This window comes from Oryctolagus cuniculus, chromosome 2 (assembly GCF_051225735.1).
Source record: "Oryctolagus cuniculus isolate XC-2025 breed Fujian yellow rabbit chromosome 2, ASM5122573v1, whole genome shotgun sequence".
In the NCBI taxonomy this organism is placed as follows: domain Eukaryota; kingdom Metazoa; phylum Chordata; class Mammalia; order Lagomorpha; family Leporidae; genus Oryctolagus; species Oryctolagus cuniculus.
This window is the reverse complement of record NC_142868.1, coordinates 97,637,019-97,925,376: the sequence shown is the minus strand read 5'-3', so window position 1 is coordinate 97,925,376 and position 288,358 is coordinate 97,637,019. Positions and strand designations below refer to the sequence as shown.

Here is a 288,358-nt window from a genome sequence, read left to right as displayed (position 1 = left end):
CTCTCTGCAGTTGAGGTTGGCTTCCTCAAACTGTCCCCATGACTAACTTGGTGCTGGAGGAATGAGGCAGGGCAGCTGATGTACTGCTGCTACTATAACCTGGCCGACACTTGTACAAGGTTGAAGTGGGGGGTTGTCCTTGCCCCAAAGGCTGCTATCTCCATTAGTAGCCAGGCTAAGGTGTGTTCACAGTCCCATGTAACTGCTCAGGTCTGGCATAGGAGGAGGCTGGGGTTTGGCATCTGCAGACTGGCTCTCTGTTGTTTCCAAGCTTCCCTTAGACTTAGTTCTCCTGAGCTCCCCCTGGATGCCATTATCCATGATCTTCACAGTAGTCTGACACTTCTGGCAGAAGGAAGGGAGGTCTGATTACAATTGTATTCTCTTATTTGGTCTTTCCAGATATCTGGGTGCTGGGGAATTGCAAAGTGCATTGTTACAGCAGCCATTGGTGAAGGGGCTCATGCCTCCCCGGAATTTACCCATAACCTGTTCATTGGCTGTGCATCCCCAGGCCACCAGCACCACATGAAACCCTGTGAGGCCAGCTACGGAGATGAAGAATAAGCCAGCAACACACTTCACTGCCATTGTGACAGTGTGCAGAGCCCTGAGAGCTCCTCTATGTGGTAGAGGACATAAAGGAGGCCAAAGCCAAATACACCAATAGAGTGGGCTGTCAAGGGAAGGAGGAAGAGGAAGAAATAACGGTAGTTCTGGCGACCAATACAGTTGTTCACCCAGGGGCAGGGATGATCAAATTCCTCCACAGAATTATCACAGACACTGTGGTGGGAACATTGAGGAGGACAGTAGAAGCAGCAGGTAGCACACCCTTTCATGCCCAGCTGGATGCCCTTGATCTCCACTGTTTTGTAAAGGGAGCTTGAAAATCTTCCTTGTCCTCATCTTCCTCAGCTCGAGGGAAAATGCCTGGGTCCATGAAGGTGGCCCTACTGAAATTGGCCAGAACAAAGAGAAACATAACTGCATTGTAGATGGGCACTGCAGGTGACACATTCAGGCTTAGTCCTGGACACGTACATGCAAAGAGTGTGGTAGCAGCTCCCATTAAGAAGATAGCGGCTGCTGAGGCCAGGACGTGTTTCTGGGTCTGAATCTCTATCCAGACTCTGCAGCATGTTGGAGCTCTGAGGGGAGATCTGCCCTGCTGCATAGCCCAGGCCCACACAGAGGCAGAACAGATAAGACAATGGGATAAAGGAACCAACAGAGAAGAGTCCAGAAAAAAAAAAGGGAAACCCCAAATTTAGAATTATCATCCTTCCCCCTCCCAAACAAAACTGAAGGTCAAAATATCTCAAAAGAAGGAAAGCATGAGATGGGGGATGGTGATTCCAAATGATAAATAACCACTTCCACAGAACAAAGCCAAAGAGGAGATTAAGAAACACAACTTGGGGGCTGGTGCTGTGGCATAACGGGTAAAACCACTGCCTGAAGTGTCAACATCCCTTGTGGGCACCAGTTCGAGTCCAGGCTGCTTCACTTCCAATCCAGCTCTCTGCTATGCCCTGGGAAAGCAATAGAAGATGGCCCAAGTCCTTTGGCCCCTGCACCCACATAGGAGACCTGAAAGGAAGCTCCTGGTTCCTGGCTCCTGGCTTCGCATTGGCACAGCTGCAGCCATTGCAGCCAAATAGGGAGTGAACCAACGGATGGAATACTTCTCTTTCTCTCTCCTCCCTCTATGTAATTTTGACTTTCAAATAAATCTTTTTTTAAAAAACACAGCATGAACAGCTTAAAAATTGGAGACAAACAGTAGGTTGTACACATACAAATGGCTGCAGGTAGAGAACATGGACAGTCAGACAGATCAAGGTAAAGCTCATGGACAGAGGCAGGTCTTCAAAAAAAAGAAAGGGAAATATCAAGGCAGGGCAGGAAATTCTGAGCAAGGAAAAATTCCTGAGGAGATACCCTAATACCTCCATGACTACCACACTCGCACAAAATGTGAGCAGCACCTAGAAGAGGTGTGTACTGTGCATTTTTATCCATGAAGGAACCTGTGGCCCCTTCCAGCTTGGAAGAAGAGCTGTTTCTACTGCAGCCCTTGTCAGTTTTAGGCAGCCTTGTCAATGCCACCACTCCCACATCTTGACTTTGCCAGGGTTTATAGTCTGCAATGACTGTTTAATGTTACTTATTTCTCTCTTGGTGGCTAAGCTGGACTACAGCTGTTACAAGTTGAGTTGTAAATACTTTTCTTTGATGAAAGAAAACAGAGAGAGAGAGCAAGCTTGTCTGTCTTCAATCTCTTCTTGCTATTCCCAAGCCCTTCAAGGGCCCCATTTCCTATAGAGTTCATGCAAAACTGAAGGAAAACTTAAAATCCTTGAAGCCTTTTCTTCCCAATAAGCAGAATAAGACGAAGACATCGATACCACGTGATACTTTAAAAAAATAACTCGGAATGAAGGCACAGTTCCAAAGATGTCCCAGTTTCCAGGTTAGTCACTGTGTCTGGTCTTTCTTCTTCGATCTTGGGCTTTCCAGACACAGAGTTCAACTGAGTTATGGTGCCTCCCTTGGAGCAGTGCCCATCACTGCCACCATCGTTGTCACCGCAGCCTCCCGGCAGTGCTGTCCGACCTCTGACAGGCAGTGCAGAGCCCCCGCACACTGCATGCCCGCCCTGGGCACGTGAGATGTTTCATTCATGAGGGTCACGCAGTTGCACCTGCCCCTGCTCACTCTGCCATCCACCCATAGCCCCCACCCATTCTCCGCTTTCAAAGTTAAGTACTCTTAACATCTTAACATTCTTTAAAAGTAATTCAAGATTGTTTAAAAGTAAGTATGAAATTTTTATCTTGTTTCATTTTGAAAATTATGCTAATTTAGAGGTTTTTAAAGAATTATTTTGAGATGGTGATGGAGCTTATGCCGTGGCATAGTAGCTTGATCCTTCGCCTGCGGTGCTGGCATCCCACATGGGTGTGGGTTCTAGTCCCAGCTGCTCCTCTTCCAGTCCAGCTCTCTGCTATGGCCTGGGAAAGCAGTAGAAGATGGCCCAAGTCCTTGGGTCCCTGCACCCATGTGGGAGATCAGGAAGAAGCTCTTGGCTCCAGGCTTCAGGTTGGCACACCTCCAGCCATTGTGGCTATTTGGGGGGTGAAGCAAGGCAGAAGACCTTTATTTCTTTCGTTCCCTCCCGTTCACTGTCTGTAACTGTACCTTTCAAATAAATAAAATCTTTAAAAATAAAAAAAATTATTTTGGGGTCAAAATAATGGCATAGCAGCTAAAGCAGCCTCCTGTAATTCCATTATTTCATATGGACACAGTTCAAGTCCCGGCTCCACACTTCTTACGCAACTCCCTACTAGTGGCTGCTGAAAAGCAGCAGGTGGCCCAAGTGCTTGGGTCCCTGCACCCATTTGGAAGACTCAGATGAAGCACTCTGACCCATTGCTGGCTGCTGTGGGCACATGGAGAGTGATCCAGCAGACAGAAATGCTCTCTCTCTCTTTGTAACTCTAACTTTCAAACAAATACATAAATCTTTAAAAAATGAATAATTTCAAAATGTAAATTTTTGTCATAAGATAGAAAGGCTGCAATACTCTAGAATGTATGGGAAAAAATAGGGCAAAAACTCAAGGTTTAAATAAGTTGCAGAAAGCATGAGCACCTAACAGAAGGTTTGAAGTGGCCAGCACTATGGCGCAGTGGGTTAATGCCTTGGCCTGAAGCACTGGCATCCCATATGGGTGCCGGTTCTAGCCCTGGCTGCTCCTCTTCTGATCCAGCTCTCTGCTATTGCCTGGGATAGCAATGGAAGATAGCCCAAGTCCTTGGGTCCCTGCACCTGTGTGGGAGACCTGGAGGAGGCTTCTGGCTCTGAATCGGCACAGCAGTGGTCACTGCGGCCATCTGGGAAGTGAACAAGCAGATGGAAGACCTCTCTGTCTCTACTTCTCTCTAACTCTTTCAAATAAATAAAATAAATCTTTTTTTAAAAAAAGGGTTGAAAAGGAAAAATCTTGTAAGAAAAATTGTGTGTGTGTGTGAAAGCCAAAAGCTTCATCCAAATCTCCCACATGGGTGAAGGAGCCTAGCACTTGGGCCATCCTCCACTGCTTTCCCAGGCACATTAACAGTGAGCTTTGTCAGAAGTGTAGCAGGGTCTAGCACTGTGGCAGAGTGCTGAGATGGTGGCAGCCATTTGAGCTGCAGTTCATGTCCCAGCTATTCCATTTCCAATCTAGCTCCCTGCTAATGCACCTGGAAAAGCAACAAAAGATGACCCAAGGTCTTGAGTCCCTACAAGCGCATTAGGAGACCTAGAAGAAACTTCTGACTTTGGCCTGGCCTAGCCACAGATTCTGTGGCCATTTAGGGAGTGAACTACTAGATGAAAATATGTCTGTCTTTTGGAATCTTTCTCTCTATATATAACTCTGCCTTTCAAAATAACTCTTTTTTACAAATGTGGAACAGTCATTATTCAAACCAGCACTCTGGGATGAGGCATCCCAGACAGCTGCCTAATCTACTATACCACAATGCCTTCCCAATTATAACTTTAAAAATTTACATGGTTTTCTAAAATTTTGGAATGAATATCAAAGTTACACTGAAATAAAAATAGAATTTGATGCTTTTTTAAACAAGCTGTTTAAAATATGTGCATATTGATATGTTAGTAAATATCTGGAAATAGCCTTGGACTTTAATTTTGGAATCTGTTTTTTTTTTAAAGATTTATTGATTTATTTGAAAGGCAGTGTTCCAGAGAGGCAGAGGAGAGAGAGAGAGAGATCTTCCATCCTCTTGTTCACTCCCCAGATGTCCTCAATGGCCAGAGCTGAGCTGAACTGTAGCCAGGAGCCAAGAGGTAGGAGCTTCCTCCAGGTCTCCAACATGAATGCAGGGGCCCAAGGACATGGGCCATCTTCTACTGCTTTCCCAGCCATAGCAAACAGCTGAATCAGAAGTGGAGCAGCTGTGACTCAAATTAGTGACCAAATGAGATGCTGGCACGGCAGTTGGCAGCTTCACGTGCTATGCCATAGTGCTGGTCATGGAAACTTTTGTTTAAAAAAAAAACTGCAGCATCTCCTTTTAATAATTCTTGCTTAGTTTTTAACCATCTGTGAATTTTCTAGTCAGCTTCCTTAATCTTTCTTCTCCTCCCTGGTTGTGACTCTTAAATTTTTCTAAGCAATGGGGTTATTTTATATGCTATTTTTCTATTCAAGGTTTTTACTTCCACTTTGATGACTGACAAAAAACCACAAATGTTGTGCTTTAGCAAACAATCAGAATTGTTTGGAAAAAGCTGAGTCTTAAGAGTTAAAAGTTGTATATATACTTGTTTTATAAAATCATCAGATTTATGAATAAATCTGGATTAGAACTGGTTGAATCACACTAAGTAGATGGATGCTATTTCAAAATTATAAGTGAGCCTATTTTGACCAAATATTTTAAGCTCTTTTGACATCCTGAGACTTTCTCAGAATCAAGTTTCTAAATTTTTTCACTTTGAGATTTTTAGCAGGAACCCTTGATGTGTCAAAGGATATATATCTTATCTTTTAGAGGTAATAGTTTATTATGCAACTTGCATTTTAGGAAAGTACTGTCATGAAATTATGTTCAATGTTAAATTATATTTATATAGCTATGCCATTGATATAAATGTCCTAGAAGTTATATAAGTTTTAAAATCTGATAGTTCTGTTGTGTTGTTACTAGTCATGATGGTTATCTTCATAAAAAGGAGACCCAGAGTCCTAAAAGGGACAATAGGTGTGTAAAATCCTTCAGTTTCTTTCTTTCCTTTTTAAGGATGTATCTATTTATTTGAAAGCAGAATTCCAGAAAGGAGGAGAGAGAGAGAGAGAGAGAGAGAGAGAGAGATTGATTCTGTTGGTTCACACTCCAAAGGGCCACAATGACCAAAGCTAAGCCAGGCTGAAGCCAGGCAATATGGTCATAATTCAAGTTCTCCCAAATGGGTACAGGAGCACAGACACTTGGCCATCCTCTGCTGCTTTCCCAGGTGCATTAGCAGGGAGCTGCATCAGAGTGGAACAAACAGGACTCGAAGTGTAACCCATAGGGGATGCCAGCATCATAGGCAGTAGCTTCACCTGCAATGCCACAATGCTGGTCCCTCTTTAGTTGCTTTGTAACATCCTGTATGGAATGAACATAAATGGCTCATGTCAATTAATCAATTTCATAATTTTAACTATGTTTATTTAAAGACTTCTGTCATCCATAGTTTTGTATTCTTCTCTAAAAACACTTGTAATCAATTTCACAGAAAATGTTCTTGAATACAGATTTTTGGCTACTTTAGACAAGAATTTCCAGAACTTTGAGGGAAAGAAAAAAACTAAAAACCCCATAAACTGGTAATGGAGGAGCCAATGCTATGGCACAGTGGGTTAAAGCCCCAACTTGCAGCTCCAGCAAAAACAAAGAAACTGGGGCCAGCACCATGGCACAGTAGGTTAATCCTCTGCCTGTGGCACTGGCATCGCACATGGGTGCCAGTTCTAGTCCCAGCTGCTCCTCTTCCAATCTACCTCTCTGCTATGGACTGGGAAAGTAGTAGAAGATGGCCCAAGTCCTTGGGTCCATGAACCCATGTGGGAGACTGGGAAGAAGCTTCGGATTGGCACAGCTCCAGCTGTTGCAGCCATTTGGAGAGTGAACCAAAGGAAGGAAGACCTTTCTCCCTGTCTCTTCCTCTCACTGTCTGTAACTCTACCTCTCAAATAAAATAAAATCCTAAAAAACATAAAGGGGCTGATATTGTAAGATGTGGACTTGGTCACCCAAGGCTAGCTGATATGTCTAAGAATTACAGCCACTTGTTCACTTAATTAGACACAATAGTTCACATTTGGGCAGTTTTTTTACCACTGTGCATACTGTTCACTGTGCATACTGTGTGCACTTCTGGAAAAAGGAGTGCTACTGGCTCATTTCTGGCTATTTGGGAGAGTCTAAGCCATACTATTTGAGAACTGAAATATTACTAAAAGAAAAAAAGCTTTTTTTTTTTTAATCCAGCCACATTGTCCACAGGCCCCTCTGGGGACAATAAATGTGAATGATTACATGTATTGAACAATTGTGTCCCAGCAGGCTATTCTAATGGCACTTTAGCAGGGGTCGAGGACATCCATACCCTAGCCATACAAAGCCCATAAAATCATTTGGTCTGACCCTGCCAAGGCAACTACAAATGGGATTTGATATTCAATCTATACAGACTAAATCTTAAGTTGCCAAGGCAGCTATAAATGGGACTTGATATTTAATCTATACAAAATAAATCTTATTTTGTATGTCCTGTGAATGATGTTATAGACACAAAAATGTCCCTTGGAAGAAAGGCCCTTTGCTTTAGAGACTGCAGACCTTGAACAATAAAGGATGGAAACAGCTTCAAAGACAAGGAGATTCAACCATTGAACACACAGCAGTAACTCCTCCAGAATCTTTGGAAGCAACAGCACTGTTACCAGGTATCTTAGAACAGAAGGTTAAGCTCAAAGTCCTCACCCAGGCCTTATGTCTCAGAGGTAAGGGTGAACACTCACACTGCCTTGAGTTAGGAAAGAGGGATGTTGATGGTCTGGGTTTCTGTTGGGATAAAGATTAAAGACATACTTTGGGACTTCCTTGGGTTCAAGAAACATGGAAGAGATATACAGAAATCTGTGAGTTTCCCAAACTTTCTTTGAAGCTAGTCCATATCTCTGTTCTATTTGTATGAACACTGGCTATTCATCTTCGTTCTATACATAGAACTGGAGAATGTGATTTTGTACATAAGGCACTGGCAAATTATATTCAAAGTGTCTTTTTTTATCTTAAGGATTCACTATTTAGTCATTTTTATTAGCTTAAGGGAAGACCTGGGAGCAATGGGACTAGCCTATCTCTCTCTCTTTTTTAGGAACATTTTATTTAGTGAGCATAAATTTCATGAGTACATCTTTAAGAATAGAGTGATTCGTCCCACCATATCCATGCTCCCACCCCTACTCCCTCCTCTTTTCCTCCTCCCTCTCCCATTCCCAGTCCCATTCTCCATTAGATTCATTTTCAATAAACTTTATACACAGAAGACCAGCTCTGTACTAAGTAAACATTTCAAATATTTGCACACAGACACATACATTAAATATTTTTTAAAAAACTGTTTGAGAACAAGTTTTATAGGTGTATTACATACTGACTCACTTAGGACCGAGGTCTTGCATGGGGAGTAAGTGCACAGCGACTCCTGCTGTAATTTAACAATTAACTCTCTTATGTATGACATCAGTGATCACCCAAGGCTATTGCCATGAGTTGCCCAGGCTATGGAAGCCTTTTGAGACTACAGTCTGTCAGTATTTAGGCAAAGCCGAAGGCAAAATGGAAGTTCTGTCCTCCCTTCAAAGAAAACTACATTCTTCTTTGATGGCTCCTTCTTTCCACTGGGGTATCATTCACGGCAATCCTTCGTGTAGGACTTTATTTTTGCCACAATGTCTTAGAATTCAATGCCTGAAATGTTTTCATGGGCTTTTAAACCATACAAGAATGCTTTAAGGGCTCATTCTAAGGTCACTATGCTATATAAAATGATTCTCATTCCATGAGTCTGCTGTGTGAACTGCTTCCCAACTCAACATGTCTTAAAATGCAATGACTGGTCTCACTCTAAGTCTCTATTTTATTGTTTTTTAAATATTCATTTATTTGAAAGACATAGTTATAAGAGAGAAAGAGACAGAGAGATCTTCCAACTGCTGGTTCAGTCCCCAAATGTCTGCAACAGCCAGAGTTGGACCCATTCAATGTCAAAAGCCAGGAGCTTCAGCCAGGTCTCCCAAGTGGTTCCAGAGTCCCAGTACTTGGGCCATCCTCTGCTCATTTCCTGGGTGCATTAGCAGGAAGATGGATCAGAAGTGGAGCAGCTGGGACTCAAACCCATGCCCATACAGGATACTGGCAAGGTAAGCAGTGGCCTTACCCTCTACACTAAAGTTCCAGCCATATGCACAGAAAGTTTTAATCAGTGACTATTCCTGGCTTTAAACTGGAAGTTTTCTGGCAGAAAAATCACTAATTTCTCTGGTTTCTCTTGAGATACAGAAATACTACCATGTTCTTGCTTTTATTAATGCTGTAGAATGGTGTTTTACCTGCAAGATAAAGCTATGCAGAAACTGGCTGTGTAACCCTTCTATTTATATACAAAATTGCTACAGCAAAACCCAGAAGTAGGAAGTTTTTTTCTTAAAGAAATGCCTATGATGGCTGCTGCTTTTTCTCTCTCTCTCTCACTGTCTACTCTGCCTGTCAAAAAAAATAAGAAAAGAAAAGAAAACGGGATTCAATTCCATAATGTGTGCATGGAAGACTGTGTGGACACTGGCACAGGAAGTTGAAATTGGGAAAAAAATCAACTAGAATATGATGTAAAGAAGTGAGACTGGTACCCATATGGGATGCTGGCATTACAGACTATAGCTTAACTTTTAAGTCTTGAAAAAAAATATTATTTTCACACAATTTATACCTGCAAGACTCAAAGAATCTCCTGAGAACACCTATTTGGTTGGTTCAATAAGAAAAGAATACTGGAGCCAACATTGTGGTGTAGCAGGTTAATCCACTGCTGGCAACACTGGAATCCCATATAGGTGCCAGTACAAAACCTCTCTGTACCACTTCCCACCCAGCTCCCTGCTAAGGTATCAGAAAGCAGAAGACAACCCAAGGGTGTGGAAGCTCCAGGATCCTGGCTTCAGACTGTCATAGCAGCAGTCAATGCAGCCATTTGTGTAATGAATCAGCAGACAGAACCTCTCTCTCTCTCCTCTTTCTGTAACTCTTCCTTTCACATTAATAAATAAATCATTAAAAAAAGGTGAAACATGACCACTGCTGGACAATAGTGGGAGTCAGAGAGTATTCTTATTTTATATATCATTGTTTAACGTTGCCTCCTCCAGTTCTTCTAAAAAGTACAAGCAATCCTTTGGGAAACAATAGCAATCTGTCATCTCCAAAGTAACTGATAGCTAAAGGTTATGGCCATGACAACACTGTTAAATATGTGAAGGGGTTAAATAGACCCCAAATGCTTTCAAATGCTCAAAATTGGACAAAAGAAAGGAGAATGAAGAATATATAAAACATAGTTAAAAAATCATAAAATGAAAGATTAAAACATCAGCTCAAAAAGTTGACTCCATCTAAAACTATGAAAACATATATATAAGTCCACTTTTTATTGTCAGAAGCAATCCAACTGAGAAAAAGTACAGAGGGTTTAAGCCATAGAGGCCAAGGGTGACAGACAGGAAATACGACACCTAAGCAACCTAGCCCCGAGAGTCTTTGCCAAAGGCTGCAATGTGGATTGCAGAGGAAGGATACTGCAGAGGGCAGAGACATGTGCAGTGAGGTGCATAATCAAGGCCTCAGTAGAGTGTGTGCCATGTGAACTTAGGTCACTCCCTATTTCTGCCTCCATGATAGACAAATTGCTATGATGATCCCCTGCCCTTCAGGACTCCTACTTTTTTCATATCATAAAGCAATCTGAAAAACTGAAGAGTTACTCTGATTATCTTACTCATGCTCTCACCCTCTACATGGGGTACACAGAAGGCACATAACTTGTTTCCTCTGTTAACAGGTCTATGGATCAAAGGTAGCTACATCTGGAGATATCATGGTTGTCTGGCATTATTCTAGATTCTGAATTTGAGTGTAAAATGATGGAAACATGGGATATTGTGCTCTCTGGTTATGAGAAAAAGTAAAGATACCTGTGGGATGGCCAGTGCCATGGTTCACTTGATTAATCCTCTGCCTGCAGTGCAGGCATCCTATATGGGCACCGGGTTCTAGTCTTGGTTACTCCTCTTCCATTCCAGCTCTCTGTTGTGGCCCGGGAAGGCAGCGGAGGATGGCGCAAGTGCTTGTGCCCCTGCACCCACATGGGAGACCAGGAGGAAGCACCTGTCTCCTGGCTTCAGTTTGGCATAGCGACAGCTGTGGTGGCCATTTGCAGAGTGAACCAACAGAAGGAAGACCTTTCTCTCTGTCTCTCCCTCTCACTGTCTATAACTCTGTCAAATAAGAGCAGCCGTAGCCATCTTAATTTCAGACAACATAAACTTTACCACAAAAACCATTAAGAGAGACAAAGAGGGACACTACATAATGATTAAGGGATCATTTCAACAGGAAGATATAACAATTATCAATGTATATGCACCTAGCTACAGGGCACCGGTTTATCTAAAAGATTTGTTAACGGACTGAAAGGGAGACTTAGACCCCAATACAATAGTACTGGGGGACTTCAATACTCCACTCTCAGAAATAGACAGATCAACAGGACAGAAGATCAACAAGGAGACAGTAGATTTAAACGACACTATAGCCCAAATGGATCTAACAGATATCTACAGAACTTTCAATCCTACAGCTAAAGATTTTACATTCTTCTCAGCAGTACATGGAACCTTCTCTAGGACTGACCACATACTAGGCCATAAAGCAAGTCTCAGCAAATTCAAAAGAATTAGAATCATACCATGCAGCTTCTCAGACCATAAAGGAATGAAGTTGGAAATTAGCAACTCAGGAATCCCTAGAGCATACGCAAACACATGGAGATTGAACAACATGCTCCTGAATGAACAATGGGTCATAGAAGAAATCAAAAGAGAAATCAAAAACTTTCTGGAAGTAAATGAGGATAAGAGCACAACGTACCAAAACTTATGGGACGCAGCAAAAGCAGTGTTAAGAGGAAAGTTTATATCAATAGGTGCCTACATCAAGAAATTGGAAAGGCACCAAATAGATGAGCTTTCAATTCACCTCAAGGATCTAGAAAACCTACAGCAAACCAGACCCAAATCTAGTAGGCGAAGAGAAATAATTAAAATCAGAGAAGAAATCAACAGGATGGAATCAAGAAAAACATTCCAAAAAATCAGCCAAACGAGGAGCTGGTTTTTTGAAAAAATAAACAAAATTGACACCCCATTGGTCCAACTAACTAAAAAAAGAGAAAAGACCCAAATCAATAAAATCAGAGATGAAATAGGAAACGTAACAACAGACACCACAGAAATAAAAAGAATCATCAGAAATTACTACAAGGACTTGTATGCCAGCAAACAGGGAAACCTATCAGAAATGGATAGATTCCTGGACACATGCAACCTACCTAAATTGAACCAGGAAGACATTGAAAACATAAACAGACCCATAACTGAGACAGAAATTGAAACAGTAATAAAGGCCCTCCCAACAAAGAAAAGCCCAGGACCAGATGGATTCACTGCTGAATTCTACCAGACATTTAAAGAAGAACTAACTCCAATTCTTCTCAAACTATTCAGAACAATCGAAAAAGTGGGAGTCGTCCCAAATTCTTTCTATGAAGCCAGCATCACCTTAATTCCTAAGCCGGAAAAAGATGCAGCACTGAAAGAGAATTACAGACCAATATCCCTGATGAACATAGATGCAAAAATCCTCAATAAAATTCTCGCCAATAGAATGCAACAACACATCAGAAAGATCATCCACCCAGACCAAGTGGGATTTATCCCTGGTATGAAGGGATGGTTTAATGTGCGCAAGACAATCAATGTGATACACCACATTAACAGACTGCAGAAGAAAAACCATATGATTATCTCAATAGATGCCGAGAAAGCATTGGATAAAATACAACACCCGTTCATGATGAAAACTCTAAGCAAACTGGGTTTGGAAGGAACATTCCTCAATACAATCAAAGCAATCTATGAAAAACCCACAGCCAACATCCTATTGAATGGGGAAAAGTTGGAAGCATTTCCACTGAGATCTGGTACCAGACAGGGATGTCCACTCTCACCACTGCTATTCAATATAGTTCTGGAGGTTCTAGCCAGAGCTATTAGGCAAGAAAAAGAAATTAAAGGGATACAAATTGGGAAGGAAGAACTCAAACTATCCCTCTTTGCAGATGACATGATTCTTTATTTAGGGGACCCAAAGAACTCTACTAAGAGACTATTGGAACTCATAGAAGAGTTTGGCAAAGTAGCAGGGTATAAAATCAATGCACAAAAATCAACAGCCTTTGTATACACAGACAATGCCATGGCTGAGGAAGAACTTCTAAGATCAATCCCATTCACAATAGCTACAAAAACAATCAAATACCTTGGAATAAACTTAACCAAGGACATTAAAGATCTCTATGATGAGAATTACAAAACCTTAAAGAAAGAAATAGAAGAGGATACCAAGAAATGGAAAAATCTTCCATGCTCATGGATTGGAAGAATCAATATCATCAAAATGTCCATTCTCCCAAAAGCAATTTAAAATTCAATGCAATACCAAATGAAGATACCAAAGACATTCTTCTCAGATCTGGAAAAATTGGTGCTGAAATTTATATGGAGGCACAAGAGACCTCGAATAGCTAAAGCAATCTTGTACAACAAAAACAAAGCCGGAGGCATCACAATACCAGATTTCAGGACATATTACAGGGCAGTTGTAATCAAAACAGCATGGTACTGGTACAGAAACAGATGGATAGACCAATGGAACAGAATTGAAACACCAGAAATCAACCCAAACATCTACAGCCAACTTATATTTGACCAAGGATCTAAAACCAATCCCTGGAGCAAGGACAGTCTATTCAATAAATGGTGCTGGGAAAATTGGATTTCCACATGCAGAATCATGAAGCAAGACCCCTACCTTACGCCTTAAACAAAAATCCACTCAACGTGGATTAAAGACCTAAATCTACGACCTGACACCATGAACATACTAGAGAACATTGGAGAAACCCTTCAAGATATTGGCACAGGCAAAGAATTTCTGGAAAAGACCCAGAATGCACAGGCAGTCAAAACCAAAATCAACTATTGGGATTGCATCAAATTGAGAAGTTTCTGTACTGCCAAAGAAACAGTCAGGAGAGTGAAGAGACAACCGACAGAATGGGAAAAAATATTTGCAAACTATGCAACAGATAAAGGGTTAATAACCAGAATCTACAAAGAGATCAAGAAACTCCACAAAAACAAAACCAACAACCCAATTAAGAGATGGGCCAAGGACCTCAATAGACATTTTTCAAAAGAGGAAATCCAAATGGCCAACAGGCACATGAAAAAATGTTCAAGGTCACTAGCAATCAGGGAAATGCAAATCAAAAGCACAATGAGGTTTCACCTCACCCCGGTTAGAATGGCTCACATTCAGAAATCTACCAACAACAGATGCTGGCGAGGATGTGAGGAAAAAGGGACACTAACCCACTGTTGGTGGGAATGCAAACTGGTCAAGCCACTATGGAAGTCAGTCTGGAGATTCCTCAGAAACCTGAAGATAACCCTACCGTTCGACCCAGCCATCCCACTCCTTGGAATTTACCCAAAGGAGTTTAAATTGATAAACAAAAAAGCGGTCTGCACCCTAATGTTTATTGCAGCTCAATTCACAATAGCTAAGACCTGGAACCGACCTAAATGCCCATCAACGGTAGACTGGATAAAGAAATTATGGGATATGTACTCTTTAGAATACTATACCGCAGTAAGAAACAACGAAATCCAGTCATTTGCAACAAAATGGAGGAATCTGGAACACATCATGCTGAGTGAAATAAGCCAGTCCCAAAGGGACAAATACCATATGTTCTCCCTGATCGGTGACAACTGACTCAACACCAAAAAGGAAACCTCCTGAAGTGAAACGGACACTATGGGAAATGGTGACTTGATCAGCATAGCCCTGACTGTTAATGAACAACTTAATACATTATCCCTCTTAGTAGTTTTTTTGTCTGTTCTACTTAATATGACTGGTTTAATTCTGTAATTAATACACAGTTATTCTTAAGTGTTAAAAATTAACTGAAATGTGATCCCTGTTAAACATAAGAGTGGGAATAAGAGAGGGAAGAGATGTATAATCTGGGACATGCTCAAGCTGACTTGCCCCAAATGGTAGAGTTAAAAACATACCAGGGGATTCCAATTCAATCCCATCAAGGTGGCATGTACCAATGCCATCTCACTATTCCAAGTGATCAATTTCAGTTCACAATTGATCATAATGAAAGGACTAAGAGTCAAAGAGAGCACATAAACAAGTCTAGTACCTGCTAACACTAACCAATAGAATAAATAAAGGGGAGAGTGATCCAACATGGGAAGTGAGATACTCAGCAGACTCATAGAATGGCAGATGTCCTAAACAGCACTCTGGCCTCAGAATCAGCCCTAAAGCCATTCCGATCTGGCTGAAAAGCCCATGAGAGTATTTCAGGCATGGAAAGCCAAGACACTCTGGCAAAAGATCTCTGCAAGTGAGATCCCAGTGGAAAGAACAGGTGTTCAAAGAAGGAGGTACCTTTCTCTGAAGGGAGGAGAGAACCTCCACTTTGACTATGACCTTGTCTAAACAAGATAAGAATTGGAGAACTCAGAGGGCTTCCATAGCCTTGGAAACTCATGACTGGAGCATAGGGAGACTACTGATGCCATAGACAGGAGTGTCAATTGGTAAAGTCAACAACAGGAGTCAGTGTGCACTTACTCCTCATGTAGGATCTCTGTCCTTAATGTGCTGTGTATTGAGATTTAATGCTATAACGAGTACTCAAACAATATATTTCACTTTGTGTTTTTATGGGGGTGCAAACTGTTGAAATCTTTACTTAATGTATACTAAACTGATCCTCTGTAAAAAAAAAAAAAAAAGAAATTATCAACTCCCAACTTGACTCTCACTGATCTGATTTCATCGTCATTTAAAAAAAATCATCTATTATTTTTCACTTTATGCTTCTGTGTGAGAGCAAACTGTTGAAATCCTTACTTCATGTATACTAAGCTGATCTTCTGTATATTAAGATAATCAAAAATGAATATTGATGTGAATGGAAGGAGAGAGGGAGTGGGAAAGGGGAGGGTTGTGGGTAGGAGGGACGTTATGGGGGGGAATCCATTGTAATCCATAAGTCGTACTTTGGAAATTTATATTCATTAAATAAAAGTTAAAAAAAATTCTCTTCTTCCCCACACTCTGAAAAGACTACTTTCCCCATATTTCTAGAAACCCTGACATTTTTAGGATTTCAGAATGACAATAGGTACAGAAAATTTGCAGCTTCTCAGACCATAAAGGAATGAAGTTGGAAATTAGCAACTCAGGAATCCCTAGAGCATACGCAAACACATGGAGATTGAACAACATGCTCCTGAATGAACAATGGGTCATAGAAGAAATCAAAAGAGAAATCAAAAACTTTCTGGAAGTAAATGAGGATAACAGCACAATGTACCAAAACTTATGGGACGCAGCAAAAGCAGTGTTAAGAGGAAAGTTTATATCAATAGGTGCCTACATCAAGAAATTGGAAAGGCACCAAATAGATGAGCTTTCAATTCACCTCAAGGATCTAGAAAACCTACAGCAAACCAGACCCAAATCTAGTAGGCAAAGAGAAATCATTAAAATCAGAGAAGAAATCAACAGGATGGAATCAAGAAAAACATTCCAAAAAATCAGCCAAACGAGGAGCTGGTTTTTTGAAAAAATAAAGAAAATTGACACCCCTTTGGCCCAACTAACTAAAAAAAGAAGAGAAAAGACCCAGATCAATAAAATCAGAGATGAAAAAGGAAATGTAACAACAGACACCACAGAAATAAAAAGAATCATCAGAAATTACTACAAGGACTTGTATGCCAGCAAACAGGGAAACCTATCAGAAATGGATAGATTCCTGGACACATGCAACCTGCCTAAATTGAACCAGGAAGACATCAAAAACCTAAACAGACCCATAACTGAGACAGAAATTGAAACAGTAATAAAGGCCCTCCCAACAAAGAAAAGCCCAGGACCAGATGGATTCACTGCTGAATTCTACCAGACGTTTAAAGAAGAACTAACTCCAATTCTTCTCAAACTATTCAGAACAATCGAAGAAGAGGGAATCCTCCCAAATTCTTTCTATGAAGCCAGCATCACCTTAATTCCTAAGCCAGAGAAAGATGCAGCACTGAAAGAGAATTACAGACCAATATCCCTGATGAACATAGATGCAAAAATCCTCAATAAAATTCTCGCCAATAGAATGCAACAACACATCAGAAAGATCATCCACCCAGACCAATTTCCAATAAATCAATACAGCTGGGTATAGTGTGCTTAACACCTACACTCTGAATAGGGCTAAAACAGATAACTTGCTCGCTAGGGACATGAGTCTATCAGTAAAAAGAAGCCACATCTTGACATGATCTTCATTTCTGGAATCATTCAGAGATCCTGGATATCAGTACAAAGTGATGAATAAATGAGCCCTGAAGATTGTCTCCTGGGTATGGGATGAATTTGAGATACACATGTTGGAAAGAGGAGTTTTAACATGCAATGGCCATTTCCCACTCATCTCAATATTGTTTCATGTGGGAGAATAACCTATCCTTTCCAAGTCTGGAGAAACCAAGGCAGGGCCAGATGATTCTGGCCAAGCAAATGTAATTACAGATTATTTTTTGTGTCACTGTTTCATTCAGTGCCTATTTTGTTCTCCAGTCACAAACTCTACCCATGTTCTAGTAAAGGACATTCTACCACCCTGAGAAAAATAGATTTGATACACGTTTTGAATGAAGAGGCTGTAAGTCAGTGGTTTCCTAACCATAGCTAATTTACTACCACCTAATACTCTGAGACAGCCAGAAAAAAACATTACTTAGAACAGTTCACCCTCACAGATAGATGTCACTGCAAGTCTATGGGGTGGCCATATGGACCTTTGAATAAATGGTGTGGAAAACAGATACAGAACAAAATTAAAGATGAATTTCACACCAAGTGTGTAATAGCTTGAAAATGTGTGTGGGGTTTGATTTATAATGTTGAGTAGGACAAGTCCATTCTTTATTTTTTAAGATTTGTTTCCTTCTTCTCTGAGAGAATACCAAATGGTGGGATGATGCTGATGCAGGAGGGTCTGGAGGCCCTGAGGACCCTGGAATGGAAGGCCATGGCAGCTTCTGCTGAGGTTTTGGCAGTGGCATCCAGGGCTGTGGTCAAAGCCAGGACCGGGTCCAGAGCAAGGTCATGGAACTCGTAGAGCCTGTCACCAGGCTTGGCCACCTGTTTAAGAACATGAAGATCAAATCCCTGTAGGAGATATATCTCTTCTCTCTGCCCATCAAGGAGTCTGAGATCTTTGATGTTATCCTGGGAACATCCCTTGATGAGATTTTGAAGGTCATGTCAGTGCAGAAGCAGGCATAGATTGGCAGTGAAGCAGGTTCAAGGCATTTGTCTCCATTGAAGAACACAATGGTCATGTCAGCCTGGGTGTGAAGTGCTCCAAGGAAATAGCCACCACCATCTGAGGGGCCATCATCCTTGCTAAGCTGTCCATTTTGCCCATGTGGAGGTGCTATTGGGGAAACAAGATAGGCAAACCCCACGCTGTGCCTTGCAAGGTGACCAGATTATGTGTCTCTGTGCTATTGTGCCTCAATTCTTGCTCCTAGAAGCACTGGCATTGTCTTCACTGTGTCCCCAAGAAGTTGCTGATGATAGCTGGCATTGGTGGCTGCCACACTTCAACCAGTGGGTGCACTGCTACCCTGGGCCACAAAGGGCACCTTCTATGCTATCCCCAATACCTACAGCAATCTGATCCCCAACCTCTGGAAAAAGAATGTATTCACCAAGTCTCCCTATTAGGAAAGCATGGACCATCTTATGAAGACTCACACCAGAGTATTTGTGCAGAGGACCCAGGCTCCAGATGTGGCTACAAAATAGGATTTTACACAAGAAAACAAAGTGAATTAAGTCTGTTAAAAATTTATTTATTTATTTATTTATTTATTTATTTTTTATTTATTTGAAAGGCAGAGAGAGAGGGAGAGAGAGAAGGAGAGACATAGAGGAAGTAAGATATTTTCCATCGACTGCTTCATTCCCCAAATGGCCACAATGGCTGGGGCTGGACCAGGCAAGCCAGGAGACAGGAGCTTCTTCTGGGTCTCCCACATGAGTGTAGGGTCCCAAGGACTTTGGGCCATCCTCCACTGCTTTCCCAGGCACATTAGTGGGGAGCTAGATTAGAAGTGGAGCAGTCAGGACTTGAATGGGATGTTGGCACTACAGGCTGTGGCTTAATTCACTATGCCACAGCACCAGCAGTTGACAAGTCCATTCTAACTGAAACTCAATATTCAGAAGCTATCTAAGCCCAAGTTGAGAAATCTGAATATATAAGTATCCATACTCCTTATGAGAAAATTAAAGAAACACAAAACAACGTTAAAAGAAAAAAGTTACACCACAGAAAAGTTACCTTCCTAATAGCAAAAAATGACCAATCATATGAAAAAAATAATTGGCAAACATTTTGAAATATAAAAAATATTGAAAAAATAATTGGCAGGGCCGGTACAGTAGCATAGCTGGTAAAGCCACCACCTGCAGTGCCAGCATCACATATAGGTGCCTGCTTCTGATCCAGCTTCTGCTATGGCCTGGGAAAGCAATAGAAGATGGCCCAAGTTCTTGGGCCCTGCACCTGCATGGGAGACCCATGGCTTCTGGCTTCAGATTGGTGCAGCTCTTGCCATTGCGGCCAATTGAAGAGTGAACCATCAGATGGAAGACCTCTCTTTCTCTCTATTTCTCTGCCTCTTCTTCTCTGTGTAACTGACTTTATAAATGAATCTTCAGAAAAGAAAATATAGGTGGCAAAATAATTGGAAAATGTGCATACTCCAGAAAGACACTCTTTAAAGTATAAAAAAGGTGAATACAGAGAGACAAATAAATGAGAAAAACAAATTAAAATTTCAAGGGAACATATTGTTCCATGTAATATATTTGAGAAATTCAAAAAATTTTTTGACAGGCAGAGTTGGGGGGGGGGAGAGAAAGGTCTTCCTTCTGTTGGTTCAACCCCCAAATAGCCGCCACGGCTGTCACACTGCGCCAATCTGAAGCCAAGATCCAGGTGCCTCCTCCTGGTCTCCCATGCAGGTGCAGGGCCCAAGGACGTGGGCCATCCTCCACTGCCTTCCTGGGCCACAGCAGAGAGCTGGACTGGAAGAGGAGCAACCAGGACAGAACTGGAACCCCAACCCGGACTAGAACCCAGAGTGCCAGTGCTGCAGGCAGAGGATTAGCCTAGTGAGCCACGGTGCCAACCCAAAATGTTTTTAAATTGAGCTAAATCTGACTAGTTCTATTTCCATTTTACATAAATTATTCCTATTCAAGAAGGACCTGACATGCAGAGTAAAAAATCAAACTGGCAACTATTTAAATCAATAGTACAGTGTAAAGAAAATTTTATAACAGAAACAAAAGTATCATGTTCATGACAAAGTATTCAACAAGATGAACCCATGAAAGAAAAAAAATTATAAAATTCACAGTTTGTAGCACAACCATTTGGGAATTGGAGTGCATCACAATAAAAGGCAGATGCTGAACTGAGGGAACTGACAGAAGAGAAACTCATTCATTTTGTGCATTTTACCCAAGGACACTTTCCTATTTACACATAGATCAAGGGAGTCAAAGTTACAGCTTTAATTAGGGTGTTTTGGTAGAAATTTCAGGCTACAAAGACAACCAAAGAATGGGAGAAAAGGAAAATAGGCCCTGGAATAGAGAAAATCAAAGAATTTAAGTCCCTAAATTTGGATATAAAACACTACAGTACACTATGTGGGACACTTCAGATAAAAAAAAAGCAATAAAAAAGTAGTCACTAAAAGCTGAAATAGAGTTACCTAGTGACCATTGTAAGGAATACACTTTAGAATTTAAATCCACCCAAGTAACTGCCTTGTAAAATAGAAATAATTTTTCTGAAGAATATGAGTATCCACAATGTCTGCAACGCATGGTTTACAATATTGATGATAAAATTCAGAATCACTATTCATGTAAAGAAAGAAAAAATTTAGTCCTACTCAAGGGAAAGAAAATCAGTTGAAGAAAAGGCCAACATAAGTCAGATTTTATAAGTAGCAGACAAGATGACTAAACATTTTCCAAATCTCTTCCAGTACTTAAAGGATAACATAAAAGTAATATCAAGACTATTTTTTTTTACAGGCAGAGTGGACAGTGAGAGAGAGACAGGGAGAAAGGTCTTCCTTTTTGCCATTGGTTCACCCTCCAATGGCGCTGTGGCTGGCACGCTGCAGCCAGTGCACTGCGCTGATCCGATGGCAGGAGCCAGGTGCTTCTCCTGGTCTCCCATGGGGGTGCAGGGCCCAAGCACTTGGGCCATCCTCCACTGCACTCCTGGGCCACAGCAGAGAGCTGGCCTGGAAGATGGGCAACTGGGACAGAATCCGGCGCCCCGACCGGGACTAGAACCCGGTGTGCAGGTGCCGCTAGGCAGACGATTAGCCTAGTGAGCCACGGCGCTGGCCTTTATCAAGACTTTTATAGATCACACCACCAGTGGCAGCGCTGACTGCTGAGGAAATGGTAGCCTAGGATAGTTGGCTGTTAAATGACATTGATTCTGCCTGCCGCACCTGACTCTTGAGAAAGAGACACAGCCCCTGCTGCAATGGGGCTAGGAAAGTGGGCAGTGAATTTAAATCCATCTGGGAGTGGGGAGATGTTCCTGCCCTGGACAGCAGCAAGGCAGTAGCCGCAGTTGATATTGGAAGATTCCCATAGGAATAACACTTCCAAGACAGGACCTCAAGCTGGTTCAGCAGATCAGGAAGTTCATATTTTTCTCCACAGGTGTCAACATTGTCAGAAAGTGGGGAGTCAGGACTTATTTGGCAGCCTAGGCTCTGCACAGAAAGCCCATTAGAGCTATGCTGGGAAGCTGGAAAACCTTGAGGAAATGGATAAATTTCTGGATACATATAACCTACCAAGATTAAATCAAGAAAATATAGACAATCTAAACAAACCCATAATAAACAATGAGATTGACACAGTAATCAAAAGTCTTCCATCAAGGAGAAGTCTAAGACCTGATGGCTTTACTGCTGAACTCATTCAAATAATTTTTAAACTATTCCAAAATACTGAAGAGGATGGAACTCAGCCACTCTTTTTATGAGGCTAGCATCAATCTGATACCAAAACCAATGATACAACACAAAAAGAAAACTACAGACCTAAATCCTGAATGAACATAGATGCAAAGATTCTCAACAAAATAAAAGCAAGCCAAAGATTTTAACAATTTGCTCTCTTCTATATATAAAGTCATACTAAAAATAATCTATAATGAAGAAGGAGATGGAAAAGAGAATGGGAGGTGGGAAGGGAGTGGAGTGGGGGGCATGGGGGAAAGAACCACTGTATTCCTAAAGTTGTATCTATGTAAAAATGCATGCAATAAATAAAAAAATCATTCAATATGATCTCATTAAAGTCAAGGACTTATATTGAGAAGAGCTGGCTGGTTGGGTTGTTAGGTAAAAGGAACATACTTTAATAGCCACAGGAAAAACTATAAGCAAGTCAAATATAAACAATATCAAAAAGATCATAAAAGGTGATCAAGTGGAATTTATCCTAGAAATGCAAGGGTGGTTCAACATTTGCAAATCAATAAGTATCATAAATCACATCAATATAATGAGGAATAAAAATGACATGGTCATCTCAATAGATGCAGAGAGAGCATTTGATAAGATTCAATACACTTTCATGATAACAACTCTCCATAAATCAGATAGAGAAGAAACATACTCAAAATTATAAAGGTTTTATATGACAAACCAATAGCCAATATCATGATGAATGGGAAAACACTGAAAGCGTTTTCTCTCAGATCTGAAACACAACAAAGGTGTCCAGTTTCACCACTCTTATTCAAAATAATACTGGAAGTTTTAGCAAGAGCAATTAGGGAGTAGGAAGAAAGAAAGAGTATCAAAATTGGAAAAAGGTAAGTCAAATTATTCTTGTAGATGACATGATATTGCACAGGGAAAACATAAACACTCCACCAAAAAGCTGTTAGAATAGATAAACCAACTCAGTGAAATTGCAGGTTACAAAATAAATATAAAATATGCTGTAGATTTTTTATATGCTGTGATGAATTCACTGAAAGAGAAATCAAGAAAAAATCCCATTCACAATGGCCACCAAAAAATTAAATATTTATGAATAAATTTAACCAAAGAAGTAAAAGATCTCTACAATGAAAGTTATCAAACATTGATGAAAGAAATCAACAAGGACCCCCATGAAATGGAAATATATCCCTTGCTCATGGATTGGAAGAATGATTATCATTAAAATGTCCATAGGGGCTGGCACTGTGGCATAGTGGGTAAAACTACCACCTGCAGGGATGGCACACTATTTGGGCAGCAGTTTGAGTCCCAACTGCTCTACTTCTGATACAGCTCTCAGATATGGCCAAGGAAAGCAGTATAAGGTGGTCCAAGGGCTTTGACCCCTGAACCCACATGGGATACCTGGAAGAAGCTCCAGTCCCCTAGCTTTGGATCAGTCCAGCTCCAACCATTGCAGTCATTTAGGGATTGAACCAGTGGATGGTAGACCTATCTCTCTCTCCTTCTCTCCGTCTCTCTCTCTCTCCCCCTGCCTCTGTAACTCTGCCTTTCAAATAAATAAATCTTTAAAAAATAAAATAAAATAAAATAAAATGTCTATACTACCTAAAATAACCTACAGATTCAATGCAATACCTATCAAAATAGCAAAAACATTCTCATAGAATTAGGAAAAAACAATCCTAAAATTCACACGGAATCACAAAAACCTAGAATAGCCAAAGTGATCCTAAGTAAGAAAAATCAAGCTGGAAGCATCACAATACCTGATTTCAATGCATAGTACAATTACTAGTATAGCAATGAAAACAGCATGTTACTGGCATAAAATGTGACATATAGATTGGCCAGTGCCATGGCTCAATAGGCTAATCCTTTGCCTGTGGTGCCGGCACCCCGGGTTCTAGTCCTGGTTGGGGCACCGGATTCTGTCCCAGTTGCTCCTCTTCCAGTCCAGCTCTCTGCTGTGGCCTGGGAGTGCAGTGGAGGACAGCCCAAGTTCTTGGGCCCTGCACCCATGTGGGAGACCAGGGGAATCACCTGGATCCTGGCTTTGGATCAGTATGGTACACTGGCCACAACAGCCATTGGGGCGAGAACCAACAGAAAAAGGAAGACCTTTCTCTCCATCTCTCTCTCTCATTATCCACGCTGCCTCTCAAAATAAATAAATAAATAAATAAATAAATAAGGTCTGAGAAGCTGCATGGTATGATTCTAATTCTTTTGAATTTGCTGAGACTTGCTTTATGGCCTAGTATGTGATCAATCCTAGAGAAGGTTCCATGTACTGCTGAGAAGAATGTAAAATCTTTAGCTGTAGGATTGAAAGTTCTGTAGATATCTGTTAGATCCATTTGGGCTATAGTGTCGTTTAAATCTACTGTCTCCTTGTTGATCTTCTGTCCTGTTGATCTGTCTATTTCTGAGAGTGGAGTATTGAAGTCGTCCAGTACTATTGTATTGGGGTCTAAGTCTCCCTTTAAGTCCCTTAACAAATCTTTTAGATAAACCGGTGCCCTGTAGTTTGGTGCATATACATTGATAATTGTTATATCTTCTTGTTGTATTGATCCCTTAATCATGATATAGTGTCCCTCTTTGTCTCTCTTAACAGTTTTTGTGGTAAAGTTTATGTTGTCCGATATTAAGATGGCTACGCCCGCTCTTTTTTCATTTCTGTTGGCATGGTATATCTTTTTCCAGCCTTTCACTTTCAGTCTGTATGGATCTTTGTAGGAAAGATGTGTTTCTTGTAAGCAGCAAATAGATGGGTTTTGTTCCTTAATCCAATCAGCCAATCGGTGTCTTTTAAGTGGACAGTTCAGGCCATTCACGTTCAATGTGACTAATGATAAGTGGTAACTTTGCCCTGCCATTTGCCAAAGATAAGTTCTAATATATGCTTTGAATTCCCTGTGATCTTTTGCTGTGAGGTTTCCTTCCTTTACCTTCTTTCATATTGATGACCGTGTTTCTGTGTTTCTGTGTGTAACACATCTTTAAGCATCTTTTGCAGGGCTGGACGAGTGGTGACAAATTCTTTCAATTTCTGTTTGCTATGAAAAGTCTTTATTTCACCTTCATTCACAAATGAGAGCTTTGCAGGATATAATATTCTGGGCTGGCAGTTGTTCTCTCTTAGTACCTGGGCTATATCTCGCCATTCCCTCCTGGCTTATAGAGTTTCTGATGAGAAGTCAGCTGTGAGTCTGATTGGAGATCCTCTGAGAGTAATCTGACGTTTCTCTCTTGCACATTTTAGGATCTTTTCTTTATGTTTCACTGTGGAGAGTTTAATTACAACGTGTCGTGGTGAGGATCTCTTTTGGACGTGTTTATTAGGGGTTCTGTGAGCTTCCTGTACTAGGATGTCTCTGTCCTTCTCCAAACCTGGGAAATTTTCTGCTAATATCTCACTAAAAAGGCCTTCTAATCCTTTCTCCCTCTCCATGCCTTCAGGAACTCCTAGAACCCGAATGTTGGGTTTTTTAATAGTATCCTGAAGATTCCTGACAATATGTTTTAGATTTCTAATTTCCTCTTCTTTTCTTTGGTCTGACTGTATCCTTTCCTGTTCTCTGTCTTCTAAGTCTGATATTCTCTCTTCTGCTTCACCCATTCTGTTTGTAAGGCTCTCTATTGTGTTTTTCATTTGATCTATTGAATTCTTCACTTCATTATGATTTCTCGTCACTATCACAGTTTCCTGTTGTACTAGTTGTTTCATTTCATTTTGATTCCTCCTTAATATTTCATTTTCACGAGAGAGATATTCTATCTTGTCCATTAAGGATTTCTGTAGTTCAAGAATTTTTTTGAGAACTTCTTAATGTTCTTATCAATTGTTTGAGATCTGCTTCTTGCATTTCTTCTATATCATCATCTTCATAATCTTGAATTGGGGTGTCTTTTTCATTTGGGGGCGTCATGGTGACTTCCTTGTTTTTATTACCTTGGTTTTTGCATTTGTTATTTGGTATATTGGAGATATTTGGTTTCTTCACTGTGGTGCTTTTTCTTGTTATACTATGACTCTAGATTAAGTGGACTGTTTTTGATGGAGCCTTAGAGGCTTGAGATGGGTGTGGCCTGAGAGCTCTGTTTGGTGTGCCAAAGGTGACACTCCCAGGTTAGGCGTGGTAGATCTCTCTCTCTCTCTCTCTTTCTTTTCTTGATTCAAAAGGGAAGTAATTCCACACAGCTGAACGAAGTTGGAGGTAGTTAGCAGGCAAATGATATACCCACAGGAGCCAGAGATCAGAAGCGCTTTCCCAAGGACCACACAGGGAATCTGTTCTGCCCTCAGGGTGGGCTCAGATTCTCCTTCAGTCTCCCACTGGGTTGCCAAAGTCACAGAATTGTAGCGTCTCTGGAGAGTGCTCACGTGAATTCCGTGAGTTCTCTCCCCCACCGTCTCTTTTTTCACAGTCTCAGTTCAGTAGCACCATAAATTTACTAAGTCCTAATCTCCTGTTAATTCACCCCACCCAGAGTCAGGTTTTTCTGCTAGGCTCAGGGCCGGTGCAGACCTGAGGTCACTCTGATTATGATGTATGTCCAAGATGGTGCCTGCTCTTTGTCTTGCTCGCCCTTGAGAGGTGAGTGGAGAGAGAGAAACCTGTGTCCATACCAGTCACCTTTTTTTTTCTCTCTCTCTTCCAGTTAGCCTGGTGAACTCCCCCCCCCAGGGGTCGTTCCCTCTAGTCTCCTCTTTCCACTTGCCTGCCGGTGTCTCTGGCTATTGAGGTTCGGTTCACCTCGTGTTCCAGCGCTGGTGTGTTGAGTTTGCCCCTGGTGTCCCGAACTGTGGGCTCCCACACTCTCCATGCAGGTCCGCTGTGAATCATGTGTTCCAGAAGAGTTTCTTCTGCTGTTTCCTCCCCTACTCTTCCTTGAACCTGCAGTATCTCCACTTTTATTAAACTCTCTCCCCGGACTATCAGTGTGTTCCCTTCCTATTCCGCCATCTTGCCTCCTCCATTTGCAACAAAATGGAGGAATCTGGAACACATCATGCTGAGTGAAATAAGACAGTCCCAAAGGGACAAATACCATATGTTCTCCCTGATCGGTGACAACTGACTCAACACCAAAAAGGAAACCTCTTGAAGTGAAATCGACACTATGAGAAACGGTGACTTGATCAGCATAGCCCTGACTGTTAATGAATAACTTAATACACTATCCCTCTTAGTAGTTTTTTTTGTCTGTTCTACTTAATATGACTTGTTTAATTCTGTAAGTAATACACAGTTATTCTTAAGTGTTGAAATTTAACTGAAATGTGATCCCTGTTAAACATAAGAGTGAGAATAAGAGAGGGAGGAAATGTACAATTTGGGACATGCTCAAGCTGACTTGCCCCAAATGGTAGAGTTAGAAACATACCAGGGGATTCCAATTCAATCCCATCAAGGTGGCATGTACCAATGCCATCTCACTAGTCCAAGTGATCAATTTCAGTTCACAATTGATCATAATGAAAGGACTAAGAGTCAAAGGGAGCACATAAACAAGTCTAGTACCTGCTAACACTAACCGATAGAATAAATAAAGGGGAGAGTGATCCAACATGGGAAGTGAGATACTGAGCAGACTCATAGAATGGCAGATGTCCTAAACAGCACTCTGGCCTCAGAATCAGCCCTAAAGCCATTCCGATCTGGCTGAAAAGCCCATGAGAGTATTTCAGGCATGCAAAGCCAAGACACTCTGGGGAAAAAAAAAACCTAAATGAAAGATCTCTGTGAGTGAGATCCCAGTGGAAAGAACAGGTCATCAAAGAAGGAGGTACCTTTCTCTGAAGGGAGGAGAGAACCTCCACTTTGACTATGACCTTGTCTAAACAAGATAAGAGTTGGAGAACTCAAGGGGCTTCCATAGCCTTGGAAACTCATGACTGGTGCATAGGGAGATTACTGATACCATAAAGAGGAGTGTCAATTTGTTAAGTCAACAACAGGAGTCACTGTGCACTTACTCCTCATGTAGGATATCTGTCCTTAACGTGCTGTACACTGAGGCTTAATGCTATAACGAGTACTCAAACAGTATATTTCACTTTTTGTTTCTATGGGGGTGCAAACTGTTGAAATCTTTACTTAATGTATACTAAACTGATCTTCTGTTAAAAAAAAGAAGAAGAAATTATCAATTCCCAACTTGACTCTCACTGGGATTAAACATGACAATAGGTCTGATCTGATTTCATCATCATTTAAAAAATCATCTATTATTTTTCACTTTATGTTTCTGTGTGGAGCCAACTGTTGAAATCTTTACTTAATGTATGCTAAACTGATCTTCTGTAGATAAAGAGAATCGAAAATGAATCCTCATGTGAATGGAAGGGGAGAAGGAATGGAAAGGGGAGGGTTGCAGGTGGGAGGGACATTATTTGGGGGAAGCCATTGTAATCCATAAGCCGTACTTTGGAAATTTATATTCATTAAATAAAAGTTAAAAATATAAATAAATAAATAAGACAACCCAGAAATTAATCCACATACATACAGAAAACTTATTTTTGATAATAGTCTCAGATCATACAGTAGAGTAAGTATAGTCTCTTCACAAATTGTTCTGGTAAACTGGATTTATGTATGTAGAAGAATGCAATTAAATTCACACCTCACACCATATATAAAAATCAACTCAAAATGTCCTTAGACCCAAATTTAAGACCTGAGACTATAACTGGAAGAAACTGTAGGGGAAATATACCAACATGGTGTACGGAAAGATTTCTTGGACAAGACCTCCAAAACAGGCAACAAAAGCAAAACTAAAGAAATGGAACTAAATCAAATTCAGAACTTTCTGCATGGCAACGAAAATGACCAATAGAGTGAAGACACATCCAACAGAAGGAAAAGAAGACATTTAAAGCTACTTTTTTGACAAAGCATAAAAATCCAGACTATATCAGCACTCAAAAACTCAACAATAAAAAAAAAAAAACACAATTCAGAGGCCATCATTTTGGCATATTGGGTAAAACCTCTGCCTGTAATGTCAGCATCCAATATGGGTGCTAGTTCATATGCCAGCTGCTTCACTTATGATCCAACTCCCTGCTTCTGACATGAGAAAAGCAGCAGAGGACTAGGTGCTTGGGCCCCTACTACCCATGTGCGAGACTTGGAAGAAGCTCCTGGCTTTGGCCTGGTCGAGCCCCATCCATTGTAGCCATGTGGGGAGTGAATTAGCAGATGGAAGATCTCTCTCTGTCTCTGTCTCTCTTCTGTCTCTCACTCTCTCTATGACTCTTTCAACAAAATAAATCATTTTTTTAAATCCAAGGAACTAAAGGGCAAAGGACCTCAACATACAGTTCTCAAAAGAAAAAGAATGGCCAAGAAATATATGAAAAAATGCACATCACTACCCATCAGGGAAATGCAAATTGAAACCACAATGAGATACCACTTACCCCCTGTCAGAATGGCTGTTATCCAAAAGACAAAATGTAATAGGTTCTGGCAAAGATAAGGAGAAAGGGGAAATCTTATACACTGTTCATGGGAATATAAGTTAGTGCAGCCACTAAACAGTATGGGAATTTCTGAAGAAAGCTAGACACATATACTTGCCATATGACCCAAGAATCCCACTTCTGTGTATATACCCAAATGAAATGAACATATTCTATCAAAGATATACCTGCACCACCATTTTTATAGCAGCACTGTTCACAATACTCAAAATACAAAATCAAACAAGTGTCCATCAACAGATGAATGGGTAAAAAAAATGTGATATATATATATGTATATAAGCAGTAGAATATTAATCAGATATAAAAAAGAATGAAATTATAGTATTTGCATCAAAATGGATGCAACTGGAAGGCATCATGTTTGGTGAAATAAGCCAGACACAGAAAGACAAATCCTACATATTCTCTCTTATATGTGGGAACTAAAATTAAGGAAGAAAAAAACAATAAAGAAAAATAAACAAAAAAGAAATATATATGTATCAATATTACTGTAAATACACTTTTGCCATATTTGTTTTACATATTTGTCAAAACAATGAGTTAGAATGACATATTACTACAGTTTTAGAGATATGTGATCGTTTTATAATTTACTGAGCAAAATGTATGTATTTTCTTTTGATTTTGCCTATATTCCTGCTGAATATTGCCTCTTAATTTTTACTTCTTTAATTCCTTACTTAGTGGAGAATTAAGCCTTCAGCTAGAATATAAATTTAAAAATACATTATCTCAAAAATTAAAAAGAAGGAAAGAGGAATAAGAGAAATATCATGTCTTGGAATTATATCTAATGACTACATTATATTTATTCTCTTGATATTAATATCACATTAATGATAAAATTGATGAGAACTGTGTTATAGCAATTATCATACATTTGCTTTAACCCTGACAATATAATGTATTAAAAATTCCTTTAAATAACTAACACAGAAGCTGGCACTGTGGTATAGTGGGTAAAGCCACAGCCTGCAGTGCCAGTATCCCACGAGGATGCTGGTTTGAGTCCTGCTGCTACACTTCTGATCCAGCTCTCTGCTGTGGCCTGGGAAAGCAGTAGAAGATGGTCCAAATTCTTGGGCCCCTGTATCCACATAGGAAACCCAGAAGAAGCTCTTGGCTCCTAGCTTTGGATCAGCGCAGCTCCAGCCATTGCAACCAATCAGGGAACGAATCAGCGGGTGGAAGACCTCTCTCTCTCTCTCTCTGCTTCTTCTCTCTGTGTAACTCTGACCTTCAAATAAAAAAATAAATGTTTCCACTGGGATCTCACTTGCGGAGATCTTTCATTTAGGTCTTTTTTTTTACCCCCAGAGTGTCTGGCTTTCCATGCCTAAAATACTCTCATGGGCTCTTCAGCCATATCTGAATGCCTTAAGGGCTGATTCTGAGGCCAGAGTGTTATTTAGGATATCTACCATTCTATGAGTCTGCTGTGTATCCCGCTTCCCATGATGGATCATTCTTTCCATTTTTGATTCTATCAGTTAGTATTAGCAGACACTAGTCTTGTTTGTGTGATCCTTTTGACTCTTAGACCTATCAGTGTGATCAATTGTGAACTGAAGTTGATCACTTGGACTAGTGAGATGGCATTGGTACATGCCACCTTGATGGGATTGTATTGGAATCTCCTTCCTCTCTGGGCTTCCTTCCTTCCACAGGGGTCTGCGTGGCTCACTTTCTCCCTCCTTTCTTTAGGTTCCAATCAAGCACATGTTCCCTGAGTGCCCTATTTAAACAGGTATTCCAAGTACTCCCTTGAAGAAGAGATGGGAGATCTCTTCTCTGCTTTATTTTCCAACTTCTCTCTATTTGAGATGCTGTGTATTTTACTCATTATTACAAACAACAATAAATATAGGGTCCATGAAAAAAATCTTTTAAAAAATAACTAAAACAAATAGCAATTAATTACAAACATAGTACATATTAATCCAACAATATCAATAACCATTTCAAATGTGCTTCAGCTTAATACATCAATTAAAAGAATTTCACAAGGGAAAATTTAAACCAACACCCAAATCTGTGCTGTGTATCATAAAACCATTTTAAATATACTGACAAAGGCTGGTGCTACACTACAATAGGCTAAGCCATTGCCTGTGATGCCAGCATGCCATATGAATGCTGGTTCATGTCCCAGTTGTTCCAGTTCAATCCAGCTGCCTGTCAATGTGCCAGGGGAAATGCTGTATTATCACTAGAGTGGTTGGGCCCCTGCACCTATGCTAGAAGCCCAGATGGTGTTTCAGGCTCCTAGCTTCAGCATTGTTCAGTCTCAGCCATTGGGGCCATTTAGGAAGTAAACCAGCAGGTGAAATATCTCTCTCTCTGCCTCTCCCTCTCTTTATGTCACTCTGCCTTTTAAATAAATGAATATATTTTAAATAAACAAATATAGACATATGAGGGGTTTGAGGACATATCGGTCAAAGGAAAACACATTTCATTTGCATAGGAAAAAATTCAAAAGAGGTCTGGCATACATCATGGTGACAGTAGTTAATGACAATGCATTTGACTATAGAAAGTAAATAAGAGATTACATTTTAAATAGCTCCAACATAAAGAATAGGTGTATGATAGAATGTATGTGGCAATTACCTTGGTTTATCCATTTTACATTATGCATATATTTTCTTTTTTTAAACTTTTATTTAATGAATATAAATTTCCAAAGTACAGCTTATGGATTACAATGGCTTCCCTCCCATAACATCCCTCCCACCCGCAACCCTCCCCTTTCCCACTCCCTCTCCCCTTCCATTCACATCAAGATTCATTTTCGTTTCTCTTTATATACAGAAGATCAGTTTAGCATACATTAAGTAAAGATTTCAACAGTTTGCTCCCACACAGAAACATAAAGTGAAAAATACTGTTTGAGTACTAGTTATAGCATTAAATCTCAATGTACAGCACACTAAGGACAAAGATCCTACATGAGGAGTAAGTGCACAGTGACTCCTGTTGTTGACTTAACAAATTGACACTCTTGTTTATGGCATCAGTAATCACCCTAGGCTCTTGTCATGAGCTGCCAAGGCTATGGAAGCCCCCTGAGTTCACTGACTCTGATAATTTTTAGACAAGGCCGTGGTCAAAGTGGAAGTTCTCTCCTCCCTTCAGAGAAAGGTACCTCCTTCTTTGATGACCCATTCTTTCCACTGGGATCTCACTCACAGAGATCTTTCATTTAGTTTTTTTTTTTTTCTCCAGAGTGTCTTGGCTTTCCATGCCTGAAATACTCTCATGGGCTTTTCAGCTGGATCCGCATGCCTTAAGGGCTGATTCTGAGGTCAGAGTGCTATTTAGGACATCTGCCATTCTATGGGTCTGCTGTGTATCTCACTTCCCATGTTGGATCATTCTCTCCCTTTTTGATTCTATCAGCTAGTATTTGCAGACACTAGTCTTGTTTATGTGATCCCTTTGGTTCTTAGTCCTATCATTATGATCAATTGTGAACAGAAATTGATCACTGGGACTAGTGAGATGGCATTGGTACATGCCACCTTGATGGGATTGAATTCGAATCCCCCGGTATGTTTCTAACTCTACCGTTTGAGATAAGTCAGCTTGAGCATGTCCCGAATTGCACATCTCTTCCCTCTCTTATTCCCTCTCTTACATTTAACAGTGATCACTTTTCAGTTAATATTTTCAATCATCATTTCTATGTGCTAAATGCAATCAATTTTTGTGAATTTAAGGTAAACATTAAAATTAGTATTTTAATTTTTAAAATATTTTATTTATTTGAAAAACAGACTTATATAGATAGAAGGAGAGACAGAGAGATCTTCCATCTATTGGTTCACTCCCCAAGTGGCTGCAATGGCTGGGGCTGGACCAGGCTAAAGCCATGAGTCACCCATGTTGGTGGCAGGGGCCCAAGCACTTGGGTTATCTTATGCTGGTTTCCCAGGCATATTATTAGGGATGTGGACTATAAGTGAAGCAGCCAAGACTCAAATCAGTACCCATATGGCCTAAGCCTTTGCACCACAATGCTTGCCCTCAAATAAGCATTTTATTTTAAGATTTTTCAAATATTTTTCTATTTATGAGCACTGAATAAAGTAACATATTATAGGGATAAAAGAGTATAACCAAAAGGTTAAAAACAAATTTTTGAGTACCACTTTCATTCCTTACTTGAAGTGCAATAAAATCAATAGAACTATACTATTTCCACATTGAATAGAAGTTAATAAAATAATTCCTGCAAATAATGTTGAGAACTTTACTTCAAATATTTGAATTATGATTTGAGATTTTCTAGTATACAACAGAACTAGACTGGGAGGTTACTACCTAAGCAAGAAAAATACATATCATTAGCAAATACATGAATTGTTTGAAAAAATGTTCAAGGTCACTAGCAATCAGGGAAATGCAAATCAAAAGCACAATGAGGTTTCACCTCACCCCGGTTAGAATGGCTCACATTCAGAAATCTACCAACAACAGATGCTGGCGAGGATGTGGGGAAAAAGGGACACTAACCCACTGTTGGTGGGAATGCAAACTGGTCAAGCCACTATGGAAATCAGTCTGGAGATTCCTCAGAAACCTGAATATAACCCTACCGTTCGACCCAGCCATCCCACTCCTTGGAATTTACCCAAAGGAGTTTAAATTGATAAACAAAAAAGCGGTCTGCACCCTAATGTTTATTGCAGCACAATTCACAATAGCCAAGACCTGGAACCAACCTAAATGCCCATCAACGGTAGACTGGATAAAGAAATTATGGGATATGTATTCTTTAGAGTACTATACCACAGTAAGAAACAACGAAATCCAGTCATTTGCAACAAAATGGAGGAATCTGGAACACATCATGCTGAGTGAAGTAAGCCAGTCCCAAAGGGACAAATACCATATGTTCTCCCTGATCGGTGACAACTGACTGAACACCAAAGGGGAAACCTCCTGAAGTGAAGTGGACACTATGAGAAATGGTGACTTGATCAGCATAGCCCTGACTGCTGATGGACAACTTAATACATTATCCCTCATAGTAAAAAAAAAAAAAAATTAGCAAATACATGAATTGAGACCATAGTTGTAAATTTAGAAACTTGAGATAAACTATATTTATTTGAGGAGTTAAGTTAAAAAATTACAATCTGAGAGGCACCATCCCTAAACAGGAACTTTACCACATATGCAGAGGCTGTTAGGAAAAGAGTTGCATATTGGTGCCTCCTCACATGGGGCACCAAAATGTTAGGAAACAAGGCACAGAATAGAGAGGAGGCAGTGTAAAAATTTATAGCCAGACTGATTTCATTCAGAGAAAATAAATCCATAGAGGTGAGTGACCATCTGACTGAATGCACATTGATGGAGCTTGTGGCAGAAGGCCCTGACCCCCAGGGGCCAGACCTTTTTATATTTTAGGAGGACTGGGGTTGGGGGTGGGATAGGGGGCAGCAGGCAGAGGGGATTTCCTGGAAATGGTCTTTCAGGTGTTCAGAGCAACTGGTCTTTCAGGTGGCTGTAAGGGGTCAGCTATGAAGGCAATGTGTGAGACCCAATTGAGTTTCAAGGGCAAGGAATACATTCCAAAGTTCTATCTTTTGGACAATGAGGGAAAATGGCTGAGGCTCATGTCCTTATTCCATCTGAGGCCATATACTCTTGATAAAAAAAAAAAAAAAACTTAGAGGGGCTGGCACTGTGGCATAGCAGGTTAAGCCATTGCCTGCAGTGCCAGCATCCCATATGGGCACTGGTTTGAGTCCTGGGTGTTCCACTTCCAATCCAGCTCTCTGCCATCACTTGGGCCCCTGCACCCACATGGGAGACCTGGAAGAAGCTCCTGTCTCCTAGTTTCAGATCCACCCCCCTCCAGCCATTGCAGCCATTTGGGGAGTGAGCCAGCAGATGGAAGATTTCTATCTCTATCTCTATCTCTATCTCTATCTCTATCTCTATCTCTATCTCTATCACTATTTCTGCCTCTGTCTCTGCCTCTGCCCCTGTCTCTCTGCTGCCTTTCAAATAAATAATCTTAAAAAAACTTGGAAGGATCTATACCATAAATTTAGCAGAATATTTTTTATGTACAGGAGCGTAACATTTTAGGTTTAGATTATCAATGAAGATAACCTTTAAGTAAATTCTCAAAGGTTTTCTATGACTATTTAAAAAAATAGCCCTTGGAGCCAAGAAAATGACTTACTCAAAACATCTATTTACTTACTGAGAGTAGCCAAAGCAGAAAAGGCAGTAATGCATTTTTTAAAAATAGATGTAATCTTCTACCTGTAAGCTCCATTACATCACAAGAATAAGGTGAGTTTAACATTTTACTTAAGGTCACTCAGCATTATCAGTTTTCAAAGAAACAAATACCTTAGAAATAAATCATTCTGCTTTAATAAATTACAATAATGTTAATGAAATTTGAAACTTCTTTAAGGGTAGAAGACAAAATCCAAACTGGACAGACAATCTTAAAAAAGCTGAAATGTAAAATGCTGACTTCCACTTAGATAAAATGAATTCTTGTTCTAATCTCTATGGCTTTATTTACCTCCTTACCTTTATTATTTGGCTTGGTGATGACAGTGGCCCCTTAGCATTTCTAATTTCATTCTGAAGGCTGTGGTGGCTGTGGAACTTCTCCACAGAGCTTGAGTAGTGGCAAAATGGGAGTACATGTTCATCAATGAGGTAAGCACTGGGTGCCAAGCAGTGTGGGTTGGAGTCTCAAGGTGGAGTTTTTCCATGATCTTCTGGTGCCCACACTCAGCAGCAGCAAGATCTCAAATAAGTATTATAAAAGTAACATAAATATAAAGACACAAATTAAATATAAAAACATGCAGAAAGATAGATCATTAGAACAATAGTCCAAAGTAACCCAACTTCAGACTAAATTTAGAGGTCTCCCACATGGGTGCACCCTCTGCTGCTTTCCAAGTCACATTAGCAGGGAGCTGGATCAGAAATGGGGCAGCTGGGAATTGAACTGAGACCCATAAGGGATGTGAGTGCTGCAGGTAACAGCTTAAATTACTGCAACATAGTGCCTGCCCCGGAATCCTTTTGGATGTCACTTCTTTTTTTTTTTTTTTTTATCTTTTATTTAATGAATATAAATTTCCAAAGTACGACTCATGGGTTACAATGGCTTCCCCCCCCATACCGTCCCTCCCACCCACAACCCTCCCCTTTCCCACTCCCTCTCCCCTTCCATTCACATCAAGATTCATTTTCGATTATCTTAATATACAGAAGATCAGCTTAGTATACCTTAAGTAAGTATTTCAACAGTTTGCTCCCACACAGAAACATAAAGTGAAAAATAATAGATGATTTTTTTTAAATGATGATGAAATCAGATCAGACCTATTGTCATGTTTAATCCCAGTGAGAGTCAAGTTGGGAATTGAAAATTTCTTTCTTTCTTTTTTTTTTTTTTTTACAGAAGATCAGTTTAGTGTACATTAAGTAAAGATTTCAACAGTTTGCACCCCCATAGAAACAAAAAGTGAAATATACTGTTTGAGTACTCGTTATAGCATTAAGCCTCAGTGTACAGCACGTTAAGGACCGAGATCCTACATGAGGAGTAAGTGCACAGTGACTCCTGTTGCTGACTTTACCAATTGACACTCCTGTTTATGGCATCAGTAATCTCCCTATGCACCAGTTATGAGTTTCCAAGGCTATGGAAGCCCCTTGAGTTCTCCGACTCTTATCTTGTTTAGACACGGTCATAGTCAAAGTGGAGGTTCTCTCCTCCCTTCAGAGAAAGGCACCTCCCTCTTTGAAGACCTGTTCTTTCCACTGGGATCTCACTCACAGAGATCTTTTTGCCAGAGTGTCTTGGCTTTCCATGCCTGAAATACTCTCATGGGCTTTTCAGCCAGATCCGAGTGCCTTTAGGGCTGATTCTGAGGCCAGAGTGCTATTTAGGACATCCGCCATTCTATGAGTCTGCTGAGTATCTCACTTCCCATGTTGGATCACTCTCCCCTTTATTTATTCTATCGGTTGGTGTTAGCAGATACTAGACTTGTTTATGTGCTCCCTTTGACTCTTAGTCCTTTCATTATGATCAATTGTGAACTGAAATTGATCACTTGGAGTAGTGAGATGGCATTGGCACATGCCACCTTGATGGGATTGAATTGGAATCCCCTGGTATGTTTTTAACTCTACCAATTGGGGCAAGTCAGCCTGAGCATGTCCCAAATTATACATCTCTTCCCTCTCTTATTCCCACTCTTATGTTTAACAGGGATCACATTTCAGTTAATTTTCAACACTTAAGAATAACTGTGTGATAATTACAGAATTAAACCAGTCATATTAAGTAGAACAGACAAAAAAAAATACTATGAGGGATAATGTATTAAGTTGTCCATTAGCAGTCAGGGCTATGCTGATGAAGTCACCATTTCCCATAGTGTCCGTTTCACTTCAGGAGGTTTCCTTTTTGGTGTTCAGTCAGTTGTCACCGATCAGGGAGAACATATGGTATTTGTCACTCAGCATGATGTGTTCCAGATTCCTCCATTTTGTTGCAAATGACTGGATTTCGTTGTTTCTTACTGTGGTATAGTACTCTAAAGAGTACATATCCCATAATTTCTTTATCCAGTCTACCGTTGATGGGCATTTAGGTTGGTTCCAGGTCTTGGCTATTGTGAATTGTGCTGCAATAAACATTAGGGTGCAGACCGCTTTTTTGTTTATCAATTTAAACTCCTTTGGGTAAATTCCAAGGAGTGGGATGGCTGGGTCGAACGGTAGGGTTATATTCAGGTTTCTGAGGAATCTCCAGACTGATTTCCATAGTGGCTTGACCAGTTTGCATTCCCACCAACAGTGGGTTAGTGTCCCTTTTTCCCCACATCCTCGCCAGCATCTGTTGTTGGTAGATTTCTGAATGTGAGCCATTCTAACCGGGGTGAGGTGAAACCTCATTGTGCTTTTGATTTGCATTTCCCTGATTGCTAGCGACCTTGAGCATTTTTTCATGTGCCTGTTGGCCATTTGGATTTCCTCTTTTGAAAAATGTCTATTGAAGTCCTTGGCCCATCTCTTAAGTGGGTTGTTGGTTTTGTTTTTGTGGAGTTTCTTGATCTCTTTGTAGATTCTGGTTATTAACCCTTTATCTGTTGCATAGTTTGCAAATATTTTTTCCCATTCTGTCGGTTGTCTCTTCACTCTCCTGACTGTTTCTTTTGCAGTACAGAAACTTCTCAATTTGATGCAATCCCAATAGTTGATTTTGGCTTTGACTGTCTGTGCCTCCCGGGTCTTTTCCAGAAATTCTTTGCCTGTGCCAATATCTTGAAGGGTTTCTCCAATGTTCTCTAATAACTTAATGGTGTCAGGATGAAGATTTAGGTCTTTAATCCACGTTCAGTGGATTTTTGTGTAAGGTGTAAGGTAGGGGTCTTGCTTCATGCTTCTGCACGTGGAAATCCAGTTTTCCCAGCACCATTTATTGAATAGACTGTCCTTGCTCCAGGAATTAGTTTTAGATCCTTGATCAAATATAAGTTGGCTGTAGATGTTTGGATTGATTTCTGGTGTTTCAATTCTGTTCCATTGGTCTATCCATCTGTTTCTGTACCAGTACCATGCTGTTTTGATTACAACTGCCCTGTAGTATGTCCTGAAGTCTGGTATTGTGATGCCTCCGGCTTTGTTTTTGTTGTACAAGATTGCTTTAGCTATTCGAGGTCTCTTGTGCCTCCATATGAATTTCAGCATCATTTTTTCTAGATCTGAGAAGAATGTCTTTGGTATCTTGATTGGGATTGCATTGAATCTATAAATTGCTTTTGGGAGAATGGACATTTTGATGATGTTGATTCTTCCAATCCATGAGCATGGAAGATTTTTCCATTTTTTGGTATCCTCTTCTATTTCTTTCTTTAAGGTTTTGTAATTTTCATCGTAGAGATCTTTAACGTCCTTGGTTAAGTTTATTCCAAGGTATTTGATTGTTTTTGTAGCTATTGTGAATGGGATTGACCTTAGCAGCTCTTTCTCAGTCATGGCATTGCTTGTGTATACAAAGGCTGTTGATTTTTGTGCATTGATTTTCTATCCTGCCACTTTGCCAAACTCCTCTATGAGTTCCAATAGTCTCTTAGTAGAGTTCTTTGGATCCTCTAAGTACAGAATCATATCGTCTGCAAAGAGGGATAGTTTGACTTCTTCCTTCTTGATTTGTATTCCTTTGATTTCTTTTTCTTGTCTGATGGCTCTGGCTAAAACTTCCAGAACTATGTTAAATAGCAGTGGTGAGAGTGGGCATCCCTGCCTGGTGCCAGATTTCAGTGGAAATGCTTCCAACTTTTCCCCATTCAATAGGATGCTGGCTGTGGGTTTTTTATAAATTGCTTTGATTATATTGAGGAATGTTCCTTCTATACCCAATTTGCTTAGAGTTTTCATCATGAAATGGTGTTGAATTTTATCAAATGCTTTCTCTGCATCAATTGAGATAATCATATGGTTTTTCTTCTGCAGTCTGTTAATGTGGTGAATCACATTGATTGATTTGCGAATGTTGAACCATCCCTGCATACCAGGGATGAATCCCACTTGGTCTGGGTGGATGATTTTCCTGATGTGTTGTTGTATTCTATTGGCCAGAATTTTATTGAGGATTTTTGCGTCTATGTTCATCAGGGATATTGGTCTGTAATTTTCTTTCAGTGCTGCATCTTTCTCTGGCTTAGGGATTAAGGTGATGCTGGCTTCATAGAAAGAATTTGGGAGGATTCCCTCTTCTTCGATTGTTCTGAATAGTTTGAGAAGAAATGGGATTAGTTCTTCTTTAAATGTCTGGTAGAATTCAGCAGTGAATCCATCTGGTCCTGGGCTTTTCTTTGTTGGGAGGGCCTTTATGACTGTTTCAATTTCTGTTTCAGTTATGGGTCTATTTAGGTTTTCGATGTCTTCATGGTTCAATTTTGGTAGATTGCATGTGTCCAGGAATCTATCCATTTCTGATAGGTTTTCCTGTTTGCTGGCATACAGGTCCTTGTAGTAATTTCTGATGATTCTTTTTATTTCTGTGGTGTCTGTTGTTACGTTTCCTTTTTCATCTCTGATTTTATTGATTTGGGTCTTTTCTCTTCTTTTTTTAGTTAGTTGGGCCAATGGGGTGTCAATTTTGTTTATTTTTTCAAAAAACCAGCTTCTCGCTGGGCTGATTTTTTGTAATGTTTTTTTGGATTCAATCCTGTTAATTTCTTCTCTGGTTTTAATTATTTCTCTTCTCCTACTAGATTTGGGTTTGGTTTGCTGCAGTTTTTCTAGGTCCTTGAGGTGCGCTGAAAGCTCATTTATTTGGTACCTTTCCAATTTCTTGGTATAGGCACCTATTGCTATAAATTTGCCTCTCAATACTGCTTTTGCTGTATCCCATAAGTTTTGATATGTTGTGTTGTTGTCTTCATTTACTTCCAGAAAGTTTTTGATTTCTCTTTTGATTTCTTGAATGACCCAGTGTTCATTCAGGAGCATGTTGTTCAGTCTCCATGTGTTTGCATACTTTCTGGGGTTTCCTGAGTTGCTAATTTCCAGCTTCATCCCGCTGTGGTCTGAGAAGCTGCATGGTATGATTCTAATTCTTTTAAATTTGCTGTAACTTGCTTTATGGCCTAGTATGTGGTCAATCCTAGAGAAGGTTCCATGCGCTGCTGAGAAGAATGTGAAGTCTGTAGATGTAGGGTTGAAAGTTCTGTAGATATCTGTTAGATCCATTTGGGCAATAGTGTCAATTAAATCTGCTGTTTCCTTGTTGATCTTCTGTCCGGATGATCTGTCTATTTCTGAGAGTGGAGTATTGAAGTCCCCCAGTACTATTGTATTGGAATCTAAATCTCCCTTTAAGTCCCTTAACATATCTTTTAAATAGACCGGTGCCCTGTAATTAGGTGCATATACATTTATAATAGTTACATCTTCCTGTTGAATTGAACCCTTAATCATTATATAGTGTCCCTCTTTGTCTCTCTTAACAGTTTTTGTATTAAAGTTTATTTTGTCTGATATTAATATGGCTACACCTGCTTTTTTTTGGTTTCTGTTGGCATGGAATATCTTTTTCCAACCTTTCACTTTCAGTCTGCATGCCTCTTTGTTAGAGAGATGTGTTTCTTGTAGGCAACAAATAGTTGGGTTGTGTTCTGTGAGCCAGTCAGCTAAACGGTGTCTTTTAACTGAAGAATTCAGACCATTAATGTTCAATGTGACTATTGATACGTAGTGACTTTGCCCTGCCATTTTCCCGGAAATATTTTCTAGTATATGCTTTGAGCTTCCCATGCTCTTTTACTGGTAGGTGTTCTTCCTTTCCCTTCTTTCATATTGATGGCCGTGTTTCTGTGTTTCTGAGTGTAGCACATCTTTAAGTATCTTTTGCAGGGCCGGACGAGTGGCCACAAAGTCTTTCAATTTCTGTTTGCTATGAAAGGTCTTTATTTCACCTTCATTCACAAATGAGAGCTTGGCAGGATATAATATTCTGGGCTGGCAATTTTTCTCTCTTAGCACCTGTGCTATGTCTCGCCATTCCCTCCTAGCCTGTAGGGTTTCTGATGAGAAGTCAGCTGTGAGTCTGATTGGAGATCCTCTGAGAGTAATCTGACGTTTCTCTCTTGCACATTTTAGGATCTTTTCTTTATGTTTCACTGTGGTAAGTTTAATTACCACGTGTCGTGGTGAGGATCTCTTTTGGTCATGTTTATTGGGGGTTCTATGAGCTTCCTGTACTAGGATATCTCTGTCCTTCTCCAAACCTGGAAAGTTCTCTGCTAGTATCTCACTAAAAAGGCCTTCCAATCCTTTCTCTCTCTCCATGCCTTCAGGAACTCCTAGAACTCGAATGTTGGTTTTTTTAATAGTATCCTGTAGATTCCCAACAATATTTTTTAGGTTTCTAATTTCCTCTTCTTTTCTTTGGTTTGACTGTATGTTTTCCTGTGCTCTATCTTCTAAGTCCGATATTCTCTCTTCTGCTTCACCCATTCTGTTTTTAAGGCTTTCTAATGTGTTTGTCATTTGATCTATTGAGCTCTTCATTTCATTTTGATTTCTCTTCACTATAACACTTTCCTGTTCCACTAGTTTCTGAGTTTCATTTTGACTGTTCCTTAAAATTTCGTTTTCACGAGAGAGATTTTCAATCTTGTCCATTAAGGATTTCTGTAGTTCAAGGATTTGCTTTTGAAAACTTCTAAATGTTCTTATCATAAATTTTTTGAAATCCGTATCTTGCATTTCTTCTATCTCATCATCTTCATACTCTTGGCTTGGGGTGTTTTTGCTTATTTGGAGTGGACTGCCTGCTGTTGGAGGAGCCTTGGAGGCTTGAGATGGGTGCGGCCTGAGAGCTCTGCCTGGTTCTTCCAGGTTAAGGGTGTGCAAAGGTGACACCCTCAGGAAGAACCAGGCAGAGCTCTCAGGCCGCACCCATCTCAAGCCTCCAAGGCTCCTCCAACAGCAGGCAGTCCACTTAACACGGACACAGTATAAATAAAAAAAAAAAAAAGAAAAAAAAACGCACAGTGACGCAAGAAGAATTAACTATGCCGAGTAACAAACACAGAAATAGAGGGAGCAAGATCAACGATGACACTATGATGCCTCCAAATAAGCAAAACACCCCAAGCCAAGAGTATGAAGATGATGAGATAGAAGAAATGCAAGATACGGATTTCAAAAAATTTATGATAAGAACATTTAGAAGTTTTCAAAAGCAAATCCTTGAACTACAGAAATCCTTAATGGACAAGATTGAAAATCTCTCTCGTGAAAACGAAATTTTAAGGAACAGTCAAAATGAAACTCAGAAACTAGTGGAACAGGAAAGTGTTATAGTGAAGAGAAATCAAAATGAAATGAAGAGCTCAATAGATCAAATGACAAACACATTAGAAAGCCTTAAAAACAGAATGGGTGAAGCAGAAGAGAGAATATCGGACTTAGAAGATAGAGCACAGGAAAACATACAGTCAAACCAAAGAAAAGAAGAGGAAATTAGAAACCTAAAAAATATTGTTGGGAATCTACAGGATACTATTAAAAAAACCAACATTCGAGTTCTAGGAGTTCCTGAAGGCATGGAGAGAGAGAAAGGATTGGAAGGCCTTTTTAGTGAGATACTAGCAGAGAACTTTCCAGGTTTGGAGAAGGACAGAGATATCCTAGTACAGGAAGCTCATAGAACCCCCAATAAACATGACCAAAAGAGATCCTCACCACGACACGTGGTAATTAAACTTACCACAGTGAAACATAAAGAAAAGATCCTAAAATGTGCAAGAGAGAAACGTCAGATTACTCTCAGAGGATCTCCAATCAGACTCACAGCTGACTTCTCATCAGAAACCCTACAGGCTAGGAGGGAATGGCGAGACATAGCACAGGTGCTAAGAGAGAAAAATTGCCAGCCCAGAATATTATATCCTGCCAAGCTCTCATTTGTGAATGAAGGTGAAATAAAGACCTTTCATAGCAAACAGAAATTGAAAGACTTTGTGGCCACTCGTCCGGCCCTGCAAAAGATACTTAAAGATGTGCTACACTCAGAAACACAGAAACACGGCCATCAATATGAAAGAAGGGAAAGGAAGAACACCTACCAGTAAAAGAGCATGGGAAGCTCAAAGCATATACTAGAAAATATTTCCGGGAAAATGGCAGGGCAAAGTCACTACGTATCAATAGTCACATTGAACATTAATGGTCTGAATTCTTCAGTTAAAAGACACCGTTTAGCTGACTGGCTCACAGAACACAACCCAACTATTTGTTGCCTACAAGAAACACATCTCTCTAACAAAGAGGCATGCAGACTGAAAGTGAAAGGTTGGAAAAAGATATTCCATGCCAACAGAAACCAAAAAAAAGCAGGTGTAGCCATATTAATATCAGACAAAATAAACTTTAATACAAAAACTGTTAAGAGAGACAAAGAGGGACACTATATAATGATTAAGGGTTCAATTCAACAGGAAGATGTAACTATTATAAATGTATATGCACCTAATTACAGGGCACCGGTCTATTTAAAAGATATGTTAAGGGACTTAAAGGGAGATTTAGATTCCAATACAATAGTACTGGGGGACTTCAATACTCCACTCTCAGAAATAGACAGATCATCCGGACAGAAGATCAACAAGGAAACAGCAGATTTAATTGACACTATTGCCCAAATGGATCTAACAGATATCTACAGAACTTTCAACCCTACATCTACAGACTTCACATTCTTCTCAGCAGCGCATGGAACCTTCTCTAGGATTGACCACATACTAGGCCATAAAGCAAGTTACAGCAAATTTAAAAGAATTAGAATCATACCATGCAGCTTCTCAGACCACAGCGGGATGAAGCTGGAAATTAGCAACTCAGGAAACCCCAGAAAGTATGCAAACACATGGAGACTGAACAACATGCTCCTGAATGAACACTGGGTCATTCAAGAAATCAAAAGAGAAATCAAAAACTTTCTGGAAGTAAATGAAGACAACAACACAACATATCAAAACTTATGGGATACAGCAAAAGCAGTATTGAGAGGCAAATTTATAGCAATAGGTGCCTATACCAAGAAATTGGAAAGGTACCAAATAAATGAGCTTTCAGCGCACCTCAAGGACCTAGAAAAACTGCAGCAAACCAAACCCAAATCTAGTAGGAGAAGAGAAATAATTAAAACCAGAGAAGAAATTAACAGGATTGAATCCAAAAAAACATTACAAAAAATCAGCCCAGCGAGAAGCTGGTTTTTTGAAAAAATAAACAAAATTGACACCCCATTGGCCCAACTAACTAAAAAAAGAAGAGAAAAGACCCAAATCAATAAAATCAGAGATGAAAAAGGAAATGTAACAACAGACACCACAGAAATAAAAAGAATCATCAGAAATTACTACAAGGACCTGTATGCCAGCAAACAGGAAAACCTATCAGAAATGGATAGATTCCTGGACACATGCAATCTACCAAAATTGAACCATGAAGACATCGAAAACCTAAATAGACCCATAACTGAAACAGAAATTGAAACAGTCATAAAGGCCCTCCCAACAAAGAAAAGCCCAGGACCAGATGGATTCACTGCTGAATTCTACCAGACATTTAAAGAAGAACTAATCCCATTTCTTCTCAAACTATTCAGAACAATCGAAGAAGAGGGAATCCTCCCAAATTCTTTCTATGAAGCCAGCATCACCTTAATCCCTAAGCCAGAGAAAGATGCAGCACTGAAAGAAAATTACAGACCAATATCCCTGATGAACATAGACGCAAAAATCCTCAATAAATTCTGGCCAATAGAATACAACAACACATCAGGAAAATCATCCACCCAGACCAAGTGGGATTCATCCCTGGTATGCAGGGATGGTTCAACATTCGCAAATCAATCAATGTGATTCACCACATTAACAGACTGCAGAAGAAAAACCATATGGTTATCTCAATTGATGCAGAGAAAGCATTTGATAAAATTCAACACCCTTTCATGATGAAAACTCTAAGCAAATTGGGTATAGAAGGAACATTCCTCAATATAATCAAAGCAATTTATAAAAAACCCACAGCCAGCATCCTATTGAATGGGGAAAAGTTGGAAGCATTTCCACTGAAATCTGGCACCAGGCAGGGATGCCCACTCTCACCACTGCTATTTAACATAGTTCTGGAAGTTTTAGCCAGAGCCATCAGACAAGAAAAAGAAATCAAAGGAATACAAATCAAGAAGGAAGAAGTCAAACTATCCCTCTTTGCAGACGATATGATTCTGTACTTAGAGGATCCAAAGAACTCTACTAAGAGACTATTGGAACTCATAGAGGAGTTTGGCAAAGTGGCAGGATAGAAAATCAACGCACAAAAATCAACAGCCTTTGTATACACAAGTAATGCCATGACTGATAAAGAACTAATAAGATCAATCCCATTCACAATAGCTACAAAAACAATCAAATACCTTGGAATAAACTTAACCAAGGATGTTAAAGATCTCTACGATGAAAATTACTAAACCTTAAAGAAAGAAATAGAAGAGGATACCAAAAAATGGAAAAATCTTCCATGCTCATGGATTGGAAGAATCAACATCATCAAAATGTCCATTCTCCCAAAAGCAATTTATAGATTCAATGCAATCCCAATCAAGATACCAAAGACATTCTTCGCAGATCTAGAAAAAATGATGCTGAAATTCATATGGAGGCACAAGAGACCTCGAATAGCTAAAGCAATCTTGTACAACAAAAAGAAAGCCGGAGGCATCACAGTACCAGATTTCAGGACATACTACAGGGCAGTTGTAATCAAAACAGCATGGTACTGGTACAGAAACAGAAGGATAGACCAATGGAACAGAATTGAAACACCAGAAATCAATCCAAACATCTACAGCCAACTTATATTTGATCAAGGATCTAAAACTAATTCCTGGAGCAAGGACAGTCTATTCAATAAATGGTGCTGGGAAAACTGGATTTCCACGTGCAGAAGCATGAAGCAAGACCCCTACCTTACACCTTAAACAAAAATCCACTCAACGTGGATTAAAGACCTAAATCTACGTCCTGACACCATCAAGTTATTAGAGAACATTGGAGAAACCCTTCAAGATATTGGCACAGGCAAAGAATTTCTGGAAAAGACCCGGGAGGCACAGACAGTCAAAGCCAAAATCAACTACTGGGATTGCATCACATTGAGAAGCTTCTGTACTGCAAAAGAAACAGTCAGGAGAGTGAAGAGACAACCAACAGAATGGGAAAAAATATTTGCAAACTATGCAACAGATAAAGGGTTAATAACCAGAATCTACAAAGAGATCAAGAAACTCCACAAAAACAAAACCAACAACCCACTTAAGAGATGGGCCAAGGACTTCAATAGACATTTTTCAAAAGAGGAAATCCAAATGGCCAACAGGCACATGAAAAAATGTTCAAGGTCACTAGCAATCAGGGAAATGCAAATCAAAACCACAATGAGGTTTCACCTCACCCCGGTTAGAATGGCTCACATTCAGAAATCTACCAACAACAGATGCTGGCGAGGATGTGGGGAAAAAGGGACACTAACCCACTGTTGGTGGGAATGCAAACTGGTCAAGCCACTATGGAACTCAGTCTGGAGATTCCTCAGAAACCTGAATATAACCCTACCGTTCGACCCAGCCATCCCACTCCTTGGAATTTACCCAAAGGAGTTTAAATTGATAAAGAAAAAAGCGGTCTGCACCCTAATGTTTATTGCAGCACAATTCACAATAGCCAAGACCTGGAACCAACCTAAATGCCCATCAACGGTAGACTGGATAAAGAAATTATGGGATATGTACTCTTTAGAATACTAAACCGCAGTAAGAAACAACGAAATCCAGTCATTTGCAACAAAATGGAGGAATCTGGAACACATCATGCTGAGTGAAGTAAGCCAGTCCCAAAGGGACAAATACCATATGTTCTCCCTGATCGGTGACAACTGACTCAACACCAAAAAGGAAACCTCCTGAAGTGAAATGGACACTATGAGAAATGGTGACTTGATCAGCATAGCCCTGACTGCTAATGGACAACTTAATACATTATCCCTCATAGTATTTTTTTTTGTCTGTTCTACTTAATATGACTGGTTTAATTCTGTAATTAATACACAGTTATTCTTAAGTGTTGAAATTTAACTGAAATGTGATCCCTGTTAAACATTAGAGTGGGAATAAGAGAGGGAAGAGATGTATAATTTGGGGCATGCTCGGGCTGACTTGCGCCAATTGGTAGAGTTGGAAACATACCAGGGGATTCCAATTCAATCCCATCAAGGTGGCATGTGCCAATGCCATCTCACTACTGCAAGTGATCAATTTCAGTTCACAATTGATCATAATGAAAGGACTAAGAGTCAAAGGGAGCACATAAACAAGTCTAGTATCTGCTAACACTAACCGATAGAATAAATAAAGGGGAGAGTGATCCAACATGGGAAGTGAGATACTCAGCAGACTCATAGAATGGCGGATGTCCTAAATAGCACTCTGGCCTCAGAATCAGCCCTAAAGGCACTCGGATCTGGCTGAAAAGCCCATGAGAGTATTTCAGGCATGGAAAGCCAAGACACTCTGGCAAAAAGATCTCTGTGAGTGAGATCCCAGTGGAAAGAACAGGTCTTCAAAGAGGGAGGTGCCTTTCTCTGAAGGGAGGAGAGAACCTCCACTTTGACTATGACCGTGTCTAAACAAGATAAGAGTCGGAGAACTCAAGGGGCTTCCATAGCCTTGGAAACTCATGACTGGTGCATAGGGAGATTACTGATGCCATAAACAGGAGTGTCAATTTCTAAAGTCAACAACAGGAGTCACTGTGCACTTACTCCTCATGTAGGATCTCTGTCCTTAATGTGCTGTACACTGAGGCTTAATGCTATAACGAGTATTCAAACAGTATATTTCACTTTGTGTGACTGTACCAACCCATGAGGTTAGAGCAGAGAGAGAATATAGTGTGTGTCCAAACTGGAGTCCAGGGTGCTGGTAGTTGCTGGCAGTTGTCAGTGGTCCTAGTGGAAGTGTAGAGGGTTATCCAATTCCAACCAATCACTCCAAAACAGAAACTGTGATCCAGCAGAGAGAGGGCAGATCAAGGAAATGCCAGAAATGGAATTTAGAAAATTAATCACAGGATGAGTCACTCAAAAAAAATCAGAAGCAAATCCACAAAAGAAAATGATACACGACATGAATGAAAATTTTTCCTAAGAAATTGAGAACTTAAAGAGAAATCGAAATGAAATTAGGAAATGAAAATTTCAATGGATCAAATAAAAAAAGTGGTGGACAGCCTTAACAGCAGACTTGATGAGGCAGAAAAAAAGAATATCTGAACTAGAAGACAAACTTTCAGAAATCTTACAATCAGGCAATAAATAAATAATAAAAAAAAAAAAGAAATAAGAAAACCTAAAAACAGTGTTGGAGATTTATGAGATACTCTCAAATGACCCAACCTCTCTCAGCAAATTCAAAAAAAAATTATTCCATGCATCTTCTCTGTCCACAGTGGAATAAAACTAGAAATCAACACCTCAAGAATCTCTAGAACATATATAAACACAGGGAGACTGAACCACAAGCTCTTGAATGAACAGTGGGTCATTGAAGAAATCAAAAATTTTCTGGATCTAGAAAACCTACAGCAAACCAGACCCAAATCTAGTAGAAGAGAAATAATTAAAATCAGAGAAGAAATCAACAGGATGGAATCAAAGAAAATCACAAAAAAATCAGCCAAACGAGGAGCTGGTTTTTTGAAAAAATAAATAAAATTAACACCCCATTGGCCCAACTAGCTAAAAAAAGAAAAGACCCAAATCAATAAAATCAGAGATGAAAAAGGAAACATAAAACAGACACCACAGAAATAAAAAGAATCATCAGAAACTACTACAAGGACTTGTATGCCAGCAAACAGGGAACCCTATCAGAAATGGATAGATTCCTGGACACATGCAACCTACCTAAATTGAACCAGGAAGACATCAAAAACCTAAACAGACCCATAACTGAGACAGAAATTGAAACAGTAATAAAGGCCCTCCCAACAAAGAAAAGCCCAGGACCACATGGATTCACTGCTGAATTCTACCAAACATTTAAAGAAGAACTGACTCCAATTCTTCTCAAACTATTCAGAACAATCGAAAAAGAGGGAGTCCTCCCAAATTCTTTCTATGAAGCCAGCATCACCTTAATTCCTAAGCCGGAAAAGGATGCAGCATTGAAAGAGAATTACAGACCAATATCCCTGATGAACATAGATGCAAAAATCCTCAATAAAATTCTCGCCAATAGAATGCAACAACACATCAGAAAGATCATCCACCCAGACCAAGTGGGATTTATCCCTGGTATGCAGGGATGGTTTAATGTGTGCAAAACAATCAATGTGATACACCACGTTAACAGACTGCAGAAGAAATACCTTATGATTATCTCAATAGATGCCGAGAAAGCATTTGATAAAATACAACACCCTTTCATGATGAAAACTCTAAGCAAACTGGGTTTGGAAGGAACATTCCTCAATACAATCAAAGTAATCTATGAAAAACCCACAGCCAACATCCTATTGAATGGGGAAAAGCTGGAAGCATTTCCACTGAGATCTGGTACCAGACAGGGATGCCCACTCTCACCACTGCTATTCAATAGAGTTCTGGAGGTTCTAGCCAGAGCTATTAGGCAAGAAAAAGAAATTAAAGGGATACAAATTGGGAAGAAAGAACTCAAACTATCCCTCTTTGCAGATGATATGATTCTTTATTTAGGGGGCCCAAAGAACTCTACTAAGAGATTATTGGAACTCATAGAAGATTTTGTCAAAGCAGCAGGGTATAAAATCAATGCACAAAACTCAACAGCCTTTGTATACACAGGCAATGCCATGGCTGAGGAAGAACTTCTAAGATCAATCCCATTCACAATAGCTACAAAAACAATCAAATACCTTGGAATAAACTTAACCAAGGACGTTAAAGATCTCTACGATGAAAATTACAAAACATTAAAGAAAGAAATAGAAGAGGATACCAAGAAATGGAAAAATGTTCCATGCTCATGGATTGGAAGAATCAATATCATCAAAATGTCCATATTTCCAAAAGCAATTTATAGATTCAATGCAATACCAATCAAGATACCGAAGACCTTCTCAGATCTGGAAAAAAAATGATGCTGAAATTCATATGGAGACATAGGAGACCTTGAATAGCTAAAGCAATCTTGTACAACAAAAACAAAGCCGGAGGCATCACAATACCAGATTTCAGGACATACTACAGGGCAATTGTAATCAAAACAGCATGGTACTGGTACAGAAACAGATGGATAGACCAATGGAACAGAATTGAAACACCAGAAATCAATCCAAACATCTACAGCCAACTCATATTTGATCAAGGATCCAAAACAAATCCCTGGAGTAAGGACAGTCTATTCAATAAATGGTGCTGGGAAAATTGGATTTCCACGTGCAGAATCATGAAGCAAGACCCCTACCTTTCACCTTACACAAAAATTCACTCAACATGGATTAAAGACCTAAATCTATGACCTGACACCATCAAATTATTAGAGAGCATTGGAAAAACCCTGCAAGATATAGGTACCGGCAATGATTTCTTGGAAAAGACCCCAGAAGCACAGGCAGTCAAAGCCAAATTCAACTATTGGGATTGTATCAAATTGAGAAGTTGCTGTCCTGCAAAAGAAACAGTCAGGAGAGTGAAGAGACAACCGACAGAATGGGAAAAAATATTTGCAAACTATGCAACTGATAAAGGGTTGATAACCAGAATCTACAAAGAGATCAAGAAACTCCACAAGATCAAAACCAACAACCCACTTAACAGATGGGCCAAGGACCTCAATAGACATTTTTCAAAAGAGGAAATCCAAATGGCCAACAGGCACATGAAAAAATGTTCAAGGTCACTAGCAATCAGGGAAATGCAAATCAAAACCACAAAGAGGTTTCACCTCACCCCGGTTAGAATGGCTCACATTCAGAAATCTACCAACAACAGATGCTGACGAGGATGTGGGGAAAAAGGGACAGTAACCCACTGTTGGTGGGAATGCAAACTGGTCAAGCCACTATGGAAGTCAGTCTGGAGATTCCTCAGAAACCTGAAGATAACCCTACCATTCGACCCAGCCATCCCACTCCTTGGAATTTACCAAAAGGAATTTAAATTGGCAAACAAAAAAGCGGTCTGCACCCTAATGTTTATTGCATCTCAATTCACAATAGTTAAGACCTGGAACCAACCCAAATGCCCATCAACAGTAGACTGGATAAAGAATTTATGGGACATGTACTCTATAGAATACTATACAGCAATCAAAAAGAATGAAACTCGGTCATTTGCAACAAGATGGAGGAATTTGGAAAACATCATGCTGAGTGAATTGAGCCAGTCCCAAAGGGACAAATATCATATGTTCTCCCTGATCGGCGACTACTAACTGAGCACCAAGGGGGAAACTTTTTGAAATGAAATGGACACTATGAGAAACAGTGACTTGATCAGCTCTTGTCCTGATGGTTGATGTACAATGTAATACTTTATCCATTTTAGTATTTTTTTTCTAGTACCATTGGTTGAACTCTGTAATTAACACACAATTATTCTTAGGTGTTTAAATTTTAACTGAAAAATGATCCCTGTTAGGAATTCGGAAAACATTACGCTGAGTGTAATAAGCCAATCCCAAAGGGACAAATACCACTTGTTCTCCTTGATAAGTGACAACTAACTGAGCACCAAAAAGCAAACCTGTTAAAGTGAAATGAACACTATGAGAAACGGTGACTTGATCAGCCCTCACCCTGACTGTTGATGAGCAACTTGAGATGTTATCACTCTTAGTATTTTTTTTGTTTGTTCTACTTAATACTTTTGGTTGAATACTGTAATCAATACATAATTCTTCTTAAGTGCTGAAACTTAACTGAAAAGTGATCACTGTTAAATGTAAGAGAGGGAATAAGAGAGGGAAGAGATGTGCAATTCGGGACATGCTCAAGCTGACTTATCTCAAACGGTAGAGTTAGAAACATACCAGGGGATTCGAATTCAATCCCATCAAGGTGGCATGTACCAATGCCATCTCACTAGTCCCAGTGATCAATTTCTGTTCACAATTGATCATAATGATAGGACTAAGAACCAAAGGGATCACATAAACAAGACTAGTGTCTGCAAATACTAGCTGATAGAATCAAAAAGGGAGAGAATGATCCAACATGGGAAGTGAGATACACAGCAGACCCATAGAATGGCAGATGTCCTAAAAAACACTCTGGCCTCAGAATCAGCCCTAAGGCATGCGGATCCAGCTGAAAAGCCCATGAGAGTATTTCAGGCATGGAAAGCCAAGACACTCTGGAGAAAAAAAAAAACTAAATGAAAGATCTCTGCGAGTGAGATCCCTGTGGAAAGAATGGGTCATCAAAGAAGGAGGTACCTTTCTCTGAAGGGAGGAGAGAACTTCCACTTTGACCATGGCCTTGTCTAAATATGATCAGAGTCATTGAACTCAGGGGGCTTCCATAGCCTTGGCAGCTCATGACAAGAGCCTAGGGTGATTACTGATGCCATAAACAAGAGTGTCAATTTGTTAAGTCAACAACAGGAGTCACTGTGCACTTACTCCTCATGTAGGATCTTTGTCCTTAGTGTGCTATACATTGAGATTTAATGCTATAACTAGTATTCAAACAGTATTTTTCACTTTATGTTTCTGTGTGGGAGCAAACTGTTGAAATCTTTACTTAATGTATGCTAAACTGATCTTCTGTATATAAAGAGAAATGAAAATGAATCTTGATGTGAATGGAAGGGGAGAGGGAGTGGGAAAGGGGAGGGTTGCAGGTGGGAGGGACGGTATGGGGGGGGAAGCCATTGTAATCCATAAGCTGTATTTTGGAAATTTATATTCATTAAATAAAAGTTTGAAAGCAAAAAAAAAATATGCAGAAAAATTAGAAAAAAAAATTTCTGGAAACAAATGAAGGTGATAATACATCATATCAAAACCTATGGGATACAGCAAAAGCAGTGTTAAGTGGGAAGTTCATAGAAATCGGTGCCACCAGGAAAAACTGAAAAGTTACCAAATAAATGAGCTATCCATGCATCTCACGGACCTAGAATATCAACAACAAACCAAACCCAAAACAAGTAGGAGTAAAGAAATAATTAAAATTAGAAAAGAAACAAAATTGAAACAAAAAATACAAAAAAATCAGTGAAATAAAAAGATGGTTTTTTTAAAAGATAAAAAAAATTGATACACCATTGGCACAACTAACCAAAAAAAAAAAAAAGAAGAAGAAGAAAGAGACCCAAATCAATAAAATCAGAGATGGAAAAGGAAATATAACAGTAGATATCATAGAAATAAAAAGAATCATCAGAAACTATTAAAAGAGCAGTATGCCAACAAATCAGGTAACTGGGAAGAAATGGATAGATTCCTAGAAACATAAAATTTACCAAAGTTGAGTCATCAAAATATAGAAAACCTAAATAGACCAATAACGAAGAAGGAAATTGAGTAAGTAATAAAGACCCTCCCAACAAAGAAAAGCCTAGGACCAGACAGCTTCACTGCTGAATTCTAGCAGATATTTTAAAAATAACTAATTCCAACAAATAGGAGTGAATCATCCCAAATTCCTTCTATGAAGCATACATCATCTTAATGCCTAAACCTGGAACAGATGCAACAGAAAGAGAACTATAGATCAATATTGCTAATGAACATACACACAAAAATCCTCAACAAAATAGCTGATTGAATCCAACAAAACATCAGAAAAATCATTCATCATGACAAAGTGGGATTTATCCCAGTATTCAGTGATGGTTCAACATTCACGGATCAATTAATGTGATACACCACATTAGAAAACTGACGAAGAAAAATCATATTATTATCTCAATAGATGCAGAAAAAGCATTTGATAAAATACAATATTCTTTCATGATGAAAACCCTAAGCAAAATGGATGTAGAAGGGACATTCCTCAACACAATCAAGGCAATATATGACAAACCCATGGCCAGTATCTTATTGAAAAGGTAAAAGCTGGCAGAATTCCTCCTACGATCTGGAACCAGACAAGAATGCCCACTCTCACCATTGTTATTTAATCTAGTCCTGAAGGTTTAGCTCTAGATAAAACCTTAGGCAAGCCAAAGAAATCACAGAGATACAGATCAGAAAAGAGGAAGTCAAACTCTTCTTATTTGTAGATGACATGATCCTATATATAGGAGATGCAAAAAACTCCACTGAGAGACTACTGGAACTCATAAAAGAGTTTGGTAAAGTGGCAGGATATAAAATCAACAGAAAAATCTATAGCCTTTATATACACAGACAATGTCATGACTGAGAGAGAACTTTTAAGATCAGTAGCATTCACTATTTGTTGAACTCTTTACTTAGTGTAGGGTTAATCTTATGAGTATAAAGTAAAATAAAAATAGATCTTTATAAAAATTAAGACTGCGAAAGGAGAGAGAGGAGGAGGGAGGGTGGGAGGAAAAGTATCAATATGTTCCTAAGTCAGTATATATGAAATACATGAAATTTGTATACCTTAAATATACCTTAAATAATTTTTTTAAATCAGTAGTGAAGCCATTTGGTTCTGGGCTTTTCCTTGTTAAAAGGTCTTTATTACTGATTCAATCTCCATCTTGGTTATTGGCCTATTTAGGTTTTCTATGTCTTTGGGAGCCAATTTTGGCAGATTGTATGTGTCCATAAAACATTCCATTTCTTCTAGGATTTTCCAATTTATTGATGTATAGCTATTTGTAGTAGCTCTTCATGATTTTTTTAAGATTTATTTATTTATTTGAAAGGCAGAGTTGCAGAGTCAGAGAGAGAGAGAGAGAGAGAGAGAGAGAGGGAGAAGGTCCTGGCTGCTCCACTTCCAATACAGCTCCCTAGTGATGAACCTGAGTAAGCAGCAGAGGATGTCAAGTCCTTAGGCCCCTGTCCCACCATGAGACCTCAATGAACTCCAGGCTCATGGCTTCAGATTAGCCCAGCTATGGCAGTTGCTGGCCATTTGGGGAGTGAACCAGTGGATGGAAGATATATGACTGAATGAGCAGATACTAACATGTCTCCCAGGAATAAGAATGTTCTTGTAAGAGGAGAATCTTAATGACCCTATGGGTTAGCTCTTCAGATCAAGGATATACTATAGCTACTTCTCAGGCTTAGGGCATAAGCTACTATCTTGCTTTCTTCCAGAAAGAATGAGCTAGGATTAAACTGCACAGTCCTAGGGACTGAGCCACCGGGAGCATCTTAGATCACCACTCACACAGTTTTGAAACTTAGGACAAGGAAAAGAGTGAAGGGAGCTTTGAGGAGACACCACCTTGTAAACTTTCCAAGGTAACAAGCCAATGACATTCATGATGAGATATCTGCATTTTTGGTAGTTAAAATGACATGTGCAAATATTTTTTAAAATTTTTTTACTCATTTGAAATGCAGATAAATAGACAGAAAAAAGAAAGATTTTTTTTTCCTCCTTCATCGATTCACTTCTCAAATGCATGCAACAATGATGACCAGGCTGAAGGGATGGACCAGGCTGAAGCCAGAAGCCAGAAACTGAATTTGGGTCTCCCATATGGGTGATAGAGACCCAAGTATTTAGGCCATCATCCACTGCTTACAGGAGTGTGTAATAGCAGCAAAGTGGATTGGAAGGAAGGCTGATACTCTGATATGGAATATGGACATCTGAAGTGACATCTTAACACCTGCTGTAGAATCAAAATCAAAATGGAGTGAGTGTGGCTAAGATATGATTGCAGATCTCTTGCTTCTGTACATATTAGCTTTGCTTGCTAATGGCTAAGAGTGTATCTTGTAAAACTATGTGGGCCAAAATTCCAAGGAAATAAGTTGAGAGAAATGTGTCCTGCACTGTTATCTTGCAACCATATTTTAGAGTTGTTATTGTTCCTTGGTTTGTTATTGTTAACTGTTATCTTACAACCATATTCTGGGTTTTTTTTTTATTGTTCACTGCATACCAGGGGTTTGAAATTGTGAGCCTTAGTGGAAGAATACTGTAAAAAACTGTGTAACTCGCTGTTGGGGACCACACTCTAGTAAGGAGTGATGGTCCCAATCAGATGCCTTGCCTCTCATTTTCAGTTAAATTCAAGTGTGACTGTCACTTGTTTTTGCAATATTCTATTTTAGCTGACAAATGGATGCAACACTGCTCTAAACATCCACCAAAGCAGAGTTTTCACATGAGAACGATAAATAGGTTTTCTCCACTTTCTTCTTATGTGAAATCTTCACAAATAGAAAACAAACTGTTTTTTTATTCCTGTGGGAAAATGCTGATTGTTCTTTGGAAAAATGCTGAAATACTGAAGCTGAATGAAAGGTATCATGGCAGAAAATATTTAATAGTGTTGGGAACTTCAGAGGGGAAGGTGCCATTTGACAATGTGGGGCTGAATGCAGATATTTAGGATTTATTTCCACATATAATGGTTTGTCCCCTTTGAAACCCGTGGGGAAATTTAATCCAAATTATCATAGTAAGAGATGAGATCATGTGGAACCCGAGAGGAGGTGATTAGGATCAATTATTTCATGTGATTAATGGGTTACAGGTTTATTTCCAGGGGTCTGCTTCCGCAGTCACTTTACATTAGCCTCTCCTATATTCAGCTTTATTGGTCCACATGGTTCTTGTGCTAGGCCTTTGCCAATAAGAAGGCCAGCACCAGATGTTACCCCTCAAACCTGGGACCTAATCCTTGAGCCAAATAAAACCATTTCTTTGTAACTTACCCAGTCTGATACTGTGTTACTAACAAGAGAATACAGATTAAGGTCCCGAGGAAGAGCCATGCTGAGAGGTCAGGGTCATGGACTAGAAATCTTGTTTCCCAACTCAGGGGGACCAGATCACCCCTGGTATGAGAGGAAGGTTTAAGGATCCTACAGATAACAGCAGATCCCCCCAGTGAATAGCATATCTGCAGACATACTCCCTCTGAGGACCTCTCATCCTACCACACTATTTAGGGAGACGTGCGGCTATCCAGAGGGCCTCCAGCACTGACCAGAAATTTCTGTGTGCAGAAATAGGACAGAATGCCGAGGGGCCCAGCTACCTGCTCAATTCGAGCAAACTGGCCCAACACACTCACCATTTCCTTGCTTCCATGATATTCAGGCTCCCTCTTGAGGGGTCTTGTGATGACCGAAATTTGCAGAGCGATGGAGCCAGCTAAGTCCTCTCTCGGGAGTAGATCTGGGGAGTTGAGTACAGCGGTGCCAAAAAATAATATTGCACGTGGTTCCCCAATAATGCCCCTGGGAGCCTTGATTGAACAATTTGCCCAACTGGCAAGAATGCACGACATCAGAAAAAGTGTAGCCAATCAGAATCCCGTTAAGGTTCCTTGAGGCTGTTCCTGGAGAGGGGAGAAGCTTGGACTTAAGCTGCCTCCTTCTCTGGGATGGCAACACTTTCCCCTCTCGATGGTCCCACCTCTTTGGATCCCTCCTCTTCCTCCCTCCCTCTAGTGATCACAATCCTACTGAGATCTCATGATCCTGCACTTGCAGTAACCTGCTTCACATGAGCTACAATTTACAAAATGTTGGCTGGACTGTGACCTTTCTTTTTCTTTGTATTCATAGCTTATTTTATGAGGTTGTTTGACAATTTTTTATATTGATTTAAGACTAAAAATGTTATGTAGGTTAGTTTTTTGTTTCATTTCTCTTATAAACATTTGATTTCTAGTCTGTGTTTTGTCCTTTAAAATGTTTTCTATTTGTTTCTTGCTGGTACATAGTAACCCAGTTGATTTTTATGTATTTATTTTATACCTAGTAAGCTTAATTCTCTTATCAGTTTTATTTACCCAGGGATTATGTTGTATATTCTCTGTATACAATAGTATCATCCAATATATTAACAACTTTGTTGCTTAAAAGTTTATCAAAAATTTATACCTAATATTTCTTTTTTGTTGTTTTATTTACCTGATTATACTTCCAAGATGAAGTTGGAGAGAAACAATGAGAAGAGATAGACTTATCTAGATCTGTTCCCAAGAAAAAAGCTTGCAATGTTCTATAGTAATTATGCTGCATAGGTTCATTTTATACAATCTTAGTTGGAATGTGGAAGTTGCTATTTTAATATTCTATTAGTTGTTGTGTGTTTATGGCCCAATGATGAATTTTATTACATGTTTTTTAACATTTACTCTAAATGATCACATTATTCTCTTGTATTTTTCACCCATGTGAATGTTTACTCTATTTGTTCTGGACTGTTAACCCCCTTTGAAATTTTAGTGTATTCTGTTCATTATTAATTTATTATCATTTCATATTTTTGCAGAACAACCCCCCAAACCAGTTGGAAGTGTTGTTTTAGAACCCCAAACATGGCCTACTTGTCCAACATGCAGAAAGCCAATTACTGACATCAATGTAGAAGGAAAAAGGTGTTTATTTCAAAGACAGAGCAAGAATCCATGCAGCTATTGCTTAATTCCTAGACTCCCCAAGGAGTAAGGGTTGAGGGTTTTTATAAATAAAAGCTAGGGCTGACAGGTGGAGGTTTATCTTGTGTGCAAGGCCCTGGTGTTTCAGTGGTACTCATGACCTTCCTTTGATTGGTGGCATGGTGCACTTTAGGGGATTTTTTTTACAATGGCCCAGTGGGCTTCAGTTAGTCTGGGGGACTACATATAAGTGGTGGTTATCTTTTGCCTAGACCTGGAATTTCCATGCTGAATCTGGAATCCCCCTAAACAAACCCATCCAGGGAATATTGACTAGCAGGATTTGATCTACTACAGGAGCAAGTGCCTCCTTGTACTGTGGGAGAATGGCATTTAATTTTAATCATATCATTTGCCTTTTACATTAAAAGCATTCTAGGTGCAGGCACATAGGTGACAAATGAGGTAATAAAGTTTATTTAAAAGGTAAGAAAGCAAGCACAAACATGAGTGGGCATAATTGAAGAGTAGAGTTGGTCAGAGAGAGAATGTGTAGGGAAAGGAAATACAGAGATGGCACCTCACCACCTCCATTAGTCTTGATCTCCAATGGAAGACAGCATAAGCACCTTCCAGCACCTCCTTTTATGAGATAATGTGGTCACTTGTGAGGTTTATGGCAGCTCCATAAAATTCCAAGTGGAGCTCAATATACATATTTACATGACTTTCCCCTAGGTCCCAGATGAAAAGAAGGTTTCCTGGGAAAGGAGGTGTTCTGACAAATATTGTAGAATTACATGGGGGCAAGGCTTTATGGTTTTTGACCTCCAGCTCACTTAGCTACCTTAACCCATATCACATGAGCCTGATGATTGGTCAGTACAGCTGCATCACTTCTTCAATTCAGTGAATTTCTTTTGGTAAAGGACAAGCAGGGACCTTGGTCTAGGGAAACAAATGAGATGATGTGTCCTGCCTTTACATTATAGGGGTTCAGTCACAATATGTAATTTAATATAATAATACTTTGTTTAAAATATTTGTATTTCTTATATAGAGAGATGGTCCTTAAGTTCATTTTAATTTCATGTCCTTGTCTGACTTTGTCATCAATGTAATGCTGATTCACACCAAAACTGTTTCCTGTTTGGTTCCACTTTGGATGAATCTGCAAAATTTAGGAATTTTTTTCTTCCTTAAAAGTTATCTCGCTGTCCACTCTGCCTGTCAAAAAAAAATTGGGGGCTGTTCCATAAAAAAAAAAAATTGGGGGCTGTTCCATAAAAAAAAAATCTGGGACTGAAATTTTGTTTGTAGAAATGGTTTGTTGGCTCTTTTCATTTGTAAAATATTGATTCACCCTGTTTAGTTCATGAGACATTTTCCTATTTATGTTACATTCACATTTTAATATTCTGAGTTCAAAAATTTGGTGGACTTTTGTGATGCAATGAGAAGGCCATGCCAAGATGGCTGCTGGCAATGGAAACTGTCTGGCAACAGGCTGTGATTGGATGGCTTTGGAAACCATATGGCAATGGAGCCTGCCTGGCAACAGGCTATGATTATATGGCTTTGGAAACTGCCTGCCAACAGGCTGTAATTGGTTAGGGCATAGACAGCCCCTTGACCAGATTGGCTGCCTTGGGTATTTAAGCTGCTGTACCAACTGAAATAAACAAGTCTGTGGGCTGCTTGCCTCAGGCTGACTCCCGGGGTCTGTGTGGTGACTCCATGCCTCCTGCTCTCACAACACTCCTCCTCTCAGAACACATCAACCTCAAAATCTGGTGCCCAACATGACTGAGAGAGAAATAGCCTATCAAACTCAATGAGGTCCCCCCTTGATTTTGGCAAGTAGGCCCCTTGGTGTTTTGTGTGCTGTTTGGTTCTGTAAGAGTGAGCACAGAACTCCCTCCTATGCCACTTTCCTTCTCTTTGTCCTCAGTCTAAGTGCCCCAGGTAAGCACACATCACCCAGAAGCGTAACGCTGCTTCTCAGCTCCTCCTTTTACTTTCAGGTTGCCCATCAAATTCACATAAGGGGCTGATCATCACAGAATTCAGAACCAAGTCATCTTCCCTCACTTGACAGAGGTGACACTCCAGAGACACCATGTGGGCATACGGCCTTGACCTAACGAATCAAGGAAATCTTCCACTAAGCACAGGACATATGTACAATCTGATATACCACAGTCTGTCCGTCTAAGGCAAAGAACCCCTGCAGAATGCCATCAGCCACTGAGGTGCTAGGAATTTGTTTTGTTATGGCAGCAGTGCTGTGAATGTCTTTCCTTTGGCTAGAATTGGTGTGGCACACTGCTCTTGTGTTCAAACATGGGAAAGATACCCCCCTCTCAGAAGCACACACATATAACCAAACACAATGAATCTGTGAGTGAAAAGAGCCTGTCACTCCAGGCCTCTGCCTCACAGGCAAGAGCTGATGACTTAGGGAGAGAGAGCTCCCACAGTGAAAATGACATGGCAGCAGACAACGCAACAATGCCTAGTCAGCCACCCTCCAAATACTCATGGAATGAACTTAGACAACCTCTAGGCAATAACCCATGCAAGGTCATCCCATCCACACCCAGTGAGGACCCCCACACTTGTGGCAGTCCTCAGGCACCTCAGACTCTCAGAGCAGCCCCACCCATATGTTTGCCCTTAATGTAGGAGCGGACACAGAATTCAGGACTGGATGACCTTACTATGCTAAAAAATAAATGATCTTGGCCGGCACTGGGGCTCACTTGGCTAATCCTCTACCTGCGGTGCTGGCACTCTGGGTTCTAGTCCCAGTTGGGATGCCAGTTCTGTCCCAGTTGCTCCTCTTCCAGTCCAGCTCTCTGCTGTTGCCTGGGAAGGTAGTGGAGGATGGCCCAAGTGCTTGGGCCCTGCACCCACATGGGAGACCAGGAGGAAGTACCTGGCTCCTGGCTTCAGATTGGTGCAGCACACCAGCCGTAGCAGCCATTGGGGGGGGGGGTAAACCAAAGGAAGGAAGACCTTCCTCTCTGTCTCTCTCTCACTGTCTAACTCTGCCTGTCAATAAATAAATAAATAAATAAATTTTTTTTAAAATGACCTTACTATGCTAAAAAAGGCTTCTCAAGAGTCAGGCCCTGACTCTCCCTACTTTGAACAGGTGCTCACACAATGGGCAGTGAATCTTCAAACTCATTTTGACTGGGTTACACTGCTCAAAGCATATCTGTCAAGACCACAGTTCTTACAGTCGAAAGACTCCTATGAGGAAGAGGATGAAACCGTGGTGAGGAATAATGCTGCCTATGGAATTGCAGTAACCTTTGATATGCTTAGAGGCCACAGCACCTACATATATTTTCATGAACAGGCCCTCATTGAAGTAGTTGCCTATTTTGATCAGGTCAGAGATTTGGCACTTAGAGCCTTAAAAAATATAAATCCTCTAAATATAGTCAGCTCTTTAGTAACCTAGTTCAAGGCCCAGGTGAATGGTTCCCCTATTTCCTTTCCAGAGTCTTGGAAGCAGTAGAGAAAAGATTACTGCTTGGCCCCAATCAAGAAAATCTGGTCAAACAATTAGCTTGGGAAGGCACTACTACAGGCAAAAGCTGCAATTGCCCCAGTCTGTAAAGAAGACCTTTCTAAATGGATAGTAGCTACAAAGGAGGTAAACCCTGCTGATACACCATACAAGCCATACAAGCCCTAACTGCAGCCATTAACAAACTGAACACAAGGAAGTCTAATGACCCTCCAGTTTATTGGGGATGTTGGGAAACAGGACACCTATGGCAAAACTGCCCAAACACTGACAGATGGGGCAAGCCCAAAACGCTGTGTCCCAGATGTAAAAAAAAAGGCTTTCATTGGGCAAAAGATTGCAAGACCAAGCCTTTAAACTGGTCAATATCTTCAATCTGAGGCCAAAATGGACCCTATACTTAGATGACATTGCCTTTGTGGGTTTAATTGATATGGGGGCAGATGCCACTATCTTAAAAGCTAGGGACACAAGAAAAATGCAACATTGGAAGACAGCGCCTGGGCCCGACCTCCAAGGTGTTGGAGGATTAAAATTGGATGATCATGTCATCATGCCTATAATGTGGTGAGATGACAGCAGAGATACAGGAACCATCTTTCCACTAATTGCTGAGGTTTCCATGACCTTATGGGGGAGAGATGTGCTCTCACAAATGCAAACAGTCCTTACTATGGATCACAAATCTCCATGAGCCAATAGCTTTAATGGAGAGCCTACAAGTAAGATTCACCCCCAATTCTATGAGCCACGGTTCACCTCATACAAAAGCCACACCCAATACCCACTGGATGAGGAAAAACAGGAAACATCTGGGTAGAGCAGTGGCCAATATCACAACCCAAACTTGGCATCCTTACAGAATTGGTACAAGAACAATTGGAAAAGGGACACCTAGAGCCCTCCACTAGCCCTCACAACATTCCCATTTCTGTGATACCAAAGAAACAGGGAAAATATAGGCTACTACAGGATTTGAGGGCCATCAACAAAATTGTAAAAAAGAAGAGAACATTCCAGGCTGCTATTCCCCATCCAGGGGCCATTCCTAATGGATAGCACATAGTTACCATTGATATCAAAGATTTCTTCTTTTCCATTCCCATTGTGGAGGAGGATAAGGCCTACTTTGCCTTTACAGTATGGGAGCCCAATTTCAAGCTCCCTGCAAAAAGATTTCTCCCACAAGGCATGAAAAATTGCCCTGCCATTTACCAAAGATACATTTCTCATGCGACCAGCACACTTAGAGATCAGTGCTTGGTCATACATTATGTGGATAATATCTTACTTGCTTACAAGAATGCAGCAACTCTGAAGGCCTGTATTATTGAGACAGTAAGAAATTTACAATTCCGGGGCCAGTGCAGTGGTGCACTAGGTTAACCCTCCACCTGTGGCACCAGCATCCCATGTGGGTGCTGGGTTCTAGTCCCAGTTGCTCCTCTTCCTGTTCAGCTCTCTGCTGTGGCCCAAGAAGGCAGTGGAGGATACCCAAGTTCTTGGGCCCCTGCACCCTCATGGGAGACTGGGAAGAAGCTCCTGGCTCCTGGTTTTGGATCAGTGTAGCTCCAGCCATTGCAGCCATCTGGGGGTGAACCAGTGGAAGGTAGACCTTTCTCTGTCTCTCTTTCTCCCTATCTGTAACTCTACCTGTCAAATAAATAATCTTAAAAAAAGAAATTTACAATTCCTGGGATTGTCTATTGCCACAGAAAAGGTACAACATTTTCCTCCCTTTCAATTCTTGGATTATCAAATCTCCCATATATCTCCAATGGGCCCAAACCTAAAAGTCAAGCATAAATACTCACTTAATGAACTTCAGCAGCTATGCAGCCAAATCAATTGGCTGAAGCCCTTCCTTCCCCCAACACCTGCAGAGCTTAGACTGCTATTCAATTTACTAAGGGGAACGGGGAACAGCCCTTCTTCAAAAATTATATTGACACCAGCAGCCAAATCCACTATAGGAAAGATCAACACCCAGTTGTCAAATTTTAAAACATTTAGATATGACTCTCAGGTGCCTCTGTTTGCCATAACCATATGTACCCTCAAGACCCCCTTAAGGAGTTATTTGGCAACAACACAGACCACTTTTTTGGGTGCACATAACCTGGAGCAAGTGTCGTAAAATAGTTAACAAAGAAGATGCCATCCTTATGATGGGACTTAAATTAAGATAGTATGCCAATAAGATATTTAACACAGAACCAGACATAGTGATCCTATCCCTATCACAATTAGAACTGTCCACATCGATGCAGAATAGCATGCTCTTTCATACTTTAATGATAAATTTCCCAGGACAGGTTGACAATCACCTGCCAGTGGACAGGCTACTCCAGATGTTACAAACCTTAGAAATAGACTATCCAAAACATGCTTTCCCTGCTAATCAACCTATACCATGGCACCATGTGTGTTTACAGATGCCAACACATCACTATTTGGAATAGTGATCAAATCCTCAACAGAAAAAGATAAGATCCATGGAGAACCCCACGGGGGATCAGTACAGTTGGGAGAAATAAAAGCAATAGTCAAGGTTCTACTCCTTAGCCAGGATGGGCCAGTAAATATATTTTTGGACAGCAAATACTCAGTACAGGTAGCAAAGGTGATCCCTTTTGCAGTCTTTAACCTGACCAATACACCAATTGACAGATGTTCACAACACTTAAAGAGCTAACTGAGAACAGAAAACACCCATGGTATATCTCACACATAAGATCACATACTGGGTTACCTGGCTTTATTTTCCAAGGCAACAAAAAGGTTGATCATCTTATCTCCTGCAACACGGCTTATATTGGACACCTAGAACAAGCCCATATTCTACACCAAAAAATTCATATGTCAGCAAGCAACATAAAATTGCTTTTCCCAGAGCTAACAATGATCCAATGCAAACACCTAGTGCACTCTTACAAGAATTGTGCACCCCTCATCCTGTTAGGCCCACTGCAACAAGCAGGAGTGAACTTGTGAGGCCTTGCTCCTAATAAGCTGTGGCAAGTGGACACCACTTACATGAACCCCTTTGGTAAACTTAAGTTTGTCCATGTGGTGGTAGATACTTATTCAAAGGCTGTATTTGCAACAGCCCTATCTGGAGAAAAGGCTAGTAATGTGATAAAGGCGGTCAAGTCAGCCATGCTGGTCCTTGGTGTCCCCTGGATCATAAAGACTGATAACAGGCCAGCATATGCATCACAGGAATTTAATTCCTTCCTGAAATCCTGGAACATACAGTCTGCCACAGGTATCCCATTCAACCCACAGGGACATAGGACAATTAAAGATCTCTTACAAAAACAGAAAAACAATCATATGCCCCCAGACCCGCAGCTTGCTTTGACTGAGGTCCCTTTCACTATCAATTTTCTTACTTTAGATTCCCAAGGGATAAGCCCAGCTTATAAACACTGGGGATCCTTTCCATCCCAGACCCCAGCCCCTATTGTTAGGTGGAAAGACCCCTCTGATAGGAGAATGGAAGAGACCACACCCTCTGATAACCAAGGGTGGAGGATATGCTTGTGTCTTTCCAGAGAATGCAGGATAGCCCATTTGGGTAGCAGCCAGAAACATCAAGCCTGCAACTGACAGTCAACCAGAACCAGCTGAACAAGACTGAGAGTCCACCTCGTTAGCAGATGCACCCGCCCTATCATCCTAGCCTGAGAAACTGCCCATGGCCACATCCGCTACTGCTTTATACCCCACTTAGCTCTGGTCAGCCACTCAAATGGCCCACAGCCTATGTGTGGTCATGCCATTCCTGATTACCATTGTCCCTCACTCATACCTCCATCTGAGCAAGCACTCCTGTGGTCTCCCATTTTGAGCACTGGTTAGTCAACAAGGGCAAGATCCCCTGGGGGACAACCTAAGACAGGCACAGCCACATATGGATTCCATATGGAAATGGGGTCAACAATGGTATGGCCAAGAATCATGCCTCCTATTGCTCAAAAATAAGCAAAAAGGGGGAAATGTGGTGGAATGAGAAGGCCATGCCAAGATGGCTGCTGGCAATGGAAACTGCCTGGCAACAGGCTGTGATTGGATGGCTTCAGAAACTGCCTGGCAACAGGCTGTTATTGGTTAGGGAATAGACAGCCCCTTGACCAGATTGGCTGCCTTGGCTATTTAAGCTGCTGTACCAACTGAAATAAATGAGTGTGTGGGTTGCTCGCCTTAGGCCTGCTTTCACCCAACTCCCGGGGTCTGTGTGGTGACTCGCGCCTCTTGTCCCACCATGCTCCTCCTCTCAGAACGAATTCACCTCAACAGATTTTCATCTCTTTTAAAAATTATACTCCTAATTCAGAAACTCCTCTTAATATTTTTAAATATTTATTTATGTATTTATTTGAAGGCAGAGTTACAGAGGCAGAGCCAGAGAGAGAGAGAGAGGGAGAGGGAGAGAGAGAGAGAGAGAGAGGTCTTCCATCTGCTGGTTCACTCCCAAGATGGCCACAACAGCCAGAGCTATGCCAATTGAAATCCAGGAGCCAGGGGCTTCTTTTGGGTATCCACACAGTTGCAGGGGCCCTAGGACTCGGGCCATCTTCTATTGATTTCCCAGGCCGTAGCAGGGAGCTAGTTCGGAAGTGGAGTAGCTGGGACTTGAACCAGCACCCATATGGGATGCTAATACTGCAGGTGGCGGCTTCATGCACTACGTCACAGCACTGGCCCCTTATATATATATATATATATATATATATATATATATATATATTTTGACAGGCAGAGTGGATAGTGAGAGAGAGACAGAGAGAAAGGTCTTCCTTTTTGCCATTGGTTCACCCTCCAATGGCCACTGCGGCCAGCACATCACACTGATCTGAAGCCAGGAGCCAGATGCTTTTTCCTGGTCTCCCATGCAGGTGCAGGGCCCAAGGACTTGGGCCATCCTCCATTGCACTCCCGGGCCACAGCAGAGAGCTGGCCTGGAAGAGGGGCAACCGGGATAGAATCCGGCACCCTGACTGGGACTAGAACCCGGTGTGCCAGTGCCGCAAGGCGGAGGATTAGCCTATTGAGCCACAGCGCCAGCCCCCTTTAATATATTTTTAAATATATATATATATATATATATGGGCAGAGTTAGGGAAAGAGAGAGATCTTTTTTCCACTGATTCACCCCCCAAATGGCTACAATGGTCAGGGTGGGACCAGACTGATGACAGGTGCCTGGAATTCCATCCAGGTCTCCCACATCAGTGACAGGGGCCCAAATATTTTTTCCATCTTCTGCTGCTTTCACAGGTGCTGGGACTTGAGCAGTGCCCATGTGGGATGCAGGCATTACAGGTGGAGGATTAACCTGCTTTTCCACAAAGCCAACCTCTCCTCTTAATATCTTGTTAAGATCTGTGACATCTGTAAGGCTAATTCTATTTCATTTGTGAAATTTGTTATTTGTGTTGCTTTCCTGTTTTTCTCTTAAACACTTCTATCAGATACGAATTTTGTCAATGTTGTCACATCCTGGTTGGGGAGCTGCTTCCCCTAGTCTATGGACTTGTTGTTCAGCATAGAAATAGAGAGAAGAGGGCAGCATTGTGACATATTGGGTTAAGCTACCACCTCTGATGCCAGCACCCTATATGGGTGCCAGTTCATGTCCTGGAAGCTCCACTTCTGATTCAGCTTTCTTCTTGCTAGTGTGCCTGGGAAAGCAGGATAAGACAGCTCAAGTACTTGGCACCCTGTACACACATGGGAGACCAAGAAGCTTCTGGCTCCTGGCTTGTGGTTCACCCAGCCCTTGCTGTTGTGGCCAGTTGGGGAGTGAACCAGCACATGGAAGAACTCTCTGTCTCTCTCATTCTCTCCCAATACCCAACACTAACTTTCAAATAAATAAATAGCTATTTACAAAAAGAAATAAGGAGAAAAGTCCAAGAGAGAGTACAAGAGTGAGAGCAAGCTTATTTGCAATAAATGACAGAAGCTTGCACATGTTGGGGAAGGGACTTGGAGTTGGCAATCCATTGCCTCCAGGGGGTTGGTCTGTTTTATGCTATTTCTTCTTCCCCTCTCTTATGTGTTATGTACTAATCCCTTACCTAGTGCATGTAGTAGAGGTCATGTTTGGGTTGGCTTCCCTGTCTCTGTCCAGGAGTACAGAAGGGATAAGTAATTGGATCCCCTTCCTCTGTGCAGGAAGTGTTGGTAATTACTAATATTTTCCATATCCTTGTCTTAGGTGCCATATCATCCCTCTTCCTCTCTTTGGTCTATTCTAAATTGTGCTTTGTTACATTTTGTTTTTCCCTAGAGAGGTAGAATTTTTCTGGAATTTTCCCAAAGTCTACTCTTTTCTCTAACCCTGCTTCAGGGTCCCTCTTGCCCTACAATATGATTTAAAACTTTGTTCTTGCTTATTAGTTTCTGCTGTACATTTTTACTACAGGTATTTCATGGATGTTTACTATTCTTTTTTTCTTCGCATTTATTCTATGCTATTTTAGGATGCTCATTTTAGTTCTTAAGAAGAAAACCAAAATGAAGAGCTTTCAGTCTTCTGTTCTAATGTATTCACTTGAGGCTAAAAATTTCCTCTAAGCACTGCCTTAAATAACACCTCATGTATTCCTTCTTATGTTCCAGGTCCTGTACCTGCAGACCCTGTCTGCCTCCCAGTTTCTCTATCCCCTTGTGCCTGTAGCTATGCCAACAGATTTATACATCCAACATTGTGCCTAAAATCCCAATATTTGCTATCCAGTATGACCATCTCCTATAACTCTGACCCATGCTCATCCTTGCATTTTTCTTACTTTAAAATCTTGTCTGTCTATAGCCCAGGTAGGTTTTCAAAAGTTTCTCAAAAGGACTCAACCCAGCACCCATATGAGATGTCAACACTGCAGGCGGTGACTTTACCTCCATGCCACCGTGCTGGCCCTGACCAAAAAATTTTAAAAGCATGGTAGTCATGAGAGCCAGGAAATTCCCTTAAGTATTGTGTTATTTTTTTATTGAATGTTTTAGAAGTAATAGCTCCCTTCGAGTACTTTAGCAAACTGAGAGAACTTGCTGAGATGAAGCTGTTTCCAGGCTTTCCTGTAAAATTAGCTATACCTCGGCCCGGTGCTGTGGTGTAGCAGGTAAAGCTGCCATCTGTGGTGCCGACATCTCATATGGATGCTAGTTCAAGTCCTAGCTGCTCCACTTCCAATCAGCTCTGTGCTATGGCCTGGGAAAGCAGTGGAAGGTGGCCCAAGTCCTTGGGCCCCACATGGGACACCCAGAAGAAGCTCCTGGCTTCTGGCTTTAGATCAGCCCAGTTCTGACCATTGCAGCAATTTGGGGGGTGAACCAACAGATGGAAGACCTTTTTCTCTTTCTCTGACTTTCTATAACTCTACCTTCCAAATAAACAAATAAATCTTTATTAAAAAAAAAAGTCCTTGGGGCCGACACTGTGGCACAGCCAGTAAAGCTGCCACCTACAGTGCTGGCATACCATATGGGCACCAGTTTGAGTCCTGTCTGCTCCACTTCTGATCCAGCTCTCTGCTATAGCCTGGGAAGCAGTAGGAAATGGGCCAAGTCTTGGGCCCTGCACCTGAGTGGGAGACCCAGGAGAATCTCCCGAATCCTGGATTTGGATCAGCCCAACTTCAGTCACTGCAGCCATCTGGGGAGTGAACCAGCAGATGAAAGACCTCTTTCTCTCTGTCTCTTTGCCTCTGCCTCTCTGTAACTCTGCCTTTCAAATAAATAAATAAATCTTTTTTTAAAAAGTCCTTGTTATGTTCATGGTAAGGTATTGTTAGCATGCTTAAAGAGAGTCCTCTTCCAAATCTCAGCAATTTAAACAAAATCCAAATCTTTAAAATTGCTTCCTAGTAAGTGCATACCAGTTTGATTATTGTATTTGTTTTTAATGGAATAAGGATGTACTGATGTCAGTTTTAAAAAACAACCTACTATTTTGGAAAATCCTACATAATGTATTTACTATTTTCAAAATAAAGTATTATTTTATATGCTAACAGACTATATTTGTTGCAAGCTAAGTCTAGAAGCATGTGTTGGTGCTGTGTTGTACTAGGTTAGGCCTTCACCTGGGGCATTATCATCCCATATGGGTGCTGGTTCATGTACCAGCTGCTCTTTTTCCAATTCAGTTCTCTGCTAATGCCCTGGGAAAGCTGTGGAAAATGGTTCAAGTGCTTGGGTCCTACACCTTCATGGGAGACCCAGAAGATCCTGGATCCTGGCTTTGGAATGGCCCAGCTCCAGCTATTGCAGTTATTTGGGGGAGTGAATATGCAAATTTTTTTTTTTTTTGACAGGCAGAGTGGACAGTGAGAGAGACAGAGAGAAAGGTCTTCCTTTGCCGTTGGTTCACCCTCCAATGGCCGCCGCGGCTGGCGCGCTGTGGCCAGCACACCGCACCGATCCGATGGCAGGAGCCAGGAGCCAGGTGCTTTTCCTGGTCTCCCATGGGGTGCAGGGCCCAAGCACCTGGGCCATCCTCCACTGCACTCCCGGGCCACAGCAGAGGGCTGGCCTGGAAGAGGGGCAACCGGGACAGAATCCGGCGCCCCGACCGGGACTAGAACCCGTTGTGCCGGCGCCGCTAGGCGGAGGATTAGCCTAGTGAGCCGCGGCGCGGCCCAGAATATGCAAATTTAAAACCTTTGTCTCTCCCTCTCTCTGCCTGCAACTCTACATATGTTATAATACATAACAGCCATAAAGTGTCATGTTGTATTAAAGAGCTTAGTTAAATGTTTTTTCTTTTTAAAGCCTTAGAATGAATTTTACCTATTTCACATCCAATAAGTCCTTTATTCAGGAAGAAGGGTGGAGGGCAGGAAAAATTGTGGGAATAACTTGATCCCATTCCCTGATAAGCTCCTGTATGAATATAGACTGTGTACTCAGCTCTTTCCTGAGATGTCCACTTGATCTATCAGGAGTATTTCAGCCCCCTTAGTTCTTTGCTGAGATGCACATCTGAGCAGTCAAGTGTGTACTCTCCATTAAACTGTGTAACTTTGCTTATACCTGTCTGAATGGCTGAGTACTCTCTCAGATTCTGTCTAGAGAGGGGTCCATCCATTCTGACAAATTCTCTACCCATTAATTCTTGCTATCTTCCTTACCACTACTCTCTTACATCTGTTCAAAGTCCACATTATGTTTATGGGTAATGCTTTTAGTATTGTATGTAAAACTAATTTTTGTACAGAATGCTTTTAGTATTGTATGTAAAACTAATTTTTGTACAGAATTCTTATATATTTTATTCTTACATATCTGTGCTTTCTACTTTTTTTAAAATACAAGTTTATTCAGCATGTTTGTGCTTGTTTTTCTAAAAATTTATTTGTTTGAAAGGCAGAGTTATACACAAAGAAAGGGCGAGAGAGAGAGAGAGAGAGAAAGAGAGAGAGAGAGAGACCTCTCATCTGCTAATCCACTATCCAAATGGCTGCAACAGCTGGTGCTGGGCCGATCCAAAGCCAGGAGCCAAGAACCTCTTCTAGATCTCCCATGTGAGTGGCAGAGGCTCAGGGACTTGGGCCAATTTCTGCTGCTTCCCCAGGTGTATTAGCAGGAAGCTGGATTGGAAATGGAGTATCCAGGACTCAAATCATTGTTCATATGGGATGCCAGCACTGTAGGCACCTACTTTGACCTGCTAAACCACAGATCTGACCCCTTATTCACTAGAGTGACTTCATGTGTTATTTGCACAGTATGCATCTTTTGTTTTTTCCCTTATTATCATCCATTTGCATTTTCACTATTTTTGTAGACTACATTACCTGTACCAGGCTGCCTCTGTCCCTTTCACAAAGATTAGTAAAATAATAAGTATTTGAGACCATTTATACCTACATGTCTATTCTTTGTCCAACATTATGAACTTTCTTTAGATTTACTTATTTGAAAGGTGTCGCTCCCCCTCTTCGCGGAGGAATGACACTAAACCCTGCGCTGTTCTTTTGTCTGCTCGGCCCTTCCTGGGTTTGCTGCTGGTCCTTCCCAGGTTGGCTGCAGACCCCTCCACTTCCGTGGAGGGGCGGTACCCCCTGCCACTTTCCCCGCTTCCGCGGAGGAGCGGCATACCGCCGGCCGGCTCTCTCGGGGGCTGCTCAGGTGTTCCTTCAGATGTTCCTCGTGCATGTTGTCTCTCTCCTCCTTTATAGTCCTCTTCCTCCAATCCCAACTCTGCTGCCCACACGCCGAGCACGCTGCTCTCCTCCAATCAGGAGCAGGATCAGCTCCTGCAGCTTATCAGTCAAACTGGTGAGAGGCAGCTGCGTAGAGGTTGTTTGGTCTCTCTCTCAGTGCCATATTGTGGGAGAGCAGATGCATAGAATAAGTCTTAATTCCAGTAACTTAGTCTAGTCTCAGTTGCTCCCCACAGAAAGGTAGAGTTTTAGAGAGAGAAAGAGAGAGATCTTTATCCACTGGTTCACTCCCCAAATGGTTGCAATGGCCATAGTTGGGCTTATCCAAAGCCAGGATCCAGGAGCTTCTTCTGTCTCCCACCTGGGTACAGGGGCACAAGGAGTTGGGCCATCTTCCACTGGTTTCCTAGGCACATCAGCAGGGTGCTGGATTGGAAATAGAGCAGCAGGGATCTGAGCAGGTGGCCATATGGGATGCCAGCACTACAGATGGAGGCTTTACCCACTAAGCCACAGTGCTGGCCCCATATTCTTGACGATTGTATGTTTAGATTAAAGCATAAAATTAGGAATTGTAGATTCCTCAAATTTGCTTTTATTTTTTATTTTCCAGACTTCTCAAGGATGAAAAATAGCTTTTAATTGTCTACAGAATAGCTTACTGAGATTATTGTTGAGATTGTACTGAATCTATTGCTGAAACTTGGAAGAATTTACATCTTAATAATATATCATTTGATCAATAAAAAGACATATATACACAAATTGATTTAAATTTTCTTGTCTTTCAATAGATTTTAAAAAAAATTTCCACACACATCTATATAAACTTGATGAATTGATGCTTCAATAATTCTATTATTTTTATTCTCAATTATTCTTTTTTATTCTTACTTTTTTGTTTTGTTATTTTTGGTTTATTGTAAATTTTTGTGTTATTTGAAATTCAAATTGTCCATGTCTGGTATATATAGTATTATTTTACTTTCTATATTGCCAGTTAAGTTGGTTTCCTGTCATTTCCATCAAGTCTCATCATATATGAAATAATGGGATGTATTTCTGTCTGAATTTCCAAAATAATGTCAGTGGATTGTCAGAAAAATGAATTTTGATGATTTAGTGAGAGAACATGAAGTGCCCATGACTGCCACTTCATCAAATCCTCTTGCTTTCCTATTCTATGTGTCACAGCTGCTAGAGGGGATGCTAACCTGCCTTTTCTGCCTGCTGTGGCTTGCATGCATGCACTTGGTATGAGACAGTCATGGTATCCCTTCTTTTTGTTGAATTCTCCCTGAAGTGGATTAAGGGTTTCATCTCACTGGACATATCTAGAATGGCTGGTCTGAAATTAGGTTGGTGTATACTGATTTGTGAAAGCCACATGGGAGTTCAGTTTAAATGCAGGTGCAGTCTCCTTTCAGATATTCAAAAACAAAAATATAATGTTGTGTTCAAATGTCACAACTATAGAGAAAACATGTCCAGAAATAAAGAATTTAAACCTCTTATTGAGTAGCATGATCATGCAGAACAGGCAGTTTTTCTTTTAAAAGATTTATTAATTTATTTGAAAGTCAGCTTTACACACAGAGAGAAGGAGAGGCAGAGAGAAAGAGAGAGGGGTCATTTGTTCATTTGGTTCACTCCCCCAACTGGTTGCAATGGCCAGAGCTGTGTGATCTAAAGCCAGGAGCCAGGAGCTTCCTCCAGGTCTTCCCATGTGAGTGCAGGAGCCCAAGGGCTTGGGCCATCTTCTATGCTTTCCCAAGCCATAACAAAGAGCTGGATCAAAAGTGGAGCAGCTGGGACTCAAACCAGTCCCCATATGGAATGCTGGCACTGCAGACAGTGGCTTTACCTTCTACACTACTGTGCCAGCCCCAGAACAAGCATGTATAACACAGCAAGTTAGAATATTGGATTTTGAATATGAATTCACATTAGGATATGCTTTATATTGTAGGAGTTTCTGGATAGAGGTTATGGGCAAACACAATACTTGTGTACGTAAGTTTTACATAGATACTTAGGCATGAAGATAAATTTTTCATTACCTACACAATCATATTATTGAAAAAAATAGAGATAAAGGATGGAAAAAGAAAGCAGAGGAGTCATATGTGATTTTTTTTCAGGGCCCATATAAATAGTGACACTTTGGTAAGGGATTTTTCATGAGATTGTTTTAAGGAAAGAAATTTTTCTGAAAAGGAAACTCAAATGTAGCACACACTTATTTTCTATGATATTTCTGCTTAAGCAAAGTGCTTATGCATGTATTACTTTCTTGTAAATTCAAAATTATCGGACAGTTCATCGGGAAAAACAACAGGAAAAAGTCAAAAAATTGATTTAGAGTTCATTTTTCTTTTACAGTGTAGACTGATTGACAAAATATTTTTAAAATAAATGTAACCCTTGATATTGTAGAAATATTGCCATATTGGAAATGTGAGAAATATGGGAAATACTTATATATAGTAAAAACACAAAAAGACACACACACACACACACATAAACTGTACACATACTAGGGTCCATTCTTATCTTTAGGGGGAAAGGACTCAAAGACAAATGTCTCCCCAGTTCTTTAACTCAGACTACTCTCAGTGGTTCACACATATTACTGATGAGTAAACTTGCTTCAAGTTTTCCATGAATAGAAATTGAGAAATTTGTCAATTGTACTCTATGGAGCATGTAAGTGACCATACCATAAACTCTCAAATGCAATGGTGTGTTGGAGTTGTTTCCTGGATATTGTTCCTGACCATGTGGGCAGTGACAGCCACAGGAGAGTTAAAGGTACTTCAGCTGACAGATCTGTTACTTGGAGGCTCCACAAAGGAATCAGTGACATCTTTGTGCAACTTGAGGGCTCGGCTGCTCCTCTCCTGATCCACCTCTCTGCTATGGCCTGGGATAGCAGTAGAAGATGGCCCAAGTCCTTGGGCCCCTGCACCCATGTGGGAGACCTGGAAGAAGTTCCCGGCTCCTGGTTTCTGGCTTTGGATTAGTGCATTTCCAGCTGTTGTGGCCAACTGGGGAGTGAACCATCGGATGGAAGATCTGTCTCTCTCTCTCTGCCTCTCCTCTCTCTGTAATTGAGACTTTCAAATAAATAAATAAATCTTTAAAAAAATCAAATAACCCAGCATACAGGTCTTAAGAGTACCTGAAGATGTAGAAAGAGAGAATGGAATAGAAGGCCTATTTTGTGAAATAATCACAGAAAACTTCCCCAATTTGGAGAAAGAAAGGGATGCCAAGTACAGGAAGCACATAGAACACATATGAAACATTACCTGAAAAGATCTTCACCATGACACATTGTAGTCAAACTTTCCACAGTAAGGCATAAAGAAAACATTATAAAACGTGCATGAGAGAAATGCCAGATTGTTTTCAGAGGATCTCCAACTACACTCACAGATGATTTCTCATCAGAAACCCTACAGGCTAGGAGAGAATGGCAAGATATATTTCAAGTCTTAAGAGAAATAAACTGTCGAGCCAGAATATCATGCCCTGCAATGCTCTTATCTAATAATGAAGGTGAAATCAAGACCTTTAATAACAAACAGAAATTGAAATAATTTGTCATTTCTCATAGAGCCTTACAAAATATGCTAAAGAATTTGCTACACACAGAAATACAAAAAGAAAGCCATCATCATGAATAAATGTGATGGCAGAAAATTCCCCCAGTAAAAGTATGAAAGAAATCCAAAGTAAATGATAGGAATATTCATGGAAAATGGCAGGGACAACAAGTTACTTATAAATAGTTACTTTGGATGTAAAGGACTCCACTCTCCAGTTAAATGATACAGGATGGCTAAATGGATTTTTTTTTTAAAAAAGACCAATCTATTTTCTGCCTACAAGAAAAACATCTCATTAACAAAGATACATGAAGACCAAAAAGATGGAAAAAGATATCTGATGCTAATGAAAAGCAAAAAATGCAGATTTAACCATATAATATCAGAGAAAATAGCCTTTAACACAAAAACGGTTAAAAGAGACAAAGAAGGGCACTATGTAATGATTAAGGGATCAATTCAACAGAAAGATGTGACTATAATAAATGTATATGCACCTAATGACAGGAAACCTTTCAGGTTATTTAAAAGAACTGCTAATGGATCTAAATGGAGACATAGAGTCCAATACAACAGTAACAGGTGAATTCAACACCCAGTTTCATCTGTGGATAGATCAATCAGACAGAAAATCAACAAATAAACAACAAAGCTAATTGATACTATGGACCAAGTGGACCTATCTGATATCTACAGAACTTTCCACCCCACAGTTGCAGAATACAGATTCTTACCATCAGTGTGGTGAATTTTCTCCAGGATAGACCATACACTAGGCTATAAAGCAAGTCTCAGCAAATTCAAAAAAATCAAAGTCATACCCTGAATCTTCTCTCATCACAATGGAATGAACTAGATCATATACAAACACATGGAGATTGAATAACATGCTCCTGAATGAATACTGGGACATAGAAGAAATTGAAAAACTCCAGGAGACAAATGAAGACAAAATACACCATATAAAAACTTAGGGGACACAGCAAAAGCAGAGTTAAGAGGGAAGTTCATAGCAATTGGTGCCTACATCAAGAAACTGGGAAGTCACCAAATAAATGAGCTGTGGATGCATCTCAAGGACCTAGAAAAACAACAAATTAAAGCCCAATTTAGTAGGAAGAAATAAATAAGTAAAGAAGAAATAAACAAAATTGAAACAAAAAAAAAACACAAAAGATTAAGGAAATGAAGAACTGGTTTTTTTTTTTTTCGAACAAATAAATAAAATTGACCTGCCAATGGCCCATATAACCAAAGAAAAGAGGGAGAGGACTCAGATAAATAAAATCAGCCATGAAAAAAAAAATGTAGATATGGTCACCCTATAAATAAAAAGAGTGATCAGGAGTTATTACAATGAGTTATATACAAACAAATGAGGAAACCAAAAAGAATAGGCCCAAGTCTAGGAGAAGACAGTTAAAAATGAAGTGGAAAGAGTGCAGTCTCGGGGAAGAGTTAGGGAGAGAACAGCAGAGGAAACTACATAAATTGGAGGAACATAATGGAACTACTTAGAGGGCAAGGACATGCACAACTTAGAGGAGTCCAGCAGCAGAAAGCCTCTGCACCAGTGTTGGAGAGTGAAGTAAGACCAGACTTCAGCAGCACAAGCCACTGGAAAAAGAGCTGTAGGAAAAGCCTAGAAGGAATTCAGCTTGGAGCCCTGATAGTGTACCTGTCAAGCCAGAGAAAAAAAGACAAAGGGGGGCATATTTTCTCTCTCCCTGATCATGCTGCAAAGGCGTGTAACAAGCTGACACCAAGAAAGTGCCATTTGGGACATATGTAACACCTGTGCCAGCTTGTGTCCACTCCCAGCAACCAGCCAAGCAGACTCCTGAGTGTGGTGGGGAGAACAGACAGGGAGCTGGGTGCTCATGACTGTGGGAGGCTTGTTTATGCAGACTGTGAAAACACTGAGGCTTCATGGGAGGGCTCAGGGTGTGGCTGAGGCAAGAGCAGTCACTTGTGGGAGGCTCCACATGATCAGGGCTCCCTGGTTACCTGGCAAAGGACATTGCTGGAGAATCTGAGCTTACACTGAAGACTGTCCAGATCCTTTGGGTGGTTCTTGTGGCAGAATGGACAAATAATATACTCAATGGGGCTAGCACCCAGGCACTGGCCTCTTTCGAGGTGAGGAGCTCAGCTAAGTCTATGCAAACAGACAAGAAGAAACATCCCCTCTGATTAAAAATGAAAAGGAGATTTACCACACCAAACCTGGATGTGTCACCTCAGACACATCCTTCACTCTGGAGTACAGAACAGAGCTCCCTGGCCATACCCACCAGACACCTCTAGATATTCCCTGAAAGCAGACACTAGTCACTCAGACACAGCTCAAAGACAAAAGCCACCACACCAAAAAAGAAAAGAAAAGAACAAGTATCTCCACAAATGCCAAAAATAAATGCACCAATTCAAGAAACAAGAATAAGGAAGGCAACATGACACCCCCCAAAGAATACAACACCTCAAACCTAGATTGTAAAGATGATGAGATTGAAGAAATGCCAGAAATGCAATTCAAACAATTAATCATAGGATTACTTAGGAGTAATCAAATGCAAATTCATGAACTAATGAAATCCATACATGATATGAAAGAACATTTCTGCCACAAAATTGGGATTCTAAAGAGAAATCAAAATGAAATATTAAAAGTGAAGATTTCAATAGAACAGATAATACAGTGGAAATCATTAACAGAATTGGGGAAACAGAAGAAAGAATATCCAACTTAGAAAACAAAGAACAGGAAATTATATAGTCACACCAAACACAAGAAGAAGAAATTAGAAAACTAAAAAATACGATTGGAAATCTACAGGATACAATCAAATGATCCAACATATGGATTCTAAGAGTTCCTGAAGGTGTGGAAAAAGAGAAAGAATTAGAAGGCCTTTTTGGGGCCAGCGCTGTGGCACTGTCGGTTAAATCCCCAGCCTGCTGTGCCAGCATCCCATATGGGCACTGACTTGAGTCCCAGCTCGTCCTCTTCTGATCCAGCTCTCTTCAATGGCCTGGGAAATCAATAGAAGATGGCCCAAGTGCTTGGGCCCCTGCATCCATGTGGAGACCCAGAAGAAGCTCCTGGCTCCTATTTCCTGGCTTCTGGCTTTGGAAAAGCTCAGCTCTGCCCATTGCAGTCATCTGGGGAGTGAACCAGTGGAATGGAAGACTTCTTTTTCTCTGGCTCTTCCTCTCTCTCTGTAACTCTGTCTTTCAAATAAATAAAATAAATCTTTTTAAAACAAAACAAATCCCAAAAGGACAAATGCCATATGTTCTCTCTGATTTGTGAGAACTAATAGAGCACCTAACAGGAAATCTGTAGAAGTGAAATTGACACTTTGAGGAGTGATGACTTGAATAGCTCTTGTCTTGACTGTTGAGGAATGAGTTTTTTTCCTTAATAGAGAATGGGACTGGGAAGGAAAAGGGAGGAGAAGGTGGGGTGGGAGTGTGAGTGGTAGGGGGCTATGGTGGGAAGAATCGCTATATTCCTAAAGTTGTACTTACGAAATTTGTATTCATGAAATAAAAGGTTCCTTTGGGAAAAAAAAAAAAAAACAAAAACAAAAACAAAGATTCCTAGACACAATCTACCAAAATTGAGTCATGAAGACATAGAACACATAAACACACCAATAACCAGGACGGAGATTGAATCAGTAGTAAAGACACTTTCAACAAAAAAACGAGACATTTAAAGAAGAACTAATTCCAACTCTTCCCAATTTATTCAAAACAATCGAAAGGGAGAGTATTCTCCAAACACTTTCCATGAAGCTGGCATTACCTTAATTCCTAATTCAGAAAAAAAAGAATAATAGGAGAGGAGGCAAGATGGTGGAATAAGAAGGGAGCACACTGATAGTCCGGGGAGAGACAGTTTAATAAAAGTGGAGATACTGCAGGCTCAAGGAAGAGTAGGGGAAGAAACAGCAGAAAAAACTCTTCTGGAACTAATGATTCACAGTGGACCTGCATAGAGAGCGTGGGAGCCCACAGTTCAGGACACCAGAGGCAGACTCAACACACCAGCGCTGGAACGCGAGGTGAGCCGAACCTAAATAGCCCGAGACATCGGCAGGCAAGCGGAGAGAGGAGACTAGAGGGAACGACCCCTGGAGAGGGAAGTTCACCAGGCTAACTGGAAGAGAGAGTGAGAGAAAAAAAAAAGGTGACTGGTACAAACACGGGTTTCTCTCTCTCCGCTCACCTCTCAAGGGCGAGCAAGACAAAGAGCAGGCGCCACCTTGGACATACGTCATAAGCAGAGCGACCTCAGGTCTGCACCGGCCCTGAGCCTAGCAGAAAAACCTGACTCTGGGCGGGGCGAATTAACAGGAGATTAGGACCTAGTAAATTTGTGAGCTACTGAAATGAGACTGTGAAAAAAGAGACGGTGGGGGAGAGAACTCACGGAATTCACGTGAGCACTCTCCAGAGACGCTACAATTCCGTAACTTTGGCAACCCAGTGGGAGACTGAAGGAGAATCTGAGCCCACCCTGAGGGTAGAACAGATTCCCTGTGTGGTCCTTGGGAAAGAGCTTCCGATCTCTGGCTCCTGTGGGTATATCATTTGCCTGCTAACTACCTCCAACTTTGTTCAGCTGTGCGGAATTACTTCCCTTTTGAATCAAGAAAAGAAAGAGAGAGAAAGAGAGATCTACCACGACTAACCTGGGAGTGTCACCTTTGGCACACCAAACAGAGCTCTCAGGCCACACCCATCTCAAGCCTCTAAGGCTCCATCAAAAACAGTCCACTTAATCTAGAGTCATAGTATAACAATAAAAAGCACCACAGTGAAGAAACCAAATATCTCCAATATGCCAAATAACAAATGCTTAAACCGAGATAATAAAAACAAGGAAGTCACCATGACACCCCCAAATGAAAAAGACACCCCAATTCAAGATTATGAAGATGATGATATAGAAGAAATGCAAGGAGCAGATCTCAAACAATTGATAAGAACATTAAGAAGTTCTCAAAAACAAATTCTTGAACTACAGAAATCCTTAATGGACAAGATAGAATATCTCTCTCGTGAAAATGAAATATTAAGGAGGAATCAAAATGAAACAAAAAAACTAGTACAACAGGAAACTTTGATAGTCATGAGAAATCATAATGAAGTGAAGAATTCAATAGATCAAATGACAAACACAATAGAGAGCCTTAAAAACAGAATGGGAGAAGCAGAAGAGAGAATATCAGACTTAGAAGACAGAGAACAGGAAAGGATACAGTCAGACCAAAGAAAAGAAGAGGAAATTAGAAATCTAAAACATATTGTCGGGAATCTTCAGGATACTATTAAAAAAACCAACATTCGGGTTCTAGGAGTTCCTGAAGGCATGGAGAGGGAGAAAGGATTAGAAGGCCTTTTAGTGAGATATTATTTCCCAGGTTTGGAGAAGGACAGAGACATCCTAGTACAGGAAGCTCACAGAACCCCTAATAAACACGTCCAAAAGAGATCCTCACCACGACACGTTGTAATTAAACTCTCCACAGTGAAACATAAAGAAAAGATCCTAAAATGTGCAAGAGAGAAACGTCAGATTACTCTCAGAGGATCTCCAATCAGACTCACAGCTGACTTCTCATCAGAAACCCTACAAGCTAGGAGGGAATGGTGAGATATAGCTCAGGTACTAAGAGAGAACAACTGCCAGCCCAGAATATTATATCCTGCAAAGCTATCATTTGTGAATGAAGGTGAAATAAAGACTTTTCATAGCAAACAGAAATTGAAAGAATTTGTCACCACTCGTCCAGCCCTGCAAAAGATGCTTAAAGATGTGTTGCACACAGAAACACAGAAACACGGTCATCAATATGAAAGAAGGTAAAGGGAGGAAACCTCACAGCAAAAGATCACAGGGAATTCAAAGAATATATTAGAACTTATCTTAGGCAAATGGCAGGGCAAAGTTACCACTTATCATTAGTCACATTGAACGTTAATGGCCTGAACTGTCCACTTAAAAGACACCGATTGGCTGATTGGATTAAGGAACAAAACCCATCTATTTGCTGCTTACAAGAAACTCATCTTTCCAACAAAGATCAATACAGACTGAAAGTGAAAGGCTGGAAAAAGATATACCATGCCAACAGAAATGAAAAAAGAGCGGGCGTAGCCATCTTAATATCGGACAACATAAACTTTACCACAAAAACTGTTAAGAGTGACAAAGAGGGACACTACATAATGATTAAGGGATCAATTCAACAGGAAGATATAACAATTATCAATGTATATGCACCTAACTACAGGGCACCGGTTTATCTAAAAGATTTGTTAACAGACTTAAAGGGAGATGTAGACCCCAATACAATAATACTGGGGGACTTCAATACTCCACTCTCAGAAATAGATCAACAAGACAGAAGATCAACAAGGATACAGTAGATTTAAATGACACTATAGCCCAAATGGATCTAACAGATATATAAAGAACTTTCAATCCTACAGCTAAAGATTTTACATTCTTCTCAGCAGTACATGGAACCTTCTCTAGGACTGACCACATACTAGGCCATAAAGCAAGTCTCAGCAAATTCAAAAGAATTAGAATCATACCATGCAGCTTCTCAGACCATAAAGGAATGAAGTTGGAAATTAGCAACTCAGGAATCCCTAGAGCATACGCAAACACATGGAGATTGAACAACATGCTCCTGAATGAACAATGGGTCATAGAAGAAATCAAAAGAGAAATCAAAAATTTTCTGGAAGTAAATGAGAATAACAGCACAACATACCAAAACTTATGGGACGCAGCAAAAGCAGTGTTAAGTGGAAAGTTTATATCAATAGGTGCCTACATCAAGGAATTGGAAAGACACCAAATAGATGAGCTTTCAATTCACCTCGAGGATCTAGAAAACCTACAGCAAACCAGACCCAAATCTAGTAGGAGAAGAGAAATAATTAAAATCAGAGAAGAAATCAACAGGATTGAATCAAAAAACATCACAAAAAATCAGCCAAACAAGGAGCTGGTTTTTTGAAAAAATAAACAAAATTGACACCCCATTGGCCCAACTAGCTAAAAAAAGAAGAGAAAAGACCCAAATCAATAAAATCAGAGATGAAAAAGGAAACGTAACAACTGACACCACATAAATAAAAATAATCATCAGAAACTACTACAAGGACCTGTATGCCAGCAAACAGGAAAACCTATCAGAAATGGATAGATTCCTGGACACATGCAACCTACCTAATTCAACCAGGAAGACATCAAAAACCTAAACAGCACCATAACTGAGACAGAAATTGAAACAGATATAAAGGCCCTCCCAACAAAGAAAAGCCCAGGACCAGATGGATTCACTGCTGAATTCTACCAGACATTTAAAGAAGAACTAACTCCAATTCTTCTCAAACTATTCAGAACAATCGAAGAAGAGGGAGTCCTCCCAAATTCTTTCTATGAAGCCAGCATCACCTTAATTCCTAAGCCAGAGAAAGATGCAGCACTGAAAGAAAATTACAGACCAATATCCCTGATGAACATAGACGCAAAATCCTCAATAAAATTCTCGCCAATAGAATGCAACAACACATCAGAAAGATCATCCACCCAGACCAAGTGGGATTTATCCCTGGTATGCAGGGATGGTTTAATGTGCGCAAAACAATCAATGTGATACACCACATTAACAGACTGCAGAAAAAAAATCATATGATTATCTCAATAAATGCCGAGAAAGCATTGGATAAATACAATACCCTTTCATGATGAAAACTCTAAGCAAACTGGGTTTGGAAGGAACATTCCTCAATACAATCAAAGCAATCTATGAAAAACCCACAGCCAACATCCTATTGAATGGGGAAAAGCTGGAAGCATTTCCACTGAGATCTGGTACCAGACAGGGATGCCCACTCTCACCACTGCTATTCAATATAGTTCTGGAAGTTCTAGCCAGAGCTATTAGGCAAGAAAAAGAAATTAAAGGGATACAAATTGGGAAGGAAGAACTCAAACTATCCCTCTTTGCAGATGACATGATTCTTTATTTAGGGGACCCAAAGAACTCTACTAAGAGACTATTGGAACTCATAGAAGAGTTTGGCAAAGTAGCAGGGTATAAAATCAATGCACAAAAATCAACAGCCTTTGTATACACAGACAATGCCATGGCTGAGGAAGAACTTCTAAGATCAATCCCATTCACAATAGCTACAAAAACAATCAAATACCTTGGAATAAACTTAACCAAGAACGTTCAAGATCTCAACGATGAAAATTACAAAACCTTAAAGAAAGAAATAGAAGAGGATACCAAGAAATGGAAAAATCTTCCATGCTCATGGATTGGAAGAATCAATATCATCAAAATGTCCATTCTCCCAAAAGCAATTTATAGATTCAATGCAATCCCAATCAAGATACCGAAGACCTTCTTCTCAGATCTGGAAAAAATGGTGCTGAAATTTATATGGAGGCACAAGACCTCGAATAGCTAAAGCAATCTTGTACAACAAAAACAAAGCCGGAGGCATCACAATACCAGATTTCATTACATACTACAGGGAAGTTGTAATCAAAACAGCATGGTACTGGTACAGCAACAGGTGGACAGACCAATGGAACAGAATTGAAACACCAGAAATCAACCCAAACATCTACAGCCAACTTATATTTGATCAAGGATCTAAAACCAATTCCTGGAGCAAGGACAGTCTATTCAATAAATGGTGCTGGGAAAACTGGATTTCCACGTGCAGAAGCATGAAGCAAAACCCCTACCTTACGCCTTACACAAAAATCCACTAAACATGGATTAAAGACCTAAATCTATGATCTGACACCATCAAGTTATTAGAGAACATTGGAGAAACCCTTCAAGATATTGGCACAGGCAAAGAGTTTCTGGAAAAGACCCAGGAGGCACAGGCAGTCAAAGCCAAAATCAACTATTGGGATTGCATCAAATTGAGAAGTTTCTGTACTGCCAAAGAAACAGTCCGGAGAGTGAAGAGACAACCGACAGAATGGGAAAAATATTTGCAATCTATGTAACAGATAAAGGGTTAATAACCAGAATCTACAAAGAGATCAAGAAACTCCACAAAAACAAAACCAACAACCCAATTAAGAGATGGGCCAAGGACCTCAATAGACATTTTTCAAGAGAGGAAATCCAAATGGCCAACAGGCACATGAAAAAATGCTCAAGGTCGCTAGCAATCAGGGAAATGCAAATCAAAACCACAATGAGGTTTCACCTCACCCCGGTTAGAATGGCTCACATACAGAAATCTACCAACAACAGATGCTGACGAGGATGTGGGGAAAAAGGGACACTAACCCACTGTTGGTGGCAATGCAAACTGGTCAAGCCACTATGGAAGTCACTCTGGAGATTCCTCAGAAACCTGAAGATAACCCTACCGTTCGACCCAGCCATCCCACTCCTTGGAATTTACCCAAAGGAGTTTAAATTGATAAAGAAAAAAGTGGTCTGCACCCAAATGTTTATTGCAGCTCAATTCACAATAGCTAAGACCTGGAACCAACCTAAATGCCCATCAACAGTAGACTGGATAAAGAAATTATGGGATATGTACTCTTTAGAATACTATACCGCAGTAAGAAACAACGAAATCCAGTCATTTGCAACAAAATGGAGGAATCTGGAACACATCATGCTGAGTGAAGTAAGCCAGTCCCAAAGGGACAAATACCATATGTTCTCCCTGATTGGTGACAACTGACTGAACACCAAAAAGAAAACCTGTTGAAGTGAAATCGACACTATGGCAAACGGTGACTTGATCAGCATAGCCCTGACTGTTAATGAACAACTTAATACATTATCCCTCTTAGTAGTTTTTTTTGTCTGTTCTACTTAATATGACTGGTTTAATTTTGTAATTAATACAGTTATTCTTAAGTGTTGAAATTTAACTGAAATGTGATCCCTGTTAAACATAAGAGGGGGGATAAGAGAGGGAAGAGATGTACAATTTGGGGCATGCTCAAGCTGACTTGCCCCAAATGGTAGAGTTAGAAACATACCAGGGGATTCCAATTTAATCCCATCTAGGTGGCATGTACCAATGCCATCTCACTAGTCCAAATGATCAATTTCAGTTCACAATTGATCATAATGAAAGGACTAAGAGTCAAAGGGAGCACATAAACAAGTCTAGTACCTGCTAATACTAACCGATGGAATAAATAAAGGGGAGAGTGATCCAACATGGGAAGCGAGATACTCAGCAGACTCACAGAATGCCAGATGTCCTAAATAGCACTCTGGCCTCAGAATCAGCCCTAAAGGCATTCAGATCTGGCTGAAAAGCCCATGAGAGCATTTAAGGCATGGAAAGCCAAGACACTCTGGCTAAAGATCTCTGCGAGTGAGATCCCAGTGGAAAGAACAGGTCTTCAAAGAAGGAGGTACCTTTCTCTGAAGGGAGGAGAGAACCTCCACTTTGACTATGACCGTGTCTAAACAAGATAAGAATCGGAGAACTCAGAGGGCTTCCATAGCCTTGGAAACTCATGACTGGAGTATAGGGAGACTACTGATGCCATAGACAGGAGTGTCAATTGGTAAAGTCAACAACAGGAGTCACTGTGCACTTACTCCTCATGTAGGCTCTCTGTCCTTAACGTGCTGTGTATTGAGATTTAATGCTATAACGAGTACTCAAACAATATATTTCACTTTGTGTTTCTATGGGGGTGCAAACGACTGAAATCTTTACTTAATGTACACTAAACTGATCTTCTGTAAAAAAAAAAAAGAAAGAAAGAAATTATCAATTCCCAACTTGACTCTCACTGGGATTAAACATGACAATAGGTCTGATCTGATTTCATCATCATTTAAAAAAAATCATCTATTATTTTTCACTTTATGTTTCTGTGTGGGAGCAAACTGTTGAAATCCTTACTTAAGGTATACTAAGCTGATCTTCTGTATATTAAGATAATCGAAAATGAATCTTGATGTGAATGGAAGGGGAGAGGGAGTGGGAAAGGGGAGGGATGCAGGTGGGAGAGACGATATGGGGGGGAAGCCATTGTAATCCATAAATCGTACTTTGGAAATTTATATTCATTAAATAAAAGATAAAAAAAGTACCTGGGACCTTGTGATCCATGGGAGAGACCTGGATAAATCTCTTGGTTCCTGGATTGAGTATAACCTAGCCCTAGCCATTGCAGACATTTGGGGAGTGATCTGGAAAGTGAAAGTGCTCTTTCTCTCTGTCTCCCCCTATCTCTTTTTTAAAAAGATGTATGTATGTATGTATGTAATTATTTGAAAGGCAGAGTTAGAGAGAGAGATGGACAGAGAGAAGTCCCCCATCTGCTCGTCACTGTCTGAATGAACACAGCAGTCAGAGATGAGCCTGTCCAAAGCCAGGAGCCAGGAACTCCCTCTAGGTGCAGGACTCCAAGCACCTGGGCCATCCTCTGCTGCCTTCTCAGACACACATTCAGGGAGCTGGATCAGAAGTGGAGCAGTCAGGATTCAAACCAATGCCCATATGGGATGCTGGCACTGCAGTCAGAAGCTTAACATGCTATGCCACAATAAGTTTTATTGTAGTTGAGTCCCTTCGGTCTTTATAGATATTGGATATTAACCCTTTATCAATTATATAGAGTGCAACTACATTCTTCCGTTCTGTATGTTCACTTTGCTGCTGAGTGTTTTCTTTGCAACACAGAAGCTTCTTTGCTTTTGGCTCTTTCTTCTTTCATTGCCTGTGCTTCTGGGGTCTTTTCCAAGACATTTTTGCCTATGCCAATGTCTTTCAGAGTTTCCCCAATGGTTTCCTCTAGTAATTTTATAATATCAGGACATAGATGTAGATCCTTGATCAATTGTGAGTTTATTTTGTATAGGGTGTTAATACAGGTCTTATTTCATGCTTCTGAATGTAGAGGTCCAATTTCTCCAGCACCATTTGTTAAAGAGATAGTCCTTTCTTCAGAGATTGATTTTTAGTTCATTGGTTGATTGTGGATGCATGGATTAACTTCTGTGGTTTATATTTTGTTTCTTTGGTGTACATGTCTATTTTTGTGCCACTTCTAGGCTGTTTTGTTTATAACTGCCCTGGCCCTGTAGTACGTCTTGAAATCTAGTATTGTGATGATTCTGACTTTATTTTCCTGTTTAAAGTTGCTTTAGTTATTTGGGGTCTCTAGTGTTTCCATACAAATCTGAGAATAATGTCCTTGGTATTTTTACTGGGATTTCATTGAATCTATAGATTGCTTTGGCTAGTTTGAACATTTTTATGATATTAATTCTTCCAATCCACAAACATAGAAGATTTTTCCATTTTCTTGTGTGTTCTTCTGTTTTTTTTTTTAACATTTTATAATTTCCATTGTGGAGATCTTTCACATCTTTAGTTAAATTTTTTCCAAGATATTTAATTTTTGGGTAAACATGTTTATAGCAAAACTTCCCAAGTGTTTCAAGGATTATTTTTGATACAACATTAAAACTATAAAAGGCATTGTTAAATACCCATCCCAGATAAATAATTTCTGTCAAATCATGTGAAAGTAGATATAATTATAGATGTGAATTTTAATTACAAATATAGATATTGATGAATCCCTCAAAATTCACTATGGTATTTTTGTTTAAATTTTAAGTCATTCCTGAATATAAACTCATGAGTATCATAAAATTTGTGGCAGTGAAGAGTGTTCATAACTTACATTCCTACTTTCTCTGAATTCTGAATGATTTAAAGCTAGACATGGAAGGAAATGTGAGCTTTATAGCCCACAGAGTTATTAGTCTTGGTGCTTAGCAAAAAAGACTCTCTTCTGTTGCCCCAGTACCTTGCATTCTTACCTAGTCACTTGCAGTGCACAGATTATGTTCTAAATTTACAGTATAAATGAGGGCAGACAAGAACTCATGTTCATTTGTAGGCATCCTAAAAACATCCTAAGTACAACAAAATGTGGTATGGTAGCTCATTTACTCCTTCCCATATCTCCAATCATGTAAGACATTAAGAAATCCCATATAGAGGAACAACTGGGGAGGGGTCAGGAGCAATGCTCTAATATTTAGGCATTTTTCTTTGTGGAGTGGGCTGAATCCTTGTCAGTCTAAATTCAAACACTCTGCCCCCCAAAAAACAAGAAGGCTAGAAAAGTGATCATACCCAAATTTCTTCTTTTAACTGTAGAGAATCACTTGTGTGGGGCCAGCATTGTGGCACAGCAGGTAAAGCTGTTGCCTGCAGTGCTGGCATCCCACACGGGTGGTGGTTAGAGACCTAGCTGCTCCCCTTCCAATCCATCTCTCTGCTATGGCCTGGAAAAGCAATAGAAAATGGCCCAAGTCCTTGCGCCCGTGCACCCACATGGGAGACCTGGAAGAAGCTCCTGGATCCTGGCTTCAGATCAGTGCAGCTCCCACTGTTGCAGCCATTTGGGGAGTGAACCAGCATATAGAAGACCTCTCTCTGACCGCTTCTGCCTCTGCCTCTCTGTAACTCTGACTTTCAAATAAATAAATATTAAAAAAGAGGATTTCTTGTGCCAACTACAGTCACCATATTAAATACTGAGAAGAATGTGAAAACTTTGAATTTGAGCAAGGAATTCCTCTCATATGACATGGGTATGAATCTATTGTAAGAACAATATGTATAAGTACATGTTCATAGAATATTCCTGCAGTGGTTTTAGAGTTCTGTGGACTTCAATTTTGTAAAACGATGCCAAATTATCTTTACTTGTTTTCTCAAGAGATATATCAATTATTTTTCTTTGAAGTGAAGAGACAGCTTTGCACAGTGGCAGTATTGTTGCCAATGTGGTTTATCCGAGGTGCGATTATTGTTAATTGAAATCAAGAAACAAATTGTAAATGGTTGGAAGCAATTAATTCTGGTAGGTGGTAGTTTGCAATAACCAGTAAGGATGAATGAAAATACTTATATATAGATAATGTTACAATTTTAAACTGCAAATGAAGTAAAAAATGCATTTCAAAATGAACATTTTATAAATGGTCAAAAATAAACATTATAAATTCTCTCCTTAAAATGTATTTCACTTTATAAACTCTCAATTCTTATTCTCAAGACATTAAACTGTGACATGCTTTTATTGGGAAGCAAAGAAAAATGTTCCATTTCACAATATTGAAAACATACAATTTTAAGTTTTGTTGAACAGTTTGTAATAGTTGTACTTAAATTTTTAGGCATAAATATATTTTCTTCATGATGCACTATGATAGATATATTATTTTAAAGGTAGTGGAATATCTGGGGTAAGTGATCTAACAGATTTGTTTTCATTAGAGCCAGCAACTTGCCCCTGTGTATCTAAACTTAGACTGAGTTTCATATCACAACATAATTTACCTTCTGTCCAGGAAAAGTAAAGGATGTTAGATTTCAAATCACAAAATAAGACAGTCCAATTTACTTCTGGTTCTCAGTGATATATTTTTTTTATCTTTTATTTAATGAATATAAATTTCCAAAGTACGACTCATGGGTTACAATGGCTTCCCCCCCCATACCGTCCCTCCCACCCACAACCCTCCCCTTTCCCACTCCCTCTCCCCTTCCATTCACATCAAGATTCATTTTCGATTATCTTAATATACAGAAGATCAGCTTAGTATACCTTAAGTAAGTATTTCAACAGTTTGCTCCCACACAGAAACATAAAGTGAAAAATAATAGATGATTTTTTTTAAATGATGATGAAATCAGATCAGACCTATTGTCATGTTTAATCCCAGTGAGAGTCAAGTTGGGAATTGATAATTTCTTTCTTTTTTTTTTTTTTTTTTTTTACAGAAGATCAGTTTAGTGTACATTAAGTAAAGATTTCAGTCGTTTGCACCTCCATAGAAACACAAAGTGAAATATACTGTTTGAGTACTCGTTATAGCATTAAGCCTCAGTGTACAGCACGTTAAGGACAGAGATCCTACATGAGGAGTAAGTGCACAGTGACTCCTGTTGTTGACTTTACAAATTGCCACTCCTGTTTATGGCATCAGTAATCTCCCCATGCACCAGTCATGAGTTTCCAAGGCTATGGAAGCCCCTTGAGTTCTCCGACTCTTATCTTGTTTAGACAAGGTCATAGTCAAAGTGGAGGTTCTCTCCTCCCTTCAGAGAAAGGCACCTCCCTCTTTGAAGACCTGTTCTTTCCACTGGGATCTCACTCACAGAGATCTTTTTGCCAGAGTGTCTTGGCTTTCCATGCCTGAAATACTCTCATGGGCTTTTCAGCCAGATCCGAGTGCCTTTAGGGCTGATTCTGAGGCCAGAGTGCTATTTAGGACGTCCGCCATTCTATGAGTCTGCTGAGTATCTCACTTCCCATGTTGGATCACTCTCCCCTCTATTTATTCTATCGGTTGGTGTTAGCAGATACTAGACTTGTTTATGTGCTCCCTTTGACTCTTAGTCCTTTCATTATGATCAATTGTGAACTGAAATTGATCACTTGCAGTAGTGAGATGGCATTGGCACATGCCACCTTGATGGGATTGAATTGGAATCCCCTGGTATGTTTCCAACTCTACCAATTGGGGCAAGTCAGCCCGAGCATGCCCCAAATTATACATCTCTTCCCTCTCTTATTCCCACTCTTATGTTTAACAGGGATCACATTTCAGTTAATTTTCAACACTTAAGAATAACTGTGTGATAATTACAGAATTAAACCAGTCATATTAAGTAGAACAGACAAAAAAAATACTATGAGGGATAATGTATTAAGTTGTCCATTAGCAGTCAGGGCTATGCTGATCAAGTCACCATTTCTCATAGTGTCCAAAATTAATGGACTTTCTTTTCAAGGTATTATTTACTCAAATATGTGATAGTTTTAGGGCAAGTCAGCTAAAATAAACTTAGTAAAATGTTAATGGTTGATAAGCAGGCCTAAATGCTTAGCTTTCCTCCAATTCCGTAGCGCAAATCTATTAATTTTGGTAAAGGCACCAAGAAATATCCATCCCATTTGAAATGTTCCATGGGAGTCTTTAAAAATGAAGGTGTTGTCTACTCTTTATAGACATTAAAATGCTTCATCCCAAGGACCCCTTTATAGCAAATTGCAACCTGTTCTGTTTTATCTGCTTTGACAGGATGAAGGGCTGAGCTGGCCCTAGAGAAATGGGATACAGAGTCTGAGTAGCTCAAATTTGAGATTTCCAATAAACCCTCTCCACAATTAGAGGAAAGGCATAGAGGAAATTCATTTCATCAAAGAGTTGCAACCCATTAAGGATTATTCTATACTTCCTTACTTATTTCATCACTAAAAATCTAACTAAAATTGTATTCCTTCAATGTTTCACTCCAAGCTAACATAAAAGCTCATTTATAATCAGCCTAGTAAAGCACTGACATGCACCCCCACCGGGGGTCAGAATCTAGAGGGGGGCCGGAAAGTGCAGCAATCTCACTACCAGAAAGAAGGAAAAAAAAAGCTTCGGGGTTTCTCTTTCCCGCTAACCTTGCAAAGGTTGCAAGGCTGCAAGGCTTGAAGAATTCCCAAGAGACAAAGGGCAGGCCCACTCTCTGGATTTACATATCAACGGGGGAGAGCTAAGGAACTGAGTCACTAAAATTCAGTAGCCTAGGCAACCCAGTGGGAGTCCAGAGGAGCCTAAACAGACTCTGTGGGTAGAAGCCAGACAGGAAGCTAAATACCATCAATTCTGCACAGCCGTGCCGTGCAGTGTTACTTACCCCCTGAATAAAATAAATAAATAAATAAATAAATAAATAAAATGAGAGAGATTTACCACGCATAACCTGAGGGTGAAACCTTTGCACACCCTTAACCAGGAAGAACCAAGCAGAGCTCTCAGGCCGCACCCATCTCAAGCCTCCAAGGCTCCTCCAACAGCAGGCAGTCCACTTAACATGGACAAAGTATTAAAAAAAAAAAAAAAAAGCCGGCGCCGTGGCTCAATAGGCTAATCCTCCACCTTGCGGCGCCGGCACACCGGGTTCTAGTCCCGGTTGGGGCACCGGATTCTGTCCCGGTTGCCCCTCTTCCAGGCCAGCTCTCTGCTATGGCCAGGGAGTGCAGTGGAGGATGGCCCAGGTGCTTGGGCCCTGCACCCCATGGGAGACCAGGAAAAGCACCTGGCTCCTGGCTCCTGCCAGGATCAGCGCGGTGCGCCGGCTGCAGCGGCGGCCATTGGAGGGTGAACCAACGGCAAAAGGAAGACCTTTCTCTCTCTGTCTCTCTCTCTCACTGTCCACTCTGCCTGTCAAAAAAAAAAAAAAAAAAAGCACAGTGACGCAAGAAGAATTAACTATGCCAAGTAACAAACACAGAAATCGAGGGAACAAGATCAATGATGACACTATGATGCCTCCAAATAAACAAAACACCCCAAACCAAGATTATGAAGATGATGAGATAGAAGAAATGCAAGATACGGATTTCAAAAAATTTATGATAAGAACATTTAGAAGTTTTCAAAAGCAAATCCTTGAACTACAGAAATCCTTATTGGACAAGATTGAAAATCTCTCTCGTAAAAATGACATTTTAAGGAAGAATCAAAATGAAACTCAGAAACTAGTGGAACAGGAAAGTGTGATAGTGAAGAGAAATCAAAATGAAATGAAGAGCTCAATAGATCAAATGACAAACACATTAGAGAGCCTTAAAAACAGAATGGGTGAAGCAGAAGAGAGAATATCTGACTTAGAAGACAGAGAACAGGAAAGGATATAGTCAGACCAAAGAAAAGAAGAGGAAATTAGAAATCTAAAAAATATTGTTGGGAATCTAAAGGATACTATTAAAAAAAACCAACATTCGAGTTCTAGGAGTTCCTGAAGGCATGGAGAGAGAGAAAGGATTAGAAGGCCTTTTTAGTGAGATACTAGCAGAGAACTTTCCAGGTTTGGAGAAGGACAGAGACATCCTAGTACAGGAAGCTCATAGAACCCCCAGTAAACATGACCAAAAGAGATCCTCACGACGACACGTGGTAATTAAACTTACCACAGTGAAACATAAAGAAAAGATCCTAAAATGTGCAAGAGAGAAACGTCAGATTACTCTCAGAGGATCTCCAATCAGACTCACAGCAGACTTCTCATCAGAAACACTACAGGCTAGGAGGGAATGGCGAGACATAGCACAGGTGCTAAGAGAGAAAAATTACCAGCCCAGAATATTATATCCTGCCAAGCTCTCATTTGTGAATGAAGGTGAAATAAAGACCTTTCATAGCAAACAGAAATTGAAAGACTTTGTGGCCACTCGTCCGGCCCTGCAAAAGATACTTAAAGATGTGCTACATTCAGAAACACAGAAACACGGCCATCAATATGAAAGAAGGGAAAGGAAGAACACCTACCAGTAAAAGAGCATGGGAAGCTCAAAGCATATACTAGAAAATATTTCCGGGAAAATGGCAGGGCAAAGTCACTACGTATCAATAGTCACATTGAACATTAATGGTCTGAATTCTTCAGTTAAAAGACACCGTTTGACTGACTGGCTCAAAGAACACAACCCAACTATTTGTTGCCTACAAGAAACACATCTCTCTAACAAAGAGGCATGCAGACTGAAAGTGAAAGGTTGGAAAAGGATATTCCATGCCAACAGAAACCAAAAAAACGCAGGTGTAGCCATATTAATATCAGACAAAATAAACTTTAATACAAAAACTGTTAAGAGAGACAAAGAGGGACACTATATAATGATTAAGGGTTCAATTCAACAGGAAGATGTAACTATTATAAATGTATATGCACCTAATTACAGGGCACCGGTCTATTTAAAAGATATGTAAAGGGACTTAAAGGGAGATTTAGATTCCAATACAATAGTACTGGGGGACTTCAATACTCCACTCTCAAAAATAGACAGATCATCTGGACAGAAGATCAACGAGGAAACAGCAGATTTAATTGACACTATTGCCAAAATGCATCTAACAGATATCTACAGAACTTTCAACCCTACATCTACAGACTTCACATTCTTCTCAGCAGCGCATGGAACCTTCTCTAGGATTGATCACATACTAGGCCATAAAGCAAGTCTCAGCAAATTTAAAAGAATTAGAATCATACCATGCAGCATCTCAGACCACAGTGGAATGTAGCTGGAAATTAGCAACTCAGGAAACCCCAGAAAGTATGCAAACACATGGAGACTGAACAACATGCTCCTGAATGAACACTGGGTCATTCAAGAAATCAAAAGAGAAATCAAAAACTTTCTGGAAGTAAATGAAGACAACAACACAACATATCAAAACTTATGGGATACAGCAAAAGCAGTGTTAAGAGGAAAGTTTATATCAATAGGTGCCTATATCAAGAAATTGGAAAGGTACCAAATAAATGAGCTTTCAGCGCATCTCAAGGACCTAGAAAAACTGCAGCAAACTAAACCCAAATCTAATAGGAGAAGAGAAATAATTAAAACCAGAGAAGAAATTAACAGGATAGAATCCAAAAAACACTACAAAAAATCAGCCAAGCGAGAAGCTGGTTTTTTGAAAAATAAACAAAATTGACACCCCATTAGCCCAACAAACTAAAAAAAGAAGAGAAAAGACCCAAATCAATAAAATCAGAGATGAAAAAGGAAACGTACAAAGGACACCACAGAAATAAAAAGAATCATCAGAAATGACTACAAGGACCTGTATGCCAGCAAACAGGAAAACCTATCAGAAATGGATAGATTCCTGGACACATGCAATCTACCAAAATTTAACCATGAAGACATAGAAAACCTAAATAGACCCATAACTGAAACAGAAATTGAAACAGTAATTAAGGCCCTCCCAACAAAGAAAAGCCCAGGACCAGATGGATTCACTGCTGAATTCTACCAGACATTTAAAGAAGAACTAATCCCATTTCTTCTCAAACTATTCAGAACAATTGAAAAGAGGGAATCCTCCCAAATTCTTTCTATGAAGCCAGCATCACCTTAATCCCCAAACCAGAGAAAGATGCAGCACTGAAAGAAAATTACAGACCAATATCCCTGATGAACATAGACGCAAAAATCCTCAATAAAATTCTGGCCAATAGAGTACAACAACACATCAGGAAAATCATCCACCCAGACCAAGTGGGATTTAACCCTGGTATGCAGGGATGGTTCAACATTCGCAAATCAATCAATGTGATTCTCCACATTAACAGACTGCAAAAGAAAAACCATATGATTATCTCAATTGATGCAGAGAAAGCATTAATAAAATTCAACACCCTTTCATGATGAAAACTCTAAGCAAATTGGGTATAGAAGGAATATTCCTCAATATAATCAAAGCAATTTATAAAAAAACCACAGCCGAAGGGGGGGCGGAGCCAAGATGGTGGATAGTGAGGGCGCGCACCGATAGTCCGGGAAAATTTAGTTTAATAAAAGGGGAGTTACAATAGCCTCAGAAAAAAGAACCAGGAAAATATTGCAGAGGAAACTCTTCTGGATGGAGTGGCCATGAATCAGAGGACCTACTGGGAGAACAAGGTAGCCCACCACGCGGAAGCCGAGCCGCGGATCCGAGCCGCGGAAGCCGCAGGGTCTGCGCGCTAGTGCTCGAAGGGGAGTGCGTGCCACACAGACAACAGCAGGGAGACATGGGACATCCAGGGCTCCGAGTCCACACATCGGCGCTGGAAGGGGAGCGGACCTGCGTGGAGAGCGTGGGAGCCCACAATTCGGGACACCAGCGGCACACTCAACACACCAGCGCTGGAACGCGAGGTGAGCCGAACCTCAATAGCCCGAGACACCGGCAGGCAAGCAGAGAGAGGAGACTAGAGGGAACGACCCCCGTGGGGGGGAAAGTTCAGCAGGCTAACTGGAAGAGAGAGAGAGAAAAAAAAAGGTGACTGGTACGGACACGGGTTTCTCTCTCTCCGCTCACCTCTCAAGGGCGATCAAGACAAAGAGCAGGCGCCATCTTGGACATATGTCATAAGCAGAGCGACCTCAGGTCTGCACCGGCCCTGAGCCTAGCAGAAAAACCTGACTCTGGGCGGGGCAAATTAACAGGAGATTAGGACCTAGTAAATTTGTGGTGCTACTGAACTGAGACTGTGAAAAAAGAGACGGTGGGGGAGACAACTCACGGAATTCACGTGAGCACTCTCCAGAGACCCTACAATTCCGTAACTTTGGCAACCCAGTGGGAGACTGAAGGAGAATTTGAGCCCACTCTAAGGGCCAAACAGATTCCCTGTGTGGTCCTTGGGAAAGAGCTTCCGATCTCTGGCTCCTGTGGGTATATCATTTGCCTGCTAACTACCTCCAATTTCGTTCAGCTGTGCAGAATAACTTCCCTTTGGAATCAAAAAAAGAAAGAAAGAGAGAGAGAGAGAGGTTTACCACGCCTAACCTGGGAGTGTCACCTTTGGCACACCAAACAGAGCTCTCAGGCCACACCCATCTCAAGCCCTAAGGCTCCATCAAAAACAGATAGTCCACTTAATCTAGAGTCATAGTATAACAAGAAAAAGCACCACAGTGAAGAAACCAAATATCTCCAATATGCCAAATAACAAACGCAAAAACCAAGGTAATAAAAACAAGGAAGTCACCATGAAGCCCTCAAATGAAAAAGACACCCCAATTCAAGATTATGAGGATGATGACATAGAAGAAATGCAAGAAGCAGATCTCAAAAAATTGATAAGAACATTAAGAAGTTCTCAAAAACAAATTCTTGAACTACAGAAATCCTTAATGGACAAGATAGAATATCTCTCTCGTGAAAATGAAATATTAAGGAGGAATCAAAATGAAACGAAACAACTAGTACACAGGAAACTGTGATAGTGACTGAAGTGAAGAATTCAATAGATCAAATGAAAAACACAATGGAGAGCCTTACAAACAGAATGGGTGAAGCAGAAGAGAGAATATCGGACTTAGAAGACAGAGAACAGGAAAGGATACAGTCAGACCAAAGAAAAGAAGAGGAAATTAGAAATCTAAAACATATTGTTGGGAATCTTCAGGATACTATTAAAAAAACCAACATTCGGGTTCTAGGAGTTCCTGAAGGCATGGAGAGGGAGAAAGGATTAGAAGGCCTTTTTAGTGAGATATTAGCAGAAAATTTCCCAGGTTTGGAGAAGGACAGAGACATCCTAGTACAGGAAGCTCACAGAACCCCTAATAAACACGACCAAAAGAGACCCTCACCACGACACGTTGTAATTAAACTCTCCACAGTGAAACATAAAGAAAAGATCCTAAAATGTGCAAGAGAGAAACGTCAGATTACTCTCAGAGGATCTCCAATCAGACTCACAGCTGACTTCTCATCAGAAACTCTACAAGCCAGGAGGGAATGGCGAGATGTAGCCCAGGTACTAAGAGAGAACAACTGCCAGCCCAGAATATTATATCCTGCAAAGCTCTCATTTGTGAATGAAGGTGAAATAAAGACTTTTCATAGCAAACAGAAATTGAAAGAATTTGTTGCCACTCGTCCAGCCCTGCAAAAGATGCTTAAAGATGTGTTACACACAGAAACACAGAAACACGGTCATCAATATGAAAGAAGGTAAAGGAAGGAAACCAAGGAAGGAAAGCTCACAGCAAAAGATCACACGGAATTCAAAGCATATATTAGAACTTATCTTTGGCAAATGGCAGGGCAAAGTTACCACTTATCATTAGTCACATTGAACGTGAATGGCCTGAACTGTCCAGTTAAAAGACACCGATTGGCTGATTGGATTAAGGAACAAAACCCATCTATTTGCTGCTTACAAGAAACTCATCTTTCCAACAAAGATCCATACAGACTGAAAGTGAAAAGCTGGAAAAGATATACCATGCTAACAGAAATGAAAAAAGAGCAGGCGTAGCCATCTTAATTTCAGACAACATAAACTTTACCACAAAAACCGTTAAGAGAGACAAAGAGGGACACTACATAATGATTAAGGGATCAATTCAACAGGAAGATATAACAATTATCAATGTATATGCACCTAACTACAGGGCACCGGTTTATCTAAAAGATTTGTTAACGGACTTAAAGGGAGACTTAGACCCCAATACAATAGTACTGGGGGACTTCAATACTCCACTCTCAGAAATAGACAGATCAATAGGACAGAAGATCAACAAGGAGACAATAGATTTAAACGACACTATAGCCCAAATGTATCTAACAGATTTATACAGAACTTTCAATCCTACAGCTAAAGATTTTACATTCTTCTCAGCAGTACATGGAACCTTCTCTAGGATTGACCACATACTAGGCCATAAAGCAAGTCTCAGCAAATTCAAAAGAATTAGAATCATACCATGCAGCTTCTCAGACCATAAAGGAATGAAGTTGGAAATTAGCAACTCAGGAATCCCTAGAGCATATGCAAACACATGGAGATTGAACAACATGCTCCTGAATGAACAATGGGTCATAGAAGAAATCAAAAGAGAAATCAAAAACTTTCTGGAAGTAAATGAGGATAACAGCACAACATACCAAAACTTATGGGACGCAGCAAAAGCAGTGTTAAGAGGAAAGTTTATATCAATAGGTGCCTACATCAAGAAATTGGAAAGGCACCAAATAGATGAGCTTTCAATTCACCTCAAGGATCTAGAAAACCTACAGCAAACCAGACCCAAATCTAGTAGGCGAAGAGAAATAATTAAAATCAGAGAAGAAATCAACAGGAATGAATCAAGAAAAACACTCCAAAAAAGCAGCCAAACGAAGAGCTGGTTTTTGAAAAAATAAACAACATTGACACCCCATTGGCCCAACTAACTAAAAAAAGAAGAGAAAAGACCCAAATCAATAAAATCAGAGATGAAAAAGGAAACGTAACAACAGACACCACAGAAATAAAAAGAATCATCAGAAATGACTACAAGGACCTGTATGCCAGCAAACAGGAAAACCTATCAGAAATGGATAGATTCTTGGACACATGCAATCTACCAAAATTGAACCAGGAAGACATCGAAAACCTAAACAGACCCATAACTGAAACAGAAATTGAAACAGTAATAAAGGCCCTCCCAACAAAGAAAAGCCCAGGACCAGATGGATTCACTGCTGAATTCTACCAGACATTTAAAGAAGAACTAATCCCATTTCTTCTCAAACTATTCAGAACAATCGAAAAAGAGGGAATCCTCCCAAATTCTTTCTATGAAGCCAGCATCACCTTAATCCCCAAACCAGAGAAAGATGCAGCACTGAAAGAAAATTACAGACCAATATCCCTGATGAACATAGACGCAAAATCCTCAATAAAATTCTGGCCAATAGAATACAACAACACATCAGGAAAATCATCCACCCAGACCAAGTGGGATTCATCCCTGGTATGCAGGGATGGTTCAACATTCGCAAATCAATCAATGTGATTCACCACATTAACAGACTGCAGAAGAAAAACCATATGATTATCTCAATTGATGCAGAGAAAGCATTTGATAAAATGCAACACCCTTTCATGATGAAAACTCTAAGCAAATTGGGTATAGAAGGAACAATCCTCAATAAAATCAAAGCAATTTATAAAAAACCCACAGCCAGCATCCTATTGAATGGGGAAAAGTTGGAAGCATTTCCACTGAAATCTGGCACCAGGCAGGGATGCCCACTCTCACCACTGCTATTTAACATAGTTCTGGAAGTTTTAGCCAGAGCCATCAGACAAGAAAAAGAAATCAAAGGAATACAAATCAAGAAGGAAGAAGTCAAACTATCCCTCTTTGCAGACGATATGATTCTGTACTTAGAGGATCCAAAGAACTCTACTAAGAGACTATTGGAACTCATAGAGGAGTTTGGCAAAGTGGCAGGATAGAAAATCAATGCACAAAAATCAACAGCCTTTGTATACACAAGCAATGCCATGACTGAGAAAGAACTGCTAAGATCAATCCCATTCACAAAGCTACAAAAACAATCAAATACCTTGGAATAAACTTAACCAAGGACGTTAAAGATCTCTACGATGAAAATTACAAAACCTTAAAGAAAGAAATAGAAGAGGATACCAAAAAATGGAAAAATCTTCCATGCTCATGGATTGGAAGAATCAACATCATCAAAATGTCCATTCTCCCAAAAGCAATTTATAGATTCAATGCAATCCCAATCAAGATACCAAAGACATTCTTCTCAGATCTAGAAAAAATGATGCTGAAATTCATATGGAGGCACAAGAGACCTCGAATAGCTAAAGCAATCTTGTACAACAAAAACAAAGCTGGAGGCATCACAATACCAGACTTCAGGACATACTACAGGGCAGTTGTAATCAAAACAGCATGGTACTGGTACAGAAACAGATGGATAGACCAATGGAACAGAATTGAAACACCAGAAATCAACCCAAACATCTACAGCCAACTTATATTTGATCAAGGATCTAAAACTAATTCCTGGAGCAAGGACAGTCTATTCAATAAATGGTGCTGGGAAAACTGGATTTCCACGTGCAGAAGCATGAAGCAAGACCCCTACCTTACACCTTACACAAAAATCCACTCAACGTGGATTAAAGACCTAAATCTACGACCTGACACCATCAAGTTACTAGAGAACATTGGAGAAACCCTTCAAGATATTGGCACAGGCAAAGAATTTCTACCAGACATTTAAAGAAGAACTAACTCCAATTCTTCTCAAACTATTCAGAACAATCGAAGAAGAGGGAATCCTCCCAAATTCTTTCTATGAAGCCAGCATCACCTTAATTCCTAAGCCAGAGAAAAATGCAGCACTGAAAGAGAATTACAGACCAATATCCCTGATGAACATAGATGCAAAAATCCTCAATAAAATTCTCGCCAATAGAATGCAACAACACATCAGAAAGATCATCCACCCAGACCAAGTGGGATTTATCCCTGGTATGCAGGGATGGTTTAATGTGCGCAAAACAATCAATGTGATACACCACGTTAACAGACTGCAGAAGAAAAACCATATGATTATCTCAATAGATGCCGAGAAAGCATTTGATAAAATACAACACCCGTTCATGATGAAAACTCTAAGCAAACTGGGTTTGGAAGGAACATTCCTCAATACAATCAAAGCAATCTATGAAAAACCCACAGCCAACATCCTATTGAATGGGGAAAAGTTGGAAGCATTTCCACTGAGATCTGGTACCAGAGAGGGATGCCCACTCTCACCACTGCTATTCAATATAGTTCTGGAGGTTCTAGCCAGAGCTATTAGGAAAGAAAAAGAAATTAAAGGGATACAAATTGGGAAGGAAGAACTCAAACTATCCCTCTTTGCAGATGACATGATTCTGTATTTAGGGGACCCAAAGAACTCTACTAAGAGACTATTGGAACTCATAGAAGAGTTTGGCAAAGTAGCAGGGTATAAAATCAATGCACAAAAATCAACAGCCTTTGTATACACAGACAATGCCATGGCTGAGGAAGAACTTCTAAGATCAATCCCATTCACAATAGCTACAAAAACAAACAAATACCTTGGAATAAACTTAACCAAGGACGTTAAAGATCTCTACGATGAAAATTACTAAACCTTAAAGAAAGAAATAGAAGAGGATACAAAGAAATGGAAAAATCTTCCATGCTCATGCATTGGAAGAATCAACATCATCAAAATGGAGAGTGAAGAGACAACTGACACAATGGGAAAAAATATTTGCAAACTATGCAACAGATAAAGGGTTGATAACCAGAATCTACAAAGAGTTCAAGAAACTCCACAAAAACAAAACCAACAACCCAATTAAGAGATGGGCCAAGGACCTCAATAGACATTTTTCAAAAGAGGAAATCCAAATGGCCAACAGGCACATGAAAAAATGTTCAAGGTCATTAGCAATCAGGGAAATGCAAATCAAAACCACAATGAGGTTTCACCTCACCCCGGTTAGCATGGCTCACATACAGAAATCTACCAACAACAGATGCTGGCGAGGATGTGGGCAAAAAGGGACATTAACCCACTGTTGGTGGGAATGCAAACTGGTCAAGCCACTATGGAAGTCAGCCTGGTGATTCCTCAGAAACCTGAAGATAACCCTACCGTTCGACCCAGCCATCCCACTCCTTGGAATTTACCCAAAGGAATTTAAATTGGCAAAGAAAAAAGCGGTCTGCACCCTAATGTTTATTGCAGCTCAATTCACAATAGCTAAGACCTGGAACCAACCTAAATGCCCATCAACGGTAGACTGGATAAAGAAATTATGGGATATGTACTCTTTAGAATACTATACCGCAGTAAGAAACAACGAAATCCAGTCATTTGCAACAAAATGGAGGAATCTGGAACACATCATGCTGAGTGAAATAAGCCAGTCCCAAAGGGACAAATACCATATGTTCTCCCTGATCGGTGACAACTGACTCAACACCAAAAAGGAAACCTTCTGAGGTGAAATTGACACTATGGGAAACGGTGACTTGATCAGCATAGCCCTGACTGTTAATGAACAACTTAATACATTATCCCTCTTAGTAGTTTTTTTTATCTGTTCTACTTAATATGACTGGTTTAATTCTGTAATTAATACACAGTTATTCTTAAGTGTTGAAAATTAACTGAAATGTGATCCCTGTTAAACTTAAGAGTGGGAATAAGAGAGGGAAGAGATGTATAATTTGGGACATGCTCAAGCTGACTTGCCCCAAATGGTAGAGTTCAAAACATACCAGGGGATTCCAATTCAATCCCATCAAGGTGGCATGTACCAATGCCATCTCACTATTCCAAGTGATCAATTTCAGTTCACAATTGATCATAATGAAAGGACTAAGATTCAAAGGGAGCACATAAACAAGTCTAGTACCTGCTAACACTAACCGATGGAATAAATAAAGGGGAGAGTGATCCAAGATGGGAAGTGAGATACTCAGCAGACTCATAGAATGGCAGATGTCCTAAATAGCACTCTGGCCTCAGAATCAGCCCTAAAGGCATTCGGATCTGGCTGAAAAGCCCATGAGAGTATTTCAGGCATGGAAAGCCAAGACACTCTGGCAAAAGATCTCTGTGAGTGAGATCTCAGTGGAAAGAATAGGTCTTCAAAAAGGAGGTACCTTTCTCTGAAGGAAGGAGAGAACCTCCACATTGACTATGACCTTATCTAAACAAGATAAGAATCGGAGAACTCAGAGGGCTTCCATAGCCTTGGAAACTCATGACTGGAGCACAGAGAGACTACTGATGCCATAGACAGGATTGTCAATTGGTAAAGTCAACAACAGGAGTCACTGTGCACTTACTCCTCATGTAGGATCTCTGTCCTTAATGTGTTGTGCATTGAGATTTAATGCTATAACGAGTACTCAAACAATATATTTCACTTTGTGTTTCTATGGGGGTGCAAACTCTTGAAATCTTTACTTAATGTATAGTAAACTGATCCTCTGTAAAAAAAAAAAAAAAAAGAAATTATCAACTCCCAACTTGACTCTCACTGGGATTAAACATGACAATAGGTCTGATCTGATTCATCATCATTTAAAAAATATCATCTATTATTTTTCACTTTATGTTTCTGTGTGGGAGCAAACTGTTGAAATCCTTACTTAATGTATACTAAGCTGATCTTCTGTATATTAAGATAAGGGGAGAGGGAGTGGGAAAGGGGTGGGTAGTGGGTGGGAGGGACGGTATGTGGGGGAAGCCATTGTATTCCGTAAATCGTACTTTGGAAATTTATATTCATTAAATAAAAGTTAAAAAAATCATCTATTATTTTTCACTTTATGTTTCTGTGTGGGAGCAAACTGTTGAAATCCTTACTTAATGTATACTAAGCTGATCTTCTGTATATTATCAAAAATGAATCTTGATGTGAATGGAAGGGGAGAGGGAGTGGGAAAGGGGAGGGGTGTTGGTGGGAGGGATGGTATGTGGGGGAAACCATTGTAATCCATAAATCGTACTTTGGAAATTTATATTCATTAAATAAAAGTTAAAAAAAATCTAAAAAAAAAAGAAATAAAAGACTCCGTAATTAGTCCCTGAGACTTCAGTACTTATTAATATTTCTGAAATTAATAATCTGTGTCGGTTCTTGCCATGAATTCAGAGACAAATTCTGAATACTGGCTCAAATAGACCAGATGATAAGCTGAGTTTTTAAGCTTTTATTCAGTGAGAGGAATGCATAGGAGAGTGAGGGCTCTATCTAAAGGAGAAAGGAAAGTCTGGAAATTAACTAGGGGCCATACCAAGCAGGGAGCAGTCCAAGAGCTGTGGACTTGTCCTGTGAGGACCACACCATCGGGGAGAGTGAGGCAATGGTGTTCTTCCACAGGAAGCACCGGGGACAGGCTTCAGTGAACATGTCCACCTTTATTAATGACCATGTACACTTTCAAAGGGCAGGCAGAAGGGGCGTAACCAATTCAGGGCAACCCTAACTCTATAGGATAGAACCAACACTGGCACAAATATGCATCTCCAATTAGCTTGAAGGTCTCATAGTTAGGGTAGCTTTCCAGATGGGCCTGGACCATTGCCAGCAACAGTTTACCTAATTGGCAGAAGGTGGGGGTGGGAGGAAATGTGCCTGAGGCTCCCACCTCCCACCATCAGTCAGGCTAGCCACATGGGCTAGGCAGAAAGTCTCACAGAATCACCTACAATTCCCCCTTTGTTTTAGGGCAAGTGTGACTCTGCTTAGTGTGGCACGGCAACAAGCCATAACCCTCAATAAACTTTAAATTAAATTGAAGAATGCCTACCATGGGGATTAAGGGCAGGGAGGAAAAGAAAGGCAAAGGGAAAAAGGCCAGGCCTACCATGTTTCAGGCCTTTGTAAATGGCAGGCAGTGCACAGGTATGGGAAAGCAGGGGCATGAGATCACACGGGGGCTGGGGAAAGTGTGATGAAGGTGTAGCCTTCCAGTTCTCAAGTCTAATGATATATGACTGCCTGCATCATCCCCCCTTCAGAGACTCCATTCCCTTAATCCTAGGGATGTTGAAGGGTGTAGAATCATCACATCTTCTATAGCTGCTTCCTGTTTATGAGGGATATAGTGCAGGCCCTGCCTGTCCTGGGTCTGGAAGTCTCTGCCTATCTCATCTAACAAGTTCTCTTTGTGAGCTGGAGCAATCTTGGTCACCACCAATGTCTGTGTCCTCTGCATGGTCAGTGACTCCCAGAAGTTGTTGAGTTCTGGAACATATAAGTTTGTTAATTAGTATGAGCAAATCTGGAACATTACCAATTGTAAGTGGAGTGCCCATTTAAGATGAAAAGACTACATCCTACAGACTCCCAGATAGTGGGTGGTGATACATTATAAACCCATTTAGCTTGAGTATAGAGAATTATATTAGAAGAACACATTAGGAGTTTCATTGTTAATAACAGGGAGAATCAAAGAGGTAGGTACACCATGCCTGCCTTCAGGTGCAGCACTCGTGATGGGAGGAAAGCAAAGGCTTTCCTTTTCTTTTTGCTTAAGATCTCTGGCTTACAGGAATCATCAGGCATGTCTTTTGAGTACACATGTGAGGACTTGAGAGGTAGACATTTAATCCTAATTTTACTGAGGTAGTCATGTTTAGTAACACCTGATAAGGTCCCTTCCATTTAAGCTGTAGCCCATCTGAAGAGGATCTTTCTATGAATGGCTTGTTCAGGGAAAGGTGCTGAAGTTGGTTTGTAGAGGGTCAGCTTTCAGAGACTGGCTCCAGGGTTTGGCATTTCAGGCTGCTATCCACACAGGCTGCAGAGTGATCTCTGGAAAGCACAAGCAAAACCTTTGCCCAACATTATGAGGGGATCAGCCCCTTCCATTGTTGGGTGGTTGGGTCCGTCCATCAAACCAGAGGCAATTGGGTTGCACCTGTGAGAGGTCTCCACTGTCTCACTGCTGGTGGCTCTCCAGGGGGTGAGACCGGTAAGAACTTTACAGTGAAAGGAGCAAAGTTAATACACTCATAGTGGGGGTACCATACTCTCCCCTCTGTTTTTTTAGCATAGTCTTAAGGTCCTGCATGGGAAGTCAGTGCACAGTGACTTCTATGGTTAATTTAACAATTCACACTCTTTTGTGTGCTGTCAGTGATCACCTAAGGCTCTTGACATGAGCTGTCTAGGCTATGGAAGCCTTCTGAATCCACAAACTCCATCAATATTTAGAGAAGGCTGTAAGCAAAGTGAAAGTTCTCCCTTTGAAGAGAGTACATCCTTCTTTGATGACCACTTCTTTCCACAGGAGTCTCACCCAGGGAGACTCTCCATGTAGGCACACCTTTTTGCATAAGTGTCCTAACTTTCCATGCCTGAAATGCTCTTGTGGGCTTTTTAGCCAGACCAGAATGCCTTTAGGGATGACTCTGAGGTCATTGAGCGTTACTTAGAGCAATTGCCATTCTATGAGTCTGCTGTATGGACTGCTACCCATGTTGAAGCATTTACTCCTCTTTAATTCAATTAATTGTATTGATATGATCACTTTAACAATTAGTGCCTCCTATATGACCAACTTAAAACTTAATGCAATCAAATACAGTCACTTTTAAAATTAATCATATTATATATATATATATAAATGTTAAAACTTAAGATGTCACTTCACCATCTAGCCGAAAGGGATTTGGGATCCCATGGTGAAGTAAATCCAGCTGTGAAATTATGATTTAAGCTCTCATTTTGGCTATGATGTTACACAGAATATGTTAGTCACTCCTTTCATAAGATCGAAAAATCAAACTACATCTTGAGGAATCCCTCTGGACAGAGTCAGTGTCCCATCTTAAAGAGAACAGAGAAATGTGGGAGCAAGGCAGGCTTGCCAGAATGCCCACTGACAATGTCTAATGGAATGTTAGCAAGTGGTTTTAACCATTAAATAATAGCTTATAAAATATTTACTGGAAGGTCCAATGCCTTCTATAAATTTTAAGAATACATGTATTTAAATATATCTTAAATATCTAACATGATGAGGCTTGTTTAAACAGCAAGCAGAAACATAAAACATTTTTTAGTTCCTTTTTCTATCAACAAATTTAAAACATCTGACAAAGAGATTCAGGTCACATGAATCAAATGTATCTTCAATTAATTTTAGCTATTAAATTTATGAGCAATCTTTCCTTTATAAACCAAGTAAGACAGAGCTCAAAATAAATTTTCCCATGTAGACATACAATATGAACACACACATAACACACATACAAGGTAGAACAATAAAGCAGTTTTAGTAATACTTTCCTAAAATCTTTAGCTGTTTTATTACCAACCAATTAAAATTACTTTCTGTTCTTGGTAAACTTGATTAACCATACTTTCTTCCAGTTGGAACCTGTAGTGCATTATTCACTTCATCTGTTTACAAAACAATTCAAAACTACTGAATTCAATAGAAGTGGCTGGAAAAAATCCATCAGAACCCATAGGAGGGCAGCTAAACACAGAACCAACAATGTTTTAGTTTAGAGCAGCCAAATCTGATATACAAAACTGTGAATGAGAAAAGACTTTAAATAGCTGTGTTTAAAATGATAAACTCATTAATCAACAAAAGACATTTACTTACTTTACACAGTATTTTCAAAAGCACCTGTAGGATTTTACAAAACATTTAATTCTTTTAGGCCTCTGGGCCTTTCTCATTAAGATAACCATCATGTCTAGTAACACAAGATCATTAGACTTTTTAACTTTCAGACATTTGTATCAGTGGCATTTTATATTATCAAAACTTAAAATTTAGCATGACTTCACATTTTAACAATACCTGTAAGATAACCCAAATAGCCTGATTGATTAGCTGGTGTCTCTCCAAGATGAGAGACATATATCCTTTGACATTTCCAGGAACCTAACTGAAAATATCAAAGCCCAAATTCTTTGGAACTTTGATTTTTTTGAATGCCTGTAAAAGATGACAAGAAGGCTTAAAATATCTGGTTGAAATAAGATCCCTTAACATCATGACAAAGTATAGACCAGATTTGATCAAATCATAGCTCCTTTAAAACTCAGTTGTTTTAAACAATTAGAACTTAAGAGGCAGTAAGAGAACATAATAGATTACTTTAAAATAACACAAAATCTGTCTCTTTGGTTGTTCAAAAGTCAGAAATAAAACCTTAAATTTAAGACCTGAATTGAATCAAATCCCATAATTTGGAACACTTTTAAGAGTCAGAATTAGGGAAGAAAGAATAGCACCCGCATGGGAGACCAGGAGGAAGCACCTGGCTCCTGGTTTCAGATCAACGCAGCATGCTGGCTGCAGCGCACCAGCCATAGTGGCCATTTGGGGGGTGAACCAATGGAAGGAAGACTTTCTCTCTGTCTCTCTCTCTCACTGCCTAACTCTGCCTGTCAAAAAAAAAAAAAAAAGAAATCAACAAATGACAAAACTGATGAGGATGTAGAAAAAAGTTACCCTGGTCCACTGTTGGTGGGAATGTAAACTGGTGCATGCCACCATGAAAGACCGTATGGAGATATCTTACAAATCTGATTATAGACCTACCATTTGATCCAGCCATCCCACTCCTTGGAATTTACCCAAACCAAAAGAAATTAGCATATGCAAGAGTTATCTATAACCCTATGTTCATTGCAGCACAATTCACAATAGCTGAGATCTGGGAACAATCCAGGTATCAATTAATTGTTGACTTAATAAAAAAAATTATGGTATATACACACTATGGCATACTACTCAGTTATTAAAAAAAAAAAAAAAAGAAACCCTGTCTTTTCCAACAAGATAGATGAAACTGGAAACCATTATACTTAGTAAAATAAACGAGTCCCCGAAAGACAGATATCATATGTTTTCCCTGATCTGAGGTAGCTAATAGAGTACCTAAAATGTAATGTATTGGAGTTAGATACACATTTTGAGATTTGATGATTGTTTAGAGCCCTTGTCTCTTCCATTGAGGAACAGTAATTTATTTTTTTTCTTCATACTATTCGCTGACTTGTTGAACTCTTACTTAGTGTAGGGTTAACTATACAATCATTAAGTAAACTGAAATCAGATTTTGTAAAAGTTAAGTGGGAATGTGAGAGGGAAGAGGAGAAAGGGTTGGAGTGTGTGTCGCAGGGAGGGTATCGGGGAAAGTGTCACTTACATTAATTAGTCTGTATATATGAAATATATCAAACTGATACTAAATAAATTTTAAAAGTAAATATTTAAAATTCAAAATATTTATACCAATAACAAGGAGAATTTTAAAGGTGTTTATATATATGTGTGTGTGTTTAATTTATGACATTACAATATAAATGTACATATATATAATTTGTAATATAAATATATATAGAGCAACATTTTGAAATTTTTATAATGTATTTGTCATCAGAAAATAGCTCAGATTTCTGTAATAATCCAGTTTCTGATCATTACAAGAATGAAGAGTAAGCCACCAAGTTGTAGCTCATAATCTTTGTTTCTCTGTGTCTCCAAGTCTACCAAGCTCTAATGGTAGCCTGAAGTTCCCTGCACTAGAATTGGCACAAATCAGGTTATTATTTATTGAGGTGGTAATAATAAATTTGAATCAACATGAAAAATAGAGAAATGTATTCATTTCAATATATTGACAGTTGTGTGTACAAATGATAAATTTAGTAGAAGCAGGAATAAGGTTACAAGGAGATGTAGCAGATATTAATAAAAATAGCCCTAAATACACATTTAAATACAGAAAATTTGTGCTCTCTTAAATCAAAAGCTTATGCCATTGAATTCAGTAGTTTTAAAACCAAGATAAAACTGTCTCGATCCAATGCATCGAAATTTTAAAGAGAATGACAATTTTCATTCTCGAAATATAAAGAAGCTATAAAAAAGTGTCCTTGAAAGTGTAAAAGAATGTAATGTTCTAAAATTATTTGATAGGCCATAAAGATGGAGGTTGCTAAGACAACTTGAACATTATTTAGTGCATTCCTGATAAGAAAATATAAGTGCCCAAAAGAATCATCATACCTTGGCAGTGCTAAGATTGCTTTCCATGTGGATATTGACATACACAGATGAAATTAATTAAATGAAAGACAAAATAAAAAATAGAAACCTGATGCACATGGAAGTTAAAACTTTGCCTTGCCCTTAGTAACAATGTGTATTTCAATGTGAGCCTAAATTAAAAAATAAATATGTGGATGAATATTTGGTGAAAAAACAGTCCGGAATAAACTGGAAAAATTACAGTATGATAGACTTGCAGTTTGGAAAATTTCCACAATCAGAAAATAATTTACAGTTCCAGGAGCATCTAGAAACATTAAGAATGTATCCTATGCTGATGACCATGACGGTTCTGGCACTGCAATGTACTCAAATCCTATACACATGACAGTTGCTTGGACAACTTCCAGCATTTAGAGTGAGTTGATGACCACACAATTATAAATCACACCATGGTACCCATCATTTCCCTGTTTTAGGAATGTCACAAATTGGGTTATTCATTACACATGCAGGTGACAGTAGTAAATGACAAAATAAATATGCATTCCATGGAAGGCATTTAATTTTGATTATATGGTGTATAAATTAGTAATTTGGCAGAAAGAGTCATAATCATATAGAGATGGGCTAATAATTGGATGGTAGAGTAGGGAGGGAGCTTACTGCTCTAGCCCAGAAGAAGATAGTTTTTAAAAAAGTGGAAATAGAGTAGTCTCAGGGAAGAGTTAGGGAAAAAATGACAGAGGAAATTCTACTGACATGAGAGGGACATGCTGGACCCACATGGAGGGTCTTTTTTTTTTTTTTTATAGTATCCTGTAAATTCCCAACAGTCTTTTTTAGATTTCTACTCTCCTGTTTTTGTGTTTGGTTTGACTGTATACTTTCCTGTACTTTGTCTACTAAGTCTGGTATTCTCTCTTCTGTCTCACTGATTCTATTTCTAAGGCTCTCCACTGCATTTTTTATTGTATTGAATTCTTCATTTCATTTTGATTTCTTTTTAATATCTGTTTCATGTTCTGTTGAATGCTTCATTTCATCTTGATTCCACCTGATAATTTTTACTTCATGGGAGAGATTTTCTTTCATGTCCTTCATGGATTTCAGTAGTTTGTGCATTTGCTTTTGATTACTTCTATGTAATCTTATGACCAAATTTTTGAGTTCTATTTCTTGCATTTCTTCTCTCATCATCTTCATGACCTAGTATTGAAATGTCATGTTCTTTTGGGAACATGATGATGTTTTCCTTATTCTTGCTTCTTGGATTCTTACATTTGTGGAAATACTCTTTTTTTTTTCTGGCAGTTTTTATCATTGTATTATGACTGTAGATAAATGGACTTTCTGCTTTTAGTGAATCTCTAGAGGCTTGTAGTGGGTGTGGCCAGAGAGCTCTGTTAAGTTTTCAAAGGTAAAGAGTATGCCTAAGGTGACACACCCAGCTTTGGCATGGTAAATCTCTTTTAATCAGAAGGGAGTTATATTCTGTTCAGCTGAGTTCTTCTCTTCAATGGAGACCAGTGCCTGAGTACTAAATCAAGTGGGTATAATATTCACTATGTCCCAAGGACCACATGAGGATCTGTGCTCTCAATGTGGTTCTTCTGTCCTTAGTGAGAATTAACAGTAAATCTACTCTTCAAACACCTGTTTAGCTGGGAGCCTAGGAAACAGTGCTCAGGCAAGTAATGTTGTGAAAAATTAGTTCTAAGTAATATGAAAGATAACCCAGACAAAACAGCGGTCCAGCAAATCATTCAACCTCACTGAAACTACCAGCAGCTACATCATTCATTTTCTATTAAATCCGTTTATAATAAGATTTTTTTTGATGAACACTTGTAAGAAGCTGTGGGGACTTAAACAGGGATGAAGAGCTATTTCTTATGGGTCGTAATGGAGGTGGAATGGATTAGCTGCACAGCTATTATCTGGATGGGAAATAAAAGAGCTACTGCAGCTAGATGCATCATAGCATTTGTAGCCCTGTTATCATGGGATAGCCAAGCAACCTAGGAAAAGTGTTCCTCCTGAGGGTATCCTGAGGAACTAACTGAATGTAAATCAGATTTATATTAATCCAGAAAGGACTTTGTAAATCGGAAGGAATAAAAACACACATTTTCAATAAAAATCAGGGCCACCTGCAGGAGCACGGAATAATGCAACAAAAAAGGTTATAAAAATATGTTAAATTAATACAAAAGTGTACTATACAGGGGCCAGCACTGTGTCACATCAGGTTAATGCCCTGACCTGAAGTGCTGGCATCCCATATGGGTGCTGGTTCGAGACCCAGCTGTCCAACTTCCAATCTAGCTCTCTGCTATGGCCTGAGAAATAGTAGAAGGCCCAAGTGCTTGGATCCCTGCACCTACATGGGAGATCTGGAGGAAGCTCCTGGCTTTGGATCAGCACAGTTCTGGCCATTCTGGCCAATTGGGGAGTGAACCATTGCATGGAAGATTCTCTCTGCCTCTGCTATTTCTGTGTAACTCTGACTTTCAAATAAATAAATCTTTAAAAAAAATACTACACTTATGCTCCTGCTTCTCTATTGCAATGGGTACCACATGGATAGACTTCATTCCATGTTCTTGTCTCAAGGCAATTAGGAACAGAATGAAAAAGCATAGAAAAGTGGCATCATGAATGAAAAAGGAATTATGCACTCAGTAATACAGAAAAATTCAGATGAGTGTTGCAACTTATAGGGTCTGAGGTTGTCCCTTTAAATAATGAGGGTAATGCGTGTGGCAACATCTACTTGCATATTCAAATAGACCTTGGGTAGTGGTGTCTAATCCAGATGTGCACACAGATAAGTTGAAATTTCTCATGGGTATATAGGTCACCACAAACTCATTCCCTTGTGTTGCACACAACACTTATTATCCACGGCCGGGGTACACTATGATGGCTGGAACATGTGTCACTTGATATGCCTATGGTCACATCACTGGTTTGCACTACAATAATGTGAGGAAAGAATCCTGGATGGCCAAAAAAGGAGCTATAAAACAAATAACTTTGTAATTGATGAAGATGGTATTCCAAATAACTGTTGAAATAACTGTTACTCAACTTTTAAATATTTATTAACAAAATTTACACAAGAGAGCACAGTTCAGTTCATATACTTGATCCCACTCACAATAGTGAGAAACCAAAAGTTCAGGTTGAATAAGAGAAAAATTTCTGAAGAATGGTTAACCACTCTCTGTCACAATTCATCATGAAAACTGCCCAATACTCACTAAGGTGTGATTCCACCAAAGAATTCTTCCAAACAAATTATATTTCAGGGACTTCTCTCTGTAATCTTGCTCTGTTTTGTGGAAGTTTGCCTAATAATGCTGGTATTTCACATTACAATACAGTCATAGGATTTTTTCTTTCTGTGAGTTGTCAGGTAACCATTGAGAGGTGATGTATGGTACATGACTTTTCTATGCATGTATGTTTTCTCATTTCGGAGTCTCTTCATGTGAATTGATTGATGGCAGAAAAATTTTTTCACATTCATTAAATTCCATTCATAAGGTTTCTCCCCCATGTGAATTCTGATGTTTTATGAGGTGCTACTTATGGATAAAGGCTTTTCCATATGCATTATATCCAAAGTGTTTTCCCCCATATGAATTAGATGATGTGCAATGAGGGCTGAATTATGGGAAAAAGCTTTCCAAGTCATTATGTCCAAAAGGTTTCTCTGCATGTGAATTTTCTGATGCATTCTGAGATGTGACTTATTGCCAAGGGCTTTTCTACAGTCATTGCATTCATGAAGTTTCTCCCCAGTGTGAATTCTCTGGTGTGATATGAGCTATGATTTATAACATATGATTTAAAAAGGCTTTTCCACACCCATTAGATTCATAAGGTTTCTGCCCTGTGTGAATTGTTTTGATGTGAGTATAACTTATAGAAAAAGGCCTTTCCACAGTCATTACATTTATAAGATTATTTTCCTGTGTGAATCCTTTGATGCATTTGGAGTTGGAACTTAAGTTTTTCCATAGTCATTACACTCATGAGGTTTCAATACTGTGTTCATTATCTGGTGCATTATGAGGTTTGACTTTTGTTCAAAGGCTTTTCCAGTCATTACATTCATAAGGTTTCTGCCCTGTGTGAATTCTCTGATTCATGAAAAGGTTGACTTATGGCTAAATGCTTTCCACAGTTATTGCAATCATGAGTTTTCTACCCTGTGTGAATTCTCTGCTGTGATATGAGGTTAGTCATTTGTCCAAAGGCTTTTTCACAGTCATTACATTTATGAGGTTTCTCCCTGTGTGAATTCGCTGGTGTATGATGAGGTGTAACTTTCTTCCAAAGGCTTTTCCACAGTCATTACATTAATGAGGTTTCTCCCCTGTGTGAATTCGCTGGTGTATGATGAGGGCTGACTTTTGTCCAAAGGCTTTTCCACAGTCATTACATTTATAAGGTTTCTCCCTTGTGTGAATTCGCTGATGTTTCCTGAGGCTTGACTTGTATCCAAAGGCTTTTCCACAGTCATTACATTTATGAGGTTTCTCCCCTTTGTGAATTTGCTGATGAATGAAGAGGGCTGACTTGTGTCCAAAGGCTTTTCCACATTCATTACATTTATGAGGTTTCTCCCCTGTGTGAATTTGCTGGTGTATGATGAGGTTTGACTTTCTTCCAAAGGCTTTTCCACAGTCATTACATTTATGAGGTTTCTCCCCTGTGTGAATTCGCTGGTGTATGAGAAGGTGTGACTTTTGTCCAAAGGCTTTTCCACAGTCATTACATTTATGAGGTTTCTCCCCTGTGTGAATTCGCTGGTGTATGAGGAGGCTTGACTTGTTTCCAAAGGCTTTTCCACAGTCATTACATTTATGAGGTTTCTCCCCTGTGTGAATTCGCTGGTGTATGAGGAGGCTTGACTTTTGTCCAAAGCCTTTTCCACAGTCATTACATTTATGAGGTTTCTGCCCTGTGTGAATTCGCTGGTGTATGATGAGGTCTGACTTTCGTCCAAAGGCTTTTCCACAGTCATTACATTTATGAGGTTTCTCCCCTGTGTGAATTTGCTGGTGTATGATGAGGTCTGACTTTTCTCCAAAGGATTTTCCACAGTCATTACATTTATGAGGTTTCTCCCCTGTGTGAATTCGCTGATGTTTCCTGAGGCCTGACTTGTTTCCAAAGGCTTTTCCACAGTCATTACATTTATGAGGTTTCTCCCCTGTGTGAATTTGCCGATGTATGGTGAGGTTTGACTTGTGTCCAAAGGCTTTTCCACAGTCATTACATTTATGAGGTTTCTCCCCTGTGTGAATTCGCTGGTGTATGAGGAGGTATGACTTTCGTCCAAAGGCTTTTCCACAGTCATTACATTCATGAGGTTTCTCCCCTGTGTGAATTTGCCGATGTATGAGTAGGTTTGCCTTTTGTCCAAAGGCTTTTCCACAGTCATTACATTTATGAGGTTTCTCTCCTGTGTGAATTTGCTGGTGTATTAGGAGGGCTGACTTTCGTCCAAAGGCTTTTCCACAGTCATTACATTTATGAGGTTTCTCCCCTGTGTGAATTCGCTGATGTCTGCTGAGGCCTGACTTGTGTCTAAAGGCTTTTCCACAGTCATTACATTTATGAGGTTTCTCCCCTGTGTGAATTCGTTGGTGTATGATGAGGTGTGACTTTATTCCAAAGGCTTTTCCACAGTCATTACATTTATGAGGTTTCTCCTCTGTGTGAATTCGCTGATGGATGAGGAGGGCTGACTTGTGTCCAAAGGCTTTTCCACATTTATTACGTTTACGAGGTTTCTGCCCTGTGTGAATTTGCTGGTGCATGATGAGGTTTGACTTGTGTCCAAAGGCTTTTCCACAGTCATTACATTTATGAGGTTTCTCCCCTGTGTGAATTCGCTGATGTATGATGAAGTTTGACTTGTGTCTAAAGGCTTTTCCACAGTCATTACATTTATGAGGTTTCTCCCCTGTGTGAATCTGCTGGTGTATGAGGAGGGCTGACTTGTGTCCAAAGGCTTTTCCACAGTCATTACATTTATGAGGTTTCTCCCCTGTGTGAATTCGCTGGTGTATGATGAGGTGCGACTTTCTTCCAAAGGCTTTTCCACATTCATTACATTTATGAGGTTTCTCCCCTGTGTGAATTTGCTGATGTCTCCTGAGGCCTGACTTGTATCCAAAGGCTTTTCCACAGTCATTACATTTATGAGGTTTCTCCCCTGTGTGAATTCTCTGGTGTATGATGAGGTTTGACTTGTGTCCAAAGGCTTTTCCACAGTCATTACATTTATGAGGTTTCTCCCCTGTGTGAATTTGCTGGTGTATGATGAGGTCTGACTTTCGTCCAAAGGCTTTTCCACAGTCATTACATTTATGAGGTTTCTCCCCTGTGTGAATTCGCTGATGTATTATGATGGCTGACTTGTGTCCAAAGGCTTTTCCACAGTCATTACATTTATGAGGTTTCTCCCCTGTGTGAATTCGCTGGTGTATGATGAGGGCTGACTTTTGTCCAAAGGCTTTTCCACAGTCATTACATTTATAAGGTTTCTCCCCTGTGTGAATTTGCTGGTGTATGAGGAGGGCTGACTTGTGTCCAAAGGCTTTTCCACAGTCATTACATTTATGAGGTTTCTCCCCTGTGTGAATTAGCTGATGTTTCCTGAGGTTTGACTTTCGTCCAAAGGCTTTTCCACAGTCATTACATTTATGAGGTTTCTCCCCTGTGTGAATTCTCTGGTGTACTATGAGGTCTGACTTCCACAGAAAGCCTTTTCCACAATGAAGGCATTTATAAAGTTTCTCTCCTGTGTGAATTCGCTGATGGTTTATGAGGTATGACTTTTGTGTAAAGGCTTTTCTACAGTCACTACATTCATGAGGTTTCTCCCCTGTGTGAATTTGCTGATGTTTTCTTAGGACTGAATTTTGTCTAAAGGCTTTTCCACAGTCATTACATTCAGAACGTGAATTAAAACTGAGTGATTTGCCACAAGGTTTACAGGTGTATACTTTTTTCCTTGTATTTAGTCTCTGGTTTATTGCAGGATGTGACTGGTGAATGACAGGTTCAACATACATAATGTACTTATAAAATTTCTTTCTTGTGTGAGTTTGTTTATGCATATTGAGGCTAGAATTTTCATGGATAGCTCTTTCTATTTCAGTTGCTTTTCCAAAAGTGGCAGTTGATTTATTACAGTTTTCTACCATATGAATCCTCTCAGATTTACAGAACATCTTTCTTATGAAGACTTTTGCTTGTCCAGTGGGGTCAAATGGCTGCTTCATGATATGAATATTGCCATGCTGACTAAGAGGCTCACAGAACTGGAGAGATTTTCCAGGTATCTTAGTGTTATCAAATTTCTCTCCAGCCTGTAGTTTATCAGGCCCACTGGGGGGATATACAGTGTGACATTTACTGCATTCCTCAGGCTTCAATCCTGTATTTGTTCCCTTTTTAATAATCAGTGTTGGAATATGGCTTGAATTTAAACTAAGTATTTTTCTTAATTCAATTCTCTTGAGAGCTGATGTCTTGTTATTTTTCATAAAATCCTGATTCAGATTTGTGTCCTGACTTTCCTGGTTGATCCTAATCAGGTCATCCCTTTTCATGACCGCTGAAATGAGAAAAAAGCAATCATGTCACTGAATCACATGTAACTGTTTCTCCTGGCATACTCATGTAAAGGGAATGAAGTTACTTCTAATCCAAGTGGCATAAGATTTTCACAAAATCAGTATGAAGTACTTATTTGTATCCATTATATGGTTAATCTCCTTAATACATTAATATACCATGAGATTTCCCAATGTTCAAACATGATCCTTTTTACTATGGGAATTTGTCAAGGATGGTAGAATGACATTTGTGCTATGAAGTGTGGGATGCCTGCATCTCAAAACAGTGTCAATTTGAGCCCTGGCTACTCTGCTTTCAGTACAGCTCTCTGCCTATGTAAACTGGAAGGAAGCAGATAATGGTTCATGTGCCTGGGAACCTATGAGAAACCAGGGAAGACTAGAGGGATTCTAGAGTTTTGGCTTCAGACTAGTTAGACTTAAGTGTTGCAGGCATTTGGGAAGTGAGCTAATAGAGGACCTCTTTCTTTCTCTCTCTTCTCTTACTATCACTCTGCCTTTCACAAAGATGAAATAACTATAAAATATTTTAAAGAATGGACAAATATTTAATAAAAATATTCACCCACTACCTAGCAACCATTTTTTCCCTGTCCTTTTTCTCCAGTTTATTTTTATAAAACTTGTGTGCTTTTTGCTTCTCTGATATCTCAACCATAAACATGAAAAAGTTTTACTGATCATTTACTTGCAGGTGGAGAAGAGTGAAATGTGCCTGTACTTTAAGCAGGACATTTAAGGAGTAGGATTTGAATCTATGATTGTCTCATGCTCAGTCTTCCTACGTAAACATCAGTTGTGGGATTTTTCAAATGAAAAACTACTTTGTCTCTACTCTATGACAGCTTCCCCAAATTCCTAAGGACACCCAACACCTTTAGCTTCTCACAAGTACAACAGGTACAGAAAATTCCCAATATACCACTTTAGTTAAACACTCCCAATCAGTTTGAAGAATTTGTTTCTGCAAACCGGGATGTGCTCATCTTCTTTGAAAAGTGTTTTCTAGCTCATTCTGAAATCATCAGTGCTGGTTACCTCCTCTCAATTCTTTCTAGAAGCATTCCTGTGTGATAATTTGAATTTCTGGAGGCTTTTGATCAGTTGCCTCCTATTTTCACTGAAAGCTTCATTTCCTATGCTTTTCTTATCTTTTTGTTTGCTTATTTTTCAATGATACTGAAAAATAAGAGAGAAATCATACTTCAAACTCCACCCTTAAAGAAATCTGAGCTACTCAACATAAACCCATGAGGCTACTTGACCTTGGGTCTCAAAATCTCATTACTTTCTTGGTGAGTCTAGGATCACTTATTTTCATGTTTTATATAAGTTCATGCTTAGTTTATGATTTCTTTTTTTTTCAAAGATTTACGTTATTTATTTGAAAGCTAGAATTATAGAGAGAGAGACAGAGAGAAGTCTTACATCTGCTGGTTGACTCCCCATATGGGCACAACAACCAATGCTGGGCCAAAATGAAATTAGGAGCCAGGAGTGTCTTTCTTGTCTCCCACATGGGTACAGAGGGCCAAAGACTTGGGCCAACCTCTGCTCTTTTCTCAGGTGCATTAGCAGAGAGCTGGATTAGAAGAGGACTAGCTGGGACTTGAACTGGCACCAATATGCAATGCTAGTGTTGCAGGCTAGAGCTTTAACACACTGCACCACAGTGTCATTCCTAGCTTCATAATTTCTGATGTCACAGCACAGAGGTTTACTCATGACCATCTTTTATTTTTAAAGATTTATTTATTTATTTGAAAGTCAGAGTTACACAGAGAGAGAAGAGGCAAAGAGAGAGTCAGGTCTTGATCCAATGGTTCACTCCCCAATTGGCCACAACGGCCAGAAAACTGTGCTGATCTGAAGCCAGGAGCCAGGAGCTGCTTCTGGGTCTCCCTTGGGTGCAGGGATCCAATGACTTGGACCATCTTCTACTGCTTTCCCAGGCCATAGCTGAGAGCTGGATTGGAATTGGAGCAACTGGGTCCCAAACTGGTGCCCATATGGGACGCTGCTGCTTCAGGCTAGGGTGTTAATTCACTGCACCACAGTGCCAGCCACATGACCATCTTTTAGCATTTACTTATTTACTTACTTGAGAATCAGAGAGACAGAATGAGAGATAAAGACAGACTGAAACAGAGGTTTGCCAACTGTTAGCTCACTCCTCAAATGTTTCCAACAGACTATAATTTTCTTATTTATTTGAGAGGCACAGAGGAAAAAAAAGAGACTAAGAAAGAGAGAGTTCACATTTATTGATTCAGTCCTGAGAAAGTTCTATGCCTGGGCAAAATCGTGAGTGGGAACTCAATCTGAGCAATGAGTTAGAAATAAGTTTCCAGGGGCTGGCACTGTTGTATAGCAGGTAAAGCCACCACCTGCAGTGCCAACATCACTTATGGGCACCAGTTTAAGTCCTAGCTGATCCACTTCTGATCCAGCACTCTGCTATGGTCTGGGAAAGCAGTAGAAGATGGCCCAAGTCCTTGGACCCCTGTACCCATATGGGGGACCTGGAAGAAGCTCCTGGCTCCTAGCTTCAGATCAGTACAGCTCCAGCCATGACAGCCAATTGGGAAGTGAACCAGTGGATGGAAGACCTCTCTTTCTCTCTCTGCCTCCCCTTCTTCTCTCTCTCTGACTTTCAAATAAATAAATAAATCTTAAAAAAAAAACGAAACAGGCTGGTGTGGTGGCTCAATAGGCTAATCCTCTGCCTGCGGCACCGGCACACTGGGTTCTAGTCCCGATGAGGGTGCCGGATTTTGTCCCGGTTGCCCCTCTTCCAGGCCAGCTCTCTGCTGTGGCCTGGGAGTGCAGTGGAGGATGGCTCAAGTGCTTGGGCCCTGCACCCACATGGGAGACCAGGAGAAGCACCTGGCTCCTGGCTTTGGATCAGCATGGTGTGCCAGCCACAGCACACTGCCCATGGTGGCCATTGGAGGGTGAACCAACTGCAAAAGGAAGACCTTTCTCTCTGTCTCTCTTTCTCACTGTCCACTCTGTCAAAAAAAAAAAAAAAAAACAGAAAAATTAATCTTAAAAAAAAATGTTTCTATATGTTGCCTAATTAACAAGCACTGAAGGAACTAATAAATGCATGAAGGAAAAGGTATGAAAGTGTAGAGGAGGACAAGTTAGAATTGGGGGAATGTATCAAACCTAGATAAAAGCCTTAGTAACAGCAGAAAATTACTAGATTTTTTTTTTTAATCAAAGAACATCTTCACTAAGAACAAAAGTTAGAAAGATACTGGTATCTCTAAATGCCTGTGTCTGATGCACAAAACCAGCTGTCATCAGGAGTAAGGCTTGAGAAAAATTCATGGAAAGAACACCAGTCAACATCTGCATACTTTCTGCCTTGGCCTCCCTGTCTGTTATGTGCAGACTGACCTGAAAGGCTCTGATTCAAGCATTCGTCCACCATCCATGGCTCTTCTCCTCGCTCCAACTTGAAGATCAAGTCAGGTTTGGTAATGCAGTGCCCTATTAATGGAAACAAAGTAAGACTTTGTAAAATCACTATCTTGGGTTATTTAAAGGACTACAGCTTGGTTCAGGAGCTATGCAACAAATGTTCCAATTTGAATCTTTTGTTAGATGGTAGATAGTCAGATTATTCATGGACTCAAATTCTAATCCTGCCCAATATTAAACATTATAAAGTGTTCCCTTATTTGTCAAATAGCAGGAAAATGTTATCACTTGGCATGTGATGGGTGTCACTCACCCAAGGAGAACAGGCTGCTGTAGGTCTCCAGCATCACATCTCTGTACAGGATTTTCTGAGCATTGTTCATTTTCTGCCATTCATCCCACGTAAAGTACACAGCGAGGTCTTCAAATGCTGTCATCACCTATAATAATACACTTTCAGTCAACATGTTAACTCTGTCACAAAATAAACACTGACAGTTGTGTATTGATATGAAGGAAAAAAGGAAGGATATGGTTTCACTTTAGACTTGTTGAGTGTTTAGAACGCCACACAGAGCATTCAACAGAGTCAAACCCATGATCTACAGGCTGTGAGAAATGCCCAAGCTGGAGGGAAACAGGAGGTTCAAATCAAAAAGGCCACATCATTCAAGGGGAATTGCACAGCAGGCTAGAAGAGGGGCAATACTGACTCTTGATTGGACAATGTTAAGGAGAAGTATGTAGAAGCATTGAGAAAAAAAGGCAAGAAACCATCGGTGAAACTATGATGGAAATGAACAGAAAACAATTTCCAGGAAAACACCATGCATATCATTTCCAATATGTCAGAGAAAAAATATATTAAAAGACAAGGCAGACATTTAGCTTAGTGTTGTTTATGATGCCACCTCAGAGTGTCTATGATTTCCAATGCCAGCTCTAGTTTCTAGCTCCCAGATAATGCAAACCTGGGGAAGCAATGGTGATGTCACCAATGAAGGAGGCCTAGATTCCATTCCTCAATCCTGGCTTCAGTCCTGCCCCACCTGTTTGGTATGGTTATCTAGGAAGTGAATTAATGTGTCAAAGCTCTCTATCTCTCAGTCCATCAACTTTTTTCTCTATCAAGCTAATAAATATTTTTAAGTAAGAGAGAAAATGTTTATTTCACTTTAACAGGTTTCCTTTTTGGTGCTCAGTTAGTTGTCACCTATCAAGGAGAACAAGTGGTATTTGTCCCTTTGGGATTGGCTTATTTCATTCAGCATAATGTTTTCCAAATTCCTAACAGGGATCACTTTTCAGTTAAAATATAACACCTAAGAATAATTGTGTGTTAATTACAGAGTTCAACCAATGGTACTAAAACAAAAAAAAAATACTAAAATGGATAAAGTATTACATTGTGATCTTAAAAAAATAAATGAACCTCCAGTAGATTCTTTTCTTCACACATTCCTTATCCTATTCCAGAATCCCATTCAGCTTCTTAAAGGTATTAAGAACTCCATTACTCTAATAATTTGAAAACAAACTTAACTGATTTGTGTTCCAGCACTAGGTAACTCTTCCTCTTGCAAAATGCTAAGTGTTTACTTCATAGGTAGCACTAAAACACTGTTCAGTACATCATCTATGTGTACACTGTTTCAGACATGACTCCAAAAATGTAGCATATTAGTTTCAACTCAATTCATGTAACAAATATGTATTTTGCTATAGCAACAGAAAGAGAAGATACCAAATTGCATTATTATAGATGACAATAATGTTTCATAATCATGCCAAATTCATAATTCATTTCTGTATATTCTCTGAGAACAAATTTTATGTTTATTTTTCTATTTTAAAATTTTTTAAAGATTTATTTATTTATTTGAAAGTCAGAGTTACACAGAGAGAGGAGCGGCAGAGAGAGAGAGGTCGTCCATCTGCTGGTTCAGTCCCCAATTGGCTGCAATGGCTGGAGCTGCACCAATCTGAAGCCAGGAACCAGGAGCTTCTTCTGGGTCTCCCACATGGGTGATGGGGCCCAAGGACCTGGGCCATCTTCCACTGCTTTCCCAGGCCATAGTAGAGAGCTGGAGCAGAAGTGGAGCAGCCAGGTCTCAAACCGGTGTCTATATGGGATGTTGATGCTTCAGACCAGGGCATTAACCCACTGAGCCACAGAGCCAGCCCCATATTTTCCATTTTAATTAAGTAGTATACTGGGACTGGCATTGTTGCTAGCAGGTAAAGCCACTGCCTTCAGTGCTGGCATCCCATATTGGTGCCAGTTCAAGTCCCAGTGGCTTCACTTCCAATCCAGCTCTCTGCTATGGCCTGGGATTTCAGTAGAAGATGGCCCAAGTCCTTGGGCCCCTGAACCCATGTGGGAGACCCAGAAGAAGCTCTTCACTTCTAGATTTGGATCAGTGTAACTCCGGCCATTGTGGCAAACTGCGGAGTGAACCAGCAGATGGAAGACTCTCTCTCTTTCTCCCTCTGCCTCTCTGTAACTCTGACTTTCAAATAAATAAAAAATACTTTAAAAAATAAATAAATAAACTAGCATTAAACACCTAAAATGAGTACTGACAAGCTGGGGAATAATTTAAAAAAAAAAAAAAACACTTACAGGTGATATATTAATTTTCTTTCACCTTAGAAACATGTGGAGGACCCAGAATCATACGTGGGAGAGGAGGTGAATGGAAAGAGTTCAAAGAAAGCTCTGGAGGCCAACACTGTGGCATAATGGGTAAAGCTGCTGCCTGCAGTGCCAGCATTCCATATGGGTTCTGGTTCGAGTCCTGGCTGCTCAACATACAATCTAGCTTTGTGCTATGTCCTGAGAAAGCAGTGGAACATGGTCCAAGTCCTTGGGCCACTGCACCTGCATGGGAGACCCAGAAGCTCTTGGGTCTTGGGTTTGGATCAGCTGAGCTCCAGCCTCGCAGTAATTTGGAGGGTGAGCCAGCAGATAGAAGACTTTCTCTCTCTGCAACTCTTTCAATAAATAAATGAAATCTTAAAAAAAAAAAAAAAAAAAAAAAAAAAAAAAAAAAACAACTCTGGTTTCCTTCTGCACTGAACAGTGGGGAAAAAAAGGATATAATAGAATGAATAAAGAATAATAAATACATTAACCAAGAAAACATCAGCTTCACTGTGGAGGAATAATCCTCTAAAAATAGAAATACATAGGAAAATGCACCCACCTATATTAAGTAGCAGAGATTAAACAGAAGTTATCATTGGTTTAATGAAAGCATTATCTACAAATTTTGTAAAATAATAATGTAAAAGTAAAAAGAAAAGTTTAGTGTTCAAATGAATAAGGTTATCAAAGATAAACATTATGTTGTTATTAAAGTTTATACTAAAGAAAGTTAACAAATACACATAATGTATATTTAATGCAGTGCACTTTACCAGTAATGATTCCAAGTGGCACCTTTCCCTGTATTCATCCCTTCACAAAACCCTGGATTGGGGCTGGCACTGTGGCCTAGCGGGTAAAACTGCCACCTGCAGATTGGCATCCCATATAGGCACTGGTTTGATTCCCAGCTGCCCCACTTCTGGTCCAGCTATATGCTATGGCCTGGGAAAGCAGTAGAAGATGGCCCAAGTCCTTGGGCCCCTGTACCCATGTGGAAGACCCAGAAGAATCTCCTGGATCCTGGCTTTGGATTGGCACAACTCTGGCCATTGCAGCCAACTGGGGAGTGAACCAGAAGATGCAAGAGCTCTTTCTCTCTCTCTGCCTCTCCCTCTCTCTGTGTGTAACTCTTTCAAATAAATAAATAAATCTTTTTTAAAAAGACCCTGAACTTCACCATTTCAATTGATTTACCCCATGAGATACCAGTAAATGTGATAGAAATAGACAATAGGTTAAAATATTTATTTATATGAAAGAGTTACACAAAGAGAGAAGGAGAGGCAGAGAAGAGAGAGAGAGAGAGATAGAGAGAGAGAGAGAGAGAAGGAGGGAGAAACAGAGGTCTTCAAACTGCAGGTTCACTCCCCAGATGGCTGCAATGGCTGGAGCTGTGTAGATCCAAAGATATGAACCAGGAGCTTCTTTCAGGTCTCCCACAAGGGAGCAGGGGCCAAAGGACTTGGGCCATCTTCTACTGTTTTCCCAGGCTGTAGCAAAGAGCTGGATCAGAAGTGGAGCAGCCGAGTCATGAACTGACACCCATATGAGATGCTGGCACTGCAGGTGGTGTCTTTACCTGCTATGTCACAGAACCAGCCCCAGAAATAGACAATTGGTAAAGTATTTGCCTTCTCAGATTTTCTTTTTCTGACAGTTATCTTCTGAAAAACCCTGGGGCCTGCCTGTTGAAGAGATAGTATGTAGGCTGGTGCCATGGCTCACTAGGCTAATCCTCCACCCGCGGCACTGGTACTCTGGGTGACAGTCCCAGTTGGGGTGCCGGTTCTGACCCAGTTGCTCCTCTTCCAGGCCAGCTCTGGACTGTGGCCTGGGAAGGCAGTGGAGGATGGCCCAAGTTCTTGGGCCCTGCACCCACATGGGAGACCAGGAGGAAGTGCCTGTCTCCTAGCTTTGGATCAGCACAGCATGCTGGCCATAGCAGCCATTTTGGGGGTGAACCAGTGGAAGGAAGACATTTCTCTCTGTCTCTCTCTCTCTCACTAACTCTGCCTGTCAAAAAAAGAAAAAAAGAGATAATATGTAGCCAAGATTCACCACAAACCCCAGACACTTAAGTGAAGCCTCAATCAGTTCCCCAAATGGCTAAACTCTCATTTCTGCTCCTGGACTGATCATAGAAACTGCCCAGCTGAGTACAGCCTATAACACAGAGTCAGAACTGCAAATCAAATGGCTATTTGTTAAGTCATTGTGTTTTCTGATTTGTCCTACATCAAATGCTGATATATATCAGTAAGTATGGCAGAAAGTTGAATTACATGCAAACTACAATGCATACAACTTCAAAATTTCATTTGGAAGTTCCCATAAAACAGGGCCAGCATTGTCACATAGCAAGTAATCCTGCCGTCTGCAATACAAGCACCCCATATGAGCACTGGTTCATGTTCTGGCTGTTCTGCTTTTGATCCAGCTTCCTGCTGATGGCCTAAGAAAAGCAATGGAAGATGATCCAAATACTTGGGCAAATGCTACCAATGTGGGAGATCCAGATGAAGATCTTGGTTCCTGGCCTCATTCTTTCCCGGCCCTGCTCAATGCAGCCATCTGTGATGTGAACAAGCAGAAGAAAGATCTCTCTGGGTCTCTCCTCTATATACAATATTTTCAAATAATTTTTTTTAAAAAACTTAGAAAAAAGCTCCTATAAACACAATATTTGCCTATCAATTAGACCTTAGAAAAGCTGCTGATACAAAAAAAAAAAAAAAAAGTCCTGGGATTCATAAAAATAAATTATCTGGAGACCTTAAGGTGGTTCTTCACATTTCGGCTTATATATGGTCATTGTGTTCTTTTAGTTTATATTTTAAGAAGCTTATTATCATATGAAATCTAATTTAATATAATTTTACTATCTCAGAAGGCAGGATAAATGTTCACAGTAATTTTCTGTAGGTGCATGTATACTGCATATTGTTGAAGATGAAATTACTGAAAGGGGTAAAATTTTTATGATATCTTTTGTTTTTTTTTTTTTTAAAGATGTATTTATTTATGTGAAAGTCAAATTTACTCAGAGAGAGAGAGAGAGAGAGAGATCTTCCATCTGATGGCTCACTCTGCAAATGGCTGTAATGGCCAGAGCTTCACCAACCAAAGCCAGGACCCAGGAGCTTCTTCCAAGTCTCCCACATGGGTGCAGGGACCCAAGGACTTGAGCCATCTTCTACTGCTTTCCCAGGCCATAGCAGAGAGCCGGATCAGAAGTGGAGCAGCTGAGTCTTGAACCCGTGCCAATATGAGATGTGGGCACTTCAGGCCAGGGCATTAACCTGCTGTGCCACAGCACCAGCCTCATGATATGCTTTTTTAAGTCATACACTCCAAACATAGGATTAGTAGCAAAAGAGAAGACATACTCTTGAAAGTTTTCTAAAGCAGTACTATTTGAACTGGTGACAATTTCTGAAATGGATCTGAAAAATAAATGTTTTCTAATTAAGTGTGGCAAGATAGAGAACATTAGGCAGAAGTTAAGGTGCTGGGTATTTACAAATTATGTGACACTACACAAAGCACTTTTCTCCTGAAATACAATTTATTTCATCTTTTTTACAGAGATCCTGGCAAAACTTAATTGAGCTACCAGGAAGGACTATTAGAATACAGGGGGCAGGAGTCCTCCAAGATGATGGAATAGGGAGGGAGCACACTGATAGCCCAGGAAAAGATAGTTTAATAAAAGTGGAGATACTGTAGTTTCAGGGAAGAGTTAGGGGGAAAAAACTGCAGAAGAAACTCTTCCAGAAATAGTGGGACATGGTGGACCTACATGGAGGGCACGACCCCAGCTGCTGAGTCTACACATCAGTGCTGGAAAGGGAGGTGAGGCAAAACCTAGGTAGCCCAAGACACTGGCAGGGAAGTCGCAGGAAGAGCCTAGAGGGAATGAGGCTTGAAGCCCTGTGGGAGAAAGTCCACCAGGCTAACTAAAAGAGAGAAATAAAATAAATAAAATAAAATAAAATTAAATTAAAAAAAAAATAAAATAAAAGGGACCAGTATGAACATGATTCTCTCTCTCCACTCACCTTACAAAGGTGAGCAAGACAAAGAGCAGGCACCATTTTGGACATATGTAAGAGCTGTGTCACCTCAGGGCTGTGCCTGCCCTCAGCCAAGTAGAAAAACTTGACTCTGGTGGGAGAAATAAAAGGAGGTTAGGACCTAGTGATGTGTGGGAGCTTATGAACTGTGACTGTGAAAAAAAAAAAAAAAACTGAGGGTATGTGAGAGAACTCATGGAGTGCCTGAGATGTGAGTACTCTTGGGAGATGCCGCAAACTTGGTAACCTTGGCAACCTGGTGGAAGACTTCAGGGGAATCTGAGCTTTCACTGAGGACTACACAGATCCTTTGTGTGGTCCATGGGACAGAGCAGATGAATATTATACCCACAGGAGCCAGAGCTCAGACACTGACTGCCTTCAATTCCACTCAGCTGTGTGGAATTACTTCCCTTCTTAATAAAAAAAAAAAAAAAAAAAAAAAAAAAAGAGAGAGAGAGAAAGAGAAAAAATTTAATATGCCTAACCGGGGTGTGTCACCCTTAACCCTGAAGAATCAAACAGCACTCTCTGGCCACACCCATCACAAGCCTCTAAGGATCCATCAAAAGCAGACAGTCCACTTAATCGAGTCATAGTATAACAAGAAAAACCACTTACAGCAAAAAAAAAAAAAAAGAAGAAGAAGAAAACCAAAGAATAACTCCATAATGTCAAGCAACAAATGCAGAAACTGAGGAAACAAGAACAAACAAGACATTATGATTCCCCCAAATGAACAAGACACCCCAAGCCAAGATTATAAAGGTGATGAGATAGAAGAAATGCAACACACCAATTTTCAAAAATATATGATAAGAACACTTAGAAGTTCTCAAAAACAAATTCTTGAACTACAGAAATCCTTACTGGACAGGGTAGAAATTCTCTCTCATGAAAATGAAATCTTAAGGAAAAATCAAAATTGAATGAAGCAATTAGTAGAACATGAAATTGTGATAGTGAAGAGAAATCAAAATGAAATGAAGAATTCAATAGATCAAATGACAAACACATTAGAGAGCCTTACAAACAGAATCAGTGAAGCAGAAGAGAGAATACCGGACTTAGAAGACAGAGCACAGGAAAGCATACAGTCAAACCAAAGAAAAGAAGAGGAAATTAGAAATCTAAAAACTATTGTTGGGAATCTACAGGATACTATTAAAAAACCCAACATTCAGGTTCTAGGAGTTCCTGAAGGCCTGGAGAAAGAGAAAGGCCTATTTAGTGATATACTAGCAGCAATCTTCCTGAATTTGGAGAAGGACAGAAACATCCTAGTACAGGAAGCTCATAGAACCCCTAATAAACATGACCAAAAGAGATTCTTGACATGACACGTTGTAATCAAACTCACTACAGTGAAACATAAAGAAAAGATCCCAAAATGTGCAAGAGAGAAACGTCAGATTACTCTCAGAGGATCTCCAATTAGACTCACAGCTGACTTCTCATCAGAAACCCTACAGGTTAGGAGGGAATGGCAAGATATAGCCCAGGTACGAAGAGAGAAAAACTGCCATCCCAGAATATTATCTCCTGCAAAGCTCTCATTTGTGAATGAAGGTGAAATAAAGACTTTTCATAGCAAACAGACATTGAAAGAATTTGTCACTACTTGTCTAGCCCTGCAGAAATGCTTAAAGATGTGTTACACACAGAAACACAGAAACACAGCCATAAATATGAAAAAAGGTGAAGGAAGAAAATCTCACAGTAAAAGATCACAGGAAGTTCAAAGCATATATTAGAAATATCTTTGGGAAAATGGCAGGGCAAAGTTACTACTTATCAATAGTCACATTGAATATTAATGGACTCAAATCTCCAGTTAAAAGACACAGACTGCCTGAATGGATTAAAGAAAAAAACCCATCTATTTGCTGCCTACAAGAAACACATCTTTCCAACAAAGATGCATACAGACTAAAAGTAAAAGTTTAGAAAAATGTATTCCATGCCAACAGAAACCAAAAAAATAGCAGGTGTAGCCTTACTAATATCAGACAAAATAAACTTCAACACAAAAACTGTTAAGAGAGACAAAGAGGGGCACTATATAATCATTAAGGGAACAATTCAACAGGAAGATGTAACTGTTATAAATGTATATGCACCTAATTAGAGGGCACCAGTTTATTTAAAAGATTTGTTGAGGGACTTAAAAGAGAGACATAGACTCCAATACAATAGTATTGGGGGACTTCAATACTCCAGTCTCAGAAATAGATCAACCCGACAGAAGATCAACCAGGAAACAGCAGATTTAATTGACACTATGGCCCAAATGGATCAAACAGATATCTACCTAACTTTCAATCCTACACTTATAGAATTTAAATTCTTCTCAGCAGTGCATGGAACCTACTCTAGGACTGACCACATATTAGCCCATAAAGCAAGTCTCTGCAAATTTAAAAGAATTAGAATCATACCATGCAGCTTCTCAGACCATAATGGAGTGAAGGTGGAAATTAGCAACTCAGGAATACCTAGAGCATATGCAAACACAGGGAGACTGAACAACATGCTCCTGAATGAACAATGGGTCATAGAAGAAATCAAAAGAGAAATCAAAAACTTTCTGGAAGTAAATGAGGATAACAACGCAACATATCAAAACTTATGGGACGCAGCAAAAGCAGTGTTAAGAGGAAAGATTATATCAATAGGTGCCTACATCAAGAAATTGGAAAAACACCAAATAAATGAGCTTTCAATTCATCTCAAGGATCTAGAAAAAATGCAAAAAAAAAAGACCCAAATCTAGTAGAAGAGAAATAATTAAAATCAGAGAAGAAATCAACAGGATTGAATTAAAAAAAATTACAAAAGATCACCCAAACAAAGAGCTGGTTTTTTTTGACAAAATAAATAAAATTGACACCCCACTGGCCCAACTAACTAAAAAAAGAAAAGACCCAAATCAATAAAATAAGAGATGAAAAAGGAAACATAACAACAGACACAGAAGAAATAAAAAGAATCATCAGAAATTACTACAAGGACTTGTATGCCAGCAAACAGGGAAACCTATCAGAAATGGATAGATTCCTATCCATGCAACCAACCTAAATTGAACCATGAAGACATAGAAAACCTAAACAGACCCATAACTGAGATAGCAATAAAGGCCCTCCCAAGAAAGAAAAGCCCAGGACCAAATGGATTCACTGCTGAATTCTACCAGACATTTAAAGAACTAATCCCAAACTATTCAGAACAATTGAAAGAGGGAATCCTTCCAAATTCTTTCTATGAAGCCAGCATCACTTTAATTCCTAAGCTGGAAAAAGATGCAGCATTGAAAGAACATTCAGACCAATATCCCTGATGAACATAGATGCAAAAAACCTCAATAAAATTCTGGCTAACAGAATGCAGCAACACATCAGAAAAATCATCCACCCAGACCAAGTGGGATTCATCCCTGATATGCAGGGATGGTTCAACATTCACAAATCAATCAATGTGATACACCACATTAACAGACTGCAGAAGAAAAACCATATGATTATCTCAATAGATGCCGAGAAAGCATTTGATAAAATACAACAACATCTCATTATGAAAACTCAAAGCAAATTGGGTATAAAAGGAACATTCCTCAATACAATCAAAGCAATTTATGAAAACCCATGGCCAGCATCCTATTGAATGGGGAAACGTTGGAAGCATTTCCACTGAGATCTGGTACCAGACAGGGATGCCCATTCTCACCATTACTAGTCAACATAGTTCTGGAAGTTTTAGCCAGAGCCATCAGACAAGAAAAAGAAATTAAAGGGATACAAATTGGGAAGGAAGAACTCAAACTATCCCTCTTTGCAGATGACATGATTCTTTATCTAGAGGATCCAAAGAACTCCACTAAGAGACTATTGGAACTCATAGAAGAGTTTGGCAAAGTAGCAGGGTATAAAATCAATGCACAAAAATCAACAGCCTTTGTATACACAAGCAATACCATGGCTGAGAAAGAACTGCTAAGATCAATCCCATTCACAAAGCTACAAAAACAATCAAATACCTTGGAATAAACTTAATCAAGGATGTTAAAGATCTCTATGATGAGAATTACAAAGTCTTAAAGAAAGAAATAGAAGAGGATACCAAAAAATGGAAAAATCTTCCATGCTTATGGATTGGAAGAATCAATAGCATCAAAATGTCCATTCTCCCAAAAGCAATTTATAGATTCAATGCGATACCAATCAAAATACCAAGGACATTCTTCTCAGATCTGGAAATAATGATGCTGAAATTCATATGGAGACACAGGAGACCTCGAATAACTAAAGCAACTTTGTGCAACAAAAACAAAGCCAGAGGCATCACAATACCAGACTTCAGGACATACGACAGGGCAGTGGTAATCAAAACAGCATGGCACTGGTACAGAAACAGATGGATAGACCAATGGAACAGAATTGAAACACCAGAAATCAATCCAAACATCTACAGCCAACTCATATTTGATCAAGGTTCCTAAACAAATCCCAGGAGTAAGGAAGTCTATTCAATAAATGGTGCTGGGAAAATTGGATTTCCAAATGCAGAAGCTTGAAGGAAGGCACCTACTTTACACCTTACACAAAAATCCACTCAACATGGATTAAAGATCTAAATCTATGACCCAACACCAACAAATTATTAGAGAACATTGGAGATACCCTGCAAGACATTGGCACCGGCAAAGACTTCTTGGAAAATACCCCAGAGGCACAGGCAGTCAAAGCCAAATTAACTATTGGGATTGCATCAAATTGAGAAGTTTCTGTACTGCAAAAGAAACAGTCAGGAGAGTGAAGAGACAACCGACAGAATGGGAAAAAATATTTGCAAACTATGCAACAGATAAAGGGTTGATAATCAGAATCTACAAAGAGATCAAGAATCTCCACAAGATCAAAACAAACAACCCACTTAAGAGATGGGCCAATAGACCTCAATAGACATTTTTTCAAAAGAGGAAATCCAAATGGCCAACAGGCACATGAAAAAATGTTCAGGATCACTAGCAATCAGGGAAATGCAAATCAAAACCACAATGAGGTTTCACCTCACCCTGGTTAGAATGGCTCACATACAGAAATCTACCAACAACAGATGCTGGCGAGGATGTGGGGAAAAAGAGACACAAACCCACTGTTGGTGGGAATGCAAACTGGTCAAGCCACTATGGAAATCAGTCTGGAGATTCCTCAGAATCCTGCATATAACCCTACCATTCAACCCAGCCATCCCACTCCTTGGAATTTACTCAAAGGAAATTAAATTGGCAAATAATAAAGATGTCTGCACCATAATGTTTATTGCAGATCACTTCACAATAGCTAAGACCTGGAATCAACCCAAATGCCCATAAACAGTAGACTAGATAAAGAAATTATGGGACATGTACTCTATAGAATACTATACAGCAGTCAAAAACAATGAAATCCAGTCATTTGCAACAAAATGGAGGAATCTGAAAAACATCATGCTGAGTGAATTAAGCCAGTCCCAAAGGGACAAATATCATATGTTCTCCCTGATCGGTGACAACTAACCAAGCACCTAAAAGGAAGCCTGTTGAAGTGAAATGGACACTTTGAGAAACATTGATTTGATCACCCCTTTTCCTGACTATTGATGAACAACTTAATACTTTTATCGCTTTTCGTATTTTTTCGTTCTACTTAATACTTTGGTTGAACTCTTTAATTAACACACAATTATTCTTGGGAGTTTAACTTTAACTGAAAAGTGGTCCTTGTTAAATATAAGAGTGGGAATAAGAGAGGGAGGAGATGTACAATTTGGGACATGCTCAATTGGACTTGCCCCAAATGGTGGAGTCAGAAATGTGCCAGGGGATTCCAATTCAATCCCATCAAGGTGGCATGTACCAATGCCATGTCACTAGTCAATCAATTTGATCAATTTCAGTGATCAATCAATTTCAGTTCACAATTGATCATAATGATAGGATTAAGAGTCAAAGGGATCACATAAGCAAGAATAGTATCTGCTAATATTAACTGATAGAATTAAAAAGGAGAGAACGATCCAACATGGGAAGCGGGATACACAGCAGACTCATAGAATGGCAGATGTCCTAAACAGCACTCTGGCCTCAGAATCAGCCCTTAAGGCATTTGGATTTGGCTGAAGAGCCCATGAGAGTATTTTAGGCATGGAAAGCCAAGACACACTGGAAAAAAAAATAAATAAAAAATAAAAGCCTAAATAAAAGATCCCTGTGAGTGATATCTCAATGGATAGAACAGGCCTTCAAAGAAGGAGCTACCTTTCTCTGAAGGGAGGAGAGAACTTTCACTTTGACTATGACCTTGTCTAAATAAGATCAGAGTCAGTAAACTCAAAAGGCTTCCACAGCCTTGGCAACACAAGAGCCTAGGGTGATTACTGATGCCATAAACAAGACTGTCAATAGTTAAATCAACAACAGGAGTCACTGTGCACTTACGCCCCATGTAGGATTTCTGTACTTAATATGTTGTTCAATGTGAATTAATGGTATAACTAGCACTCAAATAGTACTTTACACTTTGTGTTTCTGTGTGGGTGCAAATTTGAAATCTTTACTTAATATATGCTAAATTGATCTTCTGTATATAAAGATAATTGAAAATGAATCTTGATGTGAATGGAATGGGAGAGGGAGCCAGAAATGGGAGGGTTGCAGGTGGGAGGGAAGTTATGGGGGGGGGGAGCCATTGTAACCCAAAAGCTGTACTTTGGAAATTTATATTTATTAAATAAAAGTTAAAAAGAATACAGTGGGCAGAAGCATAGCCCAGGTATCAAGTATATAACAAACTAGATTTTACAGACCTCCATTTCTAGAGATGCTGATAGTGGAATGATGTAATGGGCATATGGTAGGAAGCAATGCAAATAGTGATTCTCAGATTGGAGAGGTTATCCCTCCACCCCAGGCTGCACCCTTAAGACCACTGTCTTTCTAATCCACTCACAACTCTCTTTTGAATGCTGGTCCAGAACTTCTATTACCACCAAGTTTTGAAAACTAATGGATGAGGTAAGGTAATATCAAGTACATCTTGTTCACTCTGGTCAGTATGCCCCATAACTGCTTGAACCATGCAACTAGGATCTTTACTTTTTAATGACTCTTGTCTCTGCTCTGAGCCTTAAGGTATTATCTTAGAGAGCATTAAGTTGTATTCTGTTAGAAAAGATTCCTATTTATTGAGTTCCCTTCTTCAAATGCCATAAAAGCTTCTCACTTCCAAAGGAAATGGGACTGTCCCCCAGTACCCAAACTTCCATGTTCCCAGAAACTATGTATTGTGTAAGTTCTGTAACCTTGAATGAGTAGCACTGGGCAGGCTATACAGTGCAGGAAATGAGAAACTTCATTTAAAGAAGACACACCAGAAACCCCATAAATGCAATTGCAACACAGTGTAAATCAGCATGCACACATTTCACAATAAAGACATTTCACTATTATTGTTGCTATACTCATCTTAAAGATGAGTAAACAGTGACAGAGGTGCAACCTACATTCAGCTCATACGCAATTCAGCTCAAATGGTCTGAATACCCATCTCCATCCCACGGCCATTTGTATGAGACTAGTTGTCTACAGAAATTTTAGAAACCCTTTCTGTATACCTGGAGACCCACTGGTCTTCTGTCAGACACATCATCTTCTTTTTTAAAAAAAAGATTTATATTTATTTATTTGACAGGCAGATTTACAGAAAGGGGTAGAGACAGAGAGAGAGGTCTTCCATCCACTGGTTCACTCCCCAGATGGCTGCAACCGAGCTGTGCCAATCCGAAGCCAGGAGCCAGTTTTTCTGGGTCTCCCACACGGGTGCAGGGGCCCAAGGACTTGGGCTATCTTCTACTGCTTTCCCAGGCCACAGCAGAGAACTGGATCAGAAGAGGAGCAGCCGGGATTAGAACCGGCACCCATATGGGATGCTGGCACTTGAGCCCAGGGCACTAACCCACTGAGCCACAGCGCTAGCCCTTCATCTTCTGACAAAAAAAAAAAAAAATCCTTGAAAATCCAACATTATTCATTCCTTCTATGGCTTTGGAACTGAGGATCTACCACTAGTATCCCTTCCTGAACCAGCCAAGGGTGTACCTGAAAGAGAGATTATAATGCCTCCAATCTACAACTGCACCTATGCCATCAAGAGACAGGAACCTGCCCTGCTCTCCAAAGTTCCTTTTACCCCCACACTAACATTCACAGACATAGAAACCAATCACACAATCCTTGAGCAATATGAGGACAGCTTCAGGACCAGAAATTCTCTAACGATGGTGGGAGTGGTTGCAATGGCATATGCTGAGAAGGAAAACAAAGGAGACTTTCCATGATCTTTCCCTGTTGACATCATGGGCTGCTGAAGCTACTTTCCATATAAAACAGTGCACACCTCCATTAGGAAGAAATTTGCTAAAAAATCAACCTCTTAGGATACAGTGAGGATACATAAAACTTGTCTAACCACATGAAGTGCTTGCATAATATTCCAATTCCTCATTAATTCCTGGCTTGGCAAATACATTTGAAAGAAACATACTATAAGTTGGCCGGCACCATGGCTCACACGGCTAATCCCCTACCTGCGGCACCAGCACCCTGGGTTCTAGTCCCAGTCGAGTTGCTGGATTCTGTCCCAGTTGCTCCTCTTCCAGTCCAGCTCTCTGCTGTTGCCCAGGAGTGTAGTGGAAGATGGCCCAGGTCCTTGGGCCCTGCACCTGCATGGGAGACCAGGAGGAAGCACTTGGCTCCTGGCTTTGGATCAGCACAGCATGCCAGCCATGGCAGCCACTTGGGGTGTGAACCAACGGAAAAAGTAAGACCCTTCTCTCTGTTTCTCTCTTTCTCTCACTAACTCTGCCTGTCAAAAAAAAAAAAAAAAGAAAGAAAGAAAAGAAACATACTATAAGTGGAGAAATTAAAATGTGGAAAGAATTTTTGGAAATTGTCATTATATATATCAATATTTTTTAAATTCTCATAATTAAATTATGGTTCTAAAACCTCAAATACTTCTACAGATACTTAGAAAAAAACCTCCACGGACTCTCTTTAACTTTAGTGTTTAAAGAAGAAAATAATATCCTAAATAAATCATTTTTAATCCTTTAAAATAATGCTTGATCTTACCTATTAAAAGAATTTGTGGGCCATCAATGGATCATATTTTACAGTAAAATAGTAATAATTTGGTGCATTAATATGGCTGGAAAACAGGGTGAATGCCTTGTAAAATCTTTGTGAATATTTAAAACTGCACTATCTAGAAATTCTTTACCCAAATCATCCTGAAATTCATCTATCCATCACATCCAGTTATCTGTATATTTTTAATAAAGCTATATTTAAGAAAAAAACTGCACTTAAGTAGTGGTTTCTGACACAAATTAGGCAAGAGACAAATATTAGGGTGTCACAGAGCTCCTGCTTTTACTCCTCTTCTAGTCTAAATGAGAATTGCCATGAAATTATAGACAAACTCTTGAGGATTTGAGTGATGGTCTCATGGGCCACTGACTGTTGGCCAACAGCTATTGGTCATTTTTTCTATGTATAGTGTATGAATTGTGCCATGCAAATGCCTATATCAGCACTGATCTGGTAATTGCCTTTCAGTGACTAAACTCTGCAAATTGAAGGACCTCAGTCTTGAACTTCAATCTTACATAACTTCACCTCAGACCCAGAATAAAATTATTACTTAGTTCCCAGCATCATACAATGTAAACAGAAAATGAAGTTGTAGGCATCAAACAAGAATAGTATCATGAAATAGTGAATTCCCTTGTTCTTTCTAAAAATTATTGCTCCCCATAGTGGTAGCCACACACTTCTGACAGCAGGAGTTGCTGATTTTAGAATTATGGTTGAAAATTCTGTGGGGATTCCTGAGAAGAAAGTGGGAAGACAGCACGCAACACTCAACTGCTGTTGATTGATCTTTTACAATTCATTTTCTCTCACTGATTTTAAATACACCTTAGTTTTTATTTGACAGGTAGATTTATAGACAATAAGAGAGACAGAAAGGTCTTCCTTGTGCTGGTTCACTCCCCAAATGGCCGCTGTCACCAGCGCTGCATTGATCCAAAACCAGGAGCCAGGTGCATCTTCCTGGTCTCTCATGGGGGTGCAGGGGCCCACGCACTTGGGCCATCCTCCACTGCCTTCCCTGGCCACAGCACAGAGCTTGACAGGAAGAGGAGTAACCAGGACTACAACCTGGTGCCATATGGGATGCTGGTGCCACAGGTGGAGGATTAACCAAAGTGAGCCATGGTGCCAAGCCCTAAATACACCTTCTGACCAGCATTTATAATTTCAAGCACTTAGAAATAGGAGCTCTAACATTCGATTTTACTCAATCAATAATGAAAAATGTAGTCCCTAAGATATAAAGAGAGTGAGGATTACAGACTGAAACTAATTCAGGATCCTACAAGGACTAAATTTGAGGTCAAGGTTGAGCTACTTATCACTAATAGAAGCAACCAGTGTTATCTGATCAAGTTTTACTAGATGGGAATTGTGTCCCATATTTGTGCCAGTTTGTGTCCCAGTCTCTCCACTCCAGATCCAGCTCCTTGCTATTGAACCTGGGAAAATAGCAGCAAAAGATGGCCCAAGTGTGTGGGCCTCTGCCCACACCATAGTGCCAGTCCTAATAAGTCTTAAAAACCTAAAGAACGAAAATGTAAAATCTATAAATTATGGTTGTATATATGTATAAATTTCTGAAAAGTACATAATTTCATCCTTTTAGACATCTAAAACTTATTTGTAAATTATATAATTAAAAAAGGTAAAAAGACATTGATTCTTATGTCTCTTCAGCATAAGACATCAACTTTTCCAGGTTCTAGATGCACTTATTCACAGAGTTTCATAGATGTAATCATTAATGTGGCTCAAATAACAGTCTTACACAGGGAATCCCCCTAAATTTAAACAGGGTGCTCAATACCATTTTAGAAAAGTTCCAAAATATGTATCAGAAGAAAAAAATAATTTATTTGGTACATCTCATTTTAACTATAGTATTACCTAAATTTCCAATAGTCAGATGTACTCAAAAAATCCCACAGGTGGGAGAGACGGCCTAACACAGCAAGTAATTATTAAAATAAAAATTTTAAGCTACAACTTAACTAGGGAAAATAACAATCCACAGGTCCCAAACTAAAGTAATTAAGATGACATAATAAAAGGAAACTCAATGTCTTCATGCATTAAAATTTATTACATTAAACTTAATAAACAAAAAGGTGATTATTCCAGCTGTTTCCCACTTAGCAGCCCAATTTTACCTGTTGAATCTGGAAAAAAGTAAATGGCATCTCATGGTAGATTACTAAAATCTTAATGCTATATGCCATCGATTATGTCCACCATACTTTATATCTAATATTAACATATCTGATGCCTCTTAATAGATAAATGACCTGTCTTAACTATTACAAAAGTGGCAAATGTGTTTTTGCTCAAAGCTTTTCCAACAGCTCCTCACTCTAGTTTGCCTTCACTTTGGAAAGACACTTTTTCTAGAGTATACATGAGCATTTCATTGACTTGGCCATCAAACATAATTTTTGCAAAGAATTTAACTGTACCCAGCTTTTATCAGGAGCACAAGAATATATCACACTGATGACTTCCTCCCTTCATGAGACTATTTGACACACTTGTGAAGAACATACAATGCTAATACCTTTTAGTCCTTCCTGGGTTTTGGTGCAATGCATGCCTCATTTAAAAAATTAATTGTCATGGATGCTACAAATCAGCCCAGCTTATATGGCCTCCCTTCCAATGAAAAGTCAAATTGAATTCTGTAGGCACTATCCTTAGTACTCTCAGTGACTTCTTCACTCGTGGAGCTCATATACCTTCTAAATTCTCTGGATCATTTGTGATATCCATTACTTCTCAAGGGCTGTGATGCAAGGAATACCCTCTTTTGGAACCTTGCTATGTTTCAGTAAAATTAAATTAGATGGCTATTAACTGGGCTATACTGGAAAAACAGTCACCTACACACCTTGAGCCTGTGATTCTACAAACCTTGTTATCTAGTAGGACTTTGGCCATGGATATAGAACAGTAAAACATGAGAATGGCTACTAAGGCCTCCTTAATAGATGATGGACCCAAACTTAGCATACTCCATCTGGCAAAGGGGATGGCTTCCAATGTCTGCTGTCTATGTCCGGATGCCAGGGTACAGCAGGAGGTCACTATTCTAACAATAATAAAGTAAAACCATTTAAGTTCAGCTGGACACCATTCTGCTGACTGTTGATTTCATTACTATTAATCTGGATGCCCTCACTGGTGACAATCCAGAGACCCAAAGTAGTCACAGCCATTATCTGCTAACAAAAGCTTAAACCAAGAGTTATGGATTAATATCTATTATAACACAATTCCTCAGAACCCATCTAGTCCAAACCTTGAGAGTTGGAAGCTGTTATACTTGGCCCACCCATAAATAGGACGTTAATTGTGCAAGATGGGCTCTATATCCTTGTACTACAAGGAGGATGTCACAGATATTGATGCTCCAAACTTATCCCGCTCCCTGCTAATGTGCCTGGGAAAGCAGTGGAAGATGGTCCAAGTACTTGGGCTCCTGCCACCCCCATGGGTGACTCAAAAGAAGCTCCTGGTTTCAACCTGGCCCTACACTGGCCAGTGGAGACACCAGGCACGTGAAACAGATGATGGAAGATCTATGTCTCTCTCTCTCTTTCTCTCTCCCTGTAACTGTGACTTTCAAATAAAGAAGTAAATAACTTTTAAAATGATTTTAGAAAGGGCAGAGAAACACACAGAAAGTGGGTGAAGAGAGAGAGGAAAAGAGGTCTTGCATATGTTGGTTCACTCTCTAAATGTCTACAACAGCTATGGCTGGACCAGGCTCTCAGGTCCCCTAATAAGTAGTAGATCTTGCACTTAGGTAAAAGGAACTGAAGAATTTGAGCCACTACCCCATGCTTCCCAGAGATATTAAGCAGAAAACTAGTTTGGAAGTGAAACACTGAAAACTTAGATTAGCACTGCAATATAGAATGTGGGCATCACATGCAATGACCAACAAATTAGAAAACCTGGAAGAAATCAAGACACATGCTAGGTAAAAAAATTGAGCCATGAACACATATAGAAAACCTAAACAAACTAAAAACCAAAACAGATATTGAATCAGTAACAAAAACCCTCCAAAGAAAAGCCCAAGACCAGAAAGCTTCACTGCTAAATTCTACCAGACTTTTAAAAATAGAACTAATTGGCCAGCACCCTAGCTCAATAGGCTAATCCTCCACTTTGTTGCACCAGCACACCAGGTTCTAGTCCCGGTTGGGGTGCCAGATTCTGTCCCAGTTGCCCCTCTTCCAGGCCAGCTCTCTTCTATGGCCCGGGAGTGCAGTGGAGGATGGCCCAAGTGCTTGGGCCCTGCACCCCATGGGAGACCAGGAGAGGCACCTGGCTCCTGGCTTCAGATCAACGCAATGTGCTGGCCATAGCGTGCCAGCTGCAACGGCCATTGGAGGGTGAGCCAATGGCAAAGGAAGACCTTTCTCTTTGTCTCTCTCTCTCACTGCCACTCTACCTGTCAAAAAAAAAAAAAAATAGAACTAATTCCAATTCTTCTTAAGCTATTCAAAGCAATTGAAAGAGAAGAGTATTCCCAAACTCCTTCTATTTGGCCAGTGTCACCTTGTTTTCTAAACCAGAAAATGATACAATAGAGAAAGAGAATTAAAGAACAATATCTCTGATAACCACAGATCCCAAAATTCTCAACAAAATACTAGCTAATAAATTCCAACAACAGATCATAAAGATAATTTACCTGGACCACGTGGAATGTACCTATGGTATGCAGGGATAGTTCAGCATATGCAAATCAATAAATGTGATATGTGACACTGGCAAACTAAAGAATAAAAACCACATGATGATCAATAGATGAAGAGAAAGTATTTGATAAAAAACAACCTTTCACTATAAAAACCTTAAGCAAGTTGGGAATAGAAGGAACATTCCTTATCACAATCAAGGCAATATATGACAAATCTTCAACCAACATCATATTGAATGGGAAATCTTGGAAGCATTTCCACTAAGATCTGAAACCAAAGTTGCTCTCCATCACAACTGCTGTTCAATACACTACTGACAGTTTTAGCCATGGCAATAATTCAAGAAAAAGAAATCAAAGGAAAACAAATTAGAAAGGAGAAAGTCCAATAATTTGTTTGCAGATGACATGATCCTAAATATTGGGAAACCAAAAGACTCCACCAAGAGATTATTGAAACTCACAAGAAAGTTTGGCAAAGTTGTAAAATATGAAATCAACACATAAAAATCAATAACCATTATATATACAAAAATGCCATGGCTGAAAAATAACTTATCAAATCAGTACCATTCTCAATAACCATAAATTTTTTTATTACCTTGGAATAAATTTAGTCAAGGGTGTGAAAGATCTCTATAAGAAAAATTACAAAACATTAAAGAAAAAAAAGAAAACCCAAAAATGGAAAAATCTTTGATGTTTATAAATTGGAAGAACTAATATCACCAAAATTCCCATTCTACCAATAGGAATTATTTTTAATTTTACTTTTATAATCATTTATTTATTTGAGAGGAAGTTATAGACAGAGAGATGGAGAGACAAAAAGCGATGCCTTCTAACTGTTGGTTAATTCTCCAAATAGCTGTAATGGCTGGTGCTGGGCTGATCTGAACCCAGGAGCTAGGAGCTTCCTCCTCATCTGCTATGTGAATACAGGAGCCCAAGCACTTGGGCCATCTTCCACTGCCTTCCTAGGCCATGAGCAGAGAGCTGGATCAGAGGACCAGCTAGGACCCAAACTGGCATCCATATGAGATGCCAATGCCACAGACAGAGGCTCAAACTACTATTCCACAGTGCCAGCCCCTCAAAAGCAATTTACAGATTCAACATGATCTCAATCAAAATACCAACAACGTTCAGAAGGAAGACCTTTCTCTCTGTCTCTCTCACTGTCTGTAACTCTACCTGTCAAAATAAAAAAATAAAAAAATTTTAAAAATAAAAGAACATACAGCATCACCTGATGGTTCAGGAGCATGACAAGTAGGACCCTGTGGTGGCCTATTACTGAATAGTTGCTCAAGAATTGATCTGAGGGGTGTTTGTTGTCAGCCATTGTTTGATCATTATGTATTTCACCAAGGGGGTCATTTATATGCCATGCAAACTAGAATGAAGATTGATAATAAAACTCCTGAGTGTCATAAATTTTTATCAAAATTAACAGGTCAGTTAAGAGCTCTTAATAAATAGTTGGGGGGTTGGCACTGTGGTGAAGCAGGTTAAAGCCCTGGCCTACAGTGCTGACACACCATATGTGCTCCAGCTCAAGTCCCAGCTGCTCCACTTCTGACTCAGCTCTCTGCTCTGGCCTGGGATAAAAGTAAAAAGATGGCCCAAGTCCTTAGGTCCCTGCACACATGTGGGAAACCTGGAAGAATTTCATGGCTCCTGGCTTCAGATCAGCACAGCTCTGGCCATTGCGGCCATTTGGGGAATGAACTAGCGGATGGCAGAGGCCGACTCTCTTTCTGTTAGACCGAACTTGGATGGGACTCAATTATCCCAAAGACAGACTTCAATGATGCAAAAGCAAAGAGGTTTATTGTTCTAGCTTGATCTAGGGTCCACTCCTCCAATCATCACAGTGGTCATCTGATGAGGACCCATCCCGTATACTTTGTAGGGTTTATATAGAGTTTTCAGAGACATTCTACATATTATAGCACCATTCAGCAACTCATCTCATTCTGTGAGAATTTAAAGAACATCTCTTAAAATTGATTAGTAAATCCAGTGGTGGGAATAGACCTAGTGAAGGCGGTTAGATGGCTTTGGGGTTGATGCTTTTTAAAATGATTGGCTAAAGTGTAGGGTCCAAACCACTAGGGTGTATGTTCCAAACTACAGGGTTTTGGGATGTTATCAATCACCTTAATGGCCTAAAAAGACACCTGGAAAAGATTCAGATTCCTTTTGAAGCATTTATTGGTAGCTTCAACCAGTTTTTATTGTCCATTTAATGGCTCCAATAATTTATGGGTACATAGGGCTGATGTTGGCAAGATCCTAAAAACACCCTTTGAACCCTACTTCAGCAAATGAAAATACAGAAAATATATATTGGAAATAAGCTTTATTAATTTACATACATAAAGAGAATTTTTTAAAAGGCATACTATTTGGACAGATCATATTACTTTGCTGTAAAATTCTAAATCTAATGAAAGATTCCAGAATTGTCTAGATTAGAGATTACCTTTTTGTTTTCCTTAAGACTTATATAAAACAAATGCAAATGTCCTAAAGTGCTAGATTAACCTGAAAAACTTATGTTCAATACACAATTTTTATTCATTAGAGTTTAACATTGACAGAAGGGAAAGTCATTCAGTAAAGAGGTAGAAATGCTTTCAGACTTAATATTAAGAATGTTGGTTTCCCAAATGCTTTTTCTTATACATTGAAGCTTAAGGTGAATTGGTATTTGCTGCATCAGCAGTCTGACTGCATGTCTTAGAGAATGAAAAATAGACACCTGTAGAGATGCCTGAAGAGTTGGTGCTTTTAAGTTAAGATTCTTCTCAGCTGCTGAGGAGTTCATTCCATTGAGTGCATAACTATGAATGATTCAGAAGATTTATAAGACTTAAGATACTCAGTTGTTAAGTTTATCAATTTTGTGGGAAATTATGGACTTAAGGTATCACCTGAGTTTGCTGTATTAAAAAAATAAATACAAAGATTCTTTTTAAATAAAACTTTAAAAAAGTATAGGCTTGTATTGAACAAGATGTATCTAAACTTTATAAAATGCTGTTATTTTAATACAAAACATACATAAGCATATGTTTTAAATATAAATAATTGATTATAAAAGCTTGTGTTTCTACTCAAATACACTTGTGAAAAGAAATTACAATTTACTCACAAAATAATCTAGAATTTCCTAACAGTATCTAACTTAAATAATGAAGTAAAACATACTAAAACATCTTTTGTTTGTGTGAATTTAATTACAGTACCTTAAGTTAGCATTCTCCATCCCAAAGGTTATTAAAAGTTTTAAAAGGGAGATAAACTCCATGAGGTTGGTAGATTTTCTGTTCTAAATTCTTCATGTACTTGGGGCTGGTGATGTGGTGCAGAGGTTAATCCTCTGCTTGTGGTGCCGGCATCCTGTATGGGTGCTGGTTCTAGTCCCGGCTGCCCCTCTTCCAGTCCAGTTCTCTGCTATGGCCTGGGAAAGCAGTGGAAGATGGCCAAGTGCTTGGGCCCCTGCACCTGCATGGGAGACCAGGAAGAAGCAGCTGGCTCCTGGCTTTAGATCCATGTAGATCTGGCCATTTCAGCCATCTGGGGAGTGAACCAATGGAAGGAAGACCTTTCTCTCTGTCTCTCCCTCTCTCTGTCTGTAATTCTACCTCTCAAATAAATAAAATCTTAAAAAATATATTCTTTATATATTCATATCACTTACAACCTCTTATTTTAGAAAAATGAGGGTTAGCCGGCGCCGCGGCTCACTAGGCTAATCCTCCGCCTAGCGGTGCCGACACACCGGGTTCTAGTCCCGGTCAGGGCACCGGATTCTGTCCCGGTTGCCCCTCTTCCAGGCCAGCTCTCTGCTGTGGCCAGGGAGTGCAGTGGAGGATGGCCCAGGTGCTTGGGCCCTGCACTCCATGGGAGACCAGGAAAAGCACCTGGCTCCTGGCTCCTGCCATCAGATCAGTGCGGTGCGCCGGCAGCAGCGCGCTGGCTGTGGCAGCCATTAGAGGGTGAACCAACAGCAAAAGGAAGACCTTTCTCTCTGTCTCTCTCTCTCACTGTCCCTCTGCCTGTCAAAAAAAAATAAATTAATTAATTAAAAAAAATGAGGGTTAATGGTTTATGACTTCTGCTAGTCTGTGATTGTTACAAAGTAAAACTTCTAGTTAAGGTATGAATTTGTAAATTCCTTATCAGCAATCAAATTATTATAACAAAAATTGTCATACTGAGTTAATAGTCTTTAAATAAATACAAAGTAGGAGAATAGTTAGCAACTTAAAAACACCTGGCTATCAAAATTATTCAGATGCAGACAAGATAAGACTCCTTGTGGGGTAACCACATGCTGAATATCTGTTTTTTTTTTTATTTACATGTCACTGTCACAGGCTGAACAGCAACAGAACACAGTATGAGAATGATGAGCACACCTCTAATTCTAGAGACATATGTACCCTGTCAGGACTTCATTGGCCTAACTCATCAAAAGACTCAGGAATAAATGTTTCTGTTTTCAAGAGAATTGTGGGGCCAGTGCGATGGCACAGTAGGTTAATCTTCAACCTGTGGCACTGGCATCCCATATAGGCACTGGTTCTGGTCCCAGCTACTCCTCTTTCACTACAGCTCTCTGCTATGGCCTGGGAAAGCAGTAAAATGTGGCCCAAGTGCTTGGGCCCCTGCACGCATGGGCAACTAGGAAGAAGCACCTGGCTCCTGGCATTGGATCAAGCAACTCTGGCTGTTGTGGCAATTTGGGGAGTGAACCAATGGATGGAAGACCTTTCTGTCTGTCTCTACCTCTCACTGTCTGTAACTCTGCCTCTCAAAGAAATAAATACAATCCTTCAAAAAGTCTGTTAAAGTGAATTACAACCACCATTGTAGGTTTCCTTTCACAACTTCAAGTGGACATAGCTCATAAAATAAAATAAATCATAGGCTAATGCCATGGCTCACTTGGCTAATCCTTCACTTGTGGCACCAGCACCCCAGGTTCTAGTCCCAGTTGGGGTGCCGGGTACTAGTCCCATTTGCTCCTCTTCCTGGGCCCAGGAGGGCAGTGGAGGGAGGCCCAAGTGCTTGGTTCTCTGCACCCGCACAGGATAACTGGAGGAAGTACTTGACTCTGGGCTTCGGATAGGCAGAACACTGGCTGTAGTGGCCATTAGGGGAGTGAACCAACGGAAGGAAGACCTTTCTCTCTGTCTCTCTCTCACTGTCTATAACTCTGTCAAATATAAATAAATAAACAAACAAACAAATAAATAAATAAATCATAGTTTCATAAACACTAAAGCTTAGACAATTGGTACCAATAAATAGCTTCTTTCATAGTCTCTCTTTATAAATAATTAATAAACCAATTATTTTCTTCCTACTCTGCAAAGTCAGTCAACGTAATTGATTTTGAGTTTAGTTTCCAAAACACCCAGAAATGCACAATGTTAATGCTTTTGCAGCTTTATAAGAGCATAAAATAATAGCAATTTTTAATTCTTGTACTTTTTAACATTAGAGAGTTCTAAGACATTAAATGGCATTTTTTTCTAACCCATGTAAGACTAACAATGTGCAGAAAAAATTGAGGATTTTTGTTATGCAGGTAAATAATTGTGCTTTCCCTAGAATCATGCTTCAACTGTGGTTATTTTTCCTCTCCACTGAAGCCAGGAAGAAGAAATTCCTGTGAAACTAATGAAATGCCCCTGATGTTCTTAAATGATTACTTTTTGGATAGCAACTTCCAAGAAACAATATCACAGTCATAGTGAGCTTTTTCTGTGGTTGGAATCTTCTCTTTGCTTCCAGGAGACTAAGGAAAGCCACCTGGAGATCTCAGGGGAAGGCCATGTGGGAATGAAGAGGCATGCATCTCCTCTGGAAGCAGTTGTGTCTGTGAAATTTTTTGCTCATGGCAAATTTGACAGGTCTCTATCCATTGATAAAGATGAGACTCATCATAAAAATTAGTAGTAATACAGAAAAAAAATCATTGAAATCACATTTTTTTCTGCCACAGGCAAGTGGAACAACATCTCTCACAGTAAAACAGACTGTAAAGAGTCTATCCAATATCTCTGGCTCTCCTCACATTCTAAGGAAAGACCTCAGAGAACTTCCAGCTGCCTCTTCCAGAAAGGTAAGTCAATAAATAAATTATTAATAAAAAGAAAAAGGAGGTAACTTTTTTTTCCATATTTCTGGATAGGATTCCTGTCTTTGAATCACTATCTCATGATTTTTATTCATTTTTCCTTCTTTGGAATTGGAGTAGGAGTAGGCAAAAACATGCATGAAAGAAGGGGGAAAAATCTTAAAGTACTAGATTGTAAAGTAGGAGCAAATGGACAGGAAGGCTGGAGGTGAAGGGCTAAAGACTAGGTTAGGGAAAAAAAACCAGCTTATTAAATCCTTAAAAAGAGAAAGGAAGAAAGGAGGGAGAAATAGAAAAGTATGGTTATGTTCTTCTGGAATTACAATCTTACGCAATCTGTTCTCTTTATATTAATAAAAATGTTTAACAATTGAAAGTTCATTCCTTTATTGCATCACTACTGCCTCATTCCAACACTCTATGAAAGCAGAATCCAAAGGCAGGCATGGGTTGCAGGGTGGAAGTGACAGTGATAGCCCTATTTCTCTAATGTCAACCTCTGCACCACAACTTCTGATCCAACAAAATTCTATACAGTACCCAGAATCAGCTTTATAAAATAAACCACTTAGGGCAAAAGCTCAGAAAAAATCAATGTCCCCATTATTCTTTGCCTATGAAGTACTCATAAAAATTAGCATGCTGCTAAAGAAAATGAGATTGTGGCCCAGCTATGTATAAAGAACATAGGGATGCAAAGTCAGGAGGCAGTTTGGTGTTTTATGAGCACCCAAAGTGAACTGCAGATGATGGAAGGGGATGCATTACAGAATGGGAGCTGAGTAGGCAGCCCAGCCAGTAGTGACCACCAAGCCTTTAACCTGAGATTTGTGAGTATTTGTGAAGTGTACAAATGAGTTCTAGCTATAACAACAGTAATTACTTTTTCCTTAGGAACACAAGGCAAAACACACTTTTTCCAATTTTTATCTGTTTTTCATTTTATTTGAAAGGTAGAGGGAGATGGAGAGGGAGAGAGATTTCTTCCATTTTCTGGTACACACCCAAATGCTCACAACAGCAGGCAATGTTCAGCCTGAAGCCAGGATCCCAAAACTCCAGGCAGGCCTGGATGAGATCAGTTGATTCTGAGGACACACAGTCTTCAGTGACACCTGTCTTTATAAAGACACATCTCAATACAAAATAAAACTCCCTACTCAGGACTTTTGAGATCCAAGAGAAAACTCAAATATTTTGCAGATGAGTGCAAAACAGAAATCTGGAGACTTCTGTGAGCCAACAAATTCCCTGCCTACCTGAGAATCAGCCTGGTCACCAAGGAGATCAAAGGAAGAGAACCAAGCAAAGCCACTTGGGACCTGTTCCCAGAGTCTTATCTCTTGAGTGAGCATAAAGGCAGCCCAGTCATTGGGCATTGGCAGTTTTGGACAACCTTAATCCTGAAGTGAGTACACAAACTAGTCAACTCCAATTTGGGCTGAGTTATCAGACTGGCAGTCTGGACAAAGATTGTCACCCATTAAGGAATCTGGACACAGGAATGGCCAAAAAAGAACCATCAGGAGATGCGCACAATAGGAGTCAGAGTACTAAGTGTATAATAAATGCACAGATCCCAGACCAAGGCAACAGGCAATGCCAACCTTCTCTTTTGTTGCAAAATTTGCTTATTTTATCTTAAAGGCCTTGAGAAACAGATCTGTAGACATCTCATGTGTAAGACAAACATGCATCATTCATAATTGGCCTATAAATATTAGCATTCTTGCCCTGATCAATAAGCCTCAGGAACTAGCTCAGGGAGGGGCAAGGAAATGGAATCACTTCTGTCTCATTTCTAGGGAAGTACACATCCTCCATGAACTGCTTCTTATAAAATATTTCTCCAATTATCCAGGAGAAATACATCAACTCTGAAAAGGCTACTTTTTTTTTTCCATAGAGCCCAACACCTGTCTTGGGAATCACCTGTGATGCCAGGTAGATGGATAAGAAAGCCAATTGGAATCATCTACTAGAAGACAAGATACATTACACAAATCACTATATTTCACTCTACAGAAAAATGCAAACTGAATCACAAAGAACTCCAGTCGATCAATCCCCTGGTTTAAGCAAAGGGCATATTTGCATTACTCCAGATATGCAGGCCTCTCTTTCTATTGTACTCTCACGTGGACTATCTGCATAGGGATACAGAGTGAGGGGGAGGCTGCAGCAGTAAAAATGGTCAATGTTTCAATTATGAAACTGATTTTTAATTGTCTCAAATTCAGTCATAAAAATTCTGCTCTAAGCAAGACACACATAAAGCCAAGCTCATCCCTTTCTCAACAAAAATTTAATGCTAACTGCATATTTAGGAGTGTACTACTGCATTTCATTCCAGTACTTCTCTACATCTTATTTTTTTATAGACAGTGAGAGGAAGAGACAGAGATAAAAGTCTTCCATCTGCTGGTTCATTCCCCAAATGACTATAACAGAGGGAGCTGCACTGATCTGAAACCAGGAGCCAGGATCTTCTTCTCTGTTCCCCCTTGGGTACAGGGACCTAAGCACTTGAGCCATCTTCTACTACTTTCCCATGTCATAGCAGAGAGCTGGATCAGAAGAGGAGAATCTGGGACTAGAATGGTGCCCATATAGGATGCCAGTGCCACAGGCAGAGGATTAAACTACAAAGCCACAGTACCAGCCCCTCTACATCTTATAAGCACATCTTATCTGTAAGAAGAAAACTGAAAAGTGAGTCCAGTATATCACAAATCATGTTAGAAATTATCTCTAATTAACAAGAAAAAAAAAAAAAAGGAAAACCCTAAAATGGAAACCTGCACAAATGACCTGTGTCCTATTACTTTATCCTTTGGAATACTTTTCAAGATTTCTTCTGGCCTTCCCATCTTCCCTTGTTCCTCATACCCTTTCATTTTTTTTTTTTTAACTTTTATTTAATGAATATAAATTTCCAAAGTACGACTTATGGATTACAATGGCCCCCCCCCATACCGTCCCTCTCACCCACAACCCTCCCCTTTCCCACTCCCTCTCCCCTTCCATTCACATCAAGATTCATTTTCGATTATCTTAATATACAGAAGATCAGCTTAGTATACATTAAGTAAGGATTTCAACAGTTTGCTCCCACACAGAAACATAAAGTGAAAAATAATAGATGATTTTTTTTTAAAATGATGATGAAATCAGATCAGACCTATTGTCATGTTTAATCCCAGTGAGAGTCAAGTTGGGAGTTGATAATTTCTTTCTTTCTTTTTTTTTTTTTTTTTTTTTTTACAGAGGATCAGTTTAGTATGCATTAAGTAAAGATTTCAACAGTTTGCACCCCAATAGAAACACAAAGTGAAATATATTGTTTGAGTACTCGTTATAGCAGTAAATCTCAATGCACAGCACATTAAGGACAGAGATCCTACATGAGGAGTAAGTGCACAGTGACTCCTGTTGTTGACTTTACCAATTGACACTCCTGTCTATGGCATCAGTAATCTCCCTATGCTCCAGTCATGAGTTTCCAAGGCTATGGAAGCCCTCTGAGTTCTCCGATTCTTATCTTGTTTAGACAAGGTCATAGTCAATGTGGAGGTTCTCTCCTCCCTTCAGAGAAAGGTACCTCCTTCTTTGATGACCCGTTCTTTCCACTGGGATCTCACTCACAGAGATCTTTTGCCAGAGTGTCTTGGCTTTCCATGCCTGAAATACTCTCATGGGCTTTTCAGCCAGATCCGAGTGCCTTTAGGGCTGATTCTGAGGCCAGAGTGCTATTTAGGACATCTGCCATTCTTCCTCATACCCTTTCAATATCACTGCCTCTCTGTCCCTGTAGCTCTCTCCCTTTGGAAGCAGTCTTGTGGACTGTCAATCATTATTTCAAAATGTATTGTAGGAAGGGCCTGAATGGCCTTCTAATGTCCCTTAAATATTTCCATAAAACAGACGATAGAGGGGCTGGTACTGTGTCCCAGCAGGGAAAGCTGCTGCCTGCACTATTGGCATCCCATGTGGGTGCTGCTTTGAGTCTCGGCTGCTCCATTTCTGATCCAGCTCTCTTCTAAGGTCTGGGGAAGCAGTAGAAGATGACCCAAGACCTTGGACCCCTGCACCCATGTGGGATAACTGGAAGAGGCTCCGGGCTCTTGGCTTCAGTTCAGGGTAGCTCCAGCCATTGCAGCCATCTGGGAGTAAACCAGAAGATGGAAGGCCTTTCTCCCTCTCTCTTTCTGCCTCTGCTTCTCTCTAATTCTCTTTCAAATAAAAATAATAATAACAATAATAATAATAATAATAATAAACAGACAGTAGAGCATAGTGGGAAAGCCATTGCCTGTGATGCTGGTATTCCATATTGTGCATGAGTTCATGTCCCAGCTGTGCCTAGGAAAGCTACAAAGTTTGGTGCCTATGCTCCTACTCCCACATGGGAAATGTGGAAGAAGATACTGGCTCCTGACTTTAATCCAGTTTCAACCCCAGGTGCTGTGGCCATTAGGGGTGTGAAACAGTGGATAAATAATTTACATCTCTCCTTCTCTCTTTGTAATTCTGCCTTTCAAATAAATAAATACTTTTAATTTTTTAAAAAAATTAACAAATGGCCCTAAATATTCTGACTCATCTTGACATGTAACAAGAGCCAAGAAAGTTGCTGCTGACTTTATGTAGTGCCTCCTCAATCCATTCTATAAGAAAAAAAATATGTATTTCTTTTGCTATCCAGGCACTCAAATCCAAAAGAAATAATACTACCCAGTACAGCTCTCTTTAAGGCTGCTCCTGCACTGAAGAAAAGTAAAGGAGCAAGGGGCCCAAACCCTGTGTGGCAGGCTGGCAGTCCCCTCCTTACTCTGCATCTGAGTTTCTGGTTAGAAATGAGACAAAGGCAACTCCAGATACTGCAGTGGTACACAAACAGCCTCAATCACAGACACGCCTTGTGTGTGTGCAACAGAAGGGAGGAATACAATGAACAAAAAGGAAAGGATGTGAATGGACATAGCAAAGAATTTCCCCACTTTGCTGATCATGATCTCAAGGATGTCCAGGCCAGAATTCCATTTCACTTTGGAAAACCCACTCCTTGAAGTTTTCTCCACCTAGGTGTATTCTTCTTTGAGGAATCTATCCTCCTGTGAGAGAGGGCACCACCACAAATTGAAAACAAGTCAAAAAGCAGAGTGATGGCTTTAATTCTCAGAGGTGAATGGATAACCATATCTATGAATTCTGCCTTGAAGAATAAACTTCCTTCTGCTCTAAGAATCTCATGTAGGTTTGGGCTAAAATGAGAAACACAGAGACCAGCTGGGTCTGTTAGGTGAGAAGAAAGGAAGCTTGATTTCCAGTTGTTACTCGTAGCATGTTAGTTTTGAGAGGATTTCATTTTCCACTTCTACTTGAAGAAATGGAAAGGTAGAATCAGTGCCAACCTAACACATGGCAGCTTTAGCCACTGATGACATCACAGCTTGCTACCCAAAAGTGGCAGCCAAAATAAACTCAACAAATGAGAACCAAAATAAAACAGAAGAGTCTAACATAATAGCAACATTTGTTCAGCATATGTTACCCAGATCTTGACACACAAGTCACCAGGATAAAGGGTGGGGCTGGCTTTGTGGCACAGTGGATTAAGCCACCACCAAATAAAATGCTGGGATCCAATATGTGTGTCCACCCTTTAAAAAAGATTTATTTATTTGAAAGTCAGAGTTTTGGGGGCCAGTGCTGTGGCACAGCTGGTTGAGACACTGGCCTGCATCCCATATGGTCACCAGTTTGGGTCTTGGCTGTTCCACTTCCAATCCAGCTGCCTGTTAATGTGCTTGGGAAAGTGGCACAGTATGGCCCAAGTCCGTGGTCCCCTATATCCATGTGGGAGATCCAGAAGAAGCTCCTGGCTCCTGGCTTCAGATCAGCTCAGATCTGGCCACTGTGGCCATTTTGGGAGTGAACCAACAGACTGAAGACCTCTCTATCTGTCTCTATCTCTATCAGTAACTCTGTCAAATAAATAAAAGAAATCTTAAAAAAAATGTCAGAGTTATGGAGAGGAGGGAGAGTCAGATGGGATGGCATTGTGGACTAGCAGGTAAAGGTGCTGCCTGCAGTGCTGGCATCTGGTATAGGCACCAGTTCATGTCCTGGCTGCTCCACTTCTGATCCAGTTCTATGCTAGTGGCCCTGGAAAAGTAGAAGATGGTCCAATACCTGGGTCCTTGACACCCAAGTGGGAGACCTGGATGAAGCTCTTGGTGCCTGGCTTGGGCCTGGCCCAGTCTTGGCCATTGCAGCCATCTAGGAAGTAGACCAGCAGATGGAAAATCTCTTTCTCATTCTCTCCCTTTCTCTATCTCTGCCTTGCAAATAAATAAATGCTAAAAAGAGAAATCTTCCATATGAGATGGCTGCCATGGCCAGGGCTGAAGCACACAGAAACCAGGAGCCAGGCACTTCATCTGGGTCTCCCACATGGGTTACAATGGCCCCAACACTTGAGTCATCCGCTGCTGCTTTTCCCAAACCATCAGCAGGGAGCTAAATTAGAAGTGGAGCAACTGGGACATGAACGGCTGCTCATCTGGGAAGCTGGCATTGCAGATGGTGGCTTTCCCCATTGTGCCACAATGCCAGCCCCATGAGTGCCAGTTTGAGTCACAGCTGTTCCACTTCTGATCCAGCTCCCTGCTAATGCAACTAGGGAAGCAGAAACAGATGGCACAAGTACTTGGGTCCTTGCACCAACATGGGACACTGGGTTGGACTTCCAGGCTGGGCCAGCATTATTCATTGCAGTCCCTTCAGTGAACCAGCAGATGCAAGATCCCCATCCTTCTGTCTCTGCCTCTTTCTCTGTAACTCTGCCTTTAAAATAAAATTTTTAAATCTTAATAAAATAAAGAGAAAGGGTGAGAGAGTAGCCACACTAAAGTAACAGAGCAAAGCTACAGTTGTGTTGTCCCTCAGCAGCCTTCTGCCTTAAGTGGCAAATCTCCAGCTTACAGATACTGACATAAAAGACACATTCACAACACATTTCAAAACAAGAGATGAGAGGTTTACAAGGCATATTGATTTCATGATGAATTTCATTCATTAGGTACACTGGGTTTAGATATATGCCTTTTGTGCAGCCAAGTTAACCCAGGGTCTAATTCAAAGAGACGTACTGAGGAAGATGTGCTGCCAGGGGAGAGAGCTACAATGTCCCACTGCTCTTGTAACATCATAAAGAGAAGGAAAATAAATGGCGTAGTGTCTCAATAGGCTAATCCTCCTCCTTGCGGCGCCGGCACACAAGGTTCTAGTCCCGGTCGGGGTGCTGGATTCTGTCCCGGTTGCCCCTCTTCCAGGCCAGCCCTCTGCTATGGCCCAGGAGTGCAGTGGAGGATGGCCCAGGTGCTTGGGCCCTGCACCCCATGGGAGACCAGGAGAAGCACCTGCCTCCTGCCTTTGGATCAGCACGGTGCACTGGCCGTGGTGGCCATTGGAGGGTGAACCAACGGCAAAGAAAGACCTTTCTCTCTATCTCTCTCTCTCTCTCACTGTCCACTCTGCCTGTTAAAAAAAAAAAATAAGAGAGGGAGAGAGAGAAGGAAAAGTGCTACTCATGTCCATGGTTATAAGGAGGACAGAAGCACAAACATTTCAGAAAGGGGGAGCAAATTACAAATATAGTTATTTTAAGAAAATAAAAGGAAGTAAATTTCAGAATTCTCACAGTAATCCAGGAAAATTGCCCTGCCTACCCATAGACCAAATGTTTCAAAACACATTTTCTGATTAAATTCTGAAGATTACAGGACTCAGCACTCTGGGTGTTCAGATGCCAAATTAAGTTTTAGTTTCCACTACGGGCAGATGTAGCCAATCACTCAGATCATGAGAAAAACTTTTCCATAAGAAGGAACATGAAATATTCAGTCACACAGAATAACTGTGCTTAGTGCTCAAAGTGAACCCCAAGATAAGCACCCAGAAAACCTGTTAGGTCTTGGGGCCAGCTCCATGGTGTAGCATGTAAAAATTTATTTATTTATTTAAAAGGCAGAGTTACAGAGAGGCAGAGGGACAGAGAGAGGTCTTTCATGTACTGATTCACTCCCCAAATGGCTGCAATGGCCAGAGATGGATCTATCTGAAGCCAGGAGCCAGAAGCTTCTGTCAGGTCTCCCATGCAGTGAAGAACCCAAGAACTTGGGCCATCTTCCACTGCTTTCACAGGATCTCAAACAAGCACCCATATGGGATGCCAGCACTGTAGGTGGCAGCCTCACCTGCCATGCCCCAGTGCCAGCCCTCAAAATAAACCTATTTTTAAAAGCATTTTAACTGAGGTATGGGAGAGAGTTTGTTTATCCAAAGCAAGGATAACATAACATAACTATTACACAGAAGAAGCTCCTGCTCCTGGCTTTGGATCAGCACAGCTCTGACCACTGTAGCCAACTGGGGAGTGAACCAGCAGATGAAGACTTATCTCTCTCTGCCTCTCCTCTCTGTAACTATGACTTTCAAGTAAAATAAATAAATCCTTAAAAAAAAATAAGATAACTACTAGTACTCATTAACTTAAAAAATATAGAAATTTAATGAAACTCGCTGGTGCCGTGGCTCACTAGGCTAATCCTCTGCCTTCCTAGGTAACCTTACTATGCTAAATGAGTTTCACAGATTAGTAATCTGGTGACAGCAGAACTCTAACAGAATCTATGAATCACTCAGTTAATCAAGTGAAAACTTCATTACACTGAAAGTTAGTCTATACCAATAGTTTTCAGGGCCACATTTCTCTTTTTTTAAAAGATGTTTTATTTATTTATTTGAGAGGTAGAATTACAGATACAGAGATGGATAGACAGACAGGAAGGTCTTCCTTCTGCTGGTTCATTCCCCAGTTGGTCAAAATGGCCAGAAGAGCTGCACTGTTCTAAAGCCAGGAGCCAGGAGCTTCTTCTGGGTCTCCCTCATGGGTGCAGAGGCCCAAGCACTTGGGCCATCTTCTACTGCCTTCCCAGGCCATAGCAGTGAGCTGGATCAGAGGAGGAGCTGGGACTTGAACTGGTGCCCATATGGGATGCTGGCACCACAGGCAGAGGATTAAACTACTGAGCCACAGTGCCAGCCCAAAGCCACATCTTTCACCGTACTGTGTGGGCATCTCTGTGAGGGGAAGAGGGGCACATTTTCTCTTTTCTTCCTTACCCATCTTCACATCAACACCTTGTACAAAGGCTTCCACAGAGCAGTCATTTTGAAAATCTATCACTAATATCCTCCCATGTTGAAAATGTCATGGGGTTAAACACAGAACCCAGAATAAGAAAAGTAACTTGAAGTTGGTGTTGTGGCTGAGTGGGTAAAAGCATATGGGTGCTGGTTCAAGACCTGGCTGCTCCACTTCTGATCCAGCTCTCTGTTATGGCCTGGAAAAGCAGTGGAAGATGGCCCAAGTGCTTGGTCCCCTGTACCTGTGTGAGAGACCTGGAAGAAGGTCCTGGCTTCTAGCTTCAGATCCATGCAGTTCTGGCCATTGTGACCATCTGGGGAGTAAACCAGCAGATGGGAGCTCTCTCTCTCTCTCTCTGTGCGTGTGTGTGTGTCTTTGCCTCTCTGTAACTCTGCCATTCAAATAAATAAATATTTTTTTTTTTTTAAAGTAACTGACCGGCGCCATGGCTCACTTGGTTAATCCTCTGCCTGCAGTGCCGGCATCCATATGCACACCAGATTCTGTCCCATTTGCTCCTCTTCCAGTCCAGTTCTCTGCTGTGGCCCAAGTGCTTGGCCCCTGCACCTACATGGGAGACCAGGAGGAAGCACCTGGCTCCTGGCTTCGGATCAGCACAGTGCGCCAGCCATAGTGGCCATTTGGGGGATGAACCACCAGAAGGAAGACCTTCCTCTCTAACTCTGCCTGTCAAATTAAAAAAAAAAAAAAAAAAGAAACTGGCCCCCTTAATTAAAACAGTATGGACTGTAAGATAATCAGCTTGGTGGAGCATTGAGTGACTGTAAAGAACTAGACAAGAAAAATTGATACTTTTCTGTATTTATGTTTTCGTAGCTCTCCACTATGAAAATCCAGATTGAAGTAGCTCATTATTAACTCACACGGTAGACTTGCATTAATTTCAGTTCACTTCTCACTTTGCAAAGGGATTAGCAGCAGGTAATAAAAGTTGACATCCCTAATAACATGAGAAGAAAGAAGGGTTGAAGACAGAAATCGACACGCAGGAAAATAAATCACTACGTTTCCATGGCCTCAAGCTCCAGATTGAAAAAGAGTCTGTTAATTAAACACGGAGGAGTGATCAATCCACAAAGCTACTGCACAAGCTTCACGTGCTGCTGGGAAAGTCAGCCAAACACATAATGCCCCAGCTGTCAGATGTGTCCGCGGGGTCCAGCATGGGGGCCAGGAGCCAGAGCCTACTCTGATCTTCTGTCTCCACCTCTCCACTGCCTCAGGCTCAGGCTGAGGGCCGCTGAGCCCCACCCAGCTGGAACTACCAGGGGATATAGCCAGAGGCCAGCCACAAGGCATTCTCTGACCCACCCAAAGTGAGAACTGGGCTTATTTAAATATAGGGAAAGGGACTCCTTCCTTAGGCGTGCTCTCAACTGCCCTGCTTGTGCCGTTCCTCATCCAGTGTACTTTAAGGAGAATTTGAGCGAGGCAGCCCATGGCACTGGCCAAGCATCGGGAGACTGGGAAGCGGTGGCGGGAAACACAACACCTGGGCCCCAGCCTTGACTCTGCCGGAGAAGCTCCCAGGATCACTGAGAAGCAAGTGATCGAGGTCTGGGAGCCGCCACCTGCCATCGCACCCTCCCTTCTCCCACACACGCATAGATGCCCCTCCTGTTCTCCATACTTGCCGTGGAAAATCTCGGGAGCACGTCCCCTTTCTTCAGGACACCTGGAGAGCAAAGCGGAGAGTGTGGGACAGGAGAAGTCGCTGGAACTTGGGGCCCACGGTGCCAGATGCAGAGGCACAGAAGCAGTGGGCGGCAGGTCTGAGGTGTGTGCTCCCGAACCGCCGGAAATTGCACTTGCAAAGCAAGACTCCCCAGTGAATGTGGGAGAAGGAGCAACGCGGCCTCTCAGGGCCCTCTCTGATCAGTAAATCAACTTCTGTTCCCAGCCCCGAGCCACAGGGAAAAGCACGCATGCGCACGTTCTCCCACATGCACACGCACAGGCAGGAAACGTTAGAGCACTGGGTGACTCTGGGAAATGGAGTCCAGGCCAGAGCATTCCTAGATAGACTTACTGGCCCTCTCCTAGGACTTCAGCGCGGGGTGGGTGGAGACAGGCTGGGAACCAGATGGCGTTTGCTTTTGTTTACATCCCTCCTTCCCTTCCTTCCCACCCCAGATCTCCAGGATCAGCTGCTGTTCATCCTTTCTTGAACAAAATCTTAAGAACTGACAGCCACTGCTGCTGAGTCCCAAATCCCGGTTCCCTCACACACGCTGTTTCCCTCAGGAAAATCCCCTGCTGCTTTATTCCTGGACAGCTTCTCTCAAGTAATGAATGACAAGGATTTCAATGTAACTCTCAGCACAGGTGTACACGGCATAGTTTAACATCTAGATTTGAGAATACAATTTTTATTTGTGTCTTTTATTTGTGGTTCTTTTCAAAGCATTTTACACCACCATCTAATTCACCAAGTACAAAAAAAAGAGAGAGAGAGAGAGAGAGAGAACTGGATACAGGACTAACATTGCCAAGTATCTTCTAGGGGCCAGATTAACAGAGTAAATGCCTTACATTGTATCAATTATACCTTAGGTTAATTCTGGAGACCGTATTCTCAATTCACAAAGAGAAAGCTGAGGTGGAAAGAGATTAGAATTCAAGTATGGTATGGTAAAAAAGTCTAGCTTAAAGGCTGACCAATGTGAAATATTGGTTTAAGAAGTCTTTCAGGACCAGCACTGTGGCATAGTGGGCTAAGCCTCCGCCTTCAGCACCGACATTCTATACGGGGGCTAGTTCAAGTCCCTGCTGCTCCACTTCCAATACAGCTTTCTGCTGTAGCCTGGGAAAGCAGTAGAAGATGGCCCAAATGCCTGGGACCCTGCATCCACATCAGAGACCCAGAATTTCCTGGCTCCTGGCTTTGGATCAGCTTAACTGTGGCTATTGCAGCCATTTGGGGAGTGAACAAGTGGATGGAAGACTTCTCTCTCTCTCTCTGTCTCTGCCTCTGCCTCTCTGTAATTCTACCTTTCAAATAAAAAAAAATCTTCTTTAAAAAAAGAAATATTTCTTTTATCTTGGGGCTCAGTTTCTAAAACCCCACATTTCTCATCTCTAAAATAAAAAGTGAGGGAGAGGAAGAGTATCTACAATCCTAATCTTCACTGTAGAGAAACACATAGGATTATAACTTATCTAAAAAAGAAAGGAGGTTCAAAGTTGCTATTGTTGTATGGTTATTTTTCTCATGCTTAATATCAAGATAGCATATAAATATTATGCATTCTTAGGTATATGTGTGGTGTTTGATTTTTAAGATTTTAAGTAGAAATGTAAATGGAAGCAGGATGACATGGAGTTCTGTTTGTGATTGCTTCTGTCAATTATAATTCATGGGATTAGAATTGCTGGATTAGGAATGCTTAAATGTATCCATTCATTTCACACTAATGTTTATTATATCAGGCAATATTCTTTGTGTAGACTGCTTTTTCTTGCCAGATTGAAATTCAGGAGGGCAAGAAACATGTTTGCTTTGACATTGAAACTCAGCATCTTGATAGAGTCATTCTTTTAGTTGAATGAATAAATGAGGCTATAAAAATTAAACAAATATAATTTCTGACCCCCAATAACTACCTAGTTGAAGAGACAATGAAATAGATATCTATTTGATAACACACACAATTAGATGAATGTATAATTTGTTGCTCAGAGACAACTTTGATAATAAAAGAGACATACTGATAATTACACAGGGTTGAAATGTATAAACAGAAACCATCCAGGGCCAAGCAGGTTAAATGTTCACCCTAGCTTTGTAAGGCATTCCATTCATTATTTAGTAAGCATTTACTGAGCATTCTTTTGTGCGGTGTGTTGAAAGAACTACCAGCCACATGATTTTCCTAGTTATTGGAGTAAGAGAACCTGAGCAATCAGAAAAATATTTGGATGAACTAAGAGGCTTTACACAAAGGTAAGAAAAACAAAAAGCAGAGAAGTCAATTAAAAAGTATATCAAAGGAAATTTCGTAGGATCTGAACCAAGGTATGGTGGTAGTGGGAATGAAGAAGAGGCAACAGATTACAGGGAGATCCAAAAGGCAGAAACAACAGGATTTCAGTGGTAGATGAAGGCAGGAGGGAACTCATGTGTAAATCTTCATTTGGATTTTATTATTAAATGGACAAGGAGTTATCAGTACATTCATGTTCGCCAGTAATAAAAGGCTACCTCCAACTGACTTATAAACTTCCCCTAAATCCAAGACACAATCTCATGGGTAGCTACTATCTATAAGCCTTATGTTGATCATCAAGCCAAATATTTTTAACTGCTACAATCTACAATGGTCCTCATTATGATGCAGTTACTTAGAAACTAGAAGACATAATCCATTTCTATAAGAAAGGTCTAAATAAAAAGTTAAATTCAGGGGCTGGCGCTCTGGCGCAGCAGGTTAACACACAGGCCTGAAGTGCCGGCATCCAATATGGGCCCCTGTTCAAGACCTGGCTGCTCCACTTTCAATCCAGCTCTCTGCTATGGCCTGGGAAAGCAGTAGAGGATACTTGCTCCCTTCCATCCACATGGGAGACCTGGAGGAAGCTCCTGGCTGCTGGCTTTGAATCAGCACACTTCTGGCCATTGTGGCCAATTAGAGAGTGAACCATCAGATAGAAGACCTCTCTCTCTCTCTCTCCCTCTCTCTCTCTCTGCCTCCACTCTCTCTGTGTAACTCTGATTTTCAAATAAATAAGTAAATAAATATTTTTAAAAAGAGTAGTAATGGTCAATATTTTAAAAAGGCCAGCGCCGTGGCTCAATAGGCTAATCCTCCACTTTGCGGCGCCAGCACACCGGGTTCTAGTCCAGGTCAGGGCACCGGATTCTGTCCCAGTTGCCCCTCTTCCAGGCCAGCGCTCTGTTGTGCCCAGGGAGTGCAGTGGAGGATGGCCCAAGTGCTTGGGCCCTGCACCCACGTGGGAGACCAGGAGAAGCACCTGGCTCCTGCCATCAGATCAGCACAATGCGCTGGCCACAGTGCACTGGCCGCGGCAGCCATTGGAGGGTGAACCAGTGGCAAAAGGAAGACCTTTCTCTCTGTCTCTCTCTCTCACTGTCCCTCTGCCTGTCAAAAAAAATTTATAAAAAAAAGTTAAATTAAAAAACACACAAAATCATATATTTCACAGCTAAATTTGGAATACCTTGCTAATTCACAATTTATAGATTCATCAACCTTAGGTAACTAAAGCACAATTAAGCAGGAAAGAAGTAAAAAACAAAAAATTCCTTGGGGAGGGGCCAGCACTATGGCATAGTGGGTAAAGCTGCCACCTGCAGTGTGGCATCCCATATAGGCATTGGTTCAAGTCCTGGCTGCTCCACTTCTGATCCAGCTCTCTGCTATGGCCTGGGAAAGCAGTAGAAGATGGCCCAAGGCCTTGGGCCCCTGAACCCATGTGGGAGACCTGGAAGAGGCTTCTGACTCCTGGCTTCAGATTGACACAGCTCTGGCCATTGCAGCCAATTGGGAATGAACCAACGGATGGAGGACCTCTCCCTCTCTTTCTTCCTCTCCTTCTCTCTCTGTGTAACTATTTCAAATAAATAAATGAATCTTTAAAAAACAATTTCCTGGAATAGCCAAAATGCACATTATAAAGTCCAAGTAAGGTGTCTAGCCACTGGCTCACCATCATGACTCATAAAAACTCACTCTGTCCTGGCTACTCTGATATGAGTGGATGGACACAAAGCAGAAAAGAAAGCAATAGGTTTGAGCAGTGAATAAATGGAAAGGTCTAAAACAACAATGCCACAAAGCTCTGTGTCTCCTAAATGAATGGGATATGCAGGCAGGCTGTGGGGAGCAACTTGGACTAGACTAAGTTACTGGAATTAAGACTTATTCTATGCATCTGCTCTCCCACAATATGGCACTGAAAGGGAGTAAACAACTTCTACGCAGCTGCCTCTTGCCAACTTGACTGAGCTGCAGGCGCTGATCTTGCTCCTGATTGGAGGAGAGCAGCATGCTCGGCGTGTGGGTAGCAGAGTTGGGATTGCTGGAAGAGGACTATAAAGGAGGAGAGAGACAACATGCACCAGGAACATCTGGATAACATCTGAGCAGCCCCCGAGAGAGCCAGCCGGTGGTGTGCCGCTCCCCTGCGGAAGTGGGGAAAGTGGCAGGGGGAGCTGCCCCTCCACGGAGGTGGAGGGATCGGCAGCCAACCTGGGAAGGACCAGCAGCAAACCCGGGAAGGGCTGAGCAGACAAAAGAACAGCGCAGGGTCCTAGTGTCGTTCCTCCGCGAATGGGGGAGCGACAGCAGGCATCTCCTTAATTCCTGCCATGCTCTCAGTTGTCATTGGACCATAGAACTGAGCACAACAATCAGAGCTTTCAAGTCCAACATCCACAATTCACTTAGTGATAGTGGAGCTCTGTAGCTTTGCTTCATGAGTACAACTAAACCTCCACACTTGATATGTCATCCTGTTAGGATCCACTGGAACTGGAGAGCGTATGGGTTCAGAGGGAGTAAAGGAGTATGGTGTGTGGGTCTCATGGTGGTGCTAGCTGTGCAGAGGGAGGGGTGGAGGAGGAGAAGAGCAAGAGCCCCTAGCACTGTGGGAATGAGGAGCAGAGGAGGAAGGGAGACAGTGGTGACTTGTATGCATTATGCCTGGTACTCTCCTGGGTATGATTGATGCAATATGAATAATGTGAATATCATAATTACCCTAAAGGTGATTTCAGTCCTGGTGGACAAATGACAAGGACATAGATAATTAAAAACAATGTGACAAAAGTTGTGGGTGCAGAATACAATCACCTACAACATTTGTGGGTGCCATGCCCATCAGGCAGGAACCACCAGGTTAAGGTCAGATCTCAGGGCTGGCATTTGGTGTAGAGGGTAAAGCCACCCCCAGCAGTGCCAGCATCCCATATGGGCACTGGTTCAATTCCCAGCTGCTCCACTTCTGATCCAGAACTATGCTGTGGACTGGGAAAGCAGATGGCACAAGCCCTTGGGCCCCTGCACCCTCATGGGAAGACCTGGAGGAATCTCCTGGCTCCTGGCTTCTGAGCAGTGCAGCTCCGGCTACTGCAGCCACGAACTGTGAAGTGAACCAGTGTATGGAAGACCTCTTCTCTCTCTGCCTCTCCTTCTATCTCTGTGTAACTCTGACTTTCAAATAAATAAATAAATAAATCTTTTTTAAAAAAAGAGTCAGATCTCAGAGGTAGCAGAGCCCAGAAATGACACCATTGTATGAAATGAAAATAGGCAGATGGTAGGTAGAAGCTTGGTAACTAAAGCTGGGATCAGCACATGGATCTTGACTGGCAGGCTGTCAAACCAATCATTAACCTGGACAAGGCTGGGATCTCCCAACTTCTATCCTAGTGCCCATGTCTTTGCAGAGAGGCATAACCAAGAAAGAGAAAATCATCTCTGGCCTTGGCTGAGGGGACTGTGGGAGCTCCCCACATTTGAAGCCAGAATCTTTTTAACCATGAGATTTCCTCTTTCATAGGAAGGCTCTTTTCTGATCTGGTCTTCTTAGCATAAACCTCTCAAGCCACCAGACCCCCCCATAGCCCCACATCACAGGGCACATGTGAATGTGAATGGCTGAATGAACAGAATCTTGAGGTATCATGTAAATGGAAGACTCATGAATCTATTCTCACCTTATGGGTGTACTTGAAGGTGAGAAAACTGAGGCAGGGGACTTTGGTCATGTTCAAATGTTCAACCATAGAGTCCTCCTTACAAAGCAAAAAAAAAAAAAAAAAAAAGAAGAAGAAGAAAACAAAACACAGAAAATCCTGTTCACACTTCAGAAGTGCCCAGCCCCCACCCCTGAGTACATGCTCCTGGAACAATGACAAATCCCCTAAGACCAGAGTTGGGCAGGCACTGTCTTGACAGTGTAGAAAACATTTGGGGAGGGAAAGCCCTGCCCCTCTAGAGCCCATTGGTTAAAGGATCCAGCAGAAGACTCAGAGGCTTGCCACATCACACATCTGCCCACAGAGTAGGATGGTCACAGATGTGCTGTGAGCTGTGGCCTCGTGGTACTGGCTGCAGCTGTTGACACATCAGGGATGACTGGTGGCAGTGGTTTGAGCTAATCCTGCCTCTGTCTGGCCAGCACTGCAGTATGCATGGAGCAAGTCTGCTCCTGGAGTACCTGATGAGGCCAAGGGATGTGTGTAGACCTACAGTCAGAGGAAGTATGAAGCACTGGCCTCAAGGTTGGAAAGTTGCCATAGCAACAATATTTTCAGAAGGTGATGTGGCAGGGGTAGCCCTGCAAGGCAGGGTGGACTCCTGACTACATGTCCTTCCCCTTATGCTCCTGTGAACTTAGATGAGCCTGAATTGAGTGCAACAACCTGGGTGGGTGATGCTGAGAGACCACCAGATGAGATCCTGGTTAATGTATGCAGGTTGTGGGTCATAATGACAAGTGAATGTGCAATGTTGGGTGCTGTCCCATGTGTTCACTCACATGCCTGATATGAATGAGGGTCAGACAGAGGGAGAGTGGGCATGACAGGCAGAGTGGACAGTGAGAGAGAGAGAGAGAGACAGAGAGAAAGGTCTTCCTTTTGCCGTTGGCTCACCCTCCAATGGCTGCCGTGGCCAGCGCGCAGCAGCCGGTGCACCACGCTGATCCGATGAGAGGAGCCAGGTGCTTCTCCTGGTCTCCCATGGGGTGCAGGGCCCAAGCACTTGGGCCATCCTCCACTGCACTCCCTGGCCACAGCAGAAAGCTAGCCTGGAAGAGGGGCAACTGGGACAGAATCCGGTGCCCCAACCGGGACTAGAACCCAGTGTGCTGGTGCCGCAAGGCGGAGGATTAGCCTAGTGAGCTGCGGCGCCGGCTGCGCCATGGGATTTTAAAGAAGAACCTATGAGCAAGTGAAGCAGGATGATTTCTTACCTGGGGCTACTAGAGAAGAAGAAAGGTTTGCAGGCTAGAAAATGAGCAAAGAGACAGGAAACACAGCATTTCCTTTGCCCCTTCCCCAAGATGCACACCCAAGGTTAGCAATTGTCCTCCTCTTAAATCTGAATTGGTGGTAGTAATGATGTTGGAACTTGTGAATAAAGGGCCTAATGTGGCTAATATTCTGCTTGTCTTTCCGACAAATGGCCCAACAAATATTTGCTTAAAACAAATATAGGCATGCACATAGCTTGAGACTTGACTGAGAGTTCTTGCAAAAGGTAAATACTCCTTGCTGACATGAAAGATGCTAAATGTGTGGCTCTATATTGGGGATTGGGAGTTCTGTCATTACAGCTGGATTTTGCCATTGGTGGTGCACATCATTTTCTCTACTAGGTCTCTGACAACTCCTATGGCATTTACCCTTGCTAGACATTTCCTCAGGTTCCCAGCTGAAAGGCAGCCAATAATGAATTCAATAATGAATCCCATTATTGAAAGACTGACATCTGTGGTCTCTTTGCGTGAGACCCTCAGCTGTTGGGCTGGAAGAGCAACAGCATCTCTCCACAAGAAACACTGGAGACAGGCCTGATGAGCCTGTCTGTTTTTAGCAATCAGGCTCAGAATTTATAGGGTAGGAGGGGAAGAAAAAACCTGAGGTGGCAACAGCAAGTCTATAGAGCAGAAGGGGCAACATGCCAAAAGGCCTCTAACTAATTGACTTATAGGTCACTTAGCACACATAGGCCCCTGGGCTCCTTTGTGCAACCAGCCCATGTCTGGGAGTTGCTTATCAGCTCTCTGTTTATGAACCACAAAAGCATAGCCACAAGGCTTCCAACAGGAAGAGGAGATGTTGGAAATGGGCCTGGAGCTCCTGCCACTTGCCAGCAGCCAGGCCCGGGTCCCTCCTGGGAGGCATAGCGCACCATGCCCTCTCAACCTCCTGCATGGGCAGGGCAGACAGTCCCATGGGATCACCCACAGAAATGTATTCCAACTACAAAAGATTGTGATTGGCTAAATTTTTATTATAGAATTTATATCAGAAATTTCCCACCAAAGTCTGCTTTATTCTGACTTTGTCATACACAGTGATGGAGAAAGGACAAAAATCCTTATGTCCATGTTGACCTCTCACCTACATAACAAGCAGTCCCCTGTTTCTCTGTCTTGCTAATACAGCCTCTCCCCCCACCCCCCACCCCTGCCTTGACCAGCCTTGCCCTGCCTCAACTTTTGGGCACAACACTATGTGAAAACTCTGCTATCAGCCTGAGATCTCCCCTACTCCTCCCAAGCTGTCTCCCTCTATCTCAGCGCTCAGCCTCAGAGTCCAGCCTCAGCCCAAACCCCTCCCAGCTCACACTGTGACCTCAAAGAGCCTTGAAATCTAGCCCAAGCTCTTCTCTATCTCAGCAGCCCTGCTTTAGCTCAGACCTCCAAGCTCCTTCCCACCACTTTGTGCTATATAAAGCAGCAGTCTGTAAGACAGGGGGTTCTCTCTTTGCTGTTTGCTGGGAACTCTCTGCCATGCATTCACCTTGGAGTGAATAAACCTGGCCTGCCTGTGGCTCCATGCTCTGTCTCCTCTTTCTTGGCAAACAGCTTGTCTTGTTTTGTGGACTTGTGCATGGAGATTTAAGATTATTACCCCAATCCCCGACCATTTAAAAGCTAATTTATAAACATGGACTTGGAATGTGGCTCCATTAATGTGTGTCTGTGATCTTAGAAGTTCTTTTGGCTGCTTTTATTGGGAGGTGACTGTCAGGAAATAAACTGCTAGGAAGAGATTGATGAGATTTCCTTTGAATTCTGTGTGCTTCATTGAAACTTGGAACACTTTGGTGATCTAAGATTAAAAGCTCATTAACAATTCTTGCTCAAAGATGCTGAAAATAATCAGCTATCTAGATCATAGACCTTGGGTAAATGTTCTCTCCAACTTGAAATTTCTTTTCTTTTCTTTTCTTTTTTATTTGACAGGTAGAGTTATAGACAGTGAGAGAGAGAGAGAGAGAGAAAGGTCTTCCTTCTGTTGGTTCACTCCCCAAATGGTCACAATGGCCAGAGCTGCACCAATCTGAAGCCAGGAGCCAGGAGCCAGGTGCTTCTTCCTGGTCTCCCATGCAGGTTCAGGGGCCCAAGCACTTGGGTCATCCTCCGCTGCCCAGATGCCAGTACCACAGAGGATTAACCAAGTGAGCCACGGCGCTGGCCCATCCAACTTGAAATTTCTAAAGAAGACTTCACTTAAATGTTTTTAGCATTGATGTTTTCATAAAGGAAATACAAAGAGCTACCCTTTTTCTTTGACTTAGCTGAACTTAGTTATGGGAAGGAAGGAAAATGTGGAACCCAGTGAATGGTGATGTCTGGAGACCTAAACTCCTAATGGCTACTCCCATGATTTCCTACAGCTTTTAAATCTGAGTGAAATCAGACAAGAAACTCCAGTGTGCAAGCAAAGCACTCTGACAATCAATATGTGGTCCACAGTAGAGACTAGGGTACCTGAGGAGTCAATATAGTCATTTTTCAGCATGGTGATTGCCTTAGAGCCATGCTGAGTGTAAGAAATTCCCAATTTTTGGTCCCCCAAATCCAGAGAGGATTCCATACAGCTCATGACAAGAGAAGTTTTGACCAAACATGTGAAGCCCTTTTTGCATTCTTGATAGGATTTCTCAGGATCAAGGTTCTAAGCATTTTGACCTTGAGATTTCTAGCTGGACCCTTGGATATATCAAAGGATAATTTTGTATTTTCTAAAAACACTTGAAATCAGTTTAACAGAAAATATTCTTAAATACAGATCTTAGGCTACTTTAGACACTAATTTCCAGAATGCTGAGGGAAATAAAAAAACTAAAAATCACATTAAACTGCTAGTAGAGGGGCCAGTGTGGTGGCACAGTGGGTTAAAGCCCTGGCTTGACGCTCCAGCATTCCATATGGGCACCAGTTTGAGTCCTGGGAGCTCCACTGTTGATCCAACTCCCTATTCATGTTCCTGAGAAAGCAACAGAGGATGGCTCAGGTCCTTGGGCCTCTACATCCACATGGGAGACCCAGAAGAAGCTCCTGGATCCTAGCTTCAGATCAGCTCAGCTCCAACTGTTTCAGCCACTTGGGGAGTGAACCAGCAAATGCAAGTGCTCTCTCTCTCTGTGTCTCTGTCTCTCTCTGTAACTGTCTTTCAAATACATAGAATTAGTTACATCAGATTGAATTAATCATATTTATGGATTTCTATGCTTTTATTTAAATTTTTTTGGTTCTGCATTTCAGTGTTTCATCTAGATTCAGGAAGATTTCTACAATTTCTATTGGTTACTATACTTTAGTATAGTTTTGTAAATAGATGGAAATGTTTACCTTTCCACCTACTTAATTCCTATAAAATGCAAAACTTCTTTGATTTCTTGTGGCAACGTTATTGTATGAGCTCAGTAAGAATCCATTATCAGGGCCAGCACTGTGGCATAGCAAGCAAAGTCACTACCTGCAGTGCTGGCATCCCATGTGGGCAATGATTCAGGTCCCGACTGCTCCACTTCTGATCTGCTATGGCCTGGGAAAGCAATGGAAGATGGCTCAAGCCCTTGGGCCCCTGCACCAGTCTGGGAGAACCAGAAGAAGCTCCTGGCTTCAGATCAACCCAGCTATGACCTTTGTGGCCATTTGGAAGAGTGAACAAGCAGATGGAAGACATCTTTCTCTCTCTCTTACCTCTGCCTCTTTGTAATTCTGGCTTTCAAGTCAAAATGAATAAATTTAAAAAAAGAAGAATCTATTATCATCATACCACAATATCCTTGAAAACATTAGCATACACAAAAATGATGCACAGAATATCTGGCATCATGAACTCCTAGACTTACAATTAGTGAATAGAGTTGTCACTTCTTAGTGAACCCCAAAACTTGAAAATACCAGATATTGCTTTTAAAAAAGAAAATATAAGCCTGTCTTGGATTCAATTTTTAACTTTCAGAATTTTTGGATCAGACATTATACATATTTCATGTAAGTAGTTAGCGCACTGTAATACTCCCTCTTTCAGATCACAACTCTGTTCATTGTTTTTGTTTTATTTCAAAGATTTAGTTTTTCATTTATTTGAAAGGAAGAATTACAGACAAAGAGGGAGAGACAGAGAAAGAGAGGTCTTCCATCCATGGTATACTGCACAAATAGCTGCAATATATGGAATGGGGCAAGGCTGAAGCCAGGAATCAGGAACTTCATCTGAGTCTTCCCCATGGGTGACAGGCATCCAAGCACTTATGTCATCTTCTACTGCTTTCCCAGGTCCATTAGCATGGAGTCAAATCAGAAGTGACTCAAATTGCCACTCATATGGGATGTAGGCATCAAAGATGGCAGCTGAACCACTGGGCCACAATACCAGCCCATGTTCATGGGCCTGAAAACTTTCACTGAGGCTAATAAGCATTTCCTGTGTACTTATATGATGTTAATTATGGTATTCTGCTATTCACTTGTAACCTTGTTCATTGTTTTAACATATAACTTCTGCATAGCTTATAGGCATAGATGTAACTCAATTTGTTATCATCTTGTTGGTTTTGTTAAACACTTTTATTTTGAACTTTGGGCCTACTGAATGGCATACTTCTGCAGAAGTATAATTCCCAGCAAAATAATCCTGGATAGGTACTTCGGGGCAATGACTTCTGTATACAGAACAGATATATCTAAGTTTAGCAATGGAGTACAGATAAAGTTAGCCTGAAGACCACTCCTAAATCTTCATTGTTAATCAGATGTGACTAAAAACATATTTACACTGACTTCTTCTCATCAAATGTTTCTATCTTGCCATGAGTCTGCATGAAAAACCAGGTCAAATACAACTTTCCAACAAGAGACAGATGGAACATGATTGATCAGCTGTGATTTCAGAACTAGATCTTGATCACATGGAAGAAACAAAAGTCGAGATGTAATGAGTCACTGGTGTGAACTCTAAAGCAAATTAGATAAAGCAAAGAAGTTATAAAGATTTTTATTGAATGATGGATAGTAACTGGCACAAAAAGATTCTGCTAGAACTACAATCTCTAGAGTGCCCTCCCATTTTGAAAAAGAGATGAGAACTAGATATGATACTTTATATTCTCACACCTAATGCTACATCTATATGCTATTTAAAATGATTGTCATTCTATGAGTCTGCTGTGTGGACTGCTTCCGAACTCAACATGTCTTAGAATGCAATGTCTGACCTCATTCTAAGTCTTGTTTATTTTTGCTAAATATTTATTTATTTATTTGAAAGATGTCCTTACAAAGAGAGAGAGGGAGAGACAGAGAGATCTTCCATCTGCTGGTTCACTCCCCAAATTGCTGCAACAGCCAGAGATGGGACCACCCAAGTCAAGAGCCAAGAGCTTCTTCCAGGTCTCCCAAGTGGTTGCAGGAGCCCAGGACTTGGGCCATCCTCTGCTCATTTCCCAGGTGCATTATCAAAGATGGATCAGAAGTGGAGCATCTGGGACTCAAACCCATGTCCATATGATGCTGCCAAGGCAGGCGGTGGCTTTATTCTCTACACTAAAGTGGAAGCCCCATGCACACAAGTCTTAATCAGTGACTCTTCCCAGTTTTAAACTGAAAGTTTTCAGGCAGAAAAATCACTAATTTCTCTGGTTTCATTTGAGGTACAGAAATACTAGCATGTTGCTTTTATTACTGCTGGAGAATGGTGATGTACCTGCAAGATAAAGCTATGCAGAAACTGGCTGTGTAAACCTTCTATTTATGCAGAAGATCACTACAGCTAAACCCAGAACTAGGGAATTGTTTCTTAAAGAAACACCTACAGCAGCTGCTGTTGTGGTGTAACAGGTAAAATTGCCAACTATGACTCCAGCATCCTATATGAGTATTGATTTTAGTCTTGGCTGCTTCACTTCCAATCCAACACTTTGCTAATGGCCTTTCAAAAGCAGTGGAAGATGACCCAAGTACTTGTACCCCAGCTGCCCAGGCAGGAGATCATGAAGAAGCTCCTGGCTCCTGGATTTGGCATGATCAAGCCCTAGCTGATGCCGCCATCTGGGGAAATGAAACAGCAGGTGGAAGATCTCTCCCTCTCTCTCTCTGTTAATTAATAAGTAAGCAAATAAATAAATTAAAGAAATGCCTACAACCTCCTCTCCTTTCACCCTTAAAATACCCTCACATTACCCCATAAATTTCATGAAGCACTCCAGGCTCTCAATGTTATCTGGATAATTTCTCTTCAAATGCAAAAAGAATTGGTTGACTTTTCCAAACACCTTGTATTGAAGAGACTACTCATTTTTCTTCATCTGTTCTAGACACCTTAAAAGTCAATTGACTATAAATTAATGACTTGTTCTCTATTCTGCCCCACTGCTTTAATGCCAGTGATATGCTATTTTGATTAGTTAAAGAGGGGCTTGTTGGCACTGTGGTTTAGTGGGTAAAATCACCACCTGCAGTACCAGCATCCCATAAGCATGCCAGTTCAAGTACCAACTACTCGACTTATGATTCAGCTCTCTGCTATGGTCTAGGATAGCAGTGGAAGATGGCCCAAGTCCTTGGAGACCTGGAAGAAATCCTGTTTCTTGGCTTTGGATCAGCACCCTGCCGCAGCCTTTGTGGCCATCTGTGGAGTGAACCAGTGGATGGAACACTTGATTCTCTGTCTCTGTCTCTCTGCAATTCTTTCAAATAAATAAATCTTTTAAAAAGTTTTGTTAAAGAATAGCATTGAAACTTTGCAATTGCACTGTGTCTGTATATTGCTTTGGATGCTAAGAATATCCTAATATTATTCTCATTTAGGAATGCGAGTAATGTGTCAATTATTTCTGTTGTTTTCAATTTCTTTTATCAACATTATAAAATATTCAACATCCAGTAATTATCTTCCTAGATTAAATTCACTCCTGTATATTTATTTTTTCTGCTAGAATTTGTTTTTCAAAAAATTGGTTCTTAGGTTATATAAATTCTCTTAAGTTTGTATTCTATAACAGCTGCAAAGAAAAAATCATCTGGCAAAACAAACCCAGATTCATTATTTAAAAATTTCGAGAGGGCCAGGGGCTGATGCTGTGGTGCAGCAGATTAATGCCCTGGCCTGAAGTGCCAGCATCCCATATGGGTGCCAGTTCTAGAACCAGCTGTTCCTCTTCTCCTCCTCTAATCCAGCTCTCTGTTGATGGCCTGGGAAAGCAGTAGAAGATGGCCCAAGTCCTTGGGCCCTTGCACCCAAGTGAGGACCTGGAAGAAGCTCCTGGCTCCTGGCTTTGGATCAGTGAAGCTCCAACTGTTGTGGCCATCTGGGGAGTGAACCATTGGATGGAAGACCTCTTTCTCTCTTTCTCTCTCTCACTCTCTCTCTCTCTATCTCACCATCTGGGGAGTGAACCATTGGATGGAAGACCTCTTTCTCTCTTTCTCTCTCTCTCTCTGCCTCTCTTCTCTCTGTGAACTCTGACTATTAAATAAATAAATCTTTAAAAAAGAGAAAGAGAGAGACAGGGCCAGTGTTGTAGTACAGATGGTTAGGCCACTGTCTACAGCATCAGCATCCCACATGGTCACTGATTCAAGTCCCAGCTGCTCCACTTCTGATCCAGGTCTCTGCTTCTGTGCCAGGGAAAGCAGCAGTGGATGGCCCAACTGCTTGCACCTATGTTGGAGACTTGGATGAAGCTCCTGGCTCCTGGCTTTGACCTGGCCCACCCTGCCATCAGTTGGGCATTCATTTGGGGAGTTGAACTAATGAATGGAAGATCTCTGCTCTCCTCTCTCTTTGTAACTCTGACTTTCAAATACAAAATAAATCTTTTAAAAAAGGAAATGTATCTCAATAAAATAAAGGCCATAAATGACAAGCTCACAGCTAACACCACAGTCAACAGTGAAAATTTGAAAACTTTTCCTCTTAGGCAGATATCGTGGAATACTGGGTAAAGTCACCATCTAATGCCAACCTCTCATATGGCATTGGTTTGTGTCCCAGATGCTCCACTTCTGATGAAGCTCCCTTTTAATGACCAAGAGAAGTCAGCAGAAGATTCTCCAAATGCTTGGGCCCCTGTGACCCATATGAGCCCCAAAAGAAGCCCCTGTCTTTGGGCTGGCCCAAGGCTGGCCATTGCAGCCATCAGGAATGAACCAGAGCATGGAAGATTTCTCTCTGTCTCTCCTGACTCCTTGAAAATATAAACATTTCCAGGGTCAGCGCTGTGGTGCAGTGGATTAAAGCCCTGGCCTGAAGTGTCAGCATCCCATATTGGTGCTGGTTCTAGTCCAGCTGCTTCTCTTCTGATCCAGATCTCTGCTGTGGCCTGGGAAAGCAGTAGAAGATGGCCCAAGTCCTTGGGCCCCTGCACCCACATTGGAGACCTGAAAGAAGCTCCTGGTCCCTGGCTTCAGATCAGTGCAGCTCTGGCTGTTGCGGCCAACTGGGGAGTGAATCCTCAAATGGAAGACTCTTTCTCTCTGTGCCTCTCCTGTGTAACTATGACTTTCAAATAAATAATAAATAAATCATTTTTTTAAAAAGGGACTTATGGGATATGTACTCCATGGAATACTGACAGAGGTTAAAAACATCATTTAATTTTCAACAAAATGGATAAAACTGGAAAACATCATACTTAGTGAAATAAGCCAGTCCAAAAAGGACAAATACCATATGTTCTCCCTGATCTGTGATAACTAATAGAGCACATAAGGTAATCTATAAAAATGAAATTTACACTTTGAGAAGCAATGACTGAATAGCCCTTGTCTCAACTATTGAGGAAGAGGTTTTTTTTTCATATTATTTATTGAAATTTTTAACTAGTATAATTAATCATATGTGTATAAAGTTATTTGCAAGTAGATTTTAGTGAAAAATAAGAATGCAAATAGCAGGAGAAAGAAAGGGTATAGGAGTGTGGGTGGGAGGGTGGGTATGGTTGGAAAAATTACTATGTTCTTCAAGTTTTAATTATGAAATTCATGAAGTTTGTATTCCTTAACTAAAAGGTTTCTGGGGAAAAAAAGATAGAAGAGCATTCCAGGAAAACTTTCTTTCTGATGATTTGGGTCAAAGCTACTTGGTAGTAATATTTAAAAAGAAAATAAATTATGTGTTTTTCATTTTATTTATTTTAATGATTAACTGATTTGTTTTGAAAGACATAGTTTTGGGAGAGAGGAGAAGACAGAGAAAGATCTTCCAGCTGTTGCACCATGCCCCAAATAGCTGTAACAGCGGAGCTGGGCCAGACTGAAACCAGGAGCAAGAAGCTTCATCTGGGTCTCACACATGGGTGGCAGGTGTCAAAGCACTTGGACCATCTTCTGCTGCTTTCACAGGTGCCCTAAGTAGGATTGGAAGTGGAGCAACCAGGAAACAAACCAGAACCCATAAGGATGCTGGCATCCTAGGCAGCTGTTTAACCCACTATACCACAATGTCACAATGTCAGCCCCAGGTTTTCAATTTAGAATTGTGTGGCATGAGGTGCCATTTGGACAGCTACAAAGAAACACTCAACAGGGCATAGATATAGTGGTATACATGCTGTGCAAGAAATACAAGCTGGAAGGAAACAGACATGTCAGACCAGATAGGGTCAAACCTGTCAATGTGAATTGCAGAGTGGAATCAACAAGATACCAGTAAAAAAAGAAGAAACCATCCGTGATGTCATGATACAAACAGGATGGCTTTCAGAAGGCTGTCTAGTAGTTTCAACTATGGCAAGGGAAAAGATTCTAGAAGTGAGGCAGTCATTTAGGCTTGTGCCCTAGTCCTACAATAACATTTCTGGTTGTGCTTCCAGCACTGGCTCCTAATTCTAGATTTTTGCAAATCTAGACACCAGAAGTCAGTGCTGACAACTCAAGCAAGTAGGCTTCTGCATCTCAAGTGAGAGGCCAGGACTACATTCCTGGCTCTCAGCTATGACTTTGTTCCAGCCTTGGCTGCTGTGGGCATTTGAAGTGTGAATCAGTGGATTAAAGGTCTCTCTCTCTCTCTTTCTCTCTCTCTCTCTGGCATAGTAGGCTAAGACTACACCCATGGTGCCAGCATCCCATATGGGCAACAGTATGTGTTCCTGGATGCTATTCTTTTTCTTTTTAAGATTTATTTATTTGAAAGTAGAGTTACAGAGATGGAGAGACAGGTTTTCCATCCACTGGTTCACTCCCAAAATGGTCACAAACAACTGGAGCTAGGCCAATACAAAGCCAGGAGCCAGAAGTTTCTTCCAGATCTCCCCTGTGGATGCAGTGGCCTGAAGACTTTGGCCATCCTCTACTGCTCTCCCAGGTCATACCAAAGAGCTGGATCATTAGGGGAGCAGCTGGGACTCAAATCACTGCCCATATGGGATGCCAGCAGTGCAGGCAGAGGCTTAACCTACTAAGCCACAGCACTGGCCCCAGTTGCTCTTCTTCTGATTCAGCTCTCTGTTTATGGCCTGGGAGACCCAGAGGAAGCTCCTAGCTTTGGATCAGCCCATCTCCAGCAGCTTGGGCCATTTGGAGAGTGAACCAGTGGATGGAAGACTTTTCTGGGGCCGGCGCCACAGCTCAATAGGCTAATCCTCCATCTGCAGCACTGGCATCCCAGGTTCTAGTCCCGGTCAGGGTGCCGGATTCTGTCCCGGTTGCTCCTCTTCCTGCCCAGCTCTCTGCTGTGGCCCGGGAGGGCAGTGGAGGATGGTTCAAGTGCTTGGGCCCTGCACCCGCATAGGAGACCAGGAGAAGCACCTGGCTCCTGGCTTTGGATGGACACAGCGTGTCGGTCGTAGCGGCCATTTCAGGGGTGAACCAATGGAAGGAAAACCTTTCTCTCTGTCTCTCTCTCACTGTCTAACTCTTCCTGTCAAAAAAATAATGGAATAATTTGCCTGAAAACATAACATAACTTTGCTAGTATGAAATATTCGTAAGTAGTCTCCTAACTATGGAGAGTTATTTAAGGACGTGCAATAGATTCTGTCCTCTACACAATTTCTGATCTGATCCATGAAACAAGCTCAGCCTCCAAAAAGCTTTTGAGGACACCCTACATTAACAATTCCAAATATAACCATTTTAATTAATTGTTTCTGAGGTAGCCAATTCTTCTCTAAGTTTCAACTCAAACCATGTAAAAAGTCTTGTAGCTATGGCAATAAAAAAATTAAGACCAATGTACATTCAGCTCAGATGGCTTTAAATCTTGCAGCCATGCTTACTTTATCTTATATAAATCCTGATTCTGAATTATATTTCTTTATGCTTTTCCAATTTATTTAACAAAATCTCAGAAAGCTCTTAAAATACAATGCGAAAGAAGCTAAGGAACAAATAAACAACTTACTGGCAATATGTTTATTTTCGTTGGACTTGGCCACATGTAGAGGTCTGTGGAATCTTATCTGCAAGAGGAATTACTTGGAGGGAGGGGTGAGACAGTCTAGATTCTTCCTAGATTCTACTGTGCTAGCAAGGTCATGAAGGAAATGTATATAGAAAAATGGGCATATTAGCTGTGCAACAAAAATAAAGTACCCTCCCTATGGGGGAATATAGGCTTTACACATGGGAAGAGCAGAACAGACCCTGAAAGGGCACACACAACTCTACCAATCACTCAGGTTAAATATAGACTATGGTTAGGCTAATTAAAATATTAATTTGTTACCAATGCTGTAAAAAAAATCAATGCCAGGGCCATTACTGTGGAGCAGTGGGTGAAGCACCAATTCCAGTACACCTGCTCCACTTCTTATCTAGCTCTCTGCTATGGACTGGGAAAGCAGGGGATGAAGACCCAAGTCCTTTGGCCCCTTGCAGGTACATGGGAGACCTAGAAGAATCTCCAGGCTCTTGGCTTCAGATTGGCCTAGCCCCAGCCAATGAGGCCATTTGGGGAGTGATCAGCAGGTGGAAGACCTCTCTCTTTGTGCCTCTGCCTCTCTGCAACTCAGCCTTTCAAATAAATAAATCATTAAAAAAATCAATGTCAATGCATAGAAATAATTTATAATGTTCATCACGATTGTTCATATAAGTAGCAGTACACATTATGCTTTCACTAGTATCCATATTACACAGAAAATTACTCAGGCAATACTGTTTTCCTTACAGTATTTTATGTATTTAAAATTCCATAAAAGTATGCAGCTTGAAAATCAGTTTTTGGCCACAATTATATCTACAGGAAAAATTGACATAATATACTAGTACAGCTCTCTGTAACTGTCCCATGTGACACTCCTCCCTGTATATAAGCCTTGATATAATCCTTCACCACAGGGACCCCCTGACATTTTCCAGTTCACTTGTTCTAGCCCATGAGACAACAGTAAATATCATACCAACATAGTTCAAAAAGTATTTTGCCTTTGGAAGTTTGGCTTCTGGCATAGCAATCATGTGGAGAATCCTGAGACTTGCCTATTGGACACATGGGGCCTAGGTCACAGGCTGCACAAACCAGATTTTGGAAGGGTGGGTTTTATGATTCAGGAGGTTAAGCTACTTCTCTGGACATACCACATCACATACCAGAGTGCTTGGTGTGTGTCCTGGCTATTCCGCAGCTCCAACCCAAATTCCTGCAAGTTTTTTTTTTTTTTTTTAAGATCTATTTATTTATCTAAAATACAGAGTTACACAGAGAAAGGAGAGGCAGAGAGAAAGAGAGGGAGGTCTCCCATCCACTGGTTCACTCCCCAGTTGACTGCAATGGCTGGAGCAGCACCAATCTGAAGCCAGAAGACAAGAGCTTCTTCCAGGTTTCCCACATAGGCACGGGGCCATAGGACGTGGGTGATCTACTTTCTCAGGCCATAGCAGAGAGCTGGATTAGAAGTGGGCAGCCAGAACTCAAACTGATGCCCATATGGGATTCCAGCATTGCAGGTGCTGTCTTCACCCACCACACCACAACACTGCTCCCATGAGTGTTCTTTTGAGTCCACAGCTCATGGCTCAAAAACTTGGTTTCCTGCCATCTACATGGGATACCCACAAGGCATTCCTACCTCCCTCACTGTTGTGGGCTTTTGTAGAGTTATCCAGCAGAAGGAGGGTCTTTTTCTCTGCCTTTCAAATGAATAAATTAGTAAAACAGTATTGATATGTGACATGGAACCCTGGGTTGCTACCACCACTGGTTAAAACCCTGGTTCCTCCAATTCTGATTCAGCTCCCTATTAATACACCTGGGAAAATATCTGAAGGCAGTCCAAGAACTTAGGCCCTTTCTACCCACTTGGGAAACCTGGATGGAGTTCCTGTCCTGGCTTGCGACTTTGGCCTAGTCCAGTCCTAGCCACTGAAGCCTTTTTTTTTTTTTTTTTTTTTTTTTTTTTTTGACAGGCAGAGTTAGATAGTAAGAGAGAGAGACAGAGAGAAAGGTCTTCCCCACCTGGCCACTACGGCCACTACCCTGCACCGATCCGAAGCCAGGAACCAGTTGCTTCCTCCTGATCTCCAATGTGGGTGCAGGGCCCAAGCACTTGGGCCATCCTCCACTGCCTTCCCAGGCCACAGCAGAGAGCTGGACTGGAAGAGGAACAACTGGGACAGAATCTGGAGCCCCAACTGGGACTAGAACCCAGAGTACCAGTGCCACAGGCAGAGGATTAGCCTAGTGAAGCCATTTAAGGAGTAAACCAGCAGAAAGAAGATCTGTCTCTCCCTGTCTCTCTGTAACTCTGCCTTTCAAATGAAGAAATAAATAAATCTTTAAAAAAAATACTTGTGTGAGTTAAGCAATCTTGAAGGCAGCAGCCTCAATTAAAGCAGTAGACAACTAAAACCTCATTTGTGATCACAGGTTCCACCAGCATATGAACTGCCTAGCCACTCAAAAATGCTTAGTAAGAATTACAAATAAAATGGGTGTATTTTATACCTGTATAATTTTTATTTATTTGCTGTAAGTCAAATGCATATGTATATGCATTCTACTCCCCGACTGGGACTAGAACCCGGTATGCCGGTGCCGCAGGTGGAGGATTAGCCTATTGAGCAGTGGCACTGGCCATAAATAAATCTTAAAAAAAAAAATGACACTACTGCCTTGCCACAAAAAAGAAAAAAAAAAAAACTAAACATGACTTGTAAATTAACTATGGTAAATTAAATAACACTACTCAAAAATAAATAAATAAATCAGGATGTGTGACATTTACAAATCATTTGACATGTCAATGTACCTCATCATAGTTCTAGATATCAAACATGACAAACTAGGTTTCACATTAATTGTAAAACAATAAAGTTTTTTTTTTTTTTTTTAAATAATCACAGTAGGCAGGACACACTCTGGTATTTGATGTGAGCATCCCAAACAGCAGCTTAAACTGATGTAGTACAGTTCCTGCCCCAGCAGCTCCTAGTTTTGAGTTAGTGTTTAAGGAACCAGCACATGAAGGCATTGTGTCAGTTTGTGTCTCTGCCTGAAAGAAATAAAATAATAAATAAATTTGGCCCCCCTTTGCTATCTTCTCCCTATTTCCAAACTTGGCAACACAAAGCCACCACAAATGTGCACTATTAAAATAGAGTTGCTTTCTGTGGACATTGCAGGGAGCTTTGAGGGTAAGAAATGCCACTTGTGATAATGGCATTGCATATTGGAGTACCTTGTTAGAGCCTGGTTATTCCACCTGATCCATCTTCCTGCTGATGTTCATCCTGAGAGATGATGATCCAAGTTCTGAGTCCCCTGCCTATCTATGTAGATGCAAATGCAGTTGGGTGCTGGCTCTAGCCTTGCCTAGCCACAGCTGCTGCAGGCCCCTGGGCAGTGAGCCCGCAGATGGGAAGGTTTTTCTGTCTCTGCCTTTCAAAAAATAAAAATAAATAAGACATTAAAGAAAAATGACAGCTAAAATAGGTTATTTTAATGAATTCAGCCATATCAGTTTAAATGTGAATTATCTAAATGCATCAAAAGACAGAGATTGACACAGGAAAAATAAAACCAGACACAACTTTTGTGTGATCAATAAGAAAAAAAAAATTTTCTTTTTCACATCATACCATTGAAGAATTTCATGCTCCATGAAGATAATAACAATCTAACACTTAAATAATAGAACGGCATTTCTAAATAAGTTGGAAAAGCATAAGTAAAAGGCAAAAAATGGGGCCAGTGGCTTAAACCTCACTTAGTGATAGCTTCTGATCCCATGTGCTTCACTTCCAATCCAGCTCCTTGCTAATGCACCCAGGAAATCAGAAGAACATGGCCCACATATTTGAATTCTTGTCATGTATCTAGGAGATCCAGGTGGAGTTCCAGGTTTCTTGCTGTAGCATGGCCCAGTCCAATTTTTGCAGTCATTTGGGGAGTAAGCTAGCAGATTAAAGTTCTTTCTGCCTTCTCTCTCTATCTCTGTCTTTCAAATAATAAAATTTTTTTGACAGGCAGTGTTAGACAGTGAGAGAGAGAGACAGAGAGAAAGGTCTTCCTTTTCCATTGGTTCACCCCCCAATGGCCACTGTGGCTGGCATGCTGTGCTGATCTGAAGCCAGGAGCCAGGTGCTTCTCCTGGTCTCCCATGTGGGTGCAGGGCCCAAGGACCTGGGCCATCCTCCACTGCCTTCCCAGGCCACAGCAGAGAGCTGGCCTGGAAGAGGAGCAACTGGGACAGAATCCGGCGCCCCGATCAGGACTAGAACCTGGGGTGCTGGGGCCGCAGGTGGAGGATTAGCCTAGTGAGCCATGGCACTGGCTATAATAAGTATTTTTAAAATAAATAAAAAGCAGCAAGTTTCTACAAATGTATTAGAGAATGAGCTCTGGGTAGCATTCTGCTTAACATGAAGTTCACCAGGGAACCTGTGTAACCATAATAAAGTCATGTTCCTTACCCTTTTCAGATTTTTAGCTTAATGCAGACATTTTCTCTTCTTCTGTTTTGTGAAGATTTGAATTCAGAATTTTGGGAACATACTGAAAGTTGATTTAGAATGTCAGACTTGGAGCTGGCATTGTGGTGTACCAAGTAAAGCTGCTGCCTTCAGTGCCAGAATCCCATATGGGTGCCAGTTCAAGACCCAGCTGCTCTCCTTCTGATCCAGCTCTCTGCTATGGCCTGGGAAAGCAGTAGAAGATTGTCCAAGGCCTTGGGCCCCTGCACCCACAGGGGAGACCCAGAAGAAGCATCTTGCTCCTGGCTTTGGATGTATAGCCATCCTTGGTGTGCACCAAATGCATTTGCTTGTCACATCTGGCAACACTTAGCTAAGGTGGATTTCACTTGCCTTTGCAAAAGTTTTGTTCCCTACACAAGGAATCCAGGATCAACCCAGCTAACAAGGAAACTCTTCAGCTGATGCACCTGACAAAATTCAAATTACAAACCAATGCTTGACTGACACCTTGGTTTCCCAGTAAATCATCAGAACACAAAGCCTGAAAAATCTGCCAAATTATCAATTAACTAGACTTAAATTTTCTAATCTCACTGTAGCTACTCCTTTTTCCATTTTTTTTTTACTAGCTTATGGGCAGGAAGAGCATATTTTGGATCTTGAGATCTCTTTCCCCAAGACTATTTAGTCCTTGAAATAAACCTTTATCCTCTAGCCAACTCTAATCTCTGGGGAATTGGTCTAGTAATAAAAATTATTTGATTAATAAAGAAATTACTTAAATATCTTAATAACAAAACTATCTTCTCAACTATTAAATTTAAGTATGGAGACCTAACAAAAGTAGAGAATGAAGGGGCTGGTGCTGTAGCTTAGCAGGTAAAGCCACTGCCTGAAGTGCCAGCATCCCATATGGGCACTGATTCAAGTCCCAGATGCTCTACTTCCAATCCAGCTCTCTGCAGTGGCCTGGGAAAGTAGCAGAAGATGGCTCAAGTCCTTGGACCCCTGCACCCACATGGCAGACCTGGAGGAAGCTCCTGGCTCCTGGCTTTGGATTGGCACAGCTCCGGCCATTGCAGCCAATTGGCATGTGAACCAGTGGATGGAAGACCTCTCTCTCTCTCTGCCTCTCCTTCTCTGTGTAACTCTGACTTTCAAATAAATAAATAAATAAATCTTAAAAAGCAAAAAAAAAAGTAGAGAATGAGATTTTGACAAAACACAAAATGTATTTTCCTCATTTAATAATCAGAAATGTAAAATATTCTCTTGTAGTCTGTTTATTTTAACAAGCTGCTCAACCAGATAACTTGGAAATCAAACCTGATGATAAAATATTAAAATTTAATTAGAAATTAGAATGGTGTTGTTTCCAAAGGCTTGGACTCTGTCCGAAGTGCCAATTAAAATAATGAAGACATGGTTTTGGGGAGAATAAAACAGAACAGTTAATCATTTGCAAACGAGGACACAGAAGTCTATCAAACCTCAATATTTACCAAATAATCAGGCCCTTGCTGCTTGCTGCTCAGATGGTCAAGTCATCAGAGTGTTGGTAAAAGGAAAGGGTTAATTTAAAAAATCCAGTACTCTTGGGGGAAAGAGAGGGTGAAGGGAGGGTGGGTATGGGGGGAAGAACTGCTGTATTCCTAAAACTGTATCATGAAATTTGTATTCATTAAGTAAATGCTTGATAAAAGGAAAGGAAGGGAAGGGGAGGGGAGGAGAACAAAGTGGAGGGGAGGGGAGTGGAGGGGAGGGTAGGGGAAGGAAGGGGAGGGGAGGGGAGGGAAGGGAAGGGGTGGGAAGGGAGTGGAGGGTATGGGAGGGGAGGGGAGGGAAGGGAAGGTACGGGAAGGGGAGGGCAGGGGAGGGAAAGGGAGGGAAGAGAAGGGGAGGGGAGGGAAGGGAAGAGAAGGGGGAGGGAAAGGTGGGAAGGGGAGGGGAGTGGAGGGGAGGGAAGGAGAGGGGAAGGGAAGGGAGGGAAGGGATGGGGAGGGAAGGGGATGGAAGGGGAGGGAGGGGTAGGGGAGGGAAGAGAGGTGAAGGGAGGAGAAGGGATGGGAAGGGAAGGGAAGGGGAGGGGAGGAAAGGGAATGGGAGTGGAGGAAGGGGAAGGGGAGGGGAGGTGAGGATAGGAGAGGGGAGAAGGGAGTGGAAGGGAAGGGAAGAGAGGGGAGAGGAGGGGAGGGGAGGAGAGGGGAGGGGAAGGGAGGGAAAGGGAAGGGAAGGGAAGAGAGGGAAGGGGAGGGGAGGGAGGGGAAGGGGAGGGAAGAGAGGTGAGGGGAGGAGAAGGGATGGGAAGGGAAGGGAGGGGAGCGAAGGGAGGGGAAGGGAATGGGATGGAAGGGGAGGGAAGAGAGGGGAAGGGAGGGGAGGGGAGGGGAGTGTAGGGGAGGGGAGGGGAAGGGAAGGGAGGGAAGGGAAGACAGGGGAGGAGAGGGGAATTGAAGGGAGGGAAGGGGAAGGGAGGGGAGGGAAGGGGTGGGCAGGGGAGGGATGGGGAGGGGAGGGAGGGGAAGGTGTTGGGAGGGGAAGGGGAGGGGAGGGAAGGGGATCGGAGTGGAGGGAAGGGAGGGGAAGGGGTAAGGAGGGGAAGGGGAGGGGCGGGAAGGGGAGGGAAGGGGAGGGGAGGGGAAGGGAAGGGGAGCAGAGGGGAGGGGAGTGGAGGGGAAGGAAGGGAAGTGGAAGGGACTGGAGGGAAGAGAGGGGAGGGGAGGGGGCAGAGTGGAGGGGAGTGGAGGGGAGGGGAAGTGAAGGAAGGGAAGGGGAGAGGAGGGGAGGCGAGGGGAGGGAAGGGGATCAGAGGGGAGGAAAGGGAGGGGAGGGGAGGGGAGGAAACGGGAGGGAAGGGAAGAGAGGGGAGGGGAGGGGAGTGGAGGGGAAGGGAAGGGAGGGAAGGGAAGGGGAGGGGAGGGAAGGGGAGTGGAGGAGAGGGGAAGGAATGGGAGGGGTGGGGAGAGGAGGGGAGGGGAGGGAAAAGGGAGGGAAGGGAAGGGAAGGGGATTAGAGGGGATGGGAGGGAAGGGATGGGAGGGGAGGGAGGGAAGGGAACAGAGGGGAGGGTAGAGGAGGGGAAGGGAAAGGGAGGGAAGGGAAGGGAAGGAGGGGAGGGGAGGGAAGAAGAGGAGAGCAGAGGGGAGGGGAAGGGAAGGGAGGGAGGGGAAGGGGAGGAAAGGGGAAGGGAAGGGAGGGAAGGGGAGGGGATGAAAGGGGAGCAGAGTTGAGAGGAGGGAGGGGAGGGGAGGGGAAGGAATGGGAGGGGTGGGGAGAGGAGGGGAGGGCAGGGAAGGAAGGGAGGGGAGGGGAGGGAAGGGGAGGGAAGGGGAGGGAAGGGGAGGGGGAGGGGATGAAAGGGGAGCAGAGTCGAGAGGAGGGGAGGGGAGGGGAGGGGAAGGAATGGGAGGGGTGGGGAGAGGAGGGGAGGGCAGGGAAGGGAAGGCAAGGGAAGGGAGGGGAGGGGAGGGAAGAGAGGGGAAGGGAGGGGAGGGGAGGGTAAAGGGAGGGAAGGGAAGGGAGGGGAGGGAGGAAGGAAGAGAGGGGAGGGGAGGGGAAAGGGAGGGACAGGAAGGGAAGGGGAGGGGAGGAGAAGGGAGGAGAAGGGGAGGGAAGGGAAGAGATGGGAGGGAGTGGAGGGAAGGGGAGGGAAGGGAAGAGAGGGGAAGGGAGGGGAGGGAGGGAGGAGGAGGAGGGGGGGAAGGGAGGGGAAGGGAAGGGAAGAGAGGGGAGTGGAGGGGATGGGAGGAGAGGGGAGGGGAAGGGAAGGGTAGAGAATGGAGGGGACAGGAGGGAAGGGAGGAAGGGATGGATAGGAGGGGAGGGGAGGGGAGGGGAAGGGAAGGCAAGGGAAGGGAAGGGAAGGAAAGAGAAGGGAAGAGAGGGGAGGGGAGAGGATGGGAGGAGAGGGGAGGGGAAGGGAGGGGAAGGGAAGGGTAGAGAATGGAGGGGACAGGAGGGGAAGGGAGGGAAGGGGATGGGATGGGATGGGAGGGGAGGGGAGGGGAAGGGAAGGGAAGGGAATGGAAGGGAAGAAAAAAAAAGAGCCAAGAATGGGACAAATATCCCTGAAGCTCCTGCATTTTCTAAATTGACAAGGACTCCTAACTCTCCTTGGGCATCAACAGCCACAGACACAGTTGCTGGATGGTTTACTCCATCCCATTTACCAGATCTCTCACAAAACCTCTACTATAGGAAATCCACTTAACAGGGGCTGATGCTGTGGCATATTGGGTAAAGCAGCCACCTGCAGTGCCAGCATCCCATTTGGGTGCCAGTTAGGGCCACCCCCTGCTGCTTCAGTTGTGATCCAGCTCTCTGCTGTGGCCTGGGAGAACAGTGGAGGATGGCTCAGGTGCTTGGGCCTGCATTCAGGGTGGAGGGAGTCTGGGAGGAATCTCCTGACTCCTAGATTCAGATCTGCCCAGCTCTGGCCATTGCAGCTACCTGGGAAGTGAACCAGTGGATGGAGGACCTCTCTCTCTCTCTCTCTCTCTCTCTCTCTCTCTCTCTCTCTCTGCCTCTGCTTCTCTGTAACTCTGTCTTTCAATTAAAATAAACATTTTAAAAAATCCACTTAACAGCCAACTTCTCTTAAATTTAACACACATACAGGACATGCAGTATTACAATAGAACACCACTTTCTTCTTAGTAATAGGATTGTAACTGTAAGCTGCTCAATCAGCCACAATGCAACTCAAGGTGCTTTTGGATGGAAATTAAATTGAACCACTCATATTTCACCAAATGAGTACTCTTCCAAATTGGTGTGTGTGAACCTCTGGATCTCCTCACATCCAGAGCTGAAGAGGCAGCCCGCTACTCTGCATGGAGCAGGTAGCGGCACAAGCCAACCTGCAGAGCTGTCCCTGAGCTGTAACCCCACTGTCTGTGTAAGTGTGTGGGTGTGTGTGTGTGCATGGGCCCAGTGCATGCGAACCTCTGGATCTCCTCGCACATGGAGCTGAAGCACCAGCCCACTAGCCCCCATGCTAAGCAACACAAGGTGACTACAAGGTGCTCAAGCCGAGATGCTGACTCACCACCTTGCCTGGAGTCCATATCAGCCTACTGCCAGAGTTGACCACAGAGGCAGACCAGGCCTCTGAGCAGGGGACCTCTCCAACTTCTCTTCACCTTCCACTGCAGTTTAGTTCACAGGTTCCAGAGCAAAGAAACAACCTGATATGCATTAAATATCCTCCAGGAACAAATCTGAGTGAAACATACACTTGTTCTCAGGAAAATAGACTTTTCTCTGCCTTCTACTGCAGTTTAGTTCACAGGTTCCAGTGCAAATATGGAATAGGAAACAATCATCAAGAACATGAACATAAAACTCACTTGCTGGGACTGGCATTGTGGTACAGCACATTAAACTATCACTTATGATGCGTGCATCTCCAATCAGAGTGCCAACTTGAATCCTAGCTGTGTTCTTTCTGATCCAATCTCCTAACCTGTGCCTAGGAATTAGCAGATAATGGCCTGATTACTTGACTCCTTGCCAACCACATGAAATACTCAGATAAGGTTCCTGACTCCTGGCTTCAGTCTGGCTCAGGCCCAACTGTTGAAGCCATTTAGGGGAGGGAACCAGTGAATGGAAATCTCTCTCTCTTTATTCCTCCCCTTTGTGTGTGTATCTCCTTCCCTCTCACTCTGCCTTTCAGCAAAATAAATAAATCTCTAAAAAATCTCCCTTCAGGATCAAGCATCTGGGGGATACTGCACTTTAGGAGGAAATGGATTGATTTGTTCAAAGTACTCAAAGCAGCTTCTTTATATCCCAGTTCTTTCTCTGTCCACACTTACATTTTTATAGCACTTATGACAGCATCAGTGTGAGTTTTCATTCATTTTCTCATATCTAGTGTGTGACCTATTAAAAAGCAACCTTCCTGATTGTATGTCTTTTGCTGCTCCATCCCAAATACTTAGAATAGTGTCTAGTGCCTGACATGTGAAGATCATTTGTTGAATGAACAAACTGAACTATTTACTAAATGTTAATGAAGAAGCTTATGTTCAATCAGTCCATTTATAAAATAAAGCTCAGCCAACTATTAAATGTTTATATTGTATATAAAATATATATGAATTTGCAATCTGCCTTTGAACTCGGTCATAAGCATCAGTATCCTTGTCTCCTTAATTGTTGTGGGCAGTAAGAACACTTCTGTCTGCTCTGTTTAAAGGTCCCCATGGTTCTCAGTGTTCAGAGAGCTTTTCAGCTGGTGGCCTTCCATGTCCACCTGGTTTCTCTTTGTACCAAGCCGGACTTGAGGATTGTGATTGTGGCTATGGATCCCAGCTCAAAACTCAAAATGTACCCACTGAAATATTTTCTGATTTCCTCTTCAAGCCAATGGCTGTTTGAGACAGTGTGGATTGACATCCACATACGTGTGGCTTTTCCCATTTTTCTGGAATTGATTTCTATTTTAATTCCATTGGAGTTATGAAAGCAATGATATGACTCCAATTTTCTAAAAATTGCTGACACATATTTTCTGAAATAACAGATGATCCCACCTGGAGAATTTTTGACAGCTGTTGAGAAGAACACATGTTCTGCTGCTGTCAGGTAGAATGCTCTCTGTGTAACTGTTAGGAAAAGTTGATTTATAATATTGTTCAAATCTACCACTCTTGAAAGTGGAGTAGTAATACATTCTGTTTGTTCCCTTGCTGTTTATCCCTTCAGAGTTGTCAACATTTGCTTATATATTCTGGTGTTATGAGGTTGGGTATGCATGTTGTTCAACCTAGAAAAGTACACAGAGGAACACTCAACAATATCAATAATAATATAAGAACAAAATGAGGAATTCAAAAAACACATAGAACAATGAAGAAGAATCGATCAAATTTCAAGATGTAGAAAATGGTGAATAAAAAGAAATAAAAATAAATAGAAAACTTCTCCAAAGACACACAATAGAAAAACATTTTGTTATGTAGAAATTGGATTGGACTTGCACGATCCTCAAACTCTGATGCTTTTCCCTGGCACAAGTCCATGTCTTCTACTGAGAGCATCATCCAATGATTTCTTCAGAGTGATCCATCCCACCTGTCAGTGCAAGTGGTAAGTGAGGATAGAACTAGCTCTGCTGCAGGGGCAAGGGTCATGCTTGTTCTTCCTGCTGTGGCAGTGTTGGTGCATGAGGAGTTGGGGCTCAGGTGTGCACATTTTATGAGGGAATGCACAGGCCCCAGGATTTAGCCCTGGCTGTGGACACAACATCTCTCTGTTCAGCACAAGGTACACCTGCTTCCACCTAGTGTAAGATGCCCAGGGATGACCAAATTATGTCTCCCTCAAACACAGCCAGGAGGGAGGGAACCCAAGCCACACCCACACTGAACACGGCTTCTGTACTCTGTCATCAGTGTCTTTAGTGAGAGAGGATGGCATCAGATTCCTATTTCAAAAAAAAATTAATGACATAAAACTCAACAAAATGGAATCAGGAATGTTATTGTGAAAATGGGCAAATATAAGAGATTGTACAAAATTAGTAAGTATTAACTGCACTTCTGAGAAAATATGTTAATTTTTATGAAATGCGTATTTGGCCACTTTTTTCATATCAACTTTTTTTTTTTAAAGATCTGTGTTATGTATTTGAAAGGCAGAGTTAGAGAGAGACAGGTAGAGACAGAGAGAAATTTTCATTGGCTGGTTCACTCCCCAAATGTCCACAATGGGCCAAGCTGGGCCAATCTGAATTCAGGAGCCAGGAGTTTCTTCCAGGTCCCCCATGTGGGTGCAGGGACCCAAGTATTTGGGCCATCTTCTACTGCTTTTCCAGACACATTTGTAGAGAGTTGGATGGAAAGTGCAGCACCCAGGACTTGAACCGGCACTCTTGTTGGATGCTGACATTACAGGCCAGGGTATTAACCTGCTGTGCCACAAGTCTAGCTCCTATTTGACCACTTTTAAAATGTACTATTATTGTGGTCCTGACAAAACAAAATATAGCTGATGAATTTTATCATCTTAAGCATTTCTAAGTGTATACTTGAGTAATGTTGAGGATATGCACATTGTTGTGGGACAAATATTCAGAACTGTTTTTCCTTATGAGACTGAAACTCTGTACCCATTAAAGGAAAGTTTTTACAATTCCACCACCACCAACTTCCAGTGACTGCCATTCTACTTGCCATTGCCCAGAATATGGAGTCTTTAGGAGATACAGTGATATTTCAGGGTCACATAACTGAGAGGGTAGAGGGAACCCTCTTGGAACTCAGTTTGTCTGCAAAGCTGGGTCCTGATTGTACCCAGGCACTCCCTGGGGTTTTTGGTTGAGCTATGTGTCATAAATGTGTGTGATTATTGACATGGCATGAGGCAGATGGAGGATGAGTCTTTGGAGAGGTCTTTTCTGCTGAGGAATCCCATGAAAGAGGATCCCAAGAAATGAAATCAATTTCTTGATGAAAGTCTACAATAGAACCTGGAACTCAGCTTTCTTTGCTAAACTAAGCTTTCTTTGCTGAAGCCCCACTGGGGAAAGCCATCTGTTCTGTTCTGTCCTGACTTTCTAGGGGCCCAGACTCAAGAAATCTAGGATGTGAATACTTTATAACTGAGATATTGGCTCAGCTCTTGCTATTGATACCTCAGGCATTTGGGCAGGAAGGACCCATGGTGACATGGGTTGTCCCTAAGAAGGAAACTCTAGGCAAGGTCACCACGCTGATCCCACTTGGGCATTGCAACACTACTTCCCCTTTTTGTGGGTATTTTTTGGAGCCTCATGTAGGCTGTCCTGTCCCATCTAGGAACAATTTATTGGAAGAGTTAAAATCTGGGTCAGCCTGTTAGGTCTACACTCTAGGTCATGGCAGGCAGAATGGGTAGAGGAATGTTGTGCTGGCACTCATCTTTTATGTGAATCCTAAGCTAGAGAAATGTTCAGATGGAAATCTGTGCTTGACCTTGCTAACAGAAAGTTACCTGGAACAGAAACAGTATTGAAAGCCAGATGGGGTTATGATACCTCCAGACCTGGCTTTAGAACCACTGCAGGAAGTTGAAGATGTACTTAACAGAGTCATACACTTCTCCCTGGGTGATGGGCAATTTCACCACACTGACAATGAAGCCCAATGTTGATTCACCTTGAGTGCAAGTACAGAGGGATCTTCATAACTGTGCAGAGGGATCTTCATAACCATGGCCAGTAAGGGCCAATGCAACCTCCTGCTCCTGTTCTTTAAAAACAAACAAAAACCCCAGGTGCATAATTTGATGAAGATGTATATTTGCAGTTACATGTACAGTGTCAGTGGTAATGTAAAATGATGCAACCACCACAGAAAACAGTATGAATGTTCTTCATTACATTGAAAATAAAATTATTATCTGATAATTATTATCTGATAATCTCAGTTCTTATTAAATATCTGAAAGCATTGAAAGTTCAATATAAATAAAGTATTAGCACTGTTTGCCACAGCATAATTCATTGTAGCCAAGACTTTTAGTGTGGCCTGCACTCACAGTGGAAAGTTATGCAGGCACAGAGAAAAGAAAATCCTGTGCCGTGGATGAACAGTGAGGTTATTTTCCTAAGTAAAATTAACCACAAATATCAGTCCCCAAAGACAAATACTGTAAGATTCCAACATATGAAGTATTTAAAGTAGAGGGGCCAGCGCTGTAGTGCAGTGGTTTAAAGCCCCACCTGCAGTGTCGGCAATCCATATGGGTCCCTCTTCAATTCCTGGCTACTCCACTTCTGACCCAGCTCTCTATTATGGCCTGGAAAAGCAGGAGAAGATGGCCCAAGTCTTTAGGCTCCTACACCTCTGTGGGAGATCTGGAAGAAGCTCGTGGCTCCTGGCTTCAGATTGGCTCAGCTCTGGCCGTTTTGGTCATTTGGGGAGTGAACCAGTGGATGGAAGATCTTTCTCTGGCTCTACCTATCTCTGTAACTCTTTCAATTAAATAAATCTTTTTTGAAAAATAGAATACAAGGGGCCAGCGCTGTGGCTCAGCAGGTTAACGCCCTGGCCTGAAGCGTTGGCATTCCATATGGGCATCAGTTCTAGTCCCGGCTGCTCCTCTTTCAATACAGCTCTCTGCTATGGCCTGGAAAAGCAGTAGAAGATGGCCCAAGCCCTTGTGCCCCTGTACCCATGTGGGAGACTCAGAGTAAGCTCCTGGCTTTTGGCTTTGGGCCGGTGCAGTTCCGGCCATTGCAGTCAATTGGGGGGTGAATCATCAGATGGAAGACCTCTCTCTTCCTCTCCTCTCTCTGCATAACTCTGACTTTCAAATAAAATAAATAAATCTTTAAAAAAATAGAATATGAGAAGCATAAATTAGAAGGGTAGTTATGGATGGTAGAAAAGGTATGCTATTCAGTAGAAATAGAATTTTTAGATGAAAACAATCTTAGAAATCTGGTGTGTGTGTGTGTGTGTAGACACATGTATACATCACTTACCTTACAGTGACGACTGCCCTTGTGAGATACAGTACTCAAGCCCTCTTCTACCTGACCTTGTATAAGAAAAGGGCTCCCTCTGTTGGTCTTTGGTCACTCTTCAGGTGTTTGTGAGTAGGGCTGGTGGCAGGCTATTCCCAAGTGAGTAGAGAGTCATGACTGGTGTCATCTAGGAATGTTGGGAAAGATTGCAATGCCATATCTCTTTTCTCTCCCCAGCTTGGTCTCCTTAGTTACCACACTGTATTTGGGTGACAATGCAGGAATATACACCAGTCTCTGCTGAATTTATGACAATGCAATGGCAATTGAATCCTATGAATGGATCTTCCTTTATAAGAAAATGGGCAGCCTCTCATCTTGGCCTGAGATTTCTAAATGCATCCAACAATATTAGTTCCAGTTTTATTTGTTTTATTTTATTTTTTAAAGATTTATTGAATTATTTGAAAGTCAGAGTTACACAGAGAAAGGAGAGGCAGAGAGAGAGAGAGAGAGAGAGAGAGAGACAAAGAGAGAGGTCTTCCATCTGATGGTTCACACCCAATTGGCTGCAGTGGCCAGAATTGTACTGATCCAAAGCCAGGAGCCAGGAGCTTTCTCTGGGTCTCCCACATGGGCACAGGGCACAAGGACTTGGGCCATCTTCTACTGCTTTCCCAGGCCATAGCAGAGAGCTGAATCAGAAGTGGAGCAGCCAGGTCTTGAACTGGCACCCATATGGAATGCCGGTGGTTCAGGCCTGTGCCACAGTGCTGGTCCCTCCAGTTTTATTTTGGTAGGACCCTTGTCCAGGTATATCAGGCCAGAGAATAATCAATAATGTCTTTCCTGCCAGTGCTGTGGCTCACTAGGTTAATCCTCCACCTGTGGTGCTGGTACTCTGGGTTCTAGTCCCAGTTGGGGCACCGGATTCTGTCCCAGTTGCTCCTCTTCCAGTCCAGCTCTCTGCTGTGGCCCGGGTAGGCAGTGGAGGATGGCCCAAGTGCTTGGGCTCTGAACATGCATGGGAGACCAGGAGGAAGCACCTGGCTCCTGGCTTCGGATCGCCACAGTGCGCTGGCCGTAGCGTCCATTTTGGGGGGTGAACCAATGGAAGGAAGACCTTTCTATCTCTCTCTCTCTCACTGTCTATAACTCTCTCTAACTCTGTCTGGCAAAAAAAATAATAATAAAATAAAAATAAATAAATAAAATAATGTCTTTCCAACATTTACATTAACATTTCTTTCTCCATGAAAGATTTTCCTACAGAGAAGCAACATGAAAGACTTGATTTTTCTCTTTTATATCATGGAGTTGCTAAGGAAATAATTCCCTCATTAACCATTGGAGTGATCAAAGTGAATTTACATGAGTGGTGAACACAGGAGATAGAGCTGAGTGAAGGCAGAAGTTCACAGTGTAGTGGGGAGACAGACACTCCTGCAGTGAGCTCAATCAGTACTAGAGGTACTGGGAGAGGTTGAGCAGCATTGAGTGAGAGATAAATGAGAGGGTTGGATAGAAGAGCAAGAGGGAGTTATTCATTTATGGTCATCATTTTATACTGAAAACATTTTCTGGGATACATTAGAATATTTGGATAAATTCTTTTTTTCTCTTTCAATATTTTGTTTATATTTTCAGTTTCCATTCAATGATAATCCATTCCATAAAAAGTTGCGTTACTATGAATCAAAGCACAGTTACAAAACACATATATAATCCAAAATAGAAGAACAGTGTTTAGATATATAGCAAAGTCACGTTCATTCACACACACAGTGGACTCAGATCTGGTCAAACTGGTTGCTCATAGGAAGGTTTGTAAAGATGGTCAAATGTGACTGTGGAGAATAAGATTTCTGCCAAAGCAAAGACATTTTCTTCCTAGTACACAGCATGTGGCTGCAGGGACTAAGTATAGTTTATGGTCCACTAACAAGAAGAGCACTGAGCCTTGTGGGAAGGTTGGCTTCCCAAAGACATGCAGCAGCTTCCCTAGACTTGTTTATCTAATATGTCTTGCTAAACATGTTCCAGAGAAACCTTGGAGTTAGATGAGCACATGCATGAGCTGTACAATATGCTGTTGTAATCATTATCAGTAAAGAAAACACACCGGGTTAGTCTGGCAGCACTTTGCAGAGGAACAGTTTCCATGTCCTGTCTCTCCTGTCTCTCCTTTCACTTGCACACTCATCTCTTCAAGATCCTGGTGAGTCATAAAGATGGGGAATTCCATACCTGGTGTAATGGACACATAAAGTTGGGCTGCTTTATCTCCTTTAGAAAGAGGGACACTTTTTTTTTTTTTTATTTCACAGGTAGAGTTATAGACAGTGAGAGAGAGAGAGAGAAATGTCTTCCTTCCATTGGTTCACTCCCCAGATGGCCGCTACGGCTGGTGCTGCACCGATCCATAGCCAAGAGCCAGGTGCTTCCTCCTGGTCTCCCACATGGGTGCAGGGGCCCAAGCACTTGGGCCATCCTCCACTGCACTCCCAGGCCACAGCAGAGAGCTGGACTGGAAGAGGAGCAACTGGGACTAGCTCCCAGTGCTCATATTGGATGCTGCTGCTGCAGGCAGAGGATTAGCCAAGTGAGCCATGGTGCTGGCCCAAAGAGGGACACTCTTTACCAAAAAGTAATTGGATGCTTGCTGTAAAAAATTAATAGTTGCTATCCTTGGAACCCTGATGAAGGCACTTTAAAAATAACTGATTGTTGGGTCAGCACTGTGGTCTAATGGGTAAAAGCCACCACCTGCAGTGCTAGCATCTTGTATGGGCACTGGTTGAAGTCCTGGTTGCTCCACTTCTGATCCTGCTCTCTGCTATGGCCTGCTATGGCAGTAAGAAGATGGCCCAAGCCCTTGGGCCCCTGCACCCATGTGGGAGACAAGGAAGAAGTTCCTAGCTCCTGGCTTCAGATTGGTACAATGCTGGCAATTGCAGCCATTTGAGGAGTCAACCAGTGGATAGAAGACCTTTTCCTCTTTCTCCTCTCTCTGTATAACCCTAACTTTGAAATAAATAAATAAATCTAAAAAAAGTAACTGATTGAGAGAAAGTTGGTCAAAAATAACATCAGGAGCCTTGAGCTCCTATTCTGTTTTTGCACATGTAATATCTCTGTTGGGATGCCATTAGTAAGGTTACAATTCCCTTGGCCACTGTCCCCGGCCAGGAAGGTCGGTCAATGGGCTTGTCCCCACTGCCTCACAGAGACCTCTGCACTCTCAGCATCTGCTGTTGTGGTGATATCTGAGTTCCCTTCAGGTGTGTCAGCGGTACTAGGGACGCTTCCACAAGCCAAGGAGCAAGGGGAATCACCAGTGTTAACTGTTTGTCCTGTAGTTTGACCCAAAAATGCAGCTCCCTGGCATGAACATCTTCCTTATAATGTTTACAGAGGGCTAAAAAAGGGCTTAACAGAGTACAAGATACAGAGTTCTTGTACAGTGGGCATACTGGAGGGAATTGGAGAAGGATGTGAGATGGTGCCATGGGACTGGAAAACTTTAATTAAAATCTCAGTTACTCCAGCCCAGTACACTGTTTGGGCTCAGGAATAGAGACTGGGCTTCTGTACAAGCCATAGATTAACTAAATAACAATGTCCCTACCACTTTTGAGCAGCTGCTAAGAGAGGGAGTGTATTCAGATCTTGGTCGACAAGTTGCTTATCTTTGGACGAAGGCTTATGTAAAAATTTCTAACATTAATTAAAAGTATGGAAAAAGATTCTTGATGTTAAAGACTTGTCCACTTCCTTTTCTTTAGTCATAAGGGGCTGACTGAGGGCTATATGTCCTTTCTGGATAGGCTAGAAAAAGCTATTGGACATCAGGTAGATAATCAGGAAGTGGCAAAATATTACTAAAACAAATGGCTTATGAAAATGCAAATCAGGATTAAAAAATGTTTTAAAAGCTGTTATCTCCAAAACCTGAAACTACAATGGCAGAAATGAATAAATTTCCTCAAACAGTACAGACTGAGCTTTACAAAACTAATTTACTGGCTGCTGCCCTTAAACATCCTGATAACATAAAATACTTTAGCTGTGGGAAGCAAGGTCATTTTATTATTTCTTTTTCTTTCACTTTTTAAAAAAGATTTATTTATTTACTTGGAAGGCAGAGTTAGAAAGGCAGTGGCAGAGAGAGAGGGGGAGAGGGCTTCCATTAGCTGGTTCACTCCCTAGATGGCTGCAATGGCTGCAGCTGTGCTGATCCAAATCCAGGAGACAGGAGCTTCTTCTGAGTCTCTCAAGTGGGTGCAGGGGCCCAAGGACTTGGGCCATCCTCTACTGCTTTCCCAGGCCATAGCAGAGAGCTGGATTGGAAGTGGGGCAGCTGACACTTGAACCAGCACCCTTATGGGATGCTGGCACTCCAGGCATCACCTTCAACTGTTATGCTACAGCACCAGCCCCATCAAAGTCATTGTAAAAGAAACTTTCTGTCATTGCCAAAATCAGTTACTCAACCTTCAAAAAAGTGTCCAGGGTCTGGACCTGTGGCATAGAAATCAGCTCTGTACTATGGCCTGCTATGGCAGCAAGAAGATGGCCCAAGTCCTTGGGCCCCTGCACCCATGTGGGAGACCCAGAAGAAGCTCCTGGATCCTGGCTTCAGATTGGTACAGCGCTGGCCATTGCAGCCATTTGAGGAGTCAACCAGTGGATGGATGAACTCTTTCTCTCTCATCTCTCCTCTCTCTGTGTAACTCTTTCAAATAAATAAATAAATAAATAAATCTTAAAAAAAAGTGTCCAAAACCCAAAAAGCATATTACTGTACTAATCAGAGCTGCTGTTCTCTCAGTTTAAACTGAACCATGGTTCTGCTGAGGAACTAATATAATAATAATAAGGAAAGGGAGGGGATGTCCAGCTTTGCATTCTGTGAATATATACAGGGTAGGGTGAGTGCACTGGTTTGAACTGATGCAGGGACTAGCATGTGATTCAATAGGTCAAGCTGCTCTTCTGACATTGGCATCTCATACTGGAGTGCAGCTTTGAGTCCTGGCAACTCCTCTTCCATTCTAGATTTTTGCTAGTCTGTGGAGAAGGCAGTGAATAATGGCCCAACCATTTCTGTCAACCATATGGAAGACCTGGATGAAGCTCCTGGCTCCTGTCTTTCATCTAATTCAGTCCTGATGTGGTGGGCATTGTGTAGTAAGCCAACAGATGAGTGATTTCTGCTGCTTGTCTTTCTCAGTCTCTCTGACTCCCAAATAAAAACTAAATTAAAAATGAAGGAGTGGCCATTTGACATAATGGTTGGACCACTGATTGGGATGCCTGCATCCCATCTCAGAGAGCCTGGGAAAACTCCCAGATTTTCTTCTGGTCCCAGCTTCATGTTGGTGTGCATTCTGAGAGATGGTGATGAGGGTTAAAGGAGTTGAGTCCGTGCCACCCTTGTAGAGACCCAGATTGTGTTTCAGGTTGCTGGTTTGGACTTGGTCCTGCCCCAGCTGTGGCATAAAGTTGGGGAGTGAACCAACAGATTTAAGATATACCCTTATGTCTACTTTTTAAGTACAAAAATAAAATAATTATTTTTAAAGATGAAGAGAGTTCTCAAAATCTTTAAAATAAAAAGATCAAGCTGTTTCAAAACTATCACAAATGTATTCAGAACAGGAAACACATTGTGAATATTGTATTATTTCTGCAGTCTCCATACAGGCATGTAGATGCTTAGAGGGGGTCCAGTTTTATAACTTTGGCCTAATGGGAATTGGGTAAGGTTTAGCCTTTACAGTATTTGATGCTGTCCCTGTTTTACTAACATGATGTGGAAATTGTCATCTTAAAATTTGGTCATTTTAAGAGTAGTTAATTTTGAAGTTATTTCAAACTTACAGAAATACCATGAGTGGGTCCCATTCATTGAGAATGCCCAGTCAGTATCCTTTTAGCACTTTTGCCCCTGACCCAAGATGTTTCTGCGAACTATAGGGTGGTCCCCTGATAAATAGCATATGAACCCAAATTTAAGAAACCAACATTAATCCAACACCACAACCCAATCCACAGAACTATCACATCTTTTTTCAACCGTGTTAAAATATCTCTTCTGCCATTGTGATTCAATGTTATTTTTCTGGAATTCTAATATGAAATTCTAAAATGAAAACACTTAATAGAAATCAAGAGCAGAGATGACTCAAGCTGGGTCCCTCCAGTGTTCCTTTCTGAAAAAATGTGGGCCCTGTATTCTCATCAGAAGCACCCTGGTCTGATGCTGGGCTCTGCTCAGTCTCCCATCCGCTCCATGATGGATGCTATTAACTTGGTACTTAGTGAATTTCTGCCAGATTGGTTCACATACAACTTTTTAAGGATTTATTTATCCATTTTGAATGCAGAATTACAATGAGTGATCTATATCTATGTCTACATCTATATCTTTTAAAAGGATTTATTTATTTATTTGAGAGAAAGAGAGGCAGTGAGAGAGAGAGAGACAGGTCTCCTGTCTTCTGGTTAACTCCCCAATTGACCGCAACAGCCAGAGCTGCATGAATCCAAAGCCAGGAGGCAAGAGCTTCTTCTGGGTCTCCCATGCAGGTGCAGAGGTCCAAGCACTTGGGCCATCTTCTACTGCTTTCCCAGGCCATAGCAGAGAGCTGGATCTCTCTCTCTCTCTGTCTCTCTGTCTCTGTCTCTCTCTGTCTCTGCTCATTCATTTCCAAAGAGTTGCAATGTTAAGTACTTTGTCAAGCTGAAGCTAGGATGAATGACTGTTTCCTGGTCTTCCACATGGGTGGCAGGGCCCAAGCACTTGGGCCATGTTCTGAAGCTTCCCAGGTACATTCACATTATGCTTGATCAATAGCAGAGAAGCTGGAACTTGAGGCAGCACCACAGCACTCTGATGTGGAATGCTGGTTTGGCAGGCAGTAGCAAAACTTGCTGCACCACAGCATTCATATATGCTGTGCTATATACACATTTTTATTCCTCTTTGGAATGTGTGGACTTTTATTAAAAATTATTCTAATATTATGCCAGTATCCTATTTCCTATCAAATTTTCATCCACTGCCTTTAATAGTATTTTTAATCATCAATACTATATGAAATGCTGGTATTTTAATTCCCAATATTGTTTCTCCGTTTATATTTTGATCTAGCATCAAAGCTAAGGGCTCACTCTTCTGTCCTAGTTAGTGTGTCATTATGTACTATATCATTATGAGTTCATAGATTCTTATCTTGTTAAAGGTATTATAGTCTGAGATTATGTGTTCTGATGCTCAAGTTATTCCAGATCCTAGAGGAATCCTCTTCAACACACCAAATTAGGGCAGTTGGTGTAAGTACCATCCTAGGAGAAAAGATTCACTAATTCTTATCTCCCTTCCCTGAATTACATTTCCCTTAAAGGTGCCATTTCTTTCATCAAATCTTGTTACTATTAATGAATATTTACCATCCAGCAGTACTTTTCTATGTTTTCTCTGGAGATGTTCTTAAGTATTAAGGCCATTTTACAAACAAAAATCTCATCAAGTCACACTCTTTCAACTGTGTGGATGGTTTCCCACTGACCTCTGAACAGGGACCATAGTACTTACTGTGGTCTTCAGAAAGACAATGCTATGGGTTGTACCCTCTTAAGTCTTGGCTACCAGCTGTCTGCTCGCTATTCTCTTCTTACATGCTAGGACTCAGAAGGCTCCCATTTGTATCACAGACTTTACAAATTTCCTCTCAACCCATCCAAAATTACTAGATGTTCCAAATGTGAGATTAAACTCTGTTTTTTATAAAAAAAAAAAATTTATTTTATTTGAGAGGCAGAGTTACAGACAAAGGAAGAGACAGAGAGAAAAATCTTCTATCCACTGGTTTACTTCTCAGTAGACACAACAGACTGAGCTGGGTTGATCTGAAGCCAGGAGCCAGAAGCCTGGAACTTCACTCTTCTCCCCCACATGGGTGCAGGAGCGCAAGCATTTGGGCCATCTTCTACTGCTTTTCCAGGCCAAAGCAGAGAGCTGGATTGGAAAAACAGCTGGAACTCAAACTGGCACCACAGGCAGAGGCTTAGCCCACTATGCCACTGTGCTGGACCCAAAGCTCTTTTAAAATAAGATTTACAGTATTTGTTTGAAAGGCAGAGATACAGAGAGAAGGTTGCAGGGAGAGAGAGATCTTCCATCTGCTGGTTCATTCCCCAAATAGATGCAGTAATAGGGAGATGGATCATAATGGAGCAGCTGGGACTCAAACCAGTGCTCACATGAGATGCTGGCATTACAGGTAGTGGCTCCATGTGTCAGCTACTTCATTTCTTCTTTCAAAGGAGTTCTCATCCATAAGTGATTCAGAAAGATGTACCAAAGGACCTTTGAGGTGGTTATGATAAATTATCTCTTTTAAACTTTAAATTCCACAGAACACACAGTATAACTAAATTATTTACCAACACAACCTCATTCCTTGATACTTGCCTAATTCAGATGAGATATGTAATGAATGCTAATCTCTGGGTAAAAAGTCATGATCATGTCCATAAAGAAGATTGCAATATAGCTCAGCTGAACAAAGGATAACATGACACTGTGAGTTAGTCAATAGCAACACAAAAATACAGTGATTATTTAAAATGCATATTAAAATAATTTCATCATGACAGCCTCCATTTTGGACTACACCTTCAGCACTCTAAGTTTCTACAGCACAAGCAGCAGTGTGGGCAATGAAAGATTCTTGCTGGGAAAGATAAGAGGAATCTTTTAGCATCACTGACTCACACATTAGCAAGACAGATTTTCTGCAAATAATTGAAATCCATAATCAGCAGCTTTGTTCAAAATTTCATTTTCTGTAACTGTGAAAGTGAAATTAAGGGACGAGATTTGGGACAGAATTCTTAAAGATACGTGAAGAAGGTTATTGAGTGGTACATAACTTGGCAAACACGCAGCAGCAGGTTTTATATAAGAAATAGGTCACCCATAAACAGCTCACTCACACCATCAGCGTGCCCAATTTTGTCTTCTATCTCTTTAATTTCATCTCCATTATCAGCAATTTTATTCATGTTTTAGAATTTAGTTCAAATTGAAGGTATAACCAGAGGACATCACTACTCCTAATCTAAGTAATACCAGTGAGCAAAAATACAGTGTCTTCAATGGCAAACATCCAACTTTCAGTATTATGCCAAACTTATTAAAGAACATGATACTGGGATTTTTACAATGATGGAGTAATAAAAATCATTAGGGCAATTTATCAGGTTTATAATGCACATCAAGTGAAAGGGCTGGCAGTGTGTGCAAATGTAGAGCACAGTGTGTAAATTGTTGAGTATTGTCAGGCAGAAGTGAGAAAATTAATTATGCTGGGTAAAAATATATGGGAACAAGAATTCAGCAGGCAATGTTAAGCAGAGAAGCACCACATGGAAGTATGGAATCATTGTTTAATCAATGGATGCCCTATTCTGGGTTCACAGCTAGGAGGTAGAAATACACTTGGAGATGCAGAGGTCCCTGATCCTCTTCATGATGACTTTTACCAATCCCAACCAAGACAGTATTCTTAGTCATTCTCCCATGGAAGCAAGTGTCTTTGTGCCATGATCTCAGCTGTGGGCTCTTTCAATTATGCTTCCTCCAGTGCTGGACTTAAGTATCCTGCAAATGGAGCAGATTCTCTTCCCCAGAAGAGCAGCTGGAGACAACAGTGGGGAATCAGATGTCAATGATTGTAAAAATTGAATCAACCCTACAGAGCCCTCTAGTGGTGAATAGTCACATTCAACTGATTCATGACCCATTATTATAGCTCAATGAGGACCCCAGCAACACTCAGGCCTCCCAGAATTAATTAAACCAAAGATGCTCTCCAGTTAGCACACCTTCTCTTGCTTGTTATTGAGAGAGGCACTTGAGGACTTAATCTAGGAGAGTTTCCTTGCCAGATGCTTTGACCCCCAAGAGGAGAGTCCTTACACACAGTAATCATTAAGCCTCTCTCCCTGGTCCATGTCCTTGGATGCAATATACAAGATTCATGACACAGAAAAATAAGAAAGGAAGGAAGGAGGGAAGGAAGGAAGGAAGGAAGGAAGGAAGGAAGGAAGGAAGGAAGGAAGGAAGGAAGGAAAGAAAGAAGGAAAGGAGAAAGAAAATAGCATTGTGGTGCAACTCATGGGTTTACCATAAATTTAGGTAAAGTGGGGGCTGGTGCTGTGCCATAATCATTAAGCCTCTGCCTGTGGCACTGGTATCCCATACAGGTGCTGGTTCATGTCTCAGCTGCTCCACTTCCAATCCAGTTCTGTGCTGATGACCTGGGAAAGCAGTGGAAGACGGTGCAAGTGCTTGGACCCCTGCACCCATGTGTGAAGAAGCTCCTGGCTTTGAGTTGGTCCAGCTCTGGCCATTGTGTCCATTTGGGGAGTGAACTAGCAAATGGAAGACCTCTCTCTCAGTCTTTCCCCTTGTCTATCTGTGACTGCTTATCAAATAAATAAGTAAATATTTTAAAAAATTAGACAAAGTAACATTTATCTGTGTAATTTCTGTTCTATAAGTAAATCAGAAATTAGAGACTAAGCATAATTGGTTTTCAAATTTCCTATAAATCAAAAATTTACTGCTTGCAGTATCACACAGTAAAATTTACTTTTTCAAAGAGGAACAAGTTTAATAAGAGCCTTCAAAGAACTTTGTATGGTGAGCCAAATTCACTGTTACCAGAAAAATATTTGTAAATTTTAGGAAGGCTGATTAGATATGCCTTCTCCTATCCACATGACTTTGTGAGATTAAGATAGTGCTTTGGCTGGTGCCATGGCTCAATAGGCTAATCCTCCACCTGCGGCGCCAGCACACTGGGTTGTTGCCTAGATGGAGTGCCGGATTCTGTCCTGGATGCAGGCGCAGTGGCCATTGGGGGTTGAACCAATAGAAAAGGAAGACCTTTCTCTCTCTGTCTCTCTCTCTCACTGTCCACTCTACCTGTAAAAAAAAAAAAAAAAAAAGAGAGAGAGAGAGTGCTTTGTTTCAACTTTTTCCTATTGATGGATATTGTCACTTGAAATTTTTTCTTTAAAACTAAATACTAATTACCAGTAATCAATCATCCAAATAAGTACATGATAATATACATTAATTATTTTTTATTCAGCACATCACAGTGACAAATGTAGAGTAGTAGCACATTTATAGTCTGTTCTGGACTCTATTAAAATATTTTCTTGAATCTATTCTGCTTTCTTCGTTTCTTTTTTTAAAAGGATTTATTCATTTACTTATCTGAAAGTCAGACTTACAGAGGAGGGAGAGGGTGAGATAGGGAAGGAGAGAGAGAGAGAGGGAGAGAGAGAGAGAGAGAGATCTTCCACCTGCTGGTTCACTCCCCAAATGACTACCATTGCTGGGATTAGGCCAGGCAAAAACCAGGAGCATGGAACTCCAACAGTTCTTCCATATAGGTGGGAAGTGCCCAAGTACTTCAGCAATGTTCTGCTGCTTTCCTAGGCACATTAGTAGTGAACTGGATCAGAACTGGCACTTGAACCTGAGTTCATCTGGGATGCCAGCATTGTGAGCAGCTGCTTAATCTGCACCAAATGCTGGCCTCTGTTCTTGATTCTTAAAGGACACAGTAATGTCTACATGAAGAGAGATATGTACCAGACTTGAGTTTTACTATGGACAGATGACAGACACTGTAGACTTAGCTGAGTTTATGCCCAAGGGGTAGGACTCATTTAAGTTTCTTTTTTTAAAGATACGCTTTACTTACTTGATGACAGAGTTACAGAGAGAGGTAGAGCCAGAGCCAGAGCAAGAGAGAGAGAGAGATGTCTTCCATTCCACTGGTTCTCTCCCCAATGACTGCAATGGCCAGAGCTGAACTGATCCAAGCCAGGAGCCAGGAGCTTCTTCCAGGTGTCCCATGTAGGTTAGGGGCCCAAGGACCTGGGCCATCTTCCACTGCTTTCCCAGGCCATAGCAGAGAGCTGGATCAGAAGAGGAGCAGCCAAGACTTGAACTGGTGCCCATAAGGGATGCCAGTGCTGCAGGCTAGGGCTTTAGCCTGTTGCGTCATAGCACTGCCCCCCATTTAGGTCTTCTAACAAATCCTGGTGTTAGCTTGACTTATAAATAGAGACAGTTAATAAATTGCACAATAACCTTGGTAAATAATAGAGATATCTTTTGTTTATTTAGAAAGAGACTTTTAAAAGTAATTACATAAAGAATATAAGGAGGGGCTAGCATTTAAGCCACCATTTGTAAGAATAAAATCCTATATGGGTGCCAGTTCAAGTTCTGGCTGCTACACTTCTGCTACAGCTCCTTGATGATGGCCTGGGGAAACGTCAGAGAATTGGCCAAGTGCTTGGGCTCCTTCATCCATGTGGCAGGCCTGGAAGAAGCTCCTGGCTTTGACCTAACCCAATCCCTGTCTTTGTAGCCATTTGGGGAATGAACCATATGATGGAAGATCTCTCTGTCTTTCCCTCTTCTCTGTAACTTTGACTTTCAAATAAACAAATAAGTCTTTTATAAAAACAATATAAATAAAAATCAACTCTTTAGATATAGGTGATTTTAGGAGCTCATCAATGTGGCTGAGGAGGTTATGTCCTATCTGCAATGCTGGCTGGCATCCTTTATCAGCACCTGTTCAGGTCCTGATGCTCCACTTCCTATCCAGCTCCCAGCCAATGGCCTGGGAAAGCAGCTGAAATGAGCCACATGATTGGGTCCCTACCATCTACATGGAAGACCAGGATGAAGCTTCTTTCTCCTGGCTTTGGTTTTACCCAGCTCTGGCCATTGCAGCCATCTGGGGAGTGAAGCAGCAGATGGAAAGTCTCTTCGACTGTTTCTCCATCCTTGCAAATCTGCCTTTCAAATGAGTACAATGTATCTTTAAAAAGAGAAAAAATAGGTGATTTTATCCAATGTTAAAATGAATTCTTTAATGTTTCTTCAAAGGTCCTTTATTCTTCTGTATTGTAGGAAATAGTTGAAAATATTTATACCCATTTTTATAGATTTTGAAAATTTATTTGAAAGAATTATAGAGATAGCAATAGAGATAGAGATATAGAAAAATATAGAGAAAGAGAGGGAGAGAAAGAGAGAGAGAAAGAGAGAGATGTTGGTTCCATTTGTTGGTTCACATCCGAAATGGCCACAATGGCCAGGGCTGGGCTGAACCAAATCCAGAAGCCAGGAGCTCCTTCTGGGCTGCCCACATAGGTGGTGCAGGAACCCAAATACTTGTACCATCTGGGATATGAACCGGTGATCATATGGGATACCAGCACCATAGTCACTGGCTTTACCCACTATTTTCACAGTGCTGGACCTCAATTTTATTTTAAAAATAATAAAAAAATAAGTTGCATATTTTACTTACAATCAAATAGATTAAAAATAGGTACATTTGTTTTGGGAATCTCTAATATTTTCAATCATTATACCAATTTAAAAGTCTTAGTACATCAGCTTGAACAGATATGGAGGTCCAGGTTGGGTAGATTTTTCTCTTCTGTGGAATTAATATACATACATTCTATAATCCTAATGATTTTTAGTTCTTTAACAATGCTTTATATAAAAGCACTCAAAATTTCATGGTTATAAAATTAGATGATAATGTGTATTGCCCATGAACCTTTTGAAATACCTTCTTATAAAATATAGGGGCTGGCACTGTGGCATAGCGAGTCAAGCCACCACCTGCAGTGCCAGCACCCCATATGAGCACTGGTTTGAGACTCAGCTGCTCCACTTCTGATCCAGTTCTCTGCTATGGCCTGAGAAAGCAGTAGAAGATGGCCCAGGTCCTTGGGCCCCTGTACCCATGGGGAAACCCAAAGGAAACTCCTGGCTCCTGGCTTCAGATCAGCTCAGCTCTGGCCATTGCAGACATTTGAGGAGTGAAGCAGCAAATGGAAGACCTCTTTCTCTCTCTCTCTCTGCCTCTCCTTCTCTCTCTGTGTAACTCTTTCAAATTAAAAATAAATCTTGAAAGGAACAAAGGAAGGAAGGAAGGAAGGAAGGAAGGAAGGAAACAGAAGAATCAAATGAATGAATGAATGAATGGAAGGAAGGGAGGGAGGGAGGGAGGGAGGGAAGGAGGAAGGAAGGAAGGAAGGAAGGAAGGAAGGAAGGAAGGAAGGAAGGAAGGAAACAGAAGGGGTAACAAGAACCTGAAATGACTGAGGCTTATGTCCTTGTTCCATCATTCCCAACTCTGAGTATAGATAAGGACATGGGGTGCCAGTTTCTTTCTGGCTATTTCTTGCTGATATGAACCATTGACATATACTCTGGATTGGATTGATTGAAGAAGAGCAGTCTTGCATTTTTCCTGCATAATTGCTGGGGATATAGTAGTCATGTGCTCCTCTAAAGACTTTTGAAATATGTTAATTATACATAGTAATAATGGAAGCATTATGATTATGAGGATAAAAGGAGAAATTAGAAACATTGCCCATGGTGGGAAAGATGGCCAAAATGAGAACAAAGAGGGATATAGGAGAGCAAAAGAGTCCTGCCCAGTTAATATGAAGACAGATGTACACCTGAGTGTTCCTGTTTTGTTTAGTGTGTATGTGCTGTCAAGGAACTGTTGGGTAGTTAGTCTGGCCTGATTCTAGTCCTGGGGCCCCTCATTTCCTCCCTCTCTTTATGGAACCCTGGCTGCTGTCAGGGGTTAAGGCAAAGACTGTTCTGCTTTCTTCCAGCTGAGTAGGGGTGAAGTAGGGACCTGTGATCGAGACAGCGTTCCAGCAGAAGCTGGCCTCTCAAGGGGGTTGCAGTGCCAGCTCATGGAAACTATCTCCATTCAAGGTTTCATGTGCATGACCATCTAGAATTTCTCTGCTTAAGTCTGGAGTAAATGAATCTAACAAGCAAATTAGATGCACAGAGAACAAAACAGTATTAGAGTGTCTAAGAAAGGTGCTATACAAACCAAGAGGGAGTTTTCCCATTGAGAGATAAAAGGAAACTGACAAGAAGGACTTGATAATTACCAGGTTGATGTTAAGGCCTGGCCAGGTATAAGTGAGGCCCAGACATATCTATCTCTTCACATGGGGTACTGGAAGTGACATCATAAATGAGGTGGGAACCTCCTTAGGGAAGACACCCTGTTGACTTCCATTACCCACCTGGCCTGGGAGCAGAGCTGGCCTGAATAGATTAGTTTTAATAGGTTACATCTCTAAAAGACATTTAGAGCTCTGCCTGCAATGTTACTGATCCTAGGTCATCCCTTCAACCATGCTGGTTACTTTGGAAGTTGGCAAGAGTGAAGGGCTTTTTCAGTTTAGGGAGGGCCAACAGGGTCTGCAGCTCTGACCCAGGAGTCCTCCAACCTCCAGGGAAGTTCCATTTCCACTAGTGTCGCTCTTGGTAGAGTTGCCAGGCCCCTTCAGGAGCCATCTTCTAGCATGACTGCTGCTTGCCCAATGCCCAGATTGCTCATATTGCCAATCAGTGCCATTTGAGGTAGACCGGCTTTGTTGGGTCTCCTTGGTGGAAGACTCCTATGTAAGGCAGCCATTAATTGGCCTGCCATCTATCCTTACATTGGTTCTGCTGCCTAAATAACTCCTCTTCCTCCTAGTCTCTATTAAAGTGGACTACGGAGGCAGCCTTTGGGAAGGTCAGCCAAGGGGGTGCTCAATCCCATCCCTAATCCTTGGTGGCCAGAGCTAGAAATCTGTGGTCACAGGCATGTTATAACAGTGTTTTCCAGGGCTGGTACTGTGGCACAGCAGGTTAAAGCCCCAGCATGCAGTGCTGGCTCACCATATGGATGCCAGTTCAAGTCCCAGATGCTTCACTTTTGATCCAGCTCCCTGCTAATGCACCTGGGAAAGCAGCAGAGGATGGCACAACTCCTGGGGCCCCTTGATCCATGTGGGAGAACTAGGAAGAAGCTCCTGGCTCCTGACTTTGGAATAGTTCTGCTCATGTGGCCATTTGCAGAGTGAACCAGCAGATGGGAGACTTCTCTCTCTTTGTAATTCTTTCAGATAAATAAAATAAAAATAAACCTTTAGAATAAATAAAAATAAAAAAAGAAAGATAAGATTATGCCCATAAGGAAAGGTATGTCCCTCTAGGTAAGATCAAACATTAAGACCATGTTATCTAAACTGTCATGCATTTTGAAGTAATTATTAAAACCCTCTCTCCCTTAGTTTGGTTTGAAAAGGAAGGTTTCAAATGTTTACTGTGCAAAAAGTCTTTCAGAACCTTGAAGAGGACACATTTTAAACATAGAGCCAACAATGTTTCAATTTCCATGAGCAGTAAATCTGATTTTTAGTACAAAATGTGAATGATGAAAGACTTTAAATAGGTAAAATTGTAAATGGTTAAATTTAAAAACTCATTAACTAAAAATAAGAGGTGATTGCCTACTCCAGACAGTATTTTTGAAAGCATCTGCAAGATTTTATAAAACATTTATCTCTTTTAGGCCTCTAGGACCTTTTCTGTGGGGAGCAATCCGGACTAGACTAAGTTACTCGAATTAGGACTTATTCTATGCATCTGCTCTCCCACAATATGGCGCTGGGAGAGAAGTAAACAGCTTCCGCACAGCTGCCTCCAGTTCAACTAATAAACTGTAGGACTTGCTCCTGATTGGAGGAGAGCAGCGTACTCGGCGTGTGGGCAGCCGAGTTGGGATTGGCGGAGGAGGACTATAAAGGAGGAGAGAGACGGCATGCACCGGGAACATCTATGGGGAACATCTAAGGGAACCCGTGCAGCCCCCGAGAAAGCCGGCCGGCGGTGTGCCGCTCCCCTGCGGAAGTGGGGAATGTGGCCAGGGGGAACTGCCCTTCCACGGAGGTGGAAGGGATAGTAGCCAACCCGGGAAGAACCAGCAGCAAACCTGGGGAGGGCCGAGCAGACAAAAGAACAGCGCAGGGTTCAGTGTCGTTCCTCCATGAAGAGGGGGAGCGACATAATGGTGCCGTGACTCGGATATGAAGCCTAGGCAGGGCTTAGTGTCGTTCCTCCACGAAGAGGGGGAGCGACATAATGGTGCCGTGACTCGGATAGGAAACCTAGGACGGATAGCAAACTTAGGAGGGAAGAAACGGGAAGAAACGGGAAGAATTGGGAAAATATCGGAGAGAGAGACTAGCAAACAGCCTAGGGAAAAGCCGGACGAAAAGGGTGCCGGAAGAAGCTATTGAAAGCCTAGGCATAGACTCGGATACGGACTACGGGGGGAAGCTGGGAGAAATCTCTAAGGTCAAAAGCGAAAGTGAAAGCTAGAACAAACAGACTCGGATGTGGACTGTGGGGAGAGGCCAGGAGAAATGAGGGAGGAATATTGTTGGAAGAAAACTTAGGGAAACATACCGGGTAGAGAAAAGTGTTAGAGAAATTGAAGCCGCGGGGGGCAGGCCGAGGCTGAAACGAAAGCCACTTTGGGATTCTCAAGTTAGCCCGGGAATAGGGGGCGAAAAGTTGAAACCGGAAGCTGAAACGTGAGCCTGGTTGGGATCCGTCTGATTAGCCCGGGGAGCAAAGGACGGGAAGCCAAACCGTGGGGCGGAGACGTACGCTGGGTTGAATTCGCCAGGCTAGCCCGGGGAACTTAGATTGAATGCTAGTGGCGGACACGTAAGCTACGCTGTGTTACTCGCGGAAGCCGCCGCGTGCAGAGAGAGCGTGCGGGGCACAAGTAGATAGGGAACGGGGCTGGCGAGGCCGTGGTTCAGACGCGCAAGGGTTAAGTGTGAGACCGCGGAGCGCGCGAAGCCAAGCCGCGCAAAGCCGGAAAGCCGCAGGGATAAGAGAAACAGAAGTTTAGAAGTAAAGTGAGAAATAGGAATGCTGGAAGATAGAAGTAAAATGGGAGAAATAGGAATGCCCGGAGATAGAGAAATAGAGAAATAGAAAGGCCTCCCCTCAACATGCCAATGTGAGAGCTTGGATTCGGTCTGCCTGATTGAGGCGATGAGCACCTGGGCGGCTAGCAGCTTATGCGCCGCAGGTCACCGAAGACAGGCACGAATTAACATCAGTAAGGCTTCCCCACAATACAACCATTAGGAGGCTTGGATTCGGTCTGCCTAATTAAGGCGGTAAGCGCCAGCAAGCAGCTCGACCAGAGTATGAGCTGCAGGTCACCGAAGATAGGCACAAACCAACACTAATAAGTCTCCCCCACAATACGGCAATGAGAAGGCTTGGATTCGGTTTGCCTGATAGGTTTTGTAAACACCTGCAGGCAGTTCTAGCAGAGCAGAGCATGCGCTGCAGGGCACCGAACACAGGCACGCATCAGCGCCTAAAAACCTCCTCACAACATGGCGAAGAGAGGACCCGGATTCGGTTTGCCTGATAGGACTTGTAAGAGCCTGTGGCAACTCTAGCAAGTAGAGCAGAGTGTGTGCCGCGGGACACCGAAGACAGGCGCGTATCAACGCTAAAAAATAAAAAGAAAGGGGGATCTGTGGGGAGCAATCCGGACTAGACTAAGTTACTTGAATTAGGACTTATTCTATGCATCTGCTCTCCCACAATATGGCGCTGGGAGAGAAGTAAACAGCTTCCGCACAGCTGCCTCCAGTTCAACTAATAAACTGTAGGACTTGCTCCTGATTGGAGGAGAGCAGCGTACTCGGCGTGTGGGCAGCCGAGTTGGGATTGGCGGAGGAGGACTATAAAGGAGGAGAGAGATGGCATGCACCGGGAACATCTATGGGGAACATCTAAGGGAACCCGTGCAGCCCCCGAGAAAGCCGGCCGGCGGTGTGCCGCTCCCCTGCGGAAGTGGGGAATGTGGCCAGGGGGAACTGCCCTTCCACGGAGGTGGAAGGGATAGTAGCCAACCCGGGAAGAACCAGCAGCAAACCTGGGGAGGGCCGAGCAGACAAAAGAACAGCGCAGGGTTCAGTGTCGTTCCTCCATGAAGAGGGGGAGCGACATAATGGTGCCGTGACTCGGATATGAAGCCTAGGCAGGGCTTAGTGTCGTTCCTCCACGAAGAGGGGGAGCGACATAATGGTGCCGTGACTCGGATAGGAAACCTAGGACGGATAGCAAACTTAGGAGGGAAGAAACGGGAAGAAACGGGAAGAATTGGGAAAATATCGGAGAGAGAGACTAGCAAACAGCCTAGGGAAAAGCCGGACGAAAAGGGTGCCGGAAGAAGCTATTGAAAGCCTAGGCATAGACTCGGATACGGACTACGGGGGGAAGCTGGGAGAAATCTCTAAGGTCAAAAGCGAAAGTGAAAGCTAGAACAAACAGACTCGGATGTGGACTGTGGGGAGAGGCCAGGAGAAATGAGGGAGGAATATTGTTGGAAGAAAACTTAGGGAAACATACCGGGTAGAGAAAAGTGTTAGAGAAATTGAAGCCGCGGGGGGCAGGCCGAGGCTGAAACGAAAGCCACTTTGGGATTCTCAAGTTAGCCCGGGAATAGGGGGCGAAAAGTTGAAACCGGAAGCTGAAACGTGAGCCTGGTTGGGATCCGTCTGATTAGCCCGGGGAGCAAAGGACGGGAAGCCAAACCGTGGGGCGGAGACGTACGCTGGGTTGAATTCGCCAGGCTAGCCCGGGGAACTTAGATTGAATGCTAGTGGCGGACACGTAAGCTACGCTGTGTTACTCGCGGAAGCCGCCGCGTGCAGAGAGAGCGTGCGGGGCACAAGTAGATAGGGAACGGGGCTGGCGAGGCCGTGGTTCAGACGCGCAAGGGTTAAGTGTGAGACCGCGGAGCGCGCGAAGCCAAGCCGCGCAAAGCCGGAAAGCCGCAGGGATAAGAGAAACAGAAGTTTAGAAGTAAAGTGAGAAATAGGAATGCTGGAAGATAGAAGTAAAATGGGAGAAATAGGAATGCCCGGAGATAGAGAAATAGAGAAATAGAAAGGCCTCCCCTCAACATGCCAATGTGAGAGCTTGGATTCGGTCTGCCTGATTGAGGCGATGAGCACCTGGGCGGCTAGCAGCTTATGCGCCGCAGGTCACCGAAGACAGGCACGAATTAACATCAGTAAGGCTTCCCCACAATACAACCATTAGGAGGCTTGGATTCGGTCTGCCTAATTAAGGCGGTAAGCGCCAGCAAGCAGCTTGACCAGAGTATGAGCTGCAGGTCACCGAAGATAGGCACAAACCAACACTAATAAGTCTCCCCCACAATACGGCAATGAGAAGGCTTGGATTCGGTTTGCCTGATAGGTTTTGTAAACACCTGCAGGCAGTTCTAGCAGAGCAGAGCATGCGCTGCAGGGCACCGAACACAGGCACGCATCAGCGCCTAAAAACCTCCTCACAACATGGCGAAGAGAGGACCCGGATTCGGTTTGCCTGATAGGACTTGTAAGAGCCTGTGGCAACTCTAGCAAGTAGAGCAGAGTGTGTGCCGCGGGACACCGAAGACAGGCGCGTATCAACGCTAAAAAATAAAAAGAAAGGGGGATCTGTGGGGAGCAATCCGGACTAGACTAAGTTACTTGAATTAGGACTTATTCTATGCATCTGCTCTCCCACAATATGGCGCTGGGAGAGAAGTAAACAGCTTCCGCACAGCTGCCTCCAGTTCAACTAATAAACTGTAGGACTTGCTCCTGATTGGAGGAGAGCAGCGTACTCGGCGTGTGGGCAGCCGAGTTGGGATTGGCGGAGGAGGACTATAAAGGAGGAGAGAGACGGCATGCACCGGGAACATCTATGGGGAACATCTAAGGGAACCCGTGCAGCCCCCGAGAAAGCCGGCCGGCGGTGTGCCGCTCCCCTGCGGAAGTGGGGAATGTGGCCAGGGGGAACTGCCCTTCCACGGAGGTGGAAGGGATAGTAGCCAACCCGGGAAGAACCAGCAGCAAACCTGGGGAGGGCCGAGCAGACAAAAGAACAGCGCAGGGTTCAGTGTCGTTCCTCCATGAAGAGGGGGAGCGACACTTTTCATTAAGATGACTATCATGACTGATAGCAACACAACAAGATGATAGGACTTTTGTAGCATTTGGACATTTGTATTGATAGCATTTTATATCATCATAACATTTAGTACCATTTCACATCTTGACACTACCTTTAATATAACCCAATTAGCCTAATTAGTTGATGTCTCTACAAGATGAAAGAAATATCCTTTGACATTTCCAGGGACCCAACTGGAAATATCAAAGTCAAAAGAATTTGGAACTTTATTTTTTGAATGCCTGCAAAGAAGCCAAGAAGGCTTAAAATGTCTGGTAGAAATAGGATCCCTTAACATCTTAATGTAATATAGGCCAGACTTGATCATTGTTCAAAAGTGATCCCTCAAATGCTTTAAAATGAGCATATAATCAAACCACAACTCATTAATAAAGACTCAGGTGTTTTTAAACAATTGATCTCTTTGGTCTTTCTCTAAAATGGAAAAGTAAAACCTTAAATGAGTTAGCACACAGAATCATCTCATAATTTGAAGCAATTTTAACAGAGAAATAGAGAAGAAAAGAGAGCTTACTGGAGTTGGTAGAAAACTGACAGAGTCATCAATTAAACAAAAAACTATTAAAAGGAGATGCTTTTAATCTATTTCAGAATTAGCAATTAAGACTATCACCAAATAGTTCTGCTGATTTCCTTGAGTTACATTTTGAATTGATCTTTTAAAAATCTCCAAATTAAAGATTTTCTAAATAAAAGAATATAGCAAATCTCAACCTTAATCTCAAGCAGTCTTGAATAATTTTCCATATATGATCATTTGTAAAAATATATTTGTTAACAAATTTAAATTACTTTATAGACTGTAAATCAGAGATTACAAAATAGGGCCAACACTGTGGTGCAGTGGGTTAAAGTCCCAGCCTGTGGCACCAGCATCCCATATGGGCAATGGTTCAAGTCCTGCCTGCTCCACTTCTGATCTAGCTCTCTGCCATGGCCTGGGAAAGCAGTAGAAGATGGCCCATGTCCTTGGGCCCCTGCACCCATGGAGACTTGTAAACAGCTCCTGGTTCCTGGCTTTGGATCAGATCAGATCAGCTCTGGCCACTGCGGTCATTTGGGGAGTAAACCAGTGGAATGGGCAATCTCTCTCTCTGGCTGTACCTCTCTCTGTAACTCTTTCAAATAAATAAAATTATTCTTTAAATAATCTTCCTATATTCAAGACAGAAATTCCTTCAAACCCAATATCCAGTTGAATTTTACAGCTGAACCAAAATTTCATGCATGAGACCATTATTTACCAAAGATATCTTTTTAGATTTTAAACTGAATTTGAGCCTAGTTTTTTATCCAGAAAACACCTTGGGCTAATAATGTCTGGTCAACCATCAGCTACTTGAAACTGTCTGAAACAACTACATCTTCAGGCAACTCCATGACTCCAAGGTTGACTGTGCCCAGTGGCCAGGGTGCCACAGATGAGTTACTCACTAGTGATTGTTCAACATCACATTAGATTTAATGAAGGAGGGCATTCATCAGAGCAGATGGGCACCTTCTTGTTGAAGAGATTCTCAATGAGGACAATCTAATAGGTGACAGAATGAAGTGCTAGTGTGGAGAGAGAGCTATGCCTGGAAATAGTAATGAACCCAGTTAGCCAGTTGGTTTGAGCATTATTCCACATAGGTTAGGAGAGCTAACTCCCAGGGTAATGTTTCCATGGGAGGGGCCCTTTATTTCCTTTCCACTCCTTGTGTGGAATATTGCTGGGTAGAGGGCTTCATGGGTGTGGAATTCCTGAAATTCCTACCAGGACTTTACAAAGGACTTGGTGGCCCTCTTGGTGGAGGTCATGAGAAATTCCAAGGTGGCCAGGTTAAAATAACAGGCAAGACTTTGTCTCCATGAAATATTAGCGAAGAGATTTTGGCTGCCACTAGACAAAGCAGGTGAAAAGATAGAAGAAGGCTAGGCATGGGGCATTCTTTCAAGTGAAGTTGCTCAGGACTTGCCACAGTTCTTGAGATTTCTTTGCTAGCACTGCCAAATATATTACTGGAGAAGGCTGGAACAGAGATTTTTGTCTTCATGTGAGAGAGAATCTAGATGTGATATAGAGTAGCAGTGCGAGATGTGGCTGCACTGTGTTAGGTTTTAGCATTTTAGGACTCATAGAAGGATAGGAAGTAGCTAGTTAAAGAAGTCTTTATGGGCCACTGCTGTGGCATAGGGAATAAAGCCTCCACCTGCAGTGCCAGTATCCCATGTGGGTGCTGGTTCATGTCCTGGCTGCTCCACTTCCAGTCCAGCTCTCTGCTATGGCCTGAGAAAGGAGCAGAAGATGGCCCAAGTCCTTGGGTCCCTGAATCCATGTGGGAGACCGGAAAGAGGTTCCTGGCTTCTGGCTTCAGATTGGTGCAGCTCCAGACATTGTGGCCATTTGGGGAGTGTACCAATGGAAGGAGGACCTTTCTGTCTCTCCCTCTCACTGTCTGTAATTAAAACTCTGAAATAAAATAAATAAAATCTAAAAAAAAAAAAAAGAGGCAGGCTAGAGGGGAATTGAGATTTAGAACCCATGAATTAAGCAAAATACAGCCTGAGGGAAGAAGGTCCTTTCACAGGGTGTCCCTCAGGAAAGAGTCACCCCAACTGAGAACCTAAGTTCTGAGTTCTCTAAGAGGAGACCATGAGAATCCCCAAGCTCAGACCAGTGTCCCAGTTTTGAGCTGTTACAGACAAGCATTTCCCCCAAGAGAAGGAAACTGACTAAACATGCCAGGCCCTAAGAGGGGGTGTGAAATGGCCCAACCAAATACCCCAGGCCCTAAAGGGAGGAAGAAGCCTCATGAGCATCGCCCCAATGTGCTTGAGGTGGCAGAGACCTCTCTTACCAATCCAGTGGGTTGAGAATTAGGTTCGCTGTGGCCTGCAGTGATGAGATCTGGCAAAGGCTCTGTGAATGCATTGAGAAATGAGAAAGTGCAAGCAGATGAGAAAGTGAGAGCATCTCTCAGGGCCATCTGAGTCAGAAGGGAAAAGGACATGGTGGGAAAGAGAAGGTGGGGGGGCAGAGACAGTAAAAAGGGAAAAGAGTTCAGAAAGGAGAAGAAAGTCTGGAGAAAAGTTGAAATGCACAGCTCTTACCAAAAAGATACGGGAGTGGCTGATTGAGGCTAGTTGCCATTCCCTCACTCCCCCCTCACATGGCACACCACATGTAAGGAGATGATATGAACTCACAGTCAGACTGAATTTATTCATAGAAAATGAACTTGCAGAAGTTGACCAGCTGCCAGTGTGCACAAAGACCAAACATGTGGCTGAAGTCCCAGACCCCAGTAGCCTGGGCCTTATTATATCTTAGGTGGGTTAGGGTAGAGGTGGAGAATAGCAGGTGGAGATGAGCTTCTCCATACAGGTTTTGCAAGTTTTTCAAGGGCTTCCAAACCTGGAGAAGAATGTAGGGGGTGAGGTGGGAACAATGTAGGATGTGAGACTGGACTGGTCTCTTGAAAGAAGGCAGGGGTAACAAGAACCTAAAATGACTGAAGCTTATGTCCTTGTCCCATCATAAGCCAAAGCCAAGAGTCCGGAACTCCATCTGAGTTCCCACACGGATGGCAGAGACACAAGCACTTGGGCTACTTTCCCAGGTGCATTAGTGTTGTGGGCTAGCTTAGGCTCAAACTTCAATTTCATGCTCTTGCCTTTTACTTAAAGAAGAATTCTAAGTTCAGGCACAAATACAACATGCAGCATGATGAGGCTTATTTATAGTGAGAAGAATTCATAGGAACAAATAGTCTTTATTAAAGCAGAGTGTGGCAGGAAGGGGAAAGACAGACTTCCATACCAGGCTCTTCTGTGTCCACGAGGGGAGAGAGAGAAAGCATGCATTCCCCTTCACCAAGCTTCTTATGAGCTTCCAAAAGGGCAGTGTTTACATAGTCTGCTTGACATGTGGGTGATAGGATTACATGGGGGTGGAGGAGGTATGGCTTTCAGCTCATGAACTATCTATCTACCTTAGTTTTTCCACATCATGAGCAGAGAGCTGGATTGGAAGTGGAGCAGCTGAGACTGCAACCAACACGCAGGTGGGATTGCTTGCATGTAGAGGTGGCTTAACCCATAGTGCCACAACACTGGCCCTGATATTGACATATCATTAACTAAACTCTATTTCATTTTCAATTTCTGTTATTGCATAATATACTTTTTCTGTCTTAGTAACCACAAATTATCATTTTAAAATCAAAATCTAGAATTTTAATTATAAAAATAATACTTGGGGGTGGCATTGTGATTCTGCAGGTTGAGCTGTTGCTTAGAATACCAGTATCCCATAACAGAAAGCCTGATATGAGTCCTGCCTGCTCTTCTGTTCCAGCTCCCTGATAATCCAGTTTCCTGGTAATGCACCTGGAAGGATAGACAGTGACCCAAGTGCCTAGATCCCTGTTGCTGTGGATTTGTTTCTGAGAGGAAGAGCGTGGTGGGGGAAAGAGGTGTAGAGTCACCACACAGACCCCGGGAGTCGGGTGAAAGCAGGCCTGAGGCAAGCAGTTGCTACAGCTGCTTATATAGCAAGGCAGCCAATCCAGTCAAGGGGCGGTCTATGCCCTAACCAATCACAGCCTGTTGCCAGGCAGTTTCTGAAACCATCCAATCACAGCCTGTTGTCAGTCAGGCTCTGTTGTCATGTGGTTTCTGAAGCCATCTAATCACGGCCTGTTGCCAGGCAGTTTCTGTTGCCAGTGGCCATCTTGGCATGACTTTCTCACCTTCTCATTCCACCACATTGATCCCTATCACCTATGTGGGAGACCCAGATGGGGTTCCTGGTCTCTGGCTTTATCCTAGCCCACCCTAGATATTGAAGCCATTTCTGGAAGAAAACAGTAGATGGAAGCTCTCTCTCTCTCTCTCCCTCAAGTTCTCCCTCTCTCTCTATCTACCTTTAAAAGTACATCTTCAGTAACAATACACATATTAGCTATTAAAGACTGCAGAAGAGTATAAAATGAAAGCATGACTCCCTTCATTCTATACTAGTCATATTTTCCAGAACAAACTACTCCTAACTATTTCTTATATTATCTTCTGAGATTTCTATATGCATATATACAAGAGTACTTTAAAGTATCATGAAAATGTAATCAAATGATTAAGTCTAATTTGCTGTAATTAATTTCTTTTTAAATTTTTATTTTTATTTATTTGAAAATCAGAGATACAGAGAGGCAGAGACAGAGAGAGTGAGAGTGAAAGTGAGGTCTTCCATCTGTTGGTTCACTCCCCAGATGGCCACAATGGCTGGAGCTGAGCAGATCCAAAGCCAGGAGCTTCTTCAGGTCTCCCATATGGGCACAGGGGCCCACGGACTTGGGTCATCTTCCACTGCTTTGCCAGGCTGTAGCAGAGAGCTGGATCAGAAGTGGAGCAGCTGGGACTTAAACAAGTGCCCAATGGGCACAGCAGGTGACAGCTTTACCTGCTGCACCACAGTACCGGCCCTTGTAACTAATTCCAAAGTCCATGCATACAAGAAAGTTTCAAAACCATTTGTGTAGTGTGTATTATGAAAAGAGGTGAATGAATTACAAGTTTTGCACCAAAATAATGTCATCTTTAATTCCATTTCTCATGAACTTTTTGATGTGCCTTCATAAAGATATATGTGCAGAGGGCTGGCATTGTGGCATAAATGGGTTAAACCACCACCTTTAATGCTGGCATCACTTATGGGCACTAGTTTCTGTCCCAGCTGTTCCACTTCTGATCCAAATCCCTGTTTATGTGCCTGGGAAAGCAGTGAAAGATGACCTGGTTGAAGCTCTTGGATCCTGGCCCCTGGCCCCTGGCTCCTGGCTCTTGGATTTGGCCTGGCTCAGCCCCAGCCATTGCAGCCACTTGGGGAGCAAATCAGCAGATTCACAGGGAGAGATGGAAGAGCTCTCCTTGCCTGTCTCTCTGCCTTCTGAATGAAATGACAATGAGTAAATACCACTTTATAAAGAGATACATATACATGTGTCCTTTTTTTACAAAGGGGCATTTTTTCTGTACCTTGTTTTACATAAGTACTCTGTCCCTACATCATTTTTCAGACCTATTACATATTTAGTATTTGACTATACAGATATACCATAATGCATTTTACCAATTCTCTGTCAATATACATTTAGGTTGCTTCTGTTTTATTCCCATCTTGAACAATACTACAAAGACCTGACTTGCTCTTTACATATTTGACCAAATATATGTAAGATAAATTTGCAGTTGAATCCTAGCAAAGGACATTAACATTTAAAGAACTTTGATCTGCTAAATTATCCTCCAAAGAGAGTACTGTGTTATTCTCCTGCCAATATGAGTGCAAGGGCCTGTTTCCCCACACCTTCCAAAAGTGTGTATGATCAGAGTCAAAATTCCGTCCTATTCTTCCAATTTCCCATTTCTTCTGCTCTCTGTCTTCAACTTTTCTTTCCCTCTTTTTAGGTCTCTGATCACACTTGGCTTTTGCCAAACTAATTGGTGAATATGTTCTGCAATTATTTCCTCTCTTCTTACCTTCTACACTGCTTTCTCTTACCCTCCAACCTCACTTTTCCTGCTCACAAACTTCCCTGATAGTTTCCCTGCAGCTCAGCCCAACTGAACAGAAAACAGGTGCTCGCTCTTTCCCTGGTCTCCCAACCTGCCATCCTCTTCAACCAACAGAGAATGTTAATCAGGAAACATGGGAATAATTTCATAGGAAATAATACTGCCTGTGGTGCTGGCATCTAATACAAATTTCTTATATAGGAGTATGCTTTTGCATTTAATTACACCCATTCTCTACTGCTTATAAACATTATCATATGAAAAAACAGAAATGTGAGTTAACTATATCAGAAATTATGTCAGAAATAAACTCTGAATTTTAAAAAGCTATAATATACATGGTTAATTTTGGCAATCTGCACAAATGACCTGCGTCCTATTACTTTTTGCTTTTGAGTACTTCCCAACCTCTACTGACCTCCACCTCCTCCCTCCTCCTTCACTCCTACTCCCTTTCTACATCACTGCCCCCTTTGCCGCTGAAGCTCTCTCCTTTTGGAAGCAGTCTTGTAGATTGACATTCAATCATGTGAGAAATGTTACTTATTTCAAAATGGTTCTGTAGGACAGGCCTGAATGGCATTTGATGGAAATCAACTGGCCTTCTAATAACCCTTAAATATGTTTCCAGCATACATGGGGCCAGTATTGAGGCATAATATGTAAAGCCACTGCCTGTGACACTGACATCCCACATGGGCTGTGGTTCATGTCCCAGCTACCCTACTTCTAATCCAGTTCCCTGGTAAGGTGCCTGAGAAAGTATCAGGATAGCCCAAGTGCTTGCGTCCATGCTCCTTCATGGGAAACTTGGATGACTCTCCTGGCTCCTGCTTTGACCCAGCCCAGCCCTGGCTGTTGTAGCCACTGAGGATGTGAATCAGTGGATGAAGATTGGTATCTCTGTGTGTGTGTATGTTTCTCTTTTCCTCTAACTCTGCCTATCAAATAAATAAATTTCTTTTAAAAAGTTTTAGAAAGGGGTCCACACTAATGGTGCAGCTAGTTGAAAACATCCCTTGCAACACTGGCATCCCATATAGGTACCAGTCCTGGTGGCTCCATTTCCCATCCAGCTCCCTGCCAATGGTCTGGGATCAAGTACTTGAGCCCCTACACCCAAGTAGGAGATCTGGCTCCTGGCTCCTGGCCTCAGTCTAGCACAGCAGAGGCTGTTGTGGCTATTAGGGAGTGAACCAGAAGATGAAGATCTCTTAGAATAGAAAAAAGAGGGGTCGGCGCTGTGGCACAGTAGGTTAATCCTCCACCTTCTGTGCTGGCATCACATATGGGCGCCAGTTCTAGTCCCAGTTGCTCCTCTTCCAATCCAGCTCTCTGCTGTGGCCTGGAAAAGTAGTAGAAGATAGCCCAAGTCCTCAGGCCCATGCACCCATGTGGGAGACCCAGAAGAAGCTCCTGGCCCCTGGCTTCAGATCAGCAAAGCTCTGGCCATTGCAGCCAACTGGGGAGTGAACCAGCAGATGGAAAACCTTTCTCTCTATCTCTCTCTCTGCCTATAACTCTACCTCTCAAATAAATACAAAATCTTAAAAAAAAAAGGAATAGAAAAAAGATTAAAATTAAGAAGAATAAAAAAGCCCCTCTCTCATTCTGCCTTTCTATTTAAAAAAGTTTTAAAAAATTAAAAAAAAGAAAACTGACCACAAATATTCTGACTCAATTTGACATACGATGGAGCCAAGAAAGCTACTGCTGACTTTGTCTAGTGCCTCCTCAATCCCTTTCTGCAGAAAAAACAATTCCTCTTGCTTTCCAAGCACCCAAAGCCAAAATGACCAATGCTACCCAGTTTAACTCCATTAAGGCTGCTCCAGCATTGAAGGAAAGAAGGAGGAAGGGACACAAATGCACAGTGCTTTAGATCATAGTTTCAGACCAGAGTCTCATGGCTGGGGGGTGGGTGCTTTCTCAAGATGGAGTCTCAGGTGCTCCAAAATGGAGTCCCTACTGTCCAGGTGTTACTTCATTACCAGCTTATGCATCTCATACAAAATATTTCTCTCTTACACATTTTATAAAACTTGCCAGAAACCTATAGCCATGAGGGGAAGGATGTGCCAAGGACAGCCAGTTAGCCTGATGAGTCTAAGCATCCTGTTCTCAGCTTTTTCCAAGTCATATTAACAGGCAAACAACATGGTTGCTCAGAAAGTGGTCTTACAGTTGTTTCATGGGTGTGAAGCAGCTCTTCCCACCAGAAACACAAAAATGCTGGTCCACTCACAAGCACTGTGATAGGGAGGGCACTGGGGAAAAGGTCACAAACAACACACTGGGGCTGAGAGGAGAAATGCTGTCACCCTAACACCCTCTATCCAGAAATCACTTTCTGTGTTTACTTCCTAGATGGCCTCATTATGCTAAATGAGTTTCATAAACTGGTAATCTGGTGACAATGACATTCTATCAGGACACTGGAATCACTCAGTTATTCATGTGAAAACTGCATTACACTGAAACTCACTCAGCAATAGTTTTCAAGGTCACATCTACTCTACATCTCTGTGGGGGGAGAGGTGAACTTTTTTTCTTTCCCCTCTTATTTTTGACCCCTCCTCCCATTAACAACTTGTATAGATGCTTCCACAGACCACAGTCTTTATGAAAATGTAGAACTAATATCGTCCTATGTAAAAACATGTCACGGGTTAAACACAGAACCCAAAATAAGACAAGTAACTGGACTTCTTCATTAATTCAGTGTGGGGTCCAGCACTGTGGCAGAGTGAGTAAAGCTGCCCCCTTCAGTGTCCACATCCCATATGGGCCATGCCAGGTAGATTGTTTTGAAAGGGAGGGGGGAATTTTTTCTAAGTCCCAGCTACCCCACTTCCAATCTAGCTCTCTGCTATGACCTGGGAAAGCAGTAGATGATGGCCTAGGTCCTTGGGCCCTGCACCCAGTGGGAGACCCAGAAGAAGCTCCTGGCTCCTGGCTCCTGGCTCCTGGCTTCAGGTCAGCCCAGCTCTGGCCATTGCAGGCATTTGGGGAATGAACCAGCAGATGGAAGACCTCTCCCTCTCTCTCTGCCTCTGCCCCTCTGTATCTCTGACTTTCAGATAAATAAATCTTTTAAAAAAAAAAAGTATGGACTGTAAGATAATCATCCTGGTGGAGCACTGGGTGACTGCAGAACTGGGCAGAGAAAGTGCTACTTTTCTGTATTTGTGTTTATAGTTCTCCACTTCATGCAAGTCCAGACTAAAATAGCTCCAGTTGTTGACTCGCACAGTTCACTCATTCTCCGTGACAGGCAATAGCAGTTGACATCCTTCCTAACAGGAGAAGGAAGAAGGGCTGACGACAGAAATTGAAAAGCAAACAATTAAATCATCAGCTAAGATTCTGCGGCCTCAAACTCCAGATTGAAAAGTCTGCTAACTAAACACGGAAGAAGGATCAACCCGCAAAGTTACTGCTCACCCTTCACGCTGTTCCCTCTGGCGAAAAGCTCAGCAGCAGGGCCACCGCTGCCAGATGTGTCCATGGGGAATCCAATGGCCCGATGAGGTGCAGAGTGGGGGCCATGGAGCAGCTCCTATTCTGCCCTCCTTCCCACCCCTGTAGCCTCCCGCACTCCTCTGAAGGCCACTGAACCCCGCCCCACAGAAGCAGCAGCCAGAAGGCATTCCATGGGAGCCAGGATTATTTAAATAGAGCGAACTGGGAGCTTCATGGCCTTCCTTCCCCGCCCTCTCACCTGCCCCGCTTGTGCAGTTGTCCTGACCGGTGCTCTCTGTTTTGTAACCACCACATAAAGCACATTAAGGAAAATTTGAGCAAGGTAACACGTGGGCCGGCCTGCACTAGGAGGCTGGGCAGTGGCAGTGGGAGACAGGAGAGCCAAGGTCCCAGCCCTGACCATGCCCTGGGAAGCCACCAGGATCACTGAGAAGCAAGTGAGCCACGTGGCAGAGCCACCAGCCGCCCTCTCACCCACCCCTCTCCCACACACGCATAGATGTTCCTTCCTGTTCTCCATACTTGCCATGGAAAGTCCCGGGAGCCCGTCACCCTTCTTCAGGACACTCAGGGAGCAAAGCAGAGAGTGTGGAGCAGAAAAAGTCCCCGGCATGTGGGACCCACAGGCGGCAGCTGAAGAGGCACAGAAGCAGCGGGTGGCGGCTCAGGGTGTCTCTGCAGACTTCCTGGGATTGTACGTGCAGAGCAAGAGTGGCAGTGAATGTGGGAGAAGGAGCAGCGTGGCCTCTCAAGCTGACTCTGATTCTTGAATGAACTTCCTCTGTTCTCAACTCTGCGCCAGAGGGCAGGTACTGACATGCGCAAATGCTGGCACAGGTACTCCCACGTCCACACGCACAGGCATTCGGAACGCAGAATACGTCAGGGCACCTGGTGACTCTGGGAAATGGAGTCCAGGCCATGCATTTCTAGAGACTGGAGGGCGATCCCCAAGGGCTTCAGTGTGGAATGGATGGAGAAATACTGGCCAGCAGGGGGCATTCACTCTGTTCACATCCCCTCTTCTTTTCCTTCCCACCCCAAAATCTCAAGGATCAGTTGGTGTTCTTTCCTGAATCAAATCTTAAAGTGTGGCACTCTCTTCTGTAACTGATCCCAAATCCTGGCTCCTTCATAACCTCTGTCTTCTTCCAGAAACATCTTACTGGTTGCATTGTTCCTGGAAACTTCTTTCAAATAATAAATGATTATGAAAGCAATATACCTTTTAGCAGAGGTGTAGAGGGTAGAGTTTAACATGCAGATTTGATAATACAATTTTTATTTGTGTTTTATTGATGTTTATAGTTCTTCTCAAATCATTTTACACCATCTTTTAATTCCTCAAGCATAGAAACAAAGAAGGGAACTGGATACTGAACTAACATTGCTAAGTATCTTCTAGGAGCAAGATTAAGGGACTAAATGCCTTACCTCATAGCATTTATACCTTGGATTAATTCTGGAGACAGTATAATCAGGAGTTCACTAAGGGGAAACTGAGGTGCAAAGAGTTTAGAATTTTCCCATGGCAATATCATTAAAACGTCTAGGTTAAAGGCTAACTAAAATATAATATTGGTCTAAGAAATTCTTTTGTCTTGGGGCTCAGTTTCTAAAACCCCAGATTTGTCATCTGGGGAAAAAAATGAGAGACAGGGAGGCTGGTGCCATGGTGAAGCAAGTAAAGCTGCCTCCTGCAGTGCTGGCATCCCATGTGGGTGCTGGATTGAGTCCCAGCTGCTCCATTTCAGACCGAGCACTCTGCTATGGTCTGAGAAAGCAGTAGAAGATTGCCCAAGACCTTGGTTCCCTGCACCCATGTGGGAGACCCAGAAGAAACTCCTGGCTCCTGACTTCAGATGGGCACAGCTCCAGCCATTACAGCCAGTTGGGGAGTGAACCAGCAGATGAAAGACCTCTCTCTCTCTCTCTCTCCTTCTCTCTGTGTAACTCTGACTTTCAAATAAATAAATAAATCTTTAAAAAAAAAGTGAGAGAGAGGAAGAGTACCCACAACAATAATCTACACTGTGGAGAACATAGGATTATAACTTCTCTAAAAAGGAAGGCAATTCAAAGTTGCTATTATTCCATGGTCATTTTCATTTTTTCTTACGTTTAATATCAAGATAGCATATATATATTATGCAATCTTAGGTATACATATGATTTTTAAAATGTTTAAGTAGAAATGCAAATGGATAACTGGATGACATGGAGTTATATGTTTATGATTGCTTCTGTCAATTCTAGTTCATGGGATTAGAGTTGTTGCTGGATTAGGAATGCTTAAATATTTATCCATTGACTTCACACTAGTATTTACTGTCAGGCAATATTCTTTGGGTAGACTGCTCTTTCTTGCCAAATTGAAATTTAAATGGGGGCAAGAAACATGTTTGCCTTGAAATTAACTCAGCATCTGGACAGAGTCTCTTAGTGCAATGAATAAATGAGGATATAGAAACAAGCAAATAAGAGTTCTGACCCCCAAGAATTGCCTAGTAGAGGAGGCAAGGAAATAGAAATCTATTTGAAGACTGTCACAATTAGGGTTGAAGTGTATAAACAGGAACCATGCAGGCCAACAGGTCAAATGTTCACCCTTGCTATGGAAGGCATTCCATTCATTTATTTAATAAGCATTTATTGAGCAATCTTCTGTGTTGTATGTGGAAAGAACTACCAGCCACTTGATTTCTCTAGAAATTGAAGTAAGAGACACTGAACAACCAGATACAGGCAGGGAGACTGGGCTGAATCACAAAAGGCTTTGGACACAAAGGTAAGGAAAATAAAAGACGGGGGTAAATTAGTCTATTAAAGGTAATTTAGTTGGATCCACGCAGAGGTACTGTGGCAGTGAGAATGAAGAAAAGGCAAATATTACATTGAGATCTACATGTAGAATCAATGGGAGTTCAATGCTTTAATATGGTGGATGAAGGCAGATGGAAACTTATGTGTAAATCTTAATTTGGATTTTATTTTTAAAGCACAAGATGTTCTCACCACATTAATGTTCATCAGTAACAAAAGGCTACCTCCAATCAACTTACAAAGTTTGCATAAATCTAGAACACAAACTCATGGGTAAATGATATGTATAAGCCCTATGTAAATCATCAAGGCTATCATGTTAACTGCTACCATATACAATGGTCCTCACTATGATGCAGTTACTTAGAAATTAAAAGACATGGGGTCAGCGCTGTGGTGTAGTGGGTAAAGCATCTGCCTGCAGTGCCAGCATCCCATATGGGAACCTGTTTAAGTCCCAGCTTCTCACTTCTGGTCCAGCTCTCTGCTGTGACTTGGGAAAGCAGTAGAAGATGGCCCAAGTCCTTGAGCCCCTGCACCCACATTGGAGATCCAGAAGAAGCTCCTGACTCCTAGCTTCAGATCAGCTTAGCTCTAGCCATTGCAGCCATCTGGGGAGTGAACTAGCGCATCAAAGATTTTCTCTCTCTTTCCCTCTCTGTCTCTCTATCTCTTTCTCTGCCTCTGTCTCTCTGAAATTGTGCCTTTCAAATAAGTAAATAAAATCTAAAAAATGCTGATGAGAAACTATTTTTAAAGAAAAGAAACTAGAAGACATAATCAGTGGCTATATGAACACCCTAAATAAAAATGAAATTCAAAATCTCACAAAATTACATAATTCATAGCTGAATTTGGAATACCTCACTAAGTCACAGTTCATGTGTCCAGCAATCTCAGGTACTCAAAGTACAATGAGCAGGACATATGTAAAAATGTTCCCAGAATAGTCAAAATATGCATTATAAAGTCCAAGTGAGGTGTCCTGCCACTAGCTCAGCATCATGGCTCTTAAACTGGCTCATAAACTGGCTCCTCTGGCAGGCATGAGTGGGCACAAAGAGAAGAAGAAAGCAGTCAGTGTGAACTGTGACTAAGTGGAAAGGGCTCCAAGGACAGTGATGCAGAGCTCTGATGCCCCTAGCTGGATGTAATATGCAGGCAGGCATTTTGATTTCTGGGAGACTACCATGCTCTGAGTTGCCATGGGGCCATCAGAACTGAGCAGAATCAACACATTCAAGGCCAACATCTACAATTCATCTAGTGATAATGGAGCACAGGAGCTTGGCTTTATGGGTACAAGTAAGCCTCACTCCCTTACTATATCTTTCTGTTTGGAGCCACTGGAACTGGAGAGCACATGGGGTCAGAGGGGGTAGAGGAGCATGGTGTGTGGGGGTCTAAATGTGGCAGCAGTGTGCAGAGGGAGGTGTGGAGGAGGAGGAGAGAACCAAAAGCATCTAATACTAGGGGCATAAGGAGCAGAGGAGGAAGGGAGACAGGGATGATTTGTCTGCACTATGCCTGGTACTCTCCTGGGTATAATTGATACAACATGAATGCTGTGAATATAGTGCTTACCCTAAAGACACTTCAGTCCTGGGGGACAGGTGACAAGGACATAGACCATTACAATAAAAGGTGTGATAAAAGGTGTAGGTGCACAATAGAATCACCTACATCATTTGTGGATTTCACATCCACGTCAGGTAAGAACAATTAGGCTAAGGTCAAATCTCAGGCAGGAGAGCCCAGAAATGACACAGTTGTCTGAAAAGAAAATAGGCAGATGATAGGCAGAGGCTTGGTAACTGAAGCTGGGGCCAGAGCCTGGATCCTGACTGACTGGGAGGCTGTCAAACTCTCATTAACTTGTACGAGGCTGAGGTGTCCTAGCTTCTATCCTGGTGCTCATGTCTGTAGAGAGGCATAACAAGAAAGAAACTCACCTCTGGCTGTGGTTGACCAGAGGGACTGTGGGAGGTCCTCCATTTGAGGCCAGAATCATTTTACCCTGAGGTTTCCTCATTCATGGGAAGCCTTCTTTTCTTTTCTTTTCTTTTCTTTTCTTTTCTTTTCTTTTCTTTTCTTTTCTTTTCTTTTCTTTTTTTTTTTTTTAACAGGCAGAGTTAGTGAGAGAGAGATAGAGACACAGAGAAAGGTATTCCTTCTGTTGGTTCACCCCCCTAAATGGCCGGTATAGCTGGTGCACTCTGCTGATCTGAAGCCAGGAGCCAGGTGCTTCTCCTGGTCTCCCATGTGGGTGCAGGGCCCAAGCAATTGGGCCATCCTCCACTGCACTCCCGGGTCACAGCAGAGAGCTGGACTGGAAGAGGAGCAACTAGGACAGAATCTGGTGCCCCAACCAGGACTAGAACTTGGAGTACTGGTGCCGCAGGTGGATTTTTTTTTTTTTTTGCATTAAACCCTCCTGCCACCAGATCTCCCACATACCCACAGAGGACAGATGATAATGACTTATTGAATGAACAGAATCTTGAGGTGTCAACTAAATAGAAGACTCATCTTATGAGTCAATACTCACCTTATGGGTGTACTGCAATATGAGAAAATTGAGGCAGGGGATTTTGGTCACACTCAACCTAAAGGTCCTTAAAAATCAAAATAAATAGGAGCTGGTGCTGTGGCACAGTGGGTTAAAGCTCTGGGTTGAAGCACCTGCATCCCATATGGGCACTGGTTTGAGTCCCAGCTGCTCCTCTTCTGATCCAGCTCTCCACTATGACCTGGGAAAGCAGTAGAAGATGGCGCAAGTCCTTGGGCTCTTGCACCCTTGGGGGACACCTGGAAGAAGCTCTTGGTTCCTGGCTTCAGATCAGTGCAGCTCCAGCTGGTGCAGCTCCAGCTGGTACAACTCCAGCCATTGAGGCCATCTGGGGAGTGAACCATTGGATGAAAGACCTCTCTCTGTTTCTACCTCTCTCTGTAACTCTGTCTTTAAAATAAATTAAATATTTTTTAAAAAGCAAAATAAATAAATACTCCCTTTCACAACTCAGAAGTGCCCAGCTGCCAACCTCCTGAGTATATGCTCCCAGAAAATGAGAAATCCCCTAAGACTAGAGGTGGGCAAGCACTATCTTGACACTTTCAAAACCACATGAGGAGAAAAAGCCCCACCCTACTAGAACCCATTCATCCAAGGATACAGCAGAAGCCTCAGAGGCTGGCTTCATTGCACATTTGCCAACAGGGTAGCAGGACACAGAAGGCATGAAGATATTTGTGGCCTCATGGTGCTGGCTCCAGCTGTTGACACACAAAGAATGGGTGATAGGCAGGAGTTTGAGCTAGCCCTGCTTCTGCCTGGTCAGCACTTTAGTACGCATGGACCAAATCTGCATCTGGAGTGCCTGCTGAGGCCAGGGGATACATGTGGACCTACAGCCAGAGGAAGTTTGAAGCACTAGCTTCAAGGTTGGAGAGTTGTCATAGCAACAACACTTTTAGGGGTTGATGTGACAGAGACAGCCCTGGAAGATGAACTGGTCTCCTGACCCCATGTCTTTCCCTTTATGCTCCTCTGACCTACAACGTGAGTGAGACTCTGACAGAGGGAGACTGGGGCATGGGATTTGCAAGGCAGACAGGTGAGCAAGTGAAGCAATCTGACTTCTTACCTGGGACAACTAGAGAAGAGGAGAGATTTGCAGGCTAGAAACAGAGCAGAGAGACAGCAAAATAATACATCCCTGTTGCCCCTTCCCCAAGATGCACAATTGACCTCTTCTTAAATCAGAATTGATGGTAGTAGTGATGTTGGAAATTGTTAGTGAAGGGCCCAATGTGGCTAATTTTCTGTTTGTCTTTCCTGCAAAAGGTATAGCAAATGATATCTACTTAAAACATACACATAGCTTGAGGCCTGACTGAGAGTTCTTGCAAAATATAAGTACACCTTGTGAACTTGAAAGATGCTAACTGTGTGGCCTCTCATTGGGGATTTGGAGTTCTGTAATTAGAGCTGGATTTTGTCACCGGTGGTGCACACTGTTGTCTCTACTAGAGTCCATGGTCACTCTTGTGGCATTTACCCTGGTTGGACATTTCCTCAGATTCCCAGCTGAAAGGCACCAAACATGAATGCCTTTAGCTAAAGAGTGAAATCTATCTGAACTGCAGCAGATTGTGATTGGATACATTTTTATTGTAGAATTACTACTGGAAATTGCCTTCATCAAAGCATGCTTTGTTCTGACTTTATCATACTCAGTGATGGAGCAAGGACAAAAGCCTTGGATCCCTGTTGACCTCTTACATAGCAACAAGCAGGCCCCTGTTTTTCTGCCTTGCCAATACAGCTCCACCTTACTTTAACCAGGCCTGTCCTGCCTTGACTTTTGGACGCATTACTATCAGAAGACTCCTGCTGTCTGCCCAAGATCTCTCTCACTCCTCTCAAGCTATCTATCCATATCGCAGCAGCTAAGCCTCACAGTCCAGCCTCAGCCTGAACCTCTCCCAGCTCACACTGTGATCTCAAGTGACCCTGAAATCTAGCCCAAACTCTCCCGCTTTCTCATCAGCCCAGCTTTAGCTCACATCCCCAAGCCCTTTCAGTCCACTTTGTTCTACATAAACCACTGTTCTGTAAGGCAGGGGGTCTTCTCACTGCTGTATGCTCACTGGCAACTCTCTCCCATGTAGTCACCCATGCATTGTCCTATATGAGGTCTAGAGCACTCTAGGGAGTGATACAGGAGACATCAAGTCTCTGCAGCTGCATGACATGTTGATTGGGCTTATAAGTTCAGAGTAGGGGAACTCAAGTGTGGCCCACTGGGTACAATCTGATAGCACAGTAGTAGTAAAAATGGTAAAATAGTATTCATTGAGTCATTATATGCTAGACATGGCTAGTAGTGTTTTAAAATGTGTTGTCCCATTTCATTTTGCTTAAGCACAAGATACTATTATTATCATCATTTTCCAAGTGAAGAAGAATGGAGATTACCCAAGATGCTATTGCAAAGCAGTGGCAAAGCCAGAATTCAAACCTGGAAGAATTTCTTAATGATGATGGTTACTTTTTGGTTGGATTTGTCAGAGTCTGGTTGATTATACACACTCTATATACTGTCTACACACTCCAAAAGGTTTTTCTTTCTTTTTTTTTTTTTAATTTTTTGACAGGCAGAGTGGACAGTGAGAGAGAGAGAGACAGAGAGAAAGGTCTTCCTTTTCCATTAGTTCACCCTCCAATGGCCACTGTGGCTGGCTCACCACACTGATCTGAAGCCAGGAGCCAGGTGCTTCTCCTGGTCTCCCATGCGTGTGCAGGGCCCAAGCACTTGGACCATCCTCCACTACACTCCTGGGCCCCAGCAGAGAGCTGGACTGGAAGAGGAGCAACCTGGACAGAATCCAGTGCCCCGACTGGGACAAGAACCTGGTGTGCCGGCACCGCAGGCAGAGCATTAGCCTATTGAGCCATGGTGCTGGCCCAGAAGGTTTTTCTTAAAAAAGATTTATTTATCTTATTTGGAAGGCAGAGTTAGAGAGCACTTAGACCATCCTTCACAGCATTCCCAGGCATATCAGTAGGGAGCTGGACCACAAGTGAAGCAGCTGAGACTCAAACCAAAGCCCATAGGGATGCCAAAGCTGCATGCAATGGCTTTACCTGCTATGCTACAGTGCTGGGCCAAAATTAAGACTTTCAAAAGTCCTTATATATGAACTAAGTTACAGAGAGGCAGAGGCAGTGAGCAAGGTCTTCCATCTGCTGGTTCACTCCCAGATGAATGGCCAGAGCTGTGCCAATCTGAAACCAGGAGCCAGGAGCTTCTTTTGGGTCTCCTACACAAGTGCAGGGGCCCAAGGATTTGGACCATCTTCTACTGCTTTCCCAGGCCACAGCAGAGAGCTGGATCTGAAGCAGAGCAGCTGGGACTCAAACCAGCACCCAATATGGGGTGCTGGCATGGCAGGCAGTAGCTTTACCTGCTAAGCCACAATGCCAGACCCAAATGTTCTTAATTACAGGTTTTTGACAAATTCTGATAAAAATTTCCAGAACTCCGAGGGAAAGAAAAAAACTTTAAAAAAAGCACTAAGGGGCTGGCGCTGTGGCATTGTGGGTTAATGCCATGGCCTGAAGTGCCGGCACCCCATATGGGCACTGGTTCTAGTCCCAGTTGCTCCACTTCCAATCCAGCTCTCTGCTGTGGCCTGTGGATGCAGCAGAAGATGGCCCAAGTCCTTGGGACCCTGCACCCATGTGGGAGACCCAGAAGAAGCTCCTGGCTCCTGGCTTCAGATCAGGGCAGTTCCAGCTGTTGTGGCCAATTGGGGAGTAAACCATCACATGGAAGACCTCTCTCTCTCTCTCTCTGCCTCTCCTCTCTCTGTGTAACTCTGACTTTCAAATAAATAAATAAATCTTTTTTTTAAAAAAGCACTAAAATTCTGAAGGAGAGCAATGAAGAATTAGTTATAAGAATGAATAAATCAAACAAATTTATGGATTTATGTTTTTATTTAAAATATTGTTGGTTCTGTATTTGAATGTTTCACCTAAGTTCTGGAATATTTCTGTACTTTCTATTGTTATTAAGCTTTGATATACTTTTGTATATAGATGGAGTGTTCACCTTTTCTCTAATTAATTCATCTAAAATATAAAACTTTTAGGAGGATTTTTGGTTTCTTATTACATTGTGATTGTGTGAGTTCAGTAAGAATTTGTACTCATGACATCATGTTATAACTGAGAACATTAGCATATCACAAATTAAGCACAGAACACATGGCTTCAAGTGTTCCTAGACTTTCAGTGAGTGAATAGAAGTTGTCACTTCTTAGTAGGCCTCCCAAACATCAAAACATTAGATATCAAAGTCGAAAAAGAAAATATAAGGGGCTGGCACTGCAGCAGAGTGGGTGAAGATGCCACTTGTGATGCCAGCATCCCATTTGGATACCAGTTCAAGTCCTGTCTGTTCAATTCTGGTCCAACTCCCTGCTAATCCACTGGGGAAAGCAGTGGAATATGGTCCAAATCCTGCACCTGTGTGGGAAACCCAGAAGAAGCTCCTGGCTCCTGCCTTCAGACTGGCACAGCCCTGATCATTGTAACCAATAGGAGTGATTTAGCAGTTAGAAGACCTCTCTCTCTCTCTCTCTCTCTCTCTCTTTATAAGTCTACCTTTCAAATAAACAAAAATATGTAAAAAAGAAAATATAATTCCTTTTTGGATTGGATTTTTAGCTTGGAGAGATTCTGAATCATCACTCATTATATATGTCTAATGCAATTAAAAATGGATTATAATGCACTTGCTTTTTAATTGCAAATTTGTTCATTGTTTTTAGATTTCCTGATTTTAAAAGTTTTATGGGGGGCTGGTGCAATGGCATAGTGGGTAAAGCTATTGCCTACAGTGCTAGCATCCCATTCAGGCACTGGCTCAAGTCTCAGCAGCTCCACTTTTGATCCAGCTCTCTGCTATGGCCTGGGAAAGCAGTGGAAGATGGCCCCTGTGCTTGGACCCCTGCACCCACAGGGGAGAACTGGAAGAAGCTCCAAGGCTCCTGGCTTTGGATTGGCCCACCTCTGGCTGTTACGATTTTTTGGGGAGTGAACTACTGGATAGAAGACTTTCTCTCTGCCCTTGCCTCTATGTAACTCTGCTTTTCAAATAAATAAATAAATCCTTTTTTAAAAAATGTTTTATGGGGCTTATTAGTGTATGATTAATCAACATTTCTAGTTTCCTTATATAATGTCAATTATAGTATAATATTCTGCTATTACCTTTTAACTCTGTTCATTGTTTAGGATGACAACTCAATTTGTTATCTTCTTTGGTTTGGTTACATATTTTTCTTTTTTAAAATATTTATTTATTTATTGGTATGTCTGAGTTACATAGAGAGAGAAGGAGAGGCAGAGAGAGCGAGCGAGGTCTTTCACCCACTGGTTCACTCCCCAGTTGGCTGTAATGGCTGGAGCTGCGCCAATCCAAAGCCAGAAACCAGGAGATTCTTCCAGGTCTCCCATGTGGGTGCAGGGTCCCAAGGACTTGGGCCATCTTCTACTGCCTTCCCAGGCCATAGCAAAGAACTGGATCGGAAGTGAAGCAGCCGGAATATGAACCAGTGCCTATATGAGATGCCCGCATTGCAGGAGGCATCTTTACCCACTACTCCACAGGGCCAGCATTGTTATATATTTTTCTTTTTGATCTTTGTGCCTCTTGCCTGGCAGAATTTTTCAGAAGTATAATGCCCAGCATAATACTCCTGGCCTGGCACTTTGAGATAGTGAATTCTGGCTACATAACAGATATAGCTAAGTTTATGAATGGACAGCAAGTAAAGTTAGCCTGAAGACCACTCCTTCTAAACCCTGATTGTTGCTCAAATTTGGCTAAAAATGTGCTCACACTGACCCCTTCTCATCAAATGTTTCTCTCTTACATGGGTCTGGATCAAAAACCAGGTCAAATAAAACCTGGAAAAATTGGAGCATGATCAGCTGCATTTTCAGAAATGGATTTTGTTCACAAGGAGGAAACAAAAATCAAGATGCAATGAGTCATTAGTGTCAATCCTAAATCAGATTAGATGAAGCAGGGTGGTTATAAAGGGAGAGTTTTTTTTAATGAATTATTGTTTGATAGTAACTATAACAGAACATTCTGTCAGAACTATATCCTCTAGAGAGGGCTTCCATTTTGAAGAGGAGATGCTAACTTGATGTGATACTTAGTATTCTCGTACATAATGCTAGAAATTTTGTACAGCACCCACAGTGAACGTCTGAGGAAGTTCTTTGACATTGTTGTTCCTGAAAAGCTGGGATTAGGATGCAGAGTACTAATTCAAACTTTGGAAAAATAAAATTGCTAATTCTGTAAGATTGATCTGGGCATTGCCATGTGAGGCTGGCTGATATGTCTCAGAATAACAGTCACTGGTGTACTGCAGGACACAGAGTAACTCACTTTTGGCCAACCCAGCACAATACACACAACTCACTTTGTGTGCTTCCACTTCTGGAGCAAAGGTTACTGGCTCATTTTGGGCTATTTGGAAGATATTAAGACATACTATTTGATAACCAAAATGTTACTCTGAAGCTATAATTTTTTTTTGACAGGCAGAGTTAGTGAGAGACAGACAGAGAGAAAGGTCTTCCTTCCGTTGGTTCATCCCCCAAACGGGTGCCATGGCAGGCACACTGCACCCATCCAAAGCCAGGAGCCAGGTGCTTCCTTCTGGTTCCCCATGCAGGTGCAGGGCACAAGCACCTGGGCCATCCTCTACTGCCCTCCTGGGCCACAGCAGAGAGCTGGACTGGAAGAGGAGCAACTGGGACAGAACCAGTGCCCCAACCAGGACTAGAACCCTGAGTGCTGGTGTCGCAGTAGGAAGATTAGCCCAGTGAGCCATGGCACTGGCCTGAAGCTATAATGTTTAATCCAGTCACCTTGCCACGAGAACCCTCTGGGGCACATATATGTGAATAATTTTATGATATTGAACAGCTGGATCTGAGCAATGTCCCTTTAGCAGAGGGGGGAACACCCGTTCCATGTCCTAGAAAGCCCATGGGTCTGACCTTGCTAAGGCAACTGCAAATGGGACTTGAAATTCAATAAACCTGTAGCAGGCTAAATCTTTTTTTAAAAAGATTTATTTACTTATTTATTTGAGAAGCAGAGAGAGAGAGAGAGAGAGAGAGAGATCGTCCATCCATTGTTTCACTCCCCAAATGGGCACAGTGGCCGGAGCTGGGCCAATCCAAATCAGGAGCCAGGAACTTCTTCCGGGTATCCTGAGCAGGTACAGGGCCCCAGGACTTGGGCATCTTCTACTGTTTTCCCAGGCCATAGTAGAGAGCTGAATTGGAAGTGGAGTAGCTGCAATGTGAACCAGTGCCCATATGGGATGCTAGCACTGTGAGCAGTGGCTTTACCTGCTATGCCACAGTGCCAGCGTCCCATATGGGCACTGGTTCAAGTCCTAGCTGCTCCACTTCTAATCCACTCTCTGCCATTGCCTGGGAGAAGAGTGGAAGATGGCCCAAGTACATGGGCTCCTATGCCTGTGTGAGAGACCTGGAAGAAGCTCCAAGGCTCCTGGCTTTGAATTGGCTCAGCTTCTGCCATTGAAGCCATCTGGGCAGAGAACCAGCAGATGGAAGACTTCTCTCTGCCTCTGCCTCTCTGTAACTCTGCCTTTCAAATAAATAAATAAATCTAAAAAAAAGCTGCACAGAAACTGGCTGTGCAATCCTTCTCAAAATGCAGAGGATCTCTACAGCTAAACCCGAGACTAGAAACTTTGTCTGAAGCAATGCCTACAGGGCTGGTGTTGTAGTGTACCACGTAAAACAGCCAACTTCTACTCAGTATCCCATTTGGATGCTGGTTTGAGTCACAGCTGCTCCACTTCTGACCCAGCTCCCTGCTAATGGCCTTGCAAAAGCAGCAGAAGGTGACTCAAGTACTTGTTCCCCTACCACTCATGTGGAACACCATGAAGAAGCTCCTAGCTTTGTCATGATCAATCCCTGGATTATGCAACCATCTGAGAAGTGAACAAGCAATGGAAAGTCTCTGTCTCGCTTTATTTCTCTGTTAACTTGACTGTTAAGTAAATAAATAACTAATAAAAGAAATACCTAAAACTTTGTCTCCCTTCATTCTTACAATACCCCAGTCAGACAGTCATTGTTCCTTTTCCCTGAGGTTTGAGGAATAATAAGAAATAGGGGCAATTGAGACAAAACTTCTATAATACAAAATCAGGGCTCGGCCTCTTGTCTGTGTCTCTTAGCCCAAAATTTCCTTGCCTATACAATATCAAAAAAATTTGGGACCAATGCTGTGGCATGGTAGGCTAAGCCTCTACCTGCAGTGCCAGCATCTCATATGGGTGATGGTTCTAGTCCCAGCTGCTCCACTTTTGATCCAGCTCCCTGCTAATGGCTTTGGAAAGTAACAGAAGATGGCCCATGTCTTTAGGCCTCTGCATCCATGTGGAAAGAATTTCCTGGCACCTGGCTTCAGATCAGCTCAGCTCTGTCCATTGTGGCCATTTAGGGAGTGAACCAACAGATGGAAGACCATTCTCTCTCTCTCTCTCTCTCTCTCTCTCTCTCTCTCCCTGCTTGTCTGTAAATTCTCCCTCTGAAGTAAATAAATAAATCTTTTTTTTAAAAAAAGGGAGTGATACAGCTGGCCTCACAAGCTAGTAATCACTGGACAAAAGAAGTCATTTGTTTCTGCAATAGATAAAACCCTGTTAGCCAAAATTGTCTGGAAAGGATTATTTAGGGGAGTTTCAGATCCAGGTAAGAAAAATCCAAGTCTGGGAAGTAAATAACTATCATTTACATGTAAAGCCCAGGCCAACTGAAGCCCACCGGGACATCATAAAAATTCCCTAAAGAACATGTCATTGCCAACAATAAAAGGAAGATCACAAGCACCACTGAACAATCGGAAACTTGGCCAAAGCTCAACAATCACCTGTCAGCCCCCATTTTAATCTATAAAAACCTTTACTTTTAACTTCTCAGGAAGCCCTGAAATTAAGCAAAAGTTCTCATCTTACTTTGGACTTTGCCATAAATACCTCAATCCACCACCACTCAATGTCAGTGATTGGCTTACTGTGTGTTGTGCAAGCACATATAGGTCAGGGGGTTCTTTTTTTTTTTTGTTTCTGTTTTAAAGATTTATTTACTTGAGACTCAGTGTTACACGGAGAGAGGAGAGGCAGAGAGAGAGAGAGAAAGAGAGAGAGAGAGAGAGAGAGAGAGAGAGGGGTCTTCCATCTGCTGGCTCACTCTCTAATTGGCTGCAATGGCTGAAGCTGCACTGTTCTGAAACCAGGAGCTTCTTCTAGGTCTCCCATGTGGGTGCAGAGGCCCAAGGACCTAGGCCATTTTCCACTGCTTTCCCAGGCCAAAGCAGAGAGCTGGATCAAAAGTGGAGCATCTGGGACTCAAAGTGGTGCCCATATAGTATGCCAGCACTGCAGGCAGTGATTTTTATCTGGTATGCCATGGGGCAGGTCCTGGTTAGGGGGTTCTATAACAACATTGCTAATGAGTTTGGGGGAATTGTTATGCAATAGGAGCAGCGATGGGACTTGAACTTAGGCATGCTGACATAGAATGTAGGCATCTCAAGCAGTGCTCCAATCACTATGCTAAATCCCATTCCCTTAGTTTGTTAAATTAACTTTCTATTTGAATGCCAGAGAGACTAAGACAGCAGAGATGATCCATCTGATGGTTCACTCCCCAAATGCCTAGAATAGCTGGGGCTAAGTGAGGCCAAAGCCAAGATCCAAGAACTCATTCAAGGTCTCCGTCATGGTTGGCATGGATCTGAGTGGCTTAGCCTCCAAGGGTGAACATTAGCAAGATGATGGGATTAGGAGAAGATCCAGGACTCTGTCCTAGGCACTCTTGTAGCTGATGTGGGTGTCCCAAGTGACAGCTTAATTGTTGTGCCAAATTCCAGCCCAGCTAACTTTGTTGAGATATTTTCCCTCACAAGTCTCTTTCTCTACTTAGAAGAGGGAAAACTGATTTTTCCTTGACAAAAATTGTCAATTAAACAGGGAGATTCACACAGATGAAAATGAGATACACTCAGCATTATTTTAAATATATTATTTCAAAGTTTGCTTTTTATAAATTCAGGAAAGTAAGAAGATAATAGATTGTGGTTTGGGTACAAATAATATATCTAAACTGAGCATAACATGAATTTTAACACCTCTGCTTTCGAAAACATTTACAACTACTTTGAAGTTGTGTAGAAGAGAATGATATAGAATTAATGAAAACATGAATGCAGGAGGTCAGTTTCTTCTTTTCACCTCAGCCTCCAATGCAGGACCACCAAGTCCGTATTGCAATGTTCAGATACATTATGTATATTTTCACACTGTTTTTGTCTGCCACTCTCTGAATCTATGTTGGGATTAATTCCCCAAGCCCTCTTGAATCTGTAGAAATATCACAGCATGATATAGCTCCATCCCATTAAAACACTCAATAATGGATACATGACTCTTCCTTAAACTTTATATGAAGAAACACAGAATAACTCACCTGGAAGCATTTCAGAAAATGAGATAAACATTCAGGGAAAAAGCATTTGGCATGGTAGTGAAAAGACTCACATTCCATGTTATGGTACCGGGGTTCAAGTCCCAGTACTGATTTTGATCCAGCTTCCTGTTCATACACAAGCAGGTGAGCAGCAAGCTCAATAGTTATCTCTCTGTTGCCAGCGTGGTGGATTCAGAATAAGATTCTGGCTTCTGACTGCCCTGGCCGGTCCCAGCAGGTGCAAAGACAATCTCTCTCCCTCTGTCTCTCTCTATGTGTGTGTGAGTGTGTGTCCCTCAGTCTCTTAATCAGTATCTCTCTTTTCAAATGAAATTTTTTTTAAAGATTTTTTTTATTTGAAAGGGAGAGTTACAGAGAAGAGGCAGAGAGAGTTTGAGAGAGAAGTCTTCCATCCACTGGTTTGCTTCCCAGATGACTGCAACAGCTGGAGTCACACCAATCTGAAGCCAGAAGCCAGAACCTATTCCAGGTCTCCCACATGGTCGCAGGGACCTAAGGACTTGGGCCATGTTCTACTGCCTTCCCAGGCCATAGCAGAAAGCAGGATCGAAACTTGAGCAGCCAGAACACAAACCGATGCCTATACTGGATGCTGGCACTGCAAGTGGCGGCTTTACCGGTAACACTATGCCACAGTGCTGCCCCGTGAAATGTTTTCTAAAAATGAGAAACATCATGGACAAGAAAAATATTTTTTCCTAAGCCATCAGGGTCATGTTCAGCATCTTTACCTACATGTGGAAACTGCCCAAGTCTTTCAGAAGCTGCAATCATATCTTAACTCAGTCTTGAGGGAAAAATGCTCTTGTTTTCCTGTAGGTGCTGTGCATACATCACTGGTAGTAGAAAGCCTGTGCTTGGCTTCTCCAGGGTGAGTTTTGGTGCAAAGCTCACTGTTTAGTGGTGGCTTGCTGCCCCCTGCTGGCCCTCTGGTGGAACTAATAAAGTGTTTGGCAGATACTGACAAATTGTTTACAAACTTTAAAGACCCTACATAATGATGAATAGCAAAGTTAAAGTGCTCACAACTTCCCATTTTATAAAGCTATAGGAATGGAGAGACTGAGCCTCCTCTAACCTCAGCTTCAACTGTATCCCATTACCTTTTTTATGTGTATTGCACTTCCAATCATTTCACAATGTTTGCTATTGTCCTTTGTGATTTGTTTCTGTAGCTCCTAGGAGTGTGCTCCTATTTTCCACATACTGTGCACTTCTCAAATGTTCTTCTGTTACTGATATTCCAGGTGAATCTACTGTGGTCATAGGATGTCCTTTTTTATTTTTATTCTTTTAATTTTATTTAGGTTCTTTTGTGATCTAGCAAAAGGTCTTCTGCAGACAATGTTCTGTGAGTACTTGAACAGAATGTGTATTCTTTTGTTCAAGTACATGGTCAAGTTGCTTTATCCTTTCCAATATATTGCAAACCTGTTCTGTCCATTATTAAAAGTGACACATTTCTGTCTCCTAATATTAATTTTTAATAATTATTATATCTAATACTGTACTAGAGAGAGAGAGAGGCCTTCCTCTGCTGATTTTCTTTCAAAATTGCTACAAAGCTGGCCAATGTTGTGGAACAGTAGGCAAAACCACTGCCTGCAGTGGCAGCATCCCATATGGATCCTGGTTTGAGTCCTGCCTGTTTCAATTCTGATCCAGCTCTCTGCTATGGCCTAGGAAAACAGTGGAAAATGGCCCAAGTCCTTGGGCCCCTGTATCCAACTCCAGCTATTTTGGCAATCTGGGGAGTGAACCAGTGGATGAATGACCTCTCTCTCTCTCTCTCTCTCTTTGTTTGACTCTCTGTAACTCTGTCTTTCACATAAATAAATAAATCTTTTGAAAAGATGAGTTAGCCAGGAGCTGGATCACTAGAACTGCCAGGATTAGAACGAGTGCCAGAATTGGTGGCTTTACTCTCTATGCCACAGTCCGCCTTCCTAATACTAGTCTTGACCAGTCTTTTCTCTTTGATTTTTGTCATTTTCTTTCATTTAATGTTGGGCTTCTTTGTTAGATACATGCATATCTAGAATTAATCTTATCCAGGTTGATTGACACTTTCATTACTCTAAAATGTCATTTATCTGTAGTACCTTTATTTTAGAGTTTATTCTCTTATTAGAATGGTCAGCAAGTATATACATCTCTTTTATAATTACCTTACACTGCATATCCATATTTCATGCTTTAACCTCTAATACTTTTGTATTAGAAGCACCACTGTTCTGGTGCTTAAGGTTCATTTGCTCCATGATTCTGGCTTTTTCATTTTATCTTAAAGATTTATTTTATTTTATTTTATTTTGAAAGACAGATTACAGCAATCATGAAGGGAGCATAGTCCAGAGTAGGCAAAGCAGCCCCTGGTACAAATCACCCCTGTGAGCTGTCTTGCTGCTTCCTGAATATTTCTTTGAATCAGAAATAACCTGAGCAACTAGTTGTTGACCTGGTGTCATTGGCCTAAGGAGTTTCAGAATGGCAGAAACCAGATTGAAATTCCAACTGAAATCTAGGGAAATGTATTTGGTAAGTATCAAACCTGTACATGGTGCTACCAGGTAATATCTCTTTTAATATTTTGTCCAGCTGTTAGTGGATTTTTTTTGTTTTGTTTTGTTTTGAAAATATTTATTTATTGATTTGAATGACAGAGGTACAGAGAGAGAGGGAGACAAAGAGAAAGAATTTCCATCCATGGTTCACTCCCCAATTGGCCATAATGACCAGGATCGGGTTGGTCCAAAACCAGGTATCAGGAGCTTCTTCTTCCAAGTCTCCCACATGGATTCAGGGGCCCATGGACTTGGGCAATTTTCTATTGTTATCCCAGGTCATAGCAGAGAGCTGGATTGGAAGAGGAGCAGCCAGGACTAGAACCAGCACCCATATGGGGTGCCGGCACTTCAGGAGAGGGTGTTAACCCACTATGCCACAGTGCCAGCCCAAGAAATTGTTTTCTAACTTGGTTCTTTTACGGTCTGGACTAAACAGCAATCGTAATCAGAGCTCTATTCTTATTGCCCCTTAGCACTTATTTTCTAAGATAAATATATTGTATTTGGAAACTACAAAAGAAAAAGCTGTTTTATTATAATAGCACTTGACCTCCTTAAGACTGAATAAGAAATGGCCACTTAAAAGATCTCTGAATGGGGCTGGGGCTGTGATGTAGTGGGCTAAGCTACCACCGCAGGTGCCTGCATCCCATGTGGGCATGATTTCTAGTCCTGGCTGCTCCTCTTCTCATCCAGCTCTATGCTGTGACCTGGAAAAGCAGTTGAGATTTGCTAAGTGCCTGGGCCTCTGCACCCACATGGGATACCCAGGAGGAACTCTTGTTCCTGACTTAGGATTAGCCCAGATATGGCCATTGTGGGCATTTGAGGAGTGAACCAGATGGAAGACCTTTCTCTCTGTCTCTCCCTTTCTCTATAACTCTACAGATGGTCTGGGTGGAGGCTTCTTGGTAATGGAGTTCAGTTGCTTGCATTCGATGGTTACATGTTTTCTCAAGAGCTGTCAGTGAGGTCTGCCTTGTCATTGCCTTTCAGTGGGCTCCTGAAACTTCCGTGCAAACACCATTATTCATAGGTCATTCAAAACACCAGCAGCCAGTGAGTGTCAGCCAAAATATGAAAATTTCAACCAAGGTTAAAATTATGTTCTGTGTATTAAGTACAATGAATCAGAATCAGCCTTTTGAGTTTTCTTTTATAGGAAAAATTTTCAAAATCATAGCTTTAAGGAGCTGGCGCTGAGTCATGGCTGGTAAAACCACTGCCTGCAGTGCCATTATCTCATATGGGCACTGGTTTGAGTTTTGACTGCTCCACTTCTAACACAGCTCTCTGTTATGGACTGGAAAGGCAGTAGAAGGGTGCCCAAGTCCTTGGGCCCCTGCACCCATGTAGGAGACCCAGAAGAAGTTCCTGTCTCCTGGCTTTGGATTGGCCCTGTTCCAGCAGTTGTGACAATTTGGGGAAGGTGAACCAGCCAATTGAAGACCTCTCTCTCTCTCTTTGCCTCTGCCTCTTTGTAACTCTTCCTTTCAAATAAATAAATAAATCTTTATTTGCTGATAGATCAGGATTTCTCTCATTTGTCAGTTTAAAATGGCTAATCTGAATAAAAAATGAAAGGGACTCTGTGAAGAGGCTGGAGTCTCCCCTATTTAGATATTAGAACCCAGATACCCCCCCTACCCAGCACCATACTAAGGTGGCCTGAGGGGTAACCCCCAGGGGACATCTGGAGGGGCCTAGGCCTGCCACTCCTTTCCTCTATCCCATTTTTGGCATGTGATGAAAAATATTGCATTTTGGATTTTTCTCTTTTGTCCTTGCACTTTAAAATCGCCTTAACTGTAGTCTAGGGGAAGCTCTGAGGGGCTCACTTAAGAAAGCCACCCAATCCCTCCCTCCCAAGAAAGGGGGGATTTTCTAATAGTGTTTCAAATTAGGCCAGATGCTTTTCCTGATCCCCTCCTACCACCACCACCAATGTCATGGAGCTCTGACCCCTTTCCTGGGGAAACTAAATGCCAATAAGCCTAGGAAACTAACTTTCCAGAAGTCCTTTCCTCTAACCAAGAACTCAGACTCCCCTTTCTCCAGGTTTCTTTCCTGATCACTTAGCACCAACAGGGGGTTATACTACTTCCTTAGTTGGTAACAGACAAGAGAGGGACCATGGGGGGAAAGGAAGACTCTGGTGTCTCCCCTCTTTTCCTGCTGCACTGAGGACCAGGAACAGTAAGATCCTCCTTCTACATATCCCGCCCTCATTTTCCCATCCCAAGATAGATATATAATTTCTTTGATATTTATACACACACCTGGTAACGAAGAAGAGAAAAAATGGAATCTATAACAATAATAAAGAAATTGTTTCTGGTTTAAAAATGATCTGGTGTCCTCCAGGGCAAGCAATTGCACAAATGTCCACTGAGTCTGGTCCAGGGATTAGGGAAGGAAGGTCTTAAAAGGTAAAAGGGGGGAGCTACTACCCCAGCCTCAGGGCCCCAACTCTCCAACTCTGTTGCATTTTATAAAACACTCATCCTCTGGGAATTGGGGTTTTAAAAAATGTCTGTGCAGGGGAGGGGAGCCCCTTGGGGGAAGGAAGGTGGCCACCCGGGGCCCTTTGGTGTAGACATAGTGGTGAGGGAAGGGGAGGTGCTGATGGCTCACACATATCTCAGGTGGTACCGCCCGCTCAGGACAGTTTCTTGACTCCTCCCCTTGCGGGGCCAGGGGAGGCTGAGCTGATGCTCTTGGGTGCTGTTGGATTTGCTGTGGGTGGTATTGAGCTGTACTTCATCTTCAGGCATCAGTAGGTGGCTGCAAGGCCACTTCCTCTATCTCAGAGACACCAGGTGGGGATTTTTGGCTGCTGTAAGATGTTTAATGGCCCAGATATGGGGTTGGCCCCTTAGCCTTTCTGGCTTCCCAAAACTTGGGACAGCTGGGCGTCCAAATGGAGTCTTGCTCAGTGGTGATCTCTTTGGATCAGCTGGGGAGGAACTCCTATGAGGGCATGGCCTGAGCCAGGTGTTGACTGAATGCCTGGGTCTCCCAAGCCCAGCTCTTCCTCATGGACTGGGAGCTGGGTGACTGGTGCAGCAGCTTCTCTTATCCCTGGAGGGAGGCCACAATGTGGCACTACAGATTGTCATAACAGAATGGTGAGGGCTCTCGTGTTGGACCTGTTGGCACCAAACGTGGATGCCTCTCAGCTTCCCATTGCTGGGTCAGGCAGGCTGACAGGAAGGGAGAGGTGTAGCTGAAAGCTGGGTCTTGTTCAGGCTTTCATTGTATGTCTGATTGGCCAGGCTCTTACAGGAGATGGAAGTGGTGCCCTCTGAACGCATGGACTGCAACTGGTCCAGCACAAAACCTGTTCTCTGGGCTGACTTGAGGCTGGAGGAATGAGAGCCACTGGAAAGTGAATCAAAGTGAAAGCTTTTGCCAAAGGTGGGAGAACAGAAGCTCTGTGGTTCCAAGCTGGGCTCTGAGTGGTAACTGGGATGACGGCTGCTCTCTGCAGTTGAGGTTGGCTTCCTCAAACTGTCCCCATGACTAACTTGGTGCTGGAGGAATGAGGCAGGGCAGCTGATATACTGCTGCTACTATAACCTGGCCAACACTTGTACATTGTTGATGTGGGGGGCTGTCCTTGCCCCAAAAGCTGCTATCTCCATTAGTAGCCAGGCAAAGGTGTGTTTGCAGTCCCATGCAGCTGCTCAGGTCTGGCATAGGAGGAGGCTGGGGTTTGGGATCTGCAGACTGGCTCTCTGGTGTTTCCAAGCTTCCCTTAGACTTAGTTCCCCTAAGCTCTCCCTGGATGCCATTATCCATGATCTTCACAGTAATCTCACACTTCTGGCTGAAGGAAGGGAGGTCTGATTACAATTGTCTTCTTTTTCTTTGGTCTTCCCAAATATCTGGGTGCTGGGGAATTGCAAAGTGCATTGTTACAGCAGCCATTCGTGAAGGGGCTCATGCCTCCCTGGAATTTACCCATAACCTGTTCATTGGCTGTGCGTCCCTAGGCCACCAGCACATGAAACCCTGTGAGGTCAGCTACAGGGATGAAGAATAAGTCAGCAACACACTTCACTGCCATTGTGACAGTGTGCAGACCCCTGAGAGCTCCTCTATGTGGCAGAGGACATAAAGGAGGCCAAAGCCAAATATACCCATAGAGTGGGCTGTCAAGGAAAGGAGGAAGAGGAAGAAATAATGGTAGTTCTGATGGCCAATACAGTTGTTCAATCAGGGGCAGGGATTATCAAATTCCTCCACACAATTATCACAGACACTTTGTGGGAATGCCGAGGAGGACAGTAGCAGTGGCAGGTGGCACATCCTTTCATGCACACTTGGATGCCCTTGATCTCCACTGTTTTGTAAAGGGAGCTCGAAAATCTTCCTTGTCCTCATCTTCCTCAGCTCGAGGGAAAATGCCTGGGTCCATGAAGGTGGCCCTACTGAAATTGTCCAGAACAAAGAGAAACATAACTGCATTGTAGATGGGCACTGCAGGTGACACATTCAGGCTTAGTTCTGGACACGTACAAGCAAAGAAGAGTGTTGTAGCTCCCACTAAGAAGATAGCGGCTGCTGAGGCCAGGACGTGTTTCTGGGTCTGAATCTCTTTCCAGACTCTGCAGCATGTTGGAGCTCTGAGGGGAGATCTGCCCTGCTGCATAACCCAGGCTCACACAGAGGCAGAACAGATAAGACAATGGGATAAGGGAACCAACAGAGAAGAGTCCAGAAAAAAACAAACAAAAAACAAACAAAAAAATCAGGGAAACCAAAAATTTAGAATTATCATCCTTCCACATCCCCAAACAAAACTGAAGGTCAAAATATCTTAAACGAAGGAAACATATGGGAGGGGTAAAAGTGATTGCAAGTGATAAATAACTGCTTCCCCAGAACAAAGCAGAAGAGGAGGTTAAGAAACACAACTTGGGGGCTGGCGCTGTGGTGTAGCAAGTAAAGCTGCTGCTTGCAGTGCGGGCCTCCTATATGGACACCAGTTTGAGTCCTAGCTGCTCCACTTTTGATCCAGCTCTCTGCTAAGGCCTGGGAAAGCAGTAGAAGATGGCCCAAGTCCTTGGGCCCCTGCACCCACGTGGGAGACCTGGAAGAAGCTCCTGGCTCCTGGCTCCTGGCTCCTGGCTTCGGATTGGCACAGCTCCAGCCATTGCAGCCAATTGGGGAGTGAACCAGCAGATGGAAGACTTCTCTCTCTCTCTCTCTCTCTCTCTCTCTCTCTCTCTCTCTCCCTCTCCTCTCTCTGTGTAACTTTCAAATAAATATTAAAAAAAAAAACAACACAAGTTTAACAGCTTAGAAGTGGGAGACAAACAGTAGGTTGTACACATACAAATGGCTGCAGGTAGAGAACATGGACAGTCAGACAGATCAAGGTACCACTCATGGACAGAGGCAGGTCTTCAAAAAAAAGAAGGGGAAATATCAAGGCAGGGCAGGAAATTCTGAGCAAGGAAAATGCCTGAGGAGATACCCTAGTACCTCCACGACTACTACACTCCCACAAAATGTGAGCAGCACCTAGAAGAGGTGTGTACTGTGCATTTTTATCCATGAAGGAACCTGCAGCCCCTTCCAGCTTGGAAGAAGAGCTGCTTTCACTGCAGCCCTTGTCAGTTCTAGGCAGCCTTCTCAGTGCCACCGCTCCCACACCTTGATTTTACCAGGGTTTGTAGTCTGCAATGGCTCTCTAATATTATTTATTTCTCTCTTGATGGCTAATGCTGGACTACAGCTGTTACAAGGTGAGTTGTAAATACTTTCCTTTAAGACGAGAGAAAACAGAGAGAGAGCAAGCTTGTCTGTCTTCAATCTCTTCTTGCTATTCCCAAGCCCTTCAAGGGCCCCATTTCCTATAGAGTTTATGCAAAACCGAAGGAAAACCTAAATCCTTGAAGCCTTTTCTCCCCAATAAGCAGAATAAGACGAAGACATCGATACCACGTGATACTTTAAAAAATAACTTGGGATGAAGGCACAGTTCCAAAGATGTCCCAGTTTCCAGGTTAGTTACTGTGTCTGGTCTTTCTTCTTCAATCTTGGGCTTTCCAGACAGAGTTCAACTGGGTTATGGTGCCTCCCTTGGAGTGGTGCCCATCACCGCCACCGTCGTTGTCGCCGCAGCCTCCCGGCAGTGCTGTCTGACCTCTGACAGGCAGTGCAGAGCCCCCGCACACTGCATGCCCGCCCTGGGCACGTGAGATGTTTCATTCATGAGGGTCATGCAGTTGCACCTGCCCCTGCTCACTCTGCCATCCACCCATAGCCCCCACCCCTTCTCCGCTCTCAAAGTTAAGTACTGTTAACATCTTAACATTCTTTAAAAGTAATTCACGATTGTTTAAAAGTAAGTATGAAATTTTTATCTTGTTTCATTTTGAAAATTATGTTAATTTAGAAGTTTTTAAAGAATTATTTTGAGATGGTGAAGGGGCTGACGCTGTGGCATAGTAGCTTAATCCTTCACCTGCAGTGCCAGCATCCCACATGGGTGCCAGTTCTAGTCCCAGCTGCTCCTCTTCCAATCCAGTGAGCTTCTGCTATGGCCTGGGAAAACAGTAGAAGATGGCCCAAGTCCTTGGGCCCCTACACCCATGTGGGAGACTGGGAGGAAGCTCCTGGCTCCAGGCTTCGGGTTGGCACCCCTCCAGCCATTGCAGCCACTTGGGGGCTGAAGCAAGATGGAAGACCTTTATCTCTTTCACTCCCTCCCTTTCATTGTCTGTAACTGTACCTTTCAAATAAATAAATAGAATCTTTAAAAATAAAAAAAATTATTTTGGGGCCAAAATAATGGCATAGCAGCTAAAGCAGCCTCCTGTAATTCCATTATTTCATATGGACACCAGTTCAAGTCCCAGCTCCACACTTCTTACCCAGCTCCCTGCTAATGGCTGGTGAAAAGCAACAGGTGGCCCAGGTGCTTAGGTCCCTGCACCCATTTGGAAGACTCAGATGAAGCACTCTGACCCAGTGCTGGCTGCTGTGGGCATATGGAGAGTGATCCAGCAGATGGAAATGTGCGCGCTCTCTCTCTCTGTAACTCTGACTTTCAAACAAAAAAATAAATCTTTAAAAAATGAATTATTTCATAATGTAAATTTTTCTCGTAAGGTAGAAAGGCTGCAATACTCTAGAATGTAAGGAAAAAAATAGGACAAAAACTGAAGGTTTAAGTAAGTTGCAGAAAGCATGAGCACATAACAGAAGGTTTGAAGTGGCCAGCACTATGGCACAGTGAGTTAATGCCTTGACCTGAAGCATTGGCATCCCATATGGGTGCCAGTTCTAGTCCTGGCTGATCCTCTTCTGATCCAGCTCTCTGCTATGGCCTGGGATATCAATGGAAGATGGCCCAAGTCCTTGGGTCCCTGCACCTGTGTGGGAGACCTGGAGGAGGCTTCTGGCTCTGAATTGGCACAGCAATGGTCAATGCAGCCATCTGGGAAGTGAACAAGCAGATGGAAGACCTCTCTGTCTCTACTTCTCTCTGACTTTCAAATAAATAAAATAAATCTTTTAAAAAAAGGTTTGAAAAAGAAAAATCTTGTAAGAAAAATTGTGTATGTGTGAAAGCCAAAAGCTTCATTCAAATCTCCCACAGGGGTGAAGGAGCCTAGCACTAGGGCCATCCTCCACTGCTTTCCCAGGCACATTAACAGTGAGCTTCATCAGAAGTGGAGGAGGCTCTAGAACTGTGGCAGAGTGCTGAGATGGTGGCAGCCATTTGAGCTGCAGTTCATGTCCCAGCTATTCCATTTCCAATCCAGCTCCCTGCTAATGCACCTGGAAAAGCAACAAAAGATGACCCAAGTGCTTAAGTCCCTACAAGCACATTAGGAGACCTGGAAGAAGCTTCTGACTTTGGCCTGGCCTAGCCACAGATTCTGTGGCCATTTGGGAAGTGAACTACTAGATGAAAATGTCTGTCTTTTGGAATCTCTCTCTATATATAACTCTGCCTTTCAAATAAATAAATAAATAAATAAATAAACTCTTTTTTACAAATGTGGAACAGTCATTATTCAAACCAGCACTCTGGGATGAGGCATCCCAGACACCTGCCTAATCTACTATACCACAATGTCTGCCCAATTATAATTTGAAAAATTTACATTGTTTTCTAAAATTTTGGAATGAATATCAAAGGTACACTGAAAAAAATTAGAATTTGATGCTTTTTTTATAAGCAAGCTGTTTATGTGCATATTGATATGTTAGAAAATATCTGGAAATAGCCTTGGACTTTAATTTTGGAATATGTTTTTTTTTAAAAGATTTATTTATTTATTTATTTGAAAGGCAGAGTTCCAGAGAGGCAGAGTAGAGAGAGAGATCTTCCATCTTCTTGTTCACTCCCCAGATGTCCTCAATTGCCAGAGCTGAGCCAGGAGCCAAGAGGTAGGAGCTTCCTCCAGGTCTCCAACATGAACGCAGGGGCCCAAGGACATGGGCCATCTTCTACTGCTTTCCCAGCCATAGCAGAGAGCTGAACAAGAAGTGGAGCAGCAGCCGGCACCACGGCTCACTAGGCTAATCCTCCACCTTGCGGCGTCAGCACACCGGGTTCTAGTCCCGGTCGGGGCGCCAGATTCTGTCCCGGTTGCCCCTCTTCCAGGCCAGCTCTCTGCTGTGGCCAGGGAGTGCAGTGGAGGATGGCCCAAGTGCGTGGGCCCTGCACCCCATGGGAGACCAGGATAAGTACCTGGCTCCTGGCGTTGGATCAGCATGGTGCGCTGGCCGCTGCAGCCATTGGAGGGTGAACCAACGGCAAAGGAAGACCTTTCTCTCTGTCTCTCTCTCTCACTGTTCACTGTGCTTGTCAAAAAAAAAAAAAAAAAAAAAAAAGAAGTGGAGCAGCTGTGACTCAAATTAGTGACCAAATGAGATGCTGGCACGGCAGTTGGCAGCTTCACATGCTATGCCATAGTGCTGGTCATGGAATCTTTTGTTTAAAAAAAAAAAAAACTGCAGCATCTCCTTTTAAGAATTCTTGCTTAGTTTTTAACCATCTGTGAATTTTCTAATCAGCTTCCTTAATCTTTCTTCTCCTTCCTGGTTGTGACTCTTAAATTTTTCTAATAATGGGTTATTTTATATGCTATTTTTCTATTCAAGGTTTTTACTTCCTCTTTGGTGACTGACCAAAAATCACAAATGTTGTGCCTTAGCAAACAATCAGAATTGTTTGGAAAAAGCTGAGTCATAAGAGTTAAAAGTTGTATATATACTTGTTTTATAAAATCATCAGATTTATGAGTAAATCTGGTTTAGAACTGGTTGAATCACACTAAGCAGATGGATGCTATTTCAAAATTATGTGAGCCTATTTTGACCAAATATTTTAAGCCCTTTTGACATCCTGAGACTTTCCCAGAATCAAGGTTCTAAATTTTTTCACTTTGAGATTTTCAGCAGGAACCCTTGATGTGTCAAAGGATATATGTCTTATCTTTTAGAGGTAATAGTTTATTATGCAACTTGCATTTTAGGAAAGTACTGTCATGAAATAATGCTCAATGTTAAATTATATTTATATAGATATGTCATTGATATAAATGTCCTAGAAGTTATATAAGTTTTAAAATCTGATAGTTCTGTTGTGTTGTTACTAGTCATGATGGTTATCTTCATAAAAAGGAGACAGGCCAGCGCCCCGGCTCACTAGGCTAATCCTCCGCCTAGCGGCGCTGGCACACCGGGTTCTAGTCCCAGTCGGGGCGCTGGATTCTGTCCCGGTTGCCCCTCTTCCAGGCCAGCTCTCTGCTGTGGCCAGGGAGTGCAGTGGAGGATGGCCCAGGTGCTTGAGCCCTGCACCCCATGGGAGACCAGGAAAAGCACCTGGCTCCTGGCTCCTGCCATCGGATCAGCGCGGTGCGCCGGCCGCAGCACACCGGCCGTGGCAGCCATTGGAGGGTGAACCAACGGCAAAGGAAGACCTGTCTCTCTGTCTCTCTCTCTCACAGTCCACTCTGCCTGTCAAATAAATAAATAAATAAAAAGGAGACCCAGAGTCCTAAAAGGGACAATAGGTGTGTAAAATCCTTCAGTTTCTTTCTTTCCTTTTTAAAGATGTATCTATTTGAAGGCAGAATTCCAGAAAGGAGGAGAGAGAGAGAGAGAGAGAGAGAGAGATTGGATTTCTTCTGTTGGTTCACACTCCAAAGGGCCACAATGACCAAAGCTAAGCCAGGCTGAAGCCAGGCAATATGGTCATAATTCAAGTTCTCCCAAATGGGTACAGGAGCACATACACTTGGCTATCCTCTGCTGCTTTCCCAGGTGCATTAGCAGGGAGCAGGATCAGAGTGGAGCAACCAGAACTCGAAGTGTAACCCATAAGGGATGCCAGCATCATAGGCAGTAGCTTCACCTGCAATGCCACAATGCTGGTCCCTCTTTAGTTGCTTTGTAACATCCTGTATGGAATGAACAGAAATGGCTCATGTCAATTAATCAATTTCATAATTTTAACTATGTTTATTTAAAGACTTCTGTCATCCATAGTTTTGTATTCTTCTCTAAAAACACTTGTAATCAATTTCACAGAAAATGTTCTTGAATACAGATTTTTGGCTACTTTAGACAAGAACTTCCAGAACTTTGAGGGAAAGAAAAAAACTAAAAATCCCATAAACTGGTAATGGAGGGGCCAATGCTATGGCACAGTGGGTTAAAGCCCCAACTTGCAGCTCCAGCAAAAACAAAGAAACTGGGGTCAGCCCCATGACACAGGTTAATCCTCTGCCTGTGGCACTGGCATCGCACATGGGTGCCAGTTCTAGTCCCAGCTGCTCCTCTTCCAATCTACCTCTCTGCTATGGACTGGGAAAGCAGTAGAAGATGGCCCAAGTCCTTGGGCCCCTGAACCCATGTGGGAGACTGGGAAAAAGCTTCGGATTGGCACAGCTCCAGCTGTTGCAGCCATTTGGGGAGTGAACCAAAGGAAGGAAGACCTTTCTCCCTGTCTCTTTCTCTCACTGTCTGTAACTCTACCTCTCAAATAAAATAAAATCCTAAAAAACATAAAGGGCTGATACTGTAAGATGTGGACTTGGTCACCCAAGGCTAGCTGACATGTCTAAGAATTACAGCCACTTGTTCACTTAATTAGACACAATAGTTCACATTTGGGCAGTTTTTTACCACTGTGCATACTGTTCACTGTGCATACTGTGTGCACTTCTGGAAAAAGGAGTGCTACTGGCTCATTTCTGGCTATTTGGAAGTCTAAGCCATACTGTTTGATAACTGAAATATTACTAAAAGAAAAAAAGTCTTTTTTTTTTAATCCAGCCACATTGTCCACGGGCCCCTCTAGAGACAATAAATGTGAATGATTATATGTATTGAACAATTGTGTCCCAGCAGGCTATTCTAACGGCCCTTTAGCAGGGGTGGAGGACTTCCATACCCTAGCCACATAAAGCCCATAAAAATCATTTGGTCTGACCCTGCCAAGGCAACTACAAATGGGATTTGATATTCAATCTATACTGACTAAATCTTAAGTTGCCAAGGCAACTACAAATGGGACTTGATATTCAATCTATACAAAATAAATCTTAAGTTGATAATTTTGTATGTCCTGTGAATGATGTTATAGACACCAAAATGTCCCTTGGAAGAAAGGCCCTTTGCTTTAAAGACTACAGACCTTAAACAATAAAGGATGGAAACAGCTTCAAAGACAAGGAGATTCAACCATTGAACACACAGCAGTAACTCCTCCAGAATCTTTGGAAGCAATAGCACTGTTACCAGGTATCTTAGAACAGAAGGTTAAGCTCAAAGTCCTCACCCAGGCCTTATGTCTCAGAGGTAAGGGTGAACACTCACACTGCCTTGAGTTAGGAAAGAGGGATGTTGATGGTCTGGGTTTCTGTTGGGATAAAGATTAAAGACATACTTTGGGACTTCCTTGGGTTCAAGAAACATGGAAGAGATATACAGAAATCGGTGAGTTTCCCAAACTTTCTTTGAAGCTAGTCCATATCTCTGTTTTATTTGTATGAACACTGGCTATTCATCTTCGTTCTATACATAGAACTGGAGAATGTGATTTTGCACATAAGGCACTGGCAAATTATATTCAAAGTGTCTTTTTTTATCTTAAGGATTCACTATTTAGTCATTTTTATTAGCTTAAGGGAAGACTGGGGAGCAATGGCACTAGCATATCTGTTTTTTTTTTTTTTTTTAGAAACATTTTATTTAGTGAGCATAAATTTTATGAGTACATCTTTAAGAACAGAGTGATTTGTCCCACCATATCCACTCTCCCACCCCTACTCCCTCCTTTTCCTCCTCCCTCTCCCATTCCCAGTCTCCATTAGGATTCCTTTTTTCTTTTTTTTTTTTTTTTTTGGACAGACAGAGTGGACAGTAAGAGAGAGACAGAGACAGAGAGAAAGGTCTTCCTTTGCCATTAGTTCACCCTCCAATGGCCACCGTGGGCAGTGTGCTGTGGCCAGCGCACCACACTGATCGGAAGGCAGGAGCCAGATGCTTCTCCTGGTCTCCCATGGGGTGCAGGGCCCAAGCACTTGGGCCATCCTCCACTGCACTCCCTGGCCACAGCAGAGAGCTGGCCTGGAAGAGGGGCAACTGGGACAGAATCCGGCACCCCCACTGGGACTAGAACCCAGTGTGCCGGCGCCACTAGGCGGAGGATTAGCCTATTGAGCCAATATAATCTGTATAGGATTAAAACATTTTTAAAAACTTTTTTGTATTAATACAAAGAGAAATGTTCCATGCATTCCATAGCAGGATAAAACTTGAGGGGCCAGCACTGTGGCATAGCTATAATTCTAATATTTGAAGCTAAAAAAATTTTCAGAGAAAACTCAAGCCAAAACAAGAAAGCAGAAGAAATAAAGAGTAAAATGGAGAAGGTGGAGACAGGAAGGGTAATTTTCCCCATCTTCATGTAGGAAAGAAGCAGTGCTGTGATGCTAGCATGTGGCAAGGATGCCTCCCCACCAAGACCCTACAATCTCTGAACCTTGCTATCAACCACCATACTCACATATGGATCCTCTTCGGACTCTGCTGATGCCTCTGGGACAGTCATACGACCCCTGCTGTGCATGTAAACCAAGCCCAGGAAGAGCCAGTTCAGATTTACCAGCCACATGCTCTTGTCTGTTGGCTGGCAGGGTGAAAACCCTGCAGGGTTTACTACATACCAATTGTAAGAAGGCGGCATGTTTGAATATCCTGGGGATTTTGTATTTTCACCTGGGTCAGAGACAAAGGATTGTGCTGCTTAATGCTGAACACAGTTGCTCCATCAGCAAAATGATTTCCTTCTTTTGCCTGGAAATGCAGGGGCTACACAAGTGGTACAGATAATATTAAACCTTTTAAAGTGTCCAGGTCCTGCTGCTCCTTCAGGGTGAAGTCCACAGTCCACACCTGTAACAGTGCATTTCTCCAAAAGGTATCAGCTCTGGGTCAAAAAGAAGGGTGACAGGGAGTTCAATCTTCTCTTTATGTCTATCTTGCCTCTTATATAAGATGAAGCTAATTTTTGTATGCTATAGGCCAACAGAAAGGAAAATGATAATCAAAACATATCAATTTCATATTAACTTTCAATTATGAAATTTACTATAATAGAGTTTCCCTTATTCAGTGAAAGATCACAGTGTAATCTGTAGACATAAGTGTAATGTGTAACTGAAGGGTGTTAGATCAAGTGAGACGTCCATTCAAAGTAGATCAGGCTAACAATGTTTTAAAAAACTTTGGAAGGATGGCCTTGTGGCATAGTGTGTAAAACCACAGGGAACCTGTTTAAGATCCAGTTGCTAACTTCCTTTCCAGCACTCTGTTAATGCACCTGGGAAAGCATACGATGGCCCATGTCCTTGGGCCCCTGTAGCCACCTGGGAGACCTGAGAGAAGTTCCTGGCTCCCATCTGTTCCAGTTCCAGCTGTTGCCACCATCTGGGGAGTGAACTAATGATGGAAGATCTCCCTCTCTTTCTAAATAAATCTATTAAACAATAAATTTTAGGGGATGGTATAGTGCCACAGCAGATTAAGCTACCATCTGAACCCACAGCATCCCACATGAGCACCAATATGAGCCACACCTACTCCATTTCTTATCCACTCCCTGTGAATAAATGTGAAAAACCAGTGGAAGATGGCTGAAGTACTAAGACTTCTGCCATCCACCTGGGAAACTTGGAAGAAGTTCTGGGCAGGTATTGGCCCAACCCCAGCCATTGTAGCAATTTTGGGACAACCAGCAGATGGGAGATCTATCTCTTTCTCTCTGTAACTCTCTTTCAAATATATAAATAAGTAGTAAATAAAACTTTTTTGGATCATCAGGTTACACTTCACAGAAAAGACATATCTCTTCATCAATGTGTCCTCATGAATATAAAATTGCAAAACACACTGGCAAAAAGTCAAAGAAAAAACTAGACCAAGTGATGGGAACTACAAATGCACCATATCTAGGTGAGTGGTCCTGGACTGTGAGGAGAAAAAAACAGTAAACATGTTCAAAAAAGTGTTAACTGAATGAATCACTGTTTTTGAAATTTATTTATAAACAAAAGTATACTTATAAGCTTTTTCACATTTCTTCCAAAAATCAATGTAATTGCTATTGTTTACATGAAAGATATTGCCTATGTCCTCAAACAGGGCACATAAACTTGGAAAGTTATCTTAGAAGATTTGCATTTTTTTAAAGATTTTATTGGAGCTGGCACTGTGGTACAGTGGGTTAAAGCCCCAGCCTGCAGTGCTATCATCCCATACAGGCAACAGTTCGAGTCCTGGCTGCTTTATTGCCAACCCAGCTTCTGCTGTGGCCTAGGAAAACAGTGGAAGATGGCCCAAGTACACGGGCCCCTGTACCCATGTAGGAGACCCAAAAGAAACTCTTGGCTCTTGGCTTTGGTTCAGCTCACCTCTGGCTGTTGCAAACATTTGGGGAGTGAACCAGTGGAAGGAAGACTTCTCTCTCTCTAGCTCTACCTCTATCTGTAACTCTATCTTTCAAATAAATAAAAATAAATATTTAAAAATAACAGATCAAAGGGACAAGATTTAAAAAAAGATTTTATTGATTTGAGAGGTACAACTACAGACACAGAGAGGGAGGGATAGAAAATATTTCTTCCATCTGCTTGTTCACTCCCCAAATGGCCTCAATGGCCAGAGTTGAGTCACTCAGAAGCCAGGAGCCAGGAGCTCCTTCAAAGTCTCCCACGTGGGTGCCAGAGCCCAAGCACTTGGGCCATCTTACACTATGTTCCCAGGCCACAAGCAGAGAGCTGGATCAGAAGATGAGCAGTCGGGACACAAACAGGTACCCATATTGGATGCTGGTGCAACATCACCGGCCCCCAGAAGATTTGAATTTGAGAGTCAACGTCTGGAAGGAGAATGAAGAAATAGAGAGGAAGAATTGGAGAAGACATGATGACCAACCATTAGACATAGAGTAGTCAGAATAGTGAAGAAAAGGAAGCATGAACACAATTCGGTACTAATTGGTTACGCAGAGGGTTGAAAGTGGAGTTCAATTCCATGATGTGTGCATGAAAGACTGTGTGGACACTGGCACAGGAAGTTGAAATTGGGAAAAAAAATCGACAAGTATATGATGCAAAGAAGTGAGACTGGTACCCATATGGGATGCTGGCACTACAGGCTATAGCTTAACTTTTAAGTCTTGAAAAAAAGATTATTTGCGCACAATTTATACCTGCAAGACTCAAAGAATCTCCTGAGAACACCTATTTGGTTGGCTCCAGTATTCTTTTTTTATTGAACCAACATTGTGGTGTAGCAGGTTAATCCACTGCTGGCAACACTGGAATCCCATATAGGTACCAATACAAAACCTCTCTGTACCACTTCCCACCCAGCTCCCTGCTAAGGTATCAGAAAGCAGAAGATAACCCAAGGGTGTGGTCTCTTCCACCCACGTAGGATATGGAAGAAGCTCCAGGATCCTGGCTTCAGACTGTCATAGCAGCAGTTAATGCAGCCATTTGTGTAATGAATCAGCAGACAGAACCTCTCTCTCTCTCCTCGTTCTGTAACTCTTCCTTTCACATTAATAAACCATTAAAAAAAAAAAAAGATGAAACATGACCACTGCTGGACAATAGTGGGAGTCAGAGAGTATTCTTATTTTATATATTATTGTTTAACATTGCCTCCTCCAGTTCTTCTAAAAAGTACAAGCAATCCTTTGGGAAATGATAGCAATCTGTCATCTCCAAAGTAACTGATACCTGAAGGTTATGGCCATGACAACACTGTTAAATAGGTGAACAGTTAAATAGACCTCAAATGCTTTCAAATGCTCAAAATTGGCCAAAGGAAAGGAGAATTAAGCATATATAAAACATGTTTAAAAAATCATAAAATGAAAAATTAAAACATCATCTCAAGAAGTTGACTCCAGGCTGGCGCCATGGCTCACTAGGCTAATCCTCCACCTGTGGCGCCAGCACACGGGGCTCTAGTCCTGGTCGGAGCACTGGATTCTGTCCAGGTTGCTCCTCTTCTGGTCCAGCTCTCTGCTGTGGTCTGGCAGTGCAGTGGAGGATGGCCCAAGTGCTTGGGCCCTGCACCCTCATGGGAGACCAAGAGAAGCACCTGGCTCCTGGCTTCAGATCAGTGTGATGCACCAGCCGCAGCACACTGGCCACAGTGGCTATTGGAGGGTGAACCAACAGAAAAAGGGAGACCTTTCTCTCTGTCTCTCCCTCTCACTGTCCACTCTGCCTGTCAAAAAAAAAAAAAAAGTTATCAAAGTGAAGGGCCAACAAACTGGGAGAAATGATTTGCAAACTATGCAACTGATAAAGAATTAATAACCAGAATATATAAAGGCTCAAGAAATTCCACAACAGCAAAATGAAAAACCCAGTGCAGAAATGGACAAAGGAGTTAAATAGGTATTTTTAAAAAGAAATCCAAATAGCCAGCAGATACATGAGAAAATGCTCAGGATCACCATTCAACAGAGAAATGTAAATCAAAACCACAAGGAAGTTTTACCTCACCCCCGTTAGAATGGCATTCACATAGAAATCAAACAAATGCTGGCAAAGATGTGTGGAAAACTTAACCCTGATCCACTGTTTGTGGGAATGTAAACTGGTAAAGACACCATGGAAGACAGTATGGAGATACCTCAAAACATCGTACTTAGTGAATAAGCCAGTCTAAAAAGGACAAAAACCATATATTCTCCCTGATCTGTGATAACTAATAGCGCACCTAAAGGTAACCTATAGAAATGAAATTGACACTTTGAGAAGCAATGACTTTGAACAGCCCTTGTCTTGACTACTGAGGAACAATTTTTTCACATTATCTGTTGAACTCTTTACTTAGTATAGAGTTACTCATATGTGTATAAAGTTAATTGAAAACAGATCTTAGTAAAAAATAGGAATGAGAATAGGAGAGGAAGAAGAGTGTAGGTGGGAGGGTGGCTATGGTGGGAAGAGTCACTATGTTCTTAAAGTTGTAATTATGAAATGCATGAAGTTTGTCTTCCTTAAGTAAAAGGTTTCTAAGGAAAAAAGATATGAAAGGAACATTCCAGAAAAATTTACATTTTGATGATTTCGGTCAAGGCTACTTGGTAGCAATATTTAAAAGCAAAGAATGAATGATGCATTTTTCATCTTATTTATTTTTAATTGTTTACTTTTTTGTTTTAAAAGACAGTTTTAGAGAGAGAGCAGAAGGCAGTGGAAGATCTTCCATCTGTTGCTCTACTCCCCAAGTGGCTGTAATAGCCACAGCTGGGCCAGACTGAAACCAGGAGCGAGAAGCTTCATCTGGGTCTCACACATGGGTGGCAGGTGCCCAAGCACTTGGACCATCTTCTGCTGCTTTCACAGGTGCCTTAAGCAGGGAGCTGGATTGGAAGTGGTGCAACCAAGAAACAAACCAGAACCCATAGGGTTACTCGAATCCCAGGCAGCTCTTTAACCCAATATACTGCAATGTCACAATTTTTGTAAATTTAGACACTAAAAGTGAGTGTTGACAACTGAAGAAATTAAGCTTCTGCAACTTAAGTGAGAGGCTAGGACTATATTCCTGGCTCTCTGTTATTATCCTGTCTCAGTCCTGGTTGTTGTGGGTGTGAATCAATGGATTGAAGGTGTTGGTGTCTGTCTCTGTCTCTCTCTCTCCCTTTCTCTCTCATTCCATAACACAGAGTAGGCTAAGCCTCCACCCATAGTGCCAGCATCCCATATGGGCACCAATTTGTGTTCCAGATGCTCTTCTTCTTTTTTAAATATTTATTTGAAAGTAGAGTTGCAGAGAGAGAGCCAGAGACAGAGAGAAAGGTCTTCCATCTGCTGGTTCACTCCCAAAATGGCTGCAATAGCTGGAGCTGGGCTGATACAAAGCCAGAAGCCAGGAGCATCCTCCAGGTCTCCCACTTGGGTGCAGGGGCCCAAGGAGTTGGGCCATCCTCAACTACTTTCCCAAGCCATAGCAAAGGGCTGGATTGGAAGTGGACCAACTGGGACTCAAATCAGTGCCTATATGGGATGCCAGCACCACAGGCAGAGGCTTAACCAACTATGCCACAGCAAGGGCCCCAGATCCTCTTCTCTGGATCCAGCTCCCCGGTTTTGTCCTGGGAAAGCAGTGGAAGACAGCCCAAGTCCTTGGGCCCCTAAACCCACCTGGGAGACCCAGAGGAAGCTCCTGGCTCTTAGCTTTGGATCAGCCCATCTCCAACTATTTTTGCCATTTGGAGACTGAACCAGTGGATAAAAAATTTGTATGTCTCTCCTCTCCCTGTAACTATGCCCACCAAATAAATAAATAAAATCTTTTTTTAAAAAAGTCTCTATATATTTCCATCTATTTCTCATTCTCTCTCAAGTATATAAATACTTTAAGATGGCAAAAGATTGGCCAGCACCATGGCTCACTAGGCTAATCCTCTGCCTGCGGCACTGGCACACCAGGTTCTAGTCCTGGTCAGAGCACCAGATTCTGTCCTGGTTGCTCCTCTTCCAGGCCAGCTCTCTGCTGTGGCCCGGGAGTGCAGTGGAGGATGGCCCAAGTGCTTGGGCCCTGCACCCCATGGGAGACCAGGAGAAGCACCTGCTCCTGCCAGATCAGTGCAGTGCGCCGGCTATAGCACGCCAGCCGTAGCGGCCATTGGAGGGTGAACCAATGGTAAAGAAAGACCTTTCTCTCTGTCTCTCTCTCACTGCCCACTCTGCCTGTCAAAGAAAAAAAAAAGATGGCAAAAGATTCAAGTCAAAGACTAGAGAATCGTCTTGGGCTCTGACTATAGTTTATGCCATTGATAAATGGAATAATTTGCCTGAAACATAACTTTGTGGAGTCTGAAGTAATCCTGCATTTGTAGACTCACTGTGATAAAACTATGGAGAGTTATTTAAGGACCTGCAATAGATTCTATCCTCTACACATTTTCTGATCTAATCCATGAAGCAAGTTCAGCCTCCAAAAGCTTTTAAAGACACTCTACTTTAATAATTCAAAATATTATCTTTTTAATTTTTTCTGATGTAGCAAATTCTTGCCAAAGTTTGAATTCAAACCATGTAAAAAGTCTTGTGGCTATGGCAATAAACAAAATTGAGACCATTGTGGATTCAGCTCAGATGGCTTTAAATCTTGAAACCATTCTTTATCTTATATGAATCCTGATTCTGAATTATATTTCTTTATGCTTTTCCAATTTATTTAAAAAATCTCATAAAAAATCTCATAAAACTCTTAACATACAATGTGAAAGAAGCTGAGGAATAAATAACCTACCAGAAATATATTTATTTTTGTCGGTCTTGGCCACATGTAGATGTCTCTAGAATCTTATCTGCAAGAGAAATATTGGCTCAGTGACAAAAATGAAGTGGCCTCCCTGTGGGGGAATATAATCTTTACACATGGGAAAAACAGAAAAGATGCCAAAAGAGCACACACAAGACTACCAATCACTTTGATTAAACATAAACTATTGTTAGATAACCAAAATATTAATTTATTACCAATTCTGTAAAAAAAATCCTTGTCAGGCCTGTCACTATGGAGTGGTAGGTAAAGCCATCTCCTACAGTGTGGGCATCCATGTGGGCACCAATTTGAGTCCCAGCTACTCTACTTCTGGCCTAGCTCTCTGCTATGGACTGGGAAAGCAGTGGATGAATACCTAAGTCCTTGGGCCCCGTGCACTCACATGGGAGACCTGTAAGAAGCTCCAGGCTACTGGATTCAAATCAGCCCAGCCCCAGCAACTGAGGACATATGGGAGTGAACCAGCAGGTGGAAGGCCTCTCTCTCTCTTCCTCTGTCTCTGTAACTCAGTCTTTCAAATAAATAAATCATATAGAAATAATTTATAATGTTCATCACAATTGTTCAAATAAATAGCAGTACACCAGAAAAATTATGATTTCACTAGAATCTATATACACAGAAAATTACTCAGGCAGTACTTAAAACATCTCTTGCTTTTATGTATCTCAAATTCCTTAAAAGTATCCAGCTTGAAAATTAGTTTTTGGCCACAAGTATATGTATAGGAAAAATTGACAGAATCTACTAGCACAGCTTTCTGTAACTTCCACGTGACACTCCTCCCTGTATCCAAATCTTAACATAATTCTCCACCACACAGACCCCTGACATTTTCCTGTTCACTTGTTCTAGCCCATGAGATGACCATAAATATGATATCAACATAGTTTGTAAAGTATTTTACAGTTGGGAGTGTGCCTTCTTGTACAGTATTCATGTGGAGAATCCTGAGACTTACCTGATGGACACCTGGGGCCTAGGTCAAGGCTGTGCAAGTCAGGCATTGGAAGGGTAGGCATTATGATGCAGTAGGCTTACCTACTTCTCTGGACATACCACATCACAGAGTGCCTGGTTTGTGTCCTCATTATTCCACACCTCCTGCAAGTGGTTTTTGTTTGTTTATTTGTTTTAAAAAATACTTATTTATTTGTTTGAAAGGCAGAGCTACAGAGAGGCAGAGGCAGAGAGCAAGAGGCCTTCCACCTGCTGGTTCACTCCCTGAATGACCATAATGGCCAGAGCTACACAGATCCAAAATCAGGAGCCAGGAGCTTCTTCCAGGTCTCCCATGAAGGTGCAGGGGCCCAAGGACTTGAGCTATCTTCTACTGCTTTCTCAGGCCATAGCAGAGAGCTGGATTGGAAGTGGGCAGCCAGGACTGGAACCAGTGCCCATGGGATGCTGGCACTGCAGGTCATGACTTTCCTATTACAGCACAGCACCAGCTCAAAAGTGTTCTCTTGAGTCAACAGATCATGGCTCAAAAACTTGGTTTCCTGCCATCTGAATGGGAAACCCACATAGAGTTCCTACCTCCTGGCTTTCATAGATATAACACTCACTATTGTGGGCTTTTGCAGAGTGATCCAGCAGATGGAGGACCTTTTTCTTTGCCTTTCAAATAAACAAATCAGTAAAAAATTATCAGTATGTGATATGGAACAATGGGTCTCTACCACCACTGGTTAAAGCCAGAGTTGCTCCACTTCCAATCCAGTTTCCTACTAATGCACCTGGGAAAATATCTGAAGACAGTCCAACTACTTGGACCATTTCTATCCACCTGGGAAACCTGGATAGAGTTTCTGTTTTCTGGCTTTGGCCTGGTCCAGTCCTAGCCACTGAAGCCATTTGAAGAGTGAACCAGCAGAAGGTATTAGATAGAAAGATAGATCTGTCTCTCCCTGTCTCTCTATGAATCTGCCTTTCAAATGAACAAATAAATAAATAAATTTTAAAAAAATATATTGGTGTGAGTTAAGCAATCCTGAAGGCAGCAGCCTCAATTAAAGCAGTAGACAACTAAAACAGGTGATTTGTGATTCCAGGTGCCAGCAGCATATGGATGGCCTAGCAGAGGCCACCCCAAAATGCTTACTAACAATTACAAATGAAATAGTTGAATTTTATACCTGCACAATTCTTCTCCATTTTGAGTGCAAGAGCCCAGAATCTTGGACCATCTTCCTGTTTTTTCTCAGAATATTAGCAGGGGGCTGGATCAAAATTTGGGCAGCCAGGACATTAACTGGTGCCATATAGGATGCCAGGGTCACAGGCAGTTGCTTTACCTGTTATGCCTCAACACAGGCTGCAAAACTGTTTTAATCTTATACATCTATTTGAGCACTGTACTGTGATTTATTTGTATTTTACAAACCAGCAAGCAGTAAAAGCATGAATTATTCACATGTTAAGTAATGGAAAATAGATTCACACTAAATTTTGTAGCATATAAGTATCTGATACTAAGTGTGAAAAACTTGTATAATGCCCACATTTGGATACACAATCCATAGAGATCATTAGGGAAAAAGTGTAACCATGAACCAGGAAAAGTCTTCCAAAACAGTGTTTGTTCCAAATCAACTGTGGTTTCTGAAATGGGTCTCAAAATACAACTTTTAAAATAAATGTGGTAAATTAAATAACCCTACTCAAACATAAATAAACCAGAGTTCGTGACATCTACAAATCATTTGATATTTGTCAATGCACTTCACTATAGCTCTAGATATCAAATATGACAAACTACATTTCACATTAATTGGAAAACAATTTTTTTTAAAAAATCATAGTAGACAAGACACACACCCTGGTATTTGATGTGAGCATCCCAATCAGCAGCTTAAACTGATGCAGCACAATCCCTGCCCCACAGCTCCTGGTTTTGTTTTAGCCCAGACTCAGTTGTGAGCCTTGGAGGAATCAGCACATGAAAGCACTGTATCTGTGTCTCTGCCTAAAAGAAATAAAAGGATAAATTAAAGAAATATACTATGCCCCTTATAAGCAGGATGCAGCTACAGAAGAGATGTTGAGTCTACGCCCCTCAATGTCCCTTAGGATTAAGAGAATGGGGTCTCTGAGGGAAGAATGTTGTAGGCAGGCATATAGAATAAAATTGATTAGATGTGTGAGCTAAAAGACCACACTTTCACCATGCCCCTGTGTGACCTCATACCCCTACCTGGCCACACCTGTGTACCCGCCAGCCAATCAGGTTAATTAACCTCTCCCCTTTGGAAATGGATTAAAAGTCTGGGACATGGTGTCCTTCTCTCCCCCTTTCCTTGGCCTTTTGCCAGTATGGGGCTTGCTGCGGCCCTGCACCTCCAGGGCTCGTGGACTTTGTGGCTGGTTCCTAGTACTCAGCATAAATTCAGATTTGCTTCTCTCCTGTAGATAGGGTTCTCACTCTCCTATGCATTTCTTTCACTAAATAAAAGCTTAAAAATGTAAAAAAAAAAAAATTGGCTGCCTTCTGCTCTTTTCCCTATTTCTAAACTTTGCAACACAAGCAACTGCAAATGTGCTCCATTAAAATACATTTGCTTACTGTGGACATTGCAGGGAGGTTTGAGGGTAAGAAATGCCACTTGTGATAACATCATTGCATACTGGAGTGCCTAGTTGGAGCCTGCTTATCCTACCTGATCCATCTTCCTGCTAATGTTCATCCTGAGATGATGATTCAAGTACTTGAGTCCCCCCCCATAAACATGGTAGCTGCAAATGCAGTTTTTGGATGCTGGATTTAGCCTGTCCTAGACTCAGCTGTTGCAGGCCCCTGGGCAGTGAGCCAGCAGATGAGAAGGTCTTTCTGTCTCTGCCTTTCAATTGAATGAAAATAAATAAGACATTTAAGAAAAATGACAGCAAAAGAGAACAATTAAAATATCCTTTTTTTTTTTTTTGACAGGCAGAGTAGACAGTGAGAGAGAGAGACAGAGAGAAAGGTCTTCCTTTTTGCCATTGGTTCACCCTCCAATGGCCGCTGTGGCCAGCGCACTGTGGCCGGTGTACTGTGCTGATCTGATGGCAGGAGCCATGTATTTATCTTGGTCTCCCATGGGGTGCAGGGCCCAAGGACTTGGGCCATCCATTCTCCACTGCACTCCCTGGCCACAGCAGAGAGCTGGCCTGGAAGAGGGACGACCGGGACAGAATCTGGTGCCCCAACCGGGACTAGAACCCGGTATGCTGGTGCCGCAAGGCGGAGGATTAGCCTAGTGAGCCACAGCACCGGCTTAAAATATCCTATTTTAATGAATTCTACTATATAAATTATCGTGTTCAATGTGGATTATCTAAATATACCAATTAAAAGAGATTGAAACAGCCAAAATAAAACCAAGACCAACCTATGTGTGATCTGTAAGAAAACATATATATATGTATATATATATGTTTATATATATAAAGACACAAAAAGATGATCTGATTCTGGGTTAATTAAAGAAAAAATTGGATGCCAGCATTATAGCACTGTATCAAGATTAACTTCCTACTTATGATGCTGGCATCCAGCAGAGTATCAAATATCAGCTGCTCTGTTTTCAACTGAGCTCCCTTCTAATGTCTAGGAAAGCAGTGATGATTATCCTAGTACCTGGTTCCTGCCACCCATGTGGGAAACCCAAATGGAACTCAGGTATCCTCCAGATGAAGAGTTAGGGTCCTGGCTTAGGCCCAGCCCAGCCCAATCCAGCCCATTGCAGCAATTTGCAGAGTGAACCAGAGGATGGAAGATCTCTTTCTCTGTCACTCTCCCATTCAAATAAATAAATATTTAAGAAAGAATAAATTTCACTTGCATATGAAATGTGAAAATCTGCATTACAACATGGTGACTCCACCATCATCAAAAACAACTACATGATAGAATGCATATGGTGGTGAGGTTTATTTCACTTCTACACACATATTTATCACCACTAATGTGTTTAATTATTCCATTTTTTTCAAGTGAAAATATGTAAGTACATTATGAGTAGGATAAACACAAAGATAGCTTCAGTTCTGATTAGGATTTAGGTCAGAAAAATTTTAAGTGTTACACAATGAAACTGAAGGCAGTTTTCCAAAAGGATAGTACACTGTTTCCTTAGCATCAATCTGTGCAAAGTAAAATCCATACAACTGAACGGGCATTACAGATACATCAGTGGTAATCAGTACAAATAAATATAAGTGGAAATACCAAGTCACTGGAAACTGGTATTTAGTAATGAATAATCAGACATGCCAGTTACTACTAGATGGAATAAGGAAATAAGGTCATCCCAGTGTTGACAAATCACAAAATACACATCAATGAAAATTTAGTTAATCGCTCCACTCTATGAATACTTCATATTAAATTTGAATTTATCCACAACCTGTAGCCTAACAATATTTTTCTCAGTTATTTAAAATATTTGCCATGCATTAGCACTGGTGGGGAATTAAAAAAAGTAACAGTCACAGACATCAAATAATAATCTAGAAGAAAGCAACGTTCCATAATTCCTGGAACAACTGACATGAACTGCCTGAACTGACAACCTAGAATAGAAACATCTGGGGAGGCCGGTGCTGTGGCTCAATAGGCTAATCCTCCACCTTGTGGTGCCAGTACACCAGGTTCTAGTCCCAGTCAGGGCGCCAGATTCTGTCCCAGTTGCCCCTCTTCCAGGCCAGCTCTCTGCTGTGGCCCGGGAGTGCAGTGGAGGATAGCCCAAGTCCTTCGGCCCTGCACCCGCATGGGAGACCAGGAGAAGCACCTGCTCCTGCCTTCAGATCAGCGCTGTGCACGGGCTGCAGTGCGCCAGCTGCAGTGCGCCAGCCGCGGCAGCCATTGGAGGGTGAACCAATGGCAAAAGAAGACTTTTCTCTCAGGAGGTCCGGCAAGAAGGCGGAATAGGAAGGGAGCACACTGATAGTCTGGGGAGAGATAGTTTAATAAAAGTGGAGATACTGCTGGTTCAAGGAAGAGTAGGGGAGGAAACAGCAGAAGAAACTCTTCTGGAACGCGTGACTCACAGCGGACCTGCGTGGAGAGCGTGGGAGCCCACAGTTCGGGACATCAGCGGCAGACTCAACACACCAGCGCTGGAACGCGAGGTGAGCCGAACCTCAATAGCCCGAGACACCGGCAGGCAAGTGGAAAGAGGAGACTAGAGGGAACGACCCCCGGGGGGGGAAGTTCACAAGGCTAACTGGAAGAGAGAGAGAGAGAGAAAAAAAAAAAAAAGGGTGACTAGTACGGACACGGGTCTCTCTCTCTCCGCTCACCTCTCAAGGGCGAGCAAGACAAAGAGCAGGCGCCATCTTGGACATACGTCATAAGCAGAGCGACCTCAGGTCTGCACCGGCCCTGAGCCTAGCAGAAAAACCTGACTCTGGGCGGGGCGAATTAACAGGAGATTAGGAGCTAGTAAATTTGTGGTGCTACTGAACTGAGACTGTGAAAAAAGAGACGGTGGGGGAGAGAACTCACGGAATTCACGTGAGCACTCTCCAGAGACGCTACAATTCCGTAACTTTGGCAACCCAATGGGAGGCTGAAGGAGAATTTGAGCCCACTCTGAGGGCCGAACAGATTCCCTGTGGGGATCTTGGGAAAGAGCTTCCGATCTCTGGCTCCTGTGGGTATATCATTTGCCTGCTAACTACCTCCAACTTCGTTCAGCTGTGTGGAATTACTTCCCTTTTGAATCAAAAAAAAAAAAAAAAAAAAAAAAAAAAAGAAGAAAGAGAGAGAGAGAGATTTACCACGCCTAACCTGGGAGTGTCACCTTTGGCACACCAAACAGAGCTCTCAGGCCACACCCATCTCAAGCCCTAAGGCTCCATCAAAAACAGATAGTCCACTTAATCTAGAGTCATAGTATAACAAGAAAAAGCACCACAGTGAAGAAACCAAATATCTCCAATATGCCAAATAACAAACGCAAAAACCGAGGTAATAAAAACAAGGAAGTCACCATGACGCCCTCAAATGAAAAAGACACCCCAATTCAAGATTATGAAGATGATGACATAGAAGAAATGCAAGAAGCAGATCTCAAAAAATTGATAAGAACATTAAGAAGTTCTCAAAAACAAATTCTGGAACTACACAAATCCTTAATGGACAAGATAGAAAATCTCTCTCGTGAAATGAAATATTAAGGAGGAATCAAAATGAAACGAAACAACTAGTACAACAGGAAACTGTGATAGTGACTGAAGTGAAGAATTCAATAGATCAAATGAAAAACACAATAGAGAGCCTTACAAACAGAATGGGTGAAGCAGAAGAGAGAATATCGGACTTAGAAGACAGAGAACAGGAAAGGATACAGTCAGACCAAAGAAAAGAAGAGGAAATTAGAAATCTGAAACATATTGTCGGGAATCTTCAGGATACTATTAAAAAACCCAACATTCGGGTTCTAGGAGTTCCTGAAGGCATGGAGAGAGAGAAAGGATTAGAAGGCCTTTTTAGTGAGATATTAGTAGAAAATTTCCCAGGTTTGGAGAAGGACAGAGACATCCTAGTACAGGAAGCCCACAGAACCCCTAATAAACACGACCAAAAGAGATCCTCACCACGACACTTTGTAATTAAACTCTCCACAGTGAAACATAAAGAAAAGATCCTAAAATGTGCAAGAAGAAACGTCAGATTACTCTCAGAGGATCTCCAATCAGACTCACAGCTGACTTCTCATCAGAAACTCTAAAAGCTAGGAGGGAATGGCGAGATATAGCCCAGGTACTAAGAGAGAAAAACTGCCAGCCCAGAATATTATATCCTGCAAAGCTATCATTTGTGAATGAAGGTGAAATAAAGACTTTTCATTGCAAACAGAAATTGAAAGAATTTGTTGCCACTCGTCCAGCCCTGCAAAAGATGCTTAAAGATGTGTTACACACAGAAACACAGAAACACGGTCATCAATATGAAAGAAGGTAAAGGAAGGAAACCAAGGAAGGAAACCTCACAGCAAAAGATCACAGGGAATTCAAAGCATATATTAGAACTTATCTTTGGCAAATGGCAGGGCAAAGTTACCACTTATCATTAGTCACTTTGAACGTGAATGGCCTGAACTGTCCAGTTAAAAGACACCGATTGGCTGATTGGGTTAAGGAACAAAACCCATCTATATGCTGCTTACAAGAAACACATCTTTCCAACAAAGATCCATACAGACTGAAAGTGAAAGGCTGGAAAAAGATATACCATGCCAACAGAAATGAAAAAAGAGCGAGCGTAGCCATCTTAATATCGGACAACATAAACTTTACCACAAAAACTGTTAAGAGAGACAAAGAGGGACACTACATAATGATTAAGGGATCAATTCAACAGGAAGATATAACAATCATCAATGTATATGCACCTAACTACAGGGCACCAGTTTATCTAAAAGATTTATTAACGGACTTAAAGGGAGACTTAGACCCCAATACAGTAATACTGGGGGAGTTCAATACTCCACTCTCAGAAATAGACAGATCATCCGGTCAGAAGATCAACAAGGATACAGTAGATTTAAATGACACTATAGCCCAAATGGATCTAACAGATATATACAGAACTTTCAATCCTACAGCTAAAGATTTTACATTCTTCTCAGCAGTACATGGAAGCTTCTCTAGGATTGATCACATACTAGGCCATAAAGCAAATCTCAGCAAATTCAAAAGAATTAGAATCATACCATGCAGCTTCTCAGACCATAAAGGAATGAAGTTGGAAATTAGTAACTCAGGAATCCCTAGAGCATACGCAAACACATGGAGATTGAACAACATGCTCCTGAATGAACAATGGGTCATAGAAGAAATCAAAAGAGAAATCAAAAACTTTCTGGAAGTAAATGAGGATAACAGCACAACATACCAAAACTTATGGGACACAGCAAAAGCAGTGTTAAGAGGAAAGTTTATATCAATAGGTGCCTACATCAAGAAATTGGAAAGACACCAAATAGATGAGCTTTCAATTCACCTCAAGGATCTAGAAAACCTACAGCAAATCAGACCCAAATCTAGTAGGAGAAGAGAAATAATTAAAATCAGAGAAGAAATCAACAGGATTGAATCAAGAAAAACATTCCAAAAAATCAGCCAAATGAAGAGCTGGTTTTTTGAAAAAATAAACAAAATTGACACCCCATTGACCCAACTAACTAAAAAAAGAAAAGACCCAAATCAATAAAATCAGAGATGAAAAAGGAAATGTAACAACAGACACCACAGAAATAAAAAGAATCATCAGAAATTACTACAAGGACTTGTATGCCAGCAAACAGGGAAACCTATCAGAAATGGATAGATTCCTGGACACATGCAACCTACCTAAATTGAACCAGGAAGACATCGAAAACCTAAACAGACCCATAACTGAGACAGAAATTGAAACAGTAATAAAGGCCCTCCCAACAAAGAAAAGCCCAGGACCAGATGGATTCACTGCTGAATTCTACCAGACGTTTAAAGAAGAACTAACTCCAATTCTTCTCAAACTATTCAGAACAATCGAAGAAGAGGGAGTCCTCCCAAATTCTTTCTATGAAGCCAGCATCACCTTAATTCCTAAGCCAGAGAAAGATGCAGCACTGAAAGAGAATTACAGACCAATATCCCTGATGAACATAGATGCAAAAATCCTCAATAAAATTCTCGCCAATAGAATGCAACAACACATCAGAAAGATCATCCACCCAGACCAAGTGGGATTTATCCCTGGTATGCAGGGATGGTTCAATGTTCGCAAATGAATCAATGTGATACACCATATTAACAAACTACAGAAGAAAAACCATATGATTATCTCAATAGATGCCGAGAAAGCATTTGATAAAATACAACACCCGTTCATGATGAAAACTCTAAGCAAACTGGGTTTGGAAGGAACATTCCTCAATACAATCAAAGCAATCTATGAAAAACCCACAGCCAAATCCTATTGAATGGGGAAAAGTTGGAAGCATTTCCACTGAGATCTGGAACCAGACAGGGATGCCCACTCTCACCACTGCTATTCAATATAGTTCTGGAGGTTCTAGCCAGAGCTATTAGGCAAGAAAAAGAAATTAAAGGGATACAAATTGGGAAGGAAGAACTCAAACTATCCCTCTTTGCAGATGACATGATTCTGTATTTAGGGGACCCAAAGAACTCTACTAAGAGACTATTGGAACTCATAGAAGAGTTTGGCAAAGTAGCAGGGTATAAAATCAATGCACAAAAATCAACAGCCTTTGTATACACAGACAATGCCATGGCTGAGGAAGAACTTCTAAGATCAATCCCATTCACAATAGCTACAAAAACAATCAAATACCTTGGAATAAACTTAACCAAGGACGTTAAAGATCTCTACGATGAAAATTACAAAACCTTAAAGAAAGAAATAGAAGAGGATACCAAGAAATGGAAAAATCTTCCATGCTCATGGATTGGAAGAATCAATATCATCAAAATGTCCATTCTCCCAAAAGCAATTTACAGATTCAATGCAATACCAATCAAGATACTGAAGACCTTCTTCTCAGATCTGGAAAAAATGGTGCTGAAATTTATATGGAGGCACAAGAGACCTCGAATAGCTAAAGCAATCTTGTACAACAAAAACAAAGCCGGAGGCATCACAATACCAGATTTTAGGACATACTACAGGGCAGTTGTAATTAAAACAGCATGGTACTGGTACAGAAACAGATGGATAGACCAATGGAACAGAATTGAAACACCAGAAATCAACCCAAACATCTACAGCCAACTTATATTTGATCAAGGATCTAAAACTAATTCCTGGAGCAAGGACAGTATATTCAATAAATGGTGCTGGGAGAATTGGATTTCCACATGCAGAATCATGAAGCAAGACCCCTACCTTACACCTTACACAAAAATCCACTCAACATGGATTAAAGACCTAACTCTACGACCTGACACCATCAAGTTACTAGAGAACATTGGAGAAACCCTTCAAGATATTGGCACAGGGAAAGAATTTCTGGAAAAGACCCGGGAGGCACAGGCAGTCAAAGCCAAAATCAGCTATTGGGATTGCATCAAATTGAGAAGTTTCTGTACTGCAAAAGAAACAGTCAGGAGAGTGAAGAGACAACCGACAGAATGGGAACAAATATTTGCAAACTATGCAACAGATAAAGAGTTAATAACCAGAATCTACAAAGAGATCAAGAAACTCCACAAAAACAAAACCAACAACCCACTTAAGAGATGGGCCAAGGACCTCAATAGACATTTTTCAAAAGAGGAAATCCAAATGGCCAACAGGCACATGAAAAAATGTTCAAGGTCATTAGCAATCAGGGAAGTGCAAATCAAAACCACAATGAGGTTTCACCTCACCCCGGTTAGAATGGCTCACATGCAGAAATCTACCAACAACAGATGCTGGCGAGGATGTGGGGAAAAAGGGACACTAACCCACTGTTGGTGGGAATGCAAACTGGTCAAGCCACTATGGAAGTCAGCCTGGAGATTCCTCAGAAACCTGAAGATAACCCTACCGTTCGACCCAGCCATCCCACTCCTTGGAATTTACCCAAAGGAATTTAAATTGGCAAACAAAAAAGCGGTCTGCACCCTAATGTTTATTGCAGCTCAATTCACAATAGCTAAGACCTGGAACCAACCTAAATGCCCATCAACGATAGACTGGATAAAGAAATTATGGGATATGTACTCTTTAGAATACTATACCGCAGTAAGAAACAACGAAATCCAGTCATTTGCAACAAAATGGAGGAATCTGGAACACATCATGCTGAGTGAAATAAGCCAGTCCCAAAGGGACAAATACCATATGTTCTCCCTGATCGGTGACGACTGACTGAACACCAAGAGGGAAACCTGTTGGAGTGAGGTGGACACTATGGGAAATGGTGGCTTGATCAGCATAGCCCTGACTGTTAATGAACAACTTAATACATTATCTCTCTTAGTAGTTTTTTTATCTGTTCTACTTAATATGACTGGTTTAGATCTGTAATTGATGCACAGTTATTCTTAAGTGTTGAAAATTAACTGAAATGTGATCCCTGTTGAACATGGTGGTGGGAATGGGAGAGGGAAGAGATGTATAATTTGGGACATGCTCAGGCGGACTTGCCCCAAGTGGTGGAGTTGGAAGCATACCAGGGGATTCCAATTCAATCCCATCGAGGTGGCATGTACCAATGCCATCTCACTGTTCCAGGTGATCAGTTTCAGTTCACAGTTGGTCATGGTGGAGGGACTGGGAGTCAAAGGGAGCACATAGACAAGTCTAGTACCTGCTAACGCTAACTGATGGAGTAAATAAAGGGGAGAGTGATCCAACATGGGAAGTGAGATACTCAGCAGACTCATAGAATGGCAGATGTCCTAAATAGCACTCTGGCCTCAGAATCAGCCCTAAAGGCATTCGGAGCTGGCTGAAAAGCTCATGAGAGTATTTCAGGCATGGAAAGCCAAGACACTCTGGCAAAAGATCTCTGCGAGTGAGATCCCAGTGGAAAGAACAGGTCATCAAAGAAGAAGGTACCTTTCTCTGAAGGGAGGAGAGAACCTCCACTTTGACTATGACCTTGTCTAAACAAGATAAGAGTCGGAGAACTCAGAGGGCTTCCATAGCCTTGGAAACTCATGACTGGAGCATAGGGAGATTACTGATGCCATAGACAGGAGTGTCAATTGGTAAAGTCAACAACAGGAGTCACTGTGCACTTACTCCTCATGTAGGATCTCTATCCTTAATGTGCTGTACATTGAGATTTAATGCTATAACGAGTACTCAAACAATATATTTCACTTTGTGTTTCTATGGGGGTGCAAACTGTTGAAATCTTTACTTAATGCATACTAAACTGATCCTCTGTAAAAAAAAAAAAAAAAAAAAGAAAAAAGAAATTATCAATTCCCAACTTGACTCTCACTGGGATTAAACATGACAATAGGTCTGATCTGATTTCATCATCATTTAAAAAAAAATCATCTATTATTTTTCACTTTATGTTTCTGTGTGGGAGCAAACTGTTGAAATCCTTACTTAATGTATACTAAGCTGATCTTCTGTATATTAAGATAATCAAAAATGAATCTTTATGTGAATGGAAGGGGAGAGGGAGTGGGAAAGGGGAGGGTTGTGGGTGGGAGGGACGGTATGGGGGGGAAGCCATTGTAATCCATAAGTCGTACTTTGGAAAATTATATGCATTAAATAAAAGTTTAAAAAAAAAAAAAGAAAGAAAGAGAATCCAGAATTAGAAATGCAAATGTACCATAGGCCATTTAGAACTGTCACGTGGTTTGAAGATCCCTGCAAATAAAGTACAAACAGTAAGTTAAAGTTCCCCATGGGATATGATTTTTCTTACTGAAACTACTTGGAATAAAGAAATATGACAACTATACATTTGCTCAAAAGTATACAAAATAATTTATAGCAACAGTATTTGTAGACAACATTCCTGTGTTAGCTACTTTATCCGTTGCTTTTATTTTCACAGTCATATTTATGGCTTTCCTATGTAACTGAAGAGAGTAAATACTGTTGTGTGGTTGTATGCATAACTTATAAACAATGTTATTTTCAGTGAAAAAAAAAAAAAAGAAGACTTTTCTCTCTGTCTCTCTCTCTCACTATCCACTGTGCCTGTCAAAAATAAAAAAAAAAAATAAAAAAAATCTGGGGAAAAAACACTCAAGGCAAAAAAGGAAAACATCATTTTAGTGTAAAATATCAATAGTCAATATCAGCATTCTGAAAAGTTGAGAAGCCAAGAGACAAACACAAGCAAAATTCTTCTTTGGAAGAAGCAGATCGTAAACTACAAAAAGAACCACAAAGAATTAGACTTGGTCACTTCTGAGGACAGCGGCGGAAGAAATCAGGAAGACACCTGAACTGACAAATGCCCATTCATTCACTTGGGTAAGCATTCTGTGGGTGTTTATATTTTTATGTAAAGTCAGCAGAAAATAAGTGCTACTGAACAATAATGAGGCCCTTGCTTCTCGACAACTGGATTCACCAGAGAGGAAAGCATTTATTTCAAGAAGCTGGCATCTTGGGGAGAAAGATCTCTTCATCTAAAACATGCTCTTTCCACCCAACAAGCCAGCAAGAGCTGTTTCTAAGAACATGGGTCGAGGGGCAGACACTGTGGTATATGGGGTAAAGGCAGCCAGCAGTACCACTGTCACATATGGGCACCAGCTGCTCGGCTTCTGATCCAACTCACTGTGAATGCAGCTGGGAAATCAGTGGAAGGTCACCCACATGCTTGGGCCCCTGCCACCCCCTTGGGAGACCTGGGAGATGCTTCTGACTCCTGGATTTGGTCTGGCCCAGCTCAGGTGATTGCAGCCATGTGGGGAATGAACTAGCTGATGGAAAATCTCTCTCCATCTCTTCCTCTCTCTCTCTGTACCTCTTCCTTTCAAATAAAATAAATAAATCTTTTTTAAAAAAAATGGGTAGCTTCAGATGGAGGTTAGAAATCAAAGGGATTCTATTTAGTTGACAATTTGGCAGCTGTTCAGGCCTTGCGCTAATAAGTGCTCATCTGGGGATATCCAAGGCATCAACCAGGTGAAGATGTTTTGATGGGGCTGAAGCTCCTTTGTTAGCTGGGTCAAAGTCTGCTATTCTGGGCTGGTGCTGTGGCACAGCAGGATAAGACACGGCCTGTGCACCAGCATCCCATATGAGATGCTCCTTTTCTGACCCAGCTCTCTTCTGTGGTCTGGGAAAGCAGTAGAAGATGGCCCAAGTCCTTGGGCCCCTGAACCCATGTGGGAGACCCAGAAGAGGCCCCTGGCTCCTGATCAGCTCAGATCTGGCCATTGTGGTCATTTGGGGAGTGAACCAGTGGATGGGATACCACATAGGATCCCTGATCATTATAATAATCACTTACATAATATTAAGTCAAATTATGTATAAATATATTAAGTATATTGAATATTTAATTAATAGACATAGACATTTAAAATATATTAAAAATCTCAACTCTTAAAACTCAGTTTTCTAAACCCAAAGTCAGAGAATACATGAGATAATCTTGACAAAACACAAAATTTCTTTCCCTTCTGTAATAACCAAAAGGTAAAGAAAATTCTTTTGTGCTGTGTTTCTTCTAAAGGGAAGCTCCTCCAGATTACTTAGAAGTTAAACCCAATGGAAAGGTACCCAAACTTAGACACTGGAAGCTGTGAGCATTCAACATTATAAAAGAATGAAAAAACTTAGAAAAGATTACACCTGTTGCCGGTACTGTGGCTTAGCAAGTAAAGCCACCGCCTGCAATGCTGTGACCCCATATGGGTATCAGTTCACATCCTGGCTGCTCCACTTCTGATCCAGCTCTCTGCTATGGCCTGGGAAAGCAGCAGAAGATGGCCCAAGTCCTTAGGCCCCTGCATCCCTGTGGGAGACCAAAAAGAAGCTCCTGGCTGCAGCTCAGTGCAGCTTTAGCAATTGTGGTCATCTGGGGAGTGAACTATCAGATGGAAGACCTCTCTCTCTCTCTCTCTGTAACTCTACATTTCAAATAAATAAATACATCAAAATTAAAGAAAATAATAACCTTAGAAATAAAAGCAGAAAAAGAATCCCATAGACCAATTTAAATACATCTAGAAAAGTCAGGTGTAGGGGCCAGTGTTGTGGTGTGGAGTGTAAAAGCCACCACCTGTGACACTGCATGCACTTGGGAGACCTGGAAGAAGCTCCTGGCTCCTGGCTTCACATCAGCACAGCTCTGGCTGTTGCGGCCATCTGGGGAGCGAACCAGCAGATGGATGACCTGTCTCTCTCTCTCTGCCTCTTCTCTCTCTGTGTAACTTTGACTTTCAAATAAATAAAGCTTTTTAAAAAATTAGGTGTAAAGATTAAGTACTCTTATTATCCTTAGTCTCCTAAGATAAATATTACTCTTTCAAGATTAATTTATTTCCAAGGCAGAGTTACAGAGAGAGAGAGATCTTCCATTGGCTAGTTCACTAGCCAAATGGCCACTACAACAAGAACTGAGCCAGGCAGAAGCCACTGCCAGGAGACTTATCCAGGTCTCCCACATGGGTGCAGGGTCCCAAGGACTTGGGCCATCCTCTCCTGCTTTCCCAGGTGCATTAGCTAGGAGATGAATCAGAAGTGGGCCACGAGGAATCAAACCAGTGCCCATATGGGTTGCTGCCATCACAGGCAGCATCTTAACATCTTAACCCGCTGTGCCACAATATCAGCTGTAAAGACAAGCATTTCTCATGACAGGCCATAACTAAACAATAAAGGAGGAGAAAATAGCTTATAAGAGATGGGTAGTTGTTGGAAAGGAGTCAATCAAATGGAAATTGTAAGAAGCTGCAGTTGAGAAGATGGTTGAAAATGTTATTAGAGGGGCCAGGCACTGGAGCGTATAGCAGGCTAATCCTAGGAAAGCAGTGCAAGATGTGCTTGAGAATGGGAGACCTACAAGAAGCCCCTGGTTCCTCTTGGATTGGCTCAGCTCCAGCCATTGCAGCCATTTGGGGAGTGAACCCATGGATGGAAGACCTTTCACTCTGCCTCTCCCTCTCTCTCTCTCTCTCTCAAAATTTTAGGCACTGTGGTATAGAAGGTTAAGCCTCCTCCTCAGTGCCAGCATCTCATGTGGACTCCGGCTCAGTTGAGTCCCAGCTGCTCTACTTCTGATCCAGCTCTCTGCTAATGCACCTGGGAAAAGCAGAGGAAGGTGGCCTAAGTACTTGAGTCCCTGCAGCTGTGTGGGAGACTCAGCAGGCGCTCCTAGCTCCTGCTTACTGGCTCCTGCCTGACCCAACCCCCACCCATTGAGGCCATTTGGGTAGTGAGTCATTGGATGGAAGATCTCTTTATTTTCCTCTCACTTTGTATTTCTGCCTTTCAGATAAATAAATCTTTTTTAGAAAGTTAGCAGACTTTAAAATCAAATATTAAAAACCTCTAGCAAATATTTATCATTAATATTGATATTTTCTAAAAAAAAACTTTACTGATTTAACATAGGGGACTAAATCCTAGTTTTATTTATTTGAAAGACAGAGTTACAGAAAAATAAAGCCAATGAGAAAGAGATTGTCTATCTGGTTCACTCCCCATCCATCTACAACAGCCAGAGCTGGGACAGATTGAAGCCGGGAGCCAGGAAAATCCATGTGGTTCTCCCACATGTGTGGCAGGGGTCACAGCATTTGGGCCACCTTCTGCTATCCCAGGCACATTCGCAGGGTGCTGGATTAGAAGTGGAGCAGCTTGGACTCAAAGAAGCACTCTTATGGGACGCAGATATGATAGACTGCATTTAACCTATGATGCTGCCTGCCCCCACTCTGAACATTTTTAATGTCAGGGCCAGTGTTGTGATGTATGGGTAAGGCCACCACCTGTGATGCTGGCATCCCATATGGGCACTGGTTCATCTCACAGCTGCTCTACCTCAGATCAAGCTCTCTGCTAATGGCCTGGAAAAGCAGAGGAAAATGGCACAAGTGTTTAGGCCCCTTCTACTGATGTAGGAGACCTGAATGGAGCTCCAGGCTCCTGCCTTCAGTCTGGCCCAGTGCTTGATTATTACAGACATCTGGGGATGAACCAGTAAATGGGAGAAGTGTGTCTCTGTCTCTCTCACTCAGCATTTCAAATACGTAAATAAATCTTTCAAAAATTCAAAACTTTGGGATATTGACTTAGAATTATTTCTTATTGGGGCTGGTGCTATGGCATAGTAGGTTAAGCCTCCACCCACAGTGCTGGAGTGCTGGCATCCCATAAGGACATTGGTTCAAGTCCTGGTTGCTCCACTCCAATCCAGATCCCTGCTAATGACCTAGGAAAGCAGTGGAAGGTGGCCCAAAGTCCTTTAGCCCCTGCACCCATGTGGGAGAGTGGGAGGAGGCTCCTGGCTTCTGGCTTGATATCTGCAAGATCCAGCCATTGCAGCCCTCTGGGGAGTGAACCAGTGGATGGAGGATCTCTCTCTCTCTCTCTCTCTCCCCCCTTCTCCCTCTGCCTCGCTCTGTTATTCTGCTTTGCAAATACTTAAGTAAATAAATCTTAAAAAAATTATTTCTTATCCATGGTAACTTACTGTTTAGTGAAAACTTAGCAGGTAATTTTGAATGGTTATATGTTAACAACTTATGAAAACATTTACCAAAAGGCCGAATGCCTTCTATATATTTTAAGAAGCCAAGAGTACATGTATTTAGAAAAATCTATCTTTTACATTTAGCAATTCAAAAAAATTCATCCTACTGCAGAGTAGTCCTTGGTCTCTCTAGCTGCTACACTGCTTTATCTCTCTGCAGCCACTGTAAGTCAGAGATGCTCTTATCCCTGGGCAGGAAAAGCTGAGGTCTATTACCTCATGTCAAATTGCATAGGGGCCCCAAATCAGTAATCCATCCCGTGATCACCTTGAGGAGAGGATCTGGGTTGCGCATGGCACAAGCATCATGAGCCATCAGGGGTGGCATTCCCTTTCTACCCAGTCATCCTCCTCACCTTGCACAGCTCATACTGGGCATTCTCTTCAGTGTGTGTTCAGTTTGTATACCACCTCCTGCTCATGTCTGCCACCACGTGGCTTCTGCTGTGATGTAGTGAACAGCAAGATGGCCCTGTGGTGTCAAAGATCAGGCAGAAATGCTCACCTGTCTGCTTGATGCTGATGTTTGCTCCATCTCACACATATCCACGAATCCAGCAAGGCTTGCAGCATCAGTTTGAACCTCACTATGGATTCTGACCCAGTACTGCATACATTATCTTCTCTACTTCCTCTCCAGTCAGTGTACACTTGAGTCCATTTCTCAGGAAGATGAGGAGAGGGAGACATCCCTTAGGTTGCAGGGACCTGATGATGCACAAGGTGCTACAGCAAAGACCACCAATTCATTTTTTAGCCATTATACTTACATTGCCTGAGAAACTAACATATTAGATAAGTATGGTTATTCTCTTAAGTCATGATCTTGCCACAGAACAACTTTAAATTGGACTTCATAGGAAGCAATGAACACTGCATCATCTTTTCATCTAGTGTTTGTGCTTAGGTGAAAATTATGTTTGGATTTTAAATAACACAAATAAGCACAACCAACTTTTACACATATAACAGTACACACATATAATGCATAGCATACATTATGACACAGAATAATATAGAAATCTCTGCAACTCTTTAAATCTTTTAATCAGGCCCTATGGCACACCATGTGGGTAGCCAATTGCACAGGGATGAATGTTGGTAAGAAGAAAGAGCTTATTTCTAGAAGCTGGCATCTTGGGGAAAGAAATTTCTCTCTTTTTTTAAGATTTTATTTATTCATTTGAGAGACAGAGCCACAGAGAGTGGGAGAGCCAGAGAGAAAGGTCCTCCACCAGCTGGACCACCCCCAAAATGGCCACAATGGCTGAGGCTGGGCTGATCCAAAGCCAAGAGCCAGGGCCTTCCCCATATCTCCCACATGGGTACTGGGTCCCAAGCCCCCTGGGCATCTCCCACCGCATTCCCAGGCCACAAAGCAGAGAGCCAGATCAGAAGAGGACCAACAGGGACATGAAACAGTGACCACATGGGATGTCAGCACTACAGGTGGAGGTCCAGCTCTATATGCCACAGTACAGCCCCAAAAGAGAGCTCTTGATATAAAATGTAATATCTGTTAAAGGGTTAATTTTTTAAAAGATTTATTTATTTATTTGGAAGTCAGAGTTACACACAGAGAGAAGGAGAGGTAGAGAGAGAGAGAGGTAGAGGTAGAGAGAGAGAGAGAGAGAGAGAGAGGTCTTTCATCCAAATGTTCACTCCCCAATTAGCTGTGACAGCCAGAGCTGTGTCAATCCAAGGCCAGGAGCCTGAGAGCATTCTGGGTCTCCCACTTGGGTGCAAGAGCCCAAGGACTTGGGCCATCTTCTACTGCTATCCCAGACCATAACTGCTAAAGGGTTTCTTAAAGGACAAGGGTAGCTTCAGGGGGAGGTAAATAAAAAATGAGTCACCTTAATTGACAATAAGTAAATGCCCAAGCTTTTTTCTGATGAGGCCTCTTAACCAGGGGGCTCAGCATCAGTTGGGTGGAGGCTTCTTTGTCAGCCGGGGCAAAAGTACACCATTATACAAATGCTACTACTCACCAGAGTAATTCAGGCAATATACAGTATCAGTAATTGGTTTTTGCGATATAAAATGTGAAAAGGAAAAGGGAAGGAGGATGGCTTTAGTATGGTTACAACTCCTTTTTAAAAGCTCCAGTCAACTGAATATAATTACTTCCTGCTGTTAGTAACCTCAATTAACCCTATTGTTCTCAGGGGAAACCTGAAAAATTTACTTGAGCATTTAACTCGGAAAGCAACTCCAGTCACAGTGATGGTACTGGACACTAACATACATAAAGATAATTATATCCTCATTTCAGATTCAGTAGGCACTCTGTTGGAAAAACATCTTTTATTGCTTTATTAACTCTTGTTCCTCACAGTCAATTTTATCAGAGGCATTTGTGGAAATTTGCAATAGATTTAAAAAAAGTTTTTTTTTTAATTTATTTGACAGCTAGTCGGTGAGAGAGACAGAGAGAAAGGTCTTCCTTCCATTGGTTCACCCCCCAAAATGGCCACTACAGCCAGTGCTGTGCTGATCTGAAGCCAGGAGCCAGGTGTTTCTTGTCTCCCATGTGGGTGCAGGGCCCAAGCACTTGGGCCATTCTCCACTGCCTTCCTGGGCCACAGCAGAGTTGGACTGGAAGAGGAGCAACTGGGACTAACTGGGATTAACCAAGTGAGCCATGGTGCTGGCCCCTATGATAGATTTTTAAGAGATCAGGGAGCCCCAGGGTCTCTGCTCTACCACTGGGCTGAGGCAGAGCTGAAGCTCCTGCTTTTTCTAAATTGACAAGGACTCCTAACCTGTCTCCTTGGACATCAACAGCCACAGACACAGTTGCTGGAAGGGTTAAGGGATTTAAATGCTTACTCCATCCCATTTACCAGATCTCTCACAAAACCTCTACTGTTAGAAACCCACTGACGCTGTGGCATATTGGGTAAAGCAGCCACCTGCAGTGAGTGCCAGCATCCCATGTGGGTGCCCATTGGGGCCAGTCCTGGGTGCTCCAATTGTGATCCAGGTCTCTGATGTGGCCCTGGGGGAGCAGTGGAGGATGGCTCAGGCCCTTGGGCCCTTGCACTGTGTGTGGGGGGAACCCAGAGAAACCTCCTGGCTCCTGGATTCGAGCCAGCCCCAGCTCTGGCCATTGCAGCCATCTGAGAAGTAAACCAGTAGATGAAGGACCTGATGGAACAAGGAACAAGGACATAAGCCTCAGCCATTCTCCTGCATTGAACAAAAGAGATAAACATTGGAATGTATTCTTTGCCCTAGAAACACAATTGGAGGGCCTGCGCTGTGGCATAGCAGGTAAAGCTGCTGTCTGCAGTGCAGGAATCTCTTATGGGTGCTGGTTTGAGTCCTGGCTGCTCCATTTCTAATCCAGCTCTCTGCTATGCCTGGGAAAGCAGTGGAAAATGGCCCAAGTCCTTGGGGCCCTGCACCCATGTGGGAGACCCAGAAGAAGCTCCTGGCACCTGGCTTCAGATAGATGTACCTCTCTCTAGCCATTGTGGCCATCTGGGGAGTGAACCAGAGGATGGAAGTCTTCTCTCTCCCTCTCTGCCTCTCCTTCTCTCTCTGATTAATCTTTAAGAAAAAAAAACCACCTCAATTGGGTCTTACACTCTGTTGTCTTCATACTCCACCCCTTACAGCCACCTGAAAGACCAGTTCCAGGAATTCCCCTCTGCCTGCTGCCCCCTACCTCACCCCCATCCCCAGCCTTCCCTAGGGGTCAGTCAGGTATTCCATCATGGGTATGTGGACAGTTGCTGTTGGTCACCCATCTCTACAGATTTATTTTCCCTGAATGAATTCGGTCCAGCTATAAATTCATACACTACCTCCTCTATTCTGTGCCTCTTTTCCTAACAGGACTGCCCCCACCTCTGCCTCTCTAACTCTGCTTTTCAAATAAAATAAACATTTAAAAAAATCCCACTTAACAACCACCTTCTCTTAAATTTAACACATATGCAGGCCATGCAATATTACAATAGAACACCATGTTTTTTTTAGTCATAAGATCTTAACTATATCCTGCCCAATCAGTCACAATGCAACTCAAGGTGATTTTGGATGGAAATTAAATTTAACCACTCATATTTCACCCAAGAGGAAGAAATCCTCATACAAACAACCAAATGAGTATTCTTCCAAAAAAATATCCAAATTTCCTCACAGGGAGGCTGAAGTAAAAATCTTAGAATCTGTCTCCCACACACCAGTACTACAAAAAATGACCTAAACCAGGTCTAAATGCCATGAGCCCAAAGAGCAGAGACAGAAATTTCAGGTATGGTTCAACTTACCCAGTCTCAGAGCTGTTGACTCCAGACACAAAGGGGAGCCATTGACTCCCCGCAAGGTAGCTAACATGACAGCGGGAAGAGAAAGGAAAGTCCCGGAGAGAAAGTGCTCTCAGAAGCTGCGGGGATGTCCCCAGAGTCCCAGCCAAAATGTTAGCTCAAAAGTGGCTCTGGGGTGGAGGTACAAGTGACCATTGCCCTCCTTACTAATGTGAAGGTTTAAGCCACTTGAAAAATACATTCCAGGGGCCAGCGCTGTGTCTCAGTGGGTTAAAGCCCTGGCCTGAAGTGCTGCCATCCCATATGGGCACTGGTTCTAATCCCAGCTGCTCCTCTTCCCATCCAGCTCTGTGCTATGGCCTGGGAAAGCAGAAGATGGCCCAAGTCCTTGGGCCCCTAACCTGTGTGGGAGACCCGGAAGAAGCTCCTGGCTCCTGGCTTCAGATCAGTGCAGCTCCAGCTATTATGGCCAATTGAGGAGTGAATCATCGGATGGAAGGCCTCTCCCTCTCTCTCTCTGCCTCTCCTCTCTGTGTAACTCTGACTTTCCAATAAATAAATAAAATCTTTAAAAAAACAACAAAAATACATCGCGGACTTCTGGGCTAGCTCACCAATGTTGTTTCCAGACACATAATCCGGCTCTTGATGCTCACCGCTTCAATTCGCCATAGCTGAGTGCTGGCCAGAGGAAAGGGTGTATTTCCAGAAGGTAGCTGCAGTCTTGGGAAAGAAAGTCCTCCCAATCCAAAGAAGCCTTTTTCTACCAAACTGCACAGCACAGAGGGTGTTTAAAGGGACAGGGGTAATTGGAGCATCAGGCTTGAAATAAAACAATGAGTCTATTCAATTGACAACCATGCAGATTTTCAGGCTTTGTTCTGGGGGAAGTCCCACCAGTCAGGGGAGTCCAGGGTGTCAGGTGAGAGGTGCTTTCTACCTCAGTTGGGGGAGGGTTCTCTGTCAGCAGGGGCTATGCCTGCCCTTCCAAATCATCTCCTTTTTTTCAGTAGGCTTCCAAAACTCTTCTGCAAATATTACTCACAAGATTAGGGTAAGGTAGGGTGCCTTCATTAGGACTACCATGCTGTTGGAGGAGGGTGATCAGGGTTTATAAAGAGGTTCTAAGGCAGGGGGTGCTGGTGTGAGGACTAGATGACCTAATGGGGAGTCCTTTTAAGAGTGCACAAGATGCTTGCTTCTCCCCAGAATCTATTAGCAAGAGAGAAGTGGTGATCCCACTCCCCCAGTTTCTAGCTTTATCATGAGAATAGCAAGGAAGCAATGTTCCACCCTTCTGAGCTTCTAGTTTCATCAGGAGAATAGAAAGAATTTGCCTATCCTACTATTCGGCTGGATTTTTGTTTTAACAAGAGCAAGCTAGACAGGATTATTGATGGGTTTTGTCCCCAGCCTCTGACTAATTGTTAGCTGTGATTATTCTGCTCATCCAAATGGCAGTTAAAAGACTCCACTCCATTTTTCAAGTCTCCCTCTCTTGGAGACCCCCTAGTGGCTGCTGTGGCAAGAGGTTTCTCATGTAAATAAATCTTGCTTTGCTCACTGCGTGTCCACAGGGAAATTCCCCAGGCACCTTCCTTCATCACCACTTTCCCCCATTACTTTGGTGTGGTGAAGTCATGGAAGAGTTGATGGTCTCTGGTTTCAGATGTCATGGCTTGTGGCTAGGTCAAGGACAGTGCTTAAGTTCTCTGATTCCTCCTGGTGGTCAGCACCTGAGTCCTTCAGCTCTGCCTCAGCCTAATGGTAGAACAGAGACCTGGGGCTTCCCTGCTCTCTTAAAAACCTACTGTAAATTTCCACAGATGCCCCTATGAAGTTGGTTGTGAGGAGCAAAATTAACAATAGGATTTCTTTCTTTCTTTCTTTTTTCTTTCTTTCTTTCTTTCTTTCTTTCTTTCTTTCTTTCTTTCTTTTTCTTTCTTTTTTTTTTTTTTGACAGGCAGAGTTACTGAGAGAGAGAGACTGAGGGAAAAGTCTTCTCTTTTCTGTTGGTTCACTCCCCAAGTGGCCGCTCTGGCTAGCATGTTGTGGCCAGTGC

The 288,358-nt window shown here is 41.8% G+C and overlaps 1 protein-coding gene, 1 long non-coding RNA gene and 5 pseudogenes across 5 annotated transcripts; 3 read left to right on the top strand and 4 right to left on the bottom strand.

Moving 5' to 3' along the window:
• Positions 1-1,177, bottom strand: part of LOC138848730 (palmitoyltransferase ZDHHC5 pseudogene) — a 2,055-nt pseudogene extending 878 nt beyond the window's left edge.
• Positions 1,178-18,054: 16,877 nt separating this feature from the next.
• On the top strand, positions 18,055-18,873 carry LOC108176000 (small ribosomal subunit protein uS5 pseudogene; annotated as a pseudogene).
• A 72,027-nt stretch (positions 18,874-90,900) lies between these two features.
• LOC127488239 (U4 spliceosomal RNA) lies at positions 90,901-91,032 on the top strand (annotated as a pseudogene).
• A 24,098-nt stretch (positions 91,033-115,130) lies between these two features.
• On the bottom strand, positions 115,131-226,368 carry LOC138848529 (uncharacterized). 4 transcript variants are annotated; one of them, XM_089327371.1, is made up of 5 exons: positions 160,781-161,185; positions 138,480-138,753; positions 123,448-123,574; positions 123,111-123,203; positions 115,131-119,683 (listed from the first exon to the last, which is right to left on the bottom strand). In XM_089327371.1, the coding sequence occupies exons 2-5, from the start codon at positions 138,618-138,620 to the stop codon at positions 116,412-116,414; spliced, it is 3,633 nt and encodes a 1,210-aa protein (XP_089183497.1). In that variant the 5' UTR covers positions 138,621-138,753; positions 160,781-161,185; the 3' UTR covers positions 115,131-116,411. The 4 variants fall into 4 exon arrangements, with proteins under 4 accessions (XP_089183497.1, XP_089183498.1, XP_089183499.1 ...); XM_089327372.1 differs by lacking the exons at positions 138,480-138,753; positions 160,781-161,185 and adding an exon at positions 226,009-226,368; XM_089327373.1 differs by lacking the exon at positions 138,480-138,753 and having other exon boundaries at positions 160,781-161,182.
• LOC138848795 (BRISC complex subunit Abraxas 2 pseudogene) lies at positions 203,107-205,443 on the top strand (annotated as a pseudogene).
• Positions 226,369-246,495: 20,127 nt separating the features above from the next.
• LOC138848729 (palmitoyltransferase ZDHHC5 pseudogene) lies at positions 246,496-249,155 on the bottom strand (annotated as a pseudogene).
• Positions 249,156-263,628: 14,473 nt separating this feature from the next.
• Positions 263,629-287,202, bottom strand: LOC149127917 (uncharacterized). The gene is made up of 4 exons (XR_016229636.1): positions 286,911-287,202; positions 282,525-282,745; positions 266,673-266,820; positions 263,629-263,874 (listed from the first exon to the last, which is right to left on the bottom strand). It is a non-coding gene; the product is annotated as an uncharacterized LOC149127917 (long non-coding RNA).
• Positions 287,203-288,358: the final 1,156 nt, after the last annotated feature.

Bases quoted from the DNA above. Each gene is read 5' to 3' on its own strand.
- LOC138848529 (XM_089327371.1), bottom strand. From the start codon at position 138,620: ATGCAGGTGCAGGGCCCAAGGACCTGGGCCATCTTCCACTACACTCCT. The intron at 123,575-138,479 runs GTAGGGGATTAG...GTATTATTATAG, and splicing joins CCAGGGTGCTGGTGCCGCAG to GTGATGACAGCATTTGAAGA. The intron at 123,204-123,447 runs GTGAGTGACACC...TTCCATTAATAG, and splicing joins CAGCAGCCTGTTCTCCTTGG to GGCACTGCATTACCAAACCT.